General features: G+C 37.7%; 9 protein-coding genes and 1 long non-coding RNA gene across 24 annotated transcripts; 4 read left to right on the forward strand and 6 right to left on the reverse strand.

Annotated features, from left to right (window-relative positions):
* Positions 1–8,143: 8,143 nt before the first annotated feature.
* TAB2 (TGF-beta activated kinase 1 (MAP3K7) binding protein 2) lies at positions 8,144–65,380 on the forward strand. Of its 2 annotated transcripts, XM_088141855.1 has the most exons (7): positions 8,147–8,527; positions 44,910–45,100; positions 47,376–48,870; positions 59,931–60,091; positions 60,643–60,736; positions 62,278–62,358; positions 63,382–65,380. In XM_088141855.1, exons 2-7 carry the CDS (start codon positions 44,999–45,001, stop codon positions 63,528–63,530), a joined length of 2,082 nt encoding a protein of 693 aa, XP_087997981.1. In that variant the 5' UTR covers positions 8,147–8,527; positions 44,910–44,998; the 3' UTR covers positions 63,531–65,380. The 2 variants fall into 2 exon arrangements, with proteins under 2 accessions (XP_087997989.1, XP_087997981.1); XM_088141863.1 differs by lacking the exons at positions 60,643–60,736; positions 62,278–62,358; positions 63,382–65,380 and having other exon boundaries at positions 8,144–8,527; positions 59,857–59,961.
* Positions 65,381–65,525: 145 nt separating this feature from the next.
* Positions 65,526–86,569, forward strand: LOC148217102 (uncharacterized). Its single transcript, XR_015796438.1, has 3 exons — positions 65,526–65,977; positions 81,702–81,786; positions 85,575–86,569. It is a non-coding gene; the product is annotated as an uncharacterized LOC148217102 (long non-coding RNA).
* ZC3H12D (zinc finger CCCH-type containing 12D) lies at positions 70,942–91,031 on the reverse strand. Of its 2 annotated transcripts, XM_025176080.2 has the most exons (7): positions 90,159–91,031; positions 84,301–84,486; positions 83,203–83,627; positions 79,414–79,553; positions 77,936–78,170; positions 76,572–76,678; positions 70,942–74,041 (listed from the first exon to the last, which is right to left on the reverse strand). In XM_025176080.2, the coding sequence occupies exons 3-7, from the start codon at positions 83,502–83,504 to the stop codon at positions 73,020–73,022; spliced, it is 1,806 nt and encodes a 601-aa protein (XP_025031848.1). In that variant the 5' UTR covers positions 83,505–83,627; positions 84,301–84,486; positions 90,159–91,031; the 3' UTR covers positions 70,942–73,019. The 2 variants fall into 2 exon arrangements, with proteins under 2 accessions (XP_025031848.1, XP_025031850.1); XM_025176082.2 differs by lacking the exon at positions 84,301–84,486.
* Positions 91,032–91,348: 317 nt separating this feature from the next.
* Positions 91,349–118,321, reverse strand: PPIL4 (peptidylprolyl isomerase like 4). Of its 2 annotated transcripts, none has more exons than XM_088141898.1 (13): positions 118,183–118,321; positions 112,609–112,676; positions 112,251–112,315; positions 108,542–108,659; positions 106,719–106,861; positions 105,970–106,066; positions 104,098–104,214; positions 101,753–101,877; positions 100,910–100,976; positions 99,757–99,868; positions 98,963–99,059; positions 97,605–97,737; positions 91,349–92,615 (listed from the first exon to the last, which is right to left on the reverse strand). In XM_088141898.1, the coding sequence occupies exons 4-13, from the start codon at positions 108,575–108,577 to the stop codon at positions 92,397–92,399; spliced, it is 1,146 nt and encodes a 381-aa protein (XP_087998024.1). In that variant the 5' UTR covers positions 108,578–108,659; positions 112,251–112,315; positions 112,609–112,676; positions 118,183–118,321; the 3' UTR covers positions 91,349–92,396. The 2 variants fall into 2 exon arrangements, with proteins under 2 accessions (XP_087998024.1, XP_007422143.2); XM_007422081.4 differs by lacking the exon at positions 118,183–118,321 and adding an exon at positions 114,156–114,383.
* A 381-nt stretch (positions 118,322–118,702) lies between these two features.
* On the forward strand, positions 118,703–143,132 carry GINM1 (glycosylated integral membrane protein 1). The gene is made up of 8 exons (XM_007422083.4): positions 118,703–118,833; positions 128,222–128,281; positions 129,520–129,616; positions 131,839–131,990; positions 135,821–135,977; positions 137,245–137,375; positions 139,075–139,238; positions 140,954–143,132. The coding sequence occupies exons 1-8, from the start codon at positions 118,714–118,716 to the stop codon at positions 141,054–141,056; spliced, it is 984 nt and encodes a 327-aa protein (XP_007422145.1). The 5' UTR covers positions 118,703–118,713; the 3' UTR covers positions 141,057–143,132.
* Positions 143,133–146,765: 3,633 nt separating this feature from the next.
* KATNA1 (katanin catalytic subunit A1) lies at positions 146,766–168,841 on the reverse strand. Of its 3 annotated transcripts, none has more exons than XM_088141888.1 (12): positions 168,459–168,841; positions 167,922–167,989; positions 164,592–164,765; positions 163,776–163,933; positions 163,211–163,394; positions 157,037–157,158; positions 155,154–155,259; positions 154,311–154,469; positions 150,867–150,993; positions 149,714–149,848; positions 149,218–149,344; positions 146,766–147,117 (listed from the first exon to the last, which is right to left on the reverse strand). In XM_088141888.1, the coding sequence occupies exons 3-12, from the start codon at positions 164,760–164,762 to the stop codon at positions 146,919–146,921; spliced, it is 1,488 nt and encodes a 495-aa protein (XP_087998014.1). In that variant the 5' UTR covers positions 164,763–164,765; positions 167,922–167,989; positions 168,459–168,841; the 3' UTR covers positions 146,766–146,918. The 3 variants fall into 3 exon arrangements, with proteins under 3 accessions (XP_087998014.1, XP_087998019.1, XP_087998010.1); XM_088141893.1 differs by having other exon boundaries at positions 167,922–167,984; positions 168,459–168,474; XM_088141884.1 differs by lacking the exon at positions 167,922–167,989.
* A 2,696-nt stretch (positions 168,842–171,537) lies between these two features.
* LATS1 (large tumor suppressor kinase 1) lies at positions 171,538–203,444 on the reverse strand. 7 transcript variants are annotated; one of them, XM_025176123.2, is made up of 9 exons: positions 203,223–203,444; positions 201,360–201,393; positions 197,818–198,285; positions 189,427–189,577; positions 186,861–188,347; positions 184,347–184,929; positions 179,894–180,076; positions 179,444–179,550; positions 171,538–175,711 (listed from the first exon to the last, which is right to left on the reverse strand). In XM_025176123.2, exons 3-9 carry the CDS (start codon positions 198,166–198,168, stop codon positions 175,205–175,207), a joined length of 3,369 nt encoding a protein of 1,122 aa, XP_025031891.1. In that variant the 5' UTR covers positions 198,169–198,285; positions 201,360–201,393; positions 203,223–203,444; the 3' UTR covers positions 171,538–175,204. The 7 variants fall into 7 exon arrangements, with proteins under 7 accessions (XP_025031891.1, XP_025031880.1, XP_087998048.1 ...); XM_025176112.2 differs by having other exon boundaries at positions 197,818–198,310; XM_088141922.1 differs by having other exon boundaries at positions 202,999–203,444.
* A 1,859-nt stretch (positions 203,445–205,303) lies between these two features.
* Positions 205,304–213,524, reverse strand: NUP43 (nucleoporin 43). The gene is made up of 8 exons (XM_025176133.2): positions 212,849–213,524; positions 211,691–211,813; positions 211,375–211,452; positions 209,775–209,943; positions 208,257–208,392; positions 207,436–207,587; positions 206,492–206,614; positions 205,304–205,795 (listed from the first exon to the last, which is right to left on the reverse strand). Exons 1-8 carry the CDS (start codon positions 212,966–212,968, stop codon positions 205,581–205,583), a joined length of 1,116 nt encoding a protein of 371 aa, XP_025031901.1. The 5' UTR covers positions 212,969–213,524; the 3' UTR covers positions 205,304–205,580.
* A 2,915-nt stretch (positions 213,525–216,439) lies between these two features.
* PCMT1 (protein-L-isoaspartate (D-aspartate) O-methyltransferase) lies at positions 216,440–240,244 on the forward strand. Of its 3 annotated transcripts, XR_015796448.1 has the most exons (9): positions 216,442–216,727; positions 221,754–221,858; positions 225,542–225,573; positions 229,720–229,824; positions 230,960–231,080; positions 232,113–232,198; positions 232,714–232,936; positions 236,245–238,180; positions 238,428–240,244. XR_015796448.1 is itself a non-coding variant. In XM_015890695.3 (8 exons), the coding sequence occupies exons 1-8, from the start codon at positions 216,481–216,483 to the stop codon at positions 238,438–238,440; spliced, it is 879 nt and encodes a 292-aa protein (XP_015746181.1). In that variant the 5' UTR covers positions 216,440–216,480; the 3' UTR covers positions 238,441–240,244. The 3 variants fall into 3 exon arrangements, 2 of the variants coding, with proteins under 2 accessions (XP_015746181.1, XP_007422156.3); XM_015890695.3 differs by lacking the exon at positions 236,245–238,180 and having other exon boundaries at positions 216,440–216,727; positions 232,714–232,883; XM_007422094.3 differs by lacking the exon at positions 236,245–238,180 and having other exon boundaries at positions 216,444–216,727.
* A 710-nt stretch (positions 240,245–240,954) lies between these two features.
* LRP11 (LDL receptor related protein 11) lies at positions 240,955–263,501 on the reverse strand. 2 transcript variants are annotated; one of them, XM_007422098.4, is made up of 8 exons: positions 262,708–263,499; positions 261,008–261,165; positions 255,541–255,682; positions 252,388–252,513; positions 250,298–250,495; positions 248,702–248,872; positions 245,966–246,067; positions 240,955–244,916 (listed from the first exon to the last, which is right to left on the reverse strand). In XM_007422098.4, exons 1-8 carry the CDS (start codon positions 263,252–263,254, stop codon positions 244,762–244,764), a joined length of 1,599 nt encoding a protein of 532 aa, XP_007422160.2. In that variant the 5' UTR covers positions 263,255–263,499; the 3' UTR covers positions 240,955–244,761. The 2 variants fall into 2 exon arrangements, with proteins under 2 accessions (XP_007422160.2, XP_087998062.1); XM_088141936.1 differs by lacking the exon at positions 248,702–248,872 and having other exon boundaries at positions 262,708–263,501.
* Between the last annotated feature and the right edge of the window lie 217 nt (positions 263,502–263,718).

The raw sequence follows: 263,718 nt of genomic DNA on the forward strand, positions 1-263,718 counted from the left end.
AATAGCCTAAGTTTGCATGCATATATAGCCATCGTCCCTTGCTTTCACAGCATCCATATAATAAAATCTCAGTATTCCAGATTTCCATTCAGTGGATTTTTGTTGCAATGAATATCATTTTACTTGGACTTCATGAAGTCTGTTATTTCTAAAGCAGTTGGGACAATTGATGTAATTTATGTTGGTGGCATCAATTAACATCACATGCAAAACAAGGTAATTGAAATTTTTATATCACTTACATCAGTTTACGTCATTTGCATTAACTGATACAAATGACATAAAATGTTAAATAATTACACAGATCACATAAATTTAATCAATGACATACATTCAGATTCAAAAGACATCTATATTTAACAGATACATCTTGTCCCCAACAGATCCATTAAGATTTTAGTGTACATTGCTTCATGGAGTGACTTTTGTTCTTAAACTTCTCACTTCTCTCCATTAACTCTATCCAACCATGACTTTTTTGGTCCTTCCCTTCCCTTGAGCCACTTCCCTTCATATATTTATTTCATGCATCAATCTTCATTCATTCTGTCCATATATTCAAGCCACCTTGATATACTTCTTTGGACTGGTCACTTTTGTATTCAGATTACTGTACATTCATTCAGCACCCATTGATTCTTGACCATATCTCTTCTTATCACATTACACACATAAGTATCCCCAGTTCCATAGGATTCAGCGTTTATATTTGCAACATCCAACTTTCACTTCCATATAAAGAAGTGAGCAGCCAGAGGTATTTTTGCTTCTTTTAACAAACATTCATTCCACATAACATATTACAGGTAGTCCTGTATTGTCTCTTTTGAATGGTGTGTAGATGTTGTTTATCTCTATGTGCCTGTTGAGGGCTGTCTTGTCTGAATACCAACCTTCCAGGAATTCCCTCACATTTTAGACTTCTGCCTGTCTGTCCTACATAGTGGTTGTTGCAGTCCTTACACTATATGTTGTAGATGACTCCTGTTTTTTCTTCTTGGGCTACTGGGTCTTTTGGTTTGCTTAAGATGTTTTGGAGGGCTTTAGTTGGTTTGCGTGCTACAGAGATGCCATGTGGTTGTAATAGTCTGTTGGTGGTTTCTGAGACGTTTCTGATGTATGGCAGTGTTATCCTTTTCATAGCTTGTGTTAGTTGTGTTGTAGTAGGTTGAGTGGCCAGGCACTTTTTGATAAAGTTGTGTGGATATCCATTTTGTTGGAAGATGTTGTATAGGTGCAACCACTATGTAGGACAGGCAGGCAGAAGGCTAGCAGAGCGCATCCATGAACACCAACTAGCAGTCAGAAGACACAATGAAAACTCCTTAATCTCACAACTCATGGACAGACTTAACCATAGTTTCAACTGGGAAACTATCAGCATCTTAGACCAAACTAAATCCAAAAATGCGAGGGAATTCCTGGAAGCTTGGTATTCAGACAAGACAGCCCTCAACAGGCACATAGAGATAAACAACATCTACATACTATTCAAAAGAGACAATAAAAAGGAAAACAAAAGACCAGAACATCTCCTCACCAGCAATCATCACCCAGATAAGCAGATATTAACACCAAGATTATCATCAGACATACAATCATCAGTGAACAATACCCTAATCAAGGAACTACCAGAGGGAGAAAAAACAAAACAACCCCCCTCCCCCACCAACACTAGCAGGGCATGCCACAATATATAAACAGGGAGCAAATCCCATCCCATTCTAGCACTGAAGATGTTACCTAGCCAGGTAACAAAACATTTGCAAGAAAACAGCCAAGCTCAGAGAACCCCAAGAACACCACAGTTCAACCCTGAGCTACACATATTCAATGTATTGTTGAAGGCTTTCACGGCCGGCATACATTGGCTGGTGTGGGTCTTCCGGGCTGTGTGGCTGTGTTCTGTCAGTTTTGTTTCCTAACGTTTCGCCAGCACCTGTGACCGGCATTTTCAGAGTGCAGGAGCACAGACAGGAGCAGTTCTCTCTGTGCCCAGGGTGATGTGACCCTTTTGTGGGTATTTATAGAGATCTGAGGGGGGCGGGAAGGGGGGGATTGGGGGTGTGTGGGGGGGGTTGGGTTACTGAGTGGCTGCTTGTTTTGGTGTCAGACTACACATATTCGCTTGTATTGGTATCTTATGGGCATTTATTTCTCATCCAGAGCCTATTTCAGTTCATCCTTCCACCAAGCATCCTTTTTCATACTTCCCATTACTGTAATTCCATCCATGTACTTTTGTGGCACTGTATAACAGAATCCTTTCCTTTTCCAAGCAGCTTCCGCATCTGCTTTCCTTATGTCCACTTTCAATTAATTCTATTTGGAGATTAAGCTATTTTCTAATATTTTTCCATACAGGGTTTGAACTTTCTCTTCCTACACTTGTTCTATTTTCTCTCTCATTTCTTTAACCTCTGTCCTTTTCTTCCATAACCAATTTTTTCCAAGATCCCTATTGGCCCTCACAAAAAATAGTCTGTCCCACATTCAAAACCTATTGTACTTTTCACTAATTCTCTCAATCTTTTCTCATATACAGTATAATAAAATGAATCATGTTTTTAAAATTTATATTCATTTCTTTGCCAAGTGTATGTATGAATAGATTTATCATTAAACCAGTTAATTGAAACAAACTGACCTTTTTCTAAGATATTTACCAGTCACATTCTCATTAATTTATTTATAGATTTCAGAAGCTCAAACCACTGTGTGTATGTATCTCATTTGTTAATTCATACTCTTTAGCATTTCTCTTCTAACATGCCAAGTCACCAGATGACCTTAAGCAAGATTTTGTTTTGGGGTTTTAATAATTAAATCTGCATGTTTAAATTTCATGTGTTTTGAAATATTGGTAGTTTGTTTCTTGGAAGCATTTATAATTCATCCTTTAGTCTGAAAGCCTATTAGAGCAGCTTTCATGACAATAGAAAACAGTTTCTATCCATATTCATAGAGTCTAAAAAGACATTACACAAAAGGAATATGAGATGGGGAAAGAAAAGGAAAATGGTAACTCAGATATCATGTTTTATGTCTTAATATTTTATTCTTACATAAAATGCTTTTGAGCTTTGAAAAAGCTCACATATTAGACAATATATTTGTTCAAATAACCGATAGAAGAAGGTATTTTTAAACAATCATTCTGCACTGGTATGAAGGCTGAATGAACAGTAAAGCCTCCAGTGTTAGAATGGCAGTACTGATGCACTAGAAGCTCTGACATGTTCTTTAGCATCTGTGCTTTCACTTCATTTGGCATGAAGTAGCTGTGAGAAAAAATTGTGTTGCTATTGTTCATGAAATGGAAACTTGCGGTGAGTACTCATCAGTGCATTTTAAGCTATACACTATGATTGTATTTGACTGCCAAAGGAATCCCTTGAAAGTGAAATTCACTGCTGAATGTAGATTGCTTATGGTGATTATTGTGTTGATGTGAGTACCGTGCATCGCTGGGCAAAAAAAAGGATGCAAAGATGATGAACCAGGAAGAGCTGATTTATGTAATCAAGGATAAAGCAGCTGACCTGTGACAGCAACTGACTGAGTTTCACATGAGAAACGCTAATGTACTGATTAAGAATAATTGGCAAATCACTCAAAGGAAATTGCTGTCAAGCTTGGCATTTCACAGGAATGTGTGGGTCACATTATCAATGTTCTCCAGTATTGCAATGTTTGTGCAAAATGGATTGCTTGTATGATGATGGCAGAGATGAAAGCTTCAAGAGTTGAAATTTGCCCACTTTTTTGACATGCTGAGAGAGCAAAGGTGAGGAATTTCTTCACAACATCATGATAGTAAATGAACCAATGGCTCATCATTATGACCCTGAATTGAAGTATTAGTCCATGGAATATCATCACAAAGCTTCACCTGTCTGCGCCCCCCCCCCAAAAAAATCAAAACCCAGGCTTTGGCAAGAACTTCATGGTTACATCTCATGAGCCACCCAAGAGACAATTGTGAAGTTGGATCATACCACCTTATCCTGCACGACATAGAGCGCAGACTTGGGTCCATGAGACTTCTTTTTCCCAAAATTGAAGGAATACCATTGTGGGCATCTATCTGACTCAAATAAAGAGGTGAAAAGGCCTGACAGGATCTTGTTGAAGAGAAAAACTGTGTTCTTTGGTGATGGCTTTAAGAAGCTTGTTGGCAGAAATGTGTAGCAAATAGTCATGATTATATAGCGAAGTAAATAAAAGTAACAAAAGAGCGAGAGAGAGAGAGAGAGAGAGAGAGAGAGAGAGAGAGAGAGAGAGAGAGAGAGAGAGAGATTTTCTAAATCATTGCAGTTACTGAAATTCTTCTGGTTACAGCTTCCTAACTTTCAATAAATTTACTTCTCATAAGTTCTTAGATCTCTTGCGAGGCTGTCTAAGTGGTTCCAGGTCCAGATGAACCCTGACAGTTCTATTTTCACTGATTAATTTTGCTGCCTATTCGATAATTTAAATCAGTATATCACCCTTTGGATGAGGTCCCCATTATGTGTGGCACCTGGGGCAACTGTTTCCTTTGACCACTCTTTAAAAACACCACTCAAGTTCCCGGTCTCAGGTCATGTTTGTCATTTGGCATCAAGATTTCTATTTTTCCGGTATGATTTAAAATGTTTTCCACATGCATCCTCTACTGCAGATTTGTATTTACATTTGTTTTCTGGCTGTTTGTAGTCATGATACCTATGTATCGTTACCACAAATCATTAGGTGTACATGCATGTTTCAGTGGTGATAGTTTTGCTATATGCACTCTTCTGGTGCAACACAAGGAATCCCATTTTCTCTGTTTTCTCCTACTGCAGTTCTGCAATATAACTGTTATTCAATTTGAACTCTGTAACATTGGAAAGTTTTTCTCCACCTCTGATATTGGAATTTCAGTAGGTAACTTCCTGATCTTGCTACAGTTCAGAAGTTAATGTTTTCTCTAGGAAGTGCTTTGTTAACTGTTTTTTGCCTCTGTTCCCAGCTCAGAATAATAGTATAGATAGTCCTTGACTTATGACCATTTGTTCAGTGACCAAAGTTATGATGGCACTGAATGGTGTTATGACTGGACCTCAGAGTTCTGGCTGTCCTAGCACCCCAGCGGTCACATGATCATGATCTGGGTGCTTGGCAACCCGTTTGCACTTACAACCAGTTGCCAAGCGTCCACGATCACATGACTGCCATTTGCAATTTTCTATGCCAGCTTTCCCAGAAGTTCAAAGGGGAAGCCAGCAGGGAAAATCACAAGTCGCTGGGGTAAGTCTCCCCCACCCATGCACTCTCCCCAGCCCCTCTGCGCTCACACCATGCCAGCCACTCATGCACCCCGCACAGCCTCCCCAACTGTTGCACTCCCATGCACCTTCTCTGACTGTGGTGCCTCTTGTGCACCCCCATGCACAATCTCCACCCACACAGTGCCTCTCATGCACCCGACCCGCATGGTGCCTGTTGCCACCCCCGTGCACCCTCCCTGACCGGTACCTCTTGCACTCTCACTCGACCTGCAGAGTGCCTCTCACAACCATCCCCAACCTGCGCGGTGCCGCTTGTTCACCCCTGCACACCCTCCCCAACCCTCCCACACCCCCATCCACCCCCTCACTCACTCCCCCACCCAGCAGTAGCCACTTACCTGCCTGTAGGCCCGGGACTTGCAACTTCCTGCCAGGTTCCCCATTGACTTTGATTGTGGGAAGCCAGCAGGAAGCTGCTTCACCTAATGACCATGGGATTTAGTTAATGATGGCAACCAGGACTACAAGGATTGCCATTGCTAAGTGATACAGTTGTGCTTTATGACTGCATCACTTAGCAACGGAAATTCCATCCCCAATTGCCATTGTAAGTCAAGAACTACATGTAAATCTACCTCCTAACCAATGCAATATTATGAAAGATACATTTTTCAAATATGCTTATCAAGCAGACTCATTTGTTATGAAAAACATTTGAATTGCCCTCTTAAACCTTTCATGTCCTTGATAGCAAAAGACTTTAAGAACCTGGAATAAATATTTCATAGCATGGTATCCACAATTTCCCTGTTCCTTTCATGCTATAATTCAAAACAGAATACTTTATTCCTGATACTGGGGGCTGTTAAATATATGTCTGTATCAAGAAATACAAGTTACAGCAAAGACACATTACTGAATATGAACTGAAATATAATTGTTGAAACTGAGTCAAGATCCAGTTATCAAATTCAGCATTGATAACAGCCTGGTTCACAGCTGCCTTTCTAATTAAATCAGCAGCAATACTGTACTGATATGGTCATATTATCCTTCTTTTTTCCTTTGCTGCATTTATATTCAACAACTTCATCACACAGTCAGTACCTGGCAATAATGGCAGATATAATGCCACTACTTTTCTTTGGCATATGATCTATCCTAGCATAAGATGTTTGGAAACAATGGGAAATGGGATCTATAGCCATAACTGAGAGGGAAAAAGTGATGAAGACTGCAGGGAAAATAGGCTTGAGTTTGAAAAGAGAATTACACAAGCAAATGTAATTGAATTTTAATTAACCTATTTATGTAAATCTGCAAGCAGGCATGGGACAAGCAGGCCTTATGTAAATCGTAGTAGTATATTTGTGACCCCAAGAGTCTCTCAGTATGAGTAGGACCATTGTAAATTCTCAAGACAATCATTGCATCCCATAAAAACCCAACCCCTGAAAAAAAATGTTTTTGTTTTGTTTTGCTGTTTTCGTTGATCAGGGCTAATTTTGCCCCACTGCAAACACAAAAAAGGATCTGAACATTTCAGCCACATTTATTCCAACATTATCAACCATACTTCCTGTGGCCCTCAGCAGAACAGAATTCTTATAGTATAGTCCCCAGCCTGAGATAGAATGCCTACCTTGCTTTAGAATTTAACAATGAACTGGAAAGCAGATTATTATGGAAATTATGTTCTTCTCAATCTGATGGTTATTCATGATCTCAGTCTGTGAACATACTGAATTCAGTGCAATGTACACTAAGATACATTTAGAACTGCAATCCTGTTAAAAAAATTGCATGTATGTTCATCACACCTTCAACCTAAATTTAAAGTGATTTATGCTTAATTTAAAAGGATACAGCTCTTTTTGTAGGTTTTCTGCCTCTCCCTCCAAGGTCTGTAGATGCAAAAATCACTACCTATGTTGTTCAAAGCATCCTCCTGGTAATTCAGTAAAATAACACTTCTGTTTCTCAGGAATAATCCGAGAAAGGTTTTTAATCACTCCAAAAAGCACAGAGTACAGTAAATAAATAGTAGGTTGTGCTTATGGGATAACACTGGGGACCTTTTAAACTGATTTTTAATAATGCACTGCCAAACAATTCTACTCAAAGAAAGCTCTGAAATAAGTAAGAAATATCTATATGGTGTCAGAGGGAATGAGGGAAAAGGCCATAAGCATGCCAGAATAATTGCACAGCTTTCCCTGTGCATCTACCGAGAGAGTTCCTAATATTTCATATACATTATTGCTCACTCTCCACAATTTATCCTGTATTTATTAAAGTAACTGCATCGAATGGCATTTAAAAAATAAAATAAAGGAATCCACAATTGGTCAAATGCCTTTCTCACGGGTTCTGGTGTAGAAAACCTGACCACTGTTCCGTGGCAACTCGGCTAATCTTTACAAAGGTAGCGCCAGGCTGTCGATTTTTCGCAGCGATCTTTTTCTCGGTGTCCGTGTTAGTTTTATGGTGCCCGTTAACGCGTATGGAGGAGGAGGTGGAGGTGGGTGCCTTATATGGGATAAATTACAATTCTGTGGTCTAAACTCTACCCGCCTCATTTCCTGGTTTGAATGATGATCCGCAGAGTCAGCAAGAGGTTAATGGAGAAGGCGGAGGAGGAGCGGGCGATAACTTCAGCGAGGAAGCTTGAGAGACACCTCCCGGTCTCTTCCCATCTTTCGGCTGCCGGGGCCGCCGAGCCGGCCACGCTGCTCCCCTCCCTGGGAGAACTGGCGAAGGCCACCACCGGCACCCCTCGCTCGCGCCGGGGCAAAGCGGCGGCACCACCCGTCGCCGAGCAACGGGAGAGCTCCTCCTCCTCCTCCTCCGCTCTCCCGTTAGCCCTCGGGGCGAGATCTCGCGAGGCTTGCCAATTGGAGGCGCCGCCATATTGTGTGACACTATTTTGATTTGGATTTGGCTGGTTGAGACACGCAGCGAGCGGAGGAGGAGGAGGGACGGGAGCGACTGGGAAGCCGGAGCGGTTCCAAGCGAGGTCGGGAGAGGCGGTGGCGGCGGCGCCTGGAAGACCCCTCCGCCAGCCATTCCGCCTTCCCCCGCCGCCCCTTCCGCGCTGCCCGCCACAGCAGCAGCCCCAGCACGGACCCCCCTCCTCCCTCCCCCGGCGGCGGCGGCGGGAGGCGGCGGCGGCGGCTCCGGAGTGGCTCGGAGGGGCCGCCTGTCCGGCTGGAGGTGGCGGCGGCGGCTGCCGCTGGTGCGGGGAACGGAGGAGGAGCCGGCGCGGAGGAAGGGTGAGCGAACTCCGCGGAGGCGGGCCTGGTGAGGCTTGCGCCCGGTCCCCCGGCGGACTTTCCGCGCGGCGGCCTGGCGGGAGAGGAGACCCCGCTGCCTGTCTGGGCCCGGCTGGCCGCAGTGCCCGGGAGAAGGAGGGGCAGAGGGCTAGCTAGCGCGGAGGGGGGGCGTGTGCAGGCTGGGTGGGTGCCTTCCGCGCTGCCCGCCACAGGCAGGGCTGGGTGGCGGTGGCCCCGTTTGGGAGAGGAGGAGTGGGCTGAGCGGCCGAGGCTTGCCGCGGGCTGCCGGGGAGCTGGGGCTGGATGCCGCGTCCGAAGTTGGACTCGTTTGGTTGAAGGCTGGGAAGCTCCTGCCGAGCCGCCGACCACGGCTGTGGCCTCAGAGCCGCTTCCGAGGCGTCCCGGGAGACGAGTGCCTTTTTGCCTCCTTGAATTTGAAAGCTGCTCTTGCGCTGGTCCAGTTTTCTGTTGGGCGTCGTACCTGATTGTCTGTTCTGCCTCGCTTCTCCTTCCGTGAAGAATAGTTCCTGCTGTTGACTCCCAAGTGTCCCAATTTGATGGACGTAGGAAGTGTGGGCTGGTTTTTTATTTATTAAAAATCATCCTATTTTACATTTTCTGCATGAGTTCCTTAAGGGAGGAAATACTGGACTTTGGACCCCACACTTGAAAGGGCCATGTTTTGTGGCATCCCCAGCCACGCTTCATGTTGCAGTGGGATGCCTAATCAATTTTGAGAAGGTGGATCCTCTAGCCATTTTAAGGTTAAAATAACCAGAAGTTCAAACTGGACTTGCAATAGTTGGTGCAACAGTAGAGTTACATGGTCTAATTATTGTTATATTTTATTACTGTTATTCAGGAGCTGGATATTCCAAGGGCTGCTCTGCATTCAGTGCATTGTAGTAATCCATCCTGAATGTGACTAACTCATATGTGACAGTGACCAGATCAGCTTTCTCCAGGAAACTAAGCTGAACAAAAGCATTCCAGTCATTGGTGACTACATCAGAATCCAGAAGCAAAGCACTCCCAGATCATAAATCTATTTTTCTAGAGAAATGCAATGATGTTGAGACTTAACTCATAAAGTATCATGATCTTTCCTACTGTCCAGTAGCCTTTTGTTTCTAGCATCAAATCTTTTGCTGCTACCAATCAATTTCTACTGTTTTCTGTGTTCAGATTTAAAGAGATCGTATGTCATCAGCATCTTAGTACGCCAAGATTCCTAGACAGTCTTTTCCAACAATGTCTTGTAGATAGTAGGAGTAGCTATTAAATCTGGTAGATAGAAGAATGGAATTAGCTGTGCTAGATGATTTGATGTTACTGAATTTAGATGTCAGTAAGGTGGCGACAAGAAATGTTAGGAGTTGTCCAAATTATATGGAGGTTATCTCTTTCTGCATTAGGAGGTTCAAGAGATTTTCCTTAATGCCGCTACTTAGAATCTATCCCCAGGCAGCAGTTGAACTATTACAAAGCAATGGCTTAATAGCCTAAGAAACTATAATTTTGAAATGCATGGTAAAATTCGGCAGAAATGAATAAGAATGCAGTCACCCTGCACAATATGTCTTTTTTAAAAAAACCTTCAAATTGTGGTCTTTTAAGATGCATGCCAAGATTTATTTTAATATAGATATTTTTGTATGTCTATATATGAAAAGAAAGCACACTGTCTTCAGTAGGCATCTAGGAAAACAGGTACAACACTGTAGCCTAAAACTCTATATGAAATACTTTAAAATAAAGCTTGGAGCCAGCACTTTCAATAACTATCCTTTTTATTAAATTTTTAAACTGAGGAATGCTTATGCTATTTTTTTTAGAGAGAATGTTCATTTAGTATATTATATGAGATGCTCCATTGTGTAAGTACTAATTTTAGTGAAGTTACTTCTGGATAAAAAGCTATGGTGCAGATGTATATTGGGTTCATGTCTATATTTTTGGATGACAGTATTTTCCTTGTTCAGGTTAATTTTAGTTAGCTAAAAGCAATTTTTACTTATTCAAACAGCTGGTTTGCTTCTTTTATCATGTGTATTTTTTGAAGGAGTTATGCAGTTATTGAAAACTTATAAGTAAACTTCTCAACAATTAATTCTGGTAAATCAGAGCTAACATTGTTACTTCTTGAGCTTGATACAGGAGGATGACTAAAGCTGAGGCAATATAATTGGCAAAGTGTGAACACTGTAGGATGTGTAAAATGTTTGGTTACAAAAGGGACAACTTTGATTGTGGCAGAAATTGCTTACTCTAGAATTTTATTTTGAGTCAGATACAAAAAAATGTGAATTTTTTGAATTGCAGTTGTAGATCAGCATAAGAATATTTTACTAGGAAATGGTATGTTTAAAAGAAATCAGTGAATATGGTACCCTTTTTATATAAAGTTTTAGGTCTTAAGATTTTATAAAGCAATATTTAAATCTTGATTAATCTGCAGCCAGTGTTGACTACAGTATGTGAATACTGGTTACGGTAAACTTTGCATTATTTATATTTTTTGTAAAAGTGAGCACCAAAATGATTTTTAAATACATACTTGCAATAGCTATTCTAGTTCAAAGTAGTATTAAATATAGAAAATATCATAACTAATACTTGATATTTTAATAATTCTAATAACCAGATTACTATATATCACTATGTGGAGTGCTTAAGTTCAGGATGCCACAACTATTCCATGTCAGAACTCCTTTTCCTTTGATTTTTAGGTCTTAACTCAAGGTAATTCATCCCTTAAGTGATTGGTAGTGGAGAGCAATGAATTTGTTAACTCACATTAAACTAATCCAGAAATGGAAATTCAACTAGGACTCATACCTTTGTAGAAATTTTACTACATTCCTCATTGAGTATAGGTGTATACCATAGAATCTGAGAGGCCTTCCATCTTTTATAGTAGTTTCTTACATAGCAAGTAATTGCTGGTACAGTCCACGCCTGATACATGTATTACTAAGACATTTTAATTATATATTTGATCTAAAATTCATTTTGGCCAAAAAAAATTATGGAAAATATGCAAAAGCAGGAAATATAACTAGATTGAAATAAGTAATTTATCTCCAATTTAAACATTCAATTTAAATGTATGTACTAAACTTAATGGATATTAAATTTATAAGAAGTTAGTATATTTCATATTTTCAAAGGAGTTTGCATTAAGGTAATATTTGAGAAAATATGTAGAAATCCTTTTTAGTCTTATACAATTGTTAATTCTGTTCTCATACAATCTAGAAACTTTGGTAGTATACAATCCTATTTTGTCTGAACAATTGTGTGTTGAAGAGAATTTTTTAAAACGTTTATAAAAACAAAACAAATTTTAGTTTCTAAATATACTCCTAAGCTCAGGGGCTCAAGGTGGTGTGCTTTCTCCTTTCCCCATAGTAATAACCCTGCAAGGTAGGTTGGTTTGAGAGAATGAATGATTGGCCCAAAGTAATCCAATGAGATTGTTTGGCTGAAGTGGACTTGGGCCTGGGTCTTCCTGGTCGTAGTCCAGCACTGTAACCATTGTACCTTGCTGCATGTTCTGAAGTATCTTTGGGGGATTGAATCCAAAGCATTGCTAGCCATATAAAACAATCTGTACCTATATTTGTTTTATAGGAAACAGAACTAAAACAGCTCTCTTCCATTGGTAGAACAGCTCAATTGATTCAGAATTTACAATTTATACATGTAAACAGCAGATATAAGCTATGTCTAATATTTCTATTGCTAGTTTAGTAGTGTCTCTTTTTAAATTTCTATAATATTTATTTTTCTAGTAAATGCTCTATAAAAGAAGCTAGCAAAAGGGTTTTAAGATCAGGCTAATCCTTAGTTGGTATTTTACTGTTGTTAATCACAAAACATATTTTTGCCAACTTCTCTGATGAGTATCAATTTTAGGTAATAGTTTCATTGATTAAAAACATAATTTTGGCAATATTTCAGACAATGAAGAAACCAATAATTGAAACTATTGTTAAAAATTCCAAATTTCACACTTAGGAAAGACCTTTTTGGTCAGAACTAGTGAAGATAATGGATTGAATTTATTGTCGGTTTTCACTTTCTTCTGCCAGAGGAACTTCTTGTGGATGTAGATAGTTCCCTCTCCTTTCTGCTATATTTCAGTAACATAAGATTTGGAGAAGAAGTTGACACATGGCATGGACAGAAGTCAATCCTTGCAACAGTGGATTTCACCCATTACAAAATCATAGTTGGAAGAGTTAATTATAGACCACCATAATTTCCCCCTTCCCCCTAACAGTGTGAAGCCATTGTTAAACTGAAGTTTTTTATGGCATAGAGCACATATTTATTTTAAGCACCCATTTTTTTCAAAACTCAACAAAGTGCTCACATCTATTTACTTGAAAAGTAATCTCACTTGATTTTAACTCACGTGCGTAAGATTTAAAAGTAAACTTATTTGTGACTAAATGCACTTAGTATTGTAACTGCATGGTTATGTCTGACTGTATTATAGTCATAATTTCTGTCTGGGATATATTTTACTGATAAGTATTAAGAAAGTATCAACTCAGTATCAGATCAATTGACCATATAATATATATATATATGTGTGTGTGTGTTAGTGATATATATATATATAGCCAATAGTTGATTATTTGACAGTCTTATGAATGTCTACAGTGAAGCCAGATTTAGTGACTCTCTACAAATGTTAGGGCACAGCCTCAAGGAATATTGATTGCCTAAATATGTGACATTTTGAAATACAGACTTTTATAAAGGTTGCATACAGAGTTTTTTTCCCTCAAGGAACTGTGATTTGAATTCAAATACTACAAGGAAATCACATTGCCTTGAAAATAAAACAGCATTATAAAGCACCTCTCCATGGGCAGTCTTAATAAGGACATGAAAAATTGTAGCCATTCAAATCTAAGCAAAGATGTTGATAAATGTTTGCTTTCTTCAGTGATAAGCAATTTATAAATATTAGTGAGTATGTGTGGAACTAGATGTTTTAATACTTAATTTCTAACTTTTGCTTTAATTACCAGTGTAAGCTTAATACTTGTTAGATAACCAGCACTGTTATCTGGAAGTTTATGTAAAATACATACACACACCACAAATATACCTGTTATTTGTCTGTAACCATTCAGAACCATTCATTATGGGCAGAACTATAAAAAGTATTTACACAGAACGTCCTAGGTTAGCCAAGTTATTGTGAAGCTACATAATCTTAATTTTGTATAATTTGAATAAAAGTTATTGTGGTTCTAGTTTTTTCTTGCTTTTCATTATATTGCAACTTGTGCAAACTGGGTTAATATGAACCCTTTTTAGGAAAAATATTTGTTGGTGTGAAAAGCTTTAGCATGTGCATGTTTACTTTGGAGTTGCTCACAGGTTTTATGTGATAGCAGAGGTGCAGAACTTCTCTTGGCTGGAGGGCAGAACTAGGCTTTGTGTAGCATATTGAGGCCTAAACTTAAAAAGTAGGCAGGAGCAAGATCCAAATTTGGGGTGTGTTCAGAATTCTCAAGGGATGAAACTGGATTCAGTACAGCCCACCTACTTTTTAAAAGCCTTACAGCCTGAAAAAGGTTGTACACCCAGTTTAGGACATATATTTATCATCAAGACGCCGTACTAATATGTGCTTATAAAACTTCTTAATAATTCAGTGGAACATGCATATATGCTCTGGTAGTTTAAAATACAGTAATATTTTATAAATGCTTCCCTAAATGCCTTATCAGACAAATCTTACAAGTTTGTAAATTTTTCATAAGCTGCTTACAGGAGATTTTCTGCATGAAAGGCCCAAGTATGTAAAAAGGAGAAAGAATAAATATTATCTTTGCCCAGTATTTCAGTTGGGAGGAAAAAAAAAAAAAGAGTGAGGTTGCAACCATATGATTGGGGACAATAAGAGCAGTTAGCCCTCCTGATTTATCAGAATACACGGATCAGGTTCCATACTAGAACTGTGTGCTAGAGGAAGTTGCTTGAAGGATAGTGTCTTAAGCGTATGCTATAATGTCATGTTTGTCTAGAGATGCAAATCAGCCAGTTAGATATAGGAAAATGTTAAACAGTGTAACCAACATTATTTGGTAAAGTGCACCAAGCAATTATTTTCTTTCAAAAAATGTGTTGGGCTGTTTACAATAGGAAGAAATATTGAAGATAATTTAATTTTTTTAGTACCAAGTATTGGGTGGGTCTTTATTGCATGTCTGCTGAAGAAAAGTAAGTTACTGGGAGGAGATTTACAACATGTAGAGTTCTCAGCAATTTTAGATGGGTTTTAGAATTCCATTTGATCATGGCTGTTGATATGGTAGCTTCAGTTGGTTGTAAATGACTCATTGGTGTGCATGGGTGATTTTTCTTGTCAGAAATAATTGTGACTTTTGTCTGAAACAAATGTTAACCTAAGTACATAAGAAGAGCCCTGCTAGGTCAAGGCTCATCTATTCCAGTATTCTTTGTCACATAGTTAGCCAACTAGGTGCATTCAGAACGTTTAGAAGCATGTACACAGGACAAATAATCCTTTTCCATTTTGCCTTAATAACATTTGGTATTTAAGATATGTTACGTGTTATTCAGAAAGTAGTAAACTGTCACTGAGACTATTAACCTTTGATAGCCAATTCTTCCAGTTTCCTTTCAAAACTATCTACATTAGTGGCCCCCATCCATTCTGAAAATGGCAAATTCTACTTTAACTGTGTGTAAATAAATATCAATCCTGAACCTTCCTGTATTTATTTTCAAAGAATGTTTCAGACCTAAAATATATGTTCTTTGAAGTGTGGCCAATTATGTGTTATATTCCAAATGGGATAGATTTATATATGGGGATCACTCTGTTGGCAGTTTTATTTTTGGTTCCCTTCATAATGATTCCAAACTTTTATCTTTCCTTTGCACTGGAAATTACTATTTTTTAAAAAAAATCATGCAGTGTTGATGTTTTTATTGAGCAGTCTACCCTGCTCCAACATCCCTTTCCTGATTAATCTGTGCCAGCTATTAATCTTCAGATTCTTCTTCCAGTGTGCATCAGATTTTGATTTTATTATCCTGAACAATTTGGTATCTATAAATGCTGGTGCTGAACTTGCCCAGGAACTTTTGGTAAGAGAATTCGTCAAAACCTTTTTGAAAGTTGATGTATTCAGTTTCTGTTGGTCGCCGTTATCTGCATACTTGCTAACATCCTAGAGGTTAGTGAGGCAAAACATACCTTTGCAGATGGTATATTGATCTCTTTTCAACAAGACTTGTATTCTTAGGGTTCAGTTGTTTTTAATCAAAAGTAACATACTTTAGTTCACTATGAAAATTACAAGAAGCAACCTTTTTAGTGGTAATGGATCGCAATATAATATTGGGTAGCAGAGCTATTGTGGGAAAACAGTTAAGTGAATCTGGTCTCTTTTGCAATTTCTTCCAAATATGGATCAACATGTGTAGACATAACTGGTGATATTGTTCTCAAACAGGAACTTTTGTTTACAGTTTTCAGTCTGTATAACCCACTCCAGCATGGCAGGAGATTATGCAGGTGGCCATTTGTGTATCGGATTCATGCCAGTTCTGGCTGGTGAAAACCAACTGAGATAAATTGTGTTTTAGTACTGACCAGGTTGGTCTATATAGCTTAAAGAATAGGAGTGCAAAAAATTATATAAAAACCCCAATAATAATTGCACTGTCTACTTACAGTTTTGTTTAATGGATTATGGGAAAGTGGAGGTGTTTGAATATCCATTTTCTCTATAATCAAAGAGTGATCTGATCTGTACCTTTATTATGATTTTACTGGTTCATTCTTCTGCAATATTCAGACAAACTATGTCAAAATTTAGGAGTAGAAAACTATTTAAAGCAGTCATTTCTGAATTACAAGGCCACTTACAAGGCAACTCAGTGTGGTAAATAAAGTAGTGAACTTCAGTCTGTGCTCACTGTTTAATTACTGGTCAGAAATGGAAGTTGTCAATTTCATGTTCTTAGAGTTCTCAGTGAGGATCTACAGGAATGTAGCAAAATTCTGCTTGATTGCTATGCAGTTAGGATGTTCTTGTTTTAATCCTTACATTTGTGGGGGAAGTTTAGTTATCTTCATTATTTTCAGATTAGCATCACCAATCACCCTTTGTTTCTGTTGTGTACTTTTCTCTCTTGGTGTCTTTGATTTTTCTCTTTCTGGGTCTTTGCAGATTAATCATAAGTTACAGTCCTGCATATTGTCTTGTTACAAGTACTTTATTTTAAAGGTTAATCTGAGTTGGAGAATAAAATCAAGAATTATTTTCAGGTTTATAAATGTGAAAGAAGTTTAATAACATTTGACTTAAATTATATCACATTTTCTGGTCACTACAAATATGACATTTCAGAATTTTATAAATGAAAGTATCCTAGGACAGTTGGTCACTGAACTAATCACAGGGAAAGTGAACCTTAACTAATGTGCCCAGTATCTAATGCAAGATGTAAGTTTGATCTGACTGAAATATGTTGGTAGAAAATTGCCAGAATAGTACAGTGTTGTCACATTTTAAAGTAACAGAGGAAATAGCTTGAAGAGAAGAAAATTTATGAAATCCAAAGTGAAAGGGAAAATAGGGATGCCAGATTCTTTAAGAATGCTTGGGGTTGTTCAGATCTACAACAACAGTACTTACATTTTGTATAGGTCTGAAATATGCCATCAAGCCCAAGTATTCACAAAATGTTCAAGAAGCTAAATAGAGAAAAAGACTTTATTTGAGAAATGAAAACATCGTAAATGTGGAGAGTAAAAAAGGAATATAGGATTATGTTCAAACAGTGCAATGATTTAGAAGAAGTAAACATACTATTAAAATATTAGGAACCAATTAGAGAGATGGTTGATGTGTTGGATGACAAGAGAGTTGGCATAAGAGCTAAAATACTTTGTGGATGTTTCCATTGCAGGAGATGTAAGGCACATATATGTGCTTGAATAGACATTTTTAGGAAGAGAGTCTGAAGCAATGGAATGAAATGCTGAGCATTATTGACAGATTAAAAACAAAACAATTATTGTATCCATTGTATCCATCTATGAATCCTTAAAGATCTCAGATATGAAATTGCTAATTTTGTAATAAAGTTGCATATTTTAATTTCCTTATTAGAAGACTGGAAAAAGGGCAATATATTATAATTCTTTAAAAGAGATACCAAAGGGATCCAGGAAATTTAGGCTATTTAGCTTAACATCTGTGCTGTATAAATTGATAGAAAACACTATTAAATATAAAATTGCTAAAAATTTAGAACAGAAGTGGGTGTTTGTCTTGGTTTAGAGAGTTCATTTTGCCTCTGAGGAAAGCTGCACAAAGTGGGCGAAGTGGAGAGGGTCGTTAAATTCCAGTTGTCACAAAAGCATATCATTGCTATGGAATAGGATGTTTTAATCTCATCCTATCTTGCGATTCTAATTCAAGCAAGATTCCATGGGTAGTGGAAGGAGAATAAAAATATATTACCCAAAAGTTTGGGATTTTGAAAGTATGTTGTGGATCTCTCAATAAAATGTCATACATAAAATGCTTTAGTGTTAAACATGGGTAGTTAAAAAATCCAGAAAGTAAGCTTAAAATAAAGGTAGTTTAATGTGATGCATATATAGTGGAAGGCAAAGATACTGCTTCACAAAAAGTGTAATAAAGTTCATTGACAAGTGTTCAATTCCTAAGCTTGGTTAAAACACAGGGGTAGGATTTGGTTCTCAAATGCCAAATCATATATTTCCACAAAGCACAACAAAACTAGCTTCAAAAAAGACAAATTAAATTGGTGGTTGTCATGGATGTAAGTCTGCCTGCAAGATCTACCTACATGAAAAGCTCCAAAACACAGCTAAAACAGGAAAGACTCCATGTAAAATTCTTGCTATCTTAAACACATAAAGCTAATAAATTAAGAAACACATCATTTAAAAGAGAGGCAAAACACACATAAAGCATTACCTTGTCTTTTGCCATTCCCTGCTACTATTTCAGTCTTTCACAATATTCTCCACAGATTCCAGTTATTGTTTTCTAGATATTGCAAAACAAAGTATTAGGCTGAGCCACCTGATGTTTTTATTGTATAAATATGTCTGTGATCTCATAACTACTATTGGGAATAAAGGTGGTGCTTCATTTTGCAGTATTCCAAGCTCTTGTTTTTACAAAAAGCCACCTTAATTCAAAAAAAACTTAAACAACCCATAATAGTAAGGAATCTAGGGAGTGCTAAGAGTAGCTGTGGATATACTGGTATCATGTTGGGGGTCCCTGGGAATGAAATATCAGTGATCCTGAACCAGTAGGAAACAGTAATGCTAAAGATGGAAGAAAAGATTGCTGAAATAGTGGGATAGCAACCTTAGTCAAAATCGCAGAGGGAATATGAATACTCATAACAGACTGCATGGGAATGTTATCTGTTCAGGTAGTCTTTGGTTTATGATCATTCGTTCACTGACTGTTCAAAGTAACGACAGTGCTGAAAGAGTGGTACTTACAAACAGTCCTTGGAGTTCCAACCACTGCAATCTCCCCATGGTCACATGATCGCAATTTGCGACCTTCCCTGATGGCTTCCCTCAAACAGTCAATGAGGAAGCCAGTAGGAAGTCAGAAGTCATGATTACATGAGGTCCTCACTCTTCCCTTCTTCCCTCACATGGCAACTGGGAGTGCCAGAATTGCAGTTGCTAAGCAGTGCGGTCTTGTGACATTGTGCTTTACGACCACGTTGCTTAACTATTGCAATTCCGGTCCCAATTGCTGTCATAAGCTGAGGACTACCTGTATGTGATACTGAATGACAAGTCTTGCTGAAGAAGATGTAGCATGGCTTCTGAAAAATGTCCAGTGTTTGTGAATTCTAGAGTTTTTTTAGAAGTGCCAACAGGTATTTGGCTATGGATGACTCTTAGGTAACCTTTTTTCAAGCAAGGGGTATATTGACAATGATGTTCTGGTGCCACACTCAAAATAGTAGGTGGGAGGAGGGTAACTACTTTTCATAAGAACTTGAGCAGTGCCCTACTTGATTGGACCCCTGGCCTATCTGGACTAGCAGTCTGTTCTCACAGTGGCCAACCAGCTGTACAAGGAAGCCAGTAGTCTCTCAACAGATGGCCTTCAGAGGCAATCACACTGCCATCAAGGATAATAGCCATTTATTTATTCATTTGTTTGTTTATTAGATTTATATGGCCACCTGTCTTATACGTAATAATCCTAGGCAGCTCACCATGGCATTAAATAAAAATAAATGTAACCAACAGAACCCCATGACAACATCATCTATCCTAATCACAGTGCCACAATATCCCACTGATTCTACATTTCCATTTGCTGGGGTCATTTCTACCCTAGCCCAGTGCCTGGGTGAAAGGCCAGGTCTTCACAGCCTCTGGAAGGTCCATGTGGGCCCTCCAAATCTCAGGGGAAGACAGTTCTAAAGGTCAGGGCAGCCGTAGAAAAAGCACAACTCATGAGATCCTGCCAGATCATTTAAGGGAAGGGACCTGGAGCTCATCCACCCTATCTAATCAGGTATGATGGGCAGATACCCTCAGGGAGAGATAATCCCACAAATAACCTGTCCTCATGCCATTAGAGCTTTAAAAGTGATAACCAGCACCTTGAAGTGCATTGGAAAGCAACTGGAAGTTGGTGCAGCTCATGCAGTGGCAGTGTAACACGAGCAAAATGTGAAGTACCCAGAACTATATATGCTGCTGCATGCTGGAACACTTGTAACTACCAGATGGTCTTCCAAGGGTAGCCCCATATAAAGCGCATTACAGTAATCCAGGTGAGAGGTGACTAAGGCGTAAGTGACGGTGAGCAAGGCCTCCTGGTCCAGGAAAGGGCGCAATTGGCATGTAAGCTGAACCTGAGCAAAGGCCACCTTAATCATGGCTGCTACCTGCTCCTTGTGCAGGAGCTGCGAGTCCAGGAGGAATCTCAAATTGCATACCAACTCTGGCGGAGTGCTACCTCATCAAGAGTCAAGGATGATAACTCTGGACCCTGGGGGCCAAAAACTCAAACCCATTGTATCTTGCCAGGGTTAAGTCTAAGCCTTTCCCTCCCCACAGCCCCTAGGTACTGGGTAAGCACCTGAACAGCATTACCTGCCTGCCACAGGGTGGAGTTGTATAACTGATCCCCATGACTTCCATGAATTGGTCTAACCTGTTTTTTTGAAGCCAGCCAAGCTGATAAGCAGCACCACATTTCATAATAGCAAATTCCAAAGTTGAATTACATGTTGTGTAAAAACATACTTTTGTCTGCCCTGATTCTTCTAGGAGTTAATTTTATTAGGTGACCTCTGGTTCTACTATTTTGGGAAGGGGAAAATAGCTTCTCCTTGTCCATTTTATTCACATCATGCATAATTTTGTAAACCTCAGTATGTCCCCTCATTTGCCTCCTTTTTTAAACTAAAAAACCCCAAATGTCACAAACTTTCCTCATAGGGAAGCCACTCCAGCCCCTGGATCATCTTAGTTGCCCTCCTCTGAACCTTCTCTAGCTCCAATATATCCTTTTTGAGGTGCAGCAACCAGAACTGTGCACAGTATTCCAGATACGATTACACCATTGATTTAGATAAGGATATTATGGTATTGGTATCTCTATTTCTATTTTTTTAATTTTCAAAATAGTAGATGGGGATTCTGTAATATACATTAAAGTATAGAGGAAAATATTAAATATTGTAAAAAGGAAAAATCTTAAATCATTTGAAAATCACACCATCAAATTTCAGGAGCAACTCTTTTTTTTAATAGTAATTTTATTGAAAATTACAGTTGCAAAGATAAAAACTAATACAAACTAAAAAAAAGAAAAAATAGGTGCAGAAAAGAAAAAAGTAGAAAAATAGAAAAGTAAAAAAGTAAAAAAATAATATAGTAAAGAAAAAGAAAAATATATGAAGAAATGACTTCCCCCTTCATCACAAGTATAAACAGTTTTAATAATTTATCACCTTCTCCTAAACTATAGCAAATGATCTCTTCTTCCCATATCTTATCTCTAAACAAATCCTTAAAGCCTTGTAGTTTCAGTCCAAATCAGCAAAAGTCCGTTAAGAGTTACCAAGATAATATTTTAACCTTGATTAAATAAACCAACTTTATATTCCTTCCTTTTACTTTTAACAATCTTGATCTTTAGTCCCTTCAAATAATGTCCTAGAACTTGATTTCTTTTTTTGTTGTTGTTGTTGTTGTCCCTTCTCACAAAATTCTTCAAAACTTTAACCTCATTTGTAAATCCAATATAGGAAAATTATCCAGGTCACTCTCGGTTTCTTATTTGTATATCCCTTTTAATTATTAAGACATCAGCCAGTTTCTTTTGTATGTCCAGTATAGCATCTTTTTCCATATCATTCCATATGTAGCCTGTCATTTTTAAAATCACTTTCAGATCAGTCTCAATTTTGTCAGGTAAAACCTGTTCCTCTTCCATAACATCTTTTAAACACAGTCTATCTATAGAGGCAGACATGCTTAAAATTAACTTCTGGGTCCATTGTTCACAAATATCCTTCAATATGTCCAATGTTTATCTATCTATCTATCTATCTATCTATCTATCTATCTATCTATCTATCTATCAATCAAATTTGTCACCGCCCATGTTGTTGAATGATTATGTTATTAATTAATAAGTCAAATTTAAGTGTTCTTCTCCTTTAATTGTAATCTTTAGTTCTTTCTGGTTGCCTTTAGTATCTAACCTGCAAAGTCTTGTCCTATCTTTTTTTTTTTAAGAATTCAAAACAATAGCATTTTCCCATGGGAAGGATTCTTATAATTAATTCCAAAATCTTATTTCAAATCCATCTGGACCCTTAGTCCATTTGTCATTTTCCAAAATCAAAGTTCTAATCACCCTTTGGTGTTTGTTTATTTTTTTTAAAAAGTGATTAAAATTGTATTTAAAACTTCTTTCACTGAGAATTGAAGGAAACTCACCTGGTGTTTTCAGACTCGTTGATCCAAAGCTTCCTAATAGCTAAAAAACAATTAACAAGCAATTTCCAAAAGGATTAGAAAATGAAGTATGAGAACCCAGTATCCTTAAAGGTACCAACTTTGGTTTGAACAAGATGGCTGATCCCTCATCTCCCAGAGCTCTGAACCTTCCAGAGACCTCTGTCTTTTTTTTTTTTTTTTACAAAGTTCCATATCAGAGTCACCATAGCAAATGTAGAAGTGATGATAGGAGAAAGCCTTTTATGGATCTCAGCTGATTAAAGGACATAAAGCAGAGGATAGAAATAAATAGATAAGTTGTCAAAGTGAGATGAACAGTGAAGTCAGGACCAGTAATTTTTATCTTCTTTATAAATGATCTTGAGTTAAAATGTGTGTTGAGGTGGTCGTCCTTGGATGTTACTAAATTAGAGTGACTTTGGCCAGTCCTCACTAAACCCAAACAAGCTCATACTCAGTTAGCACTTGGATGGGTAACCATTAAGAAAGTCAAGGACTGTATGCTAAACTGGGAAGAAAAAAATAAGGAATTGCAGAAGACAATGGCAAACCTATATTTCTTCCAAAGTAATTTTATATGGCTATTTTCACATGCTTATCAAGGGAGTCTTTATCTTTTTCTTTTTAAGGCAAAAAAAAAAAAGGAATTTATATAACTTCAGGTGGATCGCTTTAAACTGGGTGATTGGTTTTAAAATGGCTCCCTGTTTTGTAGAAACAAGTGTGAAGTGGAAAGTATTGGAGCATCTTCTCATTTCACATTTGAGTCTGAGCTGGCATAACTGAAGAGGATCATTTTGTTCTGGATAATTCAGTGAAAATATCAGCAGAACATAATTCCACATTGGAAAAGCCAAACAGTTTGAGATGCTCCTTTCTTGCTTGTGAACTTCCCATGGAATTTGGGTTGGTTACAGTAGGAATACAGTATTGGACTAAATAGGCTGGCAAGACTTTTCTTATGTTCATTCACCAGTTGTTAAAAATGGGGAAGCAGCTAAACATTGCATATACTAAAATTGAGTTCAGTGGCAGTATCAGTATAAGCTATGTACAAATTAGAAGAGTCAGTGGGTTACTACTGAAGACACTGATACAAAAATAATGTTAATTAAATACAGGTAGTCCTCATTTAGCGACTGGCAGCTTGGTTGTTAAGTGAAACCGCAACTGTGCTTATGATCTTACTTCACTTTTCCTTTACTTTGCAGACCTGCAAAAGTTGTAAATGCAAGGATTGATTGTAAAGTTACCTTTTCATCACTGTTGTAACTGTGAATGGTTGCTAAATGAGGACTACCTTTATAGAAATAGAAAATGGGTTTCTTTGGAAGGAGGAGTTTTACAGTTAAAGGTTTTATGGTTTACTTGCTGAATCAAGAAAGTCTTGCTCTGCTACTCTACTGGTTATACTTCTGGCTACTACGAGATACAGAGCTTACTGCTTGGTAAGGGAGATCATCTGGGTAGTGAGAGCTGTCCACATAGTTACTGTCTTAAGTGCAGAGAGTGTGAAAATATTGCTGAATCTTGAGTTAGGCTCCTTCTCCAGCATCTTTTGCATAGCAGCCAATCAGATAGTGTCTGGAAGGCTGAAAAGGGGGAAGTTATCACTCACATTGTTTGTTCAGTGATCATTGTTTTTCACCCTGGAGGTTCTAAGTAAGTGTGATTGACCTTTTTGTTGACTGTTTAGTTTTGAGAGGTGCTTTCAGAATTCTTCCATTTTTGTTATTTCTATATAACACAGTATTATGTGGAAGCTGATCATTTTCTTAGCAGCAGTTTGCTTACATATGTACAGTGGGGCAAAAAAGTATTTAGTCAGCCACCAATTGTGCAAGTTCTCCCACTTAAAAAGATGAGAGAGGCCTGTAATTTTCATCATAGGTATACCTCAACTATGAGAGACAAAATGAGGAAAAAAATCCAGAAAATCACATTGTCTGATTTTTAAAGAATTTATTTGCAAATCATGGTGGAAAATAAGTATTTGGTCACCTACAAACAAGCAAGATGTCTGGCTCTCACAGACCTGTAACTACTTCTTTAAGAGGCTCCTCTGTCCTCCACTCGTTACCTGTAGTAATGGCACCTGTTTGACCTTGTTATCAGTATAAAAGACACCTGTCCACAATCTCAAACAGTCACACTCCAAATTCCACTATGGCCAAGACCAAAGAGCTTTCGAAGGACACCAGAAACAAAATTGTAGACCTGCACCAGGCTGGGAAGACTGAATCTGCAATAGGCAAGCAGCTTGGTGTGAAGAAATCAACTGTGGGAGCAATAATTAGAAAATGGAAGACATACAAGACCACTGATAATCTCCCTCGATCTGGGGCTCCACGCAAGATCTCACCCTTTGGGGTCAAAATGATCACAAGAACAGTGAGCAAAAATCCCAGAATCATACGGGGGGACCTAGTGAATGACCTGCAGAGAGCTGGGACCAAAGTAACAAAGGCTCCCATCAGTAACACACTACGCCACCAGGGACTCAAATCCTGCAGTGCCAGATGTGTCCCCCTGCTTAAGCCAGTACATGTCTGGGCCCATCTGAAGTTTGCTACAGAGCATTTGGAAGATCCAGAAGAGGATTGGGAGAATGTCATATGGTCAGATGAAACCAAAGTAGAACGTTTTGGTCTAAACTCAACTCGTCGTGTTTGGAGGAGAGAGAATGCTGAGTTCCATCCAAAGAACACCATACCTACTGTGAAGCATGGGGGTGGAAACATCATGCTTTGGGGCTGTTTTTCTGCAAAGGGACCAGGGCGACTGATCCGTGTAAAGGAAAGAATGAATGGGGCCATGTATCATGAGATTTTGAGTGAACACTTCCTTCCATCAGCAAGGGCATTGAAGATGAAACGTGGCTGGGTCTTTCAGCATGACAATGATCCCATACGCACCGCCCGGGCAACGAAGGAGTGGCTTCGTAAGAAGCATTTCAAGTCCTGGGGTGGCCTAGCCAGTCTCCAGATCTCAGCCCCATGGAAAACCTTTGGAGGGAGTTGAAAGTCCGTGTTGCCCAGCGACAGCCCCAAAACATCACTGCTCTAGAGGAGATCTGCATGGAGGAATGGGCCAAAATACCAGCAACAGTGTGTGAAAACCTTGTGAAGACTTACAGAGAACGTTTGACCTTTGTCATTGCCAGCAAAGGATATATAACAAAGTATTGAGATGAACTTTTGATATTGACCAAATACTTATTTTCCACCATGATTTGCAAATAAATTCTTTAAAAATCAGACAATGTGATTTTCTGGAATTTTTTCCCCATTTTGTCTCTCATAGTTAAGGTATACCTATGATGAAAATTACAGGCCTCTCTCATCTTTTTAAGTGGGAGAACTTGCACAATTGGTGGCTGACTAAATACTTTTTTGCCCCACTGTATATATGTTTCTCATGAATTCATTGAGATGCTCTGGGATTCCCATTTTTCTGAGCCCATTCCACAGCTTGATATGATCAACACAATTGAAGGCCTTTCTATAATCAATGAAGCACGTAATAACTTGGGTATTTTTTGGCTTTTTCAATTATCCAACATGCATCAGCAGTTATATCTCACGTTCCTTGGCCTTTTCTAAAGCCCGCTTGAACATCTGGCATCTTTGTTTCCAGGTAGGGCTCTAATCTGCATTAGATGATCCTAAGCATCATTTTACTAGCATGTAAAATTAAGGATATTGTACAATAGTTTGCACACTTCATTAAGTCTCCTTTTTTTAGTATTGGAATGTAGGTTAACCTCTTCCAATTGGTTGGCCACTGTTTTGTTCTCCAGATTTGCTGGCATAGCTTGGTTAGAACCTTAACTAATTCTTCTTTTATTGCTTGCCATTTTCCAGTGGGTATTCCTGTAGTCTTGGTAATAACCAGAGTGCTGATCTAACTTAATCTTATAATACTAGAGGTTCTTGTAAGCAGAGAGTATATTCTAAGGTTTCTTGGATGTTGACATCTGTACTGTACAGTATTTCAGTATACGCCTTCCTTTTTATACTCCCATTGCATGGGAAGTGGATGGATATTGCATGTCCTGCTATATTTGAGAAATCCTCAATTGGCTTGAAAATCTTTCCTTATCTTGCTTGAACTAAGCTTGCTTGAACCATGTGCAAGAAGATTGATATAATGTAGAACTGGATAATGCTTACTCATTTTACTTACTTAGTCACCAACATTCTTTTGTGATGATGATTACTACACTTATACTTCATTCTTCCTTTAGATAATTCGATAGTTTGCATATGATTCCCAGGCAGTTTCCTAGTAAGGCAGTTAGTTTCAACAGTAGAATTGCATCATGTAATATTAGTGTAGTTTCTCTGCTTGCAGATCAATCTGGGCCTTTAGATTTTTGTTGATTCAACATTACTTGCGCTTACATTTGTGCTTATAGGTGTATTTCTTATCCTTGATTTGGAGCAAACAGAAGCAGTTTGATTCTACCACCTCAGCATTTCAGCAGGACATGAAATAGCCCTCTTGGCCCCAGTTTGTTGTCACGTAGAGAGTTAGGAGGATGTATGTCTCATACCATACTAACATTTGGGTTAAGCAAAAGTAGAGTAAGTGAAGTAGTTCTCTTTTTGTCAAAGTTCAGCGCAGCAACAAAGAGAAGATGCTCCTATCCCTCCTCTCAAAAGGAGAACCAAATGGGAGATCTTGTGTTGTCCGGAGATCTGTTGTAGGCAAAAAGAATTAGAATCCCCTCCTAGATCTCTCAAAGATAGTACATAAAGATATTATCTAGTTCCTTCAGTACAGTGAGATACAGTTTATCTGACTCTTGAGATCTACATATTAAAAGTAAATAGACATTTCCTGACCATTTTCTGTTAGTCTCAAGTTTCACTCCTACCCCTTTATATTGCTCTTTACAATTTCCAAGTTGAAGACATACTGTTTATGAAAAAGACTGAATCAAAATAGGAGTTGAATAACTCTGAATTGTCTTTGTTGTTTTACAGCCTTCAGTGGACAGCTGGTATATTTGGTCCTTTTTTCTTCCTTTTATTTCTCCATAACTTTATTAGAACTGGTACTTTTTAATTGGCTTATAAATAAAATGAAGTTATGAATTAACAGTAAAATAGCCAAGTTAGCATGTTTTTCAGTGTGCTAGAAAAAAAAAAGGAGCAGCAGACTGCATGAATGGACAGCAAAATATCAATGTGTTCAGTACACTATAAGCAGGTGTAAAGTGCTGGGGGAAAATCGTAACTTCAGAAATATGTTAGTGTTGTCTAAATTCTTAGTGACTAACTAGGAGAGGAATTTGGGGTTTGCAGTGGGTAGTTTAGTGAAAATGCCTAACAGTGCTGTTAAAATATTATGATAAAAGGCTTGCAGGCGTTCTAAGCATTTCATATGTGGTGTGATGTTTTCAACAGTTTGGTAAGAGTAACAGAGGCATGGATTGAGGCTAAGAGAAGAAAAGAGTAGCTTGCCTAAGGAAACTTGAGAATGAATTTTTCTTGAATTATAGTTCAGTTTGTTAGTCAGTACATAATTAGCCATCAAGAGGCAATAGTGAAAGACAGATTATTAGGAAAAGGATAAAGTGCTGGTATTGTGCCATTATACAATGCTTGTATATGACTGCTCTTGAAATACTGTACAGTTTTAATTGCTGTATGTTAAAACATATTGTAGAGATGACAAAAATGCAGGAAAGGCTTCAAAATAATAAATGCAGCAGCCTTGTTGGAATGAAAGCAACTTTTTCATCTATAGTTCAGATAGGGTACTTAATTATAAAATGGGATATACAACGTGCAGCCCAAAATTTTATCAGTGAATTTTAATTTCTAACATGATGTAAAAGGAAATGTATTAATACATAGGGATTAATTCTTTTTTTAATATTTAATATATTTAAATGTTAATAACATTTATTAAAGTAAATCATTATGTTATTTATTTTATACATTTATTTTATTGCCTTTTGTTTTAAAAATCTCAGTGGTTTACAACATAAATTAGCAATTAAAACAATATTTTTCAACAATTAATAAAGCATGCATTGACATATTATATAAAATATACCAAATAACATAAAGAATAAATAACATACAGAATAAATGACAAAGAAAAAGCAACAGCAGAATATTAAACACCACAGCAGCATTATTATTAAAAGCTCCTGAAGAATAAAATGTTTTTGTATAATATGGAAGAGATAATAAAGATGGTGCCAGATGTATGTTGTTAGGGAGGGCACTCTAGAATTGGAGGTGGCTACTTAAAATGCCTGCTCCCAGGTAGCCCCCTCACCACACCTCACCATGGGAAAGATACTTCAAGACAGACCTTCTGAAAATGATCTCAGGGTAAACATACAGGAAGAGGGATTCTTTCAGATACATTGGGCCCCAAGTTATGGGAAGCTTTATAAACGAAAACCAAGACCTTGAATTGAGACAGCAAATGAACTGGAAATCTTTCATTAGAGTTATGTGTTTTTGAACAATAGAGAACAACTGTGCTTCATTTTCTATGTAACAGCCTTTCAGATTCTCAAAGTCCATTGTCATGTATCCTTTTAATCTCTTTTTCAAGCTAAACATAAGTATCTTTTTAATGATTTCTCTCAGTACTTAATTTTGAGAATCCTTGCAATCCTGATTCCTCTTCTTAAAATGTGACACCCAGAACTGTACATAGTATTCCAAATGTATGCTGGCTAAAACAGAATCACTTGTTTTGGTTAAGACAAAATATTTCTTCCTATGCAACTAGGTGGTAAGCTTGTGTCAATGCATTTTAAGATAGCATTAATTTTTTTAACAGAAGCACTACATAGATGATTCTTTAGTTAGGGATCTGCTAACACACATACATCTAGTTCACATTATTTACCTCCATGCTGTGCTGTGCTGTGCTGTGCTGTGCTGTGCTGTGCTGTGCTGTGCTGTGCTATTTTAAGTCTTGGACTGATGGATGGATGTAGCTAAGTATGAGACTTTTATCTGTGCTGAGTATCATCTGTTAATTTCATTTTCTGTTCCAGTCTTTCAGGTTTCCTTTGAATCTTGATTTTGTTGACTATTAGTAATAGCTTTAGGTTATCTGTAGATTTATGAAGATTCTCAGCAGCTTCATCCAATGACATAGAAAAATGTTATAGAAACCTATAGGTCTTAGGCCTGTAGTACTCTATCTAAAACCTCTTCCTAGTGGTTTGTTTGAATACTATTGACATAACTTGTTGAGTACTATGGTTTAACTATTAATCCACCCAATAAAAATAATTGTTTTTAGCATACACATTTTAACTGCTTTTATCCATAAATATATTAAGAAAAACCTTGCCAAGTATTTCACTGCCATTAAGATGCAATATAGCCACAAAATTTTCATGATTTATTTAGTTTATGAGTGACTCTCAAAAGAGAGAATATTTGGTATGGCATAATTTGCTGTATTTACCTGAAAAAAGGTTAGTTTTTCCCCATAATTTTTTAATAAATATTTTTATTATCTTTAAATAGGGAGTGTCACCATAGAGAAGGTAAGAATATAGTAACTGATGCAGTTGAGTTTTTTTTTTCCCCTGCGTAATCTTCAAGGTTACCTTCCTTTTGGATAAATATGATACTCAAATATGATATCCTGCTATGTTTTTGGAAGCCTGTTAAGACTTGGCTCATTTTGTCTACCTGTATTTCAGTATCTGTGCCTGGTTTTCTTTTTTGTGTTACTTATTATATTCTTTTAAAATATATAATAATGAATTGGAAAAAATAATCAAATATGATATCACACACACACACGACTAGGCTCTTCCAAAGGCCTTTGAGGGATGATTTGCATTTTGATTTCATCCAGAAGAGGTTATGTATTGCTTGCTGCTGATTGTGTTAGTGTTGTATTTTGCTGTTTACTGTTGTATTTTCACTTTGGACTGTTTTATTGCATCTGGTGTTTGTGACTGTTTTATTGGATCCAGTGCTGTAAGCTGTTCAGAGTATTTACTATTAGCCTTAGTAATAAATCAACAATAAGCTCACCCTGGTTCCTAGTAATCAATGCAATTTTTCTTGTTGATCACAAAGGAGCTACTTAATAGGTATACAGATTTGCTTCTACAGATGTCTTAACAGGTACAAAATATTTTGACTGTTTACAGTTTTTTCTCCTTTTGAAGGGGAGAGTGGGGATATAATATAGGTTATATAATTACTTTGAAACAGAGAAGTAGGGATATATTTCTTTGTTTTTCTCCCTCTCTCGAAAAACTGGAACTTAGCAGTCATCCAATAGAAATAAAAGAAATGCTTCACAGAATGAATATGTGCGTGTATATATGTATATAAATAAATAAATAAATAAATAATAAAATGTATTGCCACAAGTTGTGTTGGTAGCCACTATCCTAGACAACTTTTAAAGGGAAAGGGTAAATATGTAAAGTCACCAGTAGCAATGGCTGTATAAAACCTTCAGAATTAGAGGCAGTGTATCCCTTAGTAGCAGTAGCTATGGGACAAAAGCTATGGAGAGCTGCTGTTTCTATTTCCTTGTGAGATTTCTGGAACCATAACTAGGTAGGCCTTTCTTCCAGTCATGCAAGTCTGCATGTAGAGAATTGCAGAAACCTGTTGATTTACTCCAAAAGATATATTTAATTCTATTTTAGACTATTATTTGTGCCATTAAAAACTTTATCTTAAAGTTATAGTATTTCATTTTGCCAGTTTCTGTGGAAAAGCTCACATCTGCATTTTTACATGATGCCTATTGAAACCCACAATTTAGTGTTTGTTTTTCCCCACAGCAAAGCCTAAGAAAATTGGAATTGGTAATATCTGGAATGTTAATGTTTTGTCTGAGAGAATAATAGAATTTTCCATACTTATTTTAATTTTTGAGAACTTGTTCCAGTGTGGTTTATTTATTTATTTATTTATTTATTTCCATGTTTGTATTTCTGTCTGGGCAATTATTTCTGCCATTTTTCCTTGCTTTTTCTTTCTTTTCACTATATTTCTTATCTCACATCACCCTTCTCTGGGTGTGTTGGGTATGTTTTTAAAAAGTAGGGCCTGTAGCAAAGAAGGAGGAGTGGGAGTGTTTATACAAGAAGCCTTTTTATAACTTCTGATACAAACATTGGTTTCTACATTTTCCTACATTATTGTTAGGTAACTTTATAAATATGAATTAATTGAATGCCCTTTTACACTTTCATCTCACCCTTTTCTGTGATTAAATGTGTAAATAAATTGAATGTAAGTGAATTCATGGGTGGCTACTTCAGAAATAGAGATTGTATAAGCAAATCTTCAGTATGTGTTTATTCACACTGTATACTCAGGTTGTTTGGTTGGTGTTTGCAACCTCAGAAATCTCCTTGTTAACAATTCATTTCTGAACATTGCCTGTAACATCTCATAGGAATTAAATAGAATTATATGTGTTTATTTCTAAATAATGCAAATAAATGTATCTTGATATTTCTTTTTAGGGAACATGAAGAAATTTGAAAACTGTTATAATTTAGCATAAGTGGTAAACTGTTAAAAGTTACCATACTATGTTTTCTTAACATGGTTAAATAAATTCTCATAGGAATGCAAAAATTCTGAAAGACCATACTCCTGCCATATGAGTGCAAAGTCTGTACAATTTTGTGTTTTGAGTGTAGTTTCTTTTTTCCTGGATATATTTAGATATTTTGCTTCTTTGCATTTAATGATTATGTTACATAAAGCAGAGGATGCAGAGGAGTTTACAAACCACAATAAGGTTTGAAAGTAATATCAATAACATTTGGATGGGAAATAATGTGAAATTTTCTAGGTCAGAATATTAGTTGTTGGTATATTTATGTTACTGAATACCAAACAGTAATAAAACCTGTTTATATAATTTCTTAACTTTTGAATTTAAAACAGAAACCTAGTAATGCCAAATTGAACAATTACTGCCCACAGTGACTAACATGGTAGCTTCAGTTCTGTGGTACAACTTAGTATTTATGATTACACTTGTAAATAATTACTGTGTTTAACTAACTAAGTCCTGGCACAGAGTGACTGATCCTACTCATTTTCTGGAAAGCAGAGTGGATTTCTTGCCAAGAGTGTTGAGGTGGTCAGAAGTAGTAAAATATACTTTTGTTGTTTCTGAAAAACACCAGTGCTGGTACAGAGTCAAATGCAAATGTTGTTTCTCTGAATCATTGAGAATTTGGGAAAGCCATGGAATAATTCACATTTGGTTCAGTAAACATGTAGAAATGGCTAGAATCTCACTAATTCCAAGTATTTGCATAATATGGAAATAAAGTATGATCTATGCTTTTCTGTGCATACCAAACAATTGGGAAGGAATTCAGGCAACGACAGATATTGGCTGGTGATTCTGACCAGCCAAAATTTGCGAGCAGTTATTATATGATTACATTGTTTATGTTTGCCCATATAGTGAAAAAAAAATCTTTGTTAACCCACAGTACTTAAAAAAAACAACAACAACAATGTGCTTGCTCCAGTCTGTAGGCTTACATTCTTCAACTAGTGGAAGAGAGAGGTTTGTGTAGGCATACACAGCCCTACCTCCCTAGTAGTTGTCTTTCTTTGCTGAATATCTTATGTTTGCACACTAAAAGGAAATAGATAAAACTGGGGTCTTTGTGAAAGATTCGTAGGCTGAGTAACATTGGCCATACAGTGGATTGAATCAAACTAAGTGAAGTTGAATTCTGTTTTCAAATTTAGAAATGCTTGTGCTTGAGGATTTGAAATGATCTAAAAAAGTATGAATGCTGGAATATTCAGATAAATTGTAATTTATCAGGATAAATTGTAATTTATCAGGATAAATTCAGGATAAATTCTAATCCTTCTTTAGAAAACTTCTCTATATTCATAAGATCCATTATTTATCCACCTATTGTTCAAGCCCTTCTAGGTATTTTGGGCAGGATTGGGGTATCATCTAACATCCACTGTGATCCCCATTTTCTTCTTTGAGTGTATAAACACTGATATTATATGGTAAACACAAAATTGAAGTTATTTTTTACCATGACTGCAAAGTATATGTCTGTATCAATAATGTATTATTTCTGCTACATTAAACACTTGTAAAATTGTTTAGTAGACTGGTGTTCAGTAGCATATAGTTTTCTGGTGAGTGCAAGTTGTAAATCTTGGCACTTCTACTTGATTTAGAATTGCTTTTTGGACGTTTCTCTAAATATAATGTATTCTGTTACCAGAAATATTTACCAGATAGTACAAGGAAAATGGGGGAAAAAACCCACATGTAAATGGATATTTAAAGCTGATAGATCTTGCAGACAATTTGAAATAAACAGGTATTTTTATTAAATGAATTCTGTGTTAGAATTCAATTTATATATAGATGCCCTGGATGTGGATGATAGAATATTGGGAACTGACTTTTGATGTATATATAGGTGCATGGTTTATGGAAGAAATAAAAATAGAGCTCTCCTTCAACATTTTGTCACAGTAGAGCATCATTTGGAGACAGAATGTATTGCATGACTTTAAATTCTGCCTGGCAAGCAAAATTGATTTCAGATTGTGCATGTTTGAAATGGAGCCAACCCTCTTTCAGAACCTAATATTATCTAGGGAAGTAACCCTAAATGTGTATCCTTGATAGGAAGTTTTTGTTCATTGTAAGACTGAATTCAGAATAGGTCTGTATTCGTGAAAGGTTTGCTTTTTCAAAGCATACAGTGTTGGGGGGAGTAAATCTTGCCGCATAATACCAGTGGGAAATAAACTGATGCCTGCAAGGCAGGGGGAAGTGCCCTAGTTTCTTAGGAGGATGTTTTCACCCATTTTGGGGCAGGGGATTATAAACAACAGCAGGATTGAGGAACACCGACAGTGATAAATATACTGCTTGAAATTATACTCCTAAATTTTAGTATGGTGCTGCTTTAGAAATAATCCTGAATGATCCTTAGATTTTTTTCTGTTTTTGGGTTAGTGAATTTTCAGTCTTATAAATCAGATAAACGTTCTCTGTAACTTTGCTTGTAGCATAAAATAGTTATGTTTATATAGAAGGAATAAGTGAACCAAGTCAGGCCAGTGAAGAGTAAGCATAATTTACATGAAAGTAATTTCCTGCATGGAATCTTTTTCAGAGCCTCTCAGTTAGAGGTGTTTTGTGTACAGACCTTTAAATTTGCTCATTTGCTCATTGTTGTTGTTTTCAAAATGAGTCATTAGAGACTCAAAGCTTTGTTGGAAAAAGAAAACCACATTATTTAAATTGGTTCAAATTGATTTCTTTCCATATAAAAAATTAACTATACCACCTCATTTAATGTAACCAATTTTTCATTTTCAATGTAATACGCACTTATAGTGTGGAAAGGATAGCTATTTTCATTCTTTATTTAAAAAAAAAAAGCAAAAGGGAATAGGAAATAAAACTTTTAAGTCTACCTTCACATGCTGCAATTTAGAACGTTTTGGAATGTAACCACACAGATTATTTGTCCACTGAAGTTTATATTTATGACTATTGAGGAAAAAAAATCCCATCTCCTTTCTGGCTGAAGAATTCTTTGAAACTTAAAAGTTCCTGCTTATATATGAAAAACAATACTATTTCTCAATTGTATAGGTCCCAAAATTGTTCAAACTATTAATTTTGTTTGTGTGAAATAATTCATTATATGTTTTTATTTACAAGGCTTATAATGCACCCAACTCCCAGAGGATTCTAGGTAGCATACAACAATACCTAATAATAATCAAGGACTTTCAGAAGACTTTAAGACCTGATTTTTCCCTTAGCTTTTAGGGCTAGGATGTTGGTAGAGTCCAGTTTGTGTTTTGCCCTGTACTGATTGAGGAATTGATTATTTTTACCTGGCATCTTTTATTGTCTTTTCTACTGTTTTCTTATGTATGTTTCTGTTTTTATGCTTTGTTAGCCTTCCAGAATTATTTGATTTAGATGAGCGGCCATATAAATTTACATAATAAATCCATTAATAAAACCCTAACATTAAATATAGAAGATGAATGCCCTTATTCATGATCACTAGGGGCCAAAGGCTCACTGAAACAATACACCCTTGGTTTGCTAATGGAATAATAATATTGTACCTCTATGGTACAATAGGGCCATTTTGTCAAGTGTGTATTGTTTTCAGACATCCTTTTCCATCAAGGTCTGTCTGTTTCATGGATATATGAGTGTGATGGTAACTAGAATTTTGCTGGCACTGATTTGTAATAAGATGGCAGCTTTGAAATGGAAAGATGGTCTTCTGCAGTGGAATAATTAATTTCATTTGAAAGTTTTGGGGTGAAAATGCTTGTTTAAAATTCATAATTTGACACGCAATTCTCCATATAGTCACTAAGTATTGAACTCTACCTGATAGCACCTAAATCATAATTTCACTTTTGAAGCTGAATTAATTTTATATGCTGTTTGCTGCTATCAAAGATGTGAGTTGGAAATGAATTATATTGGCAAAAGTTCTCTAGACTGCATTGGTTTGGCAGACTTTAGGACAAAATGTACAGTGCTGTTTTTCATGAAAAAACAAGTAGCTTTGACTGTCTGAGCTTGGCACTATCCCTGTTCCAATTTTTCACCTCAGACTCCACAGTCAAAGAATACTATACAATCTCTGTGCCATATTCATGTGATAGAACAGTGGAAAGGCATTCTTAGTGCCCCAAACTGTGAGAGTCTTTCCCTGTAGAAACCCAAGCCCAAATACCTTTCAAAAATAATAGTTTAAAAAAGGGGGGAAAGAGGAAAAATTCTAGCTATCTTTAAAAAGAGGATATGAATTTTTATTCAAAAGTATTTAAAGTCTTGTGGCTTCTTATATTGGGCCATCTGCATTTTGTATTCACTGCTTGTTCAGAAGCCAAATTACGAAGGTGTAATTTGGTCTTTCAGCCATGTTTGGAAAATACTATCATTTTGTGGGTACATTATGTTCTGTTGCTAAAACAAAAAATAATATATGAGTTTTTTTAATCCACAAATTTTTCTTTTCATTTCAAAATGTTAGCCTAAATAAATTCCCATTAAATAAATATGTTTTAATTCATATGTGAAATTGTTGATTCACTATAGAATCTTCGGTAGAGTGTTGGTGTTCAGACACACTAAAATAAAGCTAGTTGTTTTCTGCTATGTTGCAGGATATGAATACATGCATATGATATGAATATGTGGTAACTTGTTATAAAAATTAACATTTCATTTAATATATAGATTCTCAGGAAAATTATGTAAAAGTAGTTTGATAAATTTTAAAACATTTAATACTCTTACCATTTTTTAAAATTCAAAAGTATGATTAGAAGTTACACCTCTTTTTTGTGACTTTCCTTAAAGTGTTAGGGCTACAAGAAACTAATACAATAAAATGTGTTAAGAGCCACTTCTGAAAAATGGTGCCAAGAAAACTGCAGGGGACAGTTGCTAGGAATCAAAAATGACATGAAGGCATAATTTTTAAGTGTGTATGTATCTAGTTTCTATACTTTAATTAAGATAGATGTAAAGATTTTAACATGTTGCTATTACATGCATTTGCAGTTTACTCATATACTCTTATTATGGTACATAAATCTGTACTTGGATTGGAAAAGCTGCACAAAACATTTTTTTTCCTCATTATGGCATGTCAGAAATTAGTGGCAACATTGGCTGTTATTGTGCTTACTCCCAGCTGCACAGCAGCATCCCTCACCAAGGTGCTTTGTAGAGGTGGTTATGCATTCACCCACCCTGTTAGTACTGTGTGATTTCAGGTTCCTCTTTCTGGGATTTGAGGCAGTTTGGGAGTTTATGGCCACCACGGAAACCATGAGCTCATTTCAGCTCATCCTTGGTCTGACCCACATGGCTGGTTATACTCTAGATCTAGCATTTACCTCAGTGCAGATGTGTCATGATCTGATCCTTTTCCATTAGTCCATTGTCATGCAGAAATCACTTCCTTATGACAGTGGGATTAACTAGACATACCTACCTCTACTCAGAGAGGAGGCGCCCATCCTAGATTTTTGATGAATCCAGCAGGTTTCCTGACAGTACTCATGAAGTTTCCCAGTGATCTGGAGTGCACCTATCATAGGCATCCTGTTGACCTCTGGAATATAGAAGCAGATAAGCTGCTTGACAAGATTGCCCCTAAGCAGCATCTTTCCACTGATCCTGTACAGTGCCTTGGTTTACTGAGGAGCTCCACTAAACCAAGTGAACCAAGATAAATGAAATAGAGAGGAGATGCCTAGAATCTAATGTGTTCAGATGCAAGTAAGAGACCAATTCTGAGCCTACTCTGTGGTGATAAAAGTGGTAAAGAGCAATTACTTCTCCACTTTTATTGTATCCGGAGAAACTCAGCCAAATGCACAGGTTAAAGTGTTTCAGATCCTTTTGGGGAAGGACAGGCTGTAAGAGCCCGTTGGTATAAGTTGTGATTGTCTGGCTGAGGATTTCATGGATAAAATCACTCATGTCCACTCCAAATTAGAAGCCTGGTGGACAGAGTATTCTGAGGTGATAGAGATGATGTCTTATGATGTTACTTGAGAAATTTCTAAGTGCGTGGATCCTGAAATTGGACAGAGTCCTTGACAATCTTAACTCTACCACTTGCAGACTCGGTTTTATCCCACCTGGGTAATAAAAGCAGCCAACAAGTACTGTAAATTGGATTCAGGTTGTAGTCAACACTTTCTTGATGGGGAAGGGGGAGATGTCTGTGGTCATTAAAGAGGCACTGGTTTGCACGTTCCTCAAGAGGCCAGTCTGAATCCAACAAAATTAGACAACTATTGATTTATTTGTAATCTTCCTTTCCTGGGAAAGTTACTGAGTACAGTAATAGGGCTGCAGTTGCAGAGGGTCCTGGAAGTTATAAATTATTTATACCCATGGCAATCTGGATTCAGACTTAGGCATGGGACAGAAACTGCATTGATTGCTCTCATGGATGATCTGTGGTGGGTCTTGGATGAAGAGGGTTCAACCATGTGTATCTTCCTATGTGATGGAATGTATCTATGAGGAGGAGACTGATGTGGGAGATCAAGGCTATCAGGAAGGAGCGGTGGCATTCCAGCAGGGGAAAAGGAGCCAAAAGACAACATAGTCCGCAAGGGGAGCATGAGAAGAGTAAGAGATTCAGGGTAGCCACTTGCTAGAATCTCACAGGGTATATCTGCTAGTTGATTTAATTTGGCAAGATTCTGTCTGTAGGGTATAAGCAGATAAAGGAACTGTACTTGACTGGACTGTTTCATCGTTGTACTTGGGCTGGGCCTGACATCCTAGCTCTTCGGTATCTTTTGATACATTGACCACAGTATGGATTGCCTGCGAGGGTTGGGAGTTGAGGGTATGGTGTATGGTGGTTCTGCTACTTAAGTTGGTGGGTCCATTATGGAGCATCTGAGGACTCAGTCCTCTTACCTATCTCCACTGTGGACCTGTTGGGAGATGAGATCATGAGCCAGTGTCTGGAGGCTATCAGGGTTTGAATGGGGAAAAATAGGCTTAGACTGAATCCAAGCTAAACAAAGTGGTTGTTGATTCAAAGGCTGATTGTTTCTAGGACCATACTATATTGGGCTCTTAATGGGGTTGTGCTCCCTCAGAAAGGACAGACTTGCAATCTGGGATCCTCCTTGACTCTCAGATCCTGTTTGAAGAGCAGGTGGAGATCATGTCTGGGGAAGCTTTTGTACATCTGTGATGGTATGCCAGTTGGAGCCTTACCTTGGACAGAATGCACTGAAGACAGTTGTTCATGCCCATGTCATTTCTGAATTAGATTATCCACAATCTTTAGCTAGTCCAGAATGCAGTGGCACTCAGTGTTCGGTAGTCAGTTATGATACTGTTATACTATGTGTGGGAGCTGCACAGGTTTTCCAAGTTTCCAAGTGCAATTCAAGTTGCTGGTCACTACCTATGAAGCCCTATATGACTATTAATTGCATGTATCCACTGAGCAGCAATTAATTTTTGAAGAAAAATCACTACAATGGTGTTTTATCATGAAAGAAGCTCCAGAGTAGATGCTGGTCTTGGTGACTCCATTTCATTTCCTTCAAGTTCTGGAGGATGTGTTAGCCTAATTTATGCTGAGTTCTTTTGAAGGCATTTCATAAAACCTTTAAAGTCCAACATATTCATTTCAATGTGTATGTTACATGTCTGTAGATAGTAATATTTGGCTAGACATGTAATTATTGAAGTAGTACTTGTGGAGTGGCTCCATTGAGCTAACCTTTGTTTTGAATCATGTTGAGCTGCATGTATTTGGTTGTTTTAGGGCAGAGATCCCCTGGTTTTGTAGTTAGTGGGCATATTTGATGTGTAGGAGTGTGCTTTCTCAATCCAAAAAAAAATCAGGTAAGGCAAGGAGATTGATGGACACTACAGAAGGTATTCATTTTAAGGTATCTTTTTTTCAATGCTCTATATATAGGATTAGATTCAGAATTAGTGATCCTTGGATTAGACTAATTGGTACTGTGACCAACTCTTGGATTTACACTTTAGTATACATACGTATACTTTGTATACTAACCCAGAATAACCTGTATTTGTAGAATTTTTCAGTTTGTAATCTAATATCATACCATATTCTCCCTATATCCCATTAACAGGTCCGTTATGTTTCATCAAGCAAATAATTTCCCCATTTATGCATGATGGAAGAACATTTCAGTAACGTTTGTAGCATCAAAGCTTCCTTTCACTTAATATTGCTTTAATTCATGTTTTTTATTTCTAGATTCTCATTTTGTCTGTTGAAAAGTTCAGATGAAAAAAATATTCACATGTTTTGGATGTTTGAATGGGATACTCTGGAACAAACAGAAAATTTTGATGAATGTGTGGCTTTTTTAAGTATAAGAGGACAGTAGTCTTAGACCAGTGGTTCTTAAACTGTATGACCCAATTACCCCTTTTCCCAGTTTCAAATAATATTGTTACTCCCACAAAAAACCCAGACTACCTTGTTTTACACAAGTGTCTTGCCAGCAGCAATCAAACTGGATCCTTAACTCACAAACAAGCAATTATAAATAGCTCCATTACCCCCAGGATAGGCCCAGATTAGCTTCTTCAAGGGAATTACCCCCATTTTTGGAGGGTAGAACAGTGTTTGTAGAACAGAGGTTAGCAAAACTTCTGTTTTATTTGACTAAAATTATATTAGAAATATTTCAGAAACTGAAAATACACTTGTCTTGGGATTGACATAGTACAGGTAGTCCTTGCTTAACAACCATTCGTTCACTGACCAATCACAGTTCCAGCAGCACTGTAGTTACGACTGGTCCTTGAAGTTCTAGCCGTTGCAGCACTTCCGCGGTCACATGATCAAAATTTGGGCGTTTGGCAGCCTGCTCTCACTTGACTGCAGGGGCGCTTCAACTCTCCCAGCCACATATCTCCCCACTTCTCTGCCCTTTTAGACACTCTGTGCTCTGCCACATACTCCCGCTGCCCCCCACCCCCACAGCTGACTTTCACTGTCTTCTTCTTCCTCCTGCTGCTGGCCTGGGATCCAGGCACTAGGCAAAGGTGCAGCCCTGGGACGGGCACGGTGAGCACAGCAGGGTGGCAGAGCCTCGTCTGCCGAAGGGAGCTTGCCAAGCCCAGCCAGGGAGGAGGGAGTAGGACGGGACAGTGAGGCACCGTGCTCTTTGTTGCTGGGTGAAGCAAGAGAAGCAGCAACAGTGGCTCCCCAGGCAAAGGTGGAGGCTGTGCGGGAGGTGCTATTTGGGTTGGCGGCAGAACTAGGGAAAGCGGGGGGACAAGAGCTTCATGGAGGCACAGCGTGCACTCTGCAGCTTGTGTCGGAAGTGCTCCTGGAGAGCCAACCTGCAGGCTTCAGCGATGGGTGGAAGTAAGTCCAGCTCCAACATAGCCTACCACAGACTTCCGACCTGCTCTCAGCCCAGACTTCCTCCTGAAAAGCCTAGTGAAGGGCCAGCAGCTTCCAACATGAGCTGCAGAGTGAGTGCTGGAAATGCCCCTGGAGAACCGATCTGTGGGTTTCAGTGCATTGGAATGGTGGGGGGGGGGAGTTTAAGTGGAGGTGAGTGCAGCAGGACAGGAGGAGCATGAGGTCCTTGCCTAATGACAGTGCAGTCCTGGCTGTCAGGTTCAGCCCAAAGAACTCCAAGAGACAATGCAAATACAGTTCTGTTGCATTTATTAGCTTCAACCTCCAGACAGAAAATCTCCCCAGACTGAACCCTAGTTCCCAAGCCAGCCAGCCACAACACTCTGAATTCCTTAGGGAGGTGCCAACCTCATCTTCTTGAACTTCCCACGCTCCTGTTGGGGGCTAAGAACACGTTTATCTCCCTGAGCCTGGCCTTCATAAGTCCATTCCATCACACTGGCCTAACAACCGCAACTGGGACTACTGGAACTGCATCACTAAGTGGTGAGGTCATATGATGTTTGATTGCTTCAGGAGTGGAAATTCCAGTCCCAATTAGGGTCATAAAACAAGGACTACCTGTAGTGTTAGATTGTGCCCGAGAAAGATAATATGGGAGTGAGAAGAAAGTTTAGTTATCTGAGACTTCCATTTCCATGGCGATTTTTTTTTATCTCAGGAAGGAATAAGTGACTTCATGTCACAATCTTTAAGTGCATTTCAACTGCCCAAATAGTTGCTAACTCTTGTTCCAGAGTAATCAGGTAAGGAAGTCATGAGTTACCTGCAGACTTCTGTAAAAGCCAGTATACAGTAGTACTTCATGTGCTTGCGTGTTTTGCTTATGGTTTCACCTTATTGTTAGTTCATATTGCTGGAATATATGGGCATTATAATTATTGTTTACAGACTGTATGTATGTATGCAAATTCAGCTGTACTTTTGACAGAAGTGTCTATATGGATTAGGTATTGTAATTATAGGCATTTTAATAGCTGGAATAAAATATTTATTCAGCACACTAGTTCTTGACCTGTATTGCTGATTTTTGAAAGTCTAGCTTATATAACAACATTTTTTTCTTGCTGATTTTCACAGAATGGTTCAACTGAAGATCTGTTTATACTATATCATTTTATTGGTTTGTTGGAATTCTTAAGTTTGGTGACTTTAGCAGTTGTCATTAGAACAAGGTTTCTTAAATATGGTATTTATTATATATGGTCAGTGGAAAAAATTCTGTCCTTTGAAATTGCAGAAAATTATATGTTTTAAAGATTGCAGATTTGTTTGAACAGCAGTTTGTCATAATAACTGGTAACTACTTATTTACACTAATTTATATCAAGACCAGTACAGAGATAGGAAAGCGTGGAGGGAAAACTAGACTGATTTTTAAAAAAATATTACTAATTTTTCTTATGATGACTTTGTTTTCTCCAAATATTGAAACATTTCCAAATATTTTCTTTTTAAATGACATGTAAAATTATTACAATTTTTCTTATATTGCTACCCAACATATACTGGATAGAAATAGCTTCTTCACTTGATCAGCAGACTGTGTCTCCTGCAAAGGTTAGCACTGCAACAGAAGAACAGTGCTCTTATTCAGTAGTGTAGAATAATTTTATTATATTAAAATATTCTGTGGCTACATCTTCCACCAATGGGATCTTCATAGTAGCTTTTAATAAATATTATGAAACCATAAAGAGTGTTAGAACAAAAAAGGTCCACAATACTGCCACAACATTGCTATTTATTGATCAAATTTGTATGCTGACAGAATCACAAGACTCTTGGCTAACAAGGTATAAAAATGCAATAAATATAAAAAGTGAGGCAAATAAAACCCAAACAAAATATGTAGTATCAGGCCCCCAAAGCTTTCCAGAAAAGCTCCAGCTTCCAGGCTTTGGCTCCCCTAACTTCCTGAAAATGGGAAGGGGGAAAATCAGCTGCTTTTCCCAGCACTAGTGGTGTGGTTGGGCTGACTCTAGCGGGAAGGTACAGTCCTATTATTAAAGTAGAAAATGGCTACTTTGAAAATGGCTACCAGTAGTTGCATAGATCCTGGCCATGACAACATAATTATATCAAGTTATTGTGCAGTTTTGGACTATGCATTCAATGTTACAAATATACGTGCAAAAATTACTAATGCACAAATGTTTGCTCTCTTGCCTATTGTTCAGAAATGTGTTTAATCATTTCTGTGGAAAGAGAAGCATGGATTATCTTACTTTTCAGCCATAGAAAGGTTGCTAATCAGAGACATTGTAAAACTTGTTAATAAATAATAAAATATAATTAAATTAAATATATTAATTATATTAAACAAAGTGGGAAAATTGGTATTTTTCCCATTGAGTGATGTCGCAGATAGTAAATGTTTAAAAACCTGCAGGTTTGCTTAAAGAGTTGGAAATTTGCAACTACAATAAGCCCTTGATTCTCCAGTCCTCCATTCAGTGGAATTTTGTGCAATAGACAAAATTTTATTTCATCTCCAAAGTATTTTTAGACAGTTGCTTCCCCCCTGCCATTTTGTTATATTTAACAAGATTTCAAAAAATAAAAATACAAAAGGTAGACAAACAATGAAATACAAAAAAATAAAAAATAACTAATAAACTACAAATAATCCTAAACAGAATAAAGGATAAAAAAAGAATACAAGCACCTAAATATATCACTTATGTATAATATGTAGATCCATGTAATTGATGTTATTTACATTGTTTGCATCAGTTTATGTCATTTGCATAATGGACAGTATATGTGATATTATTTATTTATTCATTACATTTCTATCTTACCATAATCTCATAACTCTCAAGGGCTTACATGATGTGGAAACATTAAAATAGCCATGGTGGGATGCAAATAACACAAATACAATTGATTCAGATTTAATGGACATTTGGATTTAGCAGATAGTTTTTCTCCTCAAGTGGTTGTTAAATTGAAAATTTACTATTCATTATCATAATTATCTGTTTAGCTTCAGTAAGAACTAAGCTTGTTAACATATTAGTAGTTCCCTCACATAACTTCTTTAATTAATTTATTTGTGTCACACTGAAGTATAATATAGACATAGCCAGAACTTTTTTCCAGCTACTGATCAATAGCATAGTTAAACATATACTCTTGAAGAGGGCTGATTTTCTTCCAACAAGATGAATTAGGACATTACAGGTAGTCCTCATTTAGTGACTGCAGTTAGTTACGGGTCGCTAAAACAAGGAGGTTATGACTAAGTGAGCAACTTTGTTCTTCATAGATCATAAAGCTTGTATTGAGAATGCTGTATTCAAATGCATGTGATGATTTACTTAAGTTTTTTGTTTTGCTTACAGAAAATGCTAGGACAAAAGAGATGATTTTTATTTCACACTAAGGCCTGGAACTGCCTATTGAACAAACATCCTGATCAGGCAACATACGAATGGCCCAAGGAAGCCAGCAAATTGATTTTCAGGTTTTAAATGACCTGCGCCAAAAATTTCCTGAGGTACCTGAAGTTGTTGTGTCCAGATGCATGTTACAGGTCAGTGCTATGTTGTTACTATGTTTGGAGGCATTTTAATGTCGTGCTGATATTGAAAATTAGTTATAAAGCCTTTTTTTGCTAACTTATTAAGTGCATATTTTCTGTGGTATACATTTTCCCTATCCCAGTTTGAATATTATCATTTGTTTTCTTTTTGTATGTTTTTAATAGTTCTAATTTTGCTTTTGCTGCTTTGCACAATCTTTTGTATTTTATTTTAAATTGCTGTGTATCAAATTTTAAAAATATACTTAATATGCTTCATAAAGTTCTCTTATAAAAGGATTTCATATAGCATTTATCATTTTCCTCACTTGATTAAATTATATTTAAGATGAATCCCTTACAGTATAGCATCCAGTATACCAATAGGTGATAGGTATTCAGCAGTGGTAGGCCCAGGAGTTCTTGCAGCTTTCACTTGTTTCTGCTGGATGGAGTTGATAAAAATACAAGAGATATAAAGTTGGGTTGATGGGGTTGTCCTTGGGCAGAGACATAGGTTAGGAGAATAGTTTTTCTACTAGGGAGTTTACTATAGTAAAAGAGCACCCTAAACTCTTTTGTTTCCTGAAGCCCTTGACGCTGTCCACTTAGCTAGTTGAAAAGGGAGAAGGAATTGTTTTAAACTCTTTTCATGTCCCTTTCAACATCTGATAGTCCTGTTATAAAAGAAGGAAAACCCCAGTAATTTCTAGATTGTGTAGAACAGTGGTTCTTATACTGTTTGGCCCAATTACCCCTTCTCCCAGTCTCAAATAATGTAATTTCCCCCAACCAACCCCCCCCCCCAGTCTCTGTTGTTTTACATAAGCATCTCAGCAGCGGCAGTCCCAAACTAGATTTTCAGCTCACAAGCAATTACAAATTGCTCCATTACCCCCAAGATAGGGCCAGATTAAGAATCACTGGTGTAGAGGCTTTGCTGTTCTGGTTTGGTAGTGGTGCTAAACCGTTTTTCTTCTTCTAATTTGATTCCTGCTCATTACACCATTGGAAATGGCTAGTCTTCTGGCCTCCAGTGCCCCTGTGTATTTCATGAAGCATTGTGATAGTGTAGACTCTCCTGAATTGATTTCTTCAGCTGTTTATTTATATTAATTATACTAAACCTAACCATATTTTTAGTAGCTGTTAGTATAAATATTAATTTTCTGATTAAAATACTGTTTAGGATTTCTGTAGCTTTTTTTAGAACTAGGTCATTCTGTATTTTAAAAATTTAACACATTTAATTTTTCTTCAGATGATGGGGCTTTAGCTTAAATCAGATGTTAAAATGTACAAATATCCTGTAAATCCAAGAACCTTTCTGTATTGTATTTCCAGGCATTGGTGTTAATTTCTAGATGCCTTTCATTTTTACTTCCATCACCAAAAGTAGTATGATACTGGATGAAACTCTTTGAAAATATTTTCTTATTTTTTATTTTTTATAAGGAAAATATAGAGATAACTTTTAAAATCAATTGAGATCAAAATAAGCATGCATTTAACCCAAACCCAAACCCCATTCTGTATGGATCTTTTGAGTATTAAGATAGTAACCATTTGCTCATGAGAAGTTTGGTGAATTTAATTGGCTGTAATGGAAATATACCTTGTTATATTCATCCATTGACTAGATTCCTCCCTTAACTACTTGTTTTCATGCCATGTCCATCCATGTAAGGTTTCTTAAATTTTTTAATTAGTAATTTCAGCAACAGTAATATCAATTATTAAAGATGAAGGTCTAACAGTGAACTTCTTATTAATGTTTATCTATTTTGAAATAGCCAGTTTAGTGTAGTGGTTAAGGGATCGGGTTGCAAACCAGGAGATCATGAGTTCTAGTCTTCTCAGGCTTAGGAAGAAGGCAAAGGCAAACCACTTCTGAAAATGTTGCAAGAAAATTGCAGGGACTTGTCCAGGCAGTCACCAGGAGTCAACATTGATTCGAAGGTGCACATGCATGCCCACACACACACACACGCACAAAAGAAAGAAAGAAGGCTAATTGAGTTCAGTGATATTAACTCCCAAGAGAACGAGTATAAGATTTGCAACCATAGTATTTTAACCCAATCTTTCTTTAGCTGTAACCCAGCTAAACTTTAGCAAACTACTTTAACTTTTTTATTGTTTCTCTCTCTTCTGAGCTTCTTTATCCCTCTTTTGCCTATTTTCAACTAGATTTATGTTTCAGAAAGCTAGTATTTTGTTAAGTTCTTAACTAACTGTGGTGAAACTATAGGACTTCTACTGATGCCTGTTTTTAAATTTGTTATAGAATAATAATAATTTGGATGCCTGTTGTGCAGTTCTCTCTAAGGAGAGCACAAAGTATCTCTACGGTGAAGGAGACATTGGTTTTTCAGATGATTCTGGCATTTCCAGCCTGCGAAATCACATGACATCCCTTAATTTGGATTTGCAATCACAGAATGTGAATCTCCATGGAAGAGAAGGAAGTAGAATGAATGGAAGTAGGACTTTAACTCATAGTATTAGTGATGGACACCTTCAGACCAGCCTGTCCAACAGTGAATTGTGTCATCAGGAACCACAGACTGCTCCAGTCCAAGTTCCACAGGGATTCTTTGGCATATCTAATACTCCTAGTAGTTCCAATCCAGGACAGCATTTTGGATTTCACTTGGGCAGTAAAGGATCTTCTGGCTTGGCTCAGCAAATACCTAGATTTAATCCCATTATGGTAACTTTAGCCCCAAATATTCAGCCTGGTCGGAATACCCCAACATCTTTGCACATACATGGTGTACCTCCAATAAACAGTCCACAAGGCAATTCTATCTACATTAGACCTTACATCACAAATCCAAGTGGTACAACTCGCCAGAATCAGCAAAATCCAGCTTGGATGTCTCAGTTCAATCCTATGCATTCTCAGCAAAACTACCAGCCTTCACATTCAAATCCCTGGACAACTATTCCCACAACCAGTTCCTTGACACATACCTCATCACAACAGCCAAACCAGCAAGGCCATCAGACCTCTCATGTGTATATGCCTATAAGTTCTCCTACAACTCCCCAAGCACCTACAGTTCATTCATCTGGTAGCTCACAATCTTCTTCAGCCCAGAGCCAATATAATATCCAAAACATATCAACAGGACCTCGTAAAAACCAAATTGAAATCAAACTTGAACCACCGCAAAGAAATAATTCATCAAAACTTCGTTCTACAGGTCCCCGCTCATCCACAAATTCCTCTTCCAGCAACAGCCAGACTTTAAGTAGAAGTCAACCCACTGTTTACATAGCTGCCAGTCCACCAAATACAGATGAAATAATTACACGAAGTCAGCCTAAGGTGTACATTTCAGCCAATGCTTCTGCAGGTGATGAACAACTTGTACGGAATCAGCCCACACTCTTCATATCAACAAATCCAGGAGTTACTGCCACATCTAGGAATATGTCTGGTCAAGTTAGCATGGGACCTGCCTTTATTCATCACCACCCTCCCAAAAGCAGAACAATTGGAAACAATGCTTCTGCCACTTCTCCCCGAGTAGTGGTTACTCAGCCTAACACAAAATACACTTTTAAAATTACTGTTTCTCCAAATAAACCCCCTGCAGTTTCACCAGGTGTGGTGTCCCCAACTTTTGAACCTACAAACCTTCTAAATCTTCCTGAACACTTTGCAGAAACAGAAAATATCCAACACCTTACTGACCCTGTTTTAGCACATGTCGATAGGATTAGTGAAGCACGAAAACTGAGCATGGGATCTGATGATGCAGCCTATACACAAGGTAATACTTTTATGTAAGTTGTAGCAATCTCTGTCTTGCTGTTTTAGTCCGTTATTTACTTATTTATTCATTTATTTAACATCTTTATACCAAAGAGGTTTAGAAAAAAAACCTAGTAAGTTGACAAAGTTGTATGTTGCCAGTACAATTATAGTATGCAGTCAGTGCTATCTCAGTACTATATCCCAGTCAGGTTTCCAACTGATACCTGTTTTCATTAGCCTGATACTATACACGTTTGTTTAGAGAGACTTACTTAAAGTCTTTTTAAATCCCTGTGCTTAGAATGATGGGAAGCATTTTCATTTGTTTCTCCTCTCTCTACTTTCTTCTTGCTTGTTCTTACTTCTGTATATTTTTTCCTCTTTTTTTTTTTTCCATTGAATGCCAAAAGTAATAATCAAAGTGTGGTATTAGATTGTTTTTATGAAATTGAAATGGCCAGAAGGCTAATCAATAAAGATTGACTGACTGACTGAATAATCAAAGTGTGAGGCAACTCAGCAGATCTCTTTATGTAAATGTTATACAGTGGTTCTCAGTTAATGACCACTCATTCAGCGACCATTCGAACTTACAATGGAACTGACAAGTGGTACTTATGACCAACCCTCAAAGTTCTGGCTGTTGCAGCACGTGATTGTGATCTGGGCACTCGACTACCAACTCACATTTACGATGTCGCAGCATCATGTGATCGCCATTTGTGATGTTCATTGCTGGCCTCCAACAAGTCAGTGAGGAAGCTGGCAGGAGGTCACAAATGGTGAACATGTGATGTTGTGCTTAATGATCTTGCAGGATTTGCTTAACAACAGCAACCACAGGTGCCAGAACTGCCATTGTTAAGTGGTGTGGTCATGCTTTATGACTGCATTACCATCGTTAATCAAAGACTACTTGTATTATGTTTTGGCTTGGGGTCCTCCATGGGGGAGGCCTGGAGCTATTGCTCACCTTTTAGAAAGGTTCCTCCTTCAAAGTTAGCATGCCCAGAATTTTAACTAGATGCTTAAGTATCTGAAATGGCCAGAAAATATCAGTTAAAATGTATTTAATTTACAGAGTAATATTACTGTACATTAAGCCTATTATGGTTCATTTGATTTTGAGGTAGCAGGCTGTGCTAACTGCTAAACAGTGAACTTGCAGAATAATTGGTCAAGATGATTTTTGACCAATTTTTGAGAACACTAAAAAAAGGACAGAAAAGGTGAAAAACTAGTTTAAATTCGAATTTTTTATCAGATGCATATCCCCTTTTACCTCAGCCTTTTCTGTTCTTGACCCACCACATCAACAGGATAGAAAAATTCATCTATTTAACTGAGAATCAAGATGCCGTAGTGATTAAGTCATTAGACTACGAAGACACAGATTCAAGTCCACCTTAAGCCATGGAAACTCATTGAGTGACTTTGGGCTAGTCATTCTTTCTCAGTCTAACCTACCTAACAACAAGATTTTTGTTGCCAGAAAAATTGAAGGAAGTAGTGCTATATATGCCAGTTTGAGTTTCTGAAAGAAAGGTGGGATATAATAAATCAAAAAAAAATTTTTTTACATTTATTGCTCCCAGCCTGAAGATAAACAGACCCCTACATTAAGAGGAACAAGCCAGGCAGGCTGGTGGTCATTGTAGTTCCTTTTGGTCTTACAAAGTTCCTTGATATATGAAAAAGACTCCACCCCCTTGGTCAATTTTTACATATGGCATTTTACTTCATCTACTCAGATTGTAACAGGTTTTGTTTATTTGTCTTTTGGTAGATTGCCTGTCAGGGGACAAACCCAGCAAAAGCAAACTGCTGCTCTTTGCTGATGTTTTTGCTTACATGTAAAGGTGGTTGCTGACTGTGAAAAGATTTGTGGGAGTTTCTTGACTGCATGAATAACATTACTGTTGCAGCAAGTGACAAGAGCATGCACAGAGCACACGTACCCACACACATACAGTCTAATATTTTACTCTCTGAATTTTAACGTTACAAAAAAAATAACAAGTATTGAGAGAATATACATGCATACAAACCAACATTTTACTTGTTGAGTTTACACAACTTGCATTGGCAGCCCTTCTCTGTGAAACACAGTAGCTCATGCACTTATACCAATTTTCTATTGGTCATGTGCTTGACTGCTGCTTTCCTATGAACACTCTGATTCCATGTTACCTCATCCTGCCTAAATGTGCTGTTGACTGGTTAAGTTGAAAAAAAAAAATGTATACATACAAGGCAACCCTATCATAAACCATAAAACAGCAGCCTAATCACAATGTTTGGGATACTCAAAGCAATACTTGACATGCATTTGTTGTTTTGAGCCTTGAACAGGTTTTCATGGTGTGAACTTATTGAGGTCAAAGCATTTTGCATATTTCCTGTTGGAAAGTGCTGATTCTGGAATACTGCTAAGATGATCAAAATTATTGTGTGTCCGGGGTTTTCACTGTAGTAGAGATGCATATCTGCAGCTTTTTCCACTGTTTCAGATTTGTGGGAATATGAGGATATTGTTCTGTACATTGTGTTTATTTTTGGGGATCAAGATGTTGCAATCTTTTGTATGGTTCCTTACAATGATTATTATAGCAGATATAGTGCATTCGGAAAGTATTCAGACCCCCTTCACTTTTTTCAATTTTGTTATGTTGCAGCCTGATACTACAATCATTCAAATTCATTTTTTTCCTCATTAATCTACACTCAGTACCTCATAATGACAAAGTGAGAACAGAATTTTAGACATGTCTGTAAATTTATTAAAAAGGAAAAACTGAAATATCACATTGGCATAAGTATTCAGGCCCTTTACTCAGTACTTTGTTGAAGCACCTTTGGCAGCAATTACAGCCTTGAGTCTTTTTCAGTATGACGCACACCTGGATTGGGGATTTTCTGCCATTCTTCTTTGCAAATCCTCTCAAACTCAATCAGGTTGGATGGGGACCGTCGGCGGACAGCCATTTTCAGGTCTCTCCAGAGATGTTCAGTAGGGTTCAAGTCAGGGCTCTGGCTGGGCCCCTCTAGGACATTCACAGAGTTGTCCCTAAGCCATTCCTGTGTTGTCTTGGCTGTGTGCTTAGGATTGTTGTCATGTTGGAAGGTGAACTTTCGGCCCAGTCTGAGGTCCTGAGCGCTGTGGAACAGGTTTTCATTGAGGATATCTCTGTACTTTACTCCCTTCAGCGTTCCCTCAACCCTGACCAGTCTCCCAGTCCCTGCTGCTGAAAAACACTCCCACAGCATGATGCTGCCACCACCATGCTTCTCTTTTGGGATGGTATTGGGCAGGTGATGAGCAGTGCCTGGTTTCCTCCAGACATAACATTTAGAATTGAGGCCAAACAGTTCAATCTTGGTTTCATCAGACCAGAGAATCTTGTTCCTCACAGTCTGAGAGTCCTTCAGGTGTTTTTTTGCAAACTCCAAGTGGGCTTTCATGTGTTTTGCACTGAGGAGAGGCTTCCATCCAGCCACTCTTCCATAAAGCCCAGATCGGTGGAGGGCTGCAGTGATGGTTGTCCTTCTGGAACGTTGTCCCATCTCCATACAGGATCTCTGGAAATCAGTCAGAGTGACCATCAGGTTTTTGGTCACCTCTCTTACTAAGGCTCTTCTCCCCTGATTGCTCAGTTTGGCCGGGCGACCAGCTCTTGGAAGAGTCCTGGTTGTGCCAAACTTCTTCCATTTGAGAATTATGGAGGCCACTGTGCTCTTGGGAACCTTCAGTACAGCAGAACTTTTTTTGTAGCCTTCCCCAGATCTGTGCCTTGCAATAATCCTGTCTCTGAGGTCTGCAGGCAGTTCCTTTGACCTCATGGCTTTTGCTCTGATACAGTATGCATTGTCAGCTGTGAGGCCTTCTATTGTCAGGCCTAGCCCAAGGAACTCCAAGAGACCATGTAAATTCAGTCCAGCAATGTTTATTAACTACAACCTCTAGCAAGAATCTTCCCAGACTGAAACCCCAGTTCCCAAGTAATGCCAGCCACAACATTGTGAATTCCTCAGGGAGGTGCCAGTTTCATCCTCTTATCTCTCCCTCTCGCCTCAGGAGATGAAAGAAAACGTTTTTCTCCCTGAGGCTGGCCTTCATAATTCCATTCCATCACATCTATAGAGAGGTGTGTGCCTTTCCAAATCATGTCCAGTCAATTTAATTTACCACAGGTGGACTCCAGTCAAGGTGTAGAAACCGCTCAGCAACAATCAAGAGAAATGGGAGACACCTGAGCTAAATTTCAAATGTTGTTGCAAAGGGTCTGAATACTTATGCCAATGTGATATTTCGGTTTTTTCTTTTTAATAAATTTATACACATTTCTAAAATTCTGTTTTCACTTTGTCATTATGGGGTACTGAGTGTAGATTAATGAGAAAAAAAATGAATTTGAATGATTGTAGTATCAGGCTGCAACATAACAAAATTGAAAAAACTGAAGGGGGTCTGAATACTTTCGGAATGCACTGTATAATAACTGTAGAGGAGTTGATCACGGTAATGATCCTTTAAACTTAAGCAAGTATTGTACAGTGGTATCTCAGGATACGAACGCCTCTACTAACGAACTTTTCAGGTTATGACCAGCTCCGGCTGCAAAAATTTACCTTGATGTGCAAACTCCGCCTCGGGGTACGGTCATTTTTCCGCCCTGACACGTGCTCCGCCGCCATTTTCCGCCCCTGACATGTGGTCCGCGGCCATTCTCCCGCCGCGCCCAGCCGTTCTCCCACCATGCCGCGCCCGGCCGTTCTCGCGCTGCGCCTGGCCGTTCTCCCGCCGCACCGTGCCGCGCCCGGCCGTTGTCCCGCCCCTGACGCATGGTCCGTGGATGCCAGAACGGATTAACGGTAATTACATTGAACCTTATGGGAAAATTTGCTTCGGGGTGCGACCAAATTCAGAGGGCGGATTAACTGGATTTACATTGAACCCTATGGGGAAATTTGCATCGGGTTACGACCAACTCAGGATACGCCCAGAGTCACGGAACGCATTAAGTTCGTATCCCGAGGTACCACTGTATTAATTTAATATATTTCAGTGCAGTGGGAATATATTAAATTACTACATTGTGGGAATTCAAAATAATGTATTAGAGTTTTTATCAATAGCACAGATTGAGCATGGTTGTATACAGGCAGGGTGACAGCAAACAAATATCTTCATCCCTCAGTGCTTAGAATACAGCTTAAGATAGATTCAGTTTCATATTATTTGTTAATAAGAAACTGATGCTCAGAGTTGTAGAGAACTGGATATGCATTTGTTATCTGAACTGCAGGTTATATGAAATTGAGTGTTTTCTCTGAACTTTTTGAAGTATTTTGCCAGGTAGGTTTTTTTTTTTTTAGTATATTATGGGCTATGGGATATTAAGAGTACATTTTTATTCTCCCCTATATCTAGTAGTAGAAAAAAATATTTCATGGGTATCCATTTTCCACAACATCATAGTTACTCAAGTTATGTTGTAAACTGTATGAACAAAATTCCTATTTTGCCATTTCTATGAACTGCTATTCATATAGTACAACAATAAAGTCAAATTACAAATTGTGCAAGCCTAAGTTATGGCTAGGACTTCCCATCCACTGCATATAAACCATAAGTCAGGGCAAGTTTCAGTCTTTCTTCTGTTGTTGTGCTGAATTTCTAAAGCGTCAAGAATTCTCTTTACTTCCCAATACCTTCAAACCTGAACAAGGCTGGGGAAGCAGTGGGGCTCATTCTTGAACTGCATTGAGTTCTGGACATAAGCAGCAAGAATGCTTGCTTGCTGCAAGCATGTGCCTGATCCATCTCATGGTACTCACCAGTTATCTGGTTTCCATGATCGGTCAGGTGAGTGCATTTGTGGCCCTCCCTTCCTTTCTGAAAAGGAATTTCACCATTTCCTTTCACAATGGTGCGTAAGATTTTATTAGTAATATTATTGTTCCTGAACTGTTCTCAAATGCTTAGATTACTACATCCTAATCCAAAAAATATATAACCAGAGAAAACAACCACAGGGTGGTGTTGCATAGTGGTGGGGTAATAGATAAAATACTGGGTTAGGTCTTGAGTGATTCAGATTCAGATTCTCATCGACACTCACGCGCAGAAGCTCACCAGGTAACTTTTTTTTTTTTTTGGTTTGTTATGGGAAAAAATTGCAGGAGAGAATATTACATATAGCCTGAGTCCTGGAGAAAAGATGGGACATAAATTTATGAAACAATGTTCCAAGGAAAGGATCTGTCATTCATCATAAACTAATAACCAGTGATACTGGAATTATGTAACTGGGTCAGAGAAGAGAAGCACTTGGTATACCTTAATACATGATTAAAGAGGTGATGGGAGATTATTTTAGGCATTGCTGAATTGCCAAAAAACAGCTGATAATCACTTCTGGGTCTTCCATAGCTGCTCATTGAAGGGTGGGGAATTCTCAAGGAGCTTCAAGGAATATCATCAAATAATAATTTAAACTGAAAGAAAAGCATATGAGAATAAGGAAGAAACTGTGATACATGATAGTAGAACCTGGTGTGAGTAGGAGGAAGCCTTTGCCAAAATGAGTTTTCAGATTGCATGCAACATTATTGTTGATGGTTCTCTTGCTAATACATAATACTAGTAATGTTTTCAGAATTATTCTCTACGTCATTATAGATGAGGTACAAAAGTCAGAATGCAAAATTCTGTTCAGAGACACAGAAGGGGCTTGTGTTCACTTTGTGCAATTCTTGATGTTTTACTTTTGGAGAGCAATTTCCAAAGCATGTTTTTAACCCTCTCCCATCTTTTTAGGGGATAATTTAGCATGTTTATTTTGCAAACAATTGCTGCCCCTGCCAAGGAATCTAGGTAGAATTCAGCTAGAGGCTAGAATGTAGCCTCAGCTACATAGTAAAAGCATGATAGTAACCTTGTATTCTCTGAATTAGCTTACAATTTTACATAGAAAAGGATGCCTGTATTTATCTGAGCTTTTCAAATGTACCCCAGTCTAGATGTTACCACTTTTAACCTCAACTGTAGGGGATAAAGGCTTTCTTTTTAAACGAGATGAAATAGAGGGAATCCTGGGCAAGAAGCAGTCTTAAATACATTACAGTTTTCCTTGTTCCAAAACATATCCTTATGCTCCTAAAGGGCTCTGTGACCCTCAGCTTCACCTGTTGTGAATATAGAACACAAGCTTATTGTAGCCTGTAAGCTGTTTCTTTTACAAAACTTGTGCAACTGTTTTGGGAGCTGCTCCTGGTTTTCTCTGCAGGAGTGTACATTCATAGCCACAACTTCTGTGGGAAACTTCAGAGCATTTTGGATAATCCTTCTGAACAATGGCTTTCAATAAATAGTTTCCATATCAACTTTGACTATTAGGGTGGCTACAGAGTAGAAAGGATTCTGAGGCATATATAGTTCAAATTCTTTTAAGAGAAGTTTGTCTGCCTGCCGTTACTATTTTTTTGTATTCTGTTAATAAATTCCTGGCAGATTTGCAATGAATCTCAGAATTTCATGTAACATAATTAAAAATCTTAGACCTCTGCCATTTTCTATGAATGATAAAAGTGGGTTTGCTGGAATGAAATGAAAACATGTACACATCAAATATACAGGTCCATCTTCAGGTGGTTGGGGAAGCCATGAATATCATTATCAAAAATCATAAGGTATAAAAAATACATATATTTGAGTGTTAAACCCTCCTCTGTTTTCAGGCTCTATAAGCTTTCAATCATCTAGAAGAGCAAGAACTATTATTTAGAACTTGGGGAGTGTAAATTTAATACAGGTGCTCCTTGGGTTATGATGGCAATTGGGACTGGAATTTCCGTTGCTAAGCAATGCAGTCATAAAGTATGATGTTATGTGACCGCATCGCTTAGTGGTGGCTGTTTCATTTGCTGTCATAACCCCAGGACTGCACAGGTCATTAAATGTGGACCTAACGTGACTGTGACCTGGAACAGGTGGGACTCATAGGCAAGCAGGCTGGTGGGTGAGAGCTGCGGGTGAGAGCTATGGGCAGGAGGGGGTTGCCATGGGCAGGTGCTAGGAAACATGGGTGGGGGAGTGGGTGCCACAGGAAGGCACAGGGGGATGGGGGCAGGTGCTGCTGCCCCATTGGGAAGGGAAGAGGCTGGGGTCACTGCGGGCCGGGGTGACTCTCCCACTGGACAGCAAGGCAGAGACTTTTCAGTGGTGCCTGGATTCCTGGTGGCTACTCGGTCAAGGGCTTCCTATGCAGCAAGGAGGCCATAGGGGGATGCAGCAGTGGAGTTCAGAAGTGCCCTGCACAGCATGGCCAACAGAGCCTCTGTGCCATAGGGCTTGAGGCCAGCTAGTGGAAGTGAGCCCAGTGGAGGGAAGTAGGTGAAGAAGACAAAGGTCAGTTGGGGCGGCAGGGGGGTGGTCGTAAATTTGGGCTGGCTCGAATTTTGATCATGTTGACTGCAGGGGTGCTGCAATGGCTGGAACTGTGAGGACTGGTCATAAGTCCATTTTTTTCAGCACTGTTGTAAACTTTGAACGGCTGCTGAATGAATTTACAAAGGCTTGACCAGTCTATATTCAGGTTAACTAAAATGTTTACATGTATTTTAGTGGTTAAGTAACTTGTGGAACAAAGAACAGTATTTTTAAAAATTGACAGAATGTATTGATCAAATAGGATTGTCTTTTAAGATGGCTTGCTTAGCATCAGATATGGTGGAGGGGGAATTGCTTCCAGGATTTATATGCTGCTAATTGCAAACAATGACACAGGAAGAAGCCATTGCCTGTCCTGCAGATAATTATGTCTGCTATATGCAGTGTTTAAAATTCTGGCTAAATTTTGTGTTGTATAGAGCATGTAGCAGTTTAAAAGCGTAATTGGCTCAAAAACAAGCTATAATTGGCAATTGTTTATCAATTGTATACAGTAACCCCTATGATTTTACATATATTTATTATGATGCAGTTAACACTTGTACCAAAGAGCAGCATTCATAATGAAAAGAAAAAATGATTGTGATTAGATTTAACTTAAAAATGCCACTCATTTCTAATTAGTTAATAATCCATTGGGTCGCTTAAAATTTCATTTCATTCAATTGCATTTACATACATGAATCAGTGTTAATTGAATGTTTCCGCTAAGCTATTTAAAAAATTCAGCTTTGTATCAATTTTCAAGAGACTGTATAGTGCTCTTAAATAAGGTGTGATTTCCAAAGCTTTATGTTCTTTGTTCCTATTGTCAGGGGAAAAGCCTCATTAAACACGGGAGACAGACACACCAGAACATAGGCCACTTCAAAGTTCTAAAAGCTTTATTAAATGTTAGTTCAATAAGCAAGTAAAATTTAACCAACAGCATACAAGGTACTTACTTAGATTCACATTGCAATGAGGACCAGCACGAGCAAGCGGTCAGGTAAGACAGCTTGGCCGAGTGGCCCTGACCCCCTTGTTGCAGTCCTTTTTATCCTCTAAAACCGCAAACCACAAACATGACTCCCAGGATCTGCAACTGAATCATAACGTCCTTGGTGCTAATTTTACCACACTTCCCTATTCCATTTTTCCTGTCACACTCCTTCTATCAGCACTTTACTTTGTCCATCTATTTTCCGGCTTCCTGTCCATGACTGAAAACTTTAGTCCACATAGCAATTTTATTTATTGCTCTGTAGTTTTATGTATTTATTTTATTTATTGCTCTTTTTCCCCTCACACTATGTTGAATTATTGCCTTAAACTAGAAGCAGATTAAATTTAAACTGAAGCAATTATTTGGAAATAATTAAACAGATTTAAGAAATTGCTTTATGTCTCTTCTACCATACAAAGAAACTTATTAAACATCTTACTATAAAGAGAAAATTCACAAAAGTGTTTTATGTGCAATAAGCTAAAAAAACTTTCAGAGATTCACCAGCACTGTCCCATTTGTAGCTCTGACCATCTTATTGCTATAGCACTGTGAAAGAGTTTGAGATACAGTGTTATATATTAGGGTTTTGTTTTTTGTTTTGTTTTATTTTGGGTTTGTTTTTTTGCATGATAAAGTCATAATCCACTTTGAGAAAGCTTAGGAGAAGTTAATCACAATTGTTATGAACTGGGGGAGATGGGCAGCATATGACTTTAATAAATAAATAAATAAAAGGATGCTGCTTGACAGAGAAACTAATTGGGAGGATTAATCAGGATTTGTAAGAGGCATTGGAGAGTGAAAACTGAAATGGTGGGCAGAAAATGCAGACTGCTTAGAAGAGACAAGAGATGAAGAACCTTTCATGGCTCAGGATGTGGTTCTCGCCAAGATCACCTTCTCACAATTGTTTCTGCCCATCCAATAAGATTAAGCAGAAGAGTTCCCTTCAAGTCCCTTCTTTCAAGGAATTTCATCATCAAGGTCTTCTCAGTTATTGTCTCTCTTCTTTGGAGCAGCTGAGATCTGTATTATTTTAATCCTGCTGGGTTTTAGGAAGCTGTTTTTTTCAGCAAGCCTTAAGGGTAGATGTGCTATGAATTATTCCTTGTTATAGTATGGTGTTTATTTTCAACTGTGTTTATTGGTGTAAAATTGTGATTCAGATTGTTGGTTTATCAACATTTATGTATAATTCTTAATTGTGAAAATAGGGGATGTAGGCATTTAAAGTTGGTAATGATTGGAATGGCATGTAAATTAGTAAGTAAGTAAAGGAAATAGAAAAGGGAGTGGGCTATCATTACATGGATTCTTTATTAGAAACAGGCTAGGGCTATATGGAAGTTTGTTCGTTGTGGATTAGAAAGTTAACCAAGGAAGTAAAAGCAAGAAAAATTTAAATTTCTCATATTGATTAATTAATATAATCACTTTTAAATTATCATATTGACTAGATTGTTATAAACTTGGTTTTTATGGTTTATATAAGTCATTATTTATATGTCCCTATGTTTCATATTGGGCAAACTGGGAAATTCTCATATAATTGTTTGTCCTAGGACTGCACTGGGTTAAAACAAATGCTGTGAAGAGAACATTAAATTGGTTAAGATGGTATCTTAATGTTCTTCAGCTTTACTAGTACATCAGAAGGCTAGGATGGAACGACTTCAACGAGAACTTGAGATTCAAAAGAAAAAGCTGGATAAACTAAAAACAGAAGTCAATGAAATGGAGAATAATCTAACACGAAGGCGGCTGAAAAGATCAAATTCTGCTTCCCAAATTCCTTCAGTAAGTCATCATTTCTGGAGATACAGAATAATCCAGTATTACCATAAAATTAATATAAATCAAGTCAAAAGAGCACTTGTGTAATTATACAAAAGAGAACCTGCAGAATACTTGGTAAGCAAGTACAAATTGGGAAGTATGGCAATATTCTTAAACTGTATTCAGAAAAAGTCAGTCACACAGAACACTTTTTCAGTTATTTGTTCTTAAGATGTCTTATCTCTGGTATTGTGAAGCCTGTTCTTGATCTAACTATTCCTAGGTAATATGTCTTTTATCTAAAAAAGTTAGAGCATATTCCCATTGCTTTATACTTTCCTAGAGCTTTCATTTATGGAAAGCTAAAACTTATTATCTAAGCTTATGATTACGTGATCTCTATAGTCAGTAATTTGATTTCCAAACATTTAATTGGTTTTCAGCATACCTGAGAGGTTGTCTGAAGGGCTTAAAAATATTAAAGTCATTACGTAATTCTAATTATGCCATTGTCAACCAATGACTATGTCTTGTTATCATAGCCATGAAACTAATAATTCTGTGTTTTTCAGCTTGAAGAAATGCAACAGTTAAGAAGTTGTAACAGACAGCTTCAAATAGACATAGATTGCCTTACCAAAGAGATTGATCTTTTTCAAGCAAGAGGTATTGTATTAGTAGTATGAACAGTCTTTTACCTTTTAGCTTGTAGGGTTTGAGGACTACAGAATAGGGCTGTGCATGCTTTGAAAATTATTCAGAAGTGCATTGGCCTTCAAGAGAGCACCGCACTTTACTCTTTGTATCAAAGTAGCCAACTTTATTCAGGCTTCTACTGAAAAAAAAAAGTGCTGCTGCTTGCTCTAAGAGTTACATTAATGAGTGGCTTCCTTAGAGTAGTGACGCCCTTTTTTAAGGCTTGTGCAAAAACTGGGAAAAAAAATAGTATTACTGTACAGTAATGAATAGTAGAGAGGTGCCGCAGTTGTGCAAAGTCCAAAGTACTTCTTCTGAATCATTTTAAAAAAATGTGCACAGCCTTACTCTCAAGTAAGCACTATAGAGGCTTAAGTGGTACATTTGATGTCATTAAGAGTATCTTTTAATAAAAATAAAATGCTTAGCTATGTAGTTACAAGTTACCTTTTATTTCCTGTTGTTTGGGGTTCTTTTTTTAGTAAAAATGTAAAATCACATTTGAGTAGGAAAGAAAATAAACTTAGAGAAACATAATAAAAAACAGTTACTAATATGTGGGCATATTCTATTGTGCACAGAGATGTAATTCAGGACCTGTACTTAGATGCAATGCTGGGATTTAGTATAGCCTTCATCTTGAAGCACCCTCAGAATTTGGGATGGAGGAGAAAGAGGGTATATGTTCTAAAAATTTTCTTTGTGCTAAAAATCAGAGAGTAAATTCAGAATCGTGCCAGAGTCAAAGTTAAACTGGTCTTTTCACTATCAGAATAATGTATGGGATACAAGTTGGAGAGACTTTGTATTTTCTTTGCTTTATAATCATACATATATTCCTGGAGAAAGTGTGTCAAAGATTTGCATTTATCAAGTCTGTATATCACCCAAGGAATTCCTCTTTTGGGTGTATTAAAAGTGCAGTAAAGTAAATGCAAATTAATACATTTTAGCAACTGGAATACAAATGAACAGAACTTAGCATTACTATATTTTAAGTTTTTCATGCTTATTTAAAATACCAAAAATCAGTATATTTCTTATTTAAATTCAAATGAAATAATGTACAGGCTATGAATTCAGGATGGTGCTACCAAATGTGATGTCTGTATTTTTAATTCTCAGTTCTAGATTTGTTCTGTTCTTATTAGAGATTCTACAGCACTACAGGAGAATCCCAGGGAAAAAATAATAATTTAGGCCATTTTATTTATGAACAAATTTTTATACTTCTTTAGTGAAAACTCTTAAAGTCTCCTGAGCTCACCTTGATACCTTTCTCCCCCTTCCCCTTTATATCATAATGTGGATGCTAGGGATGAGCCCATACATGAATATACAAAGCTGGTGGATCTTATTAGATGGTCTCAGAATTTTTTTTTTTAAAACAAAGGAAAGCTATGCAGTGTTACCAGTAATACCTTGACCATAAATTTCCCAATGCTTCAGTTTTAATTGCCTTTTGTGTACTAGCTCTTTCTTTTATTATGATGTATGTTTCTTTTTTTCAGGACCACATTTTAATCCCAGTGCCATCCATAATTTTTATGACAATATTGGATTTCTAGGTCCTGTGCCACCAAAACCCAAAGGTAGTGCTAGTAATTCTTTTTTCTTTTCAAATCATCTCTGGAATCAAACCATATCATTTAACCTATTTTACTGTAATATGTTAGTAAAATTTGTAATATGTCATATGTTGTCCATAAAGCTGTTGGAAGTCTGTAGCGTACAAATAATAAATCATCACATTCATTTGCTGCAAATATTCTTGTTCATTTGTTCTCTCTTTTTCTTGTATCATTCCATTTTTGAAGACAGGAACTGTACATTTACACATGCTAGGACATTTGATTTCTCCTCAATTTTAAATATAAGAACTGAGAAATTATCTTGGGATGTGCGCACACACTCTTTTTCCCCCAAAGACTCTATTTCTTCAGTGGTAATCCATTCACGGCTCTGGGTTCTCTTTCTGATCTCTGTCTTTCTCAGCAGACTGAAAATAAGGGACAGATAGATCTTAACAGAAGACTCAACTCTCTTGCAGAGGCATTGCCCTTCCCCAATTTCTCTAAATCAGGGGTACACCGGCATTTCTTTTGCACCCCTCCCTGGGGGTGGGAGCCTTTTGTTTTGTTTTGTATTTTTTCTGAGTTTGGGGTGTAAAGTCTTAAAGCACCTGTTTTAGTCCTTTTAAAACCACCTCTTCGAAAACCGATTCTTCAGCATACTGCACAGTCTCATATGGATTTGAAGCTAGAAGAGCAGGGAGACAAGTACCCAAAGGCAAGAAAAGAAACAGGGAAAGAAAACACCCCAAGTGCCAGCAAATTGTATAGAAGCCCAGCACGTTTCAAACAAGATCCTTTGTCAAGGGCCCCACATGCTCTTTTTTTAATGGATCTCAACAGAACTTGAATAGTTCTCACCCAGATTGTAGTATATGCAGTGATTTATTTGCTCTTGAGCAATTATGAGTTGGACTATTAAAAACACAATATTTGAAAATTGCAACATGTAAACAATGTTGCTTATATGATTGGGGAAAGGGGTACATAATTTATTTTCTTCAGCTATTCATATTTGACCACTGTGTTTTTTTTCCACCTCAGCTGATCAAAGATCCGTGGTCAAAACACCAAAGACTGTTCCTGATACTGAAGAAGATGAGGGAGCTCAATGGAATTGTACAGCTTGTACTTTTTTAAATCACCCAGCCTTAAATCGTTGTGAACAGTGTGAGATGCCTAGGCATTTCTGAGCCAGGGAGGCTCACTTATCTTCTGTAAATCCAACTTCTGACTATTGTGTCATTTCCTTGGGATAAATAATCATTTATGCATAGGATTTTGTAAAATTGAACATGTGACAGGATTTATTAGTAATGTTAAATGTCATGATACAGAGATAATACCTCAGTCTTGTGCTGCAGGCAGCTGGAAATTCATCGGCTGGAAGGTTATCTCCTGAAAGACTTGGTTGCCAGCTGCCTGATATGTACAGTATTACCAGATACCCATAAGAATAACTCTCACCAGGTTCAATGCTTTGGTGTTCCCAATCGCCTTTCTCCACAGATGTCACTACTGAATTTTGACAGGGGAAGGAATTAGATTGATAGCTTTTTTGTTTTTGTAAAGCTTTCAGTAAAACACTACATTCACAGAGGAAATGAAAAGGAACAAATTGAAACTGTATTTGCTGCCACAGAGGGCCCAGGAATTATAGAAGAACTTCAGAAATGTAGAGGTACTCTTCATCTTGTCTTCCGGAAAGCAGTTCCACTCTGTGAAGACAAAAATCAGTACAATCATCTGAAGATGAAAAAGAAAACTGCATGCTTTGTCTGTACAATATTCACCGTGAAATATCCCCAAGGCTTTTCCTACTGTACATAGTTCTAGAATCTGCTTTAAATGACTTTTCTTCACCTTTTATTATTTCTTGTATTTCTTAATGTATAGTGTAATAGTCTTTGTTAACTTTCTTTCTCCCTTTAAGTGATTATGCACGATTGTGATCCCTTTGCGTTTAAAGTTTTTGATCTGAGAGAAGCAGTGCCTTAAAAGAGCGCTAATGACAATGCACAAACTAGCTCTTGTCTGCCTCTTCTGTATGTTGCTCTTGTAAATGCTGGTAATCTGTGAAGACCTGCAGATGCAGCAGGGTGAAAATGCAGGAAAAGTTGGAGTTCACGCTTCTAGTTCACTCGGGACACTGATTTTTACGGTGGGTGACACCTGGTAATATATTGCCCGACAAAAACAGAGGAGAGAATTAGTCCCACCCCCCAGCATATCAGCATCTGATAGGCTTTGCTGGGTACCTTTCAGACTCTTCAGAAATAAAAATCCTGGGGGGGGGGGAAGGTGCATAATGAGTACACCGAATAGCAGCAATAGCAGAAAACATCAACAAGTTCATTGTTGGCAGCCAGTTCTTAAACCTGATTTGGTGGAGAATAGCAATAATTAGAATAATTTGAAAGAGAGCCTGGAAAAGAGAAAGCAAGCAGACTTGAAGCAATACCAAGCATCTCTTTTTTTCATGGACATCTTTGTTTCTGAGGAAATCTGTTCAGGGGATTAGGAAAACATTTAATTGAAACCAAGATCATGGTTTTATTTTTTATTTTAATTTTGCTCTCTTGCATACTACATAAATGATATGTCATCTCTTGGGATGAGGTGGGAAGAAGTGATAAACAGAAAAATTGTATACGTATCTGTTCAGAATTAAGCGCCATTGAGTTCAGTGAGACTTACTCCAAGGTAAGTGGATATACGATTGCAGCCTAAATGTAGCAAGAGACAAAGTAGACTGTCACCCACTGTAAATATTTGCCAGTGGACATCTTTAACAGGAATTTTACAAATGATCTATGTGAATATACAGACGCCTTTGTTTTAAAGGCTTTGCATTTTTTTAAACATGGGAATTAAATTAGTATCCTAAGTAATAAGTCAGTAAATCCAAAGTACTTGCATTGAATGCATTATGTTTATTAAAAAAAAGAAGCTTTGTTTTTCAGCTTCATCTGCAGTTCTATGTGAAGATTGACAAATGAATTTTTACCTGTTTTATTAATAAAACCTAATTTGGATATCTTGAGTTGATGGTTTTGTGATTTAGGTGGGTTAACTGTCTTTGTAACAGATAAGTTATTTATAAAAATTAAAAAATATATTGTAACATCTGTTTTGTGTCTTTTTAACTAGGAAGTATGTTTTGCTTTAGATGTAAGTTAAATAATTGTTTAGTGCTAGGATATGTGATGATTCTGATTTCAGCATCATACCCTAAGGGCTCTTTCCTTAGGTCTAAATCTTTAGCATGACAGCAAATCTAATGTTTGTTCAGGTGTTATTACAGGTACTTTTTAAGGAGATAGTCTGCTTGGTATCTGATATTGGCAGTTACTAAGGTGTAATGTGTGTGCTTGCTTCTGGCACAATATTTAATATACATTTTTATCTGTTGTATATTAATTTGGAAATGACAAATGAGCCACTCCCTTTGATTATTAAATCCTCACAGGAATCAGCATTGCCTGAGATGATGACAAATATTATAAAGAGTTAAAGAATGAAATTTCAAAACAAGCACTTCCATCATAGGGAGTATAAGAGCACATGGACTCAGAAAGCCAATAATAGTATCTCACATATTTCTACTATTTATGCAATGGAAGTTACTTTCCAATATTAGGTAAGTTGCTGTTAATCCTAATAGAAATCTTTACTGTGTTCCTGCAAAAATCCCCCATGCCTGTTTTTTTAATATACTGGTTGTTAGGGAAGGGGAATTAATTATTTGCTTTCTTTTGGAATATTATCAATTTGTGAAGCATTCTGTAATTCTCATTGCTTTTCATGATATCCTCATGACTTCAAGTTGAAACACCATTTATAGTATAGGAGAAATGCTTTATTGGCATTGGCATTACATCTTAAGTTATACATATTTCAGTTATTACTTTAGGACTTACAAAAAAAAATTAACATGAGTTGGCTTCTTAAACAGTGAAAACTTTTGTACTTCCCTTTCTACCTGCATCTCCCAACACTCTTCAGATCTGCCCCAGACAGTCTTGTGGCAGAAGAAAGAATTCGATAAGCCATCAGTGTGTTTGCTGACATAAATGCACAGTTGGATATCACCCACAGTTATTGGAATATCTTGGAGCACCAGAGCTTTAGACCTTTGGAATTGTAAACTTTAAAATAGTCTGTTGATTGTGATACTATATCATGGAAGTTGAGTTGGAGTGGGTCATTGTTTTCTACCATCGTGTTTCTGGGTGTGCTGCTCTTTCTGTTCTTTAAAATTAAAATTCTATTACATGTCTATGGGAGATATCTCTACAGGACCCATTTGTCTTGCAGCCACCACTAAACCATATTCTGGTTTAGACATTTTACCCCTCCTTTATTTCTTTAGATCTCTGAGGCAAGATGACTGGCTGGAACGTAAGAAAGGTACAGGGCAGCAGACCCTTGGTTAACATTTAAATAGAATTGAATGGACGTGAAGTAACTTTAAATAGTTGAAGTCAGTCAATACTTGCCTCCCTGGCACAAAATGTATTTCCAATCCTGTCTCCTTAACAGATGGAGGTCTTCCCAGGCTAGACTCTTAGCTTCTCTCAGACCTGTGCTTCCACTATACCTCCCAAATCCATCTCTTCCAGTTCCTTCCTCTTTTTCCTGGAATATAAATCAGGAGGAGGTACCCTGTGTTACCACAGTCATACCAACAGTTTACAGTATTTTGACAAAGATTAAGCAAAAAGTAAAAAAGGGAAAACAAACTTAAAAATTAGAAGCGGGTCTTTTTTAAGAATTGGGGTAAAGTTTGAACTCAGAAGAGTCAGAAAAGATTGAAGGCTGCTGGTTTAACATGAAACCCTGCCTTAAAATAAGTTTTGCTCAGAGCATTCTAGCAAATTTCCATCTGAGCATAATTCTGGAAATCAAAAAAGAAATCTCCATTGTTTTATAAGTATAATTCAGATATTTTAATGAATTTAAAATAATTTGTTTTATTTGTCCTTTTTATTTTTTTCAGCCAAATGGAATGATGGAAAGAACTATGTAAAAGGGTTGGGACACCATCTGTCTGCCTCTACATCAGTAGGATAATCCTCTGAAAATAGAATAAAATGGGACCAAATTTGGTGTGGTGAAAGAAGCCCACAAAAGAAAGACTGAGTTAAAAAAAATGGGCTGTGGCAAGAGAAAACCCAAAAAAGATTTCCCTAGTGTATCCTTAGGGGGAGAGTGTTGGGCAGTGGCTCAGAGTCCTTCCAGCTGCTTTATGAGTTTGTGCCTCTTATCAGATACAGTGGTACCTCGGTTCACAAACTTAATTCGTTCCATGACACTGGTTGCGACCCAAATTGGTTGCGACCCGAATCAAATTTCTCCATAAGGTTCAATGTAAATACGGTTAATCCGTTCTGACCCCTCCGAATTTGGTCGCCAACTGATTTTGGTCGCATCCCGAATCAAATTTCCCCATAAGGTTCAATGTAATTACGATTAATCCGTTCTGACCCCTCTGAATTTGGTCGCCAACCGATTTTGGTCGCGTCCCGAATCAAATTTCCCCATAAGGTTCAATGTAATTACAGTTAATCTGTTCTGAACCATATGTATTTTTTTTTTTTAAACCACAAAAATATGACACAAAGTACAGTACGAAGAGAGAGAACACTAACCTTGCTCGACGCGACTTCTGGTGTGGAGGACAGGAAGGCGGGTGGGGAGGCGGTTATTGCTTGGAGGGAGAGTCCCCCTCCCTACAGGAAGCCACGACCACGTGTCACGGGAGGGAAAATGGCCGCGGATCCTGTTCATCACCCGATCCGGCGTTCGCGAACGGAGGCAAAATTTTGCAAACGGAGCTGTTTGTGACCCGAATTGGTCGTGAACAGAAGCGTTCGTGACCCGAGGTACCACTGTACTTGTATTTACATTTTAATAATTTTATTTTTTACTGCTCTGGAAATATGACAGACAAATGGTATTAAAATACTTACGATAAGTGTGTATTTTTCTCCTCCAACACTGCAGGCTAAAAAGAAATTACAGGAGGTAATTCCGTTATTAGAGCCAGATTGATATAGCGATTAAGGCACCAAGCTAGAAACTGGGAGAGCTTAAATTCTAGCCCTCCTTAGACATGAAGCCAGCTGAGAGACTGGGCTGGTTACTCTCTTAGCCCTAGGAAGAAGGCAATGGCAACTCGCTTCCCAAATTCTTGCCACAAAAGCTGCAGGGACTAGTCCAGGCAGTTGCCAGGAGTTAAGACTGACTTGAAGGTAAATCCCCCACCCCAAAAAAGTTCTGTTATTAAGAAAGCATAGTGCATATTGGATGATGAATGGGGCTTGTGAGGTCTGAAGGCAGAATTATTGGAAATACAGAGGCAGAACTACTGTTCTTTCAAGAATGGGTCTGGACCTAGAAACATACTCGTACTACCAGATTCACACTTTGAAGAGAGAATATATCTCCATCACACAAAACATTTTCATGCTATCACACATAACATTTTCTTATGAATTCAAGGGCTTCAATTACCATTATATGTAGCTTACAACCCGAGGTGCCCCCAAAACTTTGGTTCTGACTCCCAGGACACTTCCATATTTTACAGCTTAATTGTAATTTTTATGTGTCAAAAAGGGACCATTTTGAAATATATGAGAAGTGATGAGTTTAATTATACTGATACACTCATACATTCATAAAATATGATTAACTTACATGAAGTTAAATCAATTTTTGTTTTTCTCCTCCTCTAGTTTTGGAGTGCATCCCCGGGCACCAAATCAAAGGCTAAGTGCAGTCCTGAAAATTGTTTCATTGTCTTCTGTGTTGGTTTATTATGTGATAGATATGACAAAGCTGTATTCATTTTTAGTTAGTAAGGTATTAAAACATATAATGGTGGTTTTCTGTTTAGTGAACAAAGTTTGTGTTTTGCTCTAATTGTTGCAAATGAAACTTAAAAGAGAGAGAGAAAGAGAGAGATTGATTATGTGCCATTGAGCTGATGCTGATTCTTAGTGATGACATAGACCTTTTCCAGGATGATCTGGCCCCAGCCTTGCCCTTAGTCTTTCAGTGGTGCACCCATTGCTGCTGTAATTGAGTCCATCCATCTTGTTGGTTGTCCCCTTCTACTTTTTCCTTCTACCTTTCCCAGCATTATAGCCTTCTCAAGGTTTTCGCATCATATGGTAATTTGAGCCTGTCATTTGTCCCTTAATTGAGAACTCTGAGTTGATTTGTTCTGTGAATCATTTGCTTGTTTTCTCGTTTATCTATGGTATTCCAGGAGTCTTTTCCAATACCCAAAGTTCAAAAGCAGCAAAACTTTTTCTCTCCTACTTCTCCTTTGCCATTGTCACTGAGTGATCATCGGCCTCCAGCATCTTCCTATATCGCTACTGCACAATGAAGGTGCCTGCTTGCTTTAGCTAGGCAGCTTGGATGATTGTCACAGCTTAAATGACTCTGCTGGGAGTATATACTGTTGATGTACACTCCTAGCATTCTTTGTTCATCCCTTCTAAGAGCCCCCACCATGATGAGGCTGCGTAGCAGGACTTGAGGGGGGAAATACTTATCTATACTGTACATACATTTCCTCTTTCTAACATTTATCTAATATCCCTCAGTATCAGGTTCTACATGCAGATTTTGCTTTGTTAGAGTGACACTAAGTGGTTTATTATGTATAACAAGTTTTAGATTTTATGATAAAATCAGAGACAGTATTCTGTGAATATCTTTCTTTTCTGAGTATCTCCTCCATCAAGGCATCCTAAAGCATCTTATCTGCCTACTCAGAGTATGTTCAAGCTTGAACAACTTATAGATACTTCTGATTGTTGAACATGAACAGGTTTTATCAGGTGCGGATGGAAGGATAAGGAAGCTGGGGTTTTGAAGGACTTATCCAGTTTTGAATTGTAACTTTAATATGGATTCCATATTAGTGATCTTCCTGAATTTATCAGTTCCTTGTTCCATCTATAATCTCTAGAATTACTCAGAAGATTGGCAAAGCAATCCTGTGTGGGCCAGTGGGAGCTGGAAGTCTGTAGAAAATGATCCACTAGTTCCAAAACTGTACTGTCTTCCTTCAAACAGAGTGAAATAGTCTATAAGTGGGTTTGAATTGTTCTCTCAGATTTCTTTAAAAATATTGTATCTTAAGAATGTAATTAGTGGGTCTGATCCAGGAGCCTGGCAGGAAGGCAAAAAAGAGATGTTTGGATCCAAGCTCACTTGGATCCAATCTCACTATTGCCCTGCCTCTAGGATGCTTCAGATTGAGCTGAACCCCAAGTGAAGACTCTGCTCATTGTAGCTTAGGCCTATAGAGCTTCTATGGGATTTCTGGGGGCTGGCAGAGTGCACATGATGCTCCATCCATAGAATTTGCCTTTCAAGATCGAGGAGCATTTCTCTTTGTTCCAACTGCCCTCCAGAGCCATGGTCAATCACTCTGTCTTTCTGGAAATTGAGAACCATTTAAAGTTAACTGCATAGTCATTTGAAAAACAAAAGATTCACTCATTGTAAGAATAATGCCAGAATTGATACAGATGCAATATCTTCATTAGGCCAATGCAAAATAACAAAAAATTGAGAAGGATGATTCTAACAAATTCTAAAATTCTAAATCTTTGTTTTGTTAATTTTGGCTACCTACATAGGATTTTTGGGAGGGAAGGGGAGTGCAAAGAAAAGTTCAGTTTCAAACCACATAATTATTTTAAGGTACCTCTGGTTTTATAAATCATTCAAATAAAGACAGTCTGGCTCTAACTTGTTTAACTAATTTAATCATCCTTGATGAAACAAATAATTTAGAAGGTAACAGTATTTTTTAAAAAAAATATGTTATACTCTGCCGATAAATAAATGTATGCAAAGTGGTAATTTGTAAGGATATTTTTAAAGCAGACAATGGACTTTTCCTATTAAAAATCAGTGAGGGCTAGGAAATTGTTACAACGATCAAAGGTTGCTTGATTTCTATTTGTGGGTTCAGTGAAATCAGCCTTATTAGCATTGGTTAACTGGACCCAGAAAAGGTAAAATGCTTCTGTATATGGGGAATTGTCTAATTTTGATATGAAACTTCCAGCTCTAGTGATATCCCATGGGTAATAAAGATCTACACCTTTAGGACAGAGTTGCACTTCACAGTGGAGGAGCATGACTGCATCTCTTCCCACCCGCTACCCCAGAGTAAGTAAAGTCTAAGTTCTAGACCTTGGGTGTACGCTAGCACCTCTCTCCTAACGGTGGGGGGAAGCTCCACTGAGAAAAATGGCATGAAGAAAAAGGATCTACTATGGTATATTCCTCCTGGATGTACTGAAGGATGCCCTTCAGTAGCAATTAGTAAACCCCACCCCACCAATGTGGTAGTGTTCTTCTATCTGCCATAACTTGGTTTATTTAACGAGAGATACATTGGATGTAGTTGGGGATATTTATTATTTTTATTTAAAAGAGCTGTTCTTCACCTTTCCACAAATAGGTCCTCATGGTAGCTTCCATATTTATTTTGAATTCAAAAACAATATCTAAAACTTTTTCACATAATACGTTACATAATTTGTTTGCACAAATTCCCCCACAAGCAGACAGGTAAGCAAAATAGGAAGCGGCTGCAGAATAAGCCACAACATACATTATATCCCATCCACAGCTTCAGGAATATAGGGAAAAATTAACTGGTGCTTTCAAAGAGTATCAAAATACGTTTTGGGGGATAATATAGTATTGCCATTGTCCCTGGCTGTTTGCATTAGCATCAGTTGCAGTTTCTGAAAATACAGTATTAAGGGATAATCCAGCAAATAACAAACTAAACCAATCTGGAGTGACTTAGTATTTGTCCAGGAGATGTTTCAGTTAATCGACCAACCAAAACTGGAGGAAAAAACTCACTTGAGGGCTTATTTTCTCTGTTGGTTATTAAGGAAAGGAGATATAATAATATCTTTCATTTGTAAACCTGAAAATTAGGAGTCCAGCTAGTCAGAATTACTGAATACATATCCCTTGGTGTTTGGGAGAACACTGTTGTCATTCATGCCTTTGCCTCACTACTGCAAGACTAGCATGTCACAGCACCTGGTAGCCCCTTACTGAACTTGGGTCAGCAGTGGCAGCCCTGGATAGGAGATCACCAAGAAATCCCAGGCCCATTGGAAAAACATCCTGGAAGAAGGCAATTGCAAATAACTCCTATATTTTTCTTGTTTTTGTTGTTATATTGTTGCCAAGAAAATTATAAAACTACCTGGCCATATCCATGTAGCCACCAGGAGTTAACTTTGACTTGAGACTAGAATAAGCTTGTTAAACAGAAACGCTTACCAAACATAGGCAAAAAATCGTGCTCATGGTTTGATAAAAGAATACGTTGTTGGGGAATGGTTAAATGGAAACATATATATGAAGCTGAAGTCATCTAGGAGGATGTTTGTGGGAAGTGTATGTAGGAAGGATCCAAAGAAGAATATAAATTGGTTTAAGGGACTGAACGTTAGGATGTTGTTTCTGGGGATGGCAAGACAAAAGGCATAAATGTTTGAAACCCCGGAAAAAAAATATAAAGTGTGTCTGTGTCTGTGTGTGTGTGTAACTATATATCTGTATCTGTTCCCACCAGTTGATTTGTTGAATGTACCTTGTGTAAATAAGGCATGAGAAAAGCTTTACCATGGTTTTCTGTTAGGGAATCTACACTGTAGGTTCCCATGCTTCTGAGCTAATGGTATTAAATTTCTCATTATGTCTGTGCTGGAGGAAGTTGAGGCTTGGCTTTCTTGAGGGTATGGGAATGTAAAGCTTGGGGGTTGCTGGATATTTGCTTGCTCTTTAGAAAATGGATTTGGAGCCAAATTCTGTTGAGACTCCATATCAGAAGGATATACGCAACAACTCTCTGCTCTGAGTGAGCTGGAATTCAACACAAATAATCGGTCATAAGGTCTGGCTTGCAAATCTCCAAGGTAATGCATATCTCCATACTTGCTATATGAAAATGTCTCAGCTGAAGAATCTATAGAATCCCATTCTTCTTTGGGCTGGGCCTTTGAGATCTGCCTTGCCAAAAAGGAAGGTGTTTGTAAGGCTTGTATTGCTGATGTCTGTTTTCTGCAACACCCTTGGAGGTTACATATTTCTAAACATGGACAGTCCAAGCACAGGCTGTGATGAGACAAAAGTGGGCCCTGGCTGTATCTGCGATAATGATCCCTAGGGGGCTCACCTACTAGAGCTTCATATTTTACAGGTCCTCCAAGGGTATTTCCAGAGTAAGTCCTGCCAGTTAGAGAAGATGCTGTGAATTGCTTAGACACCGTTGCTGCGTATCCTGTTAGACCTTGTTGTGATAAAGTTAATGGAGCCTGGTGGTCGTCCTGATGCATGCTTATCCAGTAGTTTGCTGAATCCGTGTGGAACTCTATTGGTTGCGGGGCGCTGGTGTGAACTACTTCTGAGCTGAGTGCTGTGATGTTTCTGCTGTTAATAGCACTTCTAGGACTATATAGAATTGATGGGTGCCCACTCTTGTTCTTCATGGGTTTTGTTCCCATCTGTTCTTCTTCAGACTTCAGATTGAATGAGCAGGTTTTTGCTTTGGCCCGGAGTTCATCAGCTACAGAGAGATGGTCCCAGTTCAGTCTTTCCGGGTGGTAAAATTTGCACTTGATGCCATATGTGCATTTTTTGCCTGTGGAAAGGAAAACAATTAGATAATTAGCTAGGGGCATGAAAGCAGATAGGACCACCTTATACTTTTTAGTCTTATAAAAACAATTTTTTTAGATACTTTGATTTTATACAAGTACAGAATAATGTTGAGAAAAGATAATGTATTTTTGGGAAAATACAGATTTGGCTGACTTGAGAATATTACTTTGCCATTGAATTAGCAAAACACACACCAACTATTTTTCTTGTCGCAGCCATAATTGCACGCTTCTGTTACAGTGGGGGAAAAAAGTATTTAGTCAGCCACCAATTGTGCAAGTTCTCCCACTTAAAAAGATGAGAGAGGCCTGTAATTTTCATCATAGGTATACCTCAACTATGAGAGACAAAATGAGAAGAAAAATCCAGAAAATCACATTGTCTGATTTTTAAAGAATTTATTTGCAAATCATGGTGGAAAATAAGTATTTGGTCACCTACAAACAAGCAAGATGTCTGGCTCTCACAGACCTGTAACTACTTCTTTAAGAGGCTCCTCTGTCCTCCACTCATTACCTGTAGTAATGGCACCTGTTTGACCTTGTTATCAGTATAAAAGACATCTGTCCACAACCTCAAACAATCACACTCCAAACACCACTATGGCCAAAACCAAAGAGCTGTCGAAGGACACCAGAAACAAAATTGTAGACCTGCACCAGGCTGGGAAGACTGAATCTGCAATAGGCAAGCAGCTTGGTGTGAAGAAATCAACTGTGGGAGCAATAATTAGAAAATGGAAGACATACAAGACCACTGATAATCTCCCTCGATCTGAGGCTCCATCCAAGATCTCACCCCGTGGGGTCAAAATGATCACAAGAACGGTGAGCAAAAATCCCAGAAACACACGAGGGGACCTAGTGAATGACCTGCAGAGAGCTGGGACCAAAGTAACAAAGGCTACCATCAGTAACACACTACGCCGCCAGGGACTCAAATCCTGCAGTGCCAAACGTGTCCCCCTGCTTAAGCCAGTACATGTCCGGGCCCATCTGAAGTTTGCTAGAGAGCATTTGGATGATCCAGAAGAGGATTGGGAGAATGTCATATGGTCAGATGAAACCAAAGTAGAATGTTTTGGTCTAAACTCGTCGTGTTTGGAGGAGAGAGAATGCTGAGTTGCATCCAAAGAACACCATACCTACTGTGAAGCATGGGGGTGGAAACATCATGCTTTGGGGCTGTTTTTCTGCAAAGGGACCAGGACGACTGATCCGTGTAAAGGAAAGAATAAATGGGGCCATGTATTGTGAGATTTTGAGTGAACACCTCCTTCCATCAGCAAGGGCATTGAAGATGAAACGTGGCTGGGTCTTTCAGCATGACAATGATCCCAAACACACCACCCGGGCAACGAAGGAGTGGCTTTGTAAGAAGCATTTCAAGGTCCTGGAGTGGCCTAGCCAGTCTCCAGATCTCAACCCCATGGAAAACCTTTGGAGGGAGTTGAAAGTCCGTGTTGCCCAGCGACAGCCCCAAAATATCACTGCTCTAGAGGAGATCTGCATGGAGGAATGGGCCACAATACCAGCAACAGTGTGTGAAGACTTACAGAAAACGTTTGACCTCTGTCATTGCCAACAAAGGATATATAACAAAGTATTGAGATGAACTTTTGATATTGACCAAATACTTATTTTCCACCATGATTTGCAAATAAATTCTTTAAAAATCAGACAATGTGATTTTCTGGATTTTTTTCCCCATTTTGTCTCTCATAGTTGAGAGTACCTATGATGAAAATTACAGGCCTCTCTCATCTTTTTAAGTGGGAGAACTTGCACAATTGGTGGCTGACTAAATACTTTTTTGCCCCACTGTATATGAGGTTGTAATAGCTGATAATAGATAAAAGAATGTGGCATATGGAGTGGGATTTTTTTTTTTACACTATTGATTCATTCCCACTGTGCAAAAGAGAGTGCAACATACTGAAGTCTGAAGTTATACTACCATAATATACTTTTAATATCTTTTCACTGGCAAGATATGCAGAAGCATATAAAATGCCTTGCCTAATCATTCATATGCCCAAATTCCTACTTCTGTACGGTGAAGTTGACTACATAGAACAAAAAAAACAAGCAATGGATAACTTAAGATTTTTCTTTTGAGGTTCACTCTGTGACTTCATGGGATGTCTAGAGGTATGCATAAAATGAAATATGTGTTTTGTTTCACGCAGAAAACATTTTGTGGCCCTGAAGTTCAGCCAAACTGTTCTGGGAGGGTTGTGGCCAAACTGAAACCTGGAACTTTTGGGTTTGTCTGAGTGTATAATGTCTGATAAGGTGGGTGCTTGCTCTTTGGAAAGGTTTATGGGTTCCAGATGCTGAATAAATATAAATATCTGAATATGCAAATAATGTATAGATCTATCACAAACTATTGACTAGAAAAGGCAGTGGTTTTTGTTTTTGTTTTACAATGAATCCAGTTATTCTTTCTGTATACTGGATTCATTGTAAATTTGACAAACTAACAGCTTCAGCATTTAAAAAACTTACCATAAGGACAGAGCTGCCATTTTGATTCAAGGAAAAGGGTTTTTTTGCTAAGAAAATTGTCAAGAGAAGGTCCATGTCGGCCTAAAGGATCATCAGGTGGCATGAATCTAAAAATACATAATAACAGAATTTACTGAATGAAAGTTTTCATAATTTTCTGAAATGTGCTGAAGTTCACAACATGGATGCTAACTGTATCTTTAATTCAGTACTCAAATCAATGTCCTCCTAGAAAAATACCTACAATATACTTGTGAACTCTCAAACACGTTTAGTATATTTGTGTGTCTCTAAAGCTGTCTTAAAAAAGAACTTTGGAAATAAGCAGCAAATCTGCATGGGGCAAACCCTTTGAAGCTATAGGTATAGACTGTATATTAAACCCAGTTAGTGACCACTCCCATCAAAGTATATGTGAGCTAAATCTGCCTAGTTTGCTGGATGCCCAGTTTCTGCATGCAGTACCTTGGCAGGCAAGTTAGAATGGTTTCTTTAAGATAGCATCTTTGAAAACCAGTACAGTACTGATAACTCATTATAATACACTGATTAAAGTATTGATTAGCATTGGGGAAACTCAATTCAAATTCCTACTCATTCTCTGAGCCCCAGGGTGATTTTAGGTGAGAGGGTCACGTCTGTCAGGCCAACCCACTTTATAAGGCTGCTAAGTGGGTAAAAATGAGAGAACACACGTACAACAGAAAATGTATGTCCCAGTTGGGTGGAAAAGGCAACATGCATTTGATTAAATATTTGTTATAGCCACGGTCTCTGCCTATTTTGCAAATTGTATGTTTATTTATTTATGGTAGCAAATAAAAGTCTGGAAGTTACTTATTTCCTCTTATTTTATTTATTTATTTATTCAATTTATAAAGCTGCCCATCTCAGACAAGTGACTCTGGGCAGCTAACAGTAATAAAATAAATACATGTACTGTGTTGGATCCAGCAAAAAACTCAACAGACAGAAAAGTGTCTTCTATCTGCAGAAGGTCTTTGACTCAGTGGGGCTTTTCCACTGGCTGAACAGGATGAGAAACCTTCACCAATCCACCATCCCCTTGCAGTCCCTAATAGCCTAAGTCCCCGAAGAACCAGATGAGGACAGCAAAGGTTAGACAGGATGTTGGCAAAAATACCATAATTCCTTCCATCAGGAGGAGCAATTTGGGTGGAACTCTGCTTTGTCATGCTCCTGCTTGTGGATTTTAAATTTTAGATCTTGCTCCTTGAAATTTGCACTTTTTAATGTTAGAGTTTTTATTAATTAATTAATTAAATGTGTATGCCGCCCATCTCCCCTGGAGAGTTCGGTTAGATCTTGGTGAAATCTTGTTTGCACATACACCAGACTCTTACTTGTCATTGACAAAAGAATACATCAGCAGTCGCTGCTCAATGAACCATTTCCACTCAGGATTTTCATTCTGCAGATCTCGAAAGTTATCATTGGAAACAATGACCCCATCTTGCTCATAGGCCAATTTAACAATGTAGCGATCATCATAACACACCATTCTTTTGCCCTTTATTTTGCGGGATGGTGTATAGACAAGAATTGCTTGCTTTGCGAGACTTTCAAGGATATGCTGATCTAAAAGTAAAAATAAGACAGGAGAACAAATATTATAAAACACAGAAAAATTGCATGTAGAACTGGAAGATGAGCTTCAAAATATCAGCATTGCACAAGGAATCAAAAATTACTTGTAAAATTTTCATCCGTCAAGCTCATGTATTTATAAAACACAACTTAAATTCAGTGTTCATTTAATCTGGAATGAATCCTAATGCTTTCCATTTAATTAGAATGTGAACTGAAATGTAAATTACCTGGTAAATTGTGGTCTCCCAAATGTTGCTGATTATAAGTCCTAGACAACCTGGCCAATAATGAGAGATGCTAGATAGCAACATTTGAAGGATCACACATTCCCTGCCTGCTTAAGCATTGCTTGTTATGTTTATTTTATAAACTGAAGCAATAAGCTATCAGTTATGTATACAAGACGAGGTCGGTTTGGGATCCATGATAATTCAACAATTCATTCTCCCATTTGGGAGCTGAGCAGCCTAGAAATGTTACAAATTACAGTACATTGTTGTTGGGTACAGAAGTGCAGATGGAGCTGAAGATCATGAATATGGATATAAACAGTAATTTGTTGTCCATAAATAGCACTTTAGTGAGGTGGTAAGCGAAATACTGCTTAATAGAACAACCTCTTGAGAAAATTATCTAAGATTCCACTATAAACAGACAAATACTAGTGGTGCTTACAATGAGGAACATTGTACTACTCTTCCTTTACAGTGTAATATTTATTCTAGACATATTGCCATGATACTTTGAAATCCACTTTTATTTTAGGCTTCAAAATAAAATATATCATAAACATGAGATGTTAAATCTCTAATTGTAAGCATTAGTTGTTAGTAATCCATTTATGCAGGAGTCTCTGAGAATCTGAATTCTAGATATTACTGCTATAGGTGCAAAATAAAAAAGAGGATTGCTAGTTTGTTGAAGTCATAATTTTATTGACTTCAATAAAATTGGTATTTACTATATTGGTAAAATAATAAATAAGCAAGCCAGCTGCTGGGCCTCAGCCTCTTTGGACAAAAATAGTAAGAATGTAAAGGAAGGTTATTTAAATATTTGAAAACCAGTGGCTATAGCAAAAACTGATTAGGGGTGGTTCTAATTGTTCTTATGCGCTTTATGCCATAGAAGCAGTGTTCTAATAAATACTTAATCTCATTGATTGAAGTATGAATAATTTGTAACTGGGAACTAATACTTCATATTGAAAATCTGTTGGATCTATTCCTACCTGTAACAGGGGTATCAAATCGAGATTGTTCCTTTCTCCAAGATGGAACGAAAACTTTGATGTACTGGTGACCTCTTTGTTTGAACCAATCTACCACCAGCTGAATTCCTAAGCATGAAAACACTTCCTTGTTTCCATGACTGCAAAAAAAAAGAAAGATTATTTTTGAGTGTTAGCAAGTTACAGTGCTTTTTAATGGTTTCTGTCACATATCACCTGCTGAATTTAAATGAGCTCTAGTGCCTAGGAGCTAAAATTCCTGGCAAGTGGGAGTGGACTTTTCTTTAAAAATAAAAGAAAATAATATGAATTTATAGAATTTTATTCTATATCGAAACCCATTTTCTTGTTCAGAATGCATCTACAGGCATTTCTTTTTCTAATTGTTATGTGCTTTCAATACTGATTCTGAGGGATGGGCCCTCAGTTCTAGAAAAAGCAAAGTATGTCTGATGTACTACATGTCTGGCTGCTGCTGCTGCCCATAACATCAGTGGCATTTTGTAGATCTATCTTTAAAAGTAAGGTGAGGAGAGAAGACTGTTACCTTGGTCTATTCTCCTTCCAGATCCTTTTTGTTATGAAACTTTTGGGAAGAAGGATTCAAAGCTGGATATTATTTCATATTCTACTGACCCAGAAATCTATCTTGATACACAACCAAATGTTGGGAGAAAGGTCGGAAGTATGTGGAGCTAGCAATACAACTATGAGTAAGATGTCTAATGTTCAGGATCTGATCTGATCTGATGTGAGAAGCCCCGTTAAAGTGGTTAGACGCCTGGCAGACTTCTATAAAAAGAGTGGTGTTTCAACCACCCAGGTATGACCTTATTAAAATCAGTCTCTTGAATTTTGCCTGAAATCAACCTGTCAGCAGTAAAATTCCTTTCAGCCTGAAGATGTTTACCTGTACAAGTAACAGGGAATACATAAGGTATTCTGCATGAAGTAAGAGTTTCTACATAGTTTCTAATTATCTAGAATCTATCTGACACATAACCATTTCAAGATGAGTTCCACCCTTGAGTTTTGAATGTTATGCTAGGGCAACAAATGGAAAGAGCAGAATCTTATTTCATTAACTTAAAATTACACTTAAATTAATTGCATACAATTAATAGGATTTCTCACGTATTCATTTAGACCTTTTTTAAAATTCTCAGTTTGGTAACAGCTTCTTTATTAAAGCAATTTGTATGCCACCTACTCACTGGTCTTCAGGTGGCTTCACTAATCCTAAAGATTTTGAGTGAAACACAGATCATGGACCTGTAACAAAAAGGGGGAGGCAGGCTTTTTTTCCTGTAGTTTTTCTTCTCTTCATGGAATTTAACTAACCAGACAATAATTTTAGCTATATCACAATTACATAGTAAAACTGCTTAGTTTCTGCTATATGTAAAAACATTTGTTTAAAAATCCTAGAATAAGCTAATGATCCTATCTCTACTTTGAATATTCCGGATAATAGTTACTGCTTCTGTTATATGTTATAAAGTAAATTTCCCTTCAACTCAAGTTTGACTTCTGATAGCTTCGAGGACATGTTGATGTACTTTTCTTGGCAAAAATATGAAAGTAGTTTGCCATTGCTGGCTTCTGAGGTGTTTTTAGGGCTAGATCATCCAAATAGAAACTAGATTGAACCTTGTTTAGGTGCTGCCACCTAGCTGAGCGTTATATGTTACAATTTTTTTTCCAATTGTGCAGCAAATTCCTGTTTGCATGTACATCTCCATAATAAATCTAGAAAAAAGTTCTGCAGTCTAGCTAGAACTCCAAATTCGTATGACATGGACCAAGAGGGAGATGCACACAGATTTGTGATTAGTGAAATCCATTGCTAGGTTGTCAGAAGGTGATGGGTTTAATTTTGGGTTTAATTCTACTGAAACTTTATGGTGATTTTGATGTGCTTTGTAACTAAAAGTCTGCTGTTTGCTTATGAAGACAAACTCATTATCTTAACACAATTTCCAGTATAGAACAGTGGTCAATATTTGAGTTGTAAGCTAACCATAATCTAGAGGGCAGTTGGTTAGAGAAGGCTGGTATCAAAGTGATTTTCATTTCCTTCAATTTAACCAATGTTTTTGTACATTCACAAGCAAATTCACAGAGCTTCTTGATTGCTAAACATAAAAGCTTATTTACACTAGCATTGTTGTAATCGCCCTGTTAGATACATTTTCCTTGATACTGGAGTTCCTGATATCCCCTCCGGGGTTGCTTGTTCTGGGTTGTTTAATAAGAATTATAAAATCCTTGTTGACTTTCACACACAGGTCCCTGCATTTTCCTGAGAAACTGTGGATTCCACTCATAAGGGAGAGCAGCTTATTTGTATGGATCACCTATGCAGTTAAAGAGGTGAGTCAGGAGTAATTTACTCCAACTTTTAGTGATCTCTTGATTAGGTGAACAGCATTACTCATCTGATGCCACTAGATCTATTGGACTACCACTCACATAATTCCCAGCAGTTGCAATCTCACTGTTGGGGGATTATGAGAATCGTAGTCCATCAAGTCTGACAGGTGGCAGGTTGTTATTATTTCAATTTAGAAAAGCTGCCTAATTCCAAATCAACTCAAGGCAATGTACAAAAATGTTAAAACCAAAAATGTTAAAAGCAAACATAAAAATTAAAAGCCAATAATGTTGTAAACAAAAAAGTTAATCTAGCGGTGTTTCTCAAAAGTTGGCAACCTTAAAATATGTAGACTTCAACTCCCAGAGTTCCCCAGGCAGCATGGCTGGCTGAGAAATTCTGGGAGTCGAAGTCCACACACACACATTAAAGTTGCCAAGTTTGGGAAACACTGATCAAGGATACATCAAGGACACTTGCAACTATTATGCCAATCCGAGAGCCTGGCATCCTGACTACATAATCCAGGAACTAATGTAGAAAATAGATTGAGGTTTAGCCTTAGAAAAGGCTAAACCAAGGCAGAGAGTCAAAACCAGATGACTGCTAAGTGACTGCCAAACTTTGTGAAACCATTCCTTCTACAGGCAGGGTGGTAAGAAAGCTTGATGAAAATAGATTGTGCCAGAACTTGCAGTTCAGTACAGCTGGAGGGCACCAGGTTGGGAAAGGCAGGTTTGTGCTCAGCGGAGTGGTGTGTGTGCGTGCAGGCACCATTCATTATTTTTTGTTCTTTCCCCATACGTGCCCTGCCCTTCCTTTAAATGTGAGGCCACAAACTCTACAGCCTCTTTCCTGTGCCACTCAACCACCCTTTGGTTTTTATCATCAGGAAGTCTGCAAAAAAAAGTGAAATCTGTTATCAAAATGTAAGAATTCTTATTTTCTCCTGGCAAGTATGATTTTGTAATAAAGCAGGCAGCAGCACAGAAATTGGCCTTGGGAGCAGACCTCCCTGAGATAGGATGCCTGTCAGTTTAGGAAACTTGCACAAGTAGATTTTGAATAGAGCTTTTTTGTGTGTATGCCTATTTAGTCTCCTTCGCTTCCCTTCAGCTACAATTTAGATAGGATCAGTTCACACATGAAATGCCTGTCCCTTGCTCCCTGTTTGAATCTAGCACGTACCCATGCTGTCATAGCTCAAATATGTCAGAGAAGAACTTTACGTCATAAAAGTTCAAATGCAACACAATTATCCAGTTAATACTTTGCCTTCCTGAAAATAGGAATGGTCATCCCAAGAGCCCACACCTGCATTCACCATATTTTAAATGTTCCATCTCGACTCATAACATTTTAGGATTGTAGAGCAAATAGAAGCCATTGAGATAACAAAACGGAAAGATGCTTGCCTCATTGCGACGTTGCTCCCATCAATTACAATAGGTCTCAAGTGACTGGCTGCCTCACTTGGTTCCTCAGTAGAGCCCTGGGGAAACGGCAAGGGCCCGTACGCTCCATGGGCGGCAGGACTGGGCTGAGAACACTGTGTCCTGTTCTCACTCTCTTGAGGTCTCCTCCCCATCTGAATCAATTCTTGTAGCAAATCATTCTCTGAAGCCTCTTGGCCTAATTTCTCCAGCACTTTGCATACTTCCTTCTTGTTATAGCCCAGCTTGTGGAAGAATTCAAGCTTGTTCTGTTGTGCTTCCATGTTTGCACAAAGATAGGAAATCCTGCAGGAATAGTACTTTCTAAAGTGGAAAATCAGCTGGTATAGCTTTTTGTGCTGCTTTTAATCAATAATGATCATCCAGTGTAGCAACTGACAACATGTCTTGAGAGAGAGAGAGAGAGAGAGACAACAAAAATAACTGTTTAGTGTCAAGTCCAATATAAAAGACAGGAAAACTTCAGTATTAAGCAGTTCTTTGTAATATAATTAGTTGCCACAGAATTTTGCATACTTTCTTTAAAATATTATAAAATTATAAAATTGAAGTATTGTTTATAAAATAATCAACATGTCTCTATTATTCCAAAAGAAATCTCTATGTAACTTTAATAAACATAATAAACGTTTGCTTTTCATCCATGATGTGTATTGCTGAGCAAACCCCAATCCTTCCCAATATCTATGTTTTTATAGATATAATATCAACAGATATTCAGAGACAAAAGGTTCTTGGGACATACTTATTCCCATGAACCTCCCTTTTTCAAACTGATGCCCACTGTCAGAATTTGTAACTTGCCTGATGAACCTGGGAGAAATAATCCTAAATTATTTGGGGAGCCCCAAATTGCAAAAGGCTGATGCAGAATTTTTGCTGCTTAGGATTCAGTCTCCTCAAGGGACAATTTATCACATGTCAATATTATGCTTTATAGATGTTGGGTAAAATAGAATATCAGATCTATTTAGATTTCTTTTGAGTTAAGAAAAGCTCGAGGATAAAATAGAGTCTTTGCTTAGCCTGTCTCAAATTGTGTTAGCTCTCTTGACTTACCAGATGTGTACAGCCTGTCTTGAGATGTTCTGAGCATCAGTGATTCTCTCTTATTAAATATAACCTCTGGGCAACCAATATCCATCAGAGCATCAGGTATGTGCCTAAGATAGGTGTGCAAGCGTGACGTAGGCAAAATCCTGTGCATATACATACGCACGCAGATGGTTGACTCCAGCCTTATCTCTGATTAAAACAATGAAAAACAACTTCATGAAGGAGTTGCACTTGTGCACTGTGGTTAGCAAAGTACAGATACCATCTCTTTTGCTGGTGAAGTTAATAGCAAATGCTTAGCAATAAACAAACTTTGTCCAGTGTTATGAAAAAATGTGTCATTGGCAACTTGAGACCTGATTATGAGGGAGGCGGGAGAGGTTGCTTTGAGGGCAAGTTTAAGAAACATTATGTAAAGAGAACATGCAGCCTTCTAAATGTTTTGCACTTCAGCTTCTAGCAGTCACTGTGAGCTAGTGAAGGAAACTCAGAACTGTCATTCTGCACATCCTCTTTCCAAGGCAGACCTGCACTGCATTTCTGAATTTAGCTCATTGTACCCTTTGAATTCTGCTAAATCCCAGACAACTTAACAAACAACAACTAACTTACAATTTTAACATATTCATAGCATTTATGACTCCATCAATTTTTCTTTGATATTATTTGGCGTTAATTTCAGTTCTGCTCTTCAACACATCAGTATCATTCCCACATAGATTTTTAAAATAGTCCTTGTAGTCTTCCCTTGCTTCAGTTTCCTCACAACTTATTTCATTACTTTTTATTCCATTTACTCTGCGGGAGGCTCCTTGTTTAACCACCTTCACCCACTCCCAAAACAATGTTCATATTTCCATCAAAGTTGCTTGGCATTTTCTCTGCCTTGCTCAATCTTTACCATTCCTTGATCATTTTGACTATATTCTTTGCAGCCATCTTTTACTCTATATACACGTTACTCAGTATTTTTTATAATTTCTTACAGTAAGCTTTCTCGTTTATGCATTTTTCTCATCCATAGTCTCTTTTACTTTATTCCACCAAGCCTTCTAGTTCATAATTCCACACCCTTTTGTGGCACTTGGTACCACATTTTTTCACTCTTGCTCAAAGCAACTTCCAAATTGTTTTTTCTTATGTCCACTAATCCACTCGTTCTAGCTTTTAATAATCTTTTCATGCAGGATTTGTATTTTTTTTTCTTTCTGCAGTTATACTTTTGTTTTGTATCTTTCACTTGTTTCCTTTTCCTCCATCTCTACTTTTTCCCTAAGATCCACTTTTGAAACTACAAAAAGTGATCGAGAGGGCGGAGCTGGCGTCGCGGCGATACGGCGGGCGATCCTGGGCTCCCAGGATGGCAGCCGATATCTCCTCTCCCGGACGGTCCCGATGGACCTAAGCCGTCCCGTAGAGATGGCGAACGCAAAGGGCGCGTCCCGCGGATCTCAGGGACGCCGCAAGTCCCAGATCGATCCGGGGAGAAGCTCTTGAAGCCGGCGGAGGAGAGGCAGCCAAAAATGGCTGCGAAAGCCGGGACAGCTCCAAAGGAAGATGGAAGAGAAGGGTGTCAACTGGGTGAGATGGACTTTTACTATTCAACTATTCTTAGAGAACACCTTAAGTAACTTAAAGAGATTTTTAAAAGTGAAGAAAAGTGGATTAAGCGGCGAGATTGAACCCTATTAAAAAAAAGAAGGGGGAGAAAATTTTTCTTTTCAACTTTCCCTTTTTAGTGGAATTGACAAGATGTTTTTCTTTTAAAAAAATATATTTTTAACTGGATTGGCTTTCTCTTTTTAATACTCAATAACTCTTTATTTTAAGCCTTTTTTTTTTACTAAGATTTCTTTATTGTTATAAGAAATTTATATCTTTTTGACTTTGAAATGGGGAAAGTGGAGTTAAGAGAAAGTAAATGAAAGAAAGTTGCACTGCCATTTAGAGGCGCGACTTAGTGCTTTTTTTTTTCATTGTGACGCATGCTCAAAGACCCTGTGCTTTCTAAAAAGATAGTGGGATGTGCATGTTTATACAGGTGCCATCCGTAACTATAAACAAGAAAGTGGAGTTGAAAGCGACTTTGAAAACATTAAGATGGAAAGTTTGAGCCAGTCACAAGAGCCTTGATTAGTGGCAGTAGCTCTTTTTTCTGCTAGAAGCTCTGCTTTGCTCTCTATTCCCCCACTCAGATGGATTTTTTTTTTAAAGAGGCTTAGCCTTTTCCTTCTTTTCCTTTTCTTTTTATTTTTCCTTCTTTTTTTTTTTTCTCTCCTTTTGCTTCTTTTTTTCTCTTATTTTTGGCAAGAACAAAGATAAAGAATCCTTTGACTCAATGAAGGTTTATCAAGATAATAGACTATACGAGAAACACAATGCAGAAAAAGATCTTTAAACTATTGAGGATGACTATAAAAAATTGGAAGAAGAGCTGCAGAAATTCTCAAAAAAAAAAAAAAAAAAGAAAAAAGATATTAAAGCTAAAATGGACTTAATTAAACATAAAACGGGATCATTGGAAAAGGAAGAAATAGTACAAGAAATCAGAAACATTAAACGGAATTATTGTGAGGCCTATAAACTGAGAATTAAAAGGGTTAATCAACTGATAAATGAAGAGAGACAGATTTGTTCTTGGCACTGAGGGTGAGAAAAAGATTATACAAGATTATAATGGAAAATCGTACTAAGAGAATGTACAAAAAGAAGAAGTAAAACAATATTGAAAGAAACTATTGCAGATGTTTAAAGAGAAAATCAGGGGAATATAACAATGATGGAACTGACAGAAGCTTCCAAAAACAGAATGTTCAAAAGGACACTTATTATTGCTTTCTCTTATCCAATAATATAGAAAAAAGGAATGAACAGCCAGATATTTTGGGATATTGAATGAAAAGGGTGAACTCAAAATTATGCAAGCGCTGGAATAAAGTATAAATTTGAGATATATAGTTAAAAATTGTATAACATGTAGTGAAATCTGGTTAGAACTGTAACTTGGTTAGAATTGTAATTGATATTGTAACTGATATTGGTTAGAATTGTAACTCTTAAGAATTGGAAAAATTAAAAAGTACTTATGCAGGAGGAAGTTATTCAAAATTATGGAATGTGCAGAGATGAGTTAAATTGAGATTTGAAATTAGAGTAAGAAGATAAGCAATTTTATATGACACGGGATTTGTTTTTATTAATGATTAGATGAGAAAATATAGTAATGTAATAGATTAGGAAATTTTATAATAGAAATTTGATATTAATTATTATATATATACACATATAATAGATAGATGGAGATGTATTACTAATCCTATTGAAAGTTAAAATTTTTTGTAATATATGATTTTATAGATTAGCTATGAATGATTAACAATTGTTAATTGATAAGTATACAAGTATATTTTGAATAGATGATATGAGAATTTAAGATTATGAAAGGGGCACCAACGAGTTTAACTGGTTGACACACGGTATAAAATGGAAGATGCTTTTTTATGCCTTTTTATGTTTTTGTTTGTTTATGTTTGTCTTGTGTTTGTTGTAAAAATAAAAAAAACATTATTAAAAAAAAAAAAGAAACTACAAAAAGTGATCTATTCCATGTTTAGAACTTGTCACCACTCTTATATTCTTCGGTAATTTTCTCAATCTTTCATTATATATAATCAAATCTATCATATTATTAGATCTATATTCATACTTTTTCTGTATGCATACATGCATAGGCTTATGCTTAAACAACGTAACAAACAGATCTTTACCTAAACATTACTTACTAAGCAGTGTTCTAGTTAATTCTTTGATCTCCTAATCCAATTACTTTTCTGTATTCTGTCTTGTTTCCACCCATTCGTTCATGTCACCTAAGAGAATAATTTTTCCCCTTTGATTGCATTCATTAAGAATATTGCACAGTTGTTCCCTTACCACCATTCACTGGATTACAACTATTGCAACTAATACTTTATTATAAAGCTGTGTGCTGCCCAAGTCCCAGTCAAATGTAGGGATGGCTACTTTACTTCAATAAATTGTGTCCTGGAGGATTACATTACAGGGGGAAATTTGGAGTGGGGAATGTTCATTTTCACAAATTGAAGGGGGAAAAAAACCTGATGGATAACTAGCTCCAGATATACTGTTATAAGCACATCCTATTCTTCTGCAAGTTTTTAAAATTCCACTTAATTCTATGGACTGCTAGCTAGACACTTCGCTTGCAGTTTTGGAGAGACCAATCCTTGCCTCTAATGTACCAAGGCATGAATTTGGACTTGATAATTTTATTTCTGAATGTATGGTCTATCACATACTGCAGCACATTTGAAAAAGCGGTCAACTAATTTGATGCCTTTGAGTCAGTGTTGATTCCTGGTGACTGCCTGGATTAGTCCCTGCGGTTTTCTTGGCAAGACTTCTGGAAGTGGTTTGCTCTTGCCTCCTTCCTAGGGCTGACGGGGAGTGACTGGCTCAAGGTCACCCAGCTGGTTTCGTGCCTACGGCAGGACTGGAACTCCCAGTCTCTAGCCTGGTGCCTTAACCACTACGCCAAAGTGGCTCTCTGGTCAGTACGTGTGTCTGAAGAGCACTATATGCAGTTGAGTAATATGACATAGAGGTTAGCTCATTCCAAACCCTTGCTAAGTGTTTATTTAGTCAAGCGTTTCTATCTGCCTGCCTCCTTCTTTGAGAAATATTTTATAAAAATTTGCAACCCCCACCCCACTTTCCATTAACTATGCGTGTGTGTCTCTTATACAGTGAAAATATCCCAATCACCACTTCTCTTCAGTTGGTCAGATTCAGTTACTGTTTCTCAACCTGCAGCTTTGGTACACAGGAAAGGGGAGAGCTGGCTGCTTTCCTTTGGTCTCACTGCGTCACTCCGTTCCCCTGGAGTCTGTTGACATTCTGTGCCATTACTATCTTACACTCTGAAAGTGGGAAGGTAGGTATTTCTTAGACCAACATTGTTTTTTCTCAATATACTTTGCCTACACACTTGGTGTTATCCAGGTCTACTGATCTCTCCCTCTTGAGTTATATGACTCTAGAGATATGCTGAACAACATGGACACCAACAGCTAGCTTTGGGTGCGCCTTGTTCAAAGTGAAACGTGTTCCTGATGCTTTGGTCCAAATATGGACCCAAAATGTGACCGTTTCAGGCAAAAGTGATTCAGAGAAGGGGAAAAGTGAGAAAAAGCAAGACATTAATGGTGGCAGTAACAGGAAGAGAAGGAAGGACAAGTGCTGGAAACATCAGGGGCAGGCTGGTGGGATATGCCATGTTGGGTTCCTGCTGACCTCTGCTGGGCTAATAGATCAGTACTGGATGAAGGGGGAGAGGGGAAGGGGATGGGAAGATTGGGGGGATGGATGGGTTGGTAGGATAAGCTCTACAGGGAGCCATGGAGGGAAGAGAAAGGGCAATGAGCACCAGTCTTAACTTCTAAAACCACTCTGGGTTCCTTCCAGATTTTGTTTCTGACCAAAGTGTTCAGGGTTGTTTTTGCTGAACCGTGGCTGAACAAAAATGGTTGAGAAGTCAGTAACACGATGGTTTGTATCAAATTCAAGAAAAAATATGTTTTCCATTTTGTCCCCATCTGTTTGATTTCCTTCAAGGCTGCAGAGACAACTCTGCCCTGAGAGGCAGCGCTCTCCCTACATTCCAAGCAGATGGAATCTAGGCCAGTTCCTTGCTTGTACTCAGGGCAGGATTCACGTATTCTACTAAATACTCTATTAAACAAATACTTAAAGATGCTGCTTGGCTCCCATTTGCTCTTGCTTCCTCTCCCCCACTGAATGCTTTTGCAGAACTAGGTTAAAAGCAAATGGTCTGTACTCACAGAAAGCGTAGTGCCTTTGCTTAAGAGACCAGAATGGCTAGGTTGGCTGCGCCTTCGCTGTATCCACAAGGAGATGCAGAAGGCTACAGTGCGTTTGCAATTCTCAAGGAAGTTCAGCCTTTTTTTTTTTAAGGCACACTGTTACTGATTTTGACAAAGTGCAATGTACAGACTGCAATTCATTTCATGGAAACATTTCTACTTCCTTAATGGGCAACTCCTCATTTAACATTTCAGACTTTGATTTAGCAAGAGGGAGGGAAAGTACAAAGGTCATTGCCATGTGATTAGCAGAAATCATAAACACCAGTGTTTTAGCTTTATTAGAACATTTGTTAGCAACAACACATTAATCAACAAATGTGTTTTGTTCTCTCTCCTGCTTTTTGCTGCATTGTGATGCAGATTTATTCAACTTCCCTTTGCTCCCCCTCTCAAAGCAAGGCCTTGGTGGAATTGCCTTGGTGGAATGAGAGGCACATAAGGAAATAGGCTAAGTGCCTTTTTACTGCTTGTATTTTAGCACACGGCTTTGCTTAGCAAAGAAGGTGGAAGATCTAAGCTTTCAGTTGCTGAAGCGATCTGATGTATCAGGTCTGACATGAAGAGTTTTGGCACTGCTCTAAAATGTATATTATAAGAAAATCTGCAAGTTTATAATATTTATTTTCTTTTAGCTTCCCAAAGAAAATTTTCTATCCTGCAAACATGGTTAACATGGGAACTTAAAGGAATCCAGCTGCAGTCAGATCGTGGATAACTAGATGAGGATTTCAGTGGGATTTAAAACAGAAGTGCAAGCCTTTTCCAAGCCAAGGATTGTTCTTGAGAAGCATGGTAGGGCAGCAATTAGGAGGGGTTGGGACAAAACATTAATGATTAATTAATGATTACCTCACCATACAAAGAATACTTTTCCTTTTTCTTCACACTAAAAAATTATAATTTGCTAGGGATCTAGGGGCTAGATGTACCTCTGATTTGCCCATTCTGGTTTAGAATCATTACTGTGAATTGAATTGTTCTTTCACTGCACTGTTTAATATGAACAAATAGTCCACAGAAGATGACATGCATTTGTGAATAATGTTTTAAGGGAGAAAATCTAACATTCATTTACAAATCATTTTTTTTTTAAAAAGTAGCTGATAAGAGGGTCTAAGTAAAAAAAAAGAACTTGAAACAGAAAAAATTATCCTGTTGTAGTTTATACCTGTAGCTATGGTTTAACAAGCATGTTCTTTTTTGCGGATACTGTTTGCTTATAGCAACAAATAGCTGTGTTTTCCAGAACAAGTAATCTATTGCTTTCTCATTGACATAATATTATAATTTGCTTTCATAAAATGAATGTAGTTAGAAGTAAAAAACCTACCACATACATATATGTGATAGCTTTTACATTAAGAAGGTATAATTTTACATTACCAAACAATGCTGAATTTCAAAAACCAAATACAAATACAAAACCCACAGGATTTGTTATACCTTCCTAACTGAGATAAACTCAGAGATATGTTTGCTAAAATAGATTAATGTTGCTGTACTAAATGGCAGTGAAACTAAAAATGTGCATGGAGATGTTGCAATCATTACAAAATGGGGATATCTCTTGTGATAATCTAGATTTATTCATATAGTGCACTGCTACAGTGCAAAGTGATGCTTCTCATTTTCTCTCTGAAAGGAAAAGTATTGTCACTTCCATGAGATGAAGTACTATCTGCATATGCTAGTGCATGTAATGAACTATGTATCACACTATTTATTGGTATAGATATAACAGGAACCCTCAACTGGCAACACATTTGTGTGACAAAACCGTATCTCCCTTATCTCATGTAATAGTACACTCTTCACTCATGACTGGCTTCCTATAAGAAAAAGGGAAGTAAACTCATCTTGTCTTGAATAATGTCCTCAATGTTCCTTTCAGAGTTAAAAGCGATTTAGAATTCCTTTCTGCCAGTAGCAACAGTAAATTGCTATTCGTAATAACCCAAATATTGCAGATTCCTTGTTACTATTCTGCTGCATGAATTTCTCTAATCTCTACAATTTGCAACTTCCAAAGACAATGACAGTAATAGCAGAATCCATCCAACAGAGATGTCCTCCCACAGAACCCCATGATGCAAAGTCAAAGAGGGAGCTTGAAGACTTTCTGGAAGGGAAGGCATCCGTAGTTTCTAATGGCAGATAAATGCTGGGGATCAGCTGCTTTCCGTTAATCCGCCTTCATTTATATTTGGACTTTTCCTTATCTTTGGACTTCTTGGGGTTCCGGCCTGACTTTTTCTCTTCATGATGTTCTCTTTCCCAGGCTTCCTCAGGATACTTGTCTTTAGACTTTTTGTGGTGGCTTTCTCTCTCCCGAGAATGGCTCCGACATCTCTCTCGCTTGTCACTTTTTTTTTTCTCCCTATTGCATTCTTCTTTGTGCCTTCGGTTAGGCTCCTGGTAAAAAAATGATGAAAATGCAGTTATTTGCACATAATATAGACAGTTGAAGAATCAGAAGAGTAGAGAAGAGTAGCAGGTAGAGCACTAAGAGTTTTTAAATTCTGCCTTATTTTCGTGTTAGTCCTAGAGAATGAATAGTGACATGCCAATTAATTAGAAGTAAATTATGCATAGCTACACCTGTAAAGGAACCCTCGGGGAAGAACAATACAGGTAGTCCTTGCTTAACGACCATAACTAGGACCAGAATCTTGATCATTGAGCAAAGTGGACGTTAAACGAGATGCCTACATGACTGCTTCGCTCAACCACCACAATCTGGGCACTCCCGGTTGCAGTTGTCAAGCTATCTCCTGGGTCACTAGGTGGACAGAGTGAAAGAGCTACCTGCTGAAGGATTTCAGCTCCGCATGGAGCTGAAATCCTCCCGGCAGGCAGCTGTTTCGCTCTCAAATGTGCCTGTAACCCGCTGAAGGGTTTCCCCTCCCTTCTGCACATGGGGCTACAGGAACGGAACTGAAATCTTCAGGATTTGAGTTCCATTCCTGCAGCCCACCAAAGGGTTTCCCCTCCCCTCCTTGGATGGAGGGGAAATCCTCCATGAGGCTGCAGGAATGGAGCTGAAATCTTCAGGATTTGAACTCCATTCCTGCAGCCCACAGAAGGATTTTAGCTCCCCTCCATCCCCTCTGCTTGCAACCTTCCCTGCCAGCTTCCCCATCGACTTTCTGGGGAAGGCGGCAGAGAAGATTTCAAATGGCAAATACATGATCATGGGGTGCTTGGCAACCGGTTGTAAAGGCATGCTATGTTTGTGATTCACATGGTTTAATGACCTGAGCTACTTGGGAAAGATATGATTTGATTTTCAGCTAAGCTCTTCTCTTGCTGATTTAACTTTGCCATCCCTGGTGCAGCAGTTCTGATGACCTGCAAGGTTATGATCCCCTATGTCCGCTCTCTGGATCACTATCTCAAAAGTATTTTTTCCCAGTTTATATATTTATATATTTATTGAAACAGAAAAAATAACTACAGAAAGCAGAAAAGTAAAAAGAAATGAATGAAATAAAATATCAATAAACAGGGAACCATTCTTGCTTAAATTTGCTCAAGCTTCTGTTATGAATATATACTTTTCATTTTGTTAATGCTGTGTATTCCCCCAAGTGTTTTTTCTCAGTTTGGTATAATTAGCAAAGTGTCTGGCCCAGTGTTGAGCCAGATTTGTCCTCATGGCCATCAGCATACATCTTAATAAATTGTGATTTGTGTGTGTGTGTTCTGGGACAATTCCTAGCAAAACAAAAACAACAAAACAAAACAAAACCCTGAAGTTTCAATTCAAACTTGTTTTTAAGATTTGTGGAATAATGTGTATTTCTTTCCAGTACTACTGTTTTTTTTTTTCTCATAACAACCACATACCATAAAATGTTCTTTCTTTATCATAACATTTCCAGCATTTTTTGTTGTATGATTTACCTATTTTTGTGATTATTAACAGTTATATATCATCTGTAAAACATTTTATGCCAATTTTCTCTTAAATTATAGCTCCTCAGAAAGGTTGGAACCCATAATTTCAGTCTACTATAGGCAACTAAGTTACTACTTACTAGCAGAAGGTTTTCTAAAATAGCCTATTCTTTCTGTTATTATTAAATAAAGGTAATCCAGTTATTGAGGTTTTTTAACACAGACAGCACTTTAGAACAATGTTAAGTCAACAGAGTCTGGTTTCAAGGAGCTTATGGTTTATAATTCCCCAGGAAAAGACTATTTGCCATGAGGGGGAAATCAGATCTCAGCTAAAAAACATCCAAGCAGAAAATAACCATCAGACAACTAAAAACACAGGACTGGATGAAAGGGGTAAATTCAAGGGTGAAGAGACAGAGTTGACAATAATCAGCATATCAGTAGTTCTGAAAATCCTGGAATTTGATGAATTAGAATGCCCAGAGAATACTGGGCAGCCAAGAACAGATACCTGATGGACTCCACATTGGAGAGAAAGCCAAGGTTTCCTCTTGTTTGCAAATGAATAATTAAGCAGGTAGCAAAAGAACTACTTTAAGCCAGTATCAGATACAGAGAATGAAAGCAGTAGGATAGAGAGAATAATTGGGCATATTAAGGGAACAGAGCATGCAAGGAGTATGAAAACAGGCAAACAACTTTAAGATTTAGCAGTGAATCTGGTGAGGACAATACAGAAGCCTCCTCCAAAGAGAAGACAGTAGAGGTAGTCTTTGACTTACAACCATTCTTTAATGACCATTCAAAGTTACGATGGTACTGATAAAAGTGACTTATAATCTACAGTGGGGCAAAAAAGTATTTAATCAGCCACCAATTGTGCAAGTTCTCCCGCTTAAAAAGATGAGAGAGGCCTGTAATTTTCATCATAGGTATACCTTAACTATGAGAGACAAAATGGGGAAAAAAATCCAGAAAATCACATTGTCTGATTTTTAAAGAATTTATTTGCAAATCATGGTGGAAAATAAGTATTTGGTCAATATCAAAAGTTCATCTCAATACTTTGTTATATATCCTTTGTTGGCAATGACAGAGGTCAAACGTTTTCTGTAAGTCTTCACAAGGTTTTCACACACTGTTGCTGGTATTTTGGCCCATTCCTCCATGCAGATCTCCTCTAGAGCAGTGATGTTTTGGGGCTGTCGCTGGGCAACACGGACTTTCAACTCCCTCCAAAGGTTTTCCATGGGGTTGAGATCTGGAGACTGGCTAGGCCACTCCAGGACCTTGAAATGCTTCTTACAAAGCCACTCCTTCATTGCCCGGGCAGTGTGTTTGGGATCATTGTCATGCTGAAAGACCCAGCCACGTTTCATCTTCAATGCCCTTGCTGATGGAAGGAGGTGTTCACTCAAAATCTCACGATACATGGCCCCATTCATTCTTTCCTTTACATGGATCAGTCGTCCTGGTCCCTTTGCAGAAAAACAGCCCCAAAGCATGATGTTTCCACCCCCATGCTTCACAGTAGGTATGGTGTTCTTTGGATGGAACTCAGCATTCTCTCTCCTCCAAACACGACGAGTTGAGTTTAGACCAAAACGTTCTACTTTGGTTTCATCTGACCATATGACATTCTCCCAATCCTCTTCTGGATCATCCAAATGCTCTCTAGCAAACTTTAGACGGGCCCGGACATGTACTGGCTTAAGTAGGGGGACATGTCTGGCACTGCAGGATTTGAGTCCCTGGTGGCGTAGTGTGTTACTGATGGGAGCCTTTGTTACTTTGGTCCCAGCTCTCTGCAGGTCATTCACTAGGTCCCCCCGTGTGGTTCTGGGATTTTTGCTCACCATTCTTGTGATCATCTTGACCCCACGGAGTGAGATCTTGCATGGAGCCCCAGATCAAGGGAGATTATCAGTGGTCTTGTATGTCTTCCATTTTCTAATTATTGCTCCCACAGTTGATTTCTTCACACCAAGCTGCTTGCCTATTGCAGATTCAGTCTTCCCAGCCTGGTGCAGGTCTACAATTTTATTTATGGTGTCCTTCAACAGCTCTTTGGTTTTGGCCATAGTGGAGTTTGGAGTGTGACTGCTTGAGGTTGTGGACAGGTGTCTTTTATACTGATAACAAGGTCAAACAGGTGCCATGACTACACGTAACGAGTGGAGGACAGAGGAGCCTCTTAAAGAAGTAGTTACAGATCTGTGAGAGTCAGACATCTTGCTTGTTTGTAGGTGACCAAATACTTATTTTCCACCATGATTTGCAAATAAATTCTTTAAAAATCAGACAATGTGATTTTCTGGATTTTTTTCCTCATTTTGTCTCTCATAGTTGAGGTATACCTATGATGAAAATTACAGGCCTCTCTCATCTTTTTAAGTGGGAGAACTTGCACAATTGGTGGCTGACTAAATACTTTTTTGCCCCACTGTAGTTCTCGCACTTACAACCTTCGCAGCGTTCCCACAGTCACATGATCAAAATTTGGGCGCTTGGCAACCAGCATGTATTTGTTGATTGGAGTGTCCTGGGGTCATGTGATTGCCATTTGCGACCTTCCTAGGGGGTTTCTGACAAGCAAAGTCAATGGGGGAAGCTGGATTCACTTAATGACCACAATGATTTGCTTAACACCAGCGGCAAAAAAGGTTGTAAAATTGGGCGTGACTCACTAAACAACCGCATCACCTAGTGATGGAAGTTCCAGTCCCAATTGTGGTCATAAGTCAAGGACTACCTGTAGTGCAAAAGTTGAGGCCAGAGGAATAAGTGGCTTGTTCGAGGAATATGAAAAATAAAGCACGTGGGAGATGGCTCTTTCTTTCATTCTCCTTTCATTTCTGTAAGTAAGTTAACTAGCTCAGCAAAAGTTTCTTTTACATTGCAGTGATCATTTAGTAGCTGTGCCATCACTGCATTGCAAACTATTCTGAATTTGTGTTTGCAACATCACAGGGCAGCTAAGCAACACTAAGAATCTCTAATCTCTTCCTAGCTCTATGGGGTGGGGGGGTGAGATTAATTTTGATAGTAACTAAGAACATTTTTCGTACATCATTAAAAAAAAAAACCACACACAGTAGCTAATAGATCACAACTATTTTTTAAAAAGGTCACGAGTCAGATTCTTAGCTCAAGACCATCTTTTTCCTATCTATTGGCAAAATTGAATTTCCTGTGTTTTAGTGAAGTCATATTTAATTTAGCTTTTTAAAATGTTGACTTCTGCAAAGGTAAGGGGATTTCCAGTGGAGTGGGGAAGCCAAAAAAAAGTATTCAACAATGCACAAGTTCTGTATTTGAAAATAGGGAGTAAATATTTCATCGATGTACGGCAGCAAACAGGATAATATTGGAGTAGAATATAAAGGAATGGGCATTCTTAAAGCAGGCAGGTAAAACATTTACTGTACTGGACCTGTTTTCATTTCACAGGAACAAACCATTTAAAAATACCATTACAATAAAAGGACAAGCATTTAATACCTTAGATTTTTTGCTTCTCTTCTCATCCTCGTCAGTGTCGTCTGAGTTGTAATGTTTCCTCTTTTTATCAGAGTGCCTGTGGCTGCTTCTGGCTTCCTCCTCTTCATTCTCCAGCACAAGATCATATTTGGAGCTACAGATGTCTGTTATGGAAAGCATGATCAACAGGATTGCCAGAATGCAATGGGGGTGGGAAGGAGAGAAAATCTATATAAACACTGTATTTGAGCAGGTTGACCAGTAAAGTGCAAGGAAATAATCTGGCAGCACTGCCAGATATAAATGAATCAACTAGCAAAAAATTCATTTCAGTAATTGCAATAATTTTTGCCAACCTTTTAAACACAATTCTGAATGGAAAAAGTTTTTATCATCCAGTTCTTACATGTGTCCATGAGAATTAATCCCAGATTTTCTATTTAGTAGCCGTTCTAAGACACAATTTTGTAATTGCTGAAAGATGTCTGCATGAACTGATGGTAGCCCTCCACTTCACAGCTTTAATAGTCAACTTTCCTGTATGATCCATGCAGAATGTACAGCAAAACTGTCCATGTAAGCAACATTAGGCCTTGAAAGGTGGAGCTCTGAGAATGATACTTAATACATAATCTCCCAAATTCACAAGAAAAGTGAAATTTAACTAGGAGGAACTGTAGCAAAGAACCACACCGTATGGAAACATTTTCCAACTGTTAAACACTTTGATTCTGACCGCAGTTAGAGAGTGACACTGCTTATTTCCTACATCACAAAATTATAACGTAGCCTAAACAGGCTTTCAACTGAGTTTTTTCAGTTAGAGACCCTTGGGGGAAAAAAAGTACTTGCCAGCGAACTCTTCATTTCCTAAATCCAGCTTGGCTCTTCACTAAATATTGTATGTATGAAAGTTACATAACAAGAAAATTTATATAAAAGACCCAAGAAAGTAAGTTTTGAAATTAGATATTGTAATGCAAATCTATCCACTAATATAATATTCAGCATATCAGATTTGAGGGGTATTTAGCAATCTCTAAAAATATTTTAATATTGGTGTATAAGGTAGAAGTACATTCCATCTGTTCTGAATAGTTTCATATACATATTGAATACCATAGATTTTATTGTTCTCTTTCTACTTATCTGAAGACCAGAGTGGTGTAGTGGTTAAGGTGCTGGATTAGGGGCAGGGAGACTCACGTTCTAGTCCTCCCTTCGGCATGGAAGCCAGCTGAGTGACTTTGGCCCAGTCACACACTCTCAGCCCTAGACTGGGAAGTCAAAAGCATCCATCCACCAAACCACAACAGACCAGCATGACCCTGCTTTTAAAACTATAATACTTTATACAATAATATAATTGCTCAGGATACTCTTGCTTGGGCTTTGCTTTCTCCTTCAGACTTAATTTAGAAGTTTTGCTGTGATCTTTTTCATATTCTTTGAAATCATCCTTGGTATATTTTCCACCTGTTTATATAAAGAGAGATAAGCTGACATTAATTTTGAACACAGGACTGTATGGCAATAGCTGTTAACTACTGCTCTGCAGAATAAACCAATGTAGGGGCGGTCCTAATGAGATGGGCTCCAACAGAAATATTTTAGAAATATGCTAAGGCCTCTGAGATGTGCCTGTGGTTAGATCCCCTGCAGACATCTAAACAAAGACTTTGTGCTGCTTTGTGCTAACTTTTCTGATAAGCAGAATAGAGAGAGTCTGGTTCACAAAGGAAAGTCTTCACAAACATTGCTCTTCAGCAAAAATTGATGCCAGTTCTAACAATGGGCACGTGCACGTTCTGATCAAATGCAGAGTTTGAGCTACTCCATGCCAGTCTACCAGCTACAGCATTAATCCCCTTACTGCCGATAAAGCCATCCCCAAAGCCAAAAACTCACCTTATCCACATGCAGCTATTAAACAAACTTAGCATTTTCCATATATATAATTACAAGATTGAAAAGTAGAATATGTGCCTTTATAAACTGCTAATGGAGAAGGGATCATATCTGAAGATATTTCATGGTCAACAAATCAAAATCTGACAAATAATTTCATTAAAAACGAATTCCTGTGTCTCTCCCAAAGCAGATTTGATAATATCTATCATATAAGGAATTTACAATGGGAGGAATTAATAGAAGTAATTCACACGTTTGTTACCTTTTCCTTTCCATTTAACCTTTGCAACAGATTGGCTAAAATCAACATGTATTCGCCTGTCGTCTATTAAGACATTATCCATCTTAAAGTAAGCTTTCTCACAATCTTCTTCCTGGTATATGTTTCAAGAAAAAGCAGAATTAAATTTAGAAAATTTTATAACCTCTCTTTGATGCCATCATAGGAGTGGAAAAAGTAATTATTACCATAAAAATTCTGACAGCATTAATACCGCCTATCCAGCAGAGACAGCTTAGGATGCATATACCAGTGCCACATTGTCAAGTAGAATCTGACTTTTATATAGAAGTCCAGCATTAAGACGCTACAAGTTTCAGTATTTTAGAAGAAGTTCTTACAAAAATGGAATCGCTATTGCTTCCGCAGGGTACCAATCTGTGGCTGTGTTCACATGACAGACTGAGCCACAAACTAGTCAACTACATTTTAAATTAGCACGTTATGTGAACTTGGTCCATGTGGTTAATTGTTAATGAGATGCAGGTAACTGAGTGAACAATAGTTATATTAACCATGGGTAGCCAGGTTATGCAAATAAAACCTGCCTGCAAACCAAGGAATCACAACATTCCAAATACATCCATGCATTGATTTTCAAAGGTCACTTTATGTTTATACATAATGATAAACGAGGAAATCCTCCTACCTAATCATTTATTATGTACATTTGAGAAGATGTGAACAGCCCAATTTTTTGGTTTTTTTTGCTAGTTACCAAGAGATGTTAGTTTCTAAGGGATGTTTGGCAGCAGCATGTCTTTCTCAGTTTCATACGTTTATTTGCAACCATAGGTTTTAGCAAAATCAGCATCATGTCTTTGTGCTCACCACTTGAGCATGTTCCCTATTGTACCTCATTGCACTTCATTTAAAAAGAATAAAATGAAAGGATAATAATAATAATAAAAAAACCAGAACAAAGCTGTTCCCAGACATAAATTAGTAAACCTAGGAAGTATATCAAAGATATGGGTATGCAGACTAAGTAGGAATTTTTTCCCCTAATCCTTACAACTGGGATGCTTTGAATGTTCATTGCTCTTTAGTGAAGTTGTACATAAAGAATTCAGTTTGGTAACAACACACTTTATCTTCTTATACAGCTAAACAGCATATACATATAGCCACATACCTTCTCAAACTCAATGAAGGCATAGCAGAGGGATTCACCAGTTTTCCAATCTCGAATCACTTCACAACTGAAAAATTGACACGTTTTGTTCAGAAAACCATACAGACAGCAGTTGTATGACAAACAGGGTTAAGATTTCACTTTCTATCCTATAGTGCTACCTTTAGATCTACACATGAGTTCAGTGTTGGGGCAAGTTCTAATTTAATCTAAGTTAATGGGGTCAGTGAGGATCGCTGGGTTCAGCCTGAACATATTGTACTAAATAGATAGTACACTAAGCTTTAAAAGCATTTCCAGGTTAGTACCTGCACTGAAATAGATAACTGCACTTTCTAATTTATAACATTGATTTTTTCCAATACTTAATAAATGGCATTGTAAGAGTTGATTCTCAGTCTAAGGATTCAAGTAATCATTGTTAATAATTCACAGCTCTCCCTTTAGCAAAGAAGAGACCTGCCTCATCCTCAGTGCATGATAATACTGTGAGTAAAAGACTCAAAGTCCCTGCCCTAAGATACACATAAACATATTGATTTTAAATTGAAAACAGTTCACTTGCTAAACTTCCTCTATCACTACTGCTTTCATCTTTCTAAAGCCTGCTAAAGAGAACTTTGTGAGATTCCAAACTTGGGAAAAAACACTTTCAGTTTCGGCAGCCATGAAAGGACTGACAGGTATTTCTACCAATAAAAAGGAAATAATTGTCTAGAGAAGGCCTCTTGCTAGGTCACCAAGACGAAAAGGCTCTCTTTTTGCAACAGTTCATTAGCAAGTACATTTTGCACTTTTTAAAAAGGTCTGCTAATGTGGTCTTTGCAAATGTTCAACGCTTACCTTTTTATTGGACCAAATCGGGAAAATATGATTTCAAGGTCTTCATCAGTTGTCACAGGATTAAGTTTGCAGACAAAAAGAACATTTTCAGGTGGTTTGATATCTGCATCAGGTAAGTCTCCAACCTGAAGAACAAACAAGATAGATTACTTTATTCCAACACTCCCACAATTTACACTTATGAACTTGATACACGTTTGTACCATAACTCCGTTTTAGGATAGTGAGAACGTGTGCAATGTGAATATGATACTCAAGATTACTTTGAAGCCTTACGGATGCAAAAGATAGACCTTTCAGCTTTGTGACTTCTCACTGATAAGACTTAGATTTATAAATTTTATTGATTAGTCAATTGACCTTATCAATACAGCAAGGTAAAAAATAGAAACATAATCGAAACTATAAAAAGAGTACATGTGACATATATGTATACGTGATCACAGTACAAGGAGACAATTATCAGATGAGGGAACCACCTTTAAAGGATACCCCAATCTGTTCTATATAGTGGGATCTTAAAGCCCCGGCCTTCAGTATAAATATGGCAGTTCTGCGCATAATATAAGTGTCGGTGCCCTGGAGAAAATAAGAGTCTAAAATTCGGGTCCCAGTACTCTGTTCCTTCCAGTAATGGGGATAAATATTTAAGCCTGATGGATGCATATAATTGACAGTTAAACAGAATATGAAAAATACTTTCAATGTCAGGTGAACTGCATATACAGGTTCTTTCATGAAATGGAATATTATAGAAGTGTCCATATTTGGCCATTGAGTCCAACAGCTCAAATCTTGTTCTGGTAAAAGCCCTTCTTAAAAATTGAGGCAAACTCATAAATAAGTATTTTTCAGGTTGAAAATTTATTTTGTTAGTAGCCAACCACCTTAAAGATCTTTTTTTGGCTATAGGTTCCAAGTCACTTTGGGCACTTATGTCCATAACATTCTGCTTGAAAATTTCCCTTGCTTGGGGGGCCCTAAGTAATAGGTGCTGAATAGAGAGCCCATGACGTGAGATAACGCCATAAAGTTGACAAACCCATGTGTTAGGCTGTGACATGCTTAGCTGTTCTGCTAGGCAAATTCTAGGAAGTCTATTGGGGTTCATTGTTTGAATCTTCAGTCAATATATAAAAACTTTAATCATTAAATGGCTGTTTAGAGGATAAAAGCCTAATTCCGCTCTTACTGCTGAGGCAGATGTGTTCTTATCTGTTCCTAGAATATGCCTCAGGAAGTGCGTTTGGATTTCTTCCAGTGGGGTAACTTCATTTAAACCCCACAGTTCTGCTCCATAAGTCATAATTGGAATTATTTTGGCCCTAAAGACTTTCAAGATAGGTGTCAGGATGCATGGTTCATTATGGTAAAATAATTTGAATAACTTTTTAGTGCTTGCCTCAGCCTTTACGCTAATAAGGTGCTTAAAAGATGATCGTCTTCTTAAAAGCAATATGTTCCTGAGCTATCACTGAATTAGTAACTTGTGAAGAAGGCAAGATTCCTATCTTGTTTTTTTTTTCCCATTTGTGACTTCTAAGATGCTATAAAGATTAAGGACTGATTCATAAGCACTAATTGTGGTGTCAAGTTGTAACCTGACTTACCAATAATCATATATTTACTTTTATGAGCCATCACAGAAAAAAACATAACGGAGATTTATCAATTGAAATTTTTTTTTAATAGAGTTGATTCATAAATTTCAGTGGAAAAAAAAAGCTCAAGAGACTAGATGAACTTAATCCTTATTCATGTCTTACAGTGAGTAGGGATGACTAAAGTTTTTGTAAAATAGTAAAATATAAGTTGTTCTTACATGCTGGGTGCTCTTACATAAAATTTGGCTCCACATATTTGTCGTGCTAGAGACAAGAGGGGAATGGAGGAAGTAATGGCCAAGGTCACCAGCCCTTCCCTCAGTTAGGGAATGGCAACTGGAATTCAGTTTACAACTTACTCCCACCTAGGAGGAAGCTTCACATCAAAAGAGTTGCTGCCCACAAATCAGATCCGTGTATAACTACACTTTTACAAATGCTTACATAAGTTTAGTACAATAGCTTTTAAACTAAAATGCAAGCTTAGATGTACATTTAATTTGCACCTCAAGTTCTTTAACAGGAGAGGGCTTCTGCATATGGATTGCTTTAACCAGATGTATCATATAGCATTTAAAATACTTTAGATTTCATTATAAAACAAGTTTTATATGTAAGAGGCAAAATTTGCGAAACAGCACAGAGCTAGCCAGACTTAATGTAGCAATGGCATTATTTCTATTTACATAAAGCTAAGCATCTGCATATCTGAAGTTTAACAATCAGATCAGATATATTTACCATTTCCAAGAGAATAGCCTGTGTTTTTGCTTCTTTTTCTGCAAGAATTTCTTCCACTTCATCTACAGACCTTCCTTTGAAGTCGTCGATTTCTTCATCAGCTCCTATTCTCCCACTCTGTCTTATATAAAAACAAATAAAGAGACAGACAGATATTTAATACAATTTAGAATGAATACTTTGTTTATATCCCAAACTTTATTGTGATATAAGATATTAATAGCTAAAGATAAAAATAAGTACCAACTTTGTTCTAAAAACTACTTTATTGTAAGAGCACAAAGCAGTTTACTTGAAAGGACAGGTGGCTAGACATCCAGATGCTCTTCAGAGACATTATAAAAATAAACTTTAATTTATTCCAATTTATAACATATAAATTATAATTAGAAACTCAGCTTCTTTCATGCTACATTTTCAGAAGTATATAAGCAATTAGTAGAGTTGTAGATTTTCTCAAAAATAATGCACATTGGAAATAATTAGAGATATTATATCTAATAAGGCTTTTCTCTTTACAGAAACCTCTAATCAGATGTACAGGTAGTCCTCGGTTAATGACCACTCGTTCAGTGACCATTCAAACTTACGATGGCGCTGAACAAGTACTTATGACTGGTCCTCATAGTTGTGGCCATCCCAGCACCCCCATGGTCATGTGATTACGATCTGGATGCTTGGCAACTGGCTTGTACTTATGACAGCTGCAGTGTCCCACGGTCACGTGATCACCATTTGCAACCTTCCCTGCCAGCTTCCCACAAGCAAAGCCAATGGGGAACCCGGCAAAGAAGGTTGCAAGTCACTTGGGTAAGCCTCCACCACCCTGCAGCATCCACCCCAAGCCCCACTGTGCTTGCACTGTGCTGGCCCCTCCCACACTCTTCTGCACTTGGCAGCAGCCACTTACTTGCCTGCCAGCCTGCTTGCAAGCTGCTTGGGACTTGCAACTTCCTGCCACCTTCCCCACTGAGTTTGCTTGTTGGAAGCCAACAGGAAATTGCAAGGAGGTCCTCACTTAATGACCCGTGATCCTTACTTAACAACAGCAATGGGGAGTGCTAGGATTGCCATTGCTAAGTATGCGGTTACGTGATGTTGCGCTTTACAACCGCATCGCTTAGCAACGGAAATTCCAGTCACAGTTACCAATGTTAACTGAAGACTAGCTGTACTGAGGTTACACTTCTACAGAACGCAATTACGGAAGTTCATTTTTCCCTTTTTTCTTGTTCTGACAGCCAGGGGATAATTTTGTTCACTGCTCAGAGTCACTTGTTGAAATGGGCAGCTATACAAATTGAATAAATAAATAAAATTAATATGAGCCTGTGTAATTGCCATACTAATTTTTGGAAGTGTAGTTATGGATATCACTGCTAATGATACTTCCATAACGTGGCATGGATACAACACCTTCTAGAGGTCAGTAGTCAGTATAGACAAAGATGTGCCTTCTCTGCAAGCACATGCACAAATTACACTTCTAATGTTGTTCATTCTTTTGCTGACATAATGGTGTGCAGTCAAATATTCCAAAAAATAGCATATACTTAGAAATCAATACTTGTAACTGTTGCCATTGATATTTTTCCTGTCTAATCTGAAGCTGAAACTAAAATTCTATTGAAACTGGAGAACTTGTATTATCGCTATTGAAAAGGACACAGGTTCAAAACACAGCTGTTTTTATTCAGCAGTATGTCTCCTAACTAAAGTCTTCTTTTCAAGTCAAACTTGACCCTGGGTCACGATGAGTATATAACTACAAAGTTCTGTGCATCTGCAGAATTAGCAGGTAGATTAAGGGAATATTAACATATTTCTTGATCTACTCCCCACTCAATATCACAAGTTAAAAGCAACACTCACATCCAATTGTTCTTTTGTAGGCTCTGGTGAACGGTCTGGTATTGCCAAACCAGGAGGATCATCAAATGGATCATCTAAGATTACTGTATGGTTTATCCTAATAGAAAACACATTCAGTTAAAGATTAAATTCAGTGTACCATTTCACAATAATTTTGAACCAGATTAATTCACTGCTGCATCAAGAAACACCTCCGTAACAAACCTCGTTTATCTGAGAACAAAGCCTATAAGCCAAAATTTATTTCAAGTCTTACGCTGACAGAGGATGCATGTAATGTTACTCAGAACTCTTCCACACTTAGCTGAGAGCATTCATCTAGCTTATGCTGAAAGGAGATTCAACAATCGTCTTCCAAGATCAACCTCTTTTTAAATTTAGTTTATATAACTGTTTTCATCTACTACCCAAATATAGTTAAGAACTCATTGTCACACATGAAAGGTGATAGCAATAAGTTCAGGAGAAAGAAAGGAAACTCTTTTACATCATAGCACATAATTCATTTATGGAATTCACTTCCACAGCAAATGGTGACAACACTTGTTAAACGAAATCACAGCAGACAGATCAAAACTTTGGTTGTGGTAGCATAACAGTGGGGAAAAACTATAGCTGCCTTTGATTTGGGGTTCCTAGAAACATCTGATAGACAACTACAAAATACAACTTGCTGGCTTTGGTTTGATGCAACAGGATTTTGCTTACACCTTGCACTTTTATCAAGTGTAGAAGTAAGATAAGGAAACCTGATGTCTTGATATGGAACAAAATCCTTGTCGACAAAGGCCTCATTAATTTTCATCAATACATTCGTGCCTTCTGTTACTTCACCAAACACTGTATGTACACCATTCAGATAATCTAAGTTTTCTCCTGTAGTAATAAGAAACTTAAAAAAGAGAGAGAGAGAGAGAGAATAATGAATTGGAGTTGACAAACTGGTGGAAATCTTCATATATTCATTTCAGTCTACTGTTACATTAGCTGCTTTTGCTCTCATCCACCAGAAAATCTTCTGGAGTCACCACCTTTCTATGATTTTAGGCACCAAAGGAGGCTTCATATTGTGATGATCTTCGTCTTTACTGGAAATTATTTCTGAAGTGATATGGGAGACAAGTGACAAGTTAAACAACCTGGGCAATAGCACTGAATCTAGAAGAACTTTAATAATAATTCCTATAGAGAATGGACAGTAATTATCATTAGAGTTCCTCCAGATTCAGTGCTATTGCCCCCCATCTAATACTGGCAGATAACTTTGAGACGACCTGGAAAACAGCTATCCAAAAGAAACTGAGTCTCTATGGGTTTTCCAACAATGCCATTTTGACTTTAGAGTTTGACCGAGCCAGGTCACTACTAAGGCAAAGGATCTTTGATATAGAAGGCCAAGCAGAAACTGCTGTTTTTACTCATAATATAATTGCAAATAACCAAATTCTAGTGAATAAACCAGTCTCATACTTCTATCATATTACAGTCCCAAAATTCAGGAGAGCTCCTTAGCTTGATTTAACACTCTCCCTACAGCTGTTTTAGAAGGAAAATACAGGAAAATCCCTTATGATATTCGATACTGCCCCTGTGGTACAGGTGCCATTGAAACCACAGTCCATGTTCTTTTGTACTGTCAGTATTATAGGGACATTCGCTTTCAGCTAATTACCCCTCTTTTATTTAAATTCCCCGGGCATTCCGATAATTTTTACTTGCATTATTTGTTAAATAATCAAGACAAATCTATTTCTTTAAAAGCTGCAAAATTTTGCTACATAATGTGTAAGCTTCGCCCGCAAATGGTTGCTAATAGTTATTGATGAAAGGGGTAATATTGTTGTCTGTTTTATTGTATGTATTTTTATTGGTCAATGACCGAAATAAATATGATGATGATGGTGCTATTGCCCAGGTGGTTTAACTTGTCACTCCCAACCATGCTGACATCTAGTTCCACTATGCTTTTCAGCAAATCCAGATTAAAAATGCGGTCTTACAACATATCTAGAATCAATTTAGTTGATACGGCTGAATAAACTGAAGTTCAGTTTGGATGATATCAAAGGATTTTACCCAATAGTGGAATTCTAGTGGAGGAGCAGTTCATCTGCCAGAAAAACAAATTCTTTTTCTCAGCTCTCCTTCCATACTGTTTAAATTTGTTCCAGAAAGTTGGAGACCCCTCCAGAACAAATCAAGCAGATGAAGAGAAGTGTGGAAATAAAGTGATGAAAAGTCTTGCTGTGTGAGTAGAATTCTACCTGAATAATGTTGGCTGTGGTTCAAAGCTGATGACCAAATTGCTTGCTTTAAGTGAGATGAATTGCACCTCCTCTATCAGCCAAAAATGTTTTTACACCTAATTTCATGTTCATGAACACTCTTGTTTGGTAACAGGCCATTTAAAATATGAAAGTTACTACTACAGAAGAAAGACAGAATTTTTAATTTTTTTCCATCTTCAGTTTTTTAAAAAATCTCACATCTGTGCTCTGTGGTGCCTATGGTACACTTTCAACTGTCACATGTCCCAATACACTGATATGACTTTTCCAGGTTGTGGACATACCTGAGATCCATGCTGATCACTCCCATTGTTTACCATTGACACTGTTCCCCTTTTCTTGTGCTTAATTCTTGGCACTTTCTCTGCTTCAAAAAATCTAGCTTGATCGCCATACAATTTGCTGAAACATATACAAACAGATTACCAACTAGAATAAAATTGCACAACTTTTAGAAACTATCCACATGAGAGGGAAAGAAATAGGGTGGGATGTAAGAATGCTTATGTCTCTATATTGCTGTGGACAAGATTTTCAGTTCATTTCTTGACATCTATGCTAAGTAATACAAGCTATCTCTTTATAGGCACATTGAAAATATGGATTGCTTCCAGCAAATAAAAGAGCTCCTTCTGTTTAGAAAAAGATTTGAAGAAATGGCAATTTTTATGTATTATTCTCTGAAAGGACAGATAGAGTAGTAGATGAAAGAGACTATTTCCCTTTGGGAGGGAAAGAGACTATTTCCCTTTGGGAGGGAAATACCTATTGGGTTACTGAGGTTGATTTCCTTCAGGTCAGGCAGATTTCCTTCCTCTAGAATAAAAAATTATTCAACAATTGTTCATGGTGTTTTATATGGCTAATCTTCATTTTTATATGTTTTATATGGATAATCTCATCCTTCATCTAGGATAGCTGTACATTTTAATTACAGCTATCCTAAAATGGCAGTCAGCTAAAAAAGCTCAGGCAAAGGTCCTCTAGTCATTTAACTTGGATCACTGACTGGACCCTATCACTTTATAATTTGGCTATTTCTATTGAGGGAGCAGGAATTCCCTACAGTCTGCACAAATATGTTTGGACTGATACAAACAGTTCATAAGAGATGATGCAATAAGAAGTAGTATATTAAACATTTGAGATAAATATAAGAAAATAATAAATCCAGACCTACCCCCACTTGCCTCGTTACTAAATATTTATTTTCATGAAGGTGAAAGTACATATGCTCAGTGAACAAATAACAAATCATATAGACTGCAAGATCTGATTATCAATAATAAATATAAGATCTTTGGTGGCCAGAATTACCTGACCTGTTTCAATAGCTTCAAATAAGAAGCACAGTACTAAAAGAACTGCAAAAACAAGAGGGAACACTTAGACACGTGACTGAATTTGAGATCTTATATCACAAAACTCAGAGCATTTGCTGGGCCTTATTTACAAATAGCTGGTGAAATACAACTCAGAAACTGAGCAAGTTAAAGACTGTATGATTAAATGAATAGAGAACCTAAATACAATAAATTACATACAGTAATGGGAATTCCAATGGAAGAAAAATATTAAATTTACATCAAATATTATACTTAGAGAAAACTGATATGTTTTACCATTGATACATCAGTCCGGTACTGATAGCTAAAATAGATGGTTCATTCTCTAAAGATTGTTGGAAATGTAAGGACTAGCTCAGATCATTTCTACATATTTGGTGAGAATGTTGTAAAGCTCAACAATTTTGGAAAATGATTTCTACCAGAATGAAACAAATTCTAAAAGCTGAATTTCCTTTCAAACCTGCTATTTTCTTATTAAATATTACTAGAGTATACTGAACTAGCATTGTACATGGTAACTGCTGCAACGATAGTCTACACTTCCTACTGGAAAGGATATGCAATTCCCTCTGTAGAAAAATAGTTAATTAACTAGTGGGAGTATGTTTCAGTTTCCAATATCTCAAACATAAATCTGACATAGAATTTAACTCAATTTGGAAACCATTTCTGGACTATAATTCTATATATGGGCTGGCACCACGTCTGAAATTGGGATTTCTCTTAACATAAAGTCTTAATATTCTAGCTCTATAGGATCTGTTAATTCAGAATAAGTCTGTAGTAGCTTGGACAGAATTTACTGTGTTAATCATATTTTATGATTTATCACGTGCTTACTACTGCTGTTGATATTTATATATTGCTGGGATTTTAATAACGACCTGCAGTCTTCAAAATGATATATGTTCAATTAGGCAAAATCAATTAATGAAATATTGAATAGTTTAACCTAATTCTATGATACTTGTAAGTTTCCTGTTTATACATTCTGCATTTTATTTTACTTTATCCCTTTTTTCTTTTTTTGTTTGCTTATCCCTTTTTTCCTCCCCCCTCCCTTTCTTTAAAAGATGCTTAATAAAAACATATTTAAAAAAAGAAAGGTTCTCTATAGCTGGAGGAAGCAACCTTAATCTCTATGGCCGTATACTGCTTCTAACTACTTACCAGCTTAAAATGCTGAAAATTGATGGCATCCTTCCCTACAATTTTGAGGTGGATAATACACATTCACAATTTTTTTTAAAAAAAATAGGCCCAGATACCCCCTTAACAGGATAAGTGGAAAATTCCAATCCTACTCATATGGGTGATGTGGTTCCACATGCTGTGGCCCTTGACCGCTGAAAACACACTGGCCCTTTACCAGTTGTCCACCCTCATCTATTAAATCATCTCCATTCATTATAGTGGAGGAAGCTAAAATGTGGCAAAATTCTTAAAATTCAAATGTTCAAATTCAAAGTTCTTACAATTCACACATGGGACCTTTGGGGATCTGCCTCCATGTGTACACTTTTCTAAAAAAAAATGGCCACCATTTAGTTTGCACAATCTATGCATGAATACTTCCATGTTTGATGAGATCCATGTGAAGAAGGGTACTGCAGTCCTTACTAGGCTGAGAACTTGGAAGTATATACTACATTTGTCTGAAAAGAAGACAGCCCTGAAATTAAGACAGAAAAAAACCCCTCTTCTTCTTCCATTTCTGTACTCTAAGTGACTTTAAGATGACTTCACATTTTAAGGATAAATTATTGGGAAAAATCCTATTCTTCCTTTTAGGTAAATATAACATATATAAATACATTTAACTTTATGAAAGTTTTAATAGACTCTCCATTTCTTTAGGCAGCTGAATACTGTTTTTAGCTTATTAACTTTTAGGAAAGTCAAAAAAAGAAACAACACTTTCCATATCGCTACACTAGGAGCTTTGTCTTCCTTATTTTCAACAATTGTGTTTCTCTACTAGCAATCAAGATCATGATTCTACAAAACATACAGAGATTCTGCACATAAAATGTTACTCTCAGATTTCTGTATTTCAACAGGAATATCATAAAGCAACTTACAGCACAGTATAATAAAGAAGTACAAACAGACAGTACTATTCAATAACTTAATTTCAGAGTCAGTTATATATAACCAAATCATATTATGTCAGTTATTTTGCCTACTCTTAAAAAGTCCTCACAAAGAATTCCATCTTAAGTTGCTTCTGGAAGGCCAACATTGTTGGAGCAAATCTAACTTCCAGGGAAAGGCTCTTCCATACCACAGCAACTATAACTCAGACAGTTCTTCCTGGCCTTATCCCTCTGACTTCAAGGCAGTGAAGAACCACTAAATTTTTTCCCCTGGATGTTCATATCAGGCAGGCCATTCTAAGTAGCAGCTGTCTGTGATGCCAAGCCATTTAAGGCTTTATAGGTTAAAGCCAGCACCTGGATCACATATTGGACAATTACATGAAGACTTGCACTATCAAAGTTCATGATTTATTCTTGTTCCAACTACAATTACCCAATAGGCAGCCCAAAGGAATGGCTATGCAAGAAGGAATAAATAAATACATTCTGCCACATTCAAAAAGGTTTAGTGACAACTATGTAAATCAGAACTAAACAATGTTTACCAAAATATGGATTCACCTCCACGGCCAGTCCCCAGGGGATCTCCAGTTTGTATGATAAAATCTCTCTGAAACAATGTGGAATACATATATCTTATTATTTATCATCATTTAAATAATCCCTTCCACAGTACAAAGAATCTTCACTGTGTGCCAATAATTACATAAGGCAGACCATGCTATTATTTGTTTTACAGATGAAGTTAATTAAAATGTACACATGTACGCATGACTAGAAAGTGGATGTTTAGCATACATCTCTCTTAAAGTCCAACCCTTATATCTACTATGCAACACACATACACTTAAATTATTGACCTATAAATGAGAGAAAAGCAAAGAAAAAATCAGAAATATTTACCTGTATATTATGTATGAGGCAGTAATTGTAGTATTTGGTCTTGCAAAGCTTCAGGAAATTTAGACAAGCTAAAAAAACAAACAAAAAGACAACTGAAACAGGCTGTGCCCTTTGCCTAACCAAAGAAACAAGCTATTCTTTCATGAAAATTCACTAAACAATACCCAGCAAGCTGCACGAAACAAATGGCAGGCCATGAATAAATGTCCAGATTAAAGTGACAGAGAAATATTACCTATTATTTTTATCAAATTTTAGAGAAAGAGAATACTGGAAGGAAAAGGACTTAATTTCAATTCAGCAGTCCATTTTTTTTTCTTAATGTGGACCTCAGTCCAGCAATGCATGCCATAATCATTTAAGGACATCTGTGTTAATGCACAGAGTGCCTTCTGTTCATATTAAATAATCATAGCATATTCTAATATTTTTACCTTAATTATAGTGTCATCAATGCATAATGCCTTTTACAGAGTAAGAAAAAACAAGAGTAGGAAAAACTCCTGTCCTAGTTAGTTTCCAATCTAAATTCAGTACAGTAAGAGATACAGAGGAAGGTAAAAAAGGGGAGGCAGTGACAAACAGGATAAAATATATAGCGATTTAGTTAGACAAGGCCGTGATGATGCAAGAGCGGACTATAAATTGATGCAATGTTTGGAAACACATAAGCTTGTTAGAAAGTACCAAGAGACAATGCATTTTAGTCCTTTTTACAGCATATAGGTTTTGTTTCTATGCTTTAATAGCATCCTGATGCATAAGAAGTTTAAATCTGAAGCTTTTCCTGCTATTTATGAGCTGAGGAAGGGTTTTGTAGCTTAATCTATGGGAATCAAGCTGCTATAAAGGTCACATAGGAGGTTGAGTGTGAATTGGGCAGAGGAAGCTGTTTTACTCCTCAGAAAAGAAACCGAGAACCCTATTAGTCAATTGCATAAAGCCAAGTTGGAAAGTGGGAGTTAGCTGTTTTTTACTGTGAAACAACAGTAAAGTGACACTGAGGAAAAATTCCATCTATTCAATGTGTGCTGGTTTCCCCCCCAAAACAATGCTTAATTTATTAAGTACCAGATAAAAATACAAGTCCGGAATACCGATAAACTGCTAAAACTGGGATGCTGATCTATAATCCTCAAAGTAAGTATAACATTATTAAAGAAATGGAGCCACCCTAAGTTTTTGGCTTTTTTCTAATTCTAGGAGGGCGTTTCCACAATCAGTCCAAGATCTCCCTGAAGAAACAATTACAAGATTGATCTCTTTGGACCCCATGTGAAAAGCTAGTATCAACTGCAACCTATCTCCCATAACCCAGCCCCATCGCCTGAGAGCACCACTATCTCTGGGGCCGCTCCTACTCTGCATTTTGGGCTACTGCAGACTCTGAGGCATCAAAAAAAATGTAGCCTTTTTTTTTTGCACAACGCGCAAATGCTGTGCTAGCTCGTCCAAGCGTGGCAGCCCTACTGGAGAAGTAGCGGTGAACCAGAATTTTTCTGCAGCTGCCCAGAGGTCTCCGGACGGGACTCCAGAGCGGCTCCTACCTCTTGGTCTCTCCTCCGTGTACAAATCAATCACTAGGTCTCCCAGCGTGGTCTCCAGCAGCACAGCCATGGCGCCTTCTCCCGCTTCCTTCCCGGTCTTCCCTCCACCATTCGCTCCTCCACAATCCCACCATGCCTTGCGCTGTTCCGCTTCCTCGCTGGTTTGACAGCTGTAGGCAAGCGGCGCCTTTTTTGCTAGGCTCGGTTATCATAGACCTACGAATGTAGAATCGCCCTTCAAGGTTAATTCTGAACACCATTGCCGGCAGCCCGGGACCGGAAGTGAACGTGGGTCAGAGAAGACAGCAGGAAACATTTCAGAGTTGGGCTTCGGCGGCGACAGCGCTGCCCCCGTCCAGCTGTGTGAAGGCAGCCGGTCTTGAAACAATCCAGTAGTTTCTAAACAAATTATTCACGTCATGCTGTTGAGGTAAGAGGAGTGCCTTGCTCATAGTAAGTGCAAAGCGACTTCCAGGAGCAGGACATTTCTGTCTTCAGTTTGAACTGGGCTGCCCCGTCCTACGCTGCATATTTATAAAGGGCTGGAAATGTCTTGCTGCCGTAGCTCGTTCTCTTTCAGCAGGTGCTGAATAATGGGTTGGATGTATTATGTGACGGTATTTGCTGCATTTTTAGCCCTCCTTTATTCTGGGAGCAAAAGGCAGCGTGCATGAGGACCTCACTTCACTGTGAAAAGGCAAAACTCAGGAACGGAGTTCAGCTCCTGGTGAATCCCTGACAATCTTCCGGTTTTTTTGGCAGCCACCCAAAGGTGGGCTTGTCACTGTCTCCTTGGATGCTTTTTTCTGATTTCCTAGTCTAGCTCACAGCCTTGGGATTTCCTGGTGGTGTCCCATCCAGCATTCACCTTGTCCAGCTCTGTTTAGCTTTTCAGCATGAGCCAGGGTTGAGAAAAGTGCTGCCCCTTGAACTGGCCCTTCTTATTCTAGCTCCTCATTTCTGTTGCTCCTATTAGAAGATGAAGTTTTCCTGTTTACAATGGAACCATGTCTTATGCGAGCACAGACTTGAGCAAACCAGCACAGGTGGTACTAAGAGCTGAGGGAGAAAGGACATATTAATTTCTCCCAATTTTCCTGGCAGACTTGCTGTTCCCCAATCCCCACTATGCCAAAATTGTGGATTCCTTCATTATTTTACATAGGCAGCTCTCACTTTCATCTTGAAGGACAGGAAGAAAAAAAAGCGCCTGAGGATCATCTGGTCTCCAGTCAAGTCCGCTTTCTAATTCATTTACTTAGATACCGTAGTTGCTATAGGTGCAGAAGGCCCACATTTTGACCAAACAAGCATCTCAAGAGTGCTTCCTTTACTTGCTTGCTAAAGTGCTACCAACAGTTAGTTGTACTTTCAACAGGAAGGCAGGCAAACTTCCTCTGTCTGGAATCTTTCAGGATTTGCTTGCCCAGCAGCTCTGAAGAGAACTGACTTCAGACAAATCCTCTTTCTTTTCTCCAAAACAATTGGGGTTTTGTGGCAATTTATACAGAATTTTTTTGGGCTTTTTTTAGACTGCAGATGTTGACTTCTTGCATACAGATAGATAGACTTAAACTATTAGACAGAACATTATGTTTAGATCATACTATAATGTGAGAACATACAATTTAATGTGCAGAGTACCTCAAACAAACAGGAAAATAAAACATACAGGCAGAAATTATGTATGCCTTGTCAACCTTTATAAACCTCTTGATTTAGTGATTATGAAAACTGGTTTGGAATTAATTACTCAAGATACCTTTTCTTAACTGAATTTGCCTAAGAGTTCATGTTTAACAGAATAGCCTGCCTTTGAGTATGACTCTCCAAGGATAAAATAGATCTATATTACATCATTTGTAAAAGACATGAACACTTTTATTCAAAAACCTAGTAGTAAATGCTGATCTTTTTTACCCATTTTACCCATTCCTCAAGGTCAATTTTTTCTTCATGTCCTTTTGGTTATTTTTTTTACCAGCTATGTAAATTGGCAGGTCTCTAAAGATTTATTAATTTGCATAATTCTAGAGAGGTCTAAAGAAAAATATGGTTTAGATATTCATTTAGCAAGGTAGCACTTGGTATTTGATAGTATTTTCTTTCTATAAAACCCGCAAACAAAAAATCCAGTTGTTTGAGTGGCAATGGTACAGTGTCAATTCCTGCCACCAAGCACTAAGGCTTAGTGTGTTGTGCAAAGCCAGCCAATTATGGTTTATTCAGTAAGTCATGATTAAACTACAGCTTCCTCGGAAGTGTGTCATATATTAAAGTAGTCCAATTTCCTCTCTTTTGGAGAGTCTAGAAGCTTTCATACATTGAGTCAGACCAATCATCCATTTATTCAGTAGTGACTCAGCTACTTCAAGGATTTAGATTCTTTTTTTTCACAGCCCATAAGAGATTTCAGGTGCCTGGAATTGAATATGAGACTCTTGACATCAGCCCTAGGAAGTGTTCTACCAATCAGCAATTACTAAATTAAAGGCTAGTTGTGCATGTGGAGGGCAATTCATATTTCAAGAGGATGCAGTTCACCTCTCTCCCATCTCTCATTTGCTTTTTATCACCCCTTCCTCTTGAGCTGTAAAGTAGACAGAGGGTTTGTGTCCATCATGACAGATTTAGAGTTACCTTTGGGGAGAGAAATATACATGGGTGCTCTGCCAGTTTATTTGCAAATTGCTGCTGTGTACAGTGGACCAGTCCTCCCTTGCTAATGTCCCAGCCATTCTGAAGTGGCTGGACTGATATTTTAAAAAAACTAAACAAGACCACAAGTGTACTGTATGTAGTATAATTGGGGTTGGCCTCACCACGCAAAATAGGGAAGGCTAATCTTTTCCTGAGCTTCTATACAGTATTTTGAACCAAGCATACAAAACAAAACTGCATGTGCATATTTGTGAGAGAGGGAGGGAGGAGCAATGCAAAGACTGTTTTAAGATCACTTTGGTTTTGTCATGTGACCCAACATGCAGGAACAGTTCTGTCACTCAGGCCACCCAGCTTTGTGACCAAAATCTGGAATGGGAAATTGGTCATCTCTTAACCTTCCATCCAGGTTTGGATGACACATGGAATTGTAGCTTAACTACTAGACAAACAATATTAGCCATTTCTTAGATTGGCTGACATGCTAAGCCCAGCTGTAAGGCAGTGAACATTTTCTGGAGAGACAGTCAGTCTTGAAACATTTCAGGAGCTGTTTCTAAGCAGTTTGTCATGTGCTTTTGATGACACAGCCATGTCACTAACAAATAATAAGTTCCTGATAGGCTTTAAGTAGATAAAACAGAATAGTGAAGAATCATTACTGTGAATTGTATTAAAAAAGTTTTAACTCCACAAATTTCTCAAAAGAGCTTTAGATTTACCAAGTGAGTATGTACACTTTTTTAGGGATATAAAAGAATTACACGATTAATTATTTTCTGGGCAAAAAGTGTGTGTGGTGGGGACAGATCCTGTTTCCGTGGTGCCACCCCCCCAGCTTTGGAAAGTTTGCTTTGGAAAAATGACCTGTGGCCTTGTCCTTCTGATTGATGCCTCTTAGTAAATTAAAGGCTAGTTGTGTATGTTGCACAACTAAAAAGTTAATAATAATATGATTGAGATTATTTTTTTGTTGCTTTCATCATTTGCTGTTTTTAAACTCATGCTAATATACTTTTACTTATTACTAATTACTTATTACTTATTTTGTGGAGTTAAAACTTTTTTAATACAATTGACAGTAATGACTCTTCACTATTTTATCTACTCAAGGCCTGTCAGGAACTTTATTTTATTATTACTTTATGATAAACAAGATATTGAGTTTCAAGAAATTTTTATCACGCCAAGTGATTAAAGAAATAGGGGAAAAAAGGGGTGGGGGATCCCGTGAGGATTAATTGCAGTGGTCAAACAGTGCCCAAAGCCATATTCTTGGGAAAGTGGTAAACTTGTGTATAGTAGTACTATTTTGCAAACCACGGATTTGGCCTTAATATGAATTTCAATTATTTTTTTTACTCACCACCAACTGCTTTTGCTTTTTATTTAGCCCCTCTGATAACGTACTGAAGGGCAGGGGGCAACTCTGAGTGAGAGGTCGCTAGCGACAGCTACACCCCAGACGGGGCTGCTTCAGGAATTGCTGGAGAGCTGGCACTGGTTCTCAGCGTCGAACTAAATGTCCTATTATTATTATAGCGTCGAATTAAGGGTCTTATTGTGACGAGCCCCGCCGGTCTCTGTTTTAGGGCGAGAAAGCTCTTCTCTTTGGCCGGAGCGGGGCCGGGATGCGGAGCACGCTCCCCTCCCGCCCTTGCTTTCCTTGTCTTCAACTCTTAAGAGGCGTCACCTAAGGGAAACCACTGCTACGCAGCCTTTTCCGCGCCCCGACCCTGGAAGCGCCTCGTCCCCGCTCGGCATCTCGCCTCGTCCAGCATCCTTTCCGGCTATTTCCTCCTCCTCGGCCCGCCGGACTCCTCCCAGCTTTTGCTCCGCCCGTCGCCGCCTCTTGCTTTGTTGATGTTTCACTTAGTTTTAATGCCCAGTTCCCAAGATGGAGGCAGCGTTGGGGCCACGCGAGTTGCTCGGGCTGATCGCGGCGCTCCTTCTCCTGCTGCCCCCGAGCCTATCAGCTCCGGATCCGACAGCCGCCTTCTCCCGGGTGGTAAGCCAGGTAGGCAAGGGGAAGGTTCCTTGGAAGCCTCGGGTCCTGGCGGGGTTGGCACCGAGTCCGCGGAGGAAGCCCTGGGGGTCGGGGTGGGGAGAGATTGAGAGAGAGAGAGTGGTGTATATATGTATATACGTGTGTGTGTGTGTGTTTATTTATTTGGGGAAGGGAAGAGAGAAAAAAGATCAGGTCTCCCCTTCAAAGCCAGAAACAAGGAACGAAGTGGGGCAGCTGTGGGTGCGAGTTGGTACCCCTGCTTGTGTGAGCATCTGGCCATGATGGCTTAGAAAGGGGGATCTGCTACGTTTGGGATACGCAACGTTGCATGGCTGGTGGCTTGTCTGTGCCAAGTGCATTTGCAAAACTGAGTTGTGTAATATCTGCACACTGTTAAAGCATGTGTTGGGATAACATGCTGAGACTTTTACAGTTCGCATATGGAAATTCTTTCTTCCCCAACTGTTTGGAAGGAGTGATTTGTGCATTAATTATTGTACAAAATTGCATAAGGTGTGATTTAGGCCTTGTGTACCTATTTATATGTCTGTGTGTGTTTGTGTCTTGGATACAGTACCCAGCAGCTTGCCCTTTTAGATAGATAACTTGCTGCCATATTAGATTTTAATGTATACAGTAATACAATTTGAACTTGTGGGTTGAGTGTCTTATGTAATAAATCCATTCTTTATGGAAAGACCAATATGTTCTGTGGAAGTCTGTTTCAGTATTGATGTCTTTGTCAAACATGAATAAAATATTTCAGGCATTGTAGTGCTCTCGTTGATGATGTCTTGTTGCCTTGTCTGAAGCAGTCACTTGTTATATTTGTGTTAGTGTGCGGTTTCAACATCACAGTTGTGGTTTTAACATCATCATTTCCAAGTATTTGATGTGGTTGACTGTCATAGTAATAAGTTAATTGATTAAAGAGCCCACAAATTCTATCACCCACATATAAAACAATTAAATCTGATTAATTTTACTTCTGATTTACTGTGGGGTACTTTAATATGGAAGAATTCACTTTATGGAGAGCTGTCAAAACAAAGATTGCAGGTCTATATTTAGTTAGCTGAGCTAGACCTTGATTATCAGCCCTAGTTTCACCTCTGTCGGTTGCTTTTCAAAGCAATATGGGAGATGCTCTGTATTTTACAGAAGGGCAGAGTATGAGTTTGGGGACCATTTTTTAAAAGTGGAGAACCTCCTACACCCTCATCCTGACCAGGTTGTTTGCCCAGTGATTCCCTTCACTACAGAGAAGATGATTACATGCAATAAATGAAATAGCAGACCATGCTGTGATTCTTCTTCTTTCCTTCCTTAACCCTCATCATCAAAAAATCCCCTCCCCCCGCTTCACAATACTTTTCAGTCACAGCCTGTTGGAGTTCATGTACTAGAAATTACTAGGAAGAAGAAACAAGCCAGTTTAAAGGCTCTTTAAAGAGCCCAACCTCTGAGCTTGCTTATTATTTAAAAGTTTAGAGTATGTCTGTGAAATCCAGTTGTATATTAAATCCAGATATGTGTAATTTGCTTAATTATGTAGCTGATATAAATGATGTAATTTGCAGTAAAAAATTAATTTCATGGAAAAATCCTTGTTAAATGGGAGTGAAGTCCAAATGGAAAATCTGAAGTTCACTATACTAATGTCCATTATACTGAGAGTTTAAGGTACTTGAATTCCATACAAGCTGCTTTAGAATGATCATTTTTATTTGCAGATATAAAACACCAAAGGCTTTAACCTGGAAATATTGAAATGAGGCATTTGGTTGGCCAAGAATGCCTATGGAAAAAAGTGAAGGATCATTAAGCATTAGCCTTACACAAAAGGTGTAGCACCTTTTTCAGCCAACAAGCAAGAAACCTTTGTTCCCAGTCTAAATAAAATATGGAAACACTTGGTTCTTTAAAATATACTATTTATGTGGCATAAATGAACGGACAGCAATGTTACCTCAGTCTTCAAAGGAGGCAGCATCAGCCTGACAGGGTTGGGCCTGGTTAGTACTTGGATGGGAAACGTCCAGGAAATACCAAAGCTTTAGGCTAGATTGGGATGCTCAAAAAAAAACATGCTAAAAGAAGACAGTGAAAAACCACTTCCATACTGTTGCCAAGAAAACTACATGGATATGTTCTGAAGGCCTCGGGAGACAAACTCATGCTGAAGGGTTTCCCTTACCTCCATTCCCCCTAAGGTATTTGCTCCCTTTCCTTAATGTTTGCTCAGCTTTATTCTTCTAAGCAGGTAGTTTACCCAGAAGATCAGCTTGGGAGGTGGCTGAGGAATAGTAGGTCAGTCTCTCCCTAAAAAGGCTGACAGCAAATTCTCTCTCCCCACACTGTATCTTGTTTGCTTCTAGGTGTTGTATTAATTTCTTGCCTCGGTTATTCAGTGGTTTTGTGGCAAATGAGAATAAGATTTCTTGTTCCAGACGTGGGTGCTTCTGCTGACTACAGAAAAATGTATCTAATTTGCCTTCCCAAATGTGAAGGCTCCAAATATCAGTTTGATTAGTTTGATCACAGAACCTCCTGGTACAGTTTATTTTCAGAAGACAACTATTTTTAGAACAGAACTTCAACAAGATATTAACGGGACAAGCTAAAAAATATGGAAAGATAAAAAAGAAAATGTGTGCAGTTATTTGCTTTTGATGCAATCCTCATGCATGACCACTGTTGCGTAATTCCTGTGTCTTTCCAAATATTTATGCAATATGGACTTTCTCTCCTCTGTGATTTTTCTAAGATGGAATATGCTTCACAGCTGCCCCCGTTCCTTCCATCTTCTTTGGCTTGTTGAAACAAGTTGGTCATTTTTTGCATTCCAAGTCACAAAGAAATCACAGTGTAATCTAATACACAGAATTATTATGGAAAGGCCCAGAGAGTTTTGAAATGAAAGGTGATTAAATGCACTAAGGAAATATTTCCACTGCATCATACAATATATGTAGTATATATTTGGCAAGGCGAGGCCTGCTGGGAAGCCACAAGGGAAAAGAGTTTAATAGTCATTGTTCCATAAATACAGTGTGTAAAAAGAATATAATGTGGCATTTACTGATTAAGGCAAGAAAATTTTATCTAAGATCCAAATTAATTTCTTGATGTTTATGTTTTGTCTTTTGTATTGCTTTTTATATTCTCTGAGAGGAATATGTTTTAAATTAATAAGACTGCAAGTTGAAATCTTGATAGTTCAGCTACCCATTTAGCAACCAAGATAGTTTTGTGTTGCCCTAATAAATGCAGCCACTTTACAAGCATTGGTTGTGTGAGAAATTATTTTAGAATGTTTATTTTTCTGTTAAATAAGCAGAATAGGAAAATATGCATTTATAAGCTAGAAAATGGATATACAATTGCTCATTTAAATTTGATTTCTAAGAATAGAAAACTAAATACATCAGTACCAATTATGAAACCATATACCCAAACCTTCTTAAAAATAGATAGTATTGATTTGAGGAAGAGTAAAGAAAAAGAATGGCTGATCCTAGGGTTTAGTCCCACTAGTAAAAGCATAGCCTGAGTGGAGCAATGCTCTGGATGCTGGCAGGAGTGAGGGTCTGCTATGACTGATTTTCCTCTTTCTTTCCAGCTTTTAGCACCATCTTCCATAGTTTTATCTTCAAAATAATGCTTTATTTTCTTTGGATCATGGCAATGACTATTCATATAGAATGAGTGGTCACATGACTGAACACCAACACACACACACACACACACACACACGGTAGTAGGCTCAGATATTCCTCCCTAAAAGGAGATGATCAAAACTCACAATTAGTTTGCATGTATGTAAAATGTAGCAGGGTGGGGGTGGTCTGAATGACCATAGTGATGAATGAGGAGAAAGTTCTGCTTTACCTTTTCTTAAGGAATTACTTTGTACTCAGAATCATTTCCCAAGCCACTTTCCCATCTTCTGCCTATCTTTTTTCTTTTTCACTATGGAAAAGGAGTGGTGAAGATCAAATCTTTATTATGGTCAAAGATCAGCATAAGGAAAAGGAGTAGTGAGATTTTTGTTTGCAGAAATGGTTTATAGAGGAAAGATGAAACAACCCTTTTTCTTAAGGTTGCTGCTGCAGCAGTGAAAATTACTGCACACTCGTCATGAAATGTTCAATTGTTGGGGGAAATGCTGTCAGTTTGAGCCATAAAAAGGGGAGAGGGAGAAAAAAGATCTTGCCATGTTTGAGCCTGTGCCACTCTGAGACATTGAGGCGATAAGTGTCTTTGGAGTCACTTTGGATAAGTGCAGGAAGTTGGTGGCTGGAGAGAGACATCACTTTGAGTGTGCTGGACCATTGGAGTGGGCAGTTGCCATTTCCTGGCCCCAGGGGGATGATGTTGGCTACAGGCCGCAGGGAGAAGAGACATAAAGACCCAGAGAGAGAGACATGCTTTATCCCAAACCCAAAGTAGATGGAGGCAAAGGGAGGTGGCTACCTGCAGAGGGATACCTGGAGACCTTGAGGAAGCCCCAGACCAGGATGGATCGGGGAGAAGACTCAGAGGAAAGTGCATCATGCAACATTAATGTAGGGGGATGAACTGTCAACATCTGAAAAAGCATGAAGAAACGCTTTAAGTGCCCACCAAAGTAAATCATCTAATTCCCTTCTTATCTCTCTCTAAGTGAAAAGCTGTGGGGGAGGGAAGAGAAAGGGGGGAGTTGGCAGCTAAGCAGCGGAGTGGATGCTTGCTAGTAAATAGTTGTGGGAAAGAGGGAAAGAAAGTTTAAGACTTTCAAAAGTCTGGAGAGAGAAAGAAACTTTCTACTGGGAAGTTTGGATGCATTGCTGTAAATAGTTCTGTTTTTTCCCTAACTCCTGTAAATATACTTGCACGTAGTATATGCACAAAAAAAGCTTCCATGGTCTTGGTCTCTGTGAAGCAGTTGTTCTGCTTAGTCATGCACACATCCAGTCATAAAAGTACCCTCAGTCATGCTGTGGCAGCTCCCCAAAATGTGAGCCTAGTCACCTGTACTTTGTGTGAAAACTCTGGATTGAGTTGTTCTATGATTCATTCATTTATTTTCTTGGCTACCCATGGCATTCTCAAGAGTCTTCTCCGCACACCAATATTCAAGTGTCAATATTCTTTCTAGCTTGCTTCTTCAAAGTTCAACTTCCACAGAGGTATCATAGGGAAAATTATTGACTGCACAATTCTGTTGTTTTTTTCAATTATCCAGTGTGCATCAGCAGTAATGTATCTTGTTTTTCGGCCTCATCTAAAGTCAGCTGGAACACCTTGCATCTCCCTTTCTGTGTAAGGTTCTAACCTATGTTGGATGATGCTAAGCATTATTCTGCTAGCATGTGAAATTAAGGATATTATGGTAGTTTGTACACTCTGTTAAGTTTCCTTTTTTTGTTGTGGTGTGTAGACTTACCTCTTCCAATCTGTTGACCACTATAATTTGTTGGCATATTTTGGTTAGAATCTTTATTAAATCTTCTGTTGCTTGCCATATTTCTGTAGATATTCCATCAGTTCCTCTGGCTTTCCGACTTAGTAGTGACTGCAGTGCTAATCTAACTTCATCCTCTAATACTAGAGGTTCTTATAAGTAGGGAATACTTTCTTAGGTATCTTGGATGTTGACATCTCTGTTGTACAGAATTTCAGTATACTCCTTCCTTCTTTGTTTGATCATCTTTGAATCAGTTACTATCTCTCCATTGGCATACATTAGCATACCAATACAAGGTTTATTTATTTATTTAACAAATTTATATGGCCACCCAATTCACACACAGTGACTCTCGGCGGCTTACAGAAGGAACCTTTGGAACTTTCTTCTGAGTTTGGAGATCTTTTGGAAGACTTTCCTTGTTTTTCTGTGTCTGTTTCCATATTTGATATCTTTACAGATGTCGTAATTCTGCTTCTTGTCTCTTCTAACAGCTCTCTGAAATTCTTTGTTAAGTTCCTTTCTGAGATCTTTGTCTTTCTTGGCTTTGGCTTCTCTTCTCTTCTTGGCAATTTTTACTGTTTGCTCTGACATCTAGTTTGCTTTCTTCTAATTCTTGGTCCTTGGCAGTATCTTTTCATATACATCCTTAGCAACTTCTTTGATTTCATTCCACAGTTTCCCCTGATTTGTGATAAATGAGATTCAGGACTTCAGAATGATTCAAAATTTATAGGTATATTTGTTTGTTTGTTTGTTTGTTTGCTTGTTTAATACATTTATATGGCTACCCATTTTGTATGCATAACTCTGGGCGGTTAGCAGTTAAAAACAGGATAAAAACATAATAAAAAAACCCAAATTTAAAAACAACAGAAATAACATAAAATAAAATAGCAGCAGGAACACTCAATGTGCTCAAGGTCATGTTATGAAAACTGCTTGTCTGTCTTTTTCTGCTTTAGTTTGACTTGGAGATTGCACATGAGCAGTATGTGACTTGTTCCCCAGTTGACCCTTGGCCACATCCTTGCTATTATAATTAAGGTATTTCACCTCTTTATAGCAATTATATAGTCAGTTTGATTTCTGTGTACTCCATGTGGAGATGTCTAAATACATAAGCATTGTTTGGTTGTTGGAAGACAGTATTGGCAATAAAGAAATCATTGGAGAAATTGATAAATTGTCCTCTTGCTTCATTTTGATTTCCTAGGCCATACAGTCCAACTACATTGACCTTCTTAATATTTCCAGCTTCAGCATTCCACTCTCCAACCACAAGCAGTACATCTTGCTTGCATATTCTGTTGATTTCAGACTGAACTTGACCATAACACTTGTCAACCTGGTTGGAGGGTAAACTTGGATAATTGCCATATTGAAGGGTTGTCTGTGAAGTCTTATTGATATTATTCAGCAACTGATTGCATTCTAGTCAGGTACTGTCCTTGCTACATTTTTCCTGACTATGAAAGCAAAACCATTCCTTCTTAGTTTTTCGTGTCCTGAGTAGTAAATAATATGATCTTCTCACCTAAGGTGTCCAATTCCAATCCATTTCAGTTCACTGATGCCTAAAATGTCAATGTGGTTGATTAATTTCACCTTTCATTGTGTTGAGCTTTCCCACGTTCATGTTTCTCATGTTCCACGTTCCCACTGTAACTCTGTCTTTGCAGCTTCAGATTTTCTTTCCCTGCATGGTAAGTTCGCAACTAGACATCCTACATTTCTTAATTTAGCCATGTCATAAACACATTGGTATTACAAAAGATCCTCAGCTCTTTCTCTAGCACGTTGAGCACCATCTGACCTAAGGGGCTCAACATCTGGCATTATAGTGTCAGTCACTTTTTATTATCTATCTATATGGCTGTCTTGGTAAAATACAGGAATGATTTTCCATTGCCTTCTCCTGCACAATATGAAACACGGCTTTGACATTGTCACTAAAGCAATTACCGCCTTCAGTATCTTCCAATATTGCTGCTGTCCAATATAAGTGCCTGCTTGCTTTAGCTGGGCAGCTGGGATGAAGTTCACGCCTTGGGAGATTATAAACTCTTGGCATTCTCTCCCAGTGATCTTTGCTTATCCCTTCCAGGAACATGCCCCCCTCCCTCCATAATGAAGCAGCACAGCAGGACTTGAGGGAGAAACCCATTAATATCCTATTGAATCTGAATCCTGTTGTTTTCAATAGGTCTGTTCTAAGAAGTAAGTTAACCCAAACAAATATGACAGTAAAATGTTTGGTTGCACATATTGCAATATTGTATGTTATGCTATTGAGATATCTTTGTGAAATGCAAGTAGGGTTGAAACAGGATTATAGATACTCTGATCAGCTGATGATAGAGAGGAACAACTGAGGGAGGCCACCACCATAATATGTTCATTTCTAGTCCTCATTCTTTAGATGACCTGGGAGTGCACGAGCAATCTAAATAATAAAATGACTGAGTGCTTAAAACAGAACTGAGCTATGCAGAGTAGCTAATCATATAGCTCCCTGATGATGAGGCTATACACTTGAGATGTATCAGTGTATTGTGTCTGGCCAAAGGGCTTTTATTGTAGATTTTTTATCCCACTTTTATTATGCTTATAAATACCTTAAGGTGGTGAACATACCTAATACTTCTTCCTCCTCCTATTTTCCCCACAACTACAACCCTGTGAGGTGAGTTGGGCTGAGAGAAAGGGACTGGCCCAAAGTCACCCAGCTGGGACTAGAACTCAGTCTCCTGCTTTCTAGCCTCGTGCCTTAAACCACTAGACCATACAGTGTGCTTTAATACATGATGCCTCCACAATACATTGGTTATTACAAATGTGGGATTTGATAGCTTGTGATAAACTTTGGATCGCTCAAATAATCCACTCACACAATTGAAAAATTGTCTCATAGGAAATGTCCTAGCATGGCACAACACTTTCTGGGATTGCTATAGGCTCAGGTACACTAAAATCTGTTTAAGACAGAATAGATCACATAGAAGATACTGCAGAATTGCCTGAATTTAGGATTCAGCTATTGTGAAGATTATGCCACTAATTAGGATGAGCATCTGTTGGACCGTACAAGATTTATATGAGCATAGCTGCCCGTTATTTAGGGTCCAATTCAGAATGTATGCATAACTTGTCTGCAAAAGGTCAAGCCTTTAATGGCAGGCAAACTCAAGAGATTTAAACCACTTTGGTTCTGGAAAGATCTTTATTGCTAGCAAAGTATTGTAACAGAATCTTGAAAGCCTATCAGAACAATTCTCCAGCTAATGTAATTAAACCAGAGTTACTCTGAGTCTCTTTCTCATGTTTGCCCCACTCCCCTGGACTTAGGAATCTTTTCTGTAATGGCCCTGTTTTCATCTAAAACTATTATGCTCTGTCCTTCACTTTCTCAGGGTCTGTTAGACATTTCACTGCAGAAAACCATCTGATTATACATCTATCATATAAATAACTAGACTAGTTAGTCCATTACAATTTTTGAGAACTCAGTCTTTATAACTAGGACTTAAGCATTTTTCTCTTGGATCTACTGCAAACATGCAGTATGGTGACAGTCCCAAAGACATATTAATATTTGCACACTCATATTTTGTATTTATGGCCAGCATAGTATGTACAATTAGGTATAAAAGGCACTTTGGGGCTTTGATAGTTCTGTGCACCATACTGGCCCCTTCTACTCTGAGAACAATGATCCTGCTTATGGCACTTTGTTCGTCTTTCAGTTTTTCTGCCTTGGTTACTTAGACACAGACTTCAGAAATGCTAGATCCTGACAGATCACATCATGGATGGAAACATAAATCTGTTTCACAAACTAAAATTGAATAAAGTACTTAAGCTAGTTTATAAACTATACTGAATAATCTGTGACACATTTTCTTTTTTTCTCTTCTCTACTTTTTTTCTTTCATTACGTTATTTCAGGAAAATATCAAGATTAAAGTGAATATATTGGAAAACAATGGGGATATTCAGGAAAGACAGGTACTGTATGTTCAACTTCCTGTACTTTCTTTAGCAAAGTCTTTTCTTTTTTTCAGTTGTGATTGATTGGTAAAAATTCATCCTATCCTTAGGTTCTTCCTAGTTATAATAGTCTAGTAAATATACTGAGTTGTTGATTAATGTTTTAGGGAAACTCGAAGCAATAATTCTTTCCAATAAATAGTTTTGCTATGTTTATATTGCCTTCTGTGGGTTTGTAAAAGTTAGAAAGTAATATGTTAGGGTCCAAAGTTCGTGCTTCATTGGCATTATTCTGTATACATACAGGTGTGCCTGAATGTACAGTATGTATTTTGTATGTCTATGTACTCCCTTGCAACCATAATAGTAGAGCAATTGTCAGTAATGCATAATTTTATACTATGGACTGATATTGATCAGTCCTAGCTGTTCTTCACTGGCTGTTCCTGAGATATACTAATAATAGTTCCCAGCCCTTAGCTTTCAGAGGCTATGGAGAAACTGAGGACATGGTTTTCTGTTGCTGGTTGGAAGCCCTAGGTACCAGTCTGAGTTAAAGGATTATTTTGTTAATGATGATAAGCAAAAGTGAGAAGCAGTGGCTCATCATTTAATTTGTATCTAAGTTACAGTAAGAAATTAGGTTTTCAAAGTTTCAGTGATTTCCCATCAAACAGTGTACATTCTGCCTTTTATTCCTCTTACTATATCTTAGTTTTTCCATATAGAGATACTAAAGTTTCACAGGTTATATTTTTCAGGTGCCATCCACAATTACTAAAATCAGTGGCAATATAGTCAGGAGTCAAACCAGTTTGGTGTAGTGGTTAAGGCACCAGGCTAAAAACCAGAAGACCATGAGATCTAGTCCTACCTTAAGCACAAAGCCAGCTGGGTGACCTTGGACCAGTCCCTCTCAGCCCTAGGAAGGAGGCAGTGCAAAACATTTTTGAAATCTTGCCAAGAAAACTGCAGGAACTAGTCTAGGCAGTCAACACTGACTCAATGGTACCAAAAAAAAAAAAAAAGCAGTCAGGAATCAGTATGGGATGGACTGCATTCTGTTGTGGTTCTTTTAAGGGATGAAAGCATAATGATGGCAAATTTATCAGCATACTTAGTTAATTTTTAATCTCTTATATTTATGTCTTATTTTGATCATTGCTATCATGATTATTTAAATTAAATACAGCTTGGTCAGCCTTGTATTTGGAAATGTATACATTCAATATGTGTTATTCTGTGGATTTCTCTAGGTTGTCCTTAATATCACTTACATAAATGGTCAGGTGTATGTAAATGACTTTCCACTGAAGAGCGGAGTCACCCGGATAAAATGTCAAACTTTAATTTGTGAGTATTGCTTAATTCACTATCTGGATTGTATGTTCCTCTATAACTCCCATCATTAAAAAAAACCCTGCATAATAAATTAGAAATAACATATTTTTTTCATTTTTAAAGAATTCAGGATTATTTATTGATTGTCATCTGTAGTTTTCAATTAATTCAAGGCAGTCCATTTTTGTGTTTATAACAAAATACAAATGGTGATTAGATGTTGATTTTGTGGAAACCCTGAGCGAGTTCCTGTTTGGTTAATTCAGTGTTTCTCAACATTGGTGACTTTAAGATGAGTGGACTTCAACTCCCACTGGCTGGGGAATTCTGGGAGTTGAAGTCCACTCATTTTAAAGTTACCAATGTTGAGAAACACTGGGTTAATTTATTTGTGCCACAGACTGAGCTGTAGAAACTCAAGGATGTGACCCCACCCTGATAAATCCTGTCTGTCTCCTGTCACACCAGCACATATCCAGCTGAGTTGGTGAAGGAGAAAAACAGCATGGTTTCAGATCATCTTAGCAAAACACTTTTTAAATAGACTTTCCTAATTCAAATTCTGTTTATGTAAGAAATGGGATTTTTCTTGAAAGGATGAAAGTATTACCCAGTAAACACAAATTTAAAATGACACTTACTAGAAGGAGCAAGCATTCTGGTTTGTTTAGTTCTTTGTTATTATGTGCCTTACCCTGAAAAGAAAGATCCTGACTGGATATGTAGGCAATGTTCTATATAATTAATGAAGCCACAGCAATTACATGCCATTTAAGGACTTTTTATACACCAAGTATTTACTTGATATGATATACTGGTTGTAGCTAGTTTCAGGGTTAGCTTCTAAGATAATCTACCCTTTACCCAAGGACATGCTAATATGTTTTAAAACTGGTTCTTAAAAATCTAAAGCAATATGAATAAAAAGATGCTGCAGAAGAAATGGAGCCCCAGCAATGATTCATTGGGGCCTTTTGTGAGGGGATCTCTTCTATACTTTCTAATGTTAAGCTAGATCTTCAAATACTCTAAAGAAAGAAAGCCCCCTTCAGTTCATGGGGTTTTACTGTGGAAAAGCACACATCTCATTCAGTTCTCTAACCAAATTTCATTTGATGTAATATAATACCTAATTGCCTTTAGTTCTTTGAATTTCTATTAAATGCTGAAGAATGTCACATGAGTTTGTGATCGTATAATATAATGCATTATGTTATTCCCCAGGTGTATGAAGCAGAATGCCTGCCTGCAAATCTTCACTGACTTTACTGGACTAAGTGGAATGGGAGGAAGTTAGATTAGGAAGATCAGTAATACAGTAATACAGAAAGCCATGGGAACAGCTCCTTGGCCCTCCACTACTGGATGTCAGTTCAGTGTTGCAGAATGGATGCCAAGGCTACTCTGCCAACACAAACATCCTGACAATAGTCATGTTATATGCAAATTTAATTTAATACAGTGGTAGCACTAGTTATTACTCTCCTGCTGAAATCAATGTAAGTGTACATACCTGGAGAGGAAAGGAAGTTGGGTGTTTGAGCATAGTAGTGGAGAGCTACTAAACTGAGAGAAACCTACATTGCCAGATGGCAGCTTCCATTTGAAAGGGAGGAGAAAACATTCTATGACCTTGTCACTTCATGTGCTACTCATAGGTTATATTGTGGCTTGGATTATGGATACTTTAATTTTGATTTGGATGTTCAATTTAAATCTAAATATTTTCTGTCAATTCAGTGACTTCTGTGGCCCATATAGGACAAGTGGAACTGCTGCTAGTTTTTCCTTAGATACAGGAAAGTTAATCCTTCCCATTAATTCAACACTTTACTTCAACTAGTATGGAGAGGGGTATGACTTCTCCACTCTGTTGACCTTAAAACTTGACTCAGTGGGTTGAAAACCTCCAGAGCAGATTTGGGAAGAAAGGGGCTGACTTCAGGGCAGGAGGGAAGAAGAGAAAATGGAGAAGTGCTATTGTGCAAAAGATGATCTTCTACAAAGCAGAAAATATTCCTGTTTACATCTGAATAGTTTATTTAGCCCTCTGTTGTTTCTCCTAAAAATAACTGTGAATCTAGTCAGCTAGTTATATTAATTCCATACTGAATTGCAGTATGGGGCCCAATCCAGTTTGCAACACATCAGTCATCATTTTAATGTGTAACTTATTTTTAGAGATTTTGTTTCTCTGCATGGCCACTATATGATACACAGTTATTTGTTGATAGTGAAGAGTGGAAACTCTGATACTTTATTGGATCAGAAGCAATTAGGAATCGTCAATGTTCGCATTATGGTCCATGAGTGGCCGATGGCATCCAGCTCCAACTTGCAATTGATTGTTGTTCAAGAAGAAGTGACAGATATAGATGGAAAGCAGGCAAGTATTCTTTCTCTAAATCATTGTGTTTACTAGCCTAGGTATAAATCCACAGTAGAAGATTGTTTTTGCAGAATGAATATTTAGTTTAGTTCTGTGGTTTATCTTTTGCCAGCAAATCAGCAATACTGCTATCTAATGTTATACAGCTCTATGTCTTCTTTGTATCAGAATATATAAAAAAAAAAATTTTAATTAAAAAAACCTCAAAGACAGCAACCTTTATATATTTCTTTAAATTTTTACAGGAATTTCCATGGCATCTATATAATCACATTTTAAGGATTTGTTTATAAATATTTCCTATCTCCAAGAGAAGGGTAGCTTTTTTAAAGCAACTCCTTTGTACAGTATGTGAATTCTTTTGTTGTAAAGGTAAAGGATAAAGTGGCCTTGAGTTGAGCTCAGTTCTTGGAGACTCCATGGATATATCCATGCAGTTTTATTGTCAGCAATATGTAGTGGGAGATTTTTTTCAACTTCCCCATCTAATCTACAGTGATGGTATTTCCTGATGGTTTCCCATATGATTCTTGACCAGGCCTGGCCCTGTTTAGCTTCCAAGTCCAGAAAAGACCCAGCTGGTGCCAGCTGCTCAGACCTCATTGGCATAGACTTCCCCAGAATTATTTTTAAGATCAAAGATAGTTCTAAGATTTGCTACTGGGTGTTATTATTGGTTTGTTTTTACATACGAAATGGGGGAGAGAGTAAAGATCTTAATAGTTTAACTTGGAAGTCCTAATAGCACACATTTATTTTTGGAGTTCACACATTCTGCTCTTCTGCCAGCATTGAATAGGATCAGTTGAGGCATCCATCTGATATTCCTAGTATTAGCAGTATCATATATTTTTTGTGTTGACCATATATTTACCCTTTGTTATTCAGAATCTGGATCAAATATACTTTCATATAATTTCCTTATGAAGCAAACACTCTTAATAACTTGGACAGGTTGTACTTGAAATTCCCATATACTTGATTCTGAATCATTTTCATAGCAAGGGTTATAGAAAACTTTTTTTCAGGAGGATTTGAAGTAACATACTGTTTCAGGCTGATTTTATTTTGAATCCAACCACATACTGCAGAAAGTGATTCTATTCTACATATTGTAGAAAAGAACTGATGTATTGTAGAAAGGAAAGTGATTCCATCCACATATTGTAGAAAGGGAAAAAAAGCATCTTTCTTCCAGTTGGCACATTTAATCATATATATGATCCTAGTTCTACAAAGATGGAAGAACCCATTGCCCTGCTAAACAGCTTTGAGAGCTTGATACCTTCTTTAGAACATACTTTTTTAATTCTAGCATGAGAGGACTTCCTATACCCACTTGCATATTATGTTGGACAGTTTTGGGGTGTTGTATTATTTTTAGCACTATCACTGTTTATGCAACACTTTCAGAAAAGTGGAGTGGACAAACTGATTGATTCTGCCAGGAAGCAGCCTTTGGTTTGTTTAAATTCCAAAGTATTCAAGTCTTTCTCATTTCTGATTGTCAGTGAAGAGATAAACCTTGACTATATTATTATTCTGGAAGCCTGCCAGATTGCCTGGTAATAAGGTTTTATCAACTGTAGTGTCTGTCTGAAAAATGTCTTTGCTGATAAGACTTTTTATTGTGGGGAAGGTTCTAATAGATAAGAGCTGGAGGTAGTTTTCTTTTTTTAGATCCTTGGTTTATGAATTCAGTTTTGGAGAAGTTATTGTTATCTTGCAGGACGATCATTCAGCCATGGAATGTTTGGTGCTGTCAATAAGCCCACTGATTTCTCATGCAACTCTTCTCCTTAGGGGAGAATCCTTCAGCATCTTAAGTGCAGTCACTCCAACAGAAGCTCCTAGGTGTCTTTATTCAAGCCCCACTGGTTCCTTTGCTTCCAGTTAATCAGTTCCATCATTTGGTTTGGTAAATTGGACCACTAAGCTACAAGCTTCTCATCGCATAAAGACTCAACAGCAAAATATTTGGCAAGATGGGAAGCTAAAAAGAAAATTGTTATCAATACAGGTAGTCCTCGCTTACCAGCTGCCTTGTTTAAGAACTGTTCGAAGTTACTATGGTGTAAAAAAAACAGCTTTGCAACCAATATTTGCATTTATGACCGTTGCAGCGTCCTGCAGTCATGTGATTGCCATTCGTGTGCTTCACAACCAGCTTCTGACAAGCAGAGTTAATTAAGAACAGGAAGTAAAATTGCAAGTTGTGGTCATGTGATGTCTTCCTTAATGACTGAATGGGAAGTGACGTAAGCCCGTTGCGGTCACATGATTTTCCGCTTAGCAACTGCAGTGCTTAGTGACAGAGTTGCCGGTCCCAATTGTCGTTGCTAAGCAAGGACTACCTGTAATTAGGAAACAAACTGAAAATGAAACAAAATGCGGTTAGGGGTGAATATTGAGGATTCCTTGTCTGAGTTAAGGAGAGAGGGCAGCTTATAATCCATTCCTTTGCATCCTGTGACTTGGGCAATGAGTTACCAGTGCTGTTTAAGGGATGCTGATGCAGTTCATGCCTATGGTCATTTGTGCTAAAATAATGATGGGGACAGTGGGCTGGCTAGAAGGGAGAAGGCACATTGATTTCCTCAATCTGGCTGAGCCAGGAGAGTGTAACGGTTAAGGTATTAGATTAGGACCAGGAAGATCCAGATCCAAGTCCATCTTTCATAGAAAAAACTCTCTAGGTATCTTTGGGCCAGTTTCTTTCTTTCTTTCTAGATCAACTTGTCTGACATAAAGTTTTTGCTGGGGAGGAAAAAAAAGAACGGAGGGAGGAAATGTTATTTATACCTCCTAGGGCATGGCTGGCTAGGGAATTCTGGGAGTTGAAGTCTACACAGCTTAAAGCAGCTAAGGTTGAGAAACATTGTCCTAGAGTGAAGATGGAATATTTATTTATCTACCAAATGTATACGCTGCCCATTCCCAAAGGTATCAAAATTGTCATAAAATAAAGAATAGCCCCCACAAAATAATTAAGAAGGTCTCCAAATATGAACAAAAATCAACAACATTAAACATTGTAAACTGGGAAATACGAATTTATGTGCCTGCTGGAGTCCAAATTATTTATTTTATTATTTTGTTTTTTAATTTTTCAAATTCAAATTTTAAATTTTAATTAATTAATTTTAATTTAATTTAAATATTTGAAAAATTTGAAAATTAAAATGTTAAATTTTAATAATATATTTATTATTAAATATAAGTATTATTACTTATTAAAGTAAGTCATAACTTACTTATAAATCTATTAAGTAATCAAATAAACAAGGCAGTCAGCCTCTTTCTTCCTCAGTTAACTGACAGATATTTTTTTCTTTATTGCCATCCAGACACACTTCTTGTGCATTACCTGCAAGCATACACTAACTCTTGGGCTATAGATTACCTTGCCTCTAAAACCATTCAGAATTCAGATAATTCACTCAGTACAAATGAAGAAATTAATGTTTGGGTGCAGAATTCATCTGCAATTCTCTTGATTCATTGTCTTCAATGGCAACATTCTACTCTTTTCCTGCATTGTTCCTCACTGAGAGAAAATAATCCACACTGATGCTAGAAATGGAGCCATTTGCTATCCCTGACAATATGATATGATATACAATGTATACAATATTAATATGATAATGAAATAGATGGAGAGCTCTTCATGAGATGAGAAAAAGGGGTAGGAGCACATTTAGCCTTCACTTAAACAAAAGCAACTTTTCATCTTGAAATCGCTTTTTGCATAAAAGCTTGACTGTTTTCCACAACAGTCTCAACATGTGTGGACAAGAAAATGGCTCCCAATGTGGCCTCTTTTGCAGGTTAAACAAGATGAAGTGACAGAAATAGACCTATTGGTTAAGGATCAGCGAGTCCTGAGACATACAAACTACACCGTTCCTCTGGAGGAAAGCATGCTGTATTCCAGCCCGAGGGACAATGATATTTTGTTTACGGTTCCGAACCTTGCAGGAAAAGGTACACAGTCTCGTTGAGCTGCAAGAATTGGACTTTTATTTATTTATTTATTTATTTATTCATTCATTCATTCAATTTCTATAGCCACCCATCTCATGTAAGTGACTCTTACTTTTTGTTAAAAAGATGCTTTCGAGTTTATTTCTTGCCATTTCACTTTAGTGTTTTGATTATTTTTTTTAGACTCCTTACCGAGAAGGGAGCTGATTTAATTAATTCATTTGTTAACTGTATCTGGGCTACTCTTTCAGTGTTCAAAGTGGTATGGACTTTTTAAGAGTAGCATAGGTAGGTAAAGATACAAAACAATGCAACCAGTGATGAACATTTTTATCAGTTATTTGGAAGAGGGAGTTCAGGGGATCCTTATCAAATTTGGAGATATCATAAAACTGGGAGAGTTGGTTAATACTTTAGATGAAAAAAGATTTTAAAAAGATCTAGACAAGCTTAGACAGTGAGCAAAAATGAATAGAACGGAGATATGTAAAGTTCCACATCTTGGTAGGAAAAATGTAAGGCAGTAGCCTGGGATGGGGAAATCTGGCTTGTTTTTTTACCTACAAAAAGGGCCCTTGTCAATCAGAAGTTAAACATGAAGTAGTAATGTGATTTTAGTTGCTGAACGGACAAATATTATCTTGGGATACCTTAAGAAGAGCTCAGAATCCAGATCACAGGAAGTTTCTAACCATTCTGCCCTGGTCAGACCCCATTTGAAGAACTGGCATCAGAATTCAAAACGGACAAATTGGAGCATGTTCAGAGGAGGGCTACCAAGATTGTGCTGGGTCTGGAAATGACGCCCTATGAGGAATGTTTAACAAATCTGGATATGCTTAGCATACAGAAAAGATAATTGAGTGAGAGGTGATAGTAGTCTTCAGATATCTAAAGAACGGTCACATAGAAGAGTGACTTGTTCTCTTTGCCCCAGAGAGCAGGCCAGAACCAAAGGGTTAAAACTACAAGGAAGTAGGTTTGGACTAGATGTTAGGAGGAACATCTCACCTGAAATAGTGAATTCTCCTTTGCTGGAGGTCTTCAAACAATGGCTGGCTGGTTATTGGAGATGCTCTGGTGGAACCTGCACCAAGAAGGGGGTTGGACTAGATGACCCAAGATCTATACTAACTCCAGGAATCTATAAAAGATTTTAATAATTTTGCACATCTGGGCTTTGTTTCTTGACCTTACTCTGCTTCTTTTTACTGGCTCACAATGTCAATTAAAAAAAACAACAACCTTTTTTATTTTTGTAAAATAGATGTTGAAAGTCCTCTACAAACAACCAGTCACTATCTTCTCAGGCAGGTAGAAACTACAGTAGATGAACAGACAATGCATGGCAAATTACCAGAGACTCCACTCAGAACTGAGCCACCATCTTCTTATAAGGTATATTTTTTCAGTGATTGTAGGTTTTGGTAAATATTACAGTCACCTAATTTGAGTTAATGGATACATACAGGAATTATTGGTGCCTGATGTATCTGACATCTCAGTCACTCTGTCAAAGAACCTGAGTCCTACTAAAAATAAAAAGGCATGGAAACAAGGAGGTAACCAGAAGGGAGGTAAAAAAAAGTCCAGATGGGGTTGTAGCTTGAAGTCCTGCCCCTTTCTACATGTACCTGGTACACATACCAAGGGGTGGAGCTTCAATCATGCAGTTATGATCCTCATCTCGAGGTTTTGGCATCTCCTCCCAATTCCCCTGTCCCCTGATGCTTCTGTGTGTGTGTGCCTTTGAGTCAGTGTTGATTCCTGGTGACTGCCTGGACTAGTCCCTGCAGTTTTCTTGGCAAGATAATGGAAATGGTTTGCCCTTGCCTCCTTCCTAGGGCTGAGAGAGAGTGACTGGTCCAAGAACACCCAGCTGGTTTCGTGCCTAAGGCAGGACTAGAACTCAAGGTCTCCCAATATCTCCTGATGCTCCTGGATGTGGCTAACAGTTCACTAGCTTAACTTCCTCCTGATAGGCTACTCTCAAATGCAAGTATAGATAGACCTCACTTACCAACAGTAATTGGGTCCAGGAACTCTGTTGCTAAGCGATGTGGTCATAAGGCATGATGTCACATGACCATGCCAACTTATGATAGCAGTTCCAGCAGTCCTAGTTGTTGTCGTTAGGTGAATCCCACTTGGTCACAGTGTCCTGTGGTCACATGATCACCATTTGTGACCTCCTGCCAGCTTCCCCATTGACTTTGCTTGTTGGAAGCAGGCAGCGAAGGTTGCAAATGGCAATCACATGACTGCGGGATGCTGCAATGTCGTAATTGCAAGCCTGTCGCTGAGCATCTGAATCATAATCACATGACCGTGGGGATGCTGTGATGCCCACAACTACGAGAACCTGTCATAAGTACCCCTTGTTCAGTGCTGTCGTAACTTTGAACAGTCGCTGAACAAGTGTATGTTAAGTGAGGGCTACTTGTAAACCATGTCAGGAGAACAATGAATGATAGATGAGGCAGAAGTTCAGCCAGGACTCTCCAAGCCCTTAAGTGTATCTTCCAACAGAAGCTAGACCTTCCCTGCTGGATTTCTACCTGATAGGCAGCTGCTAAAGTCACCCACCCAGAACAGTTAGTGCTGAGCAGACCATTATGAAGTGCTGTGGCCATGAGGCTCTCCTGAGATTAGTGCCAGGCCCCAAGTCTACCCTCCACAAAGCTTTTGAAAGGACTGGAGTGCTCTTGGATATCTGTAGGGCAGTTGTTAGCCCCCTGGCTCAGCAGTAGCACTAGACTGGCTACTAGCCCAAACCCACTGCAACATCATTTTAGGCTCTGATGGACTGGTGGCAGGTGCATGGCTGGCTGGGGAATTCTGGTTGTTGAAGTCCACATGTCTTAAAGTTGCCAAGGTTGAGAAACACTGCTTTAAACAATAGAATATGTGGGAAAAGATGCCAAGGAATGCTTCAAGGGGCAAAACAGTAATGTTTGTAAAGACAAGCAACATACATAGAACTCTCACATCATGACAGAAGTGTAAATTATAAATTGTTACAACAAACACCAAAGAAAAATAGGCTTTTGCAGGGGGTCATTACTGGATTTCAATGGCAGTGTTGTTATTTTTCCAGGTGATGTGCCAGTGGGTGGAAGATCTGAGAAAGGAGCTTTGTACGTTTTGGCTCAAATCTTTTCCTGTGTTTTTTAATTTTATGGAGGTCATTGTGGTTGGAATTATAGGAGCAGCTTTAATCATAAAAGTATTAAAAGTGTTTTGTCCCTCATGTGAAAGCAGGTAAGTCTCTTTTTTATTTTTTATCCTCGAAACAAACTTCCTTCAGTGATGGGAGTTTCATTTCAATTTTTTAAAAAGTGTGTGTGTGTGGGAGGTCCCTACTACAGTTCTAGAATGGACAGTTTTGCAAATGTAAATTTCTCCAGACTTTGGAGTTAAAAGACAAAAAGAATCTTCTTAGTGTATGGAGAGTTATCTTAAATGGCATACATTCTATTTTAATCCAATAGCAACAATATAAAATATAAATATTTATTCAAGCTGGGCTGATTAAATTGATAAACAGAACTCACCTACAAGGTTTATAATCTGTTAAGGAACTAATGTACGCCACCTTGGGTCTTGATTTGATGGCTTTATAAATGCAATCGATTAAATTATTCTATTATTAATGGGAAATAATCACCAGATGATTCAAAATGTTCAGATGCTAAATGGATTTCTCTCTAGGTTCCCCCCACCCCCGGCAGGATCTCTGCTCAGAGTATGCACACTAAGGGGGAAGGGGAAGGAAAGGCAATCCTGTTTGGTTTCTCCCCATCCCTCCATAGCTTCCCAAAAGCAGCATCAGATAAAGTTGGAATGCTTTAGGTGGCAGGATCAATTTTGTTCTTCTAGTAATACTAGTTTACAAACAAGAACTGGATACACAGTAACGGTCCAGAGCAGTCCTGCTCCATACCCTGATCATCCCCATCTCTACCCATGTACACACATTCCAATATCATTGGGATTGTGAGAAATGAGGAACATGAGTGTCCACAGATTAGCAAGAGTCAGATGGGTCAGTTTTTTTCCCTTACTGAGCCTCACAAAAGCTCTGTGAGATTTGTGGTAAATCATCCTGAGAGCTATCAGTCAATGTCTCCTGCTTCCTCAGACTTAGGGGGCCAACAGCTTGCCATCAGCATTCCTCTTTTGGTTTAGAAACCTCTGATGGCTGAAGAAGTCCTATCTGCAGAAGGTGTACTCACAAACCCACCCACTAGTATATTATTACATATTGGCGTGTCCTGGTTGCTTTGTTTAGAAATACTTGGTGGCAAGTACCAGATTATTCAAGATGTTAGTTTGCATGTATACAGTTTTTCTGGTACTTTCTTATTAGTGTATATAGTTCATGTTCTTGACCGTATATCCTTTGTGTAAACATATTAGTATCTTAAATATCCTGCCTCTTTTATTCTTTGTCAAAAACAGAGATGTGTTCATTATTAGTTAAGATTGCACAGTATTTGTATTTGTTTCATAAGGTTTGTCTTATTTGAAACCATTTTTCTCTGCTCTTTGACCAAAAAAGGCTATTAGAGCAGCATACAGATATCCATACTACATTAGCCTGCCCTTGGTCTTAAACTTGTGGCACACTAGAAAAGGGAGATGGGGAAATAAATGAAGAATAGGAAAGCCCTAGCATCAGTTCTCATAAGTCCTTTAGATGAAAATGGTAGCTTAATGGGAGAGGTGATACTGGAAGAGACAGGTGAGTGAAAGTGTTTTTTCTAAATAGCATACCTCCTGAAAATTCTTTGAAACAAGGTTTAATTACATTTTAGTCTTTGCAGCATACTGTATATAGACCGTTTTCAGAAACTGATGATCTGGCTTTAGATTTTTAAACACGTTTCCTTAGCTCTTTTAACTGTGAAGCTGAAACATTTAGATATCATATTTCTGAAGTCTGTATTTTAATTGATAACTTATTTTTTTTCTAGGGGAATCCTTCAACTTGATGCCAATGTCATACCTGTGGCTGCAATAAGTTTACTTCCAGATATTCCAGAGAAGATAAACAATATAGAGGAGAAATGTATTTAAAAACGTGTACTGTGATTATATGAGTTTGTTGACCTAATGAATTTGGCACTTGAATCTTAATATATTACCTAATTCAGCCTTCTGAATCTACTGCCTTCCGGACATTGGGGCTACAACTCCCAATATTCATAAATAATTGCAGTTCTGACGTATCTAGAGGGCTGTAGTTTGAGAACTGCTGATTTCACAGCAGTTCTCAATTTGCTGTTTTTATTAAATCTATGAATGAACCATATTTAAAGGACAATTAAGGTTGAGGCCCATAAGAGTTTCTCATTTCTTTTCATTTCAACCATTGTAATATATTTTTGACAGAGGAAAAAAAAAAGCAGTTTCCTTAAGGACTTCAGTAAGTTCTAACTTCTATGAAGTAATTTCCCACTTCCTGAAACGATATCCTGTATCTTCCCAACTACACTGGTTGTAGGACACACCATGCTAACCCAGTAAATTTGACCCAAACTCATGGAACCGAGTAAATAGCATGAACAGGAGCATAGATTTGTGACAAAACTAAAAGCTATTTTAGGCCTGCCGTCTTTAAGCGTGCCTTATGGGACAGGTCAAAAGCAAAAAAGTTTTTATACTGCTCTGACAATAAATGAATTATTGGTGCAATTTTTGTTTGGGTTTTCCAAATATAATCTTGATGTTGTAAGCACTTTCAGGGTCTTTCCTACTGAATTTATGAACATTTGTAAAAATGTGCTTCTTAAAAACTTACAGTACACTACAAATGTCTTTCACCTAGGAGTACAAAATGCCTTAAAGTACTGTATTGATTCAGAGCAGTTCTAGATACAGATTTGTATGATCATCAGACCTTACTGTAAATTTGTTTCTTGAAAGAAATTGGAGATCATGTAGGGTTCCTTTTTCAAAGTTGATTGAGGCAGCAAATCTGGATCCAATCCATTGTATTTGCTAAATACTCTTTTCATTTTCTAGTGGTACCTAGTAAGTATTAAGTAGGGTCATTGATATTCATCTCTCCAAAACTAAATTTGCCTAGGACATTTCCCCAGTTTTACTGATTGTTACCAAGGCATTTATCTCATCAGCAATCAGGATTAGTTCCTCCTGTAATTGGAAACAAGAGTTCCAACTTACGCTCACCTACCAGATTGTTGCCCTTGAGTATCTAAATGATGTAAATGATCAAGTACTACAATCCTTTGATGAGGAAAGAGATCTTAGGGTAATGGTAAACAGTTCAATGAAGGCATCAACACAATGTGCATCCTCTGTAAAAAATGGCCAACGGCATGTTAGGGATAATAAGAAATGGTATTGAAAATAGAAATGCCAATGTTATAGTGCCCTTATATCAATCAGTGAGGTGACCGCATCTGGAATACTGTGCACAGTTCTGGTTGCTGCAGCTCAAAAAGGATATAATGAAGTTAGAGAAGGTCCAGAAGAGGGCAACTAAGATGATCAAGGGGCTGAAGTCGCTTCCCTATCCTATGAGGAATGGTTGCAACAATTGGGGCTTTTTGTCTAGAAAGGAGACGTGATTGAGGTGCACAAAATTATGCAATGTGTGCATAAAGTGGAAAAGAAGAAGCTGTTTTCCTCTTGTCAGAAAGAATACCAGAACTAGAGGTCACCCAATGAAATTGAATTCTGGAAGAATCAGGACAAAAGGATTTTAAAATGTAATTAAACTTTGGAATTTGCTAACGCGATGTGGTACTGGCTACCAGCTTGGCTGGCTTCAAAAAAGAGTTGGACCAACTCCTGGTAGTCATGGGGATCACTGGCTATCAGCCTTGATGGCAGTGGTTGCCTCTGAAAGCCATCTGCTAGGAGACTAGTGGGCTTCTTTGTGCAATTGTTTGGCCACTATGAGAACAGACTGCTGGACAAGATGGGCCAGGGGTCCACTCCAGCAGGGCACTGCTTATGTTCTTATGTCCTCAGAAATTATTAAGAAGGTGCCAAAGAAATCTGTTCTGTAACACAAAAGTGAGCAGATCCATGGATTTTGGATGAATGTCTAGCATTAATAGACAAAAATTGCAAACTCAAAGTTGTGACTCAACAGCATAATAAACCAGTCCTTCCTGCTTCAAAGCCTATTTGTCACTTTGTATGAGATGGGTGACTATATAAATACGATAAATAAATAAAATAAATACATTTGAATAACATTGCAGAATAACAAAGCCATTTGAATAACATTGCAGAAGAACTCAAGCTGTGTATCACTGAGAATATTGCACTCACTACATCATACTGTTACCTCAGTGATAAATTTCAACAGAAGACATAACAGAAAGATGGCACTTTTGTGTGCCCTGGAACCGAATAACCGAGTTGACACAATTACATCCAGCTCCTTTAAAACTGTCCTGTTCTAGAAGACACTCGAGTAGAACCAACTGTTGATAGCCCTGGTGGCAACATTGAAGAATGTGAGCCAAGAATCTAAAATAAAAGCTGTCATCCATCAATTAAAAAAAATGGGAAAGCTGCTGGAGCAGTTGATGTCACTGGAGAATTGCTAAACCCTGGTGGTGATACATTAGATTGTCAGCTCCACTCCATCAACTAATTTGGCAATCTGAAGAAATACTAAATTTGTGGAAACGCAATAATAGGACCAATTTTCAGAAATGAGACAACCAAGAGTACAAAAATGATTATGGAATTAGCTTCTTGTCAATCATGGGCAAAGTATTTAGGAAAGTAATCCAACAAAGGCTTCAGAAAAGAAGAGAATTAGCCTGAAAAAAACTGCTTCTGGTCTGGAAGAGGTTACTGTGATTATTTGTACTATGACAATTGCTTGAGGAATGTATTAGATATGGAAAAATATTCATCTCTGCATTCATTGACTTTGTAATGGCATTTGATAGTGTCCATTGGCCAATGCCATGGAGAGTCTTCACTTCAGGTCTGCCTGCTAAAATGATGTGCCGCCTCCAGCAGGTATAAGAAGGCTCCACAAAGTTCTGTTCATGTTAATGGCAAAATGTCGAAAAGGCTTTCCTATGTGTATTGGTGTGAGACAAGGCTGTTGCATCTCCATTGCTGTTCAGAATCATGATTGATGCAGTCATGCAAAGTCTTTGCCAGTTGGCATGGTGTTAAATTTGGACAAGATAAATCATCAGAGATTTAATATTTGCTGATGAGAATTTGATTTTTGCAGTGAGAGAAACCTGACTTGTTTTGTTTTGGTACCTTTGAGTCTGTCTTGACTCCTGGCTACTACATGGATGAGCGCATAGAGTTTTCTTGGTAACACAGTTTGGAAGTGGTTTGCCCTGCCTTCTTCCTAGGGCTGAGAGTGATTGGCTCAAAGTCAACAGCTGGTTTTGTACCTAAGGCAGGACTAGAATTCATGGTTTCTAGCCCAGTGCATTTAACCACTACATAAAACTGCTGCTGCTTAACCACGTGGCTTAATCATCAGTTCTGACAAGACCATGGTATTCACAACTAGCGGCTCTTGGGCAACTGCCCATTTTGATGGAGCTCAGCTTGAGCAAATTCAGCGATTTAAATATCCTGCCTGAGTTATCCAAGAACAGAAAATAGTTGCCACAATTGATATCAACCAACAGATCAGTCAGACTGCTTCAGCCTTCAGAGCATTAATATAGTGCCCTGATGAAAAAGCCAAAATGCAATTAATTTATCATTAATAGTGACAATGCTGCTTGTATGGTGCAGAATCTTGCTTCAAAATGATTTGAAAAAAATTGAAGTTTTCCAAATGCGCTGCCTACCATGTGTTATTGGACATTAAGGATTTCAGTCTATGACAAAAGACCAAATGAAACAGGTGCTGCAACCAACCCATGGTAGCTGATGAAATTCTGGAGCATTGAATGCAGTTGTTTGGGCACATCTGCTGCATAGCTTAATGCCCACTTCCTTATTGGTTACTCTGGAAATCATGCCCTGCAGGTTAGAAAAATACACGATCAGCTCTAAAAAAAACCTTGACGGGCATATGGAAGACTGAACAAAACTTAGATTCAACCCAATAAAAGTGAAATAAACAAATATGGAGGAATATGCTGTGATGCCAGTGGACCCAGAGCACCTACAGCTACATACTGGTTACCCTGTGGGTTATCAGATGTGAGTTTAGGACTTGAAGTGAGCAAGCAAGATGAGTAGTATTAAACATTTAAGTGAACATTCTGACAAAATGAAAGCTTCCAAAGTATTTTTTTAAAAAAACTAATAGTTGGTCAGATTGAAGATCCACTTGGTTCAAATGTCCTGTTTTCTATTCGGGACATCGAGAAAGGCTGTGAGCTTGAAGACAGCACTTCTCACTCACTGGTGCTGCTGTGCAATTCTTGTTCAAATAACTATAAAAGTTCCATTTATGGACTGACTTGTGTGTTTATTCTCCTTTTAAAGCCATCTAATTTAGCGACCATATATATTCTGGCAGTAAATTCTCCCAGTTTATACATCGAGCCTCCATCCTGGTCTATTTCTTTGAATGATTCCCAGTTTAAGTTTTATGAGATAAGAAAAATACTAGTCATTATAAAGGAAGGAAAAAACAAACAAACCCCCCAAAGTTTCTTTTCTTTGTAAGGAGGATTACCCAGTCTTAGTCATTTAAGTCAGGTTTTTATGTTTTTGCAGCTGTACATTTTTTAAAAAGATGAAGTAGAATGCATAAATTTCAAGTGCAGCAGTGCCATACTGATAGGGCACTGACAGGAATGCTTAGTTCCTATATTAATGATCTCTGGTATTACATCACCTTTTTTTAAGAACAACAAATGCATTTTCTGAAAAGTGTCTTCTGGTCTTTTATCATTTTCTTGATTCTGCTTGTTAGCCATGCTGGCACCCTTTTCATCTGGCTAGTGCCTCTACTAAGCTGTGGTGTTCTTTCTATCCAAGTGCTCCCTACTGGAAGATTATTGAAAAACAGTAATCTCAAAGAGATTTAATATTCTTGCTTCTCCTACTACAATTTCCTCTTAACAAATCTCTTTGAAACCTAATACAATCTATTTTTTGACATTTTTTTAAACTTATGTACACATGGAATTTGAGAATACTTTTCTTAACTGATTGAACACTTTGGATTTCACTGAGGACTAAGTCTAGTGCCATCTCCTTTCGGTACAGTTCCACCATCACATTAAGTCTATGTGAGGTAACTCTGTAATTTTTTTCTATATTAGAGCATATTAATAATTCCAGCAGCCTAGCTCATTTGTGAGTATGGGATACTTACACTTCCTCTGGCCACTAGGTGAACAGGGAATCCAAGAAAAGGTAATACATTTATAAAGCCTGTCTCTGAATACAAATGAGTATTAACCAGTATTAAGTTTTAATTGTGGATTAGCCTTAAAATACTTGCTTTGTGGTCTATAAATATGACATAAAGTGAAGTATTCACTCTTCTTTGCAATAAATACCTTGATAGAAGGGGGACAACTTTTTCCATGACAAAGTAAAGGACTGTGAAGATTAGATTCTTCTCCACAGATCAGCTACCTGATGTGTTGATTTCCTGAAAAACGGAACTGTACATTTTAAAGGTGACTACTATATTTAAAAATATAACCAACAAAACAGAAATATATGGCATATGTGGAAATGTGGCAAGTGATAAAGTCTAGTTTGCCAAGAAACATGACAGGTATGGCTGCAAGAAGCTGATCAGCAAATGCAGAAAATCTTTAATGGGAATTATGCTAGAGACAATTGGACCAAGAGGGAAAAAATGAGCTGTGGTTTAAAAAACTAACTTTATTATATATTGTTGTTACAAAAAGTTAAAAAATAGCACTGAGCACCCAGGAGTACTATTTTTTCATTACTTTTGGAACTCTTTGAATACTTAAGGCAGATTTCTCAAGGTAGAAAGGCTTAACATGATCCAAATTCAAAAATCCATTTCTCATATTTCTCAATGTCCGCAGCAGAGACTGATTTTGAAACTTTTTTTAAAGCCATTTCAAAATCTTCCATAGTTGTTGGCATGTGCATTTCATCTCTGGAAAGATTTCTGATTTCTTCTGGCGTCAAGCCTTCAATACGCCTTCTCATAGCCATCAGTGAAGCATCTCTGTTAATAAAAAAGTGTGCCTTTAATGAGAATGCAGAAATGCCAAACAACTAACACTAAATAACTATAGCCAAACCTTGGAATGCTTATTTATTTATTATCTCTACTGAAATGTCACCCAACCCCAATGGACTATGGGTGGCTTACAGCATAAAAACACAACAAATTCACAATCCAGATAAACTTAGCAATAAACAGATGGCAGATCCAGTCAACACAACACATCACATACATGACAAGGGGCACTAACCACCCTAGCCCAAAGCCTGGGAGAAAAGTACAGGTCCTTAAGGCCCTCTGGAATGCCATTAAGGTGGGAACCACCCAGATCTCAGGGAGAACCTCATTCCAGATGGCAGGTGCCATGACAGCTTAAAAGTCAAATTGGTTGAACTGTGAGCAGTTGCTCTGGCTTTCAGTAATGCCATCAGAAATACGCTGAAAAACTTCGTATGCAATAATGAGAAGACTCAGCTCTTTATGCAAAATAAGTTTTTTAATGGCAAACTCAAAGCATAGCTCCAGCTTTTCAGTTTTTTCTCTGATTATGTAGAGATGTGCAGCTATCTGAATCCAAAGCAGAAAAGGTACACTGTAGGAAGTATGGGTGCTCCCTCACAACTCCTGAACTCAAATGCATATTTTCCTGGGGACTGCATGCCTGCTATGTGAGCCTAGGAAAAGTTGCTGGTTCTCTAAGGAGGCACCAACAGGTGCAACAAGCATACCTGTGCCCCCTCTGCACCCCCCTCTGCAGGAGATAGTGCTCCAAGCAACATATAGAAGGTTGAGGGAACATGAAATGGAAAGCTTGAATATGCAACAAAAGTAACAGGCCACGTTGTCAATTGTCAGAGAAGCTGATTTGGATTTTTTGATCCCTATTCCTCTGTACAGGCTTGATAAGAGTCACAGAGCGAAAAGAGCTGAAATGTGGTAGAAGTGTGGGGGTGTAGAACCAATTACCCTCCAAATGTTTTTTCTACAACCCCAGCATTCTTCACCACTGAATGTGCTACTTGCAATTGTTCAGTAACATCTAGAGAGCTACAGATTTCTCATCCTAAAATAAAAATGAGACAGTAAATAGAACAAGTAAGCAAAAATGGAAAGAAGCAGGAAGCAAAGTGAGAAAATAACAAGTGGATACGCAAGGGAAAAGGATGAAATAGGATAGAGAGGAGAGTATTATGAATAAGGAAATATGTAATGTGACAAAAAAATTAAAAAATGCAAAGTAGAATGAAGGATAATAGAAAAAAGATTAAGGAGAAAACAAGCATCTTCAGATGAACAGGAATGGAGAGAAAAGTAAAAACAAAAAATGGGCAGGAATAATAGAATGAGAAAGGAGGAACGGTGGAACACAAAAACAGATTGCTTGGCAGCTCAGTGCACTGAATAAAGGGCCAAAGCTAGCCAGATAGCAATCTTTAGGATCAGCTTCAAAAAGTAGCTGGGGACTTATACTGATACAAGGATATGGTGCTTTTCTTAGGAGGTTTCCTTGCCAGACAGCAAGATAGCTTTACTGAACCTGGCACTTCATTTCACTATTCATGATTAAGCCAATCTGCCTATATTAACGAAACCATGGTAACCTGAAGTGGAAAAAGGAACTCTAGTCTGGCCTGCCTAGCAGCTCATCACACTAAGTCATAATGTTACTCAATTGTGGCTTAGTACAGTGTTTCTCAACTTTGGCAGCTTTAAAATATGTGAACTTCAACTCCCAGAATTCCCTAGCCAACTTGCTGGCTGGGGAATTCTGGGAGTTGAAGTCTACATGTGCACACTGAACTATTTCAGCTACAGCGTCTTCAATCAATCAATCAATCAATCAATCAATCAATCAATCAATCACTTTTTTAAAAAATCTTACATATCTCTATATATTATCTATATCTATAAATAAAAGGTATAAAAACTTTTAGTGCTTTCTTTAGTTCTTTTACAAAACCAGTATTTGGACTGTAATGGGAGTCCATTTTCCATGGCGGTGGGCTTAGGACTGCTGCCTTGATAAAAATAATTTAAAAGCTGCCTTGATAAAATAATTTAATAATTTTAAATTATTAATTTAAAAATAATTTAACCTACCTGCACACATTGGTAATGTCAGCTCCAGAATAACCTTCCATATTCTGTGCTATAGTGGCAAGGTCAACATCATCAGCAAGTTCCAACTCTTGTAGATTTATTCTTAGTAGCTCTTCTCTGCCTTTGGCTTAACAAACAAAAATAACCAAAATGAAACACAGAGGAAAAAGCAGACTTTAATCCTTGAATAACAGTTAAAACTGTTTCAATTATATAATTTCTAACTTTAATTAAAATACCAAAGTCTTTAAATAGGATTACCCAAACATACTTAGTTCTGCTCTTTGGTATCCTAGAATCTTAACTTACTGCTTAAGACTTTGCATATAAAAGCAAGGGAAAAGACTAAGAGGATATTTTATCTAAATTCCACTTGGAAGCATTCATCATCAGAATCACTGTTCCTGCCTCCCAGAAATGGCAATTGTCAAATACATACTTGATATTAAAAATTCAGAATGAATATTGGATTTTTCTGAAATGCAAGAGTTTATACCTGATGGCAAAGGAATATAAATTCTTTTTTCCAAACGACGTCGTAATGCTTCATCAATATCCCATGGAAAATTAGTAGCAGCAAGTACCATCACCATTTTGGAAGGATCATCATTTTCAGAAGCTCCTCCCACTCCTATTATCAGAAGAAAAAAAAATTAAAAGGCAGTGCAAAATAATACATGTTCAAGTTCACAAGTCAGGAAGTTATCCCCTATCATTATATTCAACTGAATTTTAATTACCCACATTCATGGCAATAGGCTTGAACTTGAATTAAAATGCTTTACATTAATGAGTTTATTCAACTGCTTATAATCTGCAATAACTTTTGGTAAGTAGGTAATTGCAGATACCATCACTGCATTATTCAAGTGCAAGTAAACGGACAAAAAACTATTGTAAACCAAACCTTCTAGGCAGGTTAGTGTCAAAATATAACACTTCAGGCATTCTTGTTGTGGGTCATATATTTGCTGGACAGATGCCTCAATATATCTCTCTTACACATTTTGTTTCATGCATTCTGCAAATGTGATCTCAGAAGAAACACTGAATTTGAAACATCCATGTGCAGATTCCAATACTAGAGTCCAACAAGCTATAGATGTTATTTTAAACACGTAAGTAATAGATCACCAAATCTGTATACACAATGTTCTGAAAAGTTCTAATTTTAGCAAAGCTGGGGACTTGTGAAATATATATATAGCATTTCCGAGGTCCAATTCCCTTGCTAAGCCTTTCTCTTTCCACCTTTGCTTATAAACTTTTCTACTGTATTTACATTTGTCTACTCTGTTTGACCTATCTATGTTCTGGTCCAATAAAAAATAAACTTATAAATATAGTTTCAAATTCTAAATTATAAAAATTAAAGTATACAAACTACAAAGAGACCATATGTCCATAAATGGAACCCACTAGAATTGGAGTTAAGTAAGTTGTTTTAAGCAGCAGCATCTCAGACTGACTGAAAGGTGAAACCAAATTATCGCTGAGGTTCTTGAAAGAACAAGGTACACATTTGGATGGGTGGATTTTAGATGTCTCTGTGAGCAAGGCCTAATTACTAATGCTCCACTGCTACTGCTATAACATAATATTAAAATTCCTACTTTTTCCTTAACACACTTTCAACTAAGCTTGTTTACCATCCATCTGAACAAGTAATTCTGCCTTCACCCTTCGGCTGGCTTCATGTTCCTCAGAAGTTCCTCGACGGCTACAGATGGAATCAATTTCATCGATAAATATTGTTGTTGGTGCATAGAACCGAGCCTGGAAATATGAGATGATGGAGCATTAACTGAAAATGATACCAACAAACTGCTTCTGTTCCCAAACAGTATCATCTACAACAACAACACCAAGTAAATCAATTCTGTGATGATTTTCAGTGGGAAATGCTAACCTCTTTTACCCACTGCAGTCCCAACCTGGATTACATTCTCCCATTGACACATTTTGACTTCAAAACAACAGTATACCAGGCTACATATACCTTTTAAAAACCACAATTAATGTCATGTGTAATTTGGCCTGGAATCTTTTAAGTAACAGAACTGAATAGCTTATACAGCACTATCACACTGAAATAAATTAGTGCAATGCAAAATAAATTGCCAAAGCTTAACTTTTCTACTAACAGTGCTACACAACAGATTCTCCATATTGAATTTCTATGGACGTTTTAGGGAAAAAGTTTCATTAATGCAAAATATACCACTGCAGCTCTGGATAAATTCTGAAAATAATAAGTTCTTGATTATAGAAGCCACCACTAAAAATGCTGCAAGTCTACTTGTATGCTAATAACTGCATGAAGCAAAGTATTAACTTTGCTTTACCATGTCCATTTATTATATTAACTGGGTGAACAACCAATAAAGTATAGTTTTTTCAACATGATGCCCTCCAACAGATGACCATGCAGGTTGGGAATCAAGTCATAATCCAACATACAGTGGGGCAAAAAAGTATTTAGTCAGCCACCAATTGTGCAAGTTCTCCCACTTAAAAAGATGAGAGAGGCTTGTAATTTTCATCATAGGTATACCTCAACTATGAGAGACAAAATGGGGAAAAAAATCCAGAAAATCACATTGTCTGATTTTTAAAGAATTTATTTGCAAATCATGGTGGAAAATAAGTATTTGGTCAATATCAAAAGTTCATCTCAATACTTTGTTATATATCCTTTGTTGGCAATGACAGAGGTCAAACGTTTTCTGTAAGTCTTCACAAGGTTTTCACACACTGTTGCTGGTATTTTGGCCCATTCCTCCATGCAGATCTCCTCTAGAGCAGTGATGTTTTGGGGCTGTCACTGGGCAACACGGACTTTCAACTCCCTCCAAAGGTTTTCCATGGGGTTGAGATCTGGAGACTGGCTAGGCCACTCCAGGACCTTGAAATGCTTCTTACAAAGCCACTCCTTCGTTGCCCGGGCGGTGTGTTTGGGATCATTGTCATGCTGAAAGACCCAGCCACGTTTCATCTTCAATGCCCTTGCTGATGGAAGGAGGTGTTCACTCAAAATCTCACGATACATGGCCCCATTCATTCTTTCCTTTACACGGATCAGTCGTCCTGGTCCCTTTGCAGAAAAACAGCCCCAAAGCATGATGTTTCCACCCCCATGCTTCACAGTAGGTATGGTGTTCTTTGGATGCAACTCAGCATTCTCTCTCCTCCAAACACGACGAGTTAAGTTTAGACCAAAACGTTCTACTTTGGTTTCATCTGACCATATGACATTCTCCCAATCCTCTTCTGGATCATCCAAATGCTCTCTAGCAAACTTCAGACGGGCCCGGACATGTACTTGCTTAAGCAGGGGAACACGTCTGGCACTGCAGGATTTGAGTCCCTGGCAGCGTAGTGTGTTACTGATGGTAGCCTTTGTTACTTTGGTCCCAGCTCTCTGCAGGTCATTCACTAGGTCCCCCCGTGTGGTTCTGGGATTTTTGCTCACCATTCTTGTGATCATTTTGACCCCACAGGGTGAGATCTTGCATGGAACCCCAGATCAAGGGAGATTATCAGTGGTCTTGTATGTCTTCCATTTTCTAATTATTGCTCCCACAGTTGATTTCTTCACACCAAGCTGCTTGCCTATTACAGATTCAGTCTTCACAGCCTGGTGCAGGTCTACAATTTTGTTTCTGATGTCCTTCAACAGCTCTTTGGTCTTGGCTATAGTGGAGTTTGGAGTGTGACTGTTTGAGGTTGTGGACAGGTGTCTTTTATACTGATAACAAGGTCAAATAGGTGCCATTACTACAGGTAACGAGTGGAGGACAGAGGAGCCTCTTAAAGAAGTAATTACAGGTCTGTGAGAGCCAGACATCTTGCTTGTTTGTAGGTGACAAATACTTATTTTCCACCATGATTTGCAAATAAATTCTTTAAAAATCAGACAATGTGATTTTCTGGATTTTTTCCCCCATTTTGTCTCTCATAGTTGAGGTATACCTATGATGAAAATTACAGGCCTCTCTCATCTTTTTAAGTGGGAGAACTTGCACAATTGGTGGCTGACTAAATACTTTTTTGCCCCACTGTAGCTGGAGGGCATCAGGTTGGGGAAGATTGCTAAGTCATTAATGAGGAAAGAGACTGAAACTGCTATATAAATGAAGCCACCCTGAAGCTAGAAAATGGGGGTAGCACCATGCATGAAATCAGAATGGATGTTACTAAAATGGGCATTACTGTATCAGTAGAAGTTTTATCACAGTGGTTTAATGCAAGTAAGATTTCAGATATAAGCATGTAAACTCTAGCAAAAACATGCTGATGTAAGAGACAACCATGATTCCACTAAGTAAATAACTGAGTTTATTGGAGTTGGATTAGTACAATCTTGATTGTTTATTGTCAGTATGTGTCTCTAGGGCCCATTCTGTTATTTGTGACTAGCTAGCTGTTAGGGCTGTGTAATGTTTTGGATTTGTTTGGGAAGAGGACCTTGAGAACATGCAGGAGTGCAAGCACAGCATCTGTTTGTGACTTATTAAATCAGCTGGTGAAGAACATAGTAGGAAATTATTTAATTTCTGGTAAATGTGTATTTTATAGCTGGTTACATTCAACCTAATGGCCATTTTGTGAACAGATAATTTTCCCATAACAGTCACTTTGTGAGCAGTCACATGAATTTAAAATTCCAAATGTACCCCAGTCCACAAACTTTGCTTATTTTGTTCTGTGCTAGCAACCTCTCCAAAGGCCAAAACACAGTGATTCCACACAAAATCAGAAGAGCTAGAGTATACTTTGGCTTCCAATGCCAGGATTGTATAACTTAGTTGTAAAGAACTAATTTGGTGCAGTGGCTACGGTGCTGGCCTAGAATCCAGGAGAGTGTGAATTCTAAGCCTGCCTTAGGCACAAAAGCTGGCTGGGTGACTTTGGGCCGGTCACTCTCTCTCAGCCCAACCCACCTCACAGTGTTGTTGTTGTGGGGAAAATAGGAGGCAGGAGTATTAGGTATGTTCAGTGCCCTGAGTTATACATTAAAACGACAGGATAAAAATCTAACAACAACAACAATAATAATTTTCTATCAAATCTTAGAGAAATCAATAAATCACCATTTCAAATAGTAGGCGAACAAGTTTTTCAGATTCTCCTCTGTACTTTGAAGTGAGTGTTGATGATGATATGTTGAAAAAGGTAGTTTTGCATTCAGTAGCTACGGCTTTTGCAAGCAGTGTTTTTCCAGTGCCAGGAGGACCAACCATCAATACACCCTGTTTACAAAAAGATCCAGAAAATGGCACTGAAAAAAGTACTCATTTAAAAATATCTAGAATTCATTTGCCATCACAATTTAAGAAACACTATATAATTTCTTTTCATTCAAAATAAGCATTTTAAATAAAAGCAAAGGAAGCTAGAGTGCATTTAGTACTTCTTAGCAAGTAACGGTTTTTGTTTAATTATCCATGCTACACTAAATTAAACAGAATTATTTTATTCTATTATGGACTAATGTTATGATGCAGAAACAAAAAGTTGTCAGAATATAATCATGGATCCAAAATGAAAGGGACTCTACTAACTGCTAAAGGGCATTGTGTCACGAGCCACTATTTTACCCATATAGCAAATGACAAGTGAAAAATTCTAGCCATAGTATATGGCTTTGAGCCTTTAGATTATATGAACTTACTGTACTATTATATAAACAAAATACTTCATATAGGTTGTGTTATCATTCTGCTGTAAAACCCTTGCATTATGTATTTGTAGAAGTGTCAGATTCAATAACTGGAATGCACTATGGCTTATGTTACTTAAACTGTTTTCAGCTAGTGCTTGCACAATCATTAGTGGACTTGCATATCCTTGAATTTTTTTCTCCCTAGACTAACACTGAATTCAACCCAATGAAAACTACTTTGGTGCTCCCACAATAATTGAGATGACTTTACCTTCCAGGGCCTTCTGATTCCCTTAAAGAATTCTGGCATCCACATGGGTAAAACTACTGCTTCCTTGAGTAATTTTTTAGCATCCACTAAATCAGCTATATCATCCCTGATGAAAAAGAAATGAGCAGATTATGACTTGCCAAAAGCACCGTATCACTGTTGAATTAACTTTCACTGTAATCTTGGCTGAGTAAATGATTTTTTAGAGTGGAATATTAATGCGTTCTATTTAAATTCACTCCACAGCAAAGGTGCAACATTCAATATATTTACATTTGCTTATTCTAGAATTCCATATTTTTCAGGGGTTACAAAAACCAGTGAGTCCATCACACGAATACTCCTTTCCATCCCAACACTGCTCACTGCTAACATCTTTCTCCTGCAGACATTCATGGATTAAACCCAGATGTTGGCTTCTGCATGGGCTAGGACCCAGAAACAAGTGATTCTGACTTGCTTAGGACCCAATATAGTTGTGTGCATTAAGGATTTTCTTCTGCAGATATCATCTGAACAACAGTGGCAGAAGGCAGGCCTATTAAAGCACCCACAGAGTTAGCTGCTATTTGTTCACTGAAACTGTTCAGTACTTTATTATGGTCACAGCAGATGGAAGAGAATAAAATAGTATAGTTTACAGCTAGCTCATTAGTGCAATCAAAGTGTGTCTGGTTTTACAAACAGTACAGCCAAATTTGTCTATATTCATAGAAACTGAATCATACTGGTTTGATAATAACATCGCTGCACAAAATAAATGAGAATTACTTGGGTTCTTTGATAAATAACGAGTGGAAGGCAGACCCTTGCATCCTTATAAAAAATGCAATATAATAGGACATCAACTATGGAAACAATAGATCCTTCTCCACAAGGGCACAATCTTAGCTCATAAGGGATTTTTTTTTCAGCTGCCCTCTAGAACTGCTGTAGGGAGGACATTAAAGCATGCTAAGGTTATTGCAGTTTTTGCAGACCTGTCCTGTTCCATATTGAAACCGATTTACATAATATTTTGAAAAACTCTAGCATAATTCGTAATCTGTTTCTAAAAAGTGAATGTAAGTTTTTGTTACATAAGTATAATGACCAAATTCCAAGAAAACATTAGCATTCTTGGCCAAGATATATGAAATAAAAAGGCCTTCTCAGATAATAGTATTGCTTATAATTACAGACTATCCTAAACACATACAGAACTGCAGCCATCTCTACTTTTTCCATAAAGACATCATCCAGTTCCAATAATGAACTTTTCCCCCTCTTTCAGGCTGTTATTGTGCAGAAAATGACTAACAGTGGTAAGGGTAGGCAGGCAGACTGGTTAATGGTTTTTTTTCCTCAAGTTATTATGAATTTTATATTTTAAAATCTATTTTTTAAAATGTGTGATATTTTTATTCTAATAACAACTTTTTAACTTTTTATAATGCCTGTTTTTATTCACTTGTTATTTTAATTGTTGTGCACTGCCTAGAGTCACTTTGTATAAGATGGGCAACTATATAAATGTGATGTATAAATAAATAAAATAAATAAAAATATGTTTATAAAGCTGTTCTATGTTCCCTTTAAGCTGTGGTCTATTATTATGTTGCTGTTTCTGGCTTCAGGATAAACAGCTGATAAACTGTCACCCCTATTATCTGCCAATTAAAATGCTTTTGCTCAACTTAGCTGAACACTACAGAGATTTGTAAAATCCCAGTGGATAAGCTGTCTCACTAAGCAAGGTCTGCTCCATCAGTTCTCATAAATTAGCATCTCAATTACAATTAGATTTAATTTTCTCTAGGGGGGCATAATGTATTTCTCTAAAAGCCTATCAAGCTTATTTACAGACCTAACAACTTAAAAGAAGAGACATGGCTTATACTTACCATCGAACATTGGGATTTTGGGAAATGATATCTCTTTCTAAAGCTTCTACTAAGTCTTTATCATATCCAGTGCCATCAAATTTCTTTGGCTCAGGTTCTGAAATATCAGTTGAGGACTTATTCTGCATTACATAAAAAATGCTTATCAAACATTATTTTAATATTGCTCACAATTATACCAACGTCTTGTTTAACGTAAGTTTCATAACAATAAAATGATAAACCTTCAGATAAAGACATACAGTGGTACCTTGGTTCACGAACGCTTCTGTTCACGAACAATTCGGTTCACGAACAGCTCCAGTCGCAAAATTTTGCCTCTGCGAACGCCGGATCGGGTGACGAACAGGATCCGCAGCCATTTTCCCTCCCATGACACATGGTCGCGGCTTCCTGTAGGGAGGGGGACTCTCCCTCCAAGTAGTAACCACCTCCCCACCCGCCTTCCTGTCCTCCACGCCAGAAGTCGCGTCGAGCAAGGTTAGTTTTCTCTCTCTTCGTACTGTACTTTGTGTCATATTTTTGCGGTTTAAAAAAACAACAACATATGGTTTAGAACGGATTAACCGTAATTACACTGAACCTTATGGGGAAATTTGATTCAGGACGTGATCAAAAATTGGGTCGCGACCAAATTCGGAGGGGTCAGAACGGATTAACTGTATTTACATTGAACCTTATGGGAAAATTTGATTCGGTTCACGACCAATTTGGTTCGCGACCAGAGTCATGGAACGAATTAAGTTCGTGAACCAAGGTACCACTGTAATTGTACAAAAGGATGCAAACACTACACATAAACTATTTGCAATATAAATATAATATTACTAAAATACTTGAACTTCTTTGCAAAGTAAACACGGTCAGTCTTTCTTCCACCATGGGAAAGCAGTACAAGTTTCCTGAGAAGTCTTCAGGAATCGGAAACAGGCAAAACACTTTTTCACAGACATCTGAAAATAAGGATAGGCAGCTTGCATTTCCTCCAAGCTACATACATCTTAAAAACCCTGATGCCCAACAACTCACTGCATGAAAGCCAGCATTGTTCTACTACAAATACGTCATTGCTAGTAGTGTTCAAACCATTTCAAATTCACACCTGCAACTGAACAACCAAAACATGGGCTTTTTTGAGCTTGAAGCAGTTTGAATTCTCAACATTTTACATGTTTCCAGTCACTTCATTACACAGATAAGGATTGGTTTGTAAGGACAATAAGGAGCTAGCTGGATGTGAGACCCTCTTTGTGAAACTGAACTGTAAGAATCACTAGGCTTGCTGCACACCTATCTTCCTTCCTCCACCATAGTGGTGGCCCTGCCTGAGCTCCTTGGCTTGGTGACCAAATTGACAGTGGAGTTCCCCAGACTGATAGTTCTGGGGGACTTCAAACTACCTTCTCTCTGCTCAGAGTTCGTGGCTACCATGGACCTGATCCAACTCACAGCAGGGGTCATACAGATGATCTGTTTTTTGTTTGGGGTCAGTGGCAATGTGATCTGGGGTTGGGGGATAACAGATCACTCCCCCTTGGCCCTAGACTTCTCTGTAGCCACCCCCACTCCAGAGAGGAAGGGCTTATTTGATTGGCCTACCCCAGGTGACTGATGGACCTAATAGGATTTCAGAAGGAGCTTGGGGTTATTCCCAAAGTGCTGGTGCATGTCTCAGACAAAGCCTTAGTTGCAGCTTGGAATGAGCATTGATGAGAACCTTGGATTGGATCATGCCTGTGCAGACTCTCTGTGATCGTGGATGTTGTAGAGCCTCCTGGTTTACAAAGGAGCTCCAGGAGATTAAATGATGCAAGAGACCCCAGAGTGCCGTTGCAAACAAAGAGTGAAGCTGACCGGGCACAGGTAAGAGCCATTTTAGGACTTACACTGTGGCAATAAGAGCAATGATGCATGTTTATTTCACCATCCTGATTACATCCACAGATAGTTGGCCAGCAGCTCTGTTCCTGGAGAGTAGGTTCCTTCTGGGTAAGGAGGGACTGGGGGAACCCCTGCAGGGCTGCTATGAGAACTACTGTAGGTGTCTGTCGGACAAAATTACATGGCTTCACTCTGAGTTGGACTCCAGCCGGGCAGTTCCTACAGAAGTGATTGTGAAACATCCCAGTTTGGTTATCTGGGAAGAGTTTGAGCCAGTTGATCCTAAGGAAATGGAGTTTTGCTGCTGTGAGCCTTGCTACTTCTGTCCTGAACCCTTCCCCCACCTGGTTGGTTGGAGAGGTTGCACGTGGTTGGGGTCCATGGGGTGCTTAATGCCTCTTTGTATGGGGGGGGGTTCTACCTGCCTTGAAAGAGGAGATGGTGCACCTCCTTCTCAAGAAGCCATCTTTGGACATCTTTTGCCCAGTTTCCAAATTTTCTGTTTTAGGGAATATAGTTGAGAGTGGTAGGTGCTCAGCTTCAGAGCAACCTGGATGAGACTGTAACGGCCTGTGAGAATCACCTTGAGAACAGGAGGAAGTCAAGGCAACAGTCAAATAAGAAAGAGTCCAAAGCCAGAATGCAATTTGAGAAAATGTCTCAGACTTGACCTGCTCAAGTTCTCTTTAGGATAAAGGCAGGGAGGGGGTAGGCACATTCAGAGTTGCAAGACTGTTACTGTAACCTTATAACAAAAGTAGTTTTAGTATTCATAACTTTGATGTTCAAGTCTGGTTTACCTCAAAGGGCTGACAGTGATGGATTATCTAGACCCTTTTTAGTCAGGGTTCAGGCCAGATTATAGTACAGAGACAGCATTGGTTGCACTTATGGATGACCTCTGGAAGGCTCAGAATGGGGGTGGTGTGTCCATTCTGGTCCTCCAGGATCTCTTGGCAGCTATTGATACCATTGAGCATGGTATCCTTCTGGAGCTACTTTGAGGGTTGGGAGTGTCACTATTTTGTAGTGGTTCTCTCCTTCCTCTATGGCTGGCTTCACTCAATGTTGGTAATGGGGAAAAAGCCTAGCCCCAAGCCCCTCTTATGTATGGCATCTCACAACTCACATCTCTAACCTATTTAATATCTATGTAAAGCCACTGTGTGAGGTAATTTGATGGCATGAGGAGCAATATCATCAGTATGTAATGATACCCAGTTATACATCTCCACTCCACACCAGGCAGGTGATGCTGTTCAAGTGCCTGCCCAATGACTCGAGGCCATGACGGCCTGGATGGGAAGGAACTGGCTAGGAATCAACCCCAGAAAGATCGAATGGCTTTGGGTTTTTGCCCCCCCACCCCAACAGTCCAGAGAATTGTCATCTTTGACTCTTGACAGGATAGTACTCCCCTAGAGAGAAGTGATGTGCAATTTGGGGGTCCTCCTGGACTATGGCTCCTGCCCAGGGAACAGGTGGCAGTCGTGGCTAGGGGGCCCTTTGCAAAGTGTAATCATCTTGTGCACTGGACTGGAAGGCCTTGCTCACAGTCACTTATGCCTTAGTTACTTCTCCACTGGATTACTCAATGTGCCCTACTACTGATCCAGAATGCAGCAGTGTGCACAGTTTTGTGTGCTCTGTGATTTGCCCATGCTACACTGCTTCCACTTTCTTTCTGGGTGCAATTCAAGTGCTGGTTATCACCTTTGAAACCCTGAATGACACAAGGTAAGGTAATTTGCAGGACTGTCTCTCCCTGAGGGTATCTGCCTGCACCACCAGGTACGATAGGGTGGGCATGCTCCAGGTCCTTCCCTTAAATGTTGCCACCTGGTAGGTCCTAAGAGGTGTGCCTCCTCCACAGCAGCCCCTACACTTTAGAACAGCTTCCCCCCATCCCCTCTGACACCTGGAAGGCTGTTACCCTCTTGGCCTTCTGGAAGGCCATGAAGACCTGACTAGGGTGGCAGTGAGCCAGCAATTGTAGAGTTGATATAGTGATGTCATGCTGCCATGGGGGAAGTGCAGTGTTGTTGTTGTTTTTGTATACTGTAGTGTGAGATTGTTTTATTTCTTTTTACTGTTGTTGTGAGATGCCAAGGGTTATTGTACACCACCCAGAGTCACTTCTTGTGAGATGGACAGCCATATAAATGTGATTTAATACATAAATAAATATAGATTTATTTAAATCTCTTAAATAAAATAAATAAGGATTACCATGTGCCCTTGAGAAATCTCTTTGCTGAAAAGCATCCGTATGCTACCTTAGTCAATTTAGTTTGGTTGAATATGCATACAGCAAAGCTGTACACACTAGTCTATTTGCATCCATTTTGTGGACCCCAGAACCTTAAAGTGGGGGGCAACATCATCAGACCTTTTTTGAGTTTGAGAAATGGAATAGATTCATTAAGCCTTACAGAAGTATAAATGTTTCATCATTTCTCTTAAAAAGTCTCTAGATTTCAAAATACATGCTTTCATCACTTAGAACCTTTCTAAACCCCCCAAAAATAGACCTTCAGCCCCCACTACTTTGATGATTTCCTTCTTGCTTTTCTGTTAATAGAAAAATACTGTATCCCTTTCATCAGTTGACAGAGTTATAACACAAAAAAGTAGTTTCAACATAACTGTGCCCTCTACTGTTCAAGGAGTAAACTGCAGCTTAGGGTGAAGTGCAAAGGATTTTACTACAAGTCATCACCTCCAGATTTACTTGAGAAGGCTGATGCTTCCCCCTGTCCCCCATAACTACTGGAGTGCCTTTTAACATGGGAATGTCATTATTTGATATCCATACTCAATCCCACAGTGAGAACTGTACAATTTATTTGGCAACAATATAGAAGTAGTTTCATCTAGGTTTGAGTTTAGAAATTCTTCTCCCAGGTGGGCTGGTTTTCTTCACCCCTGCACTGTATTACTTGCCCTCATTCCTATAGTGGCTTACTCTTAGTTTTTTCCTCTTTCATCCTTAAGAGGAATCTAATTAGGAGCTCCTGTTCATAGTGGTCCTGTTCTTTGGACTCTCACCCAAACATCAAAAAGCTAATCTGATTCTTCTCTCCTTTCTCTGCATGATAAATACACCTTTAAATGCCACTCTGCTTCCTTTGGCTAGATTCACAAAACACCCTAAACATGACTTAACAAAATAAAATTCCTGTGTTCATATAACATGTTCTGCCTAAGCAATTAACCATTCTATGGCATAATGTAATGGGTTGGATCACATTTAAATGGTTTCCCACTTTACTTTAGTTAGCCATATTGTTTCTCAACTAAAAAGACCCAATTGTTGTACTCATTCTGCATAGGGAAACTGGTTCATTCCCTTGAAAAGCAGGGTTGTCATTTTCTGCACCTTCTCCAGATCTGCAATATTACCTAGGGTCAGACCTGCTTAGTATTTGGATAGGAGACTATCAGAGAATACCAGAGTTAGACTGGGAAGTCAAAAACACATTGTGGAAGAAAGCAATAGCAAACCACTTCTATACTTTTGGCAAGGAAACAACATGGATGAAGTCACCAGGAGTCAAAATTAATTCAGAGAATTTACTTTTTAACTAGAAATGCACATAGCATAAGTGTAGCCCCACTTTTGATCATTAGATTTATATTCCACATTTCCTCCAATAGCTCAAGCAGCATTAAAGTATCAGTAGTTTTTCTGATTTCAATCTTAATAATGCCGAATATGAAAACTATCTTTATCATATCAATTGCACAGTGGATTGACATTTTCGAGGATTGATTTCCTGCAACTCAGACTTGATCAGCATTTACAATGAACTATATTTTTCTCAATACAATCATGTCTTATTTGCCATGTTAATGCTAAGGACTGTTCCGGAACAGAGACCAACCAACAAAACTGTCTCCCTTCTCTAGTCTTCCTAACTATATATATAACCTTCCAAGAATGTAAAACATCTTTCTAAAAGAGCAACACTGGATGCAATTTCAGATGTCCAAGCCTTCCAACTATTTACAAGAACATTCTAATATTATTTATCTGTGTATACCAACCCACCAAACACTGTACAATTTTAGGTCCATCAAAATTCAATTCTGTGCTCACATATCTGAAACGTAAACCCTATTCTGAGTAAGCAGAAGATTGCACTATTATTTGTGGTTTCTCTTTTAAGACATATTCAAACTTTTACACATGTTCTATCTACAGGAAATGCTGATAGGTAAGAGACCATTCAAATGATGAGAGGGATATTTTATAGGATTCTGAGATGTTGGTTTCACATTCATGAAACTTACTTTTTCCTCTTTTCCTTTATTTAATGGATCTTTCTTTTCCCGACCACGAACAACTTTGCCTTTATCATTAGTATTTCGGGAAGAAGGCCGATGAAGGACTCTAGCAGCTGCTCCTGCTCGGTTATTTTGGTTTCTGCAATCACTGCATTGAGCTGACTGACGTTTCCTAGGTCCTGGTGAAGATCTGAATGAGTACAAAATGGGAGAAAAGTGTATATATGGTAAGATATTTATTAAGAAATCTAAACAGATAGAATAAGCTAATACAATCAAATATTCTTATCCTAGAATATTTGAATATATTAAAGATTATACCTCCCCTTAATCTCCCAGAATCTGTGTTTTGTGCAAATGTGTTATAACTGCATGAAATTGTTCTTGCACATATTAGTTTGCTTTCAATAAACAGATTTAGTCAATTATTCATAGGAGCCCTATTAATGGGAGTGAAAGACAGCATTGAATGCTTCTGTGGTTTCGAATCAAACAATATTTAACAGACATACATTTTTAACATTTAATATTTGAACTCCCCAATCTGCTTTTCCCTCACGGTGTTTCTTACCTACGTTCAGCAGGTACAGGCAATGACCAGACTTCTCCATCATGAGCTGGTAATTCCTGATGTGCCGCTTTTAAAGGAGTGCTGTCTAATTTAAAACTTTCTAGTGTCTTCATGATATCCTTCACATGCTTAGCTTCTATACTTATCTCCTGCCTAACCTGATTAAAAACATGAAGTACAAAGAAGCATAATGTTAACTTGTAGAAACTTGTCAACTTAAGATAGCAACTTTCTTCAGATGAAATTAAATACCTAATGAAATGTTTGTGGCTCTGATACATGAACAAGTTTTAACTCTGTAACACATTACAAAAAACTGTTGAGGCCTATTACAGAGAGGCAATTGTGCTGATGATTCTTGCAGTAAAACTCTGATGAACTTTAGGGGAAAAAAACAACAACTTAAATGTATGAATACTTTTAAAAGCAAAACAGTTTGAAGTGGCACAGTCCAAGAAATGCTCACACATTTACATGGCACATTTCCAAATTAAGTACACCAGCTCAAGACGGCAGTAAGCTTTAGATTAACCAACCAACACTTTTAATCAAACTGGATTCAGAAGGTACAAATGTTTTTGAAGCAAGTTTTATTTTACTCTTTTAATAGAGATAGCCTTCTCTCCAACAATATATAGCAGCTTTTGTTAATTATTATTTTTGTACTCCCTGTTGTAATTCAAGAGTGTTTAGCAACAGGCATGGTTATTTAATTTAACTCATCTTTTTAAGTGAGGACTAATTAAAATGTCTTTTGTTGATAAACCTATTTAATAAATGAAAGTAAAGGAACAAAACAAGAAAATGAAAGCTCACTTGTTGCCATTTCTGCTGGAGATACGTATCTTTGACAGAAGAGAGGTATTTGCTCATTTGGTCAAGTACTCCCTGATAGTAAACCATTGCAGAATCATAATTCCCAAGCAATGCATATTCACGTGCTAGCTTCACATTCTCACTTATCATCACAAGACTCATGGTCAACATAAGCTGGAAGAAAAAAACATGAAGACATTCTGCAACTTCAAGATAAAAAGTTGTTAGGCTATAAAGTTCAAAAGAAGGGGTAATTTAAATTTTTTTAAAAATAGTGGAACAGTAAAATGAGCTTATTTTTAAACCATTTTGACAAATATTCCACTGAGAAACAATCAGTTTCAATACTATAGAATACTGAAGTTCCATTCTGGCACAAAGCCATATCTCCAAAGACAAGACATTCCAAGATAACCAAATCATTGTGAACAGTTATGTAAAAGAAAAACTTCCTTAAATTGAGGTCAACTATTGGGGATTACATGGATTGTATCCATGTAGTTTTCTGAGTAGCAATACAGAATGATTTGCCACTGCTTTCTTAGGGGATATTTTTTGATTTCCCAGTCTAACAAATAGCATAGGTGTTTTATCCAAATGCTATTTGGAGTCCTGGCCCTGCTTAGCATTTTGGGATCAACGTCAGCTACATACTTTTAAAAATGTCTCTAACCCCCCTCCCCATACAGACTTTCTTTTAGTAATAAAAATGATGGTCTGAATCAGAAGTATGCTCATTTACCCAGAAAAAGAAAACAGACAATACACAGCATCCTGCAGGACAGAAAGGTAGAGAGGGAGGCAGGTAATATTCTAGTAAAACGGTGCTTTCTAATGTGTATCTTAGTAGACAATTTGTAAATGGTTAAGCTCCCAGCAGCCATTTTGAAAACCTGCAATATGTTTTCAAATGTCAAATATGCCCACCAGTTCAAAAGGTTACTTTATATCATTTTGAGATACCCAACTGTACAAAGAATACCTCATTCCTTGCTGATTTATCTTAAATGAACATTCCCCTAAGGAAATGACTTCAAAGCTTTTCATATTATTTAAAGCAAATCAGATTCAGACCTTGCTAAGAGTGCCATTTCAGCTTCATCCATTCTCCTATATCAGACTCAAGAAGTCTACAAGGCTCTCAACATGTGCAGAACTACTGCAAATAAACTTTTATTCTAATAACATAAGTAAAAAATCTGCTTATATAAATAGAAATCAATTTTAGCTAACTAAAATTACACCGAATAAGGAAAATACTATCACCCAAAAACCTAAGAATGAAACCAGTATATACATGTAGTCTTCGGTTAACAATGGTAACTGGAATGAGGAACTCCATCGCTAAGTGACATGGTTGTAAAGTGTGATATCATGTGACCACATCAACTTACGACAACCATTCCGGCAGTTCCAGTTATAGTCATTAGGTGCATCTCACTTGGTTGTTAGGCGCAAAGTCACATGATCGTCATTTGCAACTTCCTGCTGGCTTCCCCATTGACTTTGTTTTTTGGAAGCTGGCAGTGAAGCTCACAAATGGTGATCATGTGACTGCGGACCACTGCAACTGTCATAATTGTGAGTCAGTTGCCAAGTGCCCGAATCACGATTATGTGACCCTGGGGACACGACGATGGCTGCAACTTTGAGGACCGGCCATAAGTCTCCTCGTTTAATGCCATTGTAACTTTGAACGGTCATTGAACAAATGGTTGTAAACCGAGGACTACCTGTACATGGTAAGGTTTCTATCTGTAAGTCACTGTACTAAACAAAATACATGTATAATGGAGAATCTCATAAAATATGCTTAATAACATTTTGTTAAAATAAATCAAGCTCTTCTAATTGTTTGCAAATGTAACAGAATGAGAAAGAGCTGTGCAACACTGCAGGCACTATTTTTTTTTCCTGTACACTTTGCTTGAGCTCCAATTGAAAAAAGGTTTAAAGTCATTATAGTGATAAAAAGTATTGGTGAGTATCTCAAAAGAACACAATTACATTTTGTTGAAGATAAACCCTAATATTTTCATACTGATTTTTAAAATCAGGATCATCAGTTTTCAGACAGCTACAATGTGATGGAGTGAGATATCAGCAACACTTTTTGTGATTCTTCCAAGAGGATTATGTTGCAAGATATGATAGCACAAAACAGTTCCTGAAAGTTCTTACTACAGAGGTAGATACTATACTTCGTTCCCATCCAAATTTTTAGAACTGTGACCATGCTGGTTGAAGCTTACTTGAGTACAAAACCTTTGGAAGGCATCCCATAGCCTTCGCTCACATTATTCATATAATCATTATTTGGAAACCAGGATATGTTCTCAACTGGTAATTGGGAGCAGAAAAAAAAAAGCCTCTGAATTTGGGAACAAACTACTGCTCAGTAGAAAAGCTGACACAAGAGTACAGGTATAGCCTTGATGAAACTGCATTTTTCTTGAAAAATTAGGGTCAAGATCTGAGAATATTTTGCTCCTGGATGCTGATGTAACAATTGTGCACAGGAATGCTTTTGTTCAGCTTAGATTCTTGGAGATGTAGTCATCATCACATACACCTTACACACATCCAGGAGGATTATTACTAATAAAACAAACAATACCTAAAACTTTAGCAGAAAAATACTGCAGAACCAAGTTTTTAAATTAGGGTATTTTTATAAACATAAGATTACTTATTAAGACAAAGATACATCTGACTTTATTTAAAAGATCAATCTCTCCCAGATAACCCAACCAATCACTGGGATCTACTAATAGATCCTGCCTGATACATGGCTGACTGAACATAGCCTTCTCAGCTGAGGTGCCCAGATTTTGGAATTTCCTGCCTCAATAGGGCTCATGAAACTGCTTTTCTGTTAACAGCCAAGTATCTGAGGAGCTTCATTTTGTTCTGTAGAGCTTTTACACCATTCCTGAACAGGCAATATCTTACAGTGGTTAAGATGCTGGGACTAGCACTGGGAAGACCCTGGTTGAAGTCCACCCTCAGCCAAAGAAGCTCACCAGGTGACTTGGTCCAGTCATTCTCTTTTTCAATCCCAACCTATCCCATAGGGATGTTGATATGGGGAAAAAGAATGTGATGAATGAGCGGTGTGTACACCACCTTGAGCTCTTAAAAAATGCAGGATACAAATCTAACAGGTAAATATCCCTTTATCTCCCCTTATAAATGAGCTCTTGCTCATGCCATGTTTGAATCTCAAATTTTGCATATTTCTAATATTAACGTAAGCACTCTAGCTAGCCTAAGTATCTCTTAAATAGAACAAAACACAACAAAGAAAAACCTAAACAAGCATATACATACATACAATCAGTGCACACTTCCTACATCCATCAAATTGGGACACTTGGGAGTCAACAGCAGGAACTATTCTTCACGGAAGGAGAAGCGAGGCAGAACAGAGACAATCAGGTACGACGCCCAACAGAAAACTGGACCAGCGCAAGAGCAGCTTTCAAATTCAAGGAGGCAAAAAGGCACTCGTCTCCCGGGACGCCTCGGAAGCGGCTCTGAGGCCACAGCCGTGGTCGGCGGCTCGGCAGGAGCTTCCCAGCCTTCAACCAAACGAGTCCAACTTCGGACGCGGCATCCAGCCCCAGTTCCCCGGCAGCCCGCGGCAAGCCTCGGCCGCTCAGCCCACTCCTCCTCTCCCAAACGGGGCCACCGCCACCCAGCCCTGCCTCTGCCTGCACACGCCCCCCCTCCGCGCTAGCTAGCTCTCTGCCCCTCCTTCTCCCGGGCACTGCGGCCAGCCGGGCCCAGACAGGCAGCGGGGTCTCCTCTCCCGGCAGGGGACAGGGCGCAAGCCTCACCAGGCCCGCCTCCGCGGAGTTTGCTCACCCTTCCTCCGCGCCAGCTCCTCCTCCGTTCCCCGCATCAGCGGCAGCAGCCGCCGCCGCCACCTCCAGCCGGACAGGCGGCCCCTCCGAGCCACTCCGGAGCCGCCGCCGCCGCCGCCGCCTCCCGCCGCCGCCGCTGCCGCCGGGGGAGGGAGGAGGGGGGTCCGTGCTGGGGCTGCTGCTGTGGCGGGCAGCGCGGAAGGGGCGGCGGGGGAAGGCGGAATGGCTGGCGGAGGGGTCTTCCAGGCGCCGCCGCCACCGCCTCTCCCGACCTCGCTTGGAACCGCTCCGGCTTCCCAGTCGCTCCCGTCCCTCCTCCTCCTCCGCTCGCTGCGTGTCTCAACCAGCCAAATCCAAATCAAAATAGTGTCACACAATATGGCGGCGCCTCCAATTGGCAAGCCTCGCGAGATCTCGCCCCGAGGGCTAACGGGAGAGCGGAGGAGGAGGAGGAGGAGCTCTCCCGTTGCTCGGCGACGGGTGGTGCCGCCGCTTTGCCCCGGCGCGAGCGAGGGGTGCCGGTGGTGGCCTTCGCCAGTTCTCCCAGGGAGGGGAGCAGCGTGGCCGGCTCGGCGGCCCCGGCAGCCGAAAGATGGGAAGAGACCGGGAGGTGTCTCTCAAGCTTCCTCGCTGAAGTTATCGCCCGCTCCTCCTCCGCCTTCTCCATTAACCTCTTGCTGACTCTGCGGATCATCATTCAAACCAGGAAATGAGGCGGGTAGAGCTTAGACCACGGAATCCAAGTGTGCACATTAAGTCTGCCCGCACGCTCACCATAAAACTGAGACGCGGACGCGCGAAACCAGATCGCCGTGGTGATGGGCAAAATATAAAATGTACAGCCTGTCTTTGTTAAAACCAGACGAACTGAGATGACACTAAACAGCGGGCAAGTTTTCTATCCCAATTGATTTCGAATGACATTTGCCCAACTTTGGATTTAAAAACCCTCATTTATACAGTAATAGTGTTAATTGATACAATACAGCAAGGCAATATTTAACTAGAGGACCAGGAAGTTACTTATTTTCAAATTCTGCTGAGTAATTTGGGTAGCTTAAACCACGTGTTTCTCCACAATCATTACTTTTGCTTGGAAGTCGAAAACATAATATCCATTAATACTCTCTACATTGTATCACACATTTGTTCATATTAATTTGGCAACAGTCCAGTCTTGCTGGGAGCAACTCCCCAGCGTTGCTGGGAATTAGGCAGCATATAAATTTAATAAATTATTAAATAACTGAGTACTACCACTACTACTACTACTTTACCCAACCTCATGTTCTGGGTACACACAACACAATGAATCATGGATCACAGGGGCAACAGCTTGCAGAACATTCAGGCTAAATGTGGTTGCCTACTTTGTGACTCATTCATAGTCATGAGTTATGTTTAAATTACGTAATAACTCATAAATATTTTTTAAATTGAGTACCTGGCTTTGCACAGCAGAGTGAACCATAAATTTAACCATATTGCCTGGGTTCATACAACATATTGAGGCATAATCAGCCACATTTCACTGCAGTATGCTGAGCAAACCTAACTGCTGATTCCACAGAGTAAAACTACAATGATGTTCCAAATGGCCATTAAAGTACACTGAAATAATTATGGAGGATGAGGATTCTTCAAAATATTCAGAGATACCTGCTTTCTAGGTTTACTTTGTTTTAAAAATTCACTAAGAAGAGTTCAAAAGTATTCAGAAGCAATTAATAAAGATATGACGGAAAAAACATTAAAATAGTAAGAAAATTGCATCTGTGGTAGAACAATGGTCTAATAGCCACTGAATTTTACAGAGGGCTGGAATAAGAAAGTAAAAGCTGTGGACATGCATAGTAATAAATGGACTGCTACATAGACAGGGTCTACTTGTACCAAAGCAATACCTGAAGTGGTTAAAAATGCTATTTAACCCTATTTCTATTTGCCTGTGGTCAAGCAGCTGTGTTCCAAAACACCAAAACCCCTCCATTTTTAGTTTCAGTTCTGAGGAGAAAGTAGTTGCAACTTGAATCAGAAATACCTAAACCAAATCTGCACCCATGAAGTGCTGTAACCAACACTGAAGAGCTTATGATGGTAGATCATTAATGAATGGCACTATCAATTATTTGTAACCTCTGTCTATATAAAATTTGCTAAATAAAAAAAATTGCTAAGTTTGCTAAATAAAATAATTATAAAAAGCCCCAAAGCTAAACAATAACATTTGTGAAATGCTGCTCCAACTCAACATGACCTTCTCTAAGGAACACTAAGAATATCAAAATAAAAGGAAGTGATGACTGATACCACCATAGATGGTTAACCAACATTAGGTAGATCCATGGCTAATAATTGGAAGAGTTGCCTAGAATTTGTTTTCTCCCTTTGTTTTCTTGTTCCAAACTTAAGAACATTCAACATTTTAATAGTGGAGTGTCTGACCTGTATGACACAAAAAGAGTTACTTGAACCTATTACATTTGTAACAATCTGTTACACTGAAAATACAAACTAAAGCAATTTCAAGACCCATAAAAACAGGAGATGGAGACCCATTATGATATGAAAAAAAGCATCAGCCATCCTACTATGCCCAATCATGGCCAGCAGTAGTAAAGAGTGAGAAGACTGCAAAATAAACAAATGACTTTTTGTGGGAGTGCTGCTCCTGTTCTTAGAGAAATGTCCCAGGCTAATTTATTTGCGGAACCTGAGCAGGTAAAGAAACTGCTACTTTGAGATTGTAAGCCCACCTAGAAGCAGATACACAATAAGAAGTCATGAGGCAATATAAAGAAAATGAAATTAGGATCAATATCCTAAAAAAAAAACCAAACACAACAGGCAGAAAATTATTACATTGCTGATTACAATTAAGTAGTTGAAAAGTAACTGAGTAGCAACCATGACATTTTACAAGTATGCTGAAGATAGGGGGCAGACTTCTATCAAGTCTACTCAGCTCTAAAATGATACAAGTTTAATCTCTACATATGCTCAAATCCATGTGCATGATCTACAGTCAGGGTTTCTCAACCAGGGTTCTGCAGAACCTCAGTTGAGAAACCCTGCTCTATCGTAACAGCAGTACTGTACTGTTTTTTGAAAATGTGATAATAAAACTGCCAACTAAAACAAGATTTGAATGCAAATTCCATTAAAATTACATCCAACTTGCTACACTATAGTGTCTTTCTTAGATTACCAAGTTGTTTATACCACCTTGTAAATTTTCTCTTAATGTAATTAGAAAATATGACTGGGTCAGGCAATAATGAAAAAGTAGCATACCATGAAGTAAATATGAATTTTGTATTCCCACTCATCACAGAAGATCAAACTCTCACATTTTTTAACATTATAAATTATATCTGTCAACTTAGTCACTGAACTTAAATTTTATTATCCTAACATATGGTACACTAAAGAAAACTTATTTCAAAATGTAAATGTACCTGTACAACACTCCAGAAATTTAATCTATCAGTTATTACAAGCAAAAATATGCAGAGTTGATGCATGTATATAGTATGCCAAAGCACTGCTTTTCTAAAAATAAAAATTATATTTATCAGCAGAGTATTTGTAATATAAAAAGCATATATAAAAATGCAATATAAAAGCTAATTTTGAACAGCACCTTTCAGAGGAAGGCACTCCATTTACTATTAGATTCAAATATTACGTTGCAACAAGTGTCTCATTTCAAAAAACAGACATACTTGCAGAGAGAATTTAATAGTACTTTGGGATAAAAGCAGCATCTATTACTTCACTCACACTACGTTTTCTAGATGTATCAACAAAGTCCCAAGAACATATTTTTCATCACAGCTTTGTACACTGGAAATGCAGATTTGCTTTAAAGTTTCAAATTAGCTTTAATCATACATTCTACAGTTTCTGCTACAAATATGGTAGAAAAGCTCCAGTAAAAGGGCCTGCCCTAGGGTGGAATGTAAGAGAACAGTATACCAATATTTACAGGACAATAATATAATACAACATTTTATAAATACAGTGCATATGTATATATTAGAAGAGCAAAGCATTGTTTTATGTTTAATTGAAAATAAGTTTATTCAAAACCCAAATGTGGAGCTATTATTTGTATTTTGTTCAATTCCATTGCAAAAATGAATTTGAACATGCTGCAAATCTTAAATGCGAAAAACCCCAGAAGAATTGAAATATATACAAAGATAAATGCAACAACACACACTACAATATACCCTGGATTGATACTAGAGATTACTTTAAAATGAAGTGTAAAAAATCCTGCATGTGAGAAATCCTAGAAATGCACAAAATGAATTGTCATAGGCAAGAATAATAGTCGCGATTGGTCATAGAGAATGTTTTGTTTTCCAAGACAATTTACAGGTATGTTAGAATACACTAGTGTTTTCATTCAGTGAAAAAGAATCATTCTAAAAAAGGCTTGCAATACATTAAATTCACACCAACGTATTATTACATGAAGTTTTTCAAGGTATGAATTTTAGCTGTCCTAATTTAACACTCTCCTCCACCAAAACTGAGTAACTTTCATCTCTTTGGGATGGCCTGCAGAGGCAGTATTTTTATATGTTACAAACTAGTAGAATTATAGCACATGTATTTCTCAGCATACAAATATTAACAAGCTTAATTAAAAAAAATTAATGTAAAATATACTTATACGAATATTACACTATCACTTCTTAGCTGAAAACAGATACATACATATCCAGAAAAATCAACTTTCCTCAATTTCCAATGAAAATTAATGTGTCTGATGTTTATCTGTGTACTTAAAAACCTATCAATTTCAGTATAGTATATGCTTAACTTTTGATTGTATTCAATAACTTAATCAATGAAAATTCTGTTTTCAAATTTACAAAGCAGTTTCCCAATAGCAGATTAGATTTATCTGGCTTTAACCAGGAATATATTATATTTCATTGCAAGACAAATATAATAATAAAAATTTGCCAGTTTAACTGGAAATCCTAAATATTAAACCGAGGACAATCCTCTTTAAAATAAGACTTATTTTACAAAACAAACAAATCTTAAAAATTATAACTGTACACTGCATTGTCTGCATTCTAGCTCCATACATAGAACCTATGTTTTGGTGGTAGCTTGGAGCAAGATTATGTGATTGTCTGCAGAACAGTGTATGAACAGTGTATGAATAGGAGGGCACAGAGCATACTGATTGAGAAAAGGTGCATAACCTGTTTACTATGCTCACTACGTGTAAGAAATACAGTGCTGAAGTGTGAATCAGAATTGATATAGTAGACATTTTGGAAAACAGATTTTTTTTGAAGACACACATTTTCCATTTGTCTAAACTGTACTTATGTTTCAATAATCTGCTCAAAAGAAAAGCAAAGTAACTGACACTGCTACAAAGGCACAAGTTCTTCTATTGCTGAAATTAAATGTGTTTTGCCTGAAAAACAGGCTGGATAGAATGTTACTGAGTAGTTACTTGTAAACCACTCTTCTTTTCAATGAAACATTCAACATAAATATAATAAACAATAAATAACTGGCTGGAAAAAGAGATTTTCTAAACATTTAAAAAAAACAGAGAATACACATATTTTAAAATATGACATTAGGAAGCGCAGAATGTGGAGCTTGGAGATTCTTTAGGTGTAAGAATACTAACACAGGAGTTCAAGGGATAGCTTGAAATATTTACACAGTGCTATGCTATATATCTGTAAACAAAAAAGAATATTTTGTATTGCCAGTAGAGGAAAAAAGCCTACAATAGCAAAAGATGCATAAATTGCAGCTTTTAAAAAAAATTTCAGGGCACTGATTCAGAATAGAAAAATGATGTAAATTATAAATAACCCCTGTTAAACATAGGCTGGATTTATTCTAAACTAGTAATTTGGGAGTGCTGGACAGTATGCAATAAAGTTATTAAAAGAGATTTTGCAGTTAGATATCATGGGGATCCAAATATTGTTAATCTTGTTTTGTCAAAATTTGCAGGATGAGAACCACAAAAACTAAAATCAAGCCTTTAACATTAATTTTGTGATAAACCATTATTTTCATTTCTACTACCTATTTTGAGTTGCTGCATGGAACCATCAATTACAATTTGTTATGCAAAATTGAAAACAATTATAATCCAACACGCTGATTCATTTATTGTCAGAATACAGATAGTCGGAAAGTGCAATCTTATTTATATTTAATGAAGACAGAGACACTATTTTCAATGGTTAGTCATTTCACGAATTTTAGATTGCAGCTGTGTTCTACAGCCAGACCTCATAAGAACTAATGACCTTATCCTTCTTTGCTTTATATATATGGTACTTCATAATATGCCCAACTAGACAAAGTGTCTGTGAGTTTACCAAGGATTAGCTAATGCAAGACAGGCAACCATTACAAAATTCTGGAAAAAAGTAATGGTTGTGGTTTATATAAAAATAGCCATCTCATTTCCTAAAAGAAATCACTATTTTCTATTTACAAAAAGCTCAAATTTATAATTTATTTTTCCTAATATTACTATTTTCTATATTAATCACTAACAATAATGGAATAAATTAATGATGAAAAAGGACTTGTTTTGTTATGAGAAGAATTACATGGAAAAAAATGGGAACAATTAACATTACCCAACCCAGATAGGTACAGAATCAGCTTTCCAACACCATCTCAGATATTTTTTTCACAGAATAGATTTGAGAAGTTCAAAAAAATTGTTTATCTTCTCTATTAAATGTAAACTAGATCACGGTTTTGGACTTCTCTACTGATCCTCTCATCATCTTCATCTGACTGTGATTCTAATCTATGAGGATTAGTGTATTCATATTCAATAGGCTTTGGATAGCTATATGGATACCCATTGTCATCAAAAAACCTTCGAAATGTGAATTCATAAAAAGCATGCTCAGGATGTTTACCATTTTTATACCACCCATTAAGTGTGTCATTTACATTCCCTTCTTTATCTTCACTCCATAATTTATCTGGGTCAATTGGATCAAAATTTGATGTATCTGTGGGATGTGTAATTTTAGGAATATAAGAAGCAGGTTGCTGCCGTAGATCACTTGAAAAATCAATAGATTTAAAAAATGGATGTGCTTTTATTTCATCTGCACCATTCTTGCCTAAGCGATCATCTGGTCCTCGACAGAGCTTAATAATAAGGTCTGATGCCTCTGGAGTTAGTTTTGCTTGCAGTGGGATGTGCAGTGATGTTTTCCAATTGATAACCTTTATTTAAAAACAAAGTACAGATAACACAACATTAAAATTTTAAATTCAATACACATGCACACACCAAAAAGATCAATTATTTTTTTCCAGGAACTAATACATTCAAAAAACTGAAAGCAAATATTTTTGAACCACTGCTGACATGTGTAGGGAAGGAGCTTGAAATAAAACAAAAAGACTTGCAGCATAGCAGAAGACTAACACGGGCAATTTGCAGGGGGAGTCAAAAAGTTGAGATGGCCCTGTGCCTTTTGTATGTTTGTGATGCACATAAAAAAGGGGTGGGCCTTTGACTGCACAGTTGCCATCTTGGCTTTTTTGACCCCTCCTGCAGATGACCCTGGATTAATGCCTAGTGGAAGGCAAGACCAAAGTTAGCATTTTGCCTTTTACAGACAGGAGACCTCTTCCTCTTGGTTCTGTGTACATGTTTTCACAGAACAGCAGGATTAGTTTACCACCTTTGAGGATCTGCTTGAGAGTAACTCTAGACATCAAAATAATGTTGCTTTTTTTTTGTTTTCCTCCTGATACCCTTTCCTTGATTTTCTAGCAAGCAACTGAGGAAAGTAGGAATTTTCTCAGCAGGCTTGAGACAGCATTCTCCTATTCCTACTCTTTAAAGTGGTTGAAGTAAGGACAGAGCTAATAAAGTGTTCTAGTTCTTTAGGCTTACTGCTGCCACTTTGATACACAGAAGTTGGGAAGCATCAGCAAATCTTTGAATTGCCCACCATTTCACTACTGCTACTTGACCAATGAAAAAGGGGAATGATGGCAACATTCCAGCAACTTCTTCTATATTTAGGCATTAAGCCTCAGTAAGCACAGCTGGCAGCAAAGTTGGATTTATCTTTTGAGGTATTAAAAAGGTCGATATAAAAAGGTTGTACATAAAGGCTTGAGAACCATGCCTACACCTATTATTGGGACCATCATTCCACTTTTAGGATAGTCAGAAAAGTAACAAAGAACATGAAGCTCACCTTAACATATAAGAGGTTCACAAATTTATTTAGATGCCCTACTGATAACAAGTAAATAAATAAAATGGTGATTCTTCAGGGAGGAGTTAATGCAGGTTATCTCCCTTTCATCTCCGGATACAAATGGAGATCTATTTATTTATTTATCCAATTTATATGGCTGCCCATCTCAACAAGTGACTCTGGGCGGCGAACAGAATTAAAATAAAATAAAAACAATAACAAACATTATAAAAGTTAAAATATAAGCAGCTGAGAAACAACAACCCAAATCACTAACATAACCCAGAAGAATTTTGATAAACATTTTTTTATTATTTTTGGCTACTCTACAACATGGTAGCTCTGTCCTTCCTTTCACTCCTTAACACACATCTTTAATTTCCGAAACTGTGGATAAAAAACTTGAATGTGGATGTCTAAGCATTAAAATGAGGGACTGTTTGAGTAAGAGAGAAACTAAAAAGATCTTGGCTGGAATGAAAGATAAGGTTTATCAAAAATACACTGAAGTTAACAACAAGATGCACAGACTAGTGAAAAGGAAAAGCATTTCTAGAGGCATATAATGCTATTTAAAAACATTTGGCAAAGTGTGTTGGTTTTATATGCAAGTTTGAATTGTTTCATAATTTAATGTAATATAATACAAAGATACACGGAACTTCAATTTTAGTGTAATGCATACAATATAAATTCATTATACTGTATTACTACACATCAAATCTTTCTGTTCTATCTTCAGTGTGTTTTAAAATCCTAATTTGGGCTTTCATTGAAGGACTGGAGGAAAATGACTTCTGGAGAAGAAATGGTGAACTGAAAACGGCTCTGCTAAAAGTGGAGCTGAAGACCACAGTTGAATGAAGAGCCAGTGAATAGATCATCTCTTTGTAATTCCTCTGTGGACCAGGAGAGGACTTGAGATCACTCAGAAGTGCTCCATACAGCTGCTCCTCACGAGGAGACCACAAGACAGCAGTCTCCAGAAGGTTTAGAGCTCTGGGAGAGAAGGGACAGCCATCTTGCTCAAACCATGGCTGGTGCCTTTAAGGATATTGGGTTCCCATACTTCTTTTTTTAATCACTTTTGGAAATTACTTGTTAACTGCTTTTTAGCTATTAGGAGCCTTTGAATCGACAAGCCTGAAAACATTGGGTGAGTTTCTTTCAATCCTTACTGAAAGAAGCATTAAATACAAGTATAAGGACTTAAAAAAAATTTGGGGGGGGGAATAAACAGCAAAAGGGTGGTTAGAACATTTGGAAAGTTACAAATGGACTAAGGGTCCAGATGGATTTGAAATAAGATTTTGGAATTAATTATAAGAATCCTTCCCATGGGAAAATGGTTTTGTTTTGAATCCTTTAAAAAAACAAACACGACAGGATGAGACTTTGAAGGTTGAACACTAGAGAGAACCGGAAGGAACTAAATATTACAATTAAAGAACACTTAAATTTGACTTACTAATATAGAATGAAGCAAAATATTTTAACATGGGACATATTGAAGGATATTTTTAAATAATGGACCCAGAAGTTAATTTTAAGAGTGTCTGCCTCTATAGATAGACTGTGCTTAAAAGATGGAAGAGGAACAAATTTTACCTGAGACTGAGACTGATCTGAAAGTGGATTTAAAAATGACAGACTACAAGAATTATATGGAAAAAGATGCTACACTGGACATACAAAAGAAACTGACTGATGTCTTAATAATTAAAAAGGGTATACAAATTACAAACCAAGAGAGTGACCTGGATTATTTTCCTATATTAGATTTACAAAAGAGGCTTGTTAAAACTGAAGAATTTTGTGAGAAGGGACAAAGAAAAAAAAGAAATCAAGTTTTTGGACATTACTTGAAGGGACTAAAAATCAAGATTGTTGGAAGTAAAAGGAAGGAATATAAAGTTGGTTTATCTGATCAAGGTTAAAATAGATATGTTTTTATCTCTAGTAATCCTTAATTGACTTTTGGTAATCAGGACTGAAATGATTAGGCTTTACGGGTTTGTTTATAGATAAGAGATGGGATATGGGAAGAAGAGATAATTTGTTATATTTTAAGAGAAGGTGATAAATTACTGTAATTGTTTATACTTGTGATGAAGGGGGAAGTAATTTCTTTATATATTTCCTTTTGCTTTCTTCACTTTTATTTTTTCTTTATTTTTATTTTTACTTTCTTTTCTATTTTTCTATTTTTTCTTTTCTGCACCTTCTATTTTTTCTTTTTCTTTTTAGTTTGTATTCATTTTTATCTTTGCAGTTGTAATTTTTAATAAAATTACTATTAAAAAAAAAGAAAGACTAGAACAAACCATTAATACATTCTTCTTAACTGTGACTCCTACTTCAAAAGAGTGGCTAAATACATGAAGAAATCAATAAAAATACGCCCCACAGATTAAGCAAGGTAACAATTAGTGTTGTCTACTAGGAGGTCTTACAGTGAAAGCATATTGCTTCCTCTCTTTGATTAGGATGAATCTCACACTTCTATGACAAGAATGAAAACAAAGTAGGTTGATGGTCCACTATATTAAAATTTTGGGAAGAAATAATATCAAACTAAGTACACTTTCTAGTTACAACTAAAATTACATATAAACTTATTAAAATATAGGAAAGCATGTTATATATATACCGTTCCAAGTTAAATGCAGAGCAAAGCTTATCTGGCTTCTACACATTATTTATACACAGAGGCAACTGATATCATTTTTTTCCCAAATACCTTCATTTGCGTTTCCAATGGTGTTTGTGCTAGGAAGGGAGGTTGACCTACTAGCATTTCAAAAAGAATCACTCCAACACTCCACCAATCACACAGCTGTGTATATCCTGAAGCAAAAGAAAATTCAGTATTTACATAGACCAAAAATAATTCTAAATTTCTTTCTAGGAATGCTCTAGCTATTATGCCACTGCAATATTTCTTAGACATCTAGCATATCTGACTTTCTTTACAACTCTCATAAATGCATTTCTTACATATTGATATATTATGTTGTGCTTCTTACAAATGAATGTTTTTATAATTTATATTACTGTGCTTGATGGTAGCAGTCTTACAGCACAGTAGAACTTCCTTGTAGTTAGAATAACTAAGTGTTTTAAGGAATAATTTTCAAAAACTAATCATCAGTTTAGCATCCCAAGTTATAGGAAAAATGGAAAGTTTTACCTGTTCGTAATAATACTTCTGGTGCAATGTAATTTGGTGTCCCAACAAGTGAATGTGCTAGACAGCGCTGATGTTGACGTGCTGCTCTACGTTCAAGTGGCTTTAGTCTATCTCCACATCTACAGCTTGCTGGATCTCCCCATTCACTACTGAAATCCATACTGTCCTGACGGGGATGATCACCTAACATGCAAAAGCCCAAATACTAATATTATGTTTAAACTATGGTCATCAATCAAGTGTCACAGCATCTATTAAAAAAGTATGAGTTTTTAAAAAAAAATCTAATTACAGGTAATCCCCAGGTTAAGAATACCCTGTTTACAGATAACCCAAAGTTAAGAACAGAGCCTACCGTAGCAAAATCTGAGTTACATAAATAATGATTTGAGTTAAATATACAATGGTTTGAGTTCATTACACAATACTACTTATATGCAATAAAACTGTTCTGGCTCACATACAAATTCGACTTAAAAACAGACCTTGGGAATGGAACTCATTCTTAAACTCTATTAAAATGAGTAGGGATTTATGAGGATTTTTACTTTGATAAACAGTTATTGGGAGCTGCTTAAGAAGAATATAATGCATTAGAAGAACTCTTGAATAAAATGTCATGTTATAAGCATGCAGCCTCTCAGTAAGTCAACATGTTACAATCTATTGTTTATCTATGCAACCATGTGCTCAATTACTGACATGGCAGAATTATAAGCTTTGCAAATAAATTGTTAGTAACTTTTAAATTTAAAAATAACATTGAGGGGAGAAGCCCAATTCAGAGTTAACTTATTCTAACTTATTACACAACTGATAAATGAGGAAATAGGGATATATAAATATTTCAACTCTTTCCATTAGTGTAATTTCTGAAGAAGTCTACTGTATTCATAGCAATAGCTATAAGGAAGCCATTTATTGCTGGTTTCCTTTCACACAATATAACTGTCTACAACTTAGGTTGGCATTAATTTGCAGCAAGGCTGTTTACAGTACTGTAACATAAACATGTTTCTCACCTTAGCTATTGACTTTCATTCTCTTTAATTTGAGAGGTTTGCTAGAACCCAAGCTTTAACTTATTTTTTCTGCCTCATCTCATTCCAATAACATGGGAAATAGTTAGATATAATAGAAATTACTAATTTCTTTTTTTTAAAAAACTGATTGACTATGCAATCTTATACACTTCATACAAAAGCAGTCATCTTCTCAGAAAATTACATTTACAGAAATTGCAATGCAAATTTGTGTTACAACCACTGATCTGCTTTATTAGATAAAAAGAGGAAATTTGGGGTATAAGAGTGGCTGGAGCTGAATATAAACTATGTGCTAATGGTATTATTGAAAATTATTTTCTTATTGAAAATTATTTTCTGTACCAAAATTTATTGATAATGTACTATTTAATAACTTACTATTTATTACTATTTAATAATGTACCAGATTTTTTAATTAATTGGAGTAACTACATTTACTTCCTATAGGGTCTAATATTTCTAAGAAAATTTATAATAATTGGGGTTTCAACTGTTTGCATTATTTTAAGCATTTGGGAATAATTATTCCAAGGAAATTTTCTTCTTTTGTGGGTGTAAATGTATCAACTTTTAAAATTTGAGATCCAAACTGATATAAATAGCTGATTAAAAATTTCACTGACCTTATGAGGAAAATTACGTACTGTAAAAACGAATATTACTTCAAGATTGATGTGTCTAATTAGAAGTATTACTGTGACAACTAAGTTATTTGAAGTAGACTGATGATATCAAGATTTTTCTTATGGGAAGGTCAAACCTCTAGATTTTATTTAAATCAGGTCTATCATATGATGGGGGAGTAAACTTTCTGATTTTCAGTTTCATTATTTAGTATATATTCTGACCTCAATTCCTTTATGAAATGCCAATGATCAAGCAAAAAAAAAAAATGGGCACAATTAGAAAATTATTATGAGACCCCTCTGATATCATGGCAGGTGATTGGCTCTATTTTTAGCAAAAACTCTACTGTATTTTAGGCATTAAAGATTGCAAGGCATATATGGAAGATGTTGGGATGGAAGTATGATGTTGACCTTTACTCAAATGATTGGGACAATTCCCATCTGAAAATAACTGGTAAATCATGGAAACCAGCTATTTACCAACTATTGAGCTTTTTATTGCCAATCAGGTTTTTAAACCACCTGAATTATTATAAGTGGCATTTCAATTGCCTAATATTCCAAAATAGCAGCATATTTAGTTAAAACTTTGCTTGAGTCAATCTATATAAGTAGTATCTAAAATTTTTCAATTACTATCTAGAACATTACTATCTAGAACACTATCAATTACCACTAGAACATGCCTTGGATTATTCTAGCTGTTTTTATAAACAATTGAAAAGTATTGTTGATGGACAGCAGTTATTTGCAAGAAGAAAGACAATATTAAATATTAACAAATCAATAGCTAACTTAAAATGATAGGAAACTTAAAAGAACATTAAGTTTCCTATCATCTTAAAGTGAAACAAATCCAACAAAGATTCTTTTTCCTATTTATTGGCCACCCCAGTGAATGTTTAAAAAGGGTTGGTTATTAATTTCATTATGTTGTAAGGGTAAAACGGGTGAAGGGACACTTACTCGTGTGAGATGGGTTTATGTTTTTCTTCTCTTTCAATTAAAGCAAGGCAAATTAAAAAAGGGAGCAGGGTGAGAATAAAGTGGTGAAATTGCCTCCTAGCAGAAGCTTCCCATAAGCAGAAAGCCTTTCTCCAACACCAGGCAATATTATAAATTTTTAGTTTATTAAATATCTTTTGTACCTTTTTTTTTTTTTACTTTAAGGGTAAAGAAAGAACTACCTAACAAAGTAAAACCCAATGGTTATAACATAATAGTGATTAGGCAAGAGTGTCTGTAATTTTGACCAAATAAAAGATACCAGCAATCCTTAAAATTCCTGTTAGTGGTCTCTAATGTAAACCTGTAAGTTTTCTCTTAATGTACTTTTTTAAAAAACTATAATTTCCTTAATTCCAACTTTGACTTTTTGGAAGTTGGGAAGCTCACATTTCTCAATAACTGATTTGGTTAGGCTTTACAAATTATTTTAATTCTGTGATCTACACACCAAGCAAGCTAAGGGCTACCAGATCTGGGCGGTAAAATAACAACTAGATGGCAGCAAAAATTAGTTTTTGGGTTGTCTGCAATCCACATCTGATAGCCATGAGTGAATGCCCAAAAGCTATAGAAGTCACATCCTTATTTTTGAGTACCTTGTTTTTCTTCCAGACTAAGAGATACTTAATTTTAATGTTCTGTATAACAGAAAGAGACACTGAAATACAAAATATGTGACTGTATTTCCTTTTCCATCCTTCTATTCCCTAATTTCCACAAAATAATTTCTCCACTAGATTTTGCAACTTTTAGAAACAGGGAGTTCTGTATGTTTTCTTATTTTTCAGTACCACACACAGAGTTAAGAATTAAGTAAATGAAGTAGTATCATTTATAATACGGGAGTAATTTTTATATCTTCAGAAAGATACAGTTATTGACACTTTAATTTTGATTGGAAAGGAAGAAAACTTTACTAGTTTAAGTAATTCTGGCAAAAAAAAATTAAACATTTGCCAAAGACTGAAATTAAATATATTCAAGAATGTGCTAAACAAATAGCTAAGCTTCAGAAATTATAACATTTATATTTTTAAATATCATACACACAAACGCCATCTTCCTATTCTCAGTGTATTCACTTTTGATTTCCTTTTTATGAAATTTGTAATGGAAAGTGTTACAACCTTTTTAAAGTTGGTTTTGAATAGTTGTGGAAGTTAAGATGTATACTTTACTATTTTGTACTGGAGGTTTCTGATGTAATTTTTTAAAAAGCAGTATTCCATATATTTTGAAAAGGGATTTTATTATGAAGATGATGATGATGCTTTAGCATGCAAGAGCCATGCACAATGAGGCTCAGGATTAAAGGACAACTTTTTAGCAAGGAACTTGGTTGGCCAATCATCAGTTGAATCCCCAGGTGGTTTACTAAGTGCCAAAAATCCAGGTTAAAATATAAAAATTATAAACATATATTATAAAATACAAATATTACCCTACTTAAAGAAAATAAAATTATTGTGTCTGACTTTGAATGAGAACAGCAAGCAAGTCAACTCAAATCTGAAAAAAAAAATAGTCAAAGAACTCACTGAAAGCATCATAGAAGGCTGAGGAAGATTCTAATTCCAAATACACTCACAAAGTTTCTTATGTTCTAGAATGAATGATGGAGACTACATTTGCCTTCATAATTACTTAACAGCATGTTACAGTACCCAGCCAAATAACCTGGTAGAAAATACAATTCCAAATCAACATTTTGTTGTTCTGTGTGATAATCTAACACATAAAGACAAATTTGGGATAAACTGCTTGCCTTACCACTCTGATAGTATTTGGAATCGTGTGTCCACCGAAAGCCAGTACAAAGTCCAAAGTCTGTCAATTTGATATGGCCATCCCGATCAATCAAAATGTTATCAGGTTTTATGTCTCTATGAATGAAGCCCATCTTATGAACACTTTCAACAGCGCAGGTCAGTTCTGCTATGTAGAACCGGGCCATATTTTCCGGAAAGACTCCCATTCGAATTAACAAGCTCATCATATCTCCTCCTGGAATATAGTCCATTATAAAGTACAAATTGTCCTTATCTTGGAATGAATAGTACAAACGAACCACCCACTCATTATCAGCCTCTGCAAGGATATCCCGTTCAGCTTTAACATGAGCAACCTGGTTTCGAAGTAGTACATCCTTTTTTCGAAGAGTTTTTTTTGCATATAAGGCGTTTGTATCTACCTTTCTTGCCAAGCAGACTTCTCCAAATGCCCCAATTCCAAGAGTCTTAATTTTAACAAACATTGATTTATCCATTTTAGCTCTTTTGAGACGGATGTAGTTGGACTCCTTTTGGCACAGCATTTTTCTCATTTGATCTTGGGCCTCTTGGGATAACCCAACCTGTGCAACAAATGTAAAAAATTGATAGTAAAAAAAAATATTGTTTAAGAGAAGTAAACAATATTGATCCTTAGGGAATAATATTTCCATTTTTTATTATTTCAGTTTTTTCTTGCAACATATTAGGAAACAATGGAAACACTTCAGAACAATATACAACAAAATGTTAAAATGAGACATTATAAACAGAATCATACACAAGAGCCATGCACAATGAGGCTCAGGATTTAAGGACAACTTTTTATCAAGGAACTTGGTTGGTGAAACTAAGTAAACTGAATAGAAAGCTCTATTATTCTTAAAAGTCACAAATTTTAAGGAAAGTGAAGATTTGACTGGAATTCCAACAAATGCTTTTATATTGTCAGTTAGGCTAGATCTCTGACATATACCTTCTATTTACCAGAAAAATGAACATAATTTCTTCCCATATAACTTTCCAACTTCTAGCTTTCTTTCAAGAATCTTATTTTTAATTACATTTAACACAATCTTAAAATAAGATGTGCTATAAATAAACATCTGCCTAAATAAGTATCTGGCAGTATAATGAGTATAGAATAAACAAACCAGCCACTTTGAACAATGTAGAATAAACAAAATAAAAAAGTGTAATTGTATCATTGTCCTTGTGCTACTGTAGAACATAAAAATAAAATATGGTACACAATATTAGTAATCTAATATAAATACATTCAAGTACAGTGAAAGAAAGCATGCTTAATTTAAATGCATGTAAGCATGCAGAGTCCCATACGAAAGGATCCATGCTATTCTTTAAATAGAATACTTGTCTCCAAAATATTACTTGCCTACCCAGTAACGAAGGCTACAGATGTCAGGAAAGCTTCCAACACCTTAATAGTTTAAATGAGCTGTTAGTGAAAGTGAAAAGGAAAGAGACTAAGAATGAACATGTAGAAAGAACAAGAAATTTAACTGACTTAGGCATCAGTGAGCTTCCTATTCATACAGATTAAATTTACCAGAGAGAATCTTTGAAAATACTGTAATTAAAATGGCACTTCTAAAGATGACATGAGATCTTCAAACCCAGCAAATATATAAACTAAAAATTACTGAGGTTGAAACGTCTATGTCTATTTTAATGCAGGCAAAAAACAGGTAATTCCACTATTTTTCCAACATGGAAAAAGTAAGAAATTGAAGAAGCCTGTTTTTTATTGGATAATCAATTGTTAAGAGCTTTTTAAAAATATTCACCAAAAGAGCCATTCTATATTATATTAAACAAGACTAAATACACCCTTATTTATACTGAGATCAAGCAAAAACCTTTTCTATTCAACTACCTGATATGTATCACAGGGTCCAACAAATCCCCAATTTCATTAAGCTTTATCTATAACTATTTTATATTGACTGTGGTAGTTGATAGTGGTTTCTATTTTAGTAATGACAACTTATATGCACAGACAATAGTTGCAAATATCAGATTCAGAAAGCACTTTCTGGTAGTGCCAGCCCATGGCTGTGCTTGGGTACTAAATCCTTGATCTTCCTGGCATAGTTCTATGGAAGCAGCAAGCTTCTGGTGTACTTCCATTTTATGTTCTGGGTGGATGTCTGAATATAGCGATCCATCTCCCCAACTATACTCCCATAAGCAATTTCTGTCATGAGCAATAAAATAAAAAGTTAACATAATGCATCTGTTGATTTCTGTTTTTCTTCCATGGCCAATTTACTACTGCTTCCTGTTAGCCTGCTTTTCCTTTAATTACAATCAATTCACAGCCAGAAAAATATTTAAGAATTTCAATATAAAGAATTTAATCTGACTGACTTTAATAGGACTGCACTATAAAAGTTGGTAAACCTTGACTTAAGTCTATTGCAAAGGTAATATTACAATTTTAAAGTACATTCCATGCAAAACAAAACTGAAATAAAGTAATTAAAAAAATTACCCTCATCATTTCATTTTCAAGTTGTTTCTTACGATGCAGTCGCTGTTGATGAGATTTCAGTATGTTTTCCACATGCTGCTCCATAAAGAATTTAAAGGCTTGAGGAGAATAGCTTTGGATGCGGGACTCCCTTCTTTCTTCATCTCTCTTGTTTTTCCTAACAGGAACAGGGGAAGTTGTTATTTGCTTCTTTTCTCTATCAATTGTCTCACTGTTCTCATTCTTTTCACTGTCCTCTTCCTTAGGAAACCCAGGCTGATCTTCTTTGCCAGGCTTTGTTACAGCTTCATATGGGGTGGCAGATAGATTTGGGTGTAATAAATGCTTTGGATAAGGAGGTGGTGGTCCTTGGTAATTCGTACCTTCTGCTGAAGGTGATATGACTGGCATAATTGTACATGGCCCCTCAGAAAAGGAGGTGGGCTGAACAGTTTGCATTGGTTGTGAAATCCATGAAGGGTGAGTAGGAGCTAAGGCAGTTTGCAGTTCTGGTTTTAATACACGCATACTTTTTACTGGCTGCTGTATAGGAGCTGGAGTAACAGCTGTAACAGTTGTAGCAGAAGGTTGTGAATTTGCAGCATGATTTTGTCTGTTTCCAACATGGTTATTGAAGGAATTTGACCTTACAGGAATATTGGATTGCCATACTGGGATGTCATGTCCACTTCCAGAGGATGATTGTGACCAGGTTGCTGGAATTCCAGGAACATTTATGTTGTATAATTCCATATTATGGCTGTTTCTATTTGGCACCATCATAGATTGAGAAATGTTCCCATTAGGATATGATGAAAGGGGCGCAGGACCTCCTGTTTGCATCTGCAAAAGTGTAGGACTTTGTCGGCTTGTTGGAGATATTGGATAAGGAGGTGGTGGTTGGCGATTTGCTGAGTTACCAGGCACAATATTTTGATGAACAATATATTCAGTTTGACAATTACCATTTTGCATTCCAGTCCTTCCAGATGAAAAACTAAATTTGCTGTTAACTGAACTTTGCATGATTATTGGTTGTCTACCAACAGGAACTGAACTAATACCTCTTTGTCCCTGCACAGAAGAATTCATAGATGATGAATTCATAGTCTGGGGAGGATACCCATCTTGCCATGTTCCTGGAGGTACTGGAGAAATGCGAGATATCATATATTCCATGTTCCCAGAATACCGTTTTGTTTGAGAATTTGCTTCCCAGGAAGGAGGAGGTGGAGTTGTTCCTCTGGGAGGGGGTGGTGGTGGAGTAACACTTCTTACTTGAGGTGGAGGCGGTGGGTTCACTCTTTGTCCATTACCAGGATGAACTTGAGCAAATGCAGCTATTCCAGACCCAGATAATGGTCTTCCTACTTCAGCTTGAGAAATAGGGCTTTCTGAATGAAAAGTAAGGCCATCTCCCAGTGCAGAACCATGTCTCTGGGGAACCAAAGATTCTTTAGAACCTTTCCAGCTTTGTCTACGGATAACTGATTGCTGTACTGCTCCTCCTTTTTTTTTTTTAAAAGGAAAAAGATATGATTTTCTTTTACTACTCATTTTAAAACTGGAATACTGATTTTATAAAGATTAAAACTAAGCATTTCTGACACATAAACACACCAGGATGAATTGATATAAAAATAAGGAGATGAGAAACAATTTAAATCAAATTTCATATGTATTTATTTAAAAAAGGATGCAGACTAATTGGTTGTTAGAACAATTAATCTAAGTGCATGCCCATACGATAAAGCAAAGTCACTGGACACAGAGTTCACATGGCACTCCTAAATGATCTGTATAAACACAGAGAACTGTAAAATTGAGCTGTTTTTATTGTTTTCAGCAATAAAAAAGCTTCAAAAGGATTCTGTTGACTGTTTTCTTCCTACTAATTCTTTGTCCCAAATTGGCCCTTTTTCAAATTGGTTTTCTTTTTTTATTCACTAGTACTTTCAGTAAAATGAGCATGCTTTTGGTACAGCTTGAATAATGAAGTAGATTAAAGTGCCTCTTTTTTCTTCTATTCTAGGTTCCTTTCCAGAGACAGTTCTTTTTATTAGGAAAAGAAAATAATAGGCCTTACTTATATGTTTACATATATGTGCAACTGGCCTTTCACTGTGGAGTTTGCTCACTCAAATCTTTGGCAACCTTCTCACCTTATTGCCTTCCTTCCACTTCTTCTACATACATGATGAGAAACAGAGGTTAAATAAAGAGTAAAGAACAAAGCAGAGAAGTACCCCCCTCTTCAATATACTTTATATTAAGACTAATACTAAAAAGAAAAAAGATATATTTCTATAGGTCTTTGATTAAGTATAGTTTTAATTCAACCGGACTAAAGAATAAATAGCACAACTAAGAAATAGGTTTCCAACAACCAATTTGCAGGATAGTTGCGACATTGAACTCTTAAAATTTATCACATTTGCCAATGAAGTTGCTACTTTTAAAAACATTTTGTTTTTTATTTTTCAGTCATTATCTCTTACTTCAAATTATTTTTCTCTTTCCTGTCACCAGTTCTGAAAACACACTAATTCCATTTCTCCTTTCCAGGAATATATATGGATGTGCATACCTGGTGGCTTGGGGCCAGTAGTAAGGGGCCTAGATGCCGCTGATGCCATTTGTTCTCGGCGACAATCTTGGTAACTCATTTTACTTATAAACTCAATGGCTGCTTCTATGCTGCGGCTATTGGTTTGTCTTAGCGCTTGCACAACCATATCCTATTGATGGGAAGAATATACAGAAAAAAGATTTCCCAATAAGATATTTAATCATTCACAACAAAAAGTGTCAAAAACATTGTACAGGTAGTCTCCAGGTTAAGAATGCCTGGTTTAAGGACGACCCATAGTTAAGAACGGAGTCTACTGTAGCAAAATTTGAGTTAAACACACAATGATTCAAATTAAATACACAATGGTTGAGTTAATTACACAATATTATGTATACAGTATTATATAATAATACTGTTTTGGCTTACAAATAAATTCAACTTACGGACAGACTTTGGGAACAGAACTTGTTCTTAAACTGGGGACTACCCGTACTTAATACTAGATTGAAAATGTAAAGTCTTAGTGCTATAGGACCTACAATTATTCCTAACAATGCAATATTGGTACAGTCTGAGTACCAACAGTACTGGAAATGTGGACATTATGAAACAAGACAACATCAGCATGTCAGGATGAATCTCAAATTATACAAAAAAACAAACTATTTTTTTTTAATTCCAAGGTGACCCGGCATTTCACCCGCATCTTGCACCCCAAAAAGCAAAACCCAATAGCATGTTTGTGATAGTTCAATAAAAACAATGGGGAAAACCTATGATTAACAAACAATATCAGGTAACTACATTAATATAAATTCAAGATGCATATAAAGGAAAAAAAAGATATAGAAAAGAAAGAACTACTACAATATAAATAAAGAGACAGGTACTGCACATGTACAAACTTACCATATATGTAAAGTATACCATATTACAGTCTATTGCTATTGAGGTAAATCATAAAATCCATCCAAATTTGAAAAAATTGTAGTTCCTGCCTCTGATGTCTTATTATTTTAACTTTATCTGTGATTTTTTTTAACGTGGCAATTGAAGAGACCTTGTTAATCCACATCTCATCTGTTATCTAAAGTTTTTCAATGTTTCACAATTATTATTATGGCTTCTAAAATTAAATAGATAGTAAGTTCTTTATTTTTAAGTTTGAGGTTTGGTCCTGTAAATAAATGCAATAAGCCTACCTCTGGGGAGCATTCAATTCTTTGTTTAGTGATGTTACTTATCTCCCAAAAAATTTTACACCAAAAGGGTACAGCTTTATCACATGACCACAAATGAAAAAATGACTTTTTTTTAACGACCTCTCCAACATTTGGAAGAATAATTTTGATATATATGTGCCAATCTAATGGGAATCAAGTGCCAGCGATGTATAATCTTCCACTGTAGTTCTTGCATGGAAACTGAGGTGAATCCCCCCCGTTTCCATAATTTCTGCCAATTTATCTCCTGTACAGGAATACCAAGATCAGTATCTCAAGCTTCCTTTAAGTCATATGATGGATCTCCTATTTCTAATTGCCATTATAACCTATAAATTTGTGAGATTGTTCCTTTTGGTTGTTCTAAATAGTGAAGTATTAAATTCTGGAAATTGGTGTAAGGCCATGTTGCTGAAACTCTAATATTTCTATTGCCCAAAAGAGCCATAGTAATTTATCACCTATTCATTGCTCTATCTGATCTTCATTGAGTAGTTCCCTATTGCTATAAAAATCTTTTAGTCTATAAACATTGTATTCTCTCAAAAATTTCATTTTAGCTAAACCATAATGATTATCCTGATCTATACATGTTATTAAAGGAGTTAAAGGAGAAGCCTTTATCAAAGCCACGTATTTACTCTTTCAAATTTGAAGTATAATTTTAGTGAAAACATTTTCAATTTGTTTTATTCTAGAAAAATATTTTGGGTGATAATTTTACTTGATTTGTAAAATTATCTGGGCTCTAATATAGTTTCAGTCTGGATCCATTGTTTAGAAAAATCTTCCATAATAAATAGAATCATATGCCCTAACTGTGCCACTTGATAATATATTAGCAAATTGCGCATGCCCCAGCCTCCCTGTTTCTGAGGTCTGTATAAAATCCTTTTATTTGTTCTCAATTTTTTTGCGTGAAAGCAGAAACTTTCTATTTTTTTTTTAAACCAATGTCTTAAAGCCTGTTCTGGAATTTCCACTGGGAGGCATTGAAATAGAAAATTGAGCTGTACAAGGATTTTCATTTGTACCACTGCAATTCGCCCTAAAATGTTAAAATGTTTTGAAGTCCAGTTTTTCATTTCCCTATTTAATTTTTTCCATGTCAGTATATAATTGTTAGTAAAATTTTTATTAATATTAATAATAACAGAAGAAAAACCCAAATAAATCAATATTTGGTGTGACTACCCTTTGGCTTCAAAACAGCATCAATTCTTACACTTGCACACTTTGTACACTTGCACAAAGTCAGGGATCTTGTAGGATTAGAGTCAGGTGTATGATTAACCAATTACACCAAGCACGTGCTAATGATCATCAATTTCATATGTAGGTTGAAACACAGTCATTAACTGAAACAGAAACAGCTGTGTAGGAGGCTTAAAACTGGGTGAGGAACAGCCAAACTCTGCTACTAAGCTGAGGTTGTGGAAGACAGTTTTATGTCCCAGGTCATACACCATGGCAAGACTGAGCACAGCAACAAGACACAAGGTAGTTATACTGCATCAGCAAGGTCTTTCTCAGGCAAAACTTTCAAAGCAGGTTGGGGTTTCAAGATGTGCTGTTCAAGCTCTTTTGAAGAAGCACAAAGAAATGGGCAATGTTGAGGACCGTAGACACAGTGGTCGGCCAAGGAAACTTAATGCAGCAGATGGAAGACACATCATGCTTACTTCCCTTTGACACTGGAAAGTGTCCAGCAGTGCCATCAGCATAGAACTGGTGGAAACCAGTAGGACCGAGGTACACCCATCTACTGTCCAGAGAAGTCTGGCCAGAAGTGGCCTTCATGGAAGAATTGCGGCCAAAAAGCCACACCTCTGATGTGGAAACAAGGCTAAGCAACTCAACTACAGTTGCAAAAAAAAGTATGTGAACCTTTTGGAATTTCATGGTGTTCTGCATTAATTTGTCATAAAATGTGTTCTGACCATCATCTAAGTCAAGAGTATTGACAAATATAATGTGCCTAAAATAAAAACACAAAAACAATTCTGATCTTTCATGTCTTTATTGAGAACCACCATAAAAACCTCATAGTGGTAGTGGAAAAAGTATATGAACCCTTGAATTGACCTCAAAAAAGCTAATTGGAGTCAGGTGTTAGCATACCCTGAGTCTTGTTAAGAGAATGAGTTTGGAGGTGTGGACTAGAGCCACGTTGACTGATAAAAACCACTCAAACTTTTTGAGTTTGCTCCACACAAGAAAAATATGCTTATGTGAGCCGTGCCTCACCAAAAAGAGCTTTCAGAGGATCTACAATCAAGAATTGCTGATTTACATAAAGCTGGAAAGGGTTACAAATTGATTTCAAAGACCTTAGAAATTCACCAGTCCAGAGTTAGGCAATCGATCTACAAATGGAGACACTTTGGGACTGTGGCTACTCTACCAAGAAGTGGGCGCCCAGTCAAAATGACCCCAAGAGCACAATGAAGACTCATAAATGAGGTAAAGAAACAACCCCGAGTGACAGCCAAAGATTTGAAGGCATCATTGGAACTGGCTAACATCTGTGTTCATGAGTCTACAGTACATAAAACATTGAACAAGCAGGGTGTCTATGGCAGAACACCATGAAGGAAGCCACTGCTTACTACAAAGAACATTGCTGCACGCCTGAAGTTTGCGAAAGAGCAAATTGACACTCCACAGCGGTATTGGCAAAATGTTTTGTGGACTGACGAAACAAAGATTGAACTATTTGGAAAGAACACGCAGCACTATATCTGGCGTAAAAAGGGCACTGCATATCATCATGAAAACATCATCCCAACCGTAAAGTATGGTGGAGGAAAAATCATGATTTGGGCCTGCTTTGCTGCATCAGGGCCTGGCCAGCTTGCAGTCATTGAGGGGAAGATGAATTCCCAAGTGTATCAAAAAATTCTTCAGGATAATGTGAGAATATCTGTACGTCAGCTGAAACTCTGTAGAAGTTGGGTGATGCAACAGGACAATGACCCAAAACACCGGAGCAAGTCCACAACAGAATGGCTTCAGAAACACAAAATCCGCCTTTTGGAGTGGCCAAGTCAGAGCCCAGACCTCAACCCAATAGAGATGCTATGGAATGACCTGAAGGGAGCCATACACATGAGACATCCAAAGAATATGAGAGAGCTAAAGCAGTTCTGCCAGGAAGAATGGGCTAAAATCCCTCCTGAACGATGTGCAGGTCTGATCCACAGCTACAGGAAGCGCCTGGTTGAGGTTATTGCTGCCAAGGGGGGGTCAACCAGTTACTGATTCCAAGGGTTCACTTACTTTTTCCACTAGCATTTTGAATGTTGAATGAGTGTGTTCAATAAAGACATGAAGGATCAGAATTGTTTTTGTGTTTTTATTTTAGGCACATTATATTTGTCAATACTCTTGACTTAGATGATGGTCAGAACACATTTTATGACAAATTAATGCAGAACACCATGAAATTCCAAAAGCTTCACATACTTTTTCTTGCAACTGTATGCATGAAAACATAGGAACTGGGGTGCAGAAAAATAGCAGCAGGTGCTCTGGACTGATGAGTCAAAATTTGAAAGATCTGGCTGTAGCAGGAGGCAGTTTGTTTGCCAAAGGGCTAGAGAGCAGTATAATAATGAGTGTCTGCAGGCAACAGTGAACCATGGTGGAGGTTCCTTGCATGTTTGGGGCTGCATTTTTGCAAATGGAGTTGGAGATTTGGTCAGGATCAATGGTGTCCTCAATGCTGAGAAATACAGGCAGATACTTATCCATCATGCCATACCATCAGGGAGGTGTGTGATTGTCCCCAAATTTATTCTGCAGCAGGACAACAACCCCAAACATACAGCCAATGTCATTAAGAACTATCTTCAGCATAAAAATGAGCAAGGAGTCCTGGAAGTGATGGTTAGGCCTCCACAGAGCCCTGATCTCAACATCATCGAGTCTGTCTGGGATTACATGAGGAGACAGAACGATCTGAGGCAGCCTACATCCACAGGAGATGTGGTTAGTTCTCCAAGATGTTTGGAACAACCTACCTGCCGAGTTCCTTAAAAAACTGTGTGCAAGTGTACCTAGAAGAACTGATGCTGTTTTGAAGGCAAAGGGTGGTCACACCAAATATTGATTTGATTTGGGTTTTTCTTGTTTGCTTACTTTGCATTTTGTAAATTGATAAATATAAACAATTACAATATATATTTTTGAAAGCATTCTTACTTTACAGCATTTTTTCACACCTGCCTAAAACTTTTGCACAGTACTGTATATATTGAATCATCTTACAAAAGCCAGCCCCAAATTTAAATTTATTTAATATTTGTTTTATAAATGGTAATTCCAGAGTATCAAAGGCTTTAAATGTATCTAAAGAACATATGGCTAGTGAAGATTTATTAATTTTACTAATCTGTATAATATTTAATAATTTCCTGATGGGGTAGATATATTTTGGTTTGGAATAAAACCAGATTGCTCTATATGAATAATTTTCCTTATAATCACTTTTGATTGGTTAGCTAACAATTTAGTGTATGGTTTATAGTCCACATTGAAAAGTGAGACACCCCTAAAAGATGCCTATTCCTGGGAATTTTTACCCACTTTAATGTCTAAATTACCTTAGACTGTTTCCAAGACTTTGGTAAGAGGTCCCCTTGGTGCAAAGTATTGCATAAAAATAGAAAATTAGGTATTAGGTTCTCTTTAAATTCTTTATAAAATTTCCCTGACAGTCCATCAGGGCCAGGAGATTTTCTACTTTTAATAGAATTAAAGACTTCAGACATTTCTGAAAAGAGAAAGGGGATTCCATAAATTGTATATCTTCTGGAGCTAATTCTGGGAATGTTAATCTATTTAAATATTGATTAATTTGTATTGGTGATGGATTATATGAGGAATATAATTGTTGAAAAAAAAGGCTAAATTCTTTATTTATATCTTTGGGTCACTATTTGGCCATTGCTGTTTTTAATTGAACTAATACATTTTTCCTTAGTTTTTTTCAATTTATTTGCCAGTATTCTAGAATTTTTATTATCATGTTCATAGTATCTTTGCTTGGCAAAAATAATTTGAGATTCTGTCTGTCTCCAAATCATCTAACTCTCTCTTTCTATTTACTATCTGTTTGCATATACTAGCTGATCCAGTTCTGTTATATTTTGCTAACTGTTAATTTCTGAATAAAGCTTACTCATGTTTTGTGATTTTTTTTAATCATACTCAACTGCTTTATTCATTCTCGTCTTAATACTGCCTTCATAGTGTTCCACTTCACTCTTACTGCAATATTACAATATTATTTTCTTGAAAAAAGTTTCTCAAAGTTTGAGTTAATTGTTGCTCTGCTATTGCATTGTATAGCATTATAGGATTAAAATGCCAATTATAAGTAAATGGAATAATCTCTTCTAATTTGAGTGTAATAATCACTGGAGCATGATGTAAATATTTGTGACAGTTGAAAAAGAAACTGTGTTGGAGAGGGTAATGGGACAGAATTGACTAGCCTGCTTGATACCTTTTTTGTTGTTAAACTGTCCTGGAAGAAGAGTCAAGCTATTTGGCTGGAACTGTGAATAGAACAATTCCTGTTACTTGAATGAGTATATAATCAATATTTTGTGCAGGTTTGATTTATAAAATAAAGTTATATTGATGTTGATGATATAATATTTTAGCAAAATTCAGCACTATTTTTAATTATTAAAGGAAAAAAACCATTCTTTCTCCATAGTCCCTCATACTCAAGGAATATTTGTAGTTTTTAGCTTGAAGAAGAAAATAATTAGAACAATCATTGAAGTATTTCACAGTTGATACTATATTTTGTACTATGAACAACAATTCATTTATGTGTGCTATAGACAGTAGGGATAACTGGCAATTTCTTTGCCATGGCTTCTCCATACTCACAACATATTCCACTCATTCAGAATATGAAAAGGTGCAAAAAAGAAAAAGAAAGAAAGAAATTAAACAAGGACAGAATATCAGCCAATATTGGAAAAAAACAGAATATTATATTTGCAGTGGAAAGGAACTGAAAGAGAGAACCAATTTTAGTCAATCAAATTTAGAGAAGAGTTTTGTGAAAACATTAAGTTTAAAAAAAGAGAATAAAATTATCAATATCTAATAGTTATAACTATATCAGCTCTAGTATTAAGAGGCAGCATACATGAATTTTTGAGGAGTATGTGAATGGGTCCTGTTGTGCTCATATCCTACTTGTATGCTTCCCATAATAATCTGGTGAGCCACTGAGGCCATTACTATCCTTCCTCTCTATTTAGGATGTAATATACTAGAGCAAGGATGAGATTTGGATTCAGGCCTAGAGTTGGATTGCTCCCTAGATTCCTTTTCTCCTATAGCTTCAGGCATGAAGAACTACTTAATGGCACCAAGACCACATTGATATGACTCCTCTCTGAAATCAGAGCTACAGAAGAGAAAATTACTAGAGACCTAGCTTCACTCCTTTCTTTAAAGGGTAAAGTCACAAGGTGGGTTAAGTACTAAGAAGGGCCTATCAAGGACTGAAGGTGCTTACACCTTCAAGCAGTGGTTCCCAAGAGTGTCAGCTTTCCTATCTCACATTCTTCTCAAAAAGGAAAGACATAAAATGATAGATGTCAAGCAGCACAGCCTTAATGTGTTGGCTCTCAGAAAACTGCCTTTGCCTGCCCAATGCCAAAGCGAAAGGTGTGGTGCAAAGGAAGCACTGTGAAAATGCTGATCAATCTTCACTGAGTTAATTAAGTTAAATTAATTGAAAAGTCAGGGCTCTGGGAAAGCAATTGGGCTTTAGGGAGTTTGCCACAGATCAAGCGGCGCACCCTGATAATGGACCTACTCAAGCAACAAGACCTTTTCTTATCTCTCCATTGCCTGCATATCCCCATACATTTCCCCAAATCTTTTTTTATTGGTTCCTCCAACTATTTATAGCCAAAGATAGGGTGTACTTTTTAAATAAGGAAAGATTATGAATCTGTTCAGCTAATGGATTCTGACAGTAGACAATAATAACTGAATGTAACTTGGGAGTAATATGCAAATTCAAATAACGTGCACAGGAAACAACAAAATCCTAATCAAAATATAATTTTATGAATGTACTCCCCCAATAAATCACAAAAATGTTTTTTGCCATTACCAATCTGACATCACATTAGGAATTATATTTTACCTCATCAAATCCAGCAGCTTGTAGATCTTGCAACATCTGACGATTAACTTCTGATGTTCCTCTGGTTGAAGGACTTGTTTCATTTGCAAAAGGAAGCAGAGAATTTCGAATTTCTTGCAAAGCTTTATGGTAGGTAACAAATTTAGGGGGATTTCGACCTTGTCTGGGATCTTCAGTTGGTATTTTACCCATATTTTGTTCAACTTTTGCAGCATCCGAAGGCTTAGGCAAATTTCTAAGGCTCTCTCGTATTTCTTGTAACATCTGCTGGCTGCTGCTAGTGTAATTACTGGCAGGAAATGTTTTAGGCCTCATTTGTCTATATCCCTCTGGCTTCTCACTTCTCTTCATGAACTCGTATAATCTCTAACAAAGATTTTCAAGATACTTAATACTGTAATCAGTTGGATGGCAACCTCAAAGTATACAGCTGATCTTGATTCCAGTAGTACATACATCCATTCAAGCCTAAGAGAATAGAATAATAGTCAACCTAAATAGAATAATAAAAACACTGTTACATTATTGGAAAATGTTTTATTCAACTCTTTTATTTCTATCACATTCTCGTGAATATTTAGTATGAAAACAAACTGCCTTCTGTTTAATAGTTGGTGTTCATAAGACTGCAGTCTAAACAAAATAGTCTAGATATTTTATTTTACAATCCAAATCTAGAATAATAAAAGAATTGGGCATTAAGATTGTCTCTGAACATACCATGACATATTGCAGATACCCATGCCCAACTCATCAGACACCTGTCTCCTTCCTGCCAAAAGACCATTTTAATCATTCCAGACCTGGTTAAAGATTGCCAAAAGAACTCAGACCCATTTATGTGCAGCTATTAATTCCTATTAGAAATCCAGGTCTCTTCTTGAAAGAAACTGTTTCTGTTTAGGAAACTAGTTCTTGACTTCTTTGGAGGCAAATTAGAAGAGATTTTACACTTGATACTATTCAAACAAGTACTTATTTAACCCTTAAAAGTGACATAAATGTTCAAATTAGAGGGACTGCCAGATTCGATATATGGTTGCTTTTATGTGACATTAAAATAGACAGCATAACTTAAATAGCAAAGCGTTAGTAACTGCAGTTTGTTCTATTATTGTGAACACATGAATTATGCTGTATCAGATTTATGCTACTTTGACTAATCATTCTAGGAAGCCAACGACTACTGCAATAGCTCCTTACTCTCCATCCCCATCCCCAGCTACTAGCCACTTACAACAACTGTACTGAGAGGCATTCTCCTTCTGATATAACTTTTTCACTTCTACTACTGGAAGAAAGCATTAACAACTAAAATGTTCCTTTCAAAACATCACCATCTTGTAACAGTATTTAAATTTATTATAATTAATTTTTATTAAATTTATTTTCAACAAAGCATTTAAAGTCATACTGAAATGTAGAGTTATATCTTTTTATAGACGTTGACTGTATTCTATGAAAAAGAATGAACAGATTTTAAAATATTTTATCAGTAAAGTCTACACAATTAGCATTATACACCATAGGAGTCTGGATTATTTGTTTTTAACATCAGGCACCCTAGGTCACATTGGAGCTTGTTTTTAAAACCAAGGATACTTTCAAAAGTAACATCTGAAAGGATGGCATATGTGGAATAAAGAAAAAAGCATAACTGGTTCAGAGAATCTGAAAGAGCCTAATTTGATATGCATCACATTTTTATGCACTGGGTTGGATCAAGGTTGACATTCCTCAAGCAAAAGAGGTCCTTCTATTAATTGAGAAACCTATATGCAGTACAGCTTTGCCCTTGAAAAGTGGTTTTCGTTATTCATGCAATTCTCTGCCGTTCCTAGCACCATTCTGTAGGTGGTTTCCAATCTTTCAGAACAAATTTACAATGCTAGATGGATCTTTAAAAGAGATGGCAAAATGGTGAATGCCACCTCCCACACTTCCTACTGCAGGATCATTCAGTCCTATTTCACACAATTTTCAATTCAATTCATGTATACTAAAACAATAGATGGTTTTATTTCAAAATGAAGAGAGAAAATAAAAAATGTTATTAGAATGTTTTTATTTTCTGTCTTCATATACACACACACTATTAGGCATATAATATATATTAAAATATGTATTATATGCCTTATATAATAAAAATAAGCATTATGTTATTTTTCAATCTGTTAAGACTGAAACCTTTTTCTCACTTCCTATCAGGTATCACTAGCTATTTAATTCACATTAGAAATATGCAGCTGCCCATCCTATTCCTTAGCATTAATCTGTAAACTATATTTACACAAAAGATACACTACAACACCAAATATTTATTTTTGGGAGATAATTCCTTTTATCTGTCTTTAATACTGAGCTCATAATGACGATTTGAAATTTTATTTAAAACACTGTAAGATACTATTAGGCTAAGAGGAATGTGTGTGTGTATCCATCCATCCACCCACCCACACATTGACAGAAAGAAAAATATACACAGTGAGGATATGAAAAGATATAAACATGAACATCGGCTATAACAATACAGACTGATTATCTATCTATCAGAACAATTCATTAAAATGCCCTTACTTTCTAAACATAACAGTGAAGGTCTTCTCTTATGTTACTTCCAAGCCATGGAATGACTCTCTCAGGAACTGCATTTTCCCATCTCTTTTGGGAAGTGACTGAATACTTTTCTCTTAAGCCAAATTTTTTCAGTTTGAATTATTTTTTATAATAGTTTAAACTGTTTTTATGATATTTTAACTGTTTGCTTTATTTATACTTTTAGTCTTCCTGCATGCCCTATGGACAGAAAGGTGGGATTTAAATAATAAAAATAAATAAGTAAACCCCAATGTATAAAATATATATTGCAGAGGTTCCCATGAACTTTTTTTCAAAAAAGCTCAGTGGAAATTGTTGAAAGACATAAGTTATGATACAATATAGTGAGCAAGTCCTGTCCATCATACATTAGAAATCATAACCAAATTCTAGGTTGAACAGAAGGTTCTGATTATAATTTCTACTGTTTCACTTTTGGCAGTTGCCCTACCAGTGTAGAAGCCAAATAATTCTTTCAGTGTATAAATCCTTCCTTATTTTTTGTTGTGTGCAAAATTCTCTGTATTGTTTCATTTTGTTGTTTATGTTTAACCTATGTTTTATTAGCTATGCTAAATTATGCATAGAATTTAGAATCACATAATTCCAGTGTTTAACGTTTTAGTTAGGTTTATACAACTATATTTTACAAAGTAAACACTGAAGCAACACACTCAAACTACAAATTAATTTCAATTCAGATTTAACTGTTTAGAACAGTGTTTTTGCCTGTTCCTTAGATCAAAAAACAGACTATGAAAAACCTGTTTTCTCAAAATGCAATCCTTAATATATCAACAATTTTTCTTGAAGGGACATTATATCCATTGTAATGCAAATTAAAGGCACAATAACACATTAATAAATAAATGGTTTCTAATGAAGATTATTTTGACCTCTTTTTCACATATATGTAGTACCTTTTAAATTTATTTTATTCTTACCTGCCATGTCTATGTTCTTATAGAAGGATATTAACTGAAAACATGAATAAAATGATAGTGAAAATAATGAAACAGGCAGGGTATCAAATACCATCTAGTTCACATCCCAGATATCAGGTGTCCTGATGTCTTACTCTCTATTGCATAATTAATTTATTGTATTTTTAAGCTAAACTTCTGTACTGTATATTATAAAGCTTTTAAAACCTGCTTAGTAAAATGTTTTTCTCCATCCTACAAAAACAGGATGCTCTGCTATTTCTTTTCCTTTCTGTCAATATATATTCATTTGTCCTCTGAGTGAGCAAATAGTGACTGGAATGAGAAGCAGCAGCAGCAGGAACAAGGAGGGTAGAATTTCTCCGCGTGTTTCACCACACAAACTCGCTACATAAAAAGAGAGCAAGTAGATGGGAAGCAAGGAAGAAACTCACATCCGCCTCCAAATTTGTAGCCAATATTGTATACAATTTAATGCTTCATACACTGAACCAAGCTGGAATTAATGATTCAGACTGTGCCTATCCAGATATATTAATGTTTTACTGACCTGCACCAAAAATCCACCCAGAGTCAGATGGAGTTGGGTAGCATTAAAATCAAATTAATAATGAAACATCTACAGAATACTTCAGACAACAATCCTATACACACAACTTGGTAGAAAACCTCATTTGATCTTATTTATTTATAGGACTTATATGGCCACATATCTCATATAATGATTATCATTTAATTTTCTGCAGCCATATAGCTGATGAAATAAACCATAAATGTTATTATGCATTAATCAATTTGTTAGTTTTTAAAGGCTATTTATGTTTGTTAGTCTATTTATAGTTAACTCACTGAGGCATTTCTGAATAAATAAGCATAAGACTGCGCTGTTAAAAAGAAAACAACATGAAGCAATGACAAAAATTCAGTAACTTATAAAATGCCTGTGCAATATTGTGAATTTAGAGGACAAAACTAATAGTTTGCTTTTGCAAGAGTTAATTGTTAAAACCTGTTCTTAAAACAGTCATTATATCCTTTAAGCATAGTAATATTTAAAGTAACCACAAAAAATATGAGCCAAAAGATCTGAGGGCCACATTTTGAAAATGTTACTTTTATTCTCTTTTTAATAGGACTGATATACCTGAGTTCATTTTCTTACTTTCCCTTTTCCTTCACATCCTTTTCCTATATGAGATACAACAGTCTATTTTATAATAGATAAGATTTGAATATTTATAGATAATATTCAAAGCACGTACTATTAATTATGGGATTTGGTCAAATGCACAACTAAGCAAATTAATATGTCAGAAGCCTTATATAAACAATAGGTGATATGCTAATATATATTATATATTTAACCTGCTATTACAACCAAATGTTTAACATTTTTCACCTTATCTTTACTGCTCTAAGGAAAAGAAATTAAAACTCTAAAGCAATTTACTGTAACAGAGAACGTCAGATAATTCCCCCCAAATTAGGATATACCTCCGTTGTTTAAAAACAAAATAAAGTAAAATAACAATAAGCAAATAAAGAAAAATGGTGTACACTAAAAGAAAAGACTATTTAAAGTCCTACAAGACATGTGATCTAAGCTTAAGGGACAGTAAGGGAAGCGTACGACACGTACAGGCCAGGAGCTCGACGAAACGGAGAAGCTTCAGCGAAGTAATCCTAGGCGACCCAAGAGACGGGCGGGTGGAAACACAAAGGAGCCAGAACGATCCCCGTCAAGGCAAGCAGAGTGTCATAAAACCCTAGGCCAAGGCGTGCCCCGTCTCTGAGGCCTTCCTCATTAACTAGCCACCAAATTTCTTTCCCTGAGGCGGAGCCAGAGCAAACCCTTCTACCCACCTGCCTGCGGGAAAGGCGGAGGTGACAGCGCCTCAAGCCCAGGTAATCGGAGGAAGGTGACGACGACGGTGGGAATTCCCTGCGGCAGCTAACACGGTTTAGTGTGAAGGGCTGCGGCTCTCCGTCCCCTCCCCCCTCAATTTCTATCCCCCTTTTTGGGGGGTTCAGTTCCGGGCCGCCATTTTGTCGGTGGGTCTGTCGCCCAAGATTCCCGGATATAAAACCTTTTCCCGACTTCCTTTGCGTGTTCCGCCGGCTTGTTTTTTTCTCTTCCTCCTCCCCCCCCCCCGGAATGCGAGGGCTCGGGAACGCTTTGGAGGGCTCTTCCTCCTGGCGGGGACCAGGACAGCACGCTCTGCCCTTTGATGTGCATCATGCTTGAGACGCGCCAGCGAGTCCAAACAGAACGAGCTCCGTGAATAGCAATTAAAAAATCTTTCCAAAATCCGGAGAAAGGCTAGCGTTGGTTCTTTGGCTTAATGCGATGGATAAACTCAACCTTTATGATTCCCGGCTTAGTATTACGTGCTAACCTCATATTCTGGCTTGTTAAACCGACCATGGCTTAGGACAATGTACAGTGCGTGGTCACAAAATGTAAAGTTGAGGGGAGCGGTTTCTCCTTTTTTGCTGCTTTTCCCCGTGTTGTAAAGAGTAAGGCTTTCCAATGTGCAGACGGGACTGATGCTACTACCGGTGTGTATGAGTCGGGAATAGCGAAGCGGACTGAAAGATACTGCTTGCTGTGGTTGCGTTAGGAGTTGTCTAGTTGCTATATTGAAATAAGCCATAACTGACTGATTGGCCCAAGCGTTGCTAGCTTTAAGAGCCCTCCCTCCCCTTTTTTCCTACTCCATGTTTGTCCTTCGAATTCAACCCTAGGGTTGCAACAAGGGAATTATGGCTTAGATCCAGGTCACTTAGGGTTTTTTTGCCTGCAGTGTATTTTCAAGGAACATCCCCCATTCTTTCCTAAAGGGAAACTCTCTCTCCATGGTTCCCAAAAGCATGCCTGTATCTACAGGTAGTCCTTGACTTACGTCCATTCGTTCAGTGACCATTCAAAGTTACAGCAGTGCTGAAAAAATGGACTTAAAACTGGTCCTCGAGGTTCTGGTTGTTGCAGCACCCCCACGGTCACGTGATTGCAATCCAGGAGCTTGGGTGCCTGGCTTTTGATTATGAAGTTGCAGCAAGCCATGGTCACGCTATCATCATTTATGACCTTCCCTGCTGGCTTCCCACAAGCAAAGTCAATGGGGAAGCCTGCAACAAAGGGTGCAAGTCATCCCAGTAAGTAGTTTCTGCTGCTCCTTCTCCCAGGGAGTCATACTCTGTAGCACACCCTCATCCGCCTTCCATAGTACACACCCACAGCAGCCCACACAAGCCTCCGCTGGCCTCCCAGGCCTCCTGACCCACCCATGGCCTCTGCCAGCTCATCTGTGCTCCATAGCAGCTGCCCGTGGCACCTCCCTGCAGCACCCCCTCCACACCCCGCGCTCCCTGCTTGGGACTCCCACCTCTTCCCACTTAACAACCTGCTCGATCCTGGAGTTACAACAAACAGGATTGCAGTCGCTAAGCGATGTGGTCATGTGACACTGCGCTTTATGACCACATTGCTGAGTGATGGCAATCCCTGTCCCAATTGCCATTGTACCCCAAGGACTACCTGTATATGGCAAGCAAAACAGCAGTGTAGTATGACAACTGAATAAGTGGAGTCCTTGGTGCTCTCTGAGCTTGGTTGGTTGGTTGGTTGCTTGCAGACGTTTCATTAGCTGACTATGTAACACTGATAATGTTACCTAGTCGGGTAATGAAATATCTGCAAGCAAATAAAGCAGCTCAAAGAGCATCAAGATCTCCACAGTTCAACCCTGAGCTACATATATTCTCTTCTATCGAAATTTAGTAAGTTTTTGTTTTGCTTTGCTGACAGCTTATTCCAGTATCAATGAAAAGTCAAATGCAGTCTTATTTTCACAAAAAGTCCCAAGGGAAATACCTCTAAAACCCAGTCTATTAATACCATACTTAGTATGAGTACTAAAGAACTTGCAATTAATTCATCTGTATTGGAGAATAGTTGAAATAATATTAAAAAAATAAAAGACAGTGTAATTAAGTAATTACAATAAACAATGCATAAATGGAAATTATTTTCAATTTAAGCATTACTGTTGAAGAACTAAAGAAATGTACTATTAAAAGCTTAAGGTGTAACATGAATTGTGTTCAGTTGTACTCCAAATGACAGCCCTAGTTTAACTATGCTTCTACAGAATGGTATAGATTACAGTTCTTAGTTGAATTCTCAATTACAGAACAGCATTTGGTTTTGGAAAAATAAAATTATACAAAGAGGTCCTTCTTAACATAAATAGATTCTGTGTCAGTTCCATATACAAGACATGATCCTAACACATCTAAACTGTTTACAGATAAAGTTGGATTTGAAATTAAATTTGTAATCTCCATGCGATCTTTAGTAGGATCGTTGCTCAACCATGCACTTATTACAGACTGATTAACTGAAGAGTGAGGTAGAAAGGAAGTATTTCTTCCGCCTAAAATAAAACAGAAATAAATTTGTTATCTTCAGTTAAAAAATGAGAATATATTTATTTTAAATATGATGCAAATATCCATATAATGTATAGATAATACACTGAAATACTTGGCTTTGCCATTTGCCAAAAAATAGTTTACAGTGTGCTCCTCTAGAATAATTTTCACCTTGATTGCTGCCTTTTCATTTCATGATAAGCTATTGCTAGGACTATGTAGAGATCTGGATTTGGAGGGTAAAATGTGATTTGGCACAAATGGGTGTGCATATAGCATCTTAAAGCAGCCTCATCTTTTCTTGGGTTGCACAGCTGGTACATAATTAGAGGAAAAGATACATTCAGTTTAAGGTGTTCCCAACAGGTGCTATTCACGCACATTTCAAATCACATTTGCCCTTTGAATCTGGATCTCTGTACGTCCGTACTAGTTATTAATCCAAAAGCAAGTATTCCAATATTTATGTGTATTTCCTCTATTCTCTTCTTGCAGAAATATGGGGTGGTGAATATGGGCAGAGTGGAAAAATACTATACAATACATGAAAGCACTTTACATTAGAAATATAAGAAATGTTCAAGTTAACTGTAGCAATGTTAGGCTACAGTGAACAAAGAAAAGTTGCTATCTCTATACTAGTCTGCTAGTAGAATGAAATATTTATTTGATTAATCAAAAGTTTGGATAAATCTTACTTGTATGAAGAAAAGATTTTCTTTCAGTCACATCAGAAGAAGCATCCCAATGCCACAAAGATCCATCTTCTGAACAAGTGAACAAATGATCAGGGTTGGAAGGATGAAAGTGTACTTCCCATACTGTAAAAGTAAATACATGACAAATATAATATGCAAAGATAGAACATTCTAAAAAACAATTATTTACATTTCAACATTATGGTAGCAAATGCTTAAAGATTCATTTTGTACAGAAAGATGAACTAGCATGTTCTAATACATGAGAGCAAAATGCCCTAGAGGTTACCAATCAATGCCTTCTATTAGCATATTTCTAAATTCTATATTCTAGTATAGGATATCTTGAAATTGTTTAATGCTTAACTTTTTCTTAATTCAGTTAAGATACTAGTTGTTTCTTAAGAGCCCTGTAGACTAAGAATAGTAGTTATTTCCAGAAATGGTACTGATCAGATAAAGTTAACCCTGAATCACATCTCACACTAATATGGTTTAGTCCTTAGCAGATTGTTAAATAAACCACAGTTGGGTTTATACAAACCATGACTCAGAACAATAGGCCAATTAAGTCAGCATTTCTGGACAATCTTTTATTTCTGAGCAAAAATTCTAAGTAAGCCATAAAAGCAAATGAAGTCTTAGCAAGATATGTGAACCTAGCCATAATCTGATTAAATTTGGAATCCCAATTCTGTGTCCTTTTTCTGACTTTTTCATCCAGTGGATTCTGCCTAGTATATATGCTACTCAGATCACATCTTGAGCTTTCCTGGGAAACTGCTTCATAAGCATAGATTCATTTGCATATACTGAAGATGAGAGAAACAAGAGTTTTTTTTCAAACACAGGTGCTGTGCCAATGTGGCAAAAGATTGTTCCCCTAGTTGTTATTATGACATTAGAAGAGATTCAAGAGTTATCCTGTTTGTTTAGGTACTTACATTCTGCTTCATGAGCATTTAGTAAGGAAACTGGCATGCTGCCTTGTCTTACATCCCAAATACTCAACATTCCATCTTGACTACCTGTAGCAACAATATGTTGTTGATTGGGATGCCTATCAACACAATGTAGTGGTACTCTTTCCCCTGTCCTGCATAGAAAAAGCAGCACACATTTTAAGAAATCACAAAGATTGTAGTCAAAGCACTACTTAAAACCCGAGGGGTATGTACAAACTATCATGCCTTCAAAGCTCTGCTGAAAAGTTTCTGCCAAACTCTGGCAATCTGAAAGAAAACCCAAAAGGCTCGGTTATTCTGGGTTTTAGCTGAAGTAAAATCCAGAAGGATCCTGGAGTAGTTTTAAAAAGGCAAAGTTGGTCTGCATCACCTCTCTCCCTTGAGAGCTTTCAATCTGGCATATCCCCAGCCCACGGATTTTCCCAGTGTTTTCCTTTGCCTTCCTCTCCTCAGCTGCCACTGGCCTGGTTTGCACCCCTTTTCCTTATTGTGACAGAACAGTAAAGAGCAGGCTCCCAGCATAGCATATCCCTGATCTGACTGATCTTACCAGTGCCTTCCTTTCCCTCCTTCACTTCCCCATAGCTTGGCTTTTTCTCACTCGTACTTTTGCATCTAAACAACTATTGTCCAGATTAAAACAGTCCTATTTCAGTTTGCATCTGGAACAAAACATCCAAAACATATATTTTAGTTTGAGCACAGACCACCTAACATCAGCTCTGTATGCATTTTGCACATCCCTATTGCATAACTATATGGCTTCATCAGAGCTTTTTATATGAAAGCAAAATACTTACAATGAAAATATTTGTGAAGGTTCATTTCCTTGCTGTCTAAAGTCCCATATTTTTAGCTGACCAATGGAGTTGACTGTCAGAATCTCTGTCGTGCGAAGTCGAGTCACTGCTTGGAGTGTACTGCTATCAGCATTATCTATGAGAAATTAAAGGAAACATTCACACTTAACAATGCCTCTTTTAAAAAATTACCAAGATTTGGTGACAGAGCAAGTTTTATAGAATGAAATTACTTAGCAAGTATAGCATTATAACATATTGATCACTATCTCCATCTCTCTTGCATCAACTATATGTGTGAATTTTAATGTAACAAAGGATCCAGCTAGAAATCAATTGCCCCAAACTAAGAAAAAACATTTTAAGTGTATATTACATAGCACTCTTTCCAATAAACTACAGTATTACAGTAACTGCTCAATTGAGAAAAAAGTGTTCCTGCAAAAAAACCCTAAATACTGGAAATAATTAGCTTTACAACACAAAGAGGGGCCATTCACAAACTCTTAAAATATTAATGTATTCTTTTCATACAATCTATGTGAATGCAACTATACAGTATTCTGTTGCATAAAGACTTGAAATGCAACCTTTTCTGTCCAATTACAACACAAGTCTGAAGCAACAGAAAGCTACCTACTCCACAGGAAAAGACTTCCCTAATGCATAGGGCATCCTACTAAATGGATTTACAATCTGGTGGGCACTGATAGAGAATATCTGAAATTTAGATGGAAGCAGCTTCCATGGATGAAGCTCCATTCATGGAAGTTGTTGCTATCTGATTTCTTGGGAATGTGCCACAGATCATGCCATTTAGTAAAGTCCCACAGTATTTTTCAAGGACCTGAGGGAAACAAGGGGCACATGAATCAGTTCGATTTCATGCATCCAGCTCACTGTGTTGTCAGCTATAGTCTATTCTTACTTTGTAGAACACTTTGCATGCAACTGTACATAGTAGTTACCCTGCCGTATCAGCCTACTAGTTACCTGCTTCTTCTGTTCCTAGCTTTTCTTACAATAATTATGAAAAACATTTTTATTCAGAAGTAAATATCTAGTTCACCATTTAATTATGGAAGTTACTGACAGAAAACAAGAATTCACATTTTTGTTCTCTTACTAAAGATTTTCTTCATGTAGGATTCCCAGAAAAAATGTTTGCTTGTAACAGTTTTCTTCAAGAAATATTACATTTGATTAAAGGAACAGAGTAATTGTGGAATATAAAGAGAATAAGTTAATACTCTTTCGGTGGGGAAAAAAACCCTTTAACATGCCTTTTAAGGATAGCAGTAAGGATACTGCTAGGACAGATTTTTAAATGGCATGACAATTGTTATCCCAACAAAATATCTCTTTGATTTCCAAATTTGTATAGTGAAAACTGAATACCTGCTAAAAGAGTAAGGTAGGTAAATAAAACTGATACTTTTTCTATTCTTTTTAGAAAAACCTTATAGCAATATGTTGGCATATATTTAGGCCTTCATTGTTAGAGTTTTATCTGCCTACCTATAGTACGTATAGCTTCCTTATGGTCAGTGGTGAACACATTTATCCTGCCATCTTCGCCAATAGTAAAAATTTCAGGGCTATTGCAAATGATCCCAGTGCATGATGCACTTCCCCAGGAGTGATCATAATAATGTGCTTGTTCCCATTTCTGACTTATGGAAAGAGTCTAAAACATAAGAAAAAAGAATCAAACTACCCATTAATTGCCCAAAACTTTCAGTTACTAGGTTGCTTCAGGCAAAGTACTATTTCAGTCCAGCCTTATCCACAAATGTATACAAATTAATGAAAATAGTTTAATAACATGTACACCAACATAGTACAGAATATTTGAAATTAGAATCTAAGATTCATAAAAATATAATCTGTATATTGTATGAAATATAACATATTCTTTAAGGCTATTATTAAATAGCCCATTCTGCAGATGCATAATCATAATTACTACAGTAATACCCATCTGTTAAAAGATTATTAAAATATAAAGAACTATGCATGAGAGATTTATTGCATTTTCACAACTACAGTAATGATTTTCACTATACATCTCTCAGTTATTCAGTGTTGGGTTAATAAACATATGCAAAGCCAGAAATCCCTTTTTCCAATCATTCTAATAACTATTTCAGGCTGTGTTCACTTAAATTCAAATTTGTATTGTAAAAAATATCTTGACAACCTATTGCCAGCAAAACCTAAATAAGTGTTGCACAACCCAATTCTACACATTTGCAAAGTACATGGTAACCCCAAGGCAGTGGGCTAGACAGGGAAGTAAAAAATTAAAACTACAAAACACAAAAAAGGAAAAATCAATGGTAAACCACTTTTTATCATTGCCAAGAAAATGTGTCTATGTAGCCAACTCAAGAGAGTCTTATCTTTGCTTACAAAACCTTTTGTATACAGTGGTACTAACTGTAGACTTAGTTTATGTTCTTAGTACACTGTATGTACTGCTTTTTTTTTTTTAGAGTTATGTTAAGACAGCCCAATTTGAAATTTTATATAAAAGACCCTGATGCTGGGAAAGATTGAAGGCAAAAGGAGAAGAGGACGGCAGAGATGGTTAGATAGCATCACTGAAGCAATGAGCATGAAACTGAGCAAAGTCAGGGAGGCAGTGAAGAACAGGAAGGCCTGGCGCAATATGGTTCATGGGGTCACAAAGAGTCGGACACGACTTAACGACTGAATAACAATAACATTATTCTTTCAGGATTCAGAACAACCTGGCTATGGATTTAAGTAAACAAATCTTGCATACCAGCAAATTTCAAAGACAGGAAAACTTTATTTTAGGAAAAAAATAGCTCCAAGGCAGCTTACAATGTAATACAAATACCAGACTAATTTTTCTAGATAATGACAGAAATTCAGCTTTGCTTCCACATGGCTTCAGATGAACTAATGAATTTTACATAATAAGATCCAAATGTATATGCAAAATAAAGCTGTAAAAGAGAGAGTTCCTTAACACTTTTAGAAAAAAGTATTTCATCCTCAAAGAAGGCAAGGAGGAAAGATCTATATTTTCTTGTATAAGTAGCTTTTGTGCTGTACTATTAGTCTGATAATGAAAACAAATACCATTTACCTGATTATTTTGATGATGCCGGAAAATGGCCACACTCCCAGTAGATGAAGCAGCAACAATTCTCTCCTGATCCAAAAACTAGGGGAAAATATCTAACGTGTTAATACAATACATGATTTCATCATTAGTGAAAAAACATCTAGCATGGTAATACATGATTACATCTTTACATGAGATTACATATATAAATTATGATGGCTGAAAAAGAAGTCAGAAACCTGCTTTCCTGTTAGTGCAGCAGTAATATCTTGCAACTTCTAAAGCAAAGATAATGCATGTCTTATAGCCTCTTAAAAAATATTTATGCAATTTTTACCTGCATATCCATAACATCACCACTATGCTGGATATCACAAAGCAAATGAGGTTCTCCATGATATTCACCATTTGGGACCAAGCCTGCAAAATCTCCAACAGACCAAATGGAAATCTTATTTTCCTGTAAAATTACAAAAAATACAGACTCTTGTACAATGTTAATGAAACAATGTGTGTTCATCATTTACCAAATTACTATTTTGCATTTTTATTAGATTTATATGCCTTTTGTACAGGAGCTCAAGGCATCACACATAGTGTTCCCTCTTCCTATTTTTCCCCATAAGAACAACCCTGGGAGGTAAGCCAGGTTGAGAGAAAATGACTGACCAAAATTACCAGATGAGTTTCTGTGGCTGTAGGTGCAGTAGAACCTGGGTCTCCCCACTCTTAGTCCAACACTTTAACTAGTATACTACAGTGGCCCTATTTTCTAATTTTCAAATAATCTAGAAAAGTACAGAAGATTTTATTTTGTTCATAATATAAGCAAAGTACTATATCTTTTGCTCATATATTTAAATATAGAATTACTGAAATGTTAATTTTGTTATGTTGCACACTGAGTACCTTTTGAGTACTCAGTTGTCAATTTAGTAAGACATTCCATAAACATTTTCAGAAATAACACCTGTAGCTTTGAAGAAAGTTTGTTTTATGCTACATTTCCAAAATACAGGCAGATATTAATTAGTATAGTTCCATTATTTCCAATACATCCCTATTTAAGTTCCAGATACAAGTGAGAGTATGTGATTTAATTCAGTTCCTACTCCGACAATTCATGCACGCTGGAGCAAATAACTATTAAAAAGAACACACTGGCAAATTTAAGCTTAAAATTACTAAATGCATGCTTAATCTTAGCCATTCGCTACCTCTGTAAAGCAAAATAAAGAGTCTATTCACCACCACCACCAAGAATGATGCACAAGCCAAAAGGGATCGCTTTTAGGACTAAATTCAACAACTGCGGGGGAGTCACGACCATGGGTCAGGAATACTCTACATCAAAAAAGCACGTGCACCAGGTTTTCGCGATCATGATAGCTGGAGAGCACAAAAAGCGACTGGGGGAAAGCGAAAGTTGGTTATGGGGTGAAAGTCGAAAGACCGGAGAAAGGAGGAATGGTAGTCACGCAAGCGGCCGAGTTACCTCATTGTCCCACGAGCCGGTGGCGAAAACCTCGGGAGGCTGCAAGGCAGTGGCAGACACGGGCCGCCAGCGGGTCTTACTGATTTTCTGGGATACATATTTAGCCACGACGTCTTCCATATTCGGGAAGAAAATCTCGCTCCCGCGCCGCGAGATCTCTCCGCAAGCTTTCAACCTCACCCCCTTGATTGGCTCACAAGCTTCACGGGAGACGGCAACCGAAGGAGGACAAAAATGCTTTGCTTGCGCTTAGACTAAGGAACAGCGGTCTCCACGGGAATGCGAATTTTAATGCTATCGCGAGTGGGATGCGTCTTGCAGTTGAATTTCTAGACTTTTGTTTTCCTAAAGCTGGAGTATCTAACTGGGAGATTAAGTATTTGTCTCAAGGTGATTTAGGATGAGTCAAACTCTGCATTATATCTCACAATGTCCCTATGCACGAGTAACTTGAAAAGACATAGAATATGGATGATTATCAAGGACATTAAGCTAAGTCCTAAACTGATTTATTAAGGTGTAAGCCTTACTGAATAGACTGGGTTTTACATCTGCATAAATATGCACGGTACTGCATTACATGATTGAAGCCTAAATACTTTCAGTAGTTAGTATTAAAGCACTTTCTAATCTGGGCTGAATGGGGACTACAGCTCCCAGAATTCCTAAACAACAGGTTTAAGTGGTTGGATGAGATTTGAACCTTCCGTACAGTACATCTTAAGGGAACCTCCTTAATGAAGGCTACAAGACAGCATGAGCTGAATTTAATGGTACTTGTTGCTGAATCAAGCACACATACTTCTGCTGATTAAACCATTTTATTTTTTCCCCTACAATTCCTTTTAAAAGACAAAATTTCCCCTAAGTCTAGCTCAATTCCTGGTGACTTCATGGATATATTCAAAAACTCTGCCAGGTTATTTTTGAAGCAGTTCTATTTTCCTCATTTAGCTTTGTAGGGATGTACACCTGGCTGTCCTTGGCCGATTCAAAAAGATGAGTAGGGTTGGACCTGGTTAATACTTGGAGGGGAGTTTACTGAGAAATCTCAATACTGTATATTAAACAGGGAAATTTTTAAAAAATCTCCAAAAGCAGCAATGACAATTTCCATACTGTTGCTAAGAAAACTACAAGGACACATCCATGAAATCACAGGAGCTGAACTTAACTCAAGAGAAACTTTTCTAAAAGTAGACAGACTATATAACAGTTCCACAATTCTGAAAGAACAGGAAGCATGTTATATATGAAATGGAATGCTACAGCAGCATGAAGTAACACTGAAGATAAGTATCACATTTAATTCAATAGAAATAGCCAAGAATTGATTTGCATCATTGCATAAAACTGCATCCAATTCATACAATTAGATCTTATGGAAGTTTACATAGGCATAAATCTAACTATTAATTGTATATATCCCAAGGCAGAGGAAATTGTATTGTACTCCCTCTTTCACAACAATATTTCCTTGGAAGTAGATTAACTTGAGAGATAATGACTGGCCCAAAGTCATCTGGAGTGGGTTGGGAGTTAAATGACTTCACATTTTAGTTCTTTATATTGCCTGAGTGACAGTGGCCTTCCAATGTCTCAGGTTCCACTTACTTGGCTCATTTAACTAGAGACGCCAATATTAAATCTGGAACCTGGAGAATATCATGTACTCTGTGACCTCTTCAAATTATTTTATACAAAAACAAAATTTATGAAATTATTCTACAATGCCTTTTGTAAAACTCCAACCTCTGCAGAATTAAACAAACCTAAGCTTTCAGTGCAGTCTGATTCTGTGGAGCTAAAGTACTAAAATCCACTACCATGGCAAATGGAAGTCTATTGGTTAACTGTAAATCCATTTTGCTAATTAGAGCTACTCTCAAGAAAATACACACGGTATTGCAATATTAGAATTTTTATTAGAACTCCAATTAGAACAATAGTTCTGCATTATATGTTTATTTTATGCTTTAGAGTTACAAGTAATATGAAATTTACTCATGAGAATTAATCTCATCAGAAAATACATATTTAATTCCCATGGCATGACAAACAGTAATACATCTAATTGGCAAAATAAGGAGCAGGTTTACATTTCTTGTGTCTCATTAGAATATAAAGCAAATATTCTGGTGGGCTGACTTACAGAGAAATTTGGAATTCACAAATGAAAGGTATAAGACTATTTTGAAGTATTTAAAAGCAAGCCATCATCCAAAAATGGAGCTTTCAAAATATCATTAAATATAGCCTTGCTAGCGGGACCCTTTTTAAAAAGCAATATATGAGTACATGTGTTGCTTTCTATGCACAATAATGTTTGAAAATCATAAAATGATAATGAAGCATTTTGTCATTGTCAGGTTACTTTGTCACTGTGCACACTACTGCTGATATTGAAGAATATCAATAATGTGACTCACCTGTTCTTGTGAAATGCCAATCTTGACAGCAATTTCCCATTGAGTGATCCACTGATTGTCTTCAATCAGTTCATCAATCTTTCTAGTGTGAAGCTCTTTGATTGCTATCACAGATCATCCACTTCATTTTTGATCACACAAATCAGCTCTTTCTGGTTCACTGTCTTTATATTTTTTAGCTCACCAATAACAATACTCATGTCAACATATTCATCACCATAAGCAACCTGCATTCAGCAGTGAATTTCAATTGAAGGGATACCTTCAGTAGTCAAAAATGTGATCATGGTACATTGCTTAAAACATGTTTATGAGTACTCATTGCAGGCTTCCATTTCACAAACAATGGCAACACAACATTTTCTCATAACTACTTCCAAGCAACCAAAGTGAAAAAATACATCAGAGCTTCTAACATGTCAGTACTACCATCTACTGGCAATTTACAACATTGGAATCATTACTTTTCATTTAAGCCCTGTACTTTGTCAGTGGGGGTGAAATAAATACCACAGACAGAACGGTGGGAAAGGTGACAATTCCACACACAGAAGTTTTACCCTGAGGAAAAATACCTGGATTAGCATTAATTTGAGAAGCAGCTATTATCCTGCCATGATGTGCTAGTACCTCATTTCTTTGCACTATAGTGTTTTACACAACCCATGGTTGGCTGACACATGCATTACTGAATTAACCCAATTGCTTGGATTTGCACACCTTGAGCCACTCACTAAACACACTGGTGAGGTCCACACAACACATTGATCCAACAAGACTATGTGCAGTGTGAACACAGCCCAGTGCTAGCTATACAAATAGACACTGCTTAAGTGGACCTACAGGATGCATATGCCTGTTTATATGCCTACAATCTGTGTTTAATCCTAGTACCAGCCTATTTCAAGTGTTTGAAAAAGCATTTTTCTAAACTTTCAGCTCCGCTCCAAGAACCTTCCCATCTCGCATCCTAAATGTGCCATTCACGCTATACCATATCAGAGTTATATATAGCCAAGATTAAGAATCAATCACATGCTTCTGTTTAAAGGAGACATCTTCCTCCCCTAAGACAACCCCACCCTTACTCTCCTCCTCGGTCAGCATCTCTAGCCCCTCCCTCACTGGGTCGCCGTGTCCCCTTTATTCGGTGAACTGCGCCTGCGCATACCGGTCGCGGTTGCCCGGCGGCGGCCGTTCAGAATGTCGAGGGCGCGGGGGGGCGGGGGAGCAGTCCCTCCCTCCGGCGGACGCGCAGCGGCAGCTGCTGCTGCGGGAGGAGAGGAGGCGGCGCCTGTGTCGGCGCTGGAGGTTGTGTCCTTCCTGGGGAAACTGCTGTGCGCAGTCGCGGCACTGAAGGCGGCTCTCTACCTGCTCCGCAGAGTCTGTCTAACGATGGCCTGGAAGTCTGGAGGCGCGAGCCACTCCGAGCTCATCCACAACCTCCGCAGTGAGTATGTGTGCGCGCCCGGCTCGGTGAAGAAAGAAAGGAGTGGGAGGAGGCAGAGGGAGGTGCCAGGGCGCGCGCTGCCCATTCTTGAAACCCGACATAGACATGCACCCTAGCTCCCGGCCCGTTGCTAGGGAGTGACCGTTGGGATTCGTGTGGCCCTCCGAGTCGCGCGCTGGGGCCGCCGGCGGGGGGGCGGGGAGAGAAGAAGTCAACTGTCACTGGGCGACCTCTGGAGACCTAAGCGGGGGCGGCATGAACTTTCCGCTTGCAGCTCCTGCGGGGCGAGGATGGAAGGCGCAGTTGTACTCGCCGCCAGGCGGGCGTGTCTCTTGCTGCGGGGAAAGCCTGTTTTGAGGGCGGCAACTGGGCGATCGCTGGGTGGTTCCCTCGGCTGCCCGCGAAGCTTCGCTACCAGGCCCGGCGGTGGGAGTAGCAGACGGAGCCTCCCTCCCGCAAGCCTTGGTTTCTTTGCTCCTCTCGTGGGATTTCTTCTTCTTCGCTCGGAAACTGGGAACGCAAAGAAAGCATCTGGCTTTCAGCTCTTCTTTCTGTATACGGATCTAGGAATCTTTATGACGGCTTGTGCCAGGACGCTGCGCAAACGTAGTTTCCTGAACTCTCAGCCGCTGTTAATGCATGCCTCGTAAAAATTGAAGGATGCCTGATTGTACATCCTTCAGGCAAATTTAAGTTTCTAGTCCATTAGGTTGCCGGGAAAGGAGAAAAGCTTTAAAGTGCTCTCGGAAAGCGTAGCAGTTGGCCTTTCTCTTCTGTCACTTGCTCATCATTATGCAACATTTAGTCTCTTAGAGTAAGTCTCATCAGCTATTATCATGATCTTCATTGGCTTGAGCTGCCACCCGTTTCTATTTGTTGAGAATAAAAATGTTGCAACTTGTCCTATAATAAGAGAACTGGACAGAATAGGTAATGCAGTAGTGATACAATTTTATTTGATGAAGTCTAGGAGTTCAAATTCATTCTGTGAACTTCCTTATTGTTCAGGGCTTTTTTCAGAGAAAGGGCCATTGAAAGGTGCACCTATAAAGCTCATGGACCTCCAGATCTGCCTTGAATAAATAATATTTTGGGGTAATTCCTTATGAAACATTAAAGTTTATGTTTACAAGGCAAATGTAAACCTATCAGCCAATTAAGGTTTTTGCCCTTCTGTTCAGTGAGATATTCAGCACAATTAAATTTGGCACAATAATGTATGTTCTGTTCATAAGGTTGTTTAAAAAATCATTTACAGCAACTCCAATTGTCTGCTCCTGTTTTCATTTGGCCACTGAGCTGGTGGTTTCATTGTCTCATTTGTGAAGATAAACAAATAGGATAGAAATGCAGACAAATAATAGCAAGAACAGAATGAAATGATAGAGGGCCTTTGGGTGTTATGTTTTATATTGCATCCCATTTCTTAACTTTTTTTTTAAAGAGTGCAGTATAGTGCTTAAGGTTTTGGACTAGAACTGTGGAAACCTTAGCCATGGAAACTTTGGGCTGCTCATTGTTTCTTAGCCCAATATATTTCACAGGGGTAAAATGAAGGGGAGGTCTCTGGGTAAGCCACCTTGAATTCTTGGAGGAAACAAAGAATAAAAATTAAACAAATAATAGTAAGAAAAAAAATTACACGTCTAACCTATAAAGTTGCACATGCCTAAGTTCCTTGACTGCAATCTTAGACTGGTTTGTGGGCAATGTATCAATTTTCATTTGCTTTATTTCTTAATGTAAATAAATTTCATATATAACTTTATTATATAACAATAGTACATAAGATGTATATCTTTCTGTAGAGGAAATATAATTTTGCAATGTTCTGATTTAAATATAACCATTCCAGTATTGTTGAAAATGACTGGTTTTACAGAATAATGATTGAATCTTATTTACCTTTATTTGTGATATTTATATTTCTACTTTCAATAAAAATATAATTTGATGACAAAGCCATACATTAAATACATGGTAATGTAATTAAAGCCAGTGTAATTAAAATAATGTAAACTGGAATTATAGGGAAAATAAAAACACAGAATTCTAAATTTAGATTTTAATTTAATTGAAAAGCCCTGTTGAAGTAAGACTATGCTACTAATCAAATACAAGTATTTTGCTTGTTTAAGATATATAACCTTCTAGATCCCACTCCCTGTCTTCTGAAGTTGGAAAGATTGTGATATTTTATAGTAGAATAACTGCTTTTAAAGTTGCTTCAATGTAGTTTCCAGAATACAGAAGTAATAGTGGGTTTTGTTTTTTACTCTTCCCCTTGATGTTGTAAGAATAAAAGGCTAAAAGCTCTTTTCTAGTTTATTAATGGAGCTTGCAGAGTGAGCAGTCACTAAACTGAGCTTCAAATTTGCTTCTCTAGTGAAGTAAATACATGCTTGCATCAGACTCTAGCTTAACAATGGTTTGAATTTTATTACCCAACACTATTAGTGGTATGTAAGCCTTGCAAGTGTAGTAGTGTTTTTTGCTGATTCTGAATGGCAGTGTCATTTTTAAAGACTGGTTTAAGAACCTTAAATATAATTTAAAGATTATGGAATCTATTAATTTTGAAGGTATTGGTAGTAACCTCAGCGATCAGACATATCTTGAGTTCTCATACAAATATGCAGGCAAACAACTTGGTTTTTTTTTTTTTAAAAGGAACTGAATATTACATAGAATATAAATGAATTTTCAAGTCTTCCGACCTATTCACATCTGACAAAAACTTAGGAATGCTTATTAAAACAAACAAACCAAAATAATCCTTTGGTACAGAGTATCAAATTGATAATGACAAGGATTTGGAAGTTGTATTAAAGATAAAGAACAAGTAATGTGGATCATATGCTACATAGCTATGATCATTGCAGTGTTAGATTTTTTTAAAGCAAATCTTTAATGATTGGTGATCATGATACTAGTGAATCTCTGCTGATTTACTGATTAGAGGGGTGTCTCACTGCAGAAACAAAATTGGTATTATAAATTAATTATTTTAAGGAGAAGCTTCCCTATGACTGAAGAAAAGAAAACTTCAATTTTCAAAAGAAAGCACATTTACACATCTCAGTGCTGTACCCAAAATTTCATAGTTTGACTCAGTGGAAATGATTTTTATTGTGAATGTGTAGATCAGGTTTTAGAGGACATGTTTTGACTAAGATTATAGTGCTATCTTGTATATTGTGTGTGCTGTGTGGCAGAATTGTGTTCTGGGAAGTATGTCATCACTCCAATAGGCTTGCTCATTATATGAACATTCTTACTTGTAAACCATCTCATACTAATATTATACCATGTGGGAAATGTTTGATATATAAATAATTATTAGCACAGCCACTAATCCCTGGCCATTTGTGATCTTTTCTATGACACAGGTAGCAGATCTGTAATTTTTTGATGTTTTCCTTTTCCTGAGCTGTTTTAATGGGATAGACCCATTTATTTATTTGATTTATATGGCCACCCAACTTATGAAAGCAGCTGTTCTTTGGAAAACTAAATTGAAAAATCAGTGATAACAGATTGGATTTACTTGGCTTGATAAGTAAAAACCTGTGCTTTCCTATATATTTTATATTGGTTTTTATATAAAAGCAACATTATTCTTTTGCATTATTTTCTCAATGTTGTATTTATTTCATTTCATTCTTATTGTTTTATGTATTTGAGATTTGCTCACTTAATAAAATCAATTTGGTATTTCTTTGTATGAGCTGCAGCTGTGTCTGTATCATTTGCAGCTCTCAGGATCTGAGGGCAATAGAATGTTCAGCCTCCAGAATGTTTTAGCTTCCAGAAAGGCTGAACTTATGAAGAAAGCAAGAACAAGGAAATCAAATGGACATCAGAATAGACTATGCTGGCAAGTGGAATGTACTGTATCAGAATTTTATTCTGGTACAACGGGGGCAGATGTTATGGACAGTTTAAGAGGCTAGGATGAAGCAGTTGCAGTGCGGCTGCAGAAACTTGGCAACAAACTTCTAAATACAAGTCATTAGATCAAAAGCAAAGAATGAAAACTAGGAAGATTTATTAAAGTGTTACAGTGCCTTAAAGAACAAATAAATCTGCAGGTTGAAAAACTGGCAAACATTGTTCCTCTAGACCATACATTGTTCAGAGGCCAGACACTGATTCCAAATGAACAAATGAAGCTATAGACCGGAAAAACATTTCACCCACCTTTCTGCTCTGTGTTGCTCAGAATGCAACTGCAAATCATACAGGGTTTCTGTCAGTGTGATGCTTTCAAATATCAATGGCAGATTGACAACAGCAATGAAAACATTAACTTCCTTGAGAAGTCTGAGGGCCTCACAGACGATTTTGAGGTACCACATATGGACCCTGGGCTTTTTGATTTATAGTAAAACCAACTCTGGAAGAACATAAATGGGATCCAGTGAGTTTGATATCTGGGAGGATCATATTTTTTTTCTCATTCTGCAACCCCAAATAAGAGCAAAGGAACCAGGCAGCCAGCTGAGCTGTTCTTTTTTTACTGGCTGCCTTATGGGAGGAATGTTGATGAATTTCTTTTTTGTGCTTTCACTCATAAATGTTGATGCTATTTGTAAACTGCTGTTGAAGCATTTGAATCCTGAAGTAAATAAATACACATACAGACACACACATATATGTCTGTATGTGTGTATAAAAAACTAAGTAGCTCGCTGCAGTATCGCCATGGCACAAACCAAAAGGTTCTTGATTCATTATATTTTTTAAAACTACTTTCAAAACATTAGAAGTTCCTTTTCTACATTTTACACCTAAATTCATGTGGAAATAATTAATAGAATTGCCGCTAGATATATTTTCAGGTGCTATACTTATTAAAATGTAATTTGCCTAAAATCTACCAGAGGCTTCTTCAGAATAAATGTAATTGTAAATGTATTTTAGCATTTCATATAGTACATAAAGTATGGATGTAGCTGCAATTTTAATAGCATTGTTGATTAACATTGTTACATTTTGACTAAAAACTTCCTTTTTTTTTTTCCAGAAAATGGAATAATCAAATCGGATAAAGTATTTGAAGTAATGATTGCAACAGACCGTAGCCATTATGCAAAATGCAACCCATATATGGATTCTCCTCAGTCAATAGGTATAACCACATATATTCAATAAGTTTAACTATCTAAGTGTTTGATTTTCCTGAAGATTCTGAATCTGCTGCTTGTACGCTTCAAAAATATATCATGGTTTTAGAAAAATGCAGGGAAAAAAAGACTAAAATTGTCGGAGAATATGTTTACTACAAGGAGTTGCTAACTGGGAAAAATAGCTGCAGAAGAACATAATAGAAATTTGTGGCAACTAAACTTCAGCATTCCCACTCTATGATATTATCTCCCAAATAGTACTGGAACTCATTTTCCCAGCCAAAAAATTATTTAGAATTCATGCTTCCAAGTGGTTATAAAAATGATGTAGACAAATTCTGCGATACCAAATTTGTCAGTGGCATTTAGCCATGATGACCAAATTCAGTCTCTGTGTTCTGAGGCAATATGTTTCTAAATGCAAGGAACATATATCAATGCAAATCATTATCTTCATGTTCTGCTTGTGGGTTTTTTCCATTCAGGAATGTTTGTCACTGTTGGAAGCAAGAAGCTGGACAACATGGATTCGTAATCTAATAGTGATCAGAAGCTTATTCTCCCGCATCTATTCATAAAAGCTTGATTTCTTTGATTTGTGATACAACTTCTGTGTTCTTGGATATTCTCCTTTTGTAACCAAGAGATGGAAACATGGGCTGGATTAATGCATTGCACTTAACTATAATGTAATTTGTTTGGTTTTGATTTCGTGTGTATAAAGCTAGTCATTATGGTCACTATGCTTTATAATAGCACAGTGTAAGTATGGTTTATAATGGTTAGCACAGTGTGTAAACCCAAAAAGTTGTGGAGTCAGTTAATATGATTACTCTCTACCCATATATTAAATAATTTTCACTTTTAATTATGTTAAAATTTATAATTTGGTAACAATTTGAAGGATATGTAAATTCCCAACTAAAGTGTATGGTTTCAGCTGTAGTTGGGTTTGAAGTCCTGAAACAAGGAAATAGACTGTCTCAGTATTCATGACCTAGTTCAGGAGCAAAACTATGTCTGGGCAAAACATAATGGTTCAGTGAACTTTATAATGCCCTTAATAGGCTTGACCAGCATACCTCAAGAAGTGCCTTTCCCCATATTCATATTCTCCATTGAGGTCTCTGAAGGAGGGTGAACTACATATGGACTTTTTTTTTACTTAAAGAACAAAAATTAGTGCCTTCTCATACAGGGCCAGAAGTTTATAGAATTCAGAATTATTTTAAGCTAATTCCTTCTTCAAAATCAGGGTGCTATCAGACAATCCTTTGCTGTACAATAGCCCTCATTACTTCATAACATTTTAGAGGGTCTGGATATCATCATCTTCCATTTATAGCTGTCCCATGTTTTTTTATATTTTTTCCTGTTTATGGTGGGAACAAGAGTATAGGATTTTTTTATAGCAACACTAGGAATGTATATCATGAAAAATTATATTCTAATTAATGGAGATATAAGCTGTTTTTACTGTATAAATTAGGAGAGAGTGACTGCATTCCTGCATTGCTATAATCTGTTTTTTCTTTAACTAAGTTATTCAGCAAGCCTGTGGCTGGATTCACAGATTGTGCTAAGTCAAAATATGGTTTTTCTGGTTTCGGCTTAGTTTAATGTAAGAACATTAGTGGCACTGATTTGTAAACCATTATATATGGCTCATAATCAATGACTTTTTAAAAACAATGATTAAACAAACACATCCAATATATGAATGAACTTTTCCTTTATTAGTGTTGGCATTTGGTAGTAGTAGATAGTTTATATATATTTTAAATTTCTTTAATGCTACAAACACAGGAATTCAGTAGGGTGACAGGTGGGGTCAAATGACATCACACATCATGATGTTTCACAAATGACAAAATGTATATAGTTGCATCAGATGTTATGATGCAGTTACATAATCATTTGTGTGATGACGTACGTACTATTTTGAAATCATAGTTTGTAGTAGATGCCTATGAATAGAAGTAAGTATAGTTTTCTTTCATTTTAAATAATTGGAAAATGCTAATACGTGGCTCAAAAAATTAATTTTTCCCACCCAGAAAAGTTGAAGTTGCTTCTGTTTCTGTGATCTCAAATTTCTGCTACTTTACCTCAAGCCAGTTAATTACCTTTTTATGAAGCTTAGTATTTCTCCTGATTGTTGCTGGCTTTCTGCTTTAGAAAACAAATTCTTTTTTATAAATATCAGTGCTAGAATTTCTTTTAAGCAGCCTGGATTCCTTGACAAGTATATTCCTTGACAAGTAATTCTTGTTAGGAGAATTGTGCTAGAATATGAATCTTCTGTTAACTTCTGCCTCCATACCACTGGCTAGAGTTGGGGCAGGCAGTGGAGCCAGTATAGTGAAGTAAGAATATTTGGGGCTGGGAAACTCAGATTCAAATCTACTCAGTCATAAATAGCTGTGTGATTATTTCTCAGCCTAATATATCTCACCATATAGTTGTAATAATAACATAAGATTGGGTGGAAATGTTGCATCTCTTTTTTAATTCCTGAAGAAAAGGAAGGATATAAATGTAATTATAAAAATGAAAGTAATACTTTAAAGTTATATACATTTAACAGGGAAGAATAGCAGCAATTAAATGTGAAACAGCAAAAAAAGCAAAATGTGACATTAAGGCTGGAGTATTATGTGTAATTATTTCAGTCAATGCCACTGAATTTAGTTTTCAAACAAAGCTTATTTAAATCTAAGGCAAGTTTTTTTATTCCCAGTCAGCATGGTTATTTCTGATCTATTTTTTTCCCTAAGAAAAGAAATGGTATATACTAGTTGTGGAGCTTATTAAATTAAAGGAATCTGTTAACCTGCATGCAGATACTGAATAAATTTCAATTTATATCCTTTTTATTTTACCCTTAGGGAATTCAAGCAAAATATGAATCACTTAAAAGCCAGTGAAAACAATAGCTAAAATTGTTATTCAATCAATTCAAAAGGTTTGGTTGAAAAAGGAGATCTTGATACTTTTTCTGAAGTAATTTCTAATGAATAACACATTATTCACTTGCTAAAAATACAAATATTGCTCAAGTGGACTTATTGTGAATACCTTTAAATAAATTATTAAAATCTAGATAGATATAAGACAAGGAGATGAAATGAAAATAATAGCTATGGAAATAGTGTTACATAATACTTCACTGTAGGAAGTTGAAAAAAACATCCCAGAAGAATGTAATGGTAAACAATGTTGTTGCCAAGAAGATAACATGTTCATGTCCACAAAGTCACCTGGAATTGAGCTTGATTCTGAGACTTTATGAATATATAGCACAAGAAATATCAGTACAATATTTCCCAATTCAGACTCATTATGTTCCAATTATATTGGATTTCTGCCCACATTATCCTAATCATCGTGGCCACTTCCTTTTCTATCTGGTGATTATGGGAATAGATCTAGCACACCTGAAAGCAACCAGGTCGGAGCAAGTTGTACTAGTTACAGTAATTTCATCATCACTGGCTAGCAGTACCATGGTGTTTTTCTGTGAATAATTATAATTGAATATATTTTCTATTTATATTTCCGTCATTCAGATTTGTTCTTTCCTGCTCATTTAGTCACATGATAACTGGCTGGTATATATCTGCTAGCAGAATTTATTACATGAATATGCCTGCTATTACTCAGACAATTTTTCTTTGCCTTGTAGGATTTCAAGCAACCATCAGCGCTCCACACATGGTAAGTGTTAGGTTTCTAATCCACTGCAGTTCCATATTTTAAATCTTGTCTCCTCATTTTTAACTACCAATTTATTGTTCTTAAAATAATGAAGATTTTATGATAACCTTAGAGACTGATAGATTTATTGTGACAGAAATCTCATGTTGTGAGAGAGAATTCATTTAATATTAGAATGTCCGAGTAGACAGCATCTACTGGGGCAGGCCCGTCAGGTGGCCAGGGAGGTGAGGTGAAGAATTCATTCTAATATTAGAATGTCCGAGTAGACAGCATCTAGTGATACCAGCCAAAAGGCAGTGTGCAGTTATCATTCCTCAACAAATTTTCTATCGTTTAAAAAAAAGAAAATAGAAAAAACTGTAGGAAAACATTAAATGAGAAAAATAGAAAACATCATCTGAAACCACTTGTAAAATTATATGAATGAGACAGATAGACAATAAAAGTATAGTCTGGAAATAACACCTTTTAAATTTCACCAGTGTTTTTTAAAATTAAGGTATTACTACCTTGTGCATTAATGAAGTTCATGTAGCTGTCTTAAAAGAAAATACAGATGGTCCTTGGGTTATGTCCATTCATTCAGCGACTGTTCAAAGTTATGACGGTGCTGAAAAAAATGAACTTATGGCCAATCCTCTCACTTATGTCTGTCACAGCATCCCCGCAGACACATGATCAAAATTCAGGTCCTTGGCGACTGGCCCACATTCACAACTGTCACAGAGTCCCATAATCACGTTCTCCTGCCCTGCACAAACTTCCTCCGCTTCAACTCCCCTCATCCGCATATCTTCCCCCCATTTTTGCCCTTTTGGCTGCCCTGCATAGCATGGCTGATATGAAGAGGCCACTGTATTCTGCCATTGCCGCCACCCCCAGCTGATCTTCGTTGTCTTCTTCACCTCACCTCCCTGGCCACCTGACTCCCGACGGGCCTGCCCCACTTCAGCAGTCTCATGCTCCGGGCAATTCTGCCCCACCCAAAGTTCCTTTGCCACCCTGCACAAAGGAGGGAATCCCACCAGGAAGGGGCTGGGACCACGACTCCTGTGCATTGCCACTGCTGGCCAGGGTAATCCTGGCTCATCAATGGTTCCCCCTCACCTGCCTTGCCACGTAGGAGGGCCTTGGCCGAGTAGCACTTGTAGTAGAGCAGCACGACCTCTGAGTGCGGGCAGGGCCCCTCACTGTTGTTCGGCAAGTGCAGCATCAAGCAGGAGGTCCTGCCTAACTGGTAGGGAGGTGGGGGGCCGTTCAGCCGCTGCTCCCACACTGGCTCAGCCATGAGCTTGCGAGGCTTGGCTGGCCCTGCTCCATGTGCTCGCCAGCAAAGTTAGTGCTGCTAATTTTCTGTTTTTAATGACAAGATGAGAAGGAATGGGAATGTCTTTAAAAATTGTCTTCTCCTTATAAAGATCTGAAGAAATCTATAATCTTCAAAATATGGTTGTTGCTAGTATTATGTTCACAAAAAAGAGAGCTTTATTTTTGGAAACACCTATGACTTCCTTTACAAGTATCTGGTATGTAAAAGCCATAGTTACTTTTGTTTATCGGCTTAATTCTGTGGCTGTTTTAAGCAGTCAAGGCTGGAATATGTGGATATAAGCTTCATTACTAGCCATGAGCAGCTCATTAGCTGTACCTGCTTACAAGCAAAGCTGGCAAGTACATTCATCAATGAGACTGTCCTAAAGTATGATATTCTTTGAGACTTGAGAAGGTCACTTTGTTCTCTTCCTGTTTTTCTTTGCAGGGTGCTTGATTTTTCAAGTGACACTCTAACATTCTGTGTGTCGTTTGTTCTCAGTCATAGATTTGGGGTACTTGTATAGTGCTGGTGCTATCAGTGAAAAGGCATTGTGCAGTTGTCCCATGCTTTCCAGGTTTTTGTTTGTTTTTGTTAAAAAAAAAAAAAAAAATGATGGGAGAAATGTGGGAAAATAACTTATCCCCTCCGAAGTTAAAATTGAATTAGTGACTCTGGGCACTTGCACAATACAATTGTCTTCTGGAAATGCTCTAAATTGATGTTTTTTGTGTTTTAAGCTTGCTTTAGAACACTTTTTCTATCCCCAGGTTCATTTGGCTTTGGTGTTTTGTAAGCTTATAGATTCATATTGGGTAGCTTTAAATGGTGAGGGGAAGGAGATTTTAGAAGTACTCTTTTTATTTATTTATTTATTTATGTATTTATTTATTTATTTATTATCAAACTTGTATGCCACCCATTTCCCCCAACGGGTGACTCTGGGCGGCTCACAATAATAAAAAAGGAAAAAACACAAGTCCCTTCAACCATGGATAAAATCTATAAATAATTAAAAAACATATATTAAAAATGCCCTAAAACCTCCTATAATTTTTAGCCCTAAAAACCTGCAAGATGCTGGCGGGGGGGACAAACCCATCACCCCACCAGCCATCTCCACAGGTGCGGGCCCCCCTCCGGCCCCCAGGCCTTCTGGGAGAGCCAGGATTTAATCCCTTTCCGGAAGGCCATGAGGGAGGGGGCACACTGGACCTCAGGAGGCAGGATGTTCCATAGGGCGGGAGCTGCAGCAGAAAAGGCTCTCTGCCTAGACCCCACCAATCGAAATTCCTTGACTGGTGGGGTCTGCAACCTGCCCCTTCTGCTGGACCGAGTGGGGCGGGCTGAAATGACCGGGGCGAGGCGGTTCCTCAGATAACCTGGTCCTGTGCCATGAAGGGCTTTAAAGGTGATGATCAACACCTTGAATTGGACCCGGAAACAAACTGGTAATCAATGCAGCTCACGCAATAGCGGTGTTATACGAGCCCTCCTAGGGGCATTGAGAACTGTCCGCGCCGCCGCATTCTGCACCAGCTGTAGCTTCCGGATACTCTTCAGGGGTAGTCCCATGTAGAGCGCATTACAGTAGTCCAACCTGGAGGTGACCAGGGCATGAGTGACCGTGCGGAGGTCCTCCTGATCCAAGAAGGGGCGTAACTGCTGCACAACACGAAGTCGTGCAAAGGCCCTCCTAGCCACGACTGCCACCTGCTCTTCGAGCAGGAGTCGTGAGTCCAGGAGAACCCCCAGATTACGCACCGGGTCTGTCTGGGGTAGTGCAACACCATCAAGAACCAAAGATGACAAGCTCCTAGATCTTGAGGCTCCCCGTATCCATACCCACTCCGTCTTACCAGGGTTCAGCTGAAGCCTGTTGTCCCCCATCCAGGCCCCCACAGCCTCCAGGCACCGCGAGAGGGCAGTCACAGCGTCACTTAAGGCACCTGGGATGGAGATGTATAATTGGGTATCATCAGCATATTGATGATACCTCACCCCATGGTGCCGGATGATCTCACCCAGCGGTTTCATGTACATGTTAAATAGGAGTGGTGAAAGCACTGACCCCTGTGGCACCCCACAAAGTAGGGGCCGGGGGCTGGACCTCTCGCTCCCTATCAACACCGATTGGGTTCGGCCTTGGAGAAAGGAGCTGAACCAGCACAACATTGTGCCACCCAGCCCCAACTCCTGCAGCCGACCCAAAAGGATACCATGGTCAATGGTATTGAAAGCCGCCGAGAGGTCAAGAAGAGCAAGGATGGATGCACTCCCCCCATCCCGCTCTCACCAGAGATCATCTAAAAGTGTGACCAATGCTGTTTCTGTCCCATAACCAGGCCTGAATCCTGACTGATAGGGGTCCAGATAATCCGTTTCCTCCAGGATCCTCTGAAGCTGCCGTGCGACCACCTTTTCCACCACCTTCCCTAAAAAGGGGAGGTGGGAGACTGGACGAAAATTGTCCAGGAGGGTGGGGTCTAGCAATGGTTTATTGAGGAGTGGGTGGACCAAAGCTTTTAGCTGGCAAACTGCTGTGTACCCAGAATACACATTTCTGATGTAGCAGTACAGCCCTAAACTTACATTTGATGTACCTTTTAAAATGCATTTACTTAATTGACAACTGAATTTTATTTGTTTGCCTTGAAATTTTAGTGTAGAAACTATAAAATTATTTGAGATATCCATCTGCCTGCTTCAGTTCAAATGCTGTTTTCTTCTGAGCATTTTAAAAAGAATTATGTACTTTGAAATCTTTATAAAAACAGATTTTATAGTGGACAGAATCAAAAATAAAATAGTTTTTTTTCCCTTTTGGTTAGCATGCATATGCTCTAGAACTTCTATATGAACAATTACACGAAGGAGCCAAAGCCCTTGATGTAGGATCTGGCAGTGGTATTCTTACTTCATGTTTTGCCCGGATGGTGAGAGATTGATTTTATTAAATAAATGAAATGTTTTGTTTTTGTTAGTCAATAGATTAATTACACTATGTTTTAATCTTTTAGATCTTTAGAAAACTGTTTCAAGGGTTTAGTTTTTAAAAATATGAATATTCCTTTATATTAATAAAACACTTTCATACTTTGACTAGCTGCACCCAAGTTATCTTGACCACAAAATATTGCCATATACTTCAAGAAAGTGCATGAAGCTGGAATAGCTAAAACCAGCTAATTGACTTGTTTTTTTAAAATTTAATCTCACCTAATAGTTGAAGTTTTTGAAGAAGGAAAAAACTTAAAAAAAACAAATAGTAAGAAATTCCAAATAATTTATGCCCTAAAGCAGTACCTACTCTCTCATTCAAAACATTTCAGAACTAGAAAGCAAGCAGGCATTTGGGGATGCTGTCCAGTACTTTGTAAAGCATGCAACATTCATCTCCTGTGACAGTAATCTTTAGATTTGGAAATTGCCTTCAACTACAACTAGCAACATTAATTTTTGGTAATAACTTGAAATGTTTAATTTTACCTAGTCTTTCTTTTGTTTGTTTTCTAGTAAATACAAGAACTGTTTCTTTTATCAGTTGAAGCCAATTGATACCCTTTTCACACCTTTTCAGTGAGCATCTGTGTGGGGGCAAGGAAGGCCAGTGACAACTTGTGCATGATGACATCATACAAATGGGATTACTTGAATCATATGTGACAAAAATGCATAATTGTGGCATTTGCATGACGTTATCACATGTGTTATTTTGTTGTCATCTCAATTTATTATAGACCCCACTGTCATTTCTTAAAACAACAACAACAACCAAAAACCTAAATAGGCATGTCACTGGTATAACCCCTCCCAATGTAGGGGTTATTAAAAAACCAGTGCTATATAATTTACACTGTGTTTCATTTCAGAAGGCAACATATAATCAAACAAAGAAAACACTTTGTATCTAACAAAATAACCCATCCATGCATTTCACAACAGAACTTTTAATATATTCTATTGTAAGTGTGATGCCTTGAGATACACGTACATTCTAATATGAAAAGAAATTATAACTGGCAACATATTTTACCAGTATGAATAATAATACTCTTGATTTTGTTTCAGGTTGGTCCCAAAGGACAAGTTGTAGGAATTGATCATATCAAAGAATTAGTTGATGACTCAATAAATAATGTCAAAAAGGATGATCCTCTATTGCTGTCTTCAGGAAGAGTGAAACTAATTGGTAAGTACTGGAGAATATTACAAAGAAATAAATAGAGATTACATTGCATAGTGCAGAATTTAAATTTTGTGTTTATAAATTAGGTTGCATTCCTCCGTTCTTTCTTTTTTTTTTAATTAATTGAATTTATGTAGCTGCTGGATCACAATAGACTCAGGTTGGCATACAGATAAAAAACAAAACACAGGAATACAGGAATGTTGACAAAAATTTAAAAAACAGAAATAAAAATTATCACACACAAGGCAACTACACACAGTTCAGAACAGCCAGAGTAATCAATGAGAATAACACCTCAGTGCCGGGGTGGGGGTGGGAGTGGGGAACAGCCAGTTTTAAGAGCCTTTAGAAAGGCAGGCAGCATTGGGGCCATCTGAATTTTGTGGGAAATGCTCTTCCATAAGGCAAACATAGTGATAGAGAAGGCCTAGATCCTTCCAAATGACACTATTTAAGCAATGGGACCCTGTTCGTTACCTGCTATAGAATGGCCAGAGCAGTTGACATGAATCTAGATAATCACATCTCAAAGATTGTGGAGTTAAACAGCAGTGACCTGTTGAGCACTTTGTGAAAGAGAACTGTTAGCAAACAATCATTTTGAAGTTCTGGGGCCTCCAAATCTGACAACTATATCATGAAAAACGCTTGAAAACCCTCTTTTTCACAAAGATTTAGTTAATAGGTACTTGAACCAGCTTCTGGCTAGTGTTGTGAGCTAAAAAGAAAAAGGACTGGGTATGTAGATTGTAAGCTGTGTTTATCCATGAAACTTATCCACATGATCCTAGGAAAGCACACTGTGTTAGAACTATTTATACCATGTAATTCTCCAACCTTATTCATTTTCACTATGAATTCCAGTTGGAAATACTATGAAAATTTAAATGGCTATTTTTTTACTACCTTTGTGGTTTCATGTCAGCTAATTTTGACATTCCAGATAAATGTTTAACCATTTAGTTAGAAATTCAGTGATAAATTCAGTGCTTTGACTATAACATTAAATTCTTTGTCCCATTTTTCCTGCAGTGGGGGATGGAAGATTGGGATATCCAGAAGAAGCTCCATATGATGCCATACATGTTGGAGCTGCTGCACCTGTTGTACCACAAGCAGTAAGTGTGTGTGTGTGATACATGTCTCTCTTAAATGAAAAGGAATGTTAAGAATTTGCTTAAACATCATTTAAATAGGAGTTTTAATTGTATTTTTAATATCAGAAACATATTGTAGAAATGGAAATTACTTAATTAGGCATATTAAACTTATTAAATCATGTTGCTGGAATTTGGAGCTACAATGTGTTTGAGTTTTAAAAAGCTTTTAGCACCCCAGGCCCAAATCCCATTCATTTTTACATAGGTTCATGAATAAGGTGAAGATTCTACAAGTTACTTCTTACTTCCTTTCCTTTTTCATATTTCCAAAATGTATATTTCAACTATGATGGAGGTAAAGAATAGAGAGGGGTTGAGTTGTTCTTCTAATCTTATTAGGCCTGAAAACCATTACAGTCAATTTTGCAGTGCAGTAATAGAGGAATTATTGTTTTACAATTCTATAACTATATTGCAAGGTAGGTGCTTTTATAGATTGTGCTGTTAATATATGTATATTTTTCCATTTATAGCTTATAGATCAATTAAAACCTGGTGGAAGGTTAATATTACCTGTTGGTCCTGCTGGAGGAAACCAGATGCTGGAACAATATGATAAGCTAGAAGATGGCAGTGTCAAAATGAAGCCTCTGATGGGAGTGATATATGTGCCTTTAACAGATAAGGAGAAGCAGTGGTCCAGGTGGAAGTGATTTTCAGTTCGACTTTCTTCTTCCACTTACTTGCTTAAACAAGGTGAAAGGGTCTTGATTCTTAAGAGGGTAGCTTGCCACTGCATCATTTGCTGTCACTACTGCTTTCTGCTTGACTCTGCATTGGAAAGAGAATCTTGCTTCGCTGCATGACCATGCATTTTTTTTTAATGTGCAACATTAAAAGGTGGGAAAAAAAGAATTGCATGGATTGCATGTTATTTCAATATAATTTATTGTTTCTTTAAATTCTGTAGTATAAGCTAAATAATAATCTCCATTGCTTAAAGGTATTCCCTAAATTTAAAGCTCTTTTTTCTTCTTAGATTTGATTTCAACAGAGAGAGAAAAAAAAATGTAGAGTGGACTTTGGTAACCTCAGTGGTTCAGAAAATAATTGATTGATTATTGATTAAATTTTGTACAAAAATAATATTTCAAATTCAGATTTCTTTCCGAGTCATAAAAAAAATGAAACATAGTTCAGAAACCTAGAGGAAGCAACACAAATGATATATTCTAATTTTAACTGAACAGGTTTTAGAAAAGTATGTTGTGCTTACAAAAACTGCTAAGCCAAATTCTTTGTGTTTGCAAGTATCAGAATATTTTTTTCTTTGAAGTGTGATAAATTTTGTTAGATTTCTTCAAGCTGACAGACTGTTCTTCCTGTTCAACCAGTTATTTTTAAATAACTCATATGATTTCTCCAAGCTTGCTAATTACCCAGTAATACAGAGCAAACATAAGGTAGTCAGCATTAAACACTTGCCAGTTATTAATATACAGTTAAGTAAACCAGCAGTCTCACTTTGCTACTGGCATAGAAATGATATAATATTTACTTTTGTACCAGTTGTAAAGTGCCTATGCCCAATGAATTCTTGAAATCTGTAGCAGTTTGATAGTAGACTTTATTAAAATTATAGCATTTGTAAATACTAAGTGTATTACATTTTGCATGATAGAAATGGTTTTGCAGATGTATGTAGCTATACTGTAGATAGATATCTGCCTTCTACTGAAGGCTTGCTGTTTTTTATGTGAGCATGATTGAATTATAGCCTACCAGAAGTTTGTACAAAAATAATATTTCATATTCAGATATCTAAATTCTGTGGAGCAAATTAATCATTGTTGTAATGCCACTGCATAAAAATATATTCATATCCTATGCTTGAAGCTACAACACAGAGTTGAGGAGAATCCTGTGACAGCAGTGGAAGACCACTAATGTAGTATTGGATTTCATCCTCATTGATGTGCATTGGTCCTTCCATACCTTTATATCTAGTGTAGGCTTGTAATATTTATTTCAAAGCTTAGCACTTGCCTAATTCCTTTTCATAAGCAGTTACTTCCCAGTATATTTTTTCTCATTGTTACTATAATTGATTCTCTGTATGGTGGGGGAAGGGGACAAGCCTATGCACATCTATTTTAGGCAACATGAGTCCTTTGCTTCGTTATAAATATGCACTGGTGACAGATGGTGCTCTCATTTGTCCTTCTACTCACAGTTGCATATCTGCTTATAATCTCATGACTGGTCTTAGGCAGGAATAGGCATTCTTGAAATATTCTATTGTGGCTTGGAACAGTAGCTAATAAGGGGGAAAATATGGAAAAGAGAGAGAGATGGCGAATCTCTATCACTGAAGTAGTTATATGGGAGATTGCTGTCTAATTTCTTTCCAAAATTATTACTTTATTTTATGTAACTATGAAAGTGAATTAAGGAAGGCTTTTCTGAATCATATACAGCGGAACCTCGGTTTACGAACTTAATTCGTTCCGTGACTCTGGTCGCACCCGGAATTGGTCACAACCCGAAGCAAATTTTCCCATAAGGTTCAGTGTAATTACCGTTAATCCGTTCTGGCGTGGAGAACAGGGAGGCGGCTATTGCTTGGAGGGAGAGTCCCCCTCCCTACGACCATGTGTCAGGGGCAGAAAATGGCCGCGGACCACGTGCCAGGGGCGGAAAAATGGCCGCAGACCACGTGTCAGGGGAGGAAAATGGCCGCGGACCACATGTCAGGGACGGAAAATGGCCGCAGACCATGTGTCGGGTGGGAAAATGGCCACGGACCACGTGTCAGGGGCGGGAAAATGGCCATGGACCACGTGTCGGGCAGAAAAATGGCCGTGGACCGTGTCACGGGAGGGAAAATGGCCGCGTATCCTGTTCGTACCCTGAGGCGGAGTTCGCAAACCGAGGTAAATTTTTGCGGCCGGAGCTGGTTGTAACCCAAAAAGTTTGTTAACAGAGGCGTTCGTAACCCGAGGTACCACTGTAATGGAAATATCTCATTTCCATGAAAACTTTATTCTTGAGCTAGAATCTTTTTATCTTATTTATCTTATTGAAGACTAACAGAAAGTCCAGATTGGAAGTTAAGTTTCAAAATGTTTCTAGATAACCATCTGGAAATGATTAAATTATAAAAATACTACAACCTCCATTAATTCAAATAGTGTTTCAAGAACTTGGAAACCAAGCAACTGGAAGAAGATCAGTTTACATAATATCAGCTTATACTATGGAAGAAAAAGCTACCAGCCAGTGTAGTGGAGAAAATGGAATAGCTTTAATGTGTCATGAAAGTATTTGACTATGACATGGGTAAGATGGTCAGTAGATTGTTTATATTTCTCTTAATCTCCAGTAATCAAGTTCATGTCATGTATATGCTGAAAGCTTTGTCACAAGACCAGCTAGGTTTGAACTAGTCCACATACCAATTTCTCCAATATTCCAGTTTGGGGTGGACAACCTGGTGACATTCAGGTGTTTTGGGCTGTAGCTCTCAAAAGACCAGCTAGCAAAGCCATGGGAAAGTATTATAGAAATTGTAGCCCAAAACATGTTACAGGGTAGGTACTAAGTTGCCTTTACCTGTTCCAGTTTGATGGTACATTCATTAGTCATCAAGTAGTTTGGAATGACCTCCCAAACTTGAAACATACATTTGTTTACCAGATTCAGCATAAACCTTTAAACATTTTAACATTTTGCCACAACAAAGAGAATTTGAAGAAATCATATGTATTTTGTGTTTTTCAACTTCTGAATTATACATTGCTTGTGCAAAGCAAAACTTAAGCCTATTGCATATGAAATGACTAAAAATACTAATTTCCACAGAACCATGACTGCAAGTGACAACCCCAAAACCACAATCCTTCCTGCTGTTCCTGCTTTATCCTACCCATGTTGCTTTTTCTCTGATAGCATTCAGCACCCTTTATGTTGCATCTGCCTTCTCTCCTTTCTGTCCTGTAATTTGAAACCTGGAATTTCCCCATATTCCATCATTTAGGACTGCTGTCCTTTTCTCTTCATTGCAGATCCTTCTGTATCTATAATAAATGCCTATGAATTACACATCAGCCATATGAGAGTTGATTCACAGCTGAAGTCTAAGGGTACCTGGGAAAGAATCTCATGCAATTTTGAGAATGTAGAACTGTAACTTTATACCCACTTTCTTGGGAGTGAGCGCTGTTAGATTCAATGGATTGGATGCAGACTTTCCTTCCACCTCTAGAAGAGGATTGTTTTTCCTCTAGGCACTTGATGCTTTCTGAATTTTTTTCCTAAAGTATATTCAGAAGTGGATTTTCATGCTTTGGGGGAGGGGATCAGCAAAAGATGTGTTTTCCTTTTGTCAGTGATCTCTGTAAGATCAACTGCCTCTAGTGGGTAGAAGAATCCTTTCATTTGACAGACCACAAACTCAATCCAGCCCTTTGGAATTTACTCCTGAGTAGATTCAGATATAAATTGCATTATTATTTCTTATTTGAATCTTCAGTAGCATCCCAGACTATGGGATGCCAGACTTTATGACAGTGGCAGATTTTGTCTACTGACTTTAAATATTATTTCTAAATAAATGTGAAAACTGCCCCAAATCTCCTATCATTATTGTTACATTTTGTATTTTGAGACACAGGTCATTTTTCAAATGTAATACTTATTTTGGCCACCTATGACATCATATGAACTTAAACAATGGTGTCCACACTCAAAAAATTGTGATCCCTACTTTATGTGAATTTGGGAAAGACAAAAAATCCCTGAAGTTGGAAGGTGGGTAGTATGGAATCTGGAGCAAATATAAATATCTGTCTACCGAGTGTAATTTTTTTCTGTATGTACTGCATTGTATATTTTTCAAAAATGATTTACATCCAATGCAAGAGTATGTACAGCACTCTGCACTTCATTGATTAAAACTGATGTGATTCTTCAATCCTTTGTAGCACAGTAACTGTTTATAATGCTGTTTTCTCATGTTTCCATGTCCATCTCTTTTGGTTCAGTTTTGCATGCTGCTATTCTGTACTAGTCTACTGTACTTGCAAGTATAAGCATATTGGGTTGTGGGGTGTATGTATGTGTGTATACATACGCGCGCGCACACACACACACATATATATATATATATGAAATATTTTCTGGGCTAGTTGCTTCTGTGGGCTATTTTACATGTTTGGTATTGGGGCCTAAAACCAAATAATCCTATATTGATTTTACATCCTGAAAAGCCTTAAAGGCAGCAGTAGTACAAAATCAAGTGAAAGTTTTCTGTCACTGTTCCATTTTTTATTGTAAATGGTGTTTAACCTCTCTTACTAGAGAAGCTACACATACTTGCTTTCAAATCTATCTGTAATTTTGTTATTTAAACTGGACTGATACTTTACATTTGAATAAGAAGGACATTCTGCAAATGTAATCATATTTTATCATTGGAGTGCATGTAGTGTAACTGACTAGCTGCTTTGAAGCCCTTGTCCTTCTGCCAATAAGTGGCACCAAAGGTGTCTGTAGCAGAGGGCAAGTAACATTTCAAATCTACTCAGAGAGGCTATAGTTAGAACTAACATTCTCAATTCTTAATACAGAAACATTGGACCATGTTAATGAATAATTTGCTTTTGAAAAACAATCCTATTTTATATCATTTAAAGTGTTGGGAAGCAGTAGAAATGCGGGGGGTGGGGAGGAATAATCTTTTTTTCTTGCTGCTTTTCTGATCCTTCCTTCTCCACATAAAATCTAATTCATCTTATAATAGTTTTCATTTGTGCAGGCAAAATCAAGTTTCACTAGAGGGAGGTCCGTTTATCAAAACACTGCAGTAAAATTTTGAACTCAGGTTTCACATTTTGCAGCCTTTTGTACAGGTATCGAATAATTGGACCATAGTTGCAAGTGAATCTCTACTGTAAATGGTCTGCAGATAGCTACAGCATTCATGTCTTCAGAAGAATAAAGGTAGCCACATAGTTTTTTAAATTGATGGCATTTTTACTGACATTTCCATGAAGTATATGAAGGGATAGGGACTTGTATTTCATTTAAACATCATATTTTGCTTTGTTTAATCTGACTCTATTAATATGATGCTGACCTTTTGGTTCAGAATATGAATCATAATTTTTCAGCAGTGTCTGAAAGTGAGTTGAATTTTAAGGAGTACATGTGAAAACTAGACTTAAAATTTTTTGTTTTGTTTTTGCAGGGATGAAATGTAAAAGCTACAACATCTGATCCAAACATAGTGTTAACAGTGGACTGCTCATCTCCAATTCTTAAAAGCTTTTTCCAAACCAACAGCATTGCAGCTTGTTTTGGACCGTGTTACACTGTTATCAGCATGGAAAAGTGGTTTTGTTTTGTTTTGTTTTGTTTTAATTTTGTAGAGGTTTAATGCAAGTTTGATAATGAACTGATGGAAAAAATTAAATCTGGGCAAATTGTTTCCTTTTAATATGCCCTTATTTTCACCTGTTTAAGGAAGTGATTTATGTCTGCAGATATGCAGATATACCTGCAATTTATCTCCTTTTATTTTTCAATTTGGAAACTTTCTGAACATTTCAGCTCCGGTGTTTGTTCATCAAACTGCTTATCTGCACTTTCTTACACTATCTGCACACTTAAGATTTGTGTTCAGCTGACTCCTAGATCTAAAATGAGATGAATTTCTTCAAAGCTATCAGTGTGGTATTATAGACTAGCATGTAGCATATACAATCAGCTGCTTTTCTTCCCATTGAGGAAATCAGTCATCATGTATATACACTCGAAAGCATCAGCAATGATAACATTTATTTTATGTTGCTGTTCAGGATGGACATAACTGACATAGTTCCCCTCCTTTCCTTGTAGCATAGCTAAGAGATTCATAGCTGAGTATTATTTCTAGCTGATACATAGACTTGAAGTACCTGAGTGTAATATAAGAAATACTGTGTAAGTTATGTCCTAATCATTGAACAGTTATGCAGTGCTGCTTCGCCAAATAAAAGCAAAAGTAAAAAAGTGTGGCAAATAATGTGTTCAATAGAGATGCTGCTGGGTAGTTGAGAGGTTGCTGAAAATATTTCTACCAATAGTTCACTTTCCCCAGTATTAAAGTTCCCCTCCAGGGTGCTCATCTTGAATTGGAAAAACAGGTTCACTTATCCTACTGCACTGTTCACTGATCAACGAGTTTCAGAGTTTCTGGAGTGTCCCAGAAAACACCTGCAAATATTACAAAAAATAAAAAACCCAAACCCACCAACCTTTAACAGATGCTACTGGGATAGAAGTGTGTGCTTTATATTCAACTGTTACTTCATATGATAGTAATGTCAATTATATTGATAAGTCTGTACATTTCTAAAATAATTTCTGAAAAGTTTTATCTGTTTAGTTCAGTGAAAAATGAATACATACACTTACCATAAAAAGCACGCCCAGTGATTGATTTTAAAAGCAATTCAAATTTACTCTATAGCAGTAAGATGCCATTTGAAAAAACGAATGTGTTAATTCACCAAATATTTCAATTTAAAGTGTTAGTACTGTATCACTGCTGTTCTAATAGGGAAGCCATTTTTAATGTATTGCCTTGGACAAAATTATTTATTTAGGGGTTGAATAGAATAACTTTGAAAAGAACAAGGGTTTTTTCTTTTTCCTAACTCTTCTGAGAGAGAGAGAGAGAGAGAGAGATGCAAATTCTGCTCTTTCCCTAATTGAATAAAAGAAATATTCCCCCTCAATATTTTTGTTATCACCAATTGGGATGACAGAAACAATATTTTATTTAAACACCCCAGTGACCTTTTAGAAATAATTTCATACATTTAATTTATCACAGTTGTTTAACAGCTGATTTACTCTCATTTAACTGCTGTGATTTATGAAGCCATGTAACATTAATAGTCAAATATCTAGGATAGTAAAAAGTAACATGAAATACTTTGGGAGTAGCATCCATTGTACATTTTTCTAGAATATTCCTGTATATAATGCATTAACACTAATTAAATAAACGTTTAATAGTTATAGAGGAGTCAGCTTCGAACCTTACTTGAATTGTTGAAATCATGACTCCATATGGCCTTTATAAAACATGAACTAATACAGATTTGGGGAAGTTGGTAGGTTCAAGCATTATAAACACAGATTTTAAATTTGAAAGAACTGTTCATATTGTTAAGCAGTTCTGAGAAGAAATCTGCTGTGGCCAGTCAGAAATAGTCAGAAGGCAAAAAAAAAAAAAAAAAAAACCTGAGGGAAATAGAGAACTAATTGTTTTCCAAATAATATGAATCATTGTGCAAAATGTTGAGACCTGGAGATGAATATACTGGCATTATTGTGTCTGTAAGCACTGCTCTTCATGTTTTGGTGTTTAATCCTCAGTCTTCAATTAGTGGCACATATAAAGCATTAGAAAACAGAGAGGAGGGACTCTCCATTTCATATAGTTCTGCTAAGTTCTTTTGTGCTATATGTGAAAATAGAAAAAAATATTTTTAGGCAAACCAGGCTTCATTATATAAGATCTTTTTGCTTCAGATCTATTTAAATTTACTTAAAAGAGCTCTTGTTTTACCAGCGATATATGGTGTGTAATGGCTCCTTATTTTTCTACTGTTCTACAAAAATGTTGATGCCAATTACAGCATAATTTGACAAAGCATTGAAGGTAGGGAGGGTTGATATGAGAAAGGACAGTGAGTCTTAGTACTGAAATGAGGATATCTGAAAAAAGAAACTGGGATGACATATTAGGCAATGAATGACACAGTCTTACACTATCTTGTGCAGATATGGGACAGTAAAAAAAGAAGAGGATTTTATCTTATAATGCTAGCTTTTCCATATTGGGTTTTAACTAAGTAAGAATATGGGCATGTCAGAGTACCTTTTGATGATTCTGACTCTCCATTTTATCCAAATACCTATACCTCCTCCATTCATGCTTCAGTTCACTGGAGGTGAATTGGGAAGCACACTTTTTTATTACTTAAGGAAAGATACTGCTTTTAGAGCTGAACAGCACTTTGGATATGAAGAGGAAAAAGATGGTTCAGAGCATGTAAAGACATTCATGTAATATCTGTTGTCAACTCTTTAAAGCAGCTATGATGTTTCTGGAATTATGCGATTGCCCTTCATAACTGCAGTGCAATCCTGGGAAAAGACACATCTATATACTACTAAAACTCTAATTGTGTTTATCTGCTTCTCTGTACCCTCAAGTTAGCCCAAACAGTGCATTATACCGCAACAATTTTTGAATCAAGATACCTAAAATCTGCTAACTTAAAGAACATGTACAAAATCTGGGACCCATTGCTCCTGTGGAATTGAAATTTCCACAATGTTCAGACCAGTTTTATTCACAAAGTTGTGGCCACTACAGTGTCCCTGCAGTCATGTGATTGTGATTTCTGACGCTCCCTGCCAGCTCCCACTGCTTTTTTGCCTGCCCATGGTCATTCTGTTTATCTGTTTAGATAAGTAAATATTGACTTATTGAAGTTTGTTTGCCACTACAAATATTTTTCTATTTATGGTATATACTTTTCTTAGATGACCTATCCAGCACTGGGATAAAAAACAAATGGTTGGCCTAAAATGTAATGTTCATTCCGGTCACATCAGACGCTGCTATCTTCCTCTCAGTGGATGACCCAATGGGTCACAGGGTTGTCTAGTTTAGTTTAAAGTGTTGTAAACAAGTGCTGTGTGCAGGCCTGTGCACACCCTAAAAGTTGTTTTTTTTCCCTTTGAATCTGAAATGCTTTACAGCCCTAATTACTTAGGGAGGAGCTGTCATGCTTAATGTTGGCTTTAACTATCTTGGAACCCAGATGAATCAGCTAATTTTTCAAAAAATACAGAATCAGTCTCCTTTTTATTAAATGCTCAAAATTAATTGATAAATTTATCAAGAAGTTGAAGCTAGATATCATGCAAGGTATTATGACTAAAATAGATTTATTTCTTACATTTCTCAGCTGAGCTTCTGTGATATATTCATTAAAATAAGACATACCAAATACTTGAATGTCTTTCCTGAACTGATTTGTACCTGGTCCCTCAGATTATAACACATTTATACTGTTCAATGAAGAAGAAAGATAGCTTACAATAACTGATAACACAGAATAAATGCTTTACAGTATATGCTTACAGCCGAGTCATACTTTCAGTCCTTTAGGCAACTGGATGAACTTTTTAACTGATGAAGCTTTAGAATTTTGCTACAAGGATCCAATAGTCAGGACTCTTTAAAGCTTTGTGAAAAGTTCACTGGTTGAAACTGCAAAAAAGGTGTTGCTAAATTTATTATCTGACCTGTGTGACAGTGAGTTAACAGAGTCCTGAGGTTTTAACATTGTCAGTACTACAGACTTTAGGTATATTACATTTTTTGGGTTGACAGAAGTAACATTTCCTACAACTGAATAACTACATAATAGGGAACAGTTTTAGCTACCTATCCAAATGCTAGGCTTTAGGATTTTAGTGTGTTTAAAGGAGCCTTTTAAAATAGTACACTTTTTCCCTGCTGCCTGAAGTGATCCTATCCACCTTTAGCAATGTGGGATTCGATTGCCAATATAGGCCAGGCCTACTTTTAATGCAAAAGAGTTTAAATAACCACATACAGTGGTAAGCAAGAAATGTTTTAAAACAGGCAGGTAAGCAAAAGCTTACTGACTTGGCTATTTTAGGATCTGAAATTATATAAACTGCTAACTAAATGGATAAACTAATTAGAGTGTTTTTTTACTAATAATTTGCTGACTTGTTTGAGATGATGGCTAAATTGTACTGCTAATTAGGAATGTGCAGTGCTTCAGATTCAGTTCCAGTAAGGTACTTTGGAATGAGCAGAAGCATTGAATAAAGGATTTATCTGCAATTCTTTAAAGCAGCTGCATCTTTCCTCTGCAACTTCACATGAGCCTAGATATGGTTGCTTTAAAGTATTGCAAATATGTATTTCATTCACATGCCTGTGCATTCTGAAGATTATCATTACAGGTATTCTTACAGTGTTCTGAAAAATGCAGAAATGGAAATAGAAAAGGTTGAAAAGCTGTAAGGAGAAAAAAAAATCTAAGCCTTAGGCTATATTTGTCACCAACACTGGAAAATTAAAATAGAGCAGTTACTTTTAAAGTAACATGGTGAAAATGTCATGCCTTCCTGCAAAGATAAAAAAGAGACTAGAACTGGTGCTCATCTGCAAACAAAGCTTTCCAATGTGTAAGCTGAGACTGCAGTTTCCCATAGATGATCTAGTACTGTGTGATTACAGTATAGCAGAGCCTGGCTGCACTGAGAAGAACAAGGCAAAGTACTGCAGATGTCAGAACTGTCATGCGACATAATGAGAACTGTGTGCCTGATTTCTAATTCATTAAAAATGAGTGGGGTACTTCATAGCCATCCAACTGAAGCCACAATGGTTTCTCAGGTGTCATAACATCACACAAATGATACAAATGACATCATTTTTATCAGTCTCAACATGTTACCGATAATGTGTAGTACATTATTTCTATCATCTATGTAATGTCTCCTGCACCCTCTGGCCCCCTGCCTGTGGAAACCTATAGGAGGACACTTTTAGGTGCACAGTGTCTGTCTGCATCCATTGTAGAAGAGGAAGCTGAAGCGTGAATTCAAAGTTTCAATTTGTATCCTCCAATTGCAACTTTTCATGGGAAAATATCTTGAACAGATCATAGTGTCATGTTAAAAACAAAGCAAGCGCTACTCAAAGTAAAGAGTTTGGAAAGTAATGCCCTAATATGAGCCAATGCACTAACAAAAATATTTGGGTCAGGTGTGACTGCTGTATCTACATCTGCTCTGATGCATGCCGCTGCAACAGGACATTGTGCCAATGCAGCAGTACGGATCAGCCACTTGCTTCCAATATGCTAAACCGGGTTTTATCACTGCACAAAACTAGTTCACAAAAGAAGTGGCTAAAGTGTATAAAGAGATAAGTTTAAAAGAAATTTTTTTTACACTGAACTTATTTTAAGCTATAGTGGCATTGCCCTTCCCTACAAGAGATAAGGTGAATTTATTTTTGTTTTGGCAGGATTGCAACAGATAAATAGATTAGCCCACACCTCCTTTATTGCCAAGAATAGGCTATTAAAGTAATTCTATACTAGAGCCTTCCTGTTGGCTTGGGGATGAAAGGCATTGTAGACCAAAACACCTGGAGGACACCTTGTTGGTGAAGGCTGCTGTATCCCATTGCAGTTGTGTACATCAGGGTTTTTCAAACTAGGCAACTAAGATGTGTGGACTTCAACTCCCGGAATTCCCCACCCAGCATGCTGGCTGGGGAATTCCGAGAGTTGAAGTCCACACGTCTTTAACTGCAAATTTGAAAAATACTGGTATATATCTATCACAGGTCTTTTTTGAAGGTGGTTGCTCCTTTCGGTAACCCAGTTTTCACTTTTAAAAAGAAGTGTAAATGCAAGAGGCACACTTTTGTGAGAAAGCTTGACAGCAAAAAAAGTATCCTGAATCCTGCTCTAGAGATACATTCCATTTATGAGGTAATCTGATTCCTCAGATGTAGTGGGCCGCGCTTTCTTTAGTTTCTGCCGGACTAACCGCAATCGGCAAGCGACCATGAGTAGCAGCAAAGCAGTGATGGCCAGCCCCAAAGCCAGTGGAAGCACAGCACCTAAAAAGAGAAGAAGCAGTATTTAAGAATGCAGTAAGTAAGCAGTCAGCACATAGATAAGACAGAAGCATCATATGATTAGCCAAATAAATAATTTACCAACAACAAAGCATCAGTCGCTTGCAAGACAACATCCATCTCTGGAACTGTCCTATCCAAACACACATAAAGCAGAGTACATAACCCCTGCCAACAACAAACCTAACTTCTCCAAAACTTCTGCAGTGATGATGTTACCCAAAAGAGTAATGAAATGTCTACAACCCAAAAAAACAAGCTAGAAGAACTCCCATTATGCAACTACTAGATGTCCCTATCACTTGATAATCACAGCGCTCTGGGTAGCTTGATAAATAGATAATAGCTGGCTAAAAGTTCAGATGGCTTTCCTCTACATTTCTTTGTAGTTACTCTTAGTAACCAAGATACAGTTGGTTTTGGGATGAATAAGGGCAAAACTGATTTGGGCAGCAAACTGGAAGAACAGGTTAAGCATGTTAGCACAGTAGGTCTAAAATGGGCATACACTTCCACTGGAGGTTCAGTGCTTATGTATTACTGTAGGTTTGGCCCATGCAAAAACTCCCAGGAGTCATTATTAGAAAAAAATAATCCTTTTTTTTTAAATGTTCAACTTATTCCTTCTTCCCACACAAAGATAATATGAGGGGAATGTACATACTATTTCATTTGTAAATTGCATTTGTTTGGGAAGAAGCTTCATGCTGTAGTCATCTGTAGCCCTGTCAGAGGGATACTGGGTGGGTTCACATATTGCATTCATGATGTATTTAAACTATGGTTGGTTGTGTTCAGCCAACTTCCCAAACCAGAACCACCTAAATTACTTCAACAAATAGAAGCTTAATAAGGGGAGATGAATATATTTGCTCTAACTGGGACATAATCACGGAGGTGGTATGATATGACATTCCAGCAATTCATGTTCAATGGATGATACATTTTGCTTTGTTGAGATTCACTTTCATATATTTCTGTGTCTTAGTGACACAGACTAGATCAGTTGAAAAAGACAACCACTTCATTACCTGTTTCTGGGACTGGATGGCTCTTTTCAATCTGAGTGCTCTTCAACACCACAATATCATTGTCATTCTTGTTATCTGTGTCTTTCCCTGAGATTCTGGATTCTGTAAAAACAAAACAATATATTGTTGGTATATATCTCAGTAGCATATAGATAAATTGCATCACAACATTCTACAGTGCTTCAAGAACTATGACTCACACTAGATAATAAAACTAGTTTCCTTACAGCTTGTGAAGAAACATCTTTATTTGTGAACTATAATATTTGCACTCTGAGACCCCCTTCTGAATGACATAACTAAATGGTCCTGTTTGCATGACCCAGTTAACTGAATCATGGTGGGGACAGGGAGTAAACATGTTTTGTGAACACTCTAAGCCATATAAATAATGCATTTAACTAACTTGTCTTGTTTGTCCCTCCATGTGATCTGAATTATTTATTGAGAAGTTACTTGATGCTCACTTCTGAGACCAAGAGGTCATTCTAAAGAAAGAATGAAAACGGCAGAGAGGGTTCAGAGTGATGTAAGACCCTCCACCTGAGTGTCTGTTGTGGTAGTAGCCCTGATCATACCATTTTTTAAATAAAACCTTTTCCTCCAGAAAGGGGGGGGGAGTGTAAAAGAACTGATAAGGTGTGATGTGGCAACAGCAGTTGAAAGGAATTAAAAAACGGACCCTGGGACCTTAGAGTAAGTGCTGCCAACGCATAAAGGTGAGGCAATTAACAGGGGAAGAGATAGCTGGTTGTTCTTGAGAACACAGCCGCAAAAGCAGAGACTTAGTTTTACTAGATGCAGTTGAACCATATGCTAAGTTTGTTTAGGTACTGTTTACTAAATAAGCCAGAATTGGCACATTAAGCCCTAAAGTAATGAAACCATATTATAATTTAACAAGCCCAAACTAGCCCAAAGCAACTGTCTTAACTACCACTTTTTTGGTAGGGAGGTTTCAAAGTGACACTTTAAAAATGAACAGAGTACAGTCCAATCTGGTTTAGTCAGTTAACTCAATCAATAAGCTTGGAGAGGTAGTTACACCTAAGAATGGCTTAAGGCTGTCTCATTCATGGGCTGGGGATGGCATGGAGGGTACAGCAGAACAAGCGAAAGCTATTTCCACAGGATGCTTGTACCGTGCTTATGTACAAGTGGGGGAAAGGCCCAAAGTATTCTTACCTTATTCTAGCTTACTGTTTAAAACATGCCATTTCCTTTAGTAAACAATTTATTTCATAAATCTTATTTAGCAGGGCAATGCACACAAATAATTTGGAAAAAGGGTTTGGGTTTCATGGAAGGCACCAGTCTGTTCTTCATTAAAACAGGCATGTCTTCTTCCAGCAGCCTGAAAAAAGACCTGAATCCTTTAATGGACCACAGAGGCATGCTATGCTCACACAAAGGTCCAAAGAACTTATTATGAACCAGTTCTGAAGCACGCACAGCAATATTATTATACACTACACAGTATAGTATACAGACTATTTAATAACTAGCATCCCCAAATCCATTAACTCTAGTAAAAAATGTGGAATAAAAGTGAATTCCAATGAAATCAATAGGATTCAATACAACAGTCATCGATAACATTTATTTTAATCGGACAAAACATAAACAAACTGCACCTAGCATTTTAGTGCACTTTAAAATGCACTAGTTATTTTTTACATAGATAATGGAGAGCCTTCCTATTTATATTTGAACAAGAGCAAAACACTTTCAATAACAGGGTTCCTTCAATTCACTGTCAGTTAATATGGTTCCTTCAGGAAAAAAAATGTACAAAAAAAGAATAATAATGAAAGTATCCTGTTTAATTTCTTATTCCACATTTTAAAAAAACTGGCACTTATCATGTGCCCTCTACTTGCATCTTGTTGGGCTCACTAGGCAGGTAATAAAAAGTGTTCCAGACTGTTTGGACCTCTAATCATTGTTTTTCTCAATCTCAGCAACTTTAAGTTGTGCTTTAAAAATGTAAATTGCAGGTTTTGTAAAAAAAAAAAAAAGGGGAGGAAGGGGAAGGGTGAAAATTTACAAGATCTTGTCTTTTTCCTGTTTTCATGTATGCCAGTAGGAGAAAATCCATTCCTAAATGGGCAAGTTATAGTCACACTGTTTTTGCTATTGTTGCCAGAATTTTTGCTGGGGACCAAAACATTGTGACACTGCAATGGAGAATAGGTTTCTAGAGCCAATGATTGTAGATTTACAACCGTGTAGATCGCTATGATAAACGGCAGCAACTTTATGAACAATAAGCATTACTGCTGACTGCTCTACAAATTCTTTTTCCCTTCTTAGAATTTGGAGAGGCTGCTGATAATTGTTCACCTTAAACTTTCCAATAAATAACAGTAAATGACAAATCTCCAAAGACTGATATGGCCATTTTCAAACCAATAATGGAAAATCGTAAATTTCAGAAGTGGGAGAACACTGTCAATTACCAAGCCCACTTAGGTAGGGTACCAGAAAAAAAATCAGTATCTGATGCCATTCCAATATTAACATGCCAGGCAAATCTATCCATTTCTATCAGAAATAAGCTGCATTTTAGCAGACTGCAGAGAAATAATTATTTTCTTGGCTTCCATATCAAATCTCTCTCCCTCAATGGAAGGACTGTTAAAATGTAGTTGGGATTCCAGTGGGATTCCAGAGCAACAGTGTCTTGCTATTTTATGTTGTGCCACTTCCCTACCCCAAAAAGTAACTGATTATTACCATGAACTTTTACACATTCAGCAAGACAGTCAGATTCTTGGAGAAAGTTGTTTTCATTGCCTTTGCAACCACCATAGATGAAATGCATGCAAGTGCCTGAAAAAGCATCAAAATGCCAGCGAGGGAGATGTCTGTTGCATGAGCCAGTGGCTGGGGGGAGCAAGCATTGCTCTGTAATTATAAGAGGAAAAATAAGCTAACTGTAAATCCTTGTAATTATTTTTAACATATGAAAATAAGACAGCAATTAGGTTTTCTAATATATCTGGAATACATTACTGTAATTTAAACAAGGACTATAACAGAATGACAGAGTCTCCTCTCTGCCCCTTTTGTTGACCTGAAAAGAATCTTTCCAGCCACAGTTCCCAAAGTACACCCATCTGTAGATGTTGCTTTTTCTTCCCCCTGACTGTAACAGAAGCAAACAACTGGAACTGTACAGCTATTTCTACCCACTCTACTATTCCTCATGTTGAAGAAGTTGGCTTCCCTATATAAGGCATCCATGCCTTGCATGTTCCAGTCATATATTCCAGTCATGTGAACAAGTTGCCATCACCCCCTGGAAGCAAGGTGGGAAGAGAGAGTTGATGGCAACTTGTTCCTAAGTAGTCTAATGACAGAATGCCCCAGGTGGTTCTCCCTTGAGAGAAGGGAAGTCTGAATGCATGATCAATCATTATGTGCCATTACAATTCCATAATAGTTCAACTTCTTCAACAGGATCTGGTTGGTTTTTGCTTTAATATGCAATAGGACTTCTGCTGCTCCTGCAACTTTGATTAAAACTGCTTTTTTCTAATTGAGAAACACAATCTACTTTCAAAGATAGCAAGCTATAGAGATTATTGGTTCCATCCAAGAGGTAGGATACTACTAGCGAAAATAAAGCATCTCATTTTCATAAATTCCCTTTGCCTTCTGCAGTCTCCCATGCAATATTGTTCAATGTTCTAATCTTCAGGAGCAGCTTTGCAGGGACGAAGAGGCTGTAATGAATAAGAGGGATTGCCAAAAACTGGATATTCCACATATGCACATGAAAGTGCTCTCTGATACTACAAGAATGCCACAAAATAGCCCTACATTTTTTTTAAAGTCTGTGGAAAATAAATAGGGGAAGATATTGCACTAATTCACTGGTGTTTTTGAGGTACATATATAAATTATGATCTATCTTCTGCCCATACCTGGCCATCCTTGATCCTATATATGAGTATTACTCATCAAAGTGTAAAAATCTTATGTCCAGCTAAAGCTGTAGCTGAACTAACTGCATTTATTTATTTAACAGATCTATATAGCTACCCAAGGAACTATTGTGAAAATTAAAACATACAAAAATTTTGAGGGCCAGCTTATCCAAGGGTGGCATGTTTTTAATGGTATTTTGGTTAAAAATTTGAGGGTCAGCTTATCTGCGGATGGGCTTATATGTGAATATATGTGATAATTCTACATTTGAAATTTAACCTTCCAGGTAAACCTATTTACTAATATGGAAGCGTACTGAAGACTGTAATGGTATTTTGCCAATTTATAGGACTATAGAAACAACAATTTATTCAAAATATATCATATTGTTAATCTTACCTGGCATAAACCCTGTAGTTTGTTTCTTTGGTCCCTGAGAGGGTGATTGTTTCAATTTCTCTGGTTCAAGTGCTTGACTGCTTAGTGTACTTGTCTGGGTGATTTCAAATGTAAGTTCTTTGTTGGCTTCTTTCATTAACTCAACTGAATTTTGTTGAATAGTATCTGTGTGAGTTATTGCATTCTGTCCTGAATTATCTGAGTATAAAAAGAAAACATAAGAACATAAGAATAATCCAGCTGGATCAGGCCAAGGCGCAATTTAAATCAATATTTAGATTCTCATAGCGATCAACCAGGTGCTGCCGAGGTGCTCAGAAACTGGGATGGAGATACACACCTTTCTTGCCATTGTTTTCCTGCAACTGATACCTGGAAGCATTAGAAGCACTAGAAGCAACAATGGGTCTTCAAACATTTGACAGAACTGTCCATACATTTATCCAATCCCCTTTAAGGGGATTAGATGGATAGCTTTCTGAATCTCTTTGCTTCCTTCTAGTGCTTTCCAGAGTTTTGCAGACCAGATATGGTTAAGTGTTTCAAGCAGCTGTATACGTGCAGGAGAGGGTCTATTGAAGGAGGGGACATGGAATTTTATTTTCTAGTAGAGTGGTGATCTTTCCTCAAAAATAGTGATGTCTTTTTTGTTTTAGTTGCTTATTTGAAGGCAGACCACTCACCTTCATAGAAACCCATGAAAATGTTCCTTCAGCTATAGATATGGAAGCTGAAAAGGTAGGCAAGATTGAGGTAGGAAGCTAATCTTCTCAAATGGAAATTACTGTATAGCATTTTGGCACTCCAGAATTCAGATGTGTGTGTGTGTGTGTGTGTGTGTATTAAAATTCTGTATGTAGACATATTAAACACCTCAGGAATTGTGCTGTTTTCCTAGGAGTATGTGGGCAAGGGGTGATGAGCAGCACTACTGATGTCAAAGCCATCTCCCCACCCCATTTATGGGACACGTGTACCTTTAGAGAGTTGTACTTTTCTTCTAGCTTCTTCTCTTAAACTGATCCTCATGGACAGAAAGAATGGATGAAAGGGAGATAAAAGAGTGGTTGGGGACTACAAGAATATGTTGTCTGAATCCCTTGTGAAATTACCACAGGTTGCCAGAATAAATCATGCACATTAAATGTTCTGTCTGAGTGGCATAAGTAGAGCTCTCTGCGCCCCAAGACAAACATTTCCAGGGGCTCCCTGAATGCTGAGACATCTCAGGCACCAAGCCATCCCCAAGCTGGGACAATTGAAGGTGGGTGGGAGAAGGTAAAGGAAGGTCATATGCCTGCTTCCATCTTGCGAGGGGCTGCTTCTCCTCCTCACTCACCCAAAGTATGCCTTCATCCCTTCCTGCTCAAAATTCACCCAGTCCACACACCTGCCACAAGATTTTTCTCTCACAGGCATATAATGCCTAGATCTAACCAAACACTAGAGGACAGCAAAGTGGTACCAAAAACACCAGCTCTTTGCTGGCGTCTACTGGCCAATTGGAATTTTGCAGCCCAGGTATGGTAGCTATATGCCATTGTGCCAATTAGCCTTGTGGAAAGCATGGGCAAGGAGAGAACCACAAGGGGGACCAGGTGAGGGCTCCTATGCTTGTGGGACCTAAGGCAACTGCCTTCCCTCTGTTTAAGCCACTGGTGTGTCTAGAAGCACTCAGTGCTGAAATTAATGTGCAAATGTTAGCATAAGAAAAGGAATCATTGCTGACCTGGGCATTTGTCTCCATCTGCAAAATATATCTTTTGTTTTGTTTTCAAGTATTAAAAGGTACTGCTAGTCTATATGCAACCAATGGAATGACTGTCTGCTTGCTTTTCCTGGAAAAGAACTAAGAGGGCATTGCGACTAGATGGAGCTTTCTGGCAACTTCAGAGGTATGCAAAATGTTTGACTATGGATCCAAACCATGCCTGTGCAACAGTCTCAAATGTGATGGCTCTTTAGCCTTTCCTTCACCCTTAAGCCTCAAATGAAGGGTTCCAGACCTACGTGCCTTCACTTATCATTGAGCTAATGTGTGTGTGTGTGTGTGTTTTTAATGCTTAAATGGACAGGTTCTGTTCACTCACATTTCTGACAAAAAGCTTCATCCGACCCATCAGGACAGTGATTCTCCCCATCACAGGCGTACGTGATATCAATGCAGCAGCCATCGTCACAGAGGAACTGGTAACGCGAACACTTCCCAACACAACCTGCAATAGGCCAATTCTCAGGTTAGAAGACAAAGTAAACTGTAAAATATAAGAAGCAGTTGTTTAAAATGGATATTGCAGCAATGGGAGCCCTCCTGTTATGCCTCCTTTCATCCCTGTCCTTCATAAAAGACAGTATGATTATTTTAGGTAACAATAAAGCAAAACCATTCAACACATGTTATCTCTGGGTAAGAAGAAAGAAGCAAACAACCAGTTAAAACCAAATTCTGCCCTCTATAAAAATTCAGCATACACAGTACATGATCTGTATTCTACCTGCGGAGCTGAAGTGGGATGCTGTTTATAATTGTTTATAATTGTTGCATTTTATATGATCTCTATGGCCTTTATTTGTGTATTGGATTTATATCCTGCCTTTTGTTTCAGAGTTCAAAGCAGTGTATGTAGCTCTCCCTCCTCCTCCTATTTTCCCCTACACATTGTATATATGTCTCCTGCAGAACTACATCTATTTCACAAAGTGATTTTGTGAAGTCTGGAGACGTTATAAATACTTATCAATAGAGATTACACTCATTCCTCATTTAGCAGCTATCTCAGTTAGTGACTATTTGCAAACACGACAGTAATAAATGGTAATAAAAAATTCATTTGTCAACCAATCTGTCCTTTTATGACCAAATTTTGTGCACCTGACAGCAACGCGTGCCAGAGTGAGAGTAACACTGGCATAGCTGTACAAGAGAACTATCTGACTGAGATGGCAGCAGCCAGTGATCTTTGCAATCTCTCTCTCTCTTTCATTCTCTCTCTCTCATTCATGTGTTCACTTAGCGGCCATTTCATTTCACTTAACAACCTGGTTGTTGGAATGGAACTCAGTCACTAAATGAGAAATGGGTGTATATGTAGCTCAGGGTTGAATGTTTGGGTTCTTGGTGTTCTCTGAGCTTGGTTTTCTTCTTGCAAATATTTCATTACCAGGCTAGGTAACACCATTAGTGCTCAGATCTGGGGAAGTGAGCTTTGTTGTCTGTTTAGACGTACCAGTTTGACCTACCAGCCTTGTTGGATTTGATGATTACCGGTATTGTTTCTTCTTTTGTTAGTGCTTATAGTGATGATTAGATGCTGGTTCCTCCTTATCTGGGTGCTGGTATGTTGATAAGGGAGGAACCAGCATCTAATCTAAGGGAGGATGTGTTCAGCATTGTTTGCCCCTTTCTTGGGTCTTTGCTATTCCTTTTCAATGCTTCGTAAATGTAAATGTAAATGTAAATGTAAATGTAAATGTAAATGTAAATGAATAAATAAATAAATGGGAGACAGGGGTCAGAAGAGCACGGAAACTTCCCAGCAATGGTTGCTATGGTGATTAGAATGTTGGGAAGAATTTCAGCTAAGCTGGAGAGGCTGTAAAACCCTGGGAGGGAAAGAAAGAAAAATGGAGTGAAGTCAAGGAGGGAAAAGCAATGAGCGAGGCCCACGGTGCAACAATGGAGTCTTTCTCCAAAGACTGGGGCTGGTGGAGACAGGAGGGCTGCAAGGAGGAGAAGGGAGATGCAGCATCTGCAGTGCAGAGAGGCTGTGGTATCCTCTGGTCTTGGCACCTTGTGAATCGTGATTCCTGAATCTGGTCCCTAACTTCTGGTTCTGACCATGATTGTAGATGAGATGGTTGCTACTGGAACTGGCAATACTCTTCTGAGGTTCAGAAATAGGTGGCGAGAGCCTGTCAGCCTTTGAGGTAGCCCAGCCAAGAAACCAATACCATGAGTACCAACACTACCATTATTGTAAGGTTATAGTAACAGACTCTTGCAAGTCTGAAAAGCACATCTCTCGCCCCTTGCCTTTACTTTCCAGGGAACTTGGGAGGGTCCCTTCTGAAGTGCCTTCCATGCCCCCTTCCTTCTGTGGGCTGAGATGTCTCCTATCTGAACGTTGCCCTGGCTGCAGCTCTTCCTCCTCCTGTCTCTCAGGGGGGTTCCCCCGGACCATTACAGAGCCAGTGCATGTAATTGCTAAGGTGTTGTTGGACTAGGAGCAGCCAGGCCCACGTTCAAGTCCACCCTGAGCCATGGTTGCTGACTAGGTGACTTTGGCCAGTTCCATTGCTGGCTCCCAATCTACCTCACAGGGTTGCCATGGTGGGGGGAAAAATGGAGGGCCATGTATGCCATCTTGAGTTCTCCAGGAGCTCATTTAAAATGGGATTTAAATGTAGTAATTTAAAATGGGATTTAAATTACTAATAAACTTGGCATACAGGCAGCCAGAATCAGTGGTGGAACAAATGCTTTGTGTATTTGTTATTTTTGTTTTCTGTTTGTATGTTGTGCCCAGGTGTCATCTTGTTTTTGGTTGGTATTGATTTTCATGTTACTGTTTGTGAGCCAGCCAGAGTCAGTTGGAGTAACACCATATGGGGCTCACCCCACCAAGATGATGAGAGTGACTGCACATTATGTAATAAGGAATGAAGCACTCTTGGTATTGTATATTGAAAGAAAGCTACTTCTTTATCAGATAAAGTTGCTTAAACACGTTGGCCTCAATTTCAAGCTCTCTTCCCAGGTTATAGATTGGATCATAGTATGGTGGGTGCCACACATATTGGCAAAATTATATCTTACAGACCACACCTGTATTACAGTTTACCAGCATGCATGGAATAGCGTGCCAGGAAGACAGCCAGATGAGAAAGAGGGCAGGGCTTTTGCATTTTTGTAGAACAGTGTTTTTCAACCTTGGCCACTTTAAGATGTGTGGCCTTCAACTTCCAGAATTCCCCAGCCAGCATGCTAGCTGGGGTATTCTGGGAGTTGAAGGCCACACATCTCAAAGTTGCCAAGGTTGAAAAACACTGGTGTAGAAGGAAATGTGGTGGATATTGTATATCATGCAAATTACTTCTTTAATGTGGATTAAAGGACAGGACCCATACTCTATTTGCAGTGTATTTAAAGCACATCCAGTTGTGATTTTGAATATAGCCATACACAATCTCACTCCCATCTATATCACAAAACAACAAAATGGTTCTCCCAGCAGTTTTCTCACCTAACTCAGAATGAACCATTGGAAGTACTGTCACTGAGACGTTATCCGAACTTCTTTGGCCAGCTGTGTCAGTCACAGTCAGCTGCAATGTGTATTTTCCTTCTTGCATATGAGAGAGCTTCAGTGTTCCTGGCTGTGGTACCTGAGCCAAAGAAAGTAGAATATTAATGGAATCTCATCCCTCATACTATAGCTTCCAAGTTGTAACTCTCATAAAATTGTGTGAGAAATGAGATGCACACACACTTTATCATGCACATGGGTGAGCGTAAATGTAAACTTGTTAATACAGCATCATGCTTTTTTACCCCCTACCTAGGTTGCCTGAGTGCAGGTAGAGCAAATCCAAAAAAGTCTGGTCTTTGTTGGTAAAATGGATGCTGGAAACAGGAACAGTGCTAATTTGTAAGTCTCCCACACTGCACCATATTGGTTCAATGCTCTCTTAGAATTCAGGATGGGTGTAGCGAAAAATGCAGATTGAGAAAATAAACATTTCAGTACAGTGCTATCATAAAGGAGTAAAGCGCTTGAAATTTTGCAGGATTATAGTCATGTTGTTATTTTTAAAAGCTCTCTACTGATCTCAATATATTACGAGGAAATGTATTCTTATTTTTTGTATTTGTGAAGATAATAAGTACAGTCAACATCTACTTAGAAAGGGCAGCATCAGCCTGATTAACATCTCAGTGAATGAGGCAACCATCTCAAGTGACAGAGACCAGGAGGTTGCTCTTTCAAGCCCCCCAGACATTTTCACAATGAAGCACACAGCAAACCAGACAGCCCGCACTCAGGTATGATGGAGGCTCCTAGCTGGTTATCTGTGTTGAAATAAGTTTCACTTGCCACTCTTGTCAACTACTGTGCGCTCAAGGGAAGGAGTGTCATTTTGTTGTTGGCTCAGAAAGCAAAGGATGGCCCTCACTTAAGTTATCATCCTCACAAAAGAAGAAAATATGGAGTTTGTGTGTTTGTGTGTATACACAGGGTACACATGAGCGGATGGGAATCCCATGAAACAGGACTCCATATAATCTGGCATACACACAGCTCATGTTTGGCACAGAGGAGCCATTCCTTCACAGCACAGATTTTATCACCAGCACCAATCAGATACTATTCTGTTGCTTCCAGAATTTTTTAGATCTGGGAATTCGATATGGCTTACAATGCAAGCTTTGTGTATGCAATCCACATATGCTTATGATTTGACTAAACAAATCTTCCTATTCTGAAGATCCCCACATCCATCATCCCTTGTCACTAGTAGTAACTTCCACTATGTTCAGTGGGCATGCATAAAACGGAAGTATTAGAACCTTACAACCTTGTCTGGCTGCATGTGGAGAGGAGTGTCCTGTTATAGCTACTGGGAGAGAAAGAGCAGGGAAGTCTTTGCAGGCTTAATGTAGGAAAAACAAGTTTTACTAAAAAAGATTATTTCAGAAAGAAGGGCATTGTTTTCCTTCATGCTATAAGCAGATCACAAAACAATGTTGCTGCTTCTACAGGGGATGGATCTATTCTGTAAGTTTCAAAGAGCAGGCAGCAGCCATAGCTCAGAGGGCCTTTGTACAGCTCCAGTTGTGTCCACTTTGGATCAGGAAGTCCTGTTCACAATCATTCATGCCTTGATCACCTCATGATTGGATTGTATGTGGGGCTGCCCTTGAAGACCACTTGGAAGCTGCATCTGGTCCAGAATACATTGTTGCAGGTAGTTATGGGTGTATGTCAGTATGCCCACATAATACCTCTACTTTGTGAGCTGCACTGGTTACAGTGTGTTTTGGGGCACAAATCAAGATGCTGGTTCTCACCTATAAAACCCTTCATGGTACAGGGCCATGTTATTGGTAGGGCTGTTATCTCTGATCACTTCTGCCGGTCCAGTAAGATCTGATGGTCTTGGCATGCCTGTCACTTAGTCATTGTCATCTGGTGGGACCTAGAGGACATGCCTTCTTTGTTGCCACCCTTGGCCTTTGGAACAGCATCCCCCTACGATTTGGTTGGCCCTGACCCTGCCTGCCTTTCAAAAACATTACAGACCTGGCTCTTTCCCCAGGTACTGGTTCAGGTATGTTCCCATTGGCTGAACCTTTTCCAAGCGTTTTATGTCCTGTTGGGTTTCTGATTATTTGTTCATTGTGTTGCTTTTATACGCACTCAATTATGAGTTGTTTACTGATGATATATGCCACTGAATCATGTGCTGAGAGGGTGGCTATGTAAGTCAAATAAATAAATAAATAAATAAATAAATAAATAAATAAATAAATAAATAAATAAATAAATAAAATGAATGGATGAATGAATGAATGAATGAATGAATGAATGAATGAATGAATACGTTTCCCAAAATAAAATGTCATTTGGCATTAGAAGACTCCAGGCACACTGAAACTCACAATTTGTCCTTACTCTAGCCAGCTGTCCCTGACCTAAACGCTGAAAGTCTTTCCAAAAGGCACTCTGATAAGTTCAATTTCTCCTTACACCACTGCTTACTTGGAATTCAGGTGATTTAAACAACAAAGCATCTATATTTTATCTTGTTCAAACATACAGTTCTATTCACCATTGTACTCGGAAGAATAGAAAATTAACTCATTAACATCAACATTACTGTGAGCAAATATAATGAGTAACTGACCTCAATTATGTTAACAATAATTGTAATCATGCTTTATGTGTTGGCTTCTAGGAGGCAACCACTCTCTGCATTAGGGGTGACTGTGATGGCTGAAGCTGCTAAGAGTTCAGTAGTCTTCCAAGTCACAAGCTGCACTCTTGGGTCCTGTCAGATGGCACTCTTTTGTACATGGGACCTGCATGCCCTTTCTGCTGGATCTGATGAGATGGGTAGATGTGACTGGGATAAGGCAGTCCCACAGATACCCTGGCCCTTTTGTCATGTAGGGGATTGCTCAAATATATATATCTACATATCTACATATCTACATATCTACATATCTACATATCTACATATCTACATATCTACATATCTACATATCTACATATCTACATATCTACATATCTATATCTATATCTTCCAGCCCCCAATTATTTGGGCTTATTTTTTCTGCACAGTCTCCTAATTTACAGCATCTGTTTTAAGATGGGGAATAAAATGGATGTTCACGATCAAGGCCAATTTGCAGTCATTCACTGCTTCAATTAATGTATGTTTTTATCCAGTAGATCTAAAGCTTTTTATTTCACTTAAGCATAACTGAAGGTCATTTGGGAAAAAATCTACTAAATTTAAAGTAAAATATTCTTATTTATGTTTGGGGTTGGCCATCCAATTTTTTCCAGATAGCAATTTAATTAACCAGATACACCAATAAAACAGCCAAACAGTTTAACATATAGGATAGGCATACCATTTTAATATTGATCTTGGAATTTGTTTTGTCACAAAATAATTTAAAGATGCAGCAATAGAAATTATAAAATTTCACTGGGATTGCAACAATATTACAACCCCATTAGAGATAAGTTTGGATTAAGCAAAATATGACTGGAGTACATTAAGTCAATAACAACTGTACTGATACACCTTCAACTGCATCTGTATAATGACAGTCGGTCATGTCCTGAATTCAAAAAACAACTACAATTTTTTGGAAGTGTATCCTACAAACATTTGTTGCATACTTTGGTAATGTAAGAGTCTAAACTAATTCCTGTAAGCAATATTTTAAAATATCAGTAGATGTAGTTGTTTTGCTCATAGATCTCCCAGGTGAATCTTTGCTTAAACAGGGATTCTCAAAAACTGTGGTGTTACACCTCCTCAAAATAGTAAAATGAATGGGTGTGATACTCCCATGAATGATGTAAGGAATGGCTTCCCAGTTGTAATGAGTGCCAGATATCAGCTTTGCATCAAACTGGTCCCTTACCTATTCCTTATCTCCTTTGTGCATGCAGAACTGGAGCCCTGCCCGACCTCAGGCCTGCCTCCCCATTCAAAAGGCAATCTTCCAGAACACAAGCAGGAAGTGAGAGAGACATGAGCAGCCACTGGCGGCAAAGCACTACCAGGCACAATTGTCCTCCCTGTGCATTTTATACCTTCTACCTCTCCCCCCAGCATGGGATCCTGGTGCCCTGTCCAATACAAAAACACCTTGTTTTGCAAGCCTCTCCTCCTGGAATCATGGAGCCTCTGCAGGTCAGTCTGTCCCATTGCTTTTATTTCCAGAGTCCACTGGCACCCAGGCACCCTTCCTTCCCTTTTCTGTCAGTTATCTTCACACATATCCTCCTTGTCCCAACCTCCCTCAGTTTTACACTTCTTTGCACATGCCTTCAGAATAAGGGTGACCCTGCCTTTCAGCACAATGGTGGAGCCCTGCACAGTCCAAGACATGCATTTCCCTAAATATGCTAGCAAGCACACATTGCTCATATTCTGCAATGCCACGCTAAGCAATAGCTCACCAAGGCAAGAGGAAAAAGGGGAAGCAATCCTGACCTGATCTTCTCATTACCAGTTGACCAGGTGTTCCCTGTGCAAGAGTGGTACAATTTGCAACACCTGCATGCTGAATTAGGTGAGGAAGAAGAGTGCACTTATGCCAATATTCCATAAACATCACATCTGCACAAGCAAAGCTGGAGTCTATGAGAACTTGATCCTGCTGTGACTAGAGGAGCTAGACTGCTAATTTGTCTAGACAGAGCAGGACCACATTTGCAATGTGATCTGGCTTGTATGAGCAACTCCTCCCATTGCAATCCCCTCTTAAATTTGTTTGCTACTCCTCAGAGGGTCATGAGCCACACGTTGACTCCTAGCTTAAACTATCAAGTAAATTCCTTTCTTTAGTGTTGACAATTTGTTTTGCCCCTCATTCTGAAGGCTTATCTGAATAGAATTATTTTTCAGGAAGATTAGTTATGATAAAACATGTCAATATAATCTTCTCAAAAGACTGAGTGACTAGTCCAACGTCACTCAGTGGATTTTCATGATTGAGGGTGGACTTGAATTTTGTGTGTTCTTAACCACTGTGGTTCATAAATCATGATTTATGGCTTAGCATGTTGTATGAAACCAACTGTGATTTATTCAGCAAATTATAATTACACAAACCATAGCTTAATGAAGATGCATGAACTAAGACTTAAACCTATTGAAAAGGAACTTTAGTTGGGTATGACTACAGTAGTTCCACTGATTTTAATAAATCTAGTTTGAGCATCACTAAGTCTGGATTTCAACTGTTCTCTGTGTATGTGTGCAACTGTATGTGCATGCATGCATCTGTAAACCCAATTTCATAAATGCAGGCTTCAGGAAACAAATATTAACACAACAAGGGACTATCTCTAATACTTCCTTACTTTGTTTTAACCTGACAGAATAGTGAATATTTAATCTTGCTGTTTCTAGAATCCCACACAAAATGCAGCAAATAATTAAGTTGTATTGAAAAATATGATGTACCTGCATATCAGCTGAAGGTGCACCCTGAAGCAATGTCCACTCATACCGTGTGATTCCATGGTCATCCACACTTTCTCGGCCATCCAGGATAACCCAGTCAACAGGTAGCTGAAGAATAATATCTTCTCCTGCCTTGCTGAGAGGAGGCTCATCAGTTTCTAATTAAAATAAGGAAACTTAGTGAAAAAGGAAATGAGTGCACATCACTCAAAAATCAAGAAAAAACTGTCCTAACAACAAAATATTATTTTCTATACAATTAATTGGAATGTCTTTAAAAATGCAGTGGAAGATGTTGATAGTTTTTCACTGATCCAGTTAAGGATCTCATGTGAACAGGGCCACTGAGCTCTTCTGGTCCATTGTGGTATAATATAAATAGAATATATTTGGGCTCATGATAATCCTGCTCATTTTTTGAGCCAGCTAGTAAATGTGGCTTTGATGAATTTGAGTAGGTCTTAAAAATAATAGATTGTGATTTTGGTATGTAACTGAAAGCCTTTCTAAAATGGGCAAAACAAATGCATACATAATCATTGTCATTTGGCTTGTCCAGAGCCCCAGCTCCCAGCCAGCGATAGAAATCTGAGTTAATTATCTCAGGCAACAGGGCTAGAAAAAATCTACAGTTCCAGTGTTCTTGGAGAACAGCTGCCAGAATAGTCTGAAAAAATGGGGGGACTGAATCAATGAATTGATTCTGGAACTGCATTGACGCAAGAGCTAACCCATAGTTAATTGAACCATGGTTTATTGAATAAACACAATTTCAGTCCTAGTATGTTGGGCCAATCACCCAGGGTAAAGCAACTCCTTCATTTCATTCTCTAATAATCATAGTTTCATTTCCAGTCAGAAAAATAACACAATCACTCTTCAAAACTGAAACCTAGCTGTACTTTCCTGTCCATTTCTAACGTGTTGTTGGCAAACTAAACAAGACATGCTAAAAACAAATCAAAATTATCACTGTACAAAAAAATAAATTTGTGTTATGGGATGGACTAGTTTGAAATAGTTAGCTTGTGTATATCAGGCATGGTTTATATTCAGTTCTGTCAATCTTCTGCCAGTCCCAAATCAGTTGTAAAGTAAGAACAGACACTCTGAGCACCACACTTAAGAAAGATTCATAAAATCTGGAAAACAGGTCCAGACTAGGGCAACAAGGATGATCAGTGAATGAAAAAGCTAAAAGAAATGGGAATGATAAGCCTTCACAAAACTGAGGGTGAGGTGGGATATAACAACATTCTTCAAATTCCTGATGTCACAAAGAAGGTGGCAAAATCCTGTTCTGTACTATCCCATGGAATAATGAAATCACAAGAATGCATGTTAAGCAAAACTTCACAGAGGAAGCAATGATCCATAGGTGGGGAGCTCCCTTTCATTGGACATAATGAAGCAGAGGACATACCGCCTAAACTGGGTTTCAGCATCCAGCAGGGGATTGGGATGGAGGAGGCAAACACCCCGTGCAAGTATACAAATATGTAAAGAAAGGATGGCTGGCGTGATCTTCGGTGGGGTGGGGGGAGTTAGTACTACAACACCTCCTATTCCTATATACTAGGGGTTAAACATATTTATTCTTAAGAGCCTCCTGCTCACGTGCAAAATCTTCTCCCTCTCCTTTCCGGAGCAGAAGCTGTTATTATTTTTAGCCCCCTCTAAGTCGACGGCGTTCTTCTTACCCAAAGCCGGAGGATGGCTGAGGGGTTCCAGGCAGTAGCTGTTGTAGCCGCGCTGCGGGGAGAAGACACAGACCGCGCGGCCGCGATGGGTGCAGTTGAAGAGGTAGCAGCGGGACGAGGCCGACGGCGGCTGCTGCTGCTGCTGCTGCAAGACGGCGAGGGTGCAGCGGGCATCGGCGCAGCAGGCATCCAGGCACTGCCTCGGACCAGCCACCGAGCCCGGGGAGCCGAGGAACGTGGCACCCGCCGCGATGGAGTCCTTGGTGCGGATGATGGAGTCGGACCTGACCGAGAAGAAACTCCCGCCGCCGCTGGCCGGCCCTTCAGTCCCCCCTCGGCAGCGGCCGGCCGCTTCCTCCCGCTCACTGCTGCGGCCGCCGGAGGGATCCCTCTCAAGCTGCAGCTGGCGGCGGAACTCCTCCAGCAGCGATTCCACGCCCGACGCTGCCGGCGGCCTTAGCTCCCCGGCTGGCGACTCCGGTGCCCCCAGAAGCAGAATAAGGCAGAGGACGAGGAGGCCCGGGAGGCCGGGCACTTCCGCAGCCATGGCAGCCAACCGAGGCCAGCCACCGGGAGCGGAGGACGATGGCGGCGCTGACGACAGAGGGAGGGAAGGGAAGCCCGGCTGCTACCACTGCGGTCCAGCGGCAGCAGCAGAAGGTGGCGGCGGCCGCGCCATGCTGGCCCCTCCCTGCACCAGCCGCCGCGGACAGAGAGCAAACACGCCGGCTTCAGTCAGCACCACCGATCCCCGAACAGTTCCAAGCAGGAGCCGCCCCGCCCCTTGACGCGACTCGGCCGCCGCCCACGTCCGGCGGGTGGAAGGGAGGAACTCTGGGGAAGCCCCGCCTATCCCTCTCCGGCCGCCGGCGGGCGTCGCCCCTTCTTACGTTGCGTTGCTGACGTTCAGAAGGTGGGATCGTCTGGACGGAGCGGGAGCGGGAGCGGGAGCGGGGGCGGGGGCGGGGGCGGGGGCCGTTTCTAGGGACCGGCTGAGGAAGCCTGAGGTGC

Source organism: Python bivittatus, unplaced genomic scaffold, assembly GCF_059951505.1.
Source record: "Python bivittatus isolate LINGU-HERP-01145 unplaced genomic scaffold, Pbiv_v1 ctg000020_np1212, whole genome shotgun sequence".
NCBI classification, from domain to species: domain Eukaryota; kingdom Metazoa; phylum Chordata; class Lepidosauria; order Squamata; family Pythonidae; genus Python; species Python bivittatus.

Excerpts from the sequence above, each read along its gene's own strand:
- KATNA1 (XM_088141884.1), bottom strand. The coding sequence starts at position 164,762 with ATGTTGACCATGAGTCTTGTGATGATAAGTGAGAATGTGAAGCTAGCA. Across the intron at positions 150,994-154,310 it reads TTCGCCTACTATTTGAAATG|GCTCGGTTCTATGCACCAAC; the intron begins GTGATTTATTGA and ends TCATATTTCCAG. Across the intron at positions 149,345-149,713 it reads TTATATTCCTTTGCCATCAG|CCAAAGGCAGAGAAGAGCTA; the intron begins GTATAAACTCTT and ends TTGTTTGTTAAG.
- PCMT1 (XM_015890695.3), top strand. The coding sequence starts at position 216,481 with ATGTCGAGGGCGCGGGGGGGCGGGGGAGCAGTCCCTCCCTCCGGCGGA. Across the intron at positions 216,728-221,753 it reads GCTCATCCACAACCTCCGCA|AAAATGGAATAATCAAATCG; the intron begins GTGAGTATGTGT and ends TTTTTTTTCCAG. Across the intron at positions 232,199-232,713 it reads CACCTGTTGTACCACAAGCA|CTTATAGATCAATTAAAACC; the intron begins GTAAGTGTGTGT and ends TTCCATTTATAG.
- LATS1 (XM_007422088.4), bottom strand. The coding sequence starts at position 198,168 with ATGAAGAGAAGTGAGAAGCCAGAGGGATATAGACAAATGAGGCCTAAA. Across the intron at positions 179,551-179,893 it reads AGAAGTATTATTACGAACAG|GATATACACAGCTGTGTGAT; the intron begins GTAAAACTTTCC and ends CTTTTGCTTCAG. Across the intron at positions 175,712-179,443 it reads CATTGGAAACGCAAATGAAG|GTTATCAATTGGAAAACATC; the intron begins GTATTTGGGAAA and ends TTTTAAATAAAG.
- PPIL4 (XM_007422081.4), bottom strand. The coding sequence starts at position 114,225 with ATGGCTGTGCTGCTGGAGACCACGCTGGGAGACCTAGTGATTGATTTG. Across the intron at positions 99,869-100,909 it reads CCTTCATTGAGTTTGAGAAG|GAAGAAGATTGTGAGAAAGC; the intron begins GTATGTGGCTAT and ends AACATATACCAG. Across the intron at positions 97,738-98,962 it reads AAAGCAAAGCCCAAGCAAGA|CTCCAAATATGATCTTGTGC; the intron begins GTATCCTGAGCA and ends AGACATCTGTAG.
- ZC3H12D (XM_025176082.2), bottom strand. The coding sequence starts at position 83,504 with ATGGAAGCACAACAGAACAAGCTTGAATTCTTCCACAAGCTGGGCTAT. Across the intron at positions 79,554-83,202 it reads GGGAGCAACGTCGCAATGAG|TCATGGAAACAAGGAAGTGT; the intron begins GCAAGCATCTTT and ends TTTTTTTTGCAG. Across the intron at positions 76,679-77,935 it reads TATTCTTTTGTCAATGACAA|ATTCATGCCACCTGATGATC; the intron begins GTAAGAGTCTGG and ends ATGTATTTTTAG.
- GINM1 (XM_007422083.4), top strand. The coding sequence starts at position 118,714 with ATGGAGGCAGCGTTGGGGCCACGCGAGTTGCTCGGGCTGATCGCGGCG. Across the intron at positions 118,834-128,221 it reads TCTCCCGGGTGGTAAGCCAG|GAAAATATCAAGATTAAAGT; the intron begins GTAGGCAAGGGG and ends ACGTTATTTCAG. Across the intron at positions 128,282-129,519 it reads GGGATATTCAGGAAAGACAG|GTTGTCCTTAATATCACTTA; the intron begins GTACTGTATGTT and ends GGATTTCTCTAG.
- NUP43 (XM_025176133.2), bottom strand. The coding sequence starts at position 212,968 with ATGGAAGACGTCGTGGCTAAATATGTATCCCAGAAAATCAGTAAGACC. Across the intron at positions 209,944-211,374 it reads GGCATCATCAAAATAATCAG|ACTCTTTCCATAAGTCAGAA; the intron begins GTAAATGGTATT and ends CTTATGTTTTAG. Across the intron at positions 207,588-208,256 it reads CCTTCACAAATATTTTCATT|GACAGGGGAAAGAGTACCAC; the intron begins GTAAGTATTTTG and ends TTTTCTATGCAG.
- LRP11 (XM_007422098.4), bottom strand. The coding sequence starts at position 263,254 with ATGGCTGCGGAAGTGCCCGGCCTCCCGGGCCTCCTCGTCCTCTGCCTT. Across the intron at positions 252,514-255,540 it reads AATGGTTCATTCTGAGTTAG|GTTGTGTTGGGAAGTGTTCG; the intron begins GTGAGAAAACTG and ends GGCCTATTGCAG. Across the intron at positions 244,917-245,965 it reads CCATCCAGTCCCAGAAACAG|GTGCTGTGCTTCCACTGGCT; the intron begins GTAATGAAGTGG and ends TTCTCTTTTTAG.
- TAB2 (XM_088141855.1), top strand. The coding sequence starts at position 44,999 with ATGGCCCAAGGAAGCCAGCAAATTGATTTTCAGGTTTTAAATGACCTG. Across the intron at positions 45,101-47,375 it reads TGTCCAGATGCATGTTACAG|AATAATAATAATTTGGATGC; the intron begins GTCAGTGCTATG and ends AATTTGTTATAG. Across the intron at positions 48,871-59,930 it reads TGATGCAGCCTATACACAAG|CTTTACTAGTACATCAGAAG; the intron begins GTAATACTTTTA and ends AATGTTCTTCAG.